Raw genomic sequence first — 288358 nt, 5'->3', positions numbered from 1 at the left:
CTGTAGCCAGCCAGGCTCTTCTGTCCATGGAATTCTCCAGGCAAGAATACTGGAGTGGGTTGCCATTCAGTAAAAAATAATTAAGAAGTAAAATAGCAGAAATTAAAAAAGAGATGTCTTAAAGTGGAAATAGGTAAATATTTTAGAAACATACCATAGTAGCTTGTATCGAACATGTGACAAAATTTGGTCTTCCCTGGTGACTCAGATGTTAAATAATCTGCCTGGAATGCAGGAGACCTGGGTTTGATCCCTGAGTTGGAAAGATCCCCTGGAGAAGGAAATGGCAACCCACTCCAATATTCTTACCTGGGACATCCCATGGACAGAGGAGCCTGGCTACAGTCCATGGGGTCACAAAAAGTCAGACAGGACTTAGAGACTAACCAACAACAAAGTCGCATAAACATATGAAGATAAATGTACAAGGATATCCAAAGCGGTATTATATTTTACAATGAACACTGTGACACAACCTAAATTCCTTCAACAAAGATTCAGGAAGCACCCATTAGGGCCCCTCACTAAACCTAACATCTTCATCTGTGCCTCCCAGCTCATCCCTTCCCATATTTTCAAAAACACTGTGCTGCCAGCCCTTCATCAATCACCATATTTCTCCTCTCAACTAGAACTTTCCCGTTAGTGCAAAGCATGATGTCATTATCATCATTTCAGAAACAAACAAAACACAAACAATGCTCCTCCTTGACTTGGTCCATTTTTAATTGATCCATCTTTTGCTGAGCTTAGAGGAAATTCTTTGCATGTCTTTTCTCTCCCAGATGTTTCTATTTCTGCACCTTCCATTTTCTAGAAACCCAACTCAAGTTTCTATCCCCATTTCTCTCTGACCCTCATCAAGGTCCCCACTGACCACTGTCTTGCCAAATCCTACAGCAATTCTTGGTCATCATCTTACTTTCTCTGTCGAAGCTGTCTGACTGAGTAGGCCTTTATAAAACATATTGCTGTTATTTCTGATGACTGCTTCTTCTTCATCATTTTCCTGTTCTTTCCCATGTTTCACGGTTGAAAGCTCCATGGTTTTGGGCCCTGATCTCTTCTGCAATGGCATTCTCTTCCAAAATGACCTCATCCATCCCCATGGCTTTAAATAGCATCCATGAGTAGATGACTTTTTTTTTTTTTGGCCAAGTGACAAGCATGTGGAATCTTAGTTCCCTGACCAGGGATAGAACCAGCAACCCCAGCAGAGGAAGCATGGAATCTTAACCACTGGACTGCCAGTGAAATCCCTGTTGATGTCTTTTAAATCAATATCTCCAAGCCCAATAATCATCTCACCTCTCCTTGGAGAACTCAAACACCTAGCTACCATCTCTACTTTGACATTTAATAGATCATTCAATCTTAACATTTCCATATCACAGTTCTTCATTTTTTCCACCTCTTGTTTCAAAACCAGAGCTTCCCTAGTCTCTCCCTGTCAGCTGATGTAGCCAGCAATCACCCAAATAATCACTCCTGTCCAAAGCCTAGAGTCATTCTTGATACTTATCTCCCTCACCATCACCCTCCTCCTCCGTTCAGTCCATCAGCATATCCCATCAGTTCTCCATCCAATATGTATCCTGGGTCTGACCACACTTCACTATATTCCTAGAACCTCACTGGGTTATAACTTTTCTCTGAAGTGAACTGCTACCTGGTCACTCTGCTTTTGTTCTTGCCCCCCGAACAGTCCACCAGCTACTTAGCAGCCAGACAGATCTTGTGAAATCCTAGATAAATTCATATCATATCTGTGCTTCAATCTTTCATGGTTTTCTGTTGCCCTGAGAATAAATTACAGACCTCTTCCCAGGACCCTAGTGATTTCTCACACCAGCCACCATCTTCCCTTCCTGCTCACTCCATCCCAAATCCACTGGTCTCTGGGTTCAAGCCAAGCTTGCTCCCATTCCTGGAACTCAGCCCCAGCTCTTTCCTCTGCCTGGAAAGCCCTTCTCCAGATCATCAGGTAGTCTGACCTTATTATTCAGTTATCTGCTCTAGTTCATCTTCTTGAGGAGATTCCCTCATGACCAATCAAGAATAAAACTTCTCTTGTTATCCCTCCCCCCTTACTAGATATGCCCTGTCTTATCACTTATTTGTTTGCTCTCTTTATTCCCCTTCTACTCATCTACATTCATATTAGGGACATCATCTATTTCACTGCTGCCTCTTTAGCCTGCCACATAATAGGTGTTACTATCTTTTGAATGAATGAATGAATGCGGGAAATCTTAAGATATATATTTAACTGAAAGAAAAAGCAACTTTCAAAATGATATGTACAACACTACTGCATTTAAAATAGATAACCAATAAGGGCCTACTACATAGCATCAGGAACTCTGCTAAAGACTCTATAAAAACCTGAATGAGAAAAGAATTTGAAAAAGAATAGATACATATATATGTACAACTGAATCACTTTGCTCTACACTGAAACTAACACAAAATTGCTAATCAACTATACTCCAATATAAGATAAAAAAATAGCATGTAAGTCAAGCCCCATTAATATATTTATATTAATTATTATAATATAATTATATAATATATAACAATTATTATTAATAACAACAAATATCTTATTATATGCTTATAAAATGTTCTATATATAATATTTGAATGACTGCATGGGAAATTTTTCAAAATATGTTTTTATTGACATATAACTAACATGTAACATTGTGCAAGTTTAAGGTATATAATTTGTCAATTTGATACTTTTATGTATTACAATATGATTACCATCATAACTTTGTTTTTTTTATTCAAGACTATTTTTTAAAATTCATATTATTATTTTTGGCTGTGCTGGGTCTTCATTGCCGTGCGTGGGTTTTCTCTAGTTCCATTGAATGGAGGCTACTCTCTCACTGCAGTGCACAGGCTTGTCTTTGCAGTGGCTTCTCCTTCTGCGGAGCACAGGCTCTAGGCATGTGGGCTCAGCAGTTGTGGTGCACAGGTTTAGTTGCCCTGCAGTATGTGGAATCTTCCTGGACCAGGGATCAAACCCGTGTTCCCTGCATTGGCAGGCAGTGTCTTAACCACTGGCCCACCAAGGAAGTCCACCACCATAACTTTAGCTTGCAATTCTACCACATCACATCACGTCTTTTTTGTGATGAGAACATTTAAGGTCTAGTCTCTTAGAAACTTTGAGGTTATATACAGAGTATTGTTGGCTATAATCACAAGGCTGGGCGTTAGATCTCCAGAACTTATTCATCTTTTAATTGCAAGTTTATACACTTTGACCAGCCTCTCTGCAATTCCTCTACCCTCAGTTCTATTAACTACCATTGTATTCTACAAGTTTCCACAAGTTCAACTTTTTTGGATTCTCTCTCTCTCTCTCTCTCTCTCTCTCTCACACACACACACACACACACATATATATATATCACCGTTTCTTTATTCATTCATCCATTGAGGAACATTGAGGTTGTTTCTAGGTCTTGTGAATATTCTTGCAATAAACGTGGGAGTGCAATTATCTTTTTTTTTCTGTTGCACTGCATGGCTTACAGGATCTTGGTTCCCTGGCCAGGGATTAAACCCAGCCATGGCAGTGAAAGGCTGCCATCTTAACCACTAAGCCACCAGGGAGCTCCCAGATATCTTTTTGATATCTTGTTTTATTTCCCAAGTCATTATTAACTGAGAAAAAGGGCAACTTTAAAAATGGTGTATAAAGTCAAGTACCATTTCTCTTACTACTAATATCAATAAAATATTTATATATATATATGTATCAGTTCAGTTCAGTCACTCAGTCATGTCCAACTCTTTGCGACCCCATGAACCGCAGCACACCAAGCCTCCCTGTCCATCACCAACTCCTGGAGTCCACCCAAACCCATGTCCGTTGAGTTGGTGATGCCATCCAACCATCTCATCCTCTGTCATCCCCTTCTCCTCCTGCCCTCAATCTTTCCCAGCATCAGTGTCTTTTCCAGTGAGTCAGCTAATCACATTAGGTGGCCAAAGTACTGGAGTTTCAGCTTCAACATCAATCTTACCAATGAACACCCAGGACGGATCTCCTTTAGGATGGACTGGTTGGATCTCCTTGCAGTCCAAGGGACTCTCAACAGTCTTCTCCAACACCACAGTTCAAAACCATCAATTCTTCGGCACTCAGCTTTCTTTATAGTCCAATTTCACATCCATACATGACTACTGGAAAAACCATAGCTTTGACTAGACAGACCTTTGTTGACAAAGTAAGGTCTCTGCTTTTTAATATGCTATCTAGGTTGGTCATAACTTTCCTTCCAAGGAGTAAGCATTTTTTAATTTCATGGCTGCAGTCACCATCTGCAGTGATTTTGGATCCCCTGAAAAATAAAGTCAGCCACTGTTTCTACTGTTTCCCCATCTATTTGCCATGAAGTGATGGGACCAGATGCCATGATCTTCGTTTTCTGAATGTTGAGCTTTAAGCCAACTTTTTCACTCTCCACTTTCACTTTCATCAAGAGGCTTTTGAGTTCCTCTTCACTTTCTGCCATAAGGGTGGTGTCATCTGCATATCTGAGGTTATTGATATTTCTCCCGGCAATCTTGATTCCAGCTCGTGCTTCTTCCAGTCCAGCGTTTCTCATGATGTACTCTGCATATAAGTTAAATAAGCAGGGTGACAATATACAGCCTTGACGTACTCCTTTCTCAATTTGGAACCAGTCTGCTGTTCCGTGTCCAGTTCTAACTGTTGTTTCCTGACCCGCATACAGGTTTCTCAAGAGGCAGGTCAGGTGGTCTGACATTCCCATCTCTTGAAGAATTTTCCACAGTTTATTGTGATCCACACAGTCAAAGGCTTTGGCATAGTCAATAAAGCAGAAATAGATGTTTTTCTGGAACTCTCTTGCTTTTTCCATGATCCAGTGGATGTTGGCAATTTGATCTCTGGTTCCTCTGCCTTTTCTAAAACCAGCTTGAACATCAGGAAGTTCACAGTTTACATATTGCTGAAGCTTGGCTTGGAGAATTTTGAACATTACTTTACTAGCATGTGAGATGAGTGCAATTGTGCGGTAGTTTTATGTATACATTCACTCAAATCTTATTGAATATACCAATTATTAACAATGATTATCCTTGCTGAGGGGTTTGGGGACGTTTAGTTTCTACATCATATACTTCAGTAAAATTTTAACTTTTATATTAACCACAAATTTTTTAATCCGGAAAAAATATATATTAAAAATAAAATCAAGTAAAGTACAAACAGTTAGAATGAAAATGATGCTGGAAGCCAATTAGATAAAATATTAAAATGTGGAAGCTTGATATAAAATTACAATTATATAACTTTATATGACTAGATGAAATTTAAATGTATGGGGGCCTTCTCTGGTGACTCAGTGGTTAAAAAAAAAAAACAAAAACCCACTTGCCAATGCAGGAGAAACAAGTTCAACCCCTGATCTGGGAAGATCCCATGTGCCACAGAGCAACTAAGCCTGTGTGTCACAACTATTGAGCCTGTGCTCTAGCGCCTAGGAACCACAACTACTGAGCCCCCTTCCACCACAAATACTGAAGCCTGTGCACCCTAGAGATCATGCTCTGCAACAAGATAAACCACTGCGATTAGAAGCCAGTGCACCACAACGAGAGAGTAGCCCCTGCTTGCCATAACTAGAGAAAAGCCTGTGCAGCAGTGAAGACCCAGCACAACGAAAAATAAATACATAAATATTTTTCATGTAAAATGCATGGGTAAAAAGTTTCTTTAAAATGCACGTCTCCACACAGAAAGCGAAGAAGAACTAAAGAACCTCTTGATAAAAATGAAATTCAGAGGAGAGTGAAAAAGTTGGCTTAAAACTCAACGTTCAGAAAACTAAGATTATGGCATCCAGTCCCATCACTTCATGGCAAATAGATGGGGAAACAATGGAAACAGTGAGAGACTTTATTTTTGGGGCTCCAAAATTGCTGCAGATGGTAACTGCAGCCATGAAATTAAAAGATGCTTGCTCCTTGGGAGAAAGCTATGACCAACCTAGACAGCATATTAAAAGGCAGAGACCTTACTTTGCCAGCAAAGGTCTGTCTAGTCAAAGCTATGGTTTTTCCAGTAGTCATGTATGGATGTGAAAGTTGGACTATAAAGTTGAGCGCTGAAGAATTGATGGTTTTGAACTGTGGTGTTGGAGAAGACTCTTGAGAGTCTCTTGGATAGCAAGGAGATCCAACCGGATCATCCTAAAGGAAATCAGACCTGAATATTAATTGGAAGGACTGATGTTGAAACTGAAACTCCAGTACTTTGGCCACCTGATGCGAAGAACGGACTCATTTGAAAATACCATGATGCTGGGAAAGATTGAAGGTGGGAGGAGAAGGGGAGGACAGGGGATGAGATGACTGGATGGCAACACTGACTCAGGACATGAGTTTGAGTGAGCTCTGGGAGTTGGTGATGAACAGGGTGGCCTGGCGTGCTGCAGTCCATGAGGTCGCAAAGAGTTGGACATGACTGGGCTACTGAACTGAACTGAACCACACAGAAAACAGACCTAAGGCCAAGGGGGGAGGGGTGGAGGGAGAGGGTGGGATGTATGGAGAGAGTAACATGGCAACATACATTACCATATGTAAAATAGAGAGCCAATGGGAATTTGCTGTATGATTCAGGGAACTCAGACTGGGGCTCTGTGACAACATAGAAAGGTGGGATGAGGAGGAGGCATGGGTGTACCTATGGCTGATTCTTGTTGATGTGTGACTGAAAACCACAAAATTCTGTAAAGCAAATAGAGTTCAATTAAAAAGAATAAAGTGGCAAAAAAAAAAAAAATTGCGTGTCCACTCTGCTCTCTTGCTTGGTGCCTGTGTGGTATGGACTCAATGAGCTATTCTCAAGTCGTCTGTCACCCTGGTTGGGTTCAGTCAGGGAGAAGTCCCAGTAAGAAAAAATGATGGAAGAGGGAAAGCAAGCAAAGTCGGGTTGTTAACCCGCTTCTTCCCTTCCTGAGAGATCTTGTCGGGTTGATTGTGTTCCTCAGACGGGAAGTCCCCTTTTTCTCAGGGCCACTAACTGTACAGAGTCCTCTTCTCCATGATCCTGGCAACTGTTCCCTCCCCTTATCCCCTTCCCACAGTGAGCCCCAGTTCTTAAATTCACACCTTGGAAAATAAACCCCCTTCAGTTACCTGAGGAGGGCCGAAGAATTGATGCTTTCAAACTGTGGTGCTGGAGAAGACGCTTGAGAATCCCCTGGACAGCAAGGAGATCCAACCAGTCAATCCTAAAGGAAATCAACCTTGAATGATCATTGGAAGGACTAGCTCTGACAGACAAGTTTTGGGTAAAAATACGGATGTTCCTAAATTGTTCTTCCTATTTTCCCATGATCCAGAAATGACCTAGAAAAACAAGACTCCTTGTGAAGCTACATCTTTGGTATTAAAACCTTTCTTCTCCAGCTCAGGGTTTGGCAAGCTTTTTTCATGAAGATCAGCTAGTAAATAATTTGAGCTTTTTTTTAAAATTAAAGTATAGTAATTTACAGTGTCATATTAGCTTCAGGTTTAGAGCACAGTGATTCAGTTATACATACATATGTACCTATTACTTTTAAGATTCTTTCCCCTTATAGGTTATTACAAAATATCGAGTATAGTTCTCTGTGTTATACAGGCGCTATATATTGTCACCTTGCTTATTTAAATAATATGCAGAGTACATCATGCAAAATGCTGGGCTGCATGAAGCACAAGCTGGAATCAAGATTGCCAGGAGAAATATCAATAACCTCAGATATGCAGATGACACCACCCTTATGGCAGAAAGTGAAGGGGAACTAAAGAGCCACTTGATAATAGTGAAAGAGGAGAGTGAAAAAGTTGGCTTAAAACTCAGCGTTCAGAAAACTAAGATCATGGCATCTGGTCCCATCATTTCATGGCAAAGAGATGGGGAAACAATGGAAATAGTGAGAGACTTTATTTTTGGGGGTTCAAAAATTGCTGCAGATGGTGACTGCAGCCATGAAATTAAAAGATGCTTGCTCCCTGGGAGAAAAGCTATGACCAACATAGACAGCATATTAAAAGCAGAGACCTTACTTTGCCAATGAAGGTCCATCTAGTTAGAGCAATGGTTTTTCCAGTAGTCATGTATGGATGTGAAAGTTGGACTATAAAGAAAGCTGAGAGCCGAAGAATTGATGGTTTTGAACCATGGTGTTGGAGAAGACTCTTGAGTCCCTTGGACTGCAAGGAGATCCAACCAGTCCATCCTAAAGGAAATCAGTCCTGAATATTCATTGGAAGGATCGACTCCTTTGAAAAGACCCTAATGCTGGGAAGGATTGAATGCAGGAGGAGAAAGAGTTGACAGAGGATGAGATGGTTGGATGGCATCCCCGACAAGATGGACATGAGTTTGAGTAGGCTCTGGAAGTTGGTGATGGATAGGGAAGACTTGAGTGCTGCAGTCCATGGCGTTGCTAAGAGTTGGAAATGACTGAGCAACTGACCTGAAGTGAACTGATTGTTGGCTATTTTATCTATTTCATATATCAGTTCAGTTCAGTTAAGTCGCTCAGTCCTGTCCGACTCTTTGTGACCCCATGAATCGCAGCATGCCCGGCCTCCCTGTCCATCACCAACTCCAGGAATTCACTCAGACTCACGTCCATCGAGTCAGTGATGCCATCCAGCCATCTCATCCTCCGTCATCCCCTTCTCCTCCTGCCCCCAATCCCTCCCAGCATCAGAGTCTTTTCCAATGAGTCAACTCTTCGCATGAGGTGGCCAAAATACTGGAGTCAAGTGTATATGTTAATCCCATCCTTCTAATTTACCCCTTCCCTATCCTTTTCCCTTTGGTAACTGTAAGTTTGTTTTCTATGTCTGTGGGTCTATTTCTGTTTTTTTTTTTTTTAATATTTTATTTTTATTTGTTTGGATGTGCTGGGTGTTAGCCATGGCACATGGAATCTTTGATCTTCATTGCAGCATACGAGATCTTAGTTGCTACATGTGAACTCTTAGTTGTGCCTGTGGGATCTAGTTCCTAAACCAGGGATCAAACCTGGGCCCCTTACATTGAGAATACAAAGTCTTAGCCACTGAACCATCAGGGAAATCTCTCTATTTCTGTTTTGTAAGTTCATTTGTATGCTTTTTCAGATTCCACATATAAGTGATACCTTTTGATTTAGTATCATAGACTTCAGGACTGCTGTCATCTCTGTTCTGGCTACCTTACTCTGCCAGAGTAGCACCAAAGTGGCCACATGCAAGAGGTACATGAATGGCTTGCTGCAGACGTGCAAGAAAGTCGCTTAATATATTATCATCCTGTAACATGTTTGCTGTGGAGTTTTGTTAGATACTCTTCATAAAGTCTTAGGAATACAATATTTGTAACCTCCATTTTACAGATTAGGAAACAAAATCATTGAATTAATAGCTTGTCATAAGTCTCACAGGGCTCTGCAGATGGCTCTAGTAGTAAAGAACCTGCCTGTCGATGCAGGAGACGTAAGAGGCACAGGTTCAATCCTTGAATCAGGAAGATTCCCTGGAGGAGGGCATGGCAACCCACTCCAGTATTCTTTTTTTTTTTTTAAACAGATAATCTTAATATGCCAATCTTTATCAGACAAATTTAATCAATATGATAACATTTCAAACAGAAAGCACCTGGGCCAGATGGTTTCACTGCTGAATTTTGCCAAACGTTTAAGGAAAAAAGTGTACCAATTTTATACAATCAATTCCAGAAAACAGAAACAGAGGGAATATTTCCTAACTCTTTTTTTTTTTTTTTGGAAAGTTAAATGAGTTTTTTTTTTTTTTTAATTTTATTTATTTTTTAGTATTCTTGCCTGGAGAATCCCATGGACAGAGGATCCTGGCGGGCTCCGTGGGGTCGCACAGAGTAGAACACAACTGATGTGACTTAGCATGCACAAGTCTCATAATTATGTGGCGTAGCAGCATTAATCCTCTGATACCAAATTCTTTGCTCCCATTACTACACAGAATATCTTTGAGCAAGGTATTGTGAAGGCAGTATTATTCTAAAGAATAATAGATTAATGAGTGAGATATTTGAGGTTACAGGGTTTGAGGGTTTATTGGAAATCAGTCTATTGGTAGGCTCAGTTCTAGACAGATGTAACACTGAGGGATTGTATGTATTTTGACAGTAAGATTCTAGAAAAGAAATGAGTGTGTAGAGGGAAAAGTGTGACATTTTGGTTGTCTCTGTAAATGGGTTCTTCAGATATCACACAGCTGGTATCTGAGCTGCTAAATTCAGGCTGCCCTATCTCTAAATTAGTTATTTTATTGTTAAGTAGTTCTAGTTATTGTTAACTGATTATTAATAGAATTGAGCTTTCTTATAACTAAAAGCATGCTAATAGACAGAAGCCAGAGCTTCCTGCTGTTTATTGATCTAGAAACCAAAAGAGAATATTTAGCACCCCCAAAGCTATTGGATCTATAATATCACAGGTGTTGGCTTATTGTCTCCTGATCCTCCTTTCTGCAATGCTCTAAGCTTTCCAGAAATAGGTCAAAGTGTTTATTTTGCATATTCAGGAAAGCTTATTAAATATATTGATGACCCAGAAATACACTTGAATACATATGTTGTTTGAAAACTATTTATAAAGTAGGGTGAAAGCAGGTTATATAAAGTCATGCATTTTATTGTTACACTCTTTTTAAAATTCATAGTTATTGTTTAAATGGTAATTTGTTACTTATAAAATGAATTTGGGAAGGTGATGATTGACAAGGTTTTTAGTTTGTTTGCAGGCAAAACAATGGCCATCCTGCTTCGAGAATACTGTTAACTGTTGCTATTCCAATAAGGAAAAAAGGAGGCACTTTGGGGAAAAAGAAATTCCAAATGTTTTTAATGGTTTGTCTGGTCTCTGAAGTTCCTTTTGTTCTGTTGGAATGCCCAAGTCAATGAATTCAGTATTGATTTATTTCAAGGGCCCCGAGGCTTGAAGCTTTGAGAGAGAATGAAAAGAACGAAAGAGCGATTTTTCATAGGCTGTATTAAGCCTCCAGGCATAGAAAATGTACAAGTGAAAAGCACATCAGAAACATCTTTGCTCCTTGCTAAAGCCTGTGGAAAATCACTTATCCAGGGTGGAAAGGTATAGTCCTGATTACTGAGAAGAATTATAATTGAACCGGGATTTCTTAATTCCACCAAAGCAAAGATTATAATATCGTGACCGTTACTGGTGCTCCAGAATCACCTACCCACATGTCACGAGCTCTGCCACGTCCAGTGGTGCAGGTCCTGGCTTGCACGCACTGGCATCCAATAAATACTTCCTGACTGGCTGGCTGGCTGCATGAATTAATGGGAGGCTGCAAAATTTGTTTAACTATTAATATCTTTTTGATACAATTTTTGCCCCAACACTGCCCACTTGGGCACATTAAATATATTCATTCTCTGTTTTCAATTACAAAAAAATCCGTAGGGTAATAAAAAGTCATGAGGTCCAAGAGTGTTTTGTTACTACTGTTATTTAACACTTTACTTAATATAATACATCACTTCTCCATAAAGAACAGCGTTGGCAATAGCTGATAAAAAGAGTAACATTTACCGACTTCTTGCTCTGTGCCAGACAAGGAGCTGAATTCTTCACATGAAATTAAAAAATTCACCCTCACAACTTTCTAGGTAAAGGTAGTAGTATTTTTCTTCTTTTACAGATGAGAAAACTGTGTGAACTATGTTGGTCCCAGGACTATATGAAGTGCATGTGTTTATTTGCACAGAAGGAAAATAAGGACATTAATGATCCTTTTACAAAGAAATTCTCTTTTTTTTTTTGCCATACCACGTGGCTTATGGGATCTTAGTTCCCCACCCAGGGATTGAACCTGTGTCCTTAACTGTGAAAGTATAGCATCTTAACCATAGGCCCACCAGGGTATTCCCTCAAAGAGATTTTTTGAGTGACAGAATTCCCTCTAGTCTTTTAATGTAATAAATACTCCTCATTCATTCAAAAACCTTTCACTTATAATAATTCAACTTGTATGCTTTTCAGTTATAACAACTCTTCAAGAACACACTTTTATACTTGAAAACAGAACTCCAAGTTATTGCCCCATTGATGATATTTTTATATTTGAAAGAGAGACAATTGCTTGAACAAAAATAAATTACTACTTCATATATGTTTAAACCATAACTAGAAAACAATAGCTATAAATATGTGTATTTGAGATTTTTTATTATGGGAGTTAAATGCATACCTATCACACAGCTTCAAAAATTACAAAGCTTTCCAAAGTACAAATATGTCTTTGAAATATTGATAATAAAGGTGTTGATCATATAATTTATTACCCAAACTAGGACATATTTGACAGTAAAATGAGGTGTTATTAATAACTCCACCAGGACAATAGGCAGAAACCCAGATGTAATGGGGAGACCATGGCATGTGATCAACTGAGAACCAATTCATTTCTATAGCATTTGAAGTATTTAATAACATACTATAAGAATATACAGGACAAATAGTTCTGATGTGAAAGAAAACACACACACCTCTTATTGAATGGTTTTCTATGTTCGTTGTTGTTGTGGACTGAATGTGTCCTCCAAAAATTCATAAGTTGAAGCTGCCCCAATCCTCCATGGTATTTGGAAATGGGGCCTTTGGGAAGTCATTAGGTCATGGGAGTAAAGCTTTAATGATGAGATTAGTGACCTTATAAGAAGAGACCAAAAGAGCTCCCCTCCCTACCCCTCTCTTTCTCTCTGCCATCTATGATTCAGGAAGCAGGCTCTCACACGAGACCAAATGAGCCAGCACCCTGATTCTGGGCTTCCCTCCTCTCTAGAACTGTGAGAAATAAATATACGTAGTATTCTGTTACGACAGCCTGAAGAGACTAGCACAATCATGCTGAACAGGATTTGCATTTGCTGTTGTTGTTTAGTTGCTAAGCCGTGTCCAGCTCTTTTGTAACCCCACGGACTGTAGAGCCTGCCAGGCCCCTCTGTCCATGGGATTTCCCAGGCAAAAATACTGGAGTGGTTGCCATTTCCTTCAGGGGATCTTCCTAACAGGGATAGAACCCATACCTCCTGCATTGCAGGCGGATTCTTCACTGCTGAGCCACTGAGGATTTGTATGGGCTTTTACTGTTCTGTGGCAGAATTAATAAAACATGTTCATTTTTAAGAGCACATATTTGGCAGTAAATCTATTACTATAATTTATAGAGAATGTAGTAATTCTAGCTCTAGCCCAGCAGTTAGAGTGCATGGGAGGAGACAAAGCTACATGTGTGACAGCTGCCTGCCACCTGCGAGCCAAATGTGTCCCTTAGCCTCTCAGAGGCCCCTTGTCCTCCTTCATCCCATAAAAGGGAGATAATAATAGGATTTATTTCATAGGGCTGTTGTGAGGACAAATGGATAATTCAGGCAGAGTATATAGCCTGTCGCCCGACACATGTGAACGCTCAGTGACAGGGACCCTTCCTTTCCTTCGTTCTTCGCCTTTCCTCTCCTTCTCTCTCCTCCCCACTGAAGCTCCTCTGGGGCCTGAGCTGCAGCAGTAGCCTGTATTGGTGACTTCACAGGGGGTGAGGTGGAGGCACAGGAGCTGCACCCCCGGGTCAAGACAGTTGCCGGTTACTCTTTCGTCAGAAGGACTTCAGAGCAGCCTCACTGGAAGGTTTAAAGCCCAAACCCTGTTTACAATCAAAGACTGGTGAGGCCTGAATGTATCACTTAAAAGTAAAATTGGGATATTATTCACCTCAGAAAGTTGGTACCAAGAGTGGTAGTTGGGCCCATTGTAGGCCTCAAAACTCATACCGTATGAGTTTATTTCTAGAAAACTTTCTGAGAAGACAAAATGAATGCAGAAGAGTCACAGGGAAGGTTCTTTTTCTGCCCCAGAGAAAGAGCCAAGCACCCCCTGCCCCTCAGCAGCCCTTGGAGAATTTCTCCCAACAGCCAGCTCATTTGTGAGTAGGGTCAGAGGACCAAGACAATATTTAGATCGAAAAGCTCTTGCTCCCGATCAGAGATCAACAAATGTAAAAACAAAAGAAAAAAAAAGTTTTTAACTCTCCTGCAGGAAATTCCCTGGTGGTTCAATGGTTAGGACTCTGTGCTTCCACTGCAGGAGGCATGGGTTCAGTCCCTGGTCAGGGAACTAAGAACCCACAAGCAGTGTGGTGTGGCCAAGAACAAAAGCAAGTGAAAAAACAGAAACAAAAAAAATCTTCTGTGAAAATTTTATTCATTATTGAAGTTTCATAGCTTATGATTTTTGTCTGTGAAACAACTTCATGGAGAAGCAAATGGCAACCTTCTCCAGGATTCTTGCCTGGTAAATCCCATGAATAGAGGAGCCTGGCAGGCTCCTATGAACTATGTGACAGTTCATAGGGTCACAAAGAGCTGGACATGAATGAGTGACTAAACAACAGCAAAATGAATGGGAAAGAGCTGGCTTACAAAGGTCCAAGTCCTCAGTCTGTTTACAAAAGGGAGTCTTGGGTACAGCTGGTTAAGAGACAGTAAAAAACACTAAAGATTTTAGTCAGAAAAATTACCTGCAGAAAAGGAAGAATCTGATCCCCAACCCAAAGGGGGAAGGACAATAAAACAGAATTATTTAACCTGGTTGGTGTTATAATGAATGGTAGTTTAAATTAGTCAGCCATAATGGTGTTACTTACAGCCTAACCCTTGAATGCTATTCGATAAGCCAGGACTCAGACTGCAAGTCAACCCGTCTGTTGGTTATTTAAAATGTTTTTATGCAGGCTTTTGTGTAGAGGCTGAGCAGCAAGGTGTGCGTAATTAATTGGGTTGATTTGGGACAGAATCTGTCTTGTCCCTCTGAATCATATTATAAGGATCCAGGAAGGCCTTGGGGTCCAGTTGTCTGTCCCATTGGACTTGTATGTAACTGCTTAAAGAACGGTGAAATAAACTTTGAAACTCTTACCAAAAAAAAAAAAAAAAAAAGCTTCTTAGAATACTTAATGAATATTTCATTTGGGGGCAGTGACACATGTGAGGAAAATGGTAGCATTTTGCTCTTCACTCATGTGAATGGAACTAAAGAGAAGAATGCTTTACAAGCCGTAAGTGTACTGCTGCAAGTTGCCTGTTCAGTTCAGTTGCTCAGTCATGTCCGACTCTTTGCGACCCCATGAATTGCAGCACACCAGGCCTCCCTGTCCATCACCAACTCCCGGAGTTCACTCAGACTCACGTCCATTGAGTTGGTGATGTCATCCAGCCATCTCATCCTCTGTCGTCCCCTTCTCCTCCTGCCCCCAATCCCTCCCAGCATCAGAGACTTTTCCAATGAGTCAGCTCTTCACATGAGGTGGCCAAAGTACTGGAGTTTCAGCTTTAGCATCATTCCTTCCAAAGAAATCCCAGGGCTGATCTCCTTCAGAATGGACTGGTTGGATTTCCTTGCAGTCCAAGGGACTCTCAAGAGTCTTCTCCAACACCACAGTTCAAAACCATCAATTCTTTGGCGCTCAGCTTTCTTTATAGTCCAACTCTCACATCCATACATGACCACAGGAAAAACCATAGCCTTGACTAGACCGACCTTTTTTGGCAAAGTAATGTCTCTGCTTTTGAATAGGCTATCTAGGTTGGTCATAACTTTCCTTCCAAGGAGTAAGCGTCTTTTAATTTCATGGCTGCAGTCTTCTGCAGTGATTTTGGAGCCCAAAAAAATAAAGTCTGACACTGTTTCCACAGTTGCCTGTACTGACATAAATAAAGATAAATCTTCTCAAAGGAAATTAGGTGGAGCTGATGGGCCATTAGCTAGTGCTCCTGGAACAGTTCATCCTACTCATAGAGAGAAGAGACTGAAAGACATTTAAGATCTGGCAAGATACAAGAGGTCATCATCCAAAGTAAAACTGTTTATCTCACTTCTCTGTGTTTCAATAGGCAATATTTTACTACTGAACTCTATGAAGAGTTGAGCAAAGATTTTCCCAGACATAAATATCTTAATTGAATTGCACATATAAAATTGCAGTGTGGGATGGAGATAAACAGCAGGCTTATGGTGGAGTTGAATTGGGGCATTGATTCTTTTCAAAACCACAAATGGACCAACTGGAGAAGCAAGCCGCAGAGACAGTGAAGCTTCAAATTTGACCAGATGAACAAATAATGACCACATTATTTGTACTGAATACGGATGGAGAACTTACTGTTTTTCACATGTGGCTTTCCCTGACCCCTCTCACCCTTGAGGTAGGGTACCTCTTCAAAGCCACTCAATGTAGCACTGCCAGGGAAAACAGGGCAGCCTGTTGACATTGACAGGCGCCCACAGGACTGGGAGCTCCGTTTCTCTCCCTGGTCCGAGGTTCAGTTTCCTGTCTCCCTGAGTGACACATGGTTTCAGAGCCCCAGGTCAAAAGCACATTTCACCCACACCTGCATATATATCATGCACTTCCAGATTTGGACATGCAATCTGAATGGTCCAGAAACTGGCACAGGAGCTGTGATTCGAGTTGTTCTCCAAAGGCCAAAGGCTACTCAGCCAGCTCAGAACCCAGCCAGCAGCCCCAGCAAGACAGAGCCCTTTTCTTCCTCTATCCCTCTCTCCTTCCTCTCCCTTTCTCCCTTCTTTCCTTTCTGCTCTCCTTTCCAAACTACTCTCATCCTAACATTAGGAGCCAGAGAGATGTCAGTAGCTTTCATCAGCAGTGACAAATAGGTGTCTATCAGGGCTTCCCAGGTGGCGCTAGTGGTAAAGAATCTGCCTGCAGGAGACAAAGATTCAGTCCCTGGGTCAGAAAGATCCCCTGGAGGAGGGCATGGCAACCCACTCCTGTATTCTTGCCTAGAGAATTCCATGGACAGAGGAGCCCTCACACACCTCCGTAATAACAGTTTCAGGTCCTCAGCACCTAAAAGTGTCTCATTCTAGCTCCTTCTGAATTAAAAAAAAAAAAAGTGCTCAAAGAAGAGTGAAATTGTAATCCCTTTATCCTCACTGATAGAAGCTGGTGGTTACTGCTGCTCTGTTTCCTTCTACTCCTTTCCACACACAGTCCCTTCTCTCTACTTCCTTCTTGTTTTTCTCTTTCCTTTCTCTTCTTCTTCTGCAATTATTCCCTTTTCCTGAGGCCCCACAGTTGCTGAAACCTCAAATTGCTGTGTTTGCTTTTGTTTCCCCTCCAGTATTCCTCCCCTCAGCATGTAAACAGGGCTTCCCAGGTGGCTCAGTGGTAAAGAATCCGCCTTCCAAGCTGGAGACGATCCCTGGGATGATCCCCCGGAGAAGGAAAGGAAATGGCAACCCACTCCAGTATTCTTGCCTGGAGAAGTCCATGGACAGAGAAACCTGGCAGGCTACATCCATGGAGTCACAAAAGAGTCAGACACGACTTACTGACTAAACAACAACATATAAATAGCATCAACATTTTCACCAGAAAGAATGCACTTTAAAATGTGACAAAAGCAAACAATGAAAACAGTTAATGTTAACAAACTCATTATTAGGAAACATGGTTATATGTTCCTCTAAACTCCAGTCATGGTGAAGTATTTTCAACAATTTCTAGTGGGGAAAACTTTAGTTATTTTCTTGAGCAAATATATGTTATATCTATGGTGGTCATCATTGCTTGAATTCCTACAAGTAGGGTTAAACTCCACATTTTAAAAATTTAAATCAAATGTCCAACCGCAATCCTCTCACTAAAGTAGTTGTAATTAAGAGAGTAACTGAGGTAAGTCACCAACTTGATTACAAAAGACCCACAAGACAATTCCAAATTAATGAATGTGCTAATTGTCCTTCCCAGTTGGTGCAGCAGTTCCCACTGGCCTTCAGTTTGACACCTATACTTCTGTATGTGTATGCTATTCCTCTTGAAAATTCCCTCTGGGAGACAGAATTGGGTCTTTGTTTAATTCTGTGTAACACCTAGTACAGTGCCAACTATCTACTAGTTTATCTTCAGGTGATCATTTTAATGGTAGGTAATTAATATGGCTGTTGGGCTCAAGAAAATGCACAAAGTGAATTCCTGTCTGATTCTTATTGATGGTGTGGTCACCGCAATCCATGTAATATGCTTGCCCACAATGAAACATATCTGTTCATATCAAATGGCAGCATTACTTCTGGGTACACAATAAAGGGTTGAAGTTGCTGCTGAAGAATCTTGAGATGGGCAGATTATCATAAGCAGTGTCTTCATAAAGGTCTTTATCTAGGAAAGAGGGAGGCGGGAAAGTGAGAGGTGATGTGACAAGAGAAGCAGAGGTCAAAGTGATGCCATGACCCAAGGCAGGTGATTGTTCTCTAGAAGCTGGAAAAGGGGAGGAAATGGATCTCTCTAGAGACTCCAGAAGGAGTGGGGGTCTGCAGACCTATTTTTAGATTTCCAATTTCCAGAACCCTGGGAGAAGAGGCTTAAGCCAGTAAATTGTGGGTATTTGTTACAGTAACAATAAGAAACTACTGTGGGGTTATGCAAGGATTAAATGGAAACTGCCATGTAAAGACTTAACAGTGTGCCTGATACATAGAAAGAGTGAAATACATGCTATTATCGATTTATAAATCATCACCTGTAACCCCTTGAGCTCTTCCAAAGCTCCCTACAATGTGTAAAGAGCAAAAAGATAAAATATTTAAAAGCAGAAGGAGGAAGTTGTAATGTATTGACCTAGGCAGTTTACGTAATGGAACACCCACAATGAACTTGGGAGGTGGGGCTTCCTGAACTCAGAAAGATTAAGTAACCTGTCCACTCTTGCACAGCTAGTTAAGATATTAAACTCAGATCGAAATCCCTGTCTATCTGACTTAAAAGTTCTGGCATTTCTTCAGATTTTTTAATAGAAAATGTAGTGCAAGTTTTGTCTTGAAACAGAGTTTAGTTTTTTTAAGAAGACATGTTAATGTATCCTTATTATGATCATTTTTGTACAGAATTCTGTCCCAAGTTCACAATACAGGGATAAGGTGACTGCCTCTTTGCCCGCTCTGCAGTAGCATAGTTATAAGAGTATCACTCTTATTACTAATAAGAGTGATGGAGGTAGCACTAATAATAATTCATTTGTTACATTTGCAAAGCACTTTTACAACTTAAAATATGTATAGACACTTTTTTAAAAATTATGTATTTATTTGTTGTTTCTATTTTTGATTGCACTGGGTCTCCATTGCTGGGCGTGGGCTTTCTCTAGTTGCAGTGCACGGGCTGCACATGGCAGTGGCTTCTCTTGTTGCAGAGCAGGGGCTCTAGAGTGAGGGCTCAATAGTTGTGGCACACAGGCTTAGTTGCTTCTTGGCGTGTGGGATCTTCTCAGACCAGGGATCCGCATTGGCAGGCAGATTCTTATCCACTGTACCACCAGGGAAGTCCTATAAGCACTTCTTTTTAAAACTGTTTATTTACTTATTTGGTTGCATTGGGTGTTAGTTGCAGCACACAGGATCTTCGATCTTCCTGGCAGCGTGTGGGGTCTTCCGCTGGAACATGTGAACTCTTAGCTGCAGCATGTGGGATCTAGTTCCCTGTGTGTGTGTGTATGTGCTCAGTTGCTCAGTCATGTCCTGCTCTTTGCGACCCCATGGACTATAGGCTGCCAGGCTCCTCTATCCATGGAGTTTTCCAGGCAAGAATACTGGAGCCAATTGCCTTTTCCTCCTCCAGGGGATCTTCCTGACCCAGGGATCAAACCTCAGCCCCCTGTATTGGGAGCTTGGAATCTTTATCACTGGATCACCAGAGCAGTCCCTAAACACTTAAAAAATACATGTTTTGATCCTTCTGGGAGTCTCATGACTCTTGGTGGGAGCAACGAAATCACTAGGTCCTTATATGGGAGCTGGAGAGTGGAGGTGGAGAAGAATCTCATGACCTCTGGAAGGCAAGTTTTATCTTTCTCTTCTTCTGATTAGAACTCAGAGGATCACAAGCCCCTTTGCTCAAGGCATAGTAATAAATGACATGCCAGAAATGAGTCCCTTGATTCTAAATCTCATCTCATGTGCATTATGTTGATCTTTGGGACCGTCATTCCTGATAGCTCAGTTGGTTAAGAATCTGCCTGCAATGCAGGAGACCCTTGTTCAATTCCTGGACCAGGCAGATCTGCTGGAGAAGGGATAGGTGCCCACTCCAGTATTCTTGGGCCTCCCTTGTGGCTCAGCTGGTAAAGAATCCGCCTGCAATGTAGGAGACCTGGGTTCAATCCTTAGGTTGGGAAGATCCCATGGAGAAGGGAAAGGCTACCCACTCCAGTATTCTGGCCTAGAGAATTCCATGGACTGTGTAGTCCATGAGGTTGCAAAGAGTTGAACATGACTGAGGGACTTTCACTTTCCTATCGTGGTGAGAAAAGTGGTTTGCAAATGATATCCAGCAGAGTGTCTCAGCTGTGGTCAGCTGGCAAGTACGTATTTAGGTAAATGAAGCTGGAAGCAGTGTGCTGAGCTCTGGAGTTATTTTGAGGTCAAAAGTCAGTTCTTATGCTGCATGTTAGACTTCCACAGAAGAAATTATTGCTTCTAAGGGGCTTGGAGTCAAGTTTTGCTGAAGGTCATTGTGTTTTATAGCCTGCTCAAAGCTCTGTATTCTGTGTAACAGCTGTAAACTCTTCACTTGGCTATGCTTGGCTCTTATATTTTATTTTTAGTTGCAATGGTGTAAAAAAAGAAAATAAATTGTATCTCCCCTTGAAGTTCTTTTGTACAAACATAGTAGTTTCTCTTCTCTTTCCAAGTTTGGTAGCCTGTATTCACTTGTTTCCAGGAATTTTACTTTATACAATATAAATTCATTCCCACAGCCTTGAGATGACTACACCTTAGCCGATTCCCTTCCTTTGTAATTCTTCTCCAGTTGCTAATCCTTTTCTGAGGATATAAATATGCTTACTATTCTGCTTGCTTTCATGTAAGCTTACATGCTTTTCTGAAATGTGCATGAATTGTTTGGAAAACTCCTAATTTTGCATTCACTTTTTTATGATGGCAAGTGTTATTGTATGGCCCCACCAATGTTCCTTGTATGTTTAAAATCTTTGTGTGTATATATATATATATATATATATATATACACACACACACACGGAGAAGGAAATGGCAATCCACTTCAGTATTCTTGCCTGGAAAATCCCATTGATAGAGGAGCCTGGCAGGCTTACAGTCCATGGATCCCAAGAGTCTGACACAACTTAGCAACTAAACCACCGTGTATATGTATATATATACACACACACACACACACACACACATGCACACACACACTGTTTTGAACTTCAAAACTCATTAAATTTTGTGTTTGGTTTTATTTCGAAAAAATAATCAACCTCTCCTATTTGCTATGGATTCATTAATACAAACTATTTGATTTCTCAGCATTCTTATTGCTAGAAATGTGAGTACATTGATGATTCAAATGGTAAAAAAGGATAAATGATTATTTTTATCGATACATACACACATTTTAGCTAGTCACAGTGCTAAAATATTAGTAATGAAGCATGTTATAAGCATGCTACTGTACTTCATTCATTCCAGGACAGATATTTTTCATATTTTACCAGCTCTGAGATTGAGATGTGTCTTACAAAGTGGGAGTAGATGATAGTTTAATTAAGAATTCTTTTTCTTGGAAATTCTATATAAAATTATGCTGTATCTTCAATTTGGTAGCATTTTAGATTCAACTAATACAGTTCAGTTCTGTTCAGTCACTCATTAGTGTTCGACTCTTTGCGACCCCATGGACTGCAGCATGCCAGGCTTCCCTGACCATCACCAACTTCTGGAGTCTACCCAAACCCATGTCCATTGAGTCAGTGATGCCATCCAACCATCTCATCCTCTGTCGTCCCCTTCTCCTCCTGCCCTCAATCTTTCCCAGCATCAGGGTCTTTTCCAGTGAGTCAGCTCTTGGCATCTGGTGGCCAAAGTATTGGAGTTTCAGCTTCAACATCAGTCCTTCCAATGAACACCCAGGACTGATCTCGTTTAGGATGGACTGGTTGGATCTCCTTGCAGTCCAAGGGACTCTCGAGACTCTTCTCCAACACCACAGTTCAAAAGCATCAGTTCAACTAATGCAGTATGTGGGTTTCCCTGGTGGCTCAGTGGTAAAGAATCTGCCTGCCAGTTCCAGAGAAGTGGGTTCCACCCAGGTCAGAAAGATTCCCTGAACAAGGAAATGGCAACCCACCGCAGTATTTTTGCCTGGAGAATCCCATGGAAGGAGGAGCCTGGAGGGCTATAGTCCAGGGGGTTGTAAAAGAGTCAGACATGACTTAGTGACTAAACAACAATAATATAATATGTACCAAGACTGTTCTAAATGTTTTATAAATCCTCTAATTTAATCCTCTGAGCAGTCCTGTGATACAGACACATTTATTCTCCATATGGTCATAATCTTTATGATTGAGATCATGTAAACCCAAAGGGATAGCTGCTGCTTTTTCTTGTACAGTCAAGATACTTCTGAGGCCAGGGCGGCTGCATTTTAGAAAACACAATTTGCATTTGGCCAGTGAGACTTGTTTGAGCCCTGTTTACATTGTTAGTCCTTGATTGCACATTGACAGTCCTTCAAAATAAGGACTATCAGAAGAGTCACAAGGTCTAGGAATGTCAGGAATTCACTTTCTTCCACAGCCCAGTATTTGCTTCTAGCTGCAGCTTCTCTCATTTCTTTTTTTTTAAGTTTCTTACAGGAGATTTAATATAGCAAGAGATAAACACCTAATTCCCCACTCAAAGCCTACAGAAACTCTAGCTGCTTCTTTTCTGAGGTGACAATTCCCAAAGCTCAAAGGTTCGTCCCTACAGAGCCTGCCTTCCTCTGCCAAAGGCTCCAGCTGGCAGAATCATCAGTCAGAGAGACTTAAAGCTCAAAGTTGTTATTAGGGTTGTGAAGCTCCGAGGGAACTAGCACTATCAGGTCTTCTCCATGAAGAAAGACAATCCTCTCTGAGCTTTATCATCATTCACAGGACAAGCATATGAAGCATCAATACCAATTATATATCATCAGCGGAAAGTTCAACAAAACTTTGGCCAAAAGGGTCTCATCAAGACCACACTAGCTTCTTTTCCATTTTCGAATCCCATTAGCCTAAACCCAAGTACACCTGAATTTGACTTCACTCCTGTTATTTCCAGTTATGTGAGCCAGTAATTCCCTTTTTTAACTTAAGCTATCTTGTGTTCGGTTTCTATCATTTGAGATGAAAAGAGTGCTGATGAATTTAATAGAAACTTACAAGATGTGCTAAGAACAGTTTAAACCTTGAAAGTCACGTGTAGTCACAAGTGAAGGATTTTAATCACATGAGTGTATGGTCAGTCTAGTGGGCTTTTTCTGCTTGGTCCAGGGAGTTGGAAGCTAGGATGAAAAATAGAGAAGCTGGCAGTCAGTGACCAAGGTTCCTCACTGTTCAAGGCTGATTACTGCAGAGGTTGCAATTTGGCTTCCTGAACTGGTTGTGGTTCAGAGTTCTATTGTCATATATGATCTGATTATTATCCATTTCTATAGTTAGTCTCTCGGGCCTCCTTTTGGTTGTTCTGTCACTTTTCAGAAGCTAAAAAACTCAGGGATCTTGAGTTTCAGACCTTTACCTCTTGGGAATTGTCTAATTATTTCTGTAGCCACATTTCTCTTTGAGAGATCCTCTTGACTTTTTTTTTTTTATCATCATGGTGATTATCTGGCAAGAGGGTGACTAAGCAGAAGCAATTAAAACTTTCTCGAGAGACTACAACACACCAGCATCATGGCCACCATGACAAACATGAGAAAAATTAGTATTACCTGTAAGATGCTTTAAAACTAGGAATCTCAATTGCCCAATCCAGGACCAGAGAACAAATTCCATTGACCCTGAGGACCAAGCTTAGGAAGCCAAGTAGCTTTATTACTTCATAAGACACATAGTCTGCTTATCTCACCTGCTTCATTGATCTAAGCACAGCAAGAAATACTAGCGATGATATAGATGCTCCCATGACCAGCCAACATGGAATCCAGAGCTATGCTATTATCTGTTTCTACTTGTGCCAAAGAGTTGTGACTGATCTGTAGTCCCTCAAGGGCAGAGGTGGTCTTGTTAATAACTTCTGCCAGAGTTAGTGACATACTTCCTACAGTCTTATTTTATAAAATCCATTTTTGTCTGCGTTAAGTCTTTGTTGCTGCGTGCAGCTCTTTCTCTGGTTGCGGCAAGTGGAGGCTTCACTCTAGCTACACTCTAGCTGTGGTGTGAGGACTTCTCATTGCAGTAACCTGTGTCTCATGGGCTTATTTGCCCTGTGGCATGTGGAATCTACCCTAATCAGGGATCAAACCCTGTGTTCCCTGCATTGGCAGACAGATTCTTAACCACTGGACCACCAGGGAAGTCCTACAGTCTTTTTTATTTGTATGATTCCTACTGTTGGAAACATTGCTCTGACTATTCTCATAAGCAGTGAATCAGTAATTCCTCAGGATAGAGTGCCTGAATAGTCAAGTGTGCCTTGTTCTTAGTTCAAGTCTGAGTTAGAGTTTCCAGCGCCGGAGATTTAGAAAATTAGGGTCTCTGCTCCAGACAAGTCTTGGAATATTATCTGTGAAGTGCAGAAGATGCTACTCTGAGGTAAACCAGATCAGGTATCTTACCACATTGGCATAGAGCGACCTAGGAAAAGAGAATTACTTACAAGATTGGAATTTGAATTTCTGGTTGTCTCTTCCAGGCAGCAAAGGTTTGGTTTATTGCCCTATGCAGTTTGTTGAATTCAAATTTAGAATTACCCTGAGTCCAATCAATAAATTGTGATAATTGGATTTTTTGTGAGTTTGCTTGTCTTGGGTGAGAGGGATGCTAACAAAGTCACAGTTTGATTTGTTCAAGGCTCTTTAACCATGTAGGTGCAAATCGAGATGCCATCAGCTGTAATGTCCTATGATTTTATGTCAGGAGACCAGAATTGCCCAGAAGCCTTTTTTTTTTTTTAAATCATGGGGATCCAGTGATGGATGGCTTATTTAGGAGTTAGTAAGATTTAGACCAGTTTAGGGTTTGAGAATGGCATTAGAATGAGTGTATTCTGACCTACAATTATAATAAGGAGGAAATAAAAGAAAAAAAAGGTCATTATGGTAGATGAAAGCTGGGAGATCTGTAGAAAATAAGAAGAATAGTTATAAATAAGCAGATTAAAAAAAAAAACAACAGCACGGAAACAAGGCAGTGGTCTCAGCTCAACATTTGGATGGAAGCTGTCTACTTTCTGAGGTCATCAGCTTGTTCCAAAGCTTTTGGTTCATCTGTCTACTTCCACAAGATCTACTGCTTTTAGTGGGTCCCTGATGATCTGCAGTCTGAGTTCCCCAATGGAGTAGCTTGCTGACTGTGTGTGGAATTCTGGATCTCTCCTTCAGTGTGGAATTATGGCCTGTTCTATTTGTTGCTTACAGTGCTTGATAAGATTTCTTCTGATGAAGTCCAAGAGCCTCCAACAGATCTCCAACAGATCTTCCAATAGACAGATCTCTTGGTTGAAGATGAAGAAGAGGCTATTTCAGAAGATGCAGGAAGACAGTCCTGATCTATTAGCAATAGGACTTGGCATACTACATGAATCTGTTGCAATATTTTGCCATATCTGCTTGCAGCAAGCCTGAGTTGAAAGTAGAGGTGAAATTCCTAAATGCATGGGCCATAGGGTTACTGGGAATACTTTTGGCCAAGGATATCTGAAAATTTTGTTTATTTTAATTTAAGAATGCCGTTGGTTCTTTTGGTTTTTCCAGGAGATTATGGGTAGAAAAGGGTATGACATTTTTGGGTAAGAGAGAACATGTTACACAATTCTTTTATAATAGCTTCCCTAAAGTGTGGGACTTGGTTATTTGATATAAAACTTGGTATACCCCAGGTTGGAACACAAAATCAAATAGCTGTTTAGCTAAACTATAAGAACTGTAGCTTTTCGGCGAGGAAATGCCTCAACTCCTCTAGAAAATAGATGTACAATAACTAAACCATATTCAAATTCCATAGAGAGGATAAAATACTTGCAGGAAAAATCCACCTAAAGGGATTCAAAGGGCCCGTGAGTCATCAGATCCTGGCCATCCCCCAACTTTTACAGCTTTTTTCAGGATTATGTTGTTGACAAACCACACATGACCTGAGAATAATTCCAGCTGTCTTTTAAAACTTTCCCTATTAATGTTGATTTAAGCTGGTAACCAAATTTTGTGCACCATGCTGAGTAGTTTCATGGAGAAATTTAGCTCATATCCCTTTGAAATCATCTGGTGCCACAAAGTAGTGCTTTTGGAGTTACCAGGTCCAAGCTCGCTCTGCTCCCCTCATGACAGGCCAATAATCCAAGATGAGGTGTTAAAACAAGGAAAGGACTTTACTTGGGAGAAGATAGTAGGCTAGCGCCACAAAATAACCATCTTGTCCAGCCTGGTTGCCAGTTTCTTTTATGGATCAGAGATGAGGGGGGAGATGAGGAAACAAAGTAAAAAGACCATTCAGTCTTTGCAAATGTCCCCTAGAATGGCAAGCCTCAGGCAGGGGAATGATGAGTTTCACTTCCTTACAGTCTCTCACAGGTGGGCAGCTCAGGTTATCTCCCTGAGTCAGGCCATTATATATGCCTACAGTAACAAAAGTGGCAAGTGAAAGTCGCTCAGTCATGTCCAACTCTTTGCAACCCCAAGGACTATATAGTCCATGGAATTCCCCAGGCCAGAATACTGGAGTGGGTAGCCTTTCCCTTCTCCATGGGATCTGTCCAACCTAGGGATCAAACCCAGGTCTCCTGCTTTGCAGGCGAATTCTTTACCAGCTGAACCACAAAGGAAGCCCAAAGTCACAGGAGCAGATCCAGTGTAAATTCAAAACTCACCCTTCCTGGTTACGTTGGGAGCGTCAGAGATTACCTGTGTGAAGAGCACAGTCAGATTTTCCCCATCCTTCCTTTCCAAACCAGGGACTAAGAACGGGTATTCTATAATGCCTCATTGAATCTCTCCAGAGATTTATCTTTTGAGGGTGTAGTTAAGGTCATAACCTTGGTTAAGTCTTCTTGTTTGGAAATGCTGCTAGAGCATTTCTTCAGCTTCCATATTCTTTCTTCTTGCTAGAAAGTGTTTGTCATTCAGCTGTGCCTGAGTCTTTGTGATCCCATGGACTGTAGCCTGCCAGGCTCCTCTGTCCATGGAATTCTCCAGGCAAGAATACTGGCATGGATTGTCATTTCCTCCTCCAGGGGATCTTCCCGATCCAGGGATCGAACTCTGGTCTCTTGCATTGCAGACAGATTCTTTATCATTTGAGCCACTAGGGAAGCCTGGTGACTTTTTGCTTGGTCTCAGTCTTTGTGAAATCTTTGTGAAGTAGGAGTGCATCTAAAAGGTCTAAATTTGTTGTCCATGTTGGAAAGAGATTCCAGCAGAGGTGTGAGGCCCCTTTTGCTTCCAAAACATGTCCTGCCAAAAGCATACCTGCTCTCTGTATGTATGTTGACTCTCTGGTCTTTGGATAACAGACAAATTCTACTAAGTGTAAAAGTCTTGTCATTGGTGCTGATTTTACCTCAGGTAGAGGATTATCTTCTAAAGAAAAGCTTAAATTACTAGGTGGATAATCTGCTTGGCCTCCAATTTTGCTTCTGAGGTATAATCCATCCATAAGTAATTTTAGGTTAGTGTTCTCAATAGGAGTTTCTAATATATCTGAGTAAGGTGAATACCCTGGAGAAGGAAATGGCAACTCACTTCCAGTATTCTTGACTGGAAAATTCCATGGACAGAGGAGCCTGGTGGGCTAGAGTCCAAGGGGTTGCAAAGAGTCGGATGCAACTTAGCGACTGAGCGCAAGGTGAATATGCTAACTGAGGTAAGTCAACCGTGGGGCTCCCCTCTTTTGGTAGAGTCAGGGAGAAGCCAGAGTCAGGTGTTGAGATGGTGAATAGTGATGTGAAGGGGAGAGAGCAACAGAATATCCAAAGAAGTTAACTGACTGGGTGAAGGAGTTGTGTGTTCTCAGTAAGTAGTAATGTGTGGATTGTTTGAGGACATACAAAGTTAAGTAGGGAGCCTGGAACTTATTCATTAGAGACACTGAGAGTTTTGTACTGGCAATTACACTGCCCCCAAAATAAGGGGAATAGCCTTTATAACCAGGTCAGAGATGCAGTGCTAATAAGCAATGGATGATGATACTTCCCGTGAACTTGAATTAAAACTCCATGGGTTTGTCTAGATCACTCAGGCCACTGTTAATGTAATCTTTAATTTACAAATGTTGCTGAAAGTTATTTTCTAGATCATCCCCAAATCATCAATAGCTTTAGCTTTTTATTTATTTGCATGCTTAAATTATGGTCCAATTGACTTAATAAGAAGTATTTCAGGTTTGACTATTAGGGGGATTTGCCCTACTTTGGGGATGATTTTTTTCCTTAAATTTACTGTGTAAAGATACATCCTCTGGAAACTTTCCTGAGTCAGATAAGTCAGCTTTTGCCCTCCAGCATTTAGCATCTGAGGTTATGACCAACACATAGCTGATACAGCTCAGGTAACCAGGGTTATACCCACCTAGGTTATATGCAAGATAATTATAAATCTTTCTATGAAGAGTTGCTGATATTATCTGGGTTTGCAGCAATTCTTAATTATGGCTGTTAATTCAGCTAGTTCCAGCATTTAACTTTTACAGTTGCTTGCATATTGGTTCATGGGCTGGTTGATCTTTAGAGGCAACTAGTATTTTCAGGTCTTCGGAACATTGTTGGGAAAATGTAGGAGTCTGGGCAAGGGGAAGTGGAGGGAGTGAAACGGGGCAGGAGCCTATGGTCTTTGTCCTCCATATCCTCAGCTTGCCTTTTGTTGGTGGAAAAACTTTAACCAAAGAATAAGTTTAATCAGAGAAGTCAGAACAGGCAGATACAAAGGAAAACACTCAAAGAAGACAACATAATAATGATGTAGTCATTAAGCAAAGTCGAGGTCCTTTAGTTCCTTCTCAAGGGCTATAGATAATATTCTGAGTCATATCCTTCGAGCTGTCTTATAGATACAGAAACCCCTACCAGCTAGAAGAAGTTAACTACACAATGACCAGACTGTAGCCATGATATAAGCTACCACAATTCTGAGAACTGGCCTTAAGAAATGGAAATAAATAGATCCTGGAACTGAAGATCAAGTGTATCTAAAGTAATCAAGATGATGCCGGTCAGCTCGCTGATGACCGATTTCAATATGCTGCTGCTGCTAAGTCACTTCAGTCGTGTCCGACTCTGCAACCCTGCAGACGGCAGCCAGCCCACCAGGCTTCTCTGTCCCTGGGATTTTCCAGGCAAGAACACTGGAGTGGGTTGCCATTTCCTTCTCCAATGCATGAAAGTGAAAAGTGAAAGTCAAGTCGCTCAGTTATGTCCGACTCTTCGCAACCCCATGGACTGAGCCCACCAGGCTCCTCCGTCCACTGAACTTTCCAGGCAAGAGTACTGGAGTTGGCTGCCATTGCCTTCTCCAGATTTCAAGATGAATGACTGCTATTTCTGCATGTAACCACCTCCTTCTGTCTATAAAAGCTCTTGCCCACTGATTGTCAGTGGAGGCAATGGATCTTTGGACAGACACCCCATCCCCCCTGGTTGCCAGCATTCAAAATAAAGCAAACTTTTCTTTCCACCAGCCTGGCCTCTTTATTGCCTTTTGAGCGGCAAGTAGCTGGACCCCCACTTTCAGTAACAGGAGAAGTCTGTGAAGGTAGGAGAGAGATCTGACGGGGAAGGAAGAGGCCAGCAAGCTGGAAGCAGACAGGCAGTGGGGTAGAGGGATAGGAGTGGGGGTGGGAGGAGGTTTATTGAGGAAAGGAGCCTAATTTCTTACTGTCAAATTTGCCAGATTCTTTTTAGGTTTGGCCAAATAATTTTTTAGTGAAGCCATCACTGAATTAGAATTTCCTTTGGAGGCCTCCACATACCAAGCAAGAAACACTGCACCTGAGAAAACTTCTTCCCTTTCTTTATTAAGGTTCCTCTCAAATGAACAGTATTCGTCATATTAAGTGTTTCCTTAACCTCAGATATGCAGATGACACCACCCTTATGGCAGAAAGTAAAAAGGAACTAAAAAGCCTCTTGATGAAAGTGAAAGAGGAGAGTGAAAAAGTTGGCTTAAAGCTCAACATGCAGAAAAATAAGATCATGGCATCTGGTCCCATCACTTTATGGGAAATAGATGGGGAAACAGTGTCAGACTTTATCTTTTTGGGCTCCAAAATCACTGCAGATGGTGACTGCAGCCATGAAATTAAAAGACGTTTACTCCTTGGAAGAAAAGTTATGACCAACCTAGATAGCATATTGAAAAGCAGAGACATTACTTTGCCAACAAAGGTTCATCTAGTCAAGGCTATGGTTTTTCCAGTAGTAATGTATGGATGTGAGAGTTGGACTATGAAGAAAGCTGAGCACCGAAGAATTCATGCTTTTGAATTGTGGTGTTGGAGAAGACTCTTGAGAGTCCCTTGGACTACAAGGAGATCCAACCAGTCCATTCTGAAGATCAGCCCTGGGATTTCTTTGGAGGGAATGATGCTGAAGCTGAAGCTCCAGTACTTTGGCCACCTGATTCGAAGAGTTGACTCATTGGAAAAGATTCTGATGCTGGGAGAGATTGGGGGCAGGAGGAGAAGGGGATGACAGAGGATGAGATGGCTGGATGGCATCACCGACTGGATGGATGTAAGTTTGAGTGAACTCTGGGAGTTGGTGATGGACAGAGAGGCCTGGTGTGCTGCAGTCCATGGGGTTGCAAAGAGTCAGACACAACTGAGCGACTGAACTGAACTGAACTGAAGTGTTTCCTTAGAGTGGCCATTGAGGACCCACGTCACCTGTGATGAAGTTATGTCATTGCTGGAGGAGGTCACCCGAGGACTCGACCTCTGGTCAACCTGCAAGATGGAAACCAGGCGATTGGAGGCTCCTGACTCTTTCACTTGTCCTTGGAATGTACTGTCTGCCCACCATTTCTGCACGAAGAGCTGTTTCAAGGAGGCAGCCTTGAGAGAGGAAAGTGTTCTTTTTTTTTTTTTGAGTCTAATATTTTTATTAGTCCCCACAGACACATGAAATTAAATTTGTTTTTCTCCTGTTAGTCCATCTTCTGTCAATTTAGTTATTAGACCAGCCAAAGAACCTAGAAGGGAACAAAGGAAATGATTTTCTCCCCTGTAATAGCAAAACCAGACAAGGAGACTACAGACCAATTTCACTTACAAATACACATACAAAATCAAACTGAATATTATAAAGTAAATATAGAATACACAATTAAATAAGCAGGGTAAATTGTCACCTTGCTTATTTAACTTATATGCAGAGTGCATCGTGAGAAATGCTAGGCTGGATGAAGCACAAGCTGGAATCAAGATTGCCAAGAGAAATATCAATAACCTCAGATATGCAGATGACACCACACTTATGGCAAAAAGCGAAGAAGAACTAAAGAGCCCCTTGATGAAAGTAAAAGTGGAGAGTGAAAAAGTTGGCTTAAAACTCAACATTCAGAAAACTAAGATCATGGCATCTAGTCCCATCACTTCATGGCAAATAGATGGGGAAACGGTGGAAACAGTGAGAGACTTTATTTTTGGGGGCTCCAAAATCACTGCAGATGGTGATTGCAGCCATGAAATTAAAAGACACTTGGTCCTTAGGAGAAAAGCTATGACCAACCTAGACAGCATATTAAAAAGCAGAGGCTTACTTTGCCAACAAAGGTCCGTATAGTCAAAGCTATGGTTTTTCCAGTAGTCATGTATGGATGTGAGAGTTGGACTATAAAGAAAGCTGAGTGTTGAAGAATTGATGGTTTTGAACTGTGGTGTTGGAGAAGACCCTTGAGAGTCCCTTGGACTGTATGGAGAGCCAACCAGTCAATCCTAAGGAAATCAGTCCTGAATATTCACTGAAAGGACTGATGTTAAAGCTGAAACTCCAATACTTTGGCCACCTGATGGGAAGAACTGACTTATTTGAAAAGACCCGGATGCTAGATTGAAGGTGGGAGGAGAAGGGGAGGATAGGGGATGAGATGGTCGGATGGCATTACCAACTCGATGGGCATGAGTTTGAGTAAGCTCTGGGAGTTGGTGAAGTACAGGTAAGTCTGGTGTGCTGTAGTCCATGGGGTCGAAAAGAGTCAGACACAACTGAGCAACTGAACTGAACTGAAATACAGAATTGGGCTTCCCAGGTGGCTCAGTGGTAAAGAATCTGCCTGCCAAGCAGGAGACATGGGTTCGATCACTGATGGAGAAGATCCCCTGGAGAAGGAAATGGCAATCATCTTCAATATTCTTGCCTGGGAAATCCCATGGACAGAGGAGCCTGGCGGGCTACAGTCCATGGGGTCGCGAAAAAGTTGGAAATGACTTAGCGACTAAACAACAAAAAAATACAGAATTAATAACAAAAAATAAACAAAAAGTTTTTCTGACCAAATAGAGTTTATATCAGGAATGCAAGCATGTTTCAATATTGGAATATAAGTCTCTAGGGAAAGATTGAGGGCAGGAGGAGAAGGGGACGACAGAGGATGAGTTGGTCGGATGGCATCATCGATTCAATGGACATGGGTTAGGGTGAACTCCGGGAGTTGGTGATGGATAGGGAGGCCTGGCGTGCTGAGGTTCATGGGGTCGCAAAGCATCGGACACGACTGAGCGACTGAACTGAACTGAGGTCAACAATAAAGGAGAAAAATAGTTAATATTTCAATAGATTTGTAAAATTAGAGAGTAAAGTGTTTTTATGACCATCTGGGTGGTGTGTGTGACTAAACCTCATTAAGGCCTCTGTATAAACACTTGGTATGAAGTTGGGTATGGAGTATAAACTCTTGGATGGTATTGGTTGTGTCCACCCAACACAAACCTTCTATGTAAGTTCTCTTGTTTATGAAACCAGACACCCACCAATCTGGACGGGTCTGCCTCTTTCTTGTCCTCCGTGTGTACAGGGGACAGTTTCACCCAGGGAACTCAAATTTCATCCAGGGAACTCTTGATATTTTGAACTGATAGCCATTTGGGGGGGAAAATCACAAGAATTAGGGTTGTAATGAGCATATCTATAAGAAGCAGAAGTTGTTTTTTTTTTTTTTGGAGAAGATTTGAACTTAGATGACCCCACAAAAGCTGGTAAAAATCAGTTGAAACCTCATCGTTCAAGAGCCACCCTGACAACTGGCTGAGACACACAGACAGGGTTTTCCCCCTGGTAGGCAGGAAAGCAGACAACATATCCTCTCAGGTTCAAAGGCAAGCTCTCAGGATGGAAAAAAGAAAAGAAAAGAAAAAAATCAAGGCAAACAAGATGAACCTTATGCAAGTTTGTTGGCGACCCACAGCAAAGTTTGCCTGAATCGCTACGGGTTCATCAGTGAAAACCACAAACTCAGTCCTTGAGGCTGAAAATCAGGCTGATAGGGTCTGTGTCTGTGTCCTACCTTGTGATCCTCCATTGATGACTAACAAGACAAACACGAGAGCAACACACACTCAGAGTACTGAATAGAGCAAAAGAATCAACAGAAATGGCTTGATTCTACAAAAGATGCCAAAAAGAGGGGGAACTGATACATAACCTGGGTACCAAATTGAGAGGGTTTCCCAGGTGGTAAGCCTGGGAAGAATTTGCCTGCCAATGCAGGAGATGCAGGAGACATGGGTTCAGTCCCTGGGTCAGGAAGATCCCCTGGAGAAGAAAATGTCAACCCACTCCAATATTCTTGCCTAGAGAATTCCATGGACAGAGGAGCCTGCCTGGCTACAGTCCACAGGGTCACAAAGAGTCAGACACGGTGAGCGACTAACACTTTCACCAAATTGAGAATAAATAGTCAAGGCACTCAATTTAAAGAGAATGGAGTTTAAACCTGGTGTTGACTTCCTATGTTAACATGGGCTCAAAAGCCACAACAAGAGAAGGGGCCTCTATGGTACCACACCTGGTTGAAGGGTGCGGTTGGTAGCAATGGGCAAGGCAGATCATATCTTGTTGGAGCCTCCAGGGAAATTGTGGAAATAAAGACCACCCAATGAGAACAAATAGCAGCTATTTATTCAGAGCTTGTGATACCAAGGAAGTCAGCCACCATCATTAGCGTTTGGCAAAGCCTCAACAGCAGACAGGGGAGTAGGAAGATTTATACGGTCAGCCTCCTATATCCATGAATTCTACATCCACAGATTCAACAAACTGGGGGTAAAAAATATTTGAAAAAATACTCCAGAGAGTTCTAAAGGCAAAACTTGAATTTTCTATGCACTGGCAACTATCTACATGGCATTTATATAGCAGTGGTAAAGAAACCAGCTGCCAAAGCAGGAGACGCAAGAGACACGGGCTCAATCCCTGGATCAGGAAGATCCCCTGGAGTAGGAAGTGGCAACCAGCTCCAGTATTCTTGCCTGGAAAATTCTATGGACAGAGAAGCCTGGAGTGCTACAGTCCTTGGGGTCTCAGAATCAGACATGAGTGAGTGGCTGAACACACACAGGTATTGTAAGTAAACCAGAGATGAATTAAGCTGGAGGATTGTGCAGGTTATATGCAAATACTGTGCTATTTTATAAAAGGGACTTGAGCCTCCCTAGATTTTGGTCCTGGAAACAAACCCCATGTGAATACAAGGGATGGCCGTAGTGAAAAAATGGAGAGGCTTCAGGTATATTCTGATTGGAGGTTGTTGGCATATGGAAGCTACAGGTAGCCTGACTAGCAGTGAGCATCTTATGTGATTGGTTTGGGGAACATATTTGGCTTTCTCTGGTTGGCCGTGAGTTGAAAGTGTGGGCAACAAGTAAGAAGGCTGGCAGTCAGTGACCAAGTCCTGACTGCTCTGGGCTTATCACTGCAGAGGTTGGGGTTTGGCTTCCTGGACTGGTTTCTGCCGGTTGTGGGTGAAAGTTCTACTGCCATATCTAGCCTGCCCATGGTCTGTTTGTTTATTCAGTCTCTTAGTAGTAATCAGTGAAAAGTGTTAGTCGCTCAGTTGTGTCTGACTCTTTGTGACCCCATGGACTATAGCCCACCAGACTCCTCTTGTCGATTGGGTTCTCCAGGCAAGAATACTGGAGGGGGTAGCCATTCCCTTCTCTAGGGGATCTTCCTGACCCAGGGATCAAACCTAGGTTTTCCACATTGCAGGCAGATTCTTTACTGTTTGAGCCACAGGGAAGCCCCAGTAGTAATCAGAGACCTCTTAAATCATATTGTGTAGACAGATGTCCACTCCAGCTACTGGGAGACTGTCCTTTCCTGGGCTGCCCCAAACATGACCAACATCAGCTTAAAATAGTCTGACTGTTGCCTATACCACAAAGTGGTTGTGAGAACTCAACCTGAGGTCTAGTTCACTTCAGGAATTAGAAGAAACCTGGGTTCTGGCTATCCCTTCATTAATAATTATGCATCCTGGGTATTTATCATCCTCTTACCAGCTCCAAGAAAATATAATATGCCTAGCCGCTGTTACGGAGAAGGCAATGGCACCCCACTCCAGTACTCTTGCCTGGAAAATCCCATGGACGGAGGGCCTGGTGGGCTGTAGTCCATGGGGTCGCTAAGAGTTGGACACGACCGAGCGACTTCACTTTCACTTTGAAACTCAACTAAAATGGACGTAATGATAAAGTTATTTCCCTGAAGGCAAAGGACCAAATCAGATGTTCACTTGAAATAGTTTCCAGCCTAGAGTCACATGATTATTCTATCATTTTTTGATCTCAAGTCTGTCTACTGGGATGGCACCAGGCTGGTGGGTCGAATAGGAAATGTTCACTTGTGTGTGTGTGTGTGTGTGTGTTTCATCCCTGAATGAAGCTGTGTCAATGTTTTAGTTCATCCTCAAAGCTGTTTTGCTGTCATAGTATACTAGATAGCTCTCTAGACTCAAAGGGAGATCTCTAATGAGTAACAGCTCTGACATTTACAAGATTTTGAGTAAGTTGTTAACATCTTTGTCTCAAGGTCCTCATTTGCAAGACGTCATCCTGTCACCTCAAGGTTGTTGGGGAAATCAGAGTATTATTAATAGTATATGACCTTGCATTGATTTTTGGTTCTATTAACATTTCCATATTGAATATAACAAAAAGGGGATTGGAGGAAATAGTTCAATTTGTTTTTCAATATATGGATAGAGGAGCCAGGCAGGCTACAGTCTATAGGGTTGCAGAGTCAGACACAACTTAGCACACAAACTACATGACTTAGCATGTTAGTTTAAAGCTTAGAAAATGTTGAGAACCATAGGAAATACTTTTCAGACAGTTCATCTGTAGGCCAGCAAGTGGGATTTCATAAGCCCCTTGTCTAATAGGAACCCTCAGATGATTTATTAGTGGAGACTGAGGACAGGCTATTTTTCTTTCTTGTGTTAGAAGCAGTAGCTCTTGGATAATTACTTTCACATCTGCATCTAATGGTTTACTTTAGAAGCCTCATGCGTCTTTGGCATTTTCCCTGGGGAGGAAGCAAGAGAGAAGATAAGTGAGGGAAAGAGAGATTCTCTTTAGTCATCCATCATTTTAATTTTGCTACATTTGTGGAGGAAGGGCACTCACCCTACTATGTATCTTGGGCTTTAGGACAGAGTCTATGAAATGGCTTAAAATTCTTCCTTTCTCTTTTCTTTCTCTCCCTTCCTTCCTTTTACTTCTTTCTTTCCTTCTTGAATATGAGAACTGGGCTTAAAATACACCATGAGTGAAGCTTGAAAAGCTTTTACTGGTAACATTGTAGTACATCATTATGATATCATTAGGAGTAGATTTTTGGCCCTTTGAAAATAGAAAAAATTCTGAGTCAAGGGCCTACCATGTGGTCAATGGGACATTTTTCTTAAATTCAAATTTTATTAGAAGGCAGGTTTTAATTCTTACTTCTTTGCTTGGCACTGCTAAGTTCTGACTTTATTACTAATTTATTCAGTGGGTAGCAATGCCCAAGAAGTCCGTAGAATATGATGGAGAGGATGCGGAGCGGTCCCACCCAGGTGCTCCCTTTAGAACTGGGAGTGTTAGTAGCTGCTGCTTTCAGCTTAGTTTCTCTAGGAGAATGGCCCTCATCAGGAGAACGCCACCTTGCTCAAAATCATTTCCTGAGGGCAGCCCACTTTCTAGGATGGGTCAACATAGGGATAGTAAGGCAGGGCTCTTTGCTTCAATTTGGGACATTCTGAAGAAGCATCCCCGCTGCAGAGCTCCCAGAGGTGGGGAATGAGGTGTCTATTATGACAATCTCAAGGTTTGCTCTTAGCCTCATCTTGCTTACTTCTCTACCCCAACAAGTTCACTCCCCGGAGGACTCACCAATAAGCTTCCTTCCTGGGGAATCTGTAACAACGACCAAAACATTTTGTATGAGGAAATCATATTACTCTCTTTTCCTTGTTCCCTCTTCAGAATCAATTACCTCTTAATTTCCCTAATCTAAGGAACTGAAAATATATTTTATTGAGATAAAATTGAAATATATTTTATTGAGATAAAATTAAAATGTATTTTATTGAGATAAAATTACAATATATTTTATTATCTTCCCCAGAAGGTAAAGAATCTATCTTCAGTGCAAGATACCCAGGTTCAATCCCTGGGTTGGGAAGATCCCCTGGAGATGGGAATGGCAGCCCATTCCAGTATTCTTGCCTGGAGAATCCCCATGGACAGAGGAGCCTGGTGGGCTGCAGTCCGTGGGGTCTCAAAGAGTCGGGAGTGACTGAATGACAAACCCTTTCACTTTTTTCCCCTAAAGGAAGAACAACTAAAATTTATTTCATGATAGAAACTTTGGAGTTGCATCACATCAAGGACTGCCTTCAGAAAACATGGATTGGTAAACAGATTTTATAGCACTTGGTATCTTTCTCAAACTTATTCAACATTTTCTCTGTCCCTCCATAATAGTCAACTATTATTTATAATGATCAGTTAGAAGTGAAAAAAGTACAAGTGTGGGATAAGTCTTTTTTTTTAATTGTCAAAAATATACAGGACATGAAATTTGCAATTTTAACCATTTTTAAGCATATGACTTAGTGACACCTAAGCCGTAGGTATGTGCAACTGTCACCAGGCTCCATCTCCTGAACTTCTTCATCATCCCAAACTGAAACTCTGTGCCTGTTAAACAACATAGATAACTCTTGACCTGATACTGTAGTTTTTATTCCTCTTCATCCTGAAAAGTTTAATTTGGGGAAAAAGGAGATGGCAGAAATCCCAGATGATTCCAAAGAACTTGGCTATGTGCAAATAGTGATTGCTAAGGGTAAAAACAAAGTGACTAGAAAGGTGCTGGGAAGTTGAGTGTTTGCAGATTATTCTAAGACTGGAAGTTTTAAAACTTCCATGGGATAGAAAGAGTCAATACAAAATATTTTGGTTGTTGACTCCTTAGATTTTTTTTCCTCCAGGAAAATACCTTTATTGCTTTTCACAAGCTCAGTGTTAAGAAAAATAACAAGAAACAACAGAGGACAATGTGAACAATTTGATCCTACCATCAAAAAATAACCATTATTAATGCTTGGTCAATATCTTCCTAGATATCCTTTTAAGCATATGATCCAATACTCAAATGTACATTTCCGAAAATGTGATTGCAAACTGCCTGGTGATATATTTGGATCTCCCACAGTATATTTTTTCCATCTTCTTAGGCACCATAGATCTTCAGAGCTAAAAGAGAGATTGGAAATACCAGGAGGCTTATATCCTGCTGGAAATGTGAAAGGTTTGAGAGCTTTCTACACAGAACAAATACAGATATTTCACTGGCTATTTCAAGGCCAATACAATTCAAGGGAAATGCAAAATAGCTCTCTTTGAAGTTTTTTTGGACTACTGAATGTGTTCAAGTCACTTTACTTATTAAACTTAATCACTTTAGTTATTGACTTTGTTTTCTCTGGTTTATTTCCACTTCTCAGGCTTTAGTTTTCATTGAAGTTAAACATGCACGTATTTTACAGTGGAAAATCAGAATTGTTGCAAAAAAACTCCCTAAGTCTACCCTGCCCCCACCCTTTGTATGAGCTTCCCTGAAGGCAACCATTTTAAAATAATTTTTTTAAAATTTCCTATCTTTATTAATAAATAACATGTATATGTGGATATTTATTCAGTTTTAGGGATTCCCAGGTTGTGCTGGTGGTAAAAAATCTACCTGCCAATGCAGGAGACGTGAGAGACACGGGTTCAATCCCTGGTTGGGAAGATTCCCTGGAGTAAGAAATGATAACTCACACCAGTTTTAGACATTATCAGTTTTAGGCATGATCCACTAACTTTCCACTATGACAGGTGAGGCTTTCTGTCTTCTATCACACCTCTATGCCACCTGTTCTTAACTTTCTTTCCCATCTACTCCTACTCTGTCCTCTCAAAACAAAGAAAATGAGGGGAAAATCACTTTAGTAAATTAAGGGTAGTGCCCCATTGTCCTCTAGTCTTATTCAAAAGTTAAAAATCAGTTTTTCTTTTTACTTTTGAAAATGACCATTTTTTTCATCTCTGAATCTGTCTTCAGTGTTCTGAATTTCATAAATATTAATACATGCCATGCCATCAGCATTTCCTCCCATTTAGGGAAATCCCTCAAATTATTAAAAACAAAAACAAAAACAGATTTTCTTCTGTTTGCTTCCTCCGTGTCTCTCTGTTGGGCTCGTTTTTGGATATTGAATCTCTGGGATCAGTCTTCTATTTTTCTTCTATTTTCTCCATTTGTCGGGTCTTTGTCTTTTGTTCTCTTTTCCAGGAAATTTACTTCACTTTCTATTGCATAAAGTGAGTTAAAATAACACAAATGCACCATCTTATAGTTCTGAGGGTCAGAAATCTAACATGAGTCTTATGGACTCATGAGTCAAGGAGTCAGATTCTAAGTCAAGGACTTAGAGTCAAGGAGTCTAGAGGGCTTTCTGGAGATTCTTGCTGTTGTTCTTGTTCAGTTGCTCAGTCGTGTCCAGCTCTTTGTGACCCCATGGACTGCAGCACGCCAGGCCTCCCTGTCCATCACCAACTCCTGGAGCTTGCTCAAACTCATGTCCATCGAGTTGGTGATGCCACCCAACCATCTCATCCTCTGTCGTCCCCTTCTCCTCCTGCTTTCAATCTTTCCTAGCATCAGGGTCTTTTCCAATGAGTTGGCTCTTGACATCAGGGAGATTCTTGGAAAGACTCTTTATTTGCCTATCCAGATTGTTGGCATAATTCAGTTTCATACGCTTATAGGGCTGCAGTCCATATCTTCTTGATGGCTGTCAGCTCAGGGCTCTTCCAGCTTCCAGAGTTACCCATATTGCTTGGGTCATGGTCCCTTCCTTCATCTTCAAAGCCATTAACAGTGAGTGGGTTCCCTCTGATGTATCTCATCTCTCTTCTCCTACTGTGGCATCTCTTAGCTTCCAGCTAGAAAAGTTCTCAGCTTTAAAGGGCTCATTTAGCTAGATTGGGCCCACTTGGTAGTCCAAGGTGATCTCTTTATTTCAGGGTCCCTAACCTTAATCACATCTGCAAAGTCCATTTTGCCATAGGTTTCAGGGTTTAGGATGTAGACATCTTTAGGGATCCTTACTCTGCCTACCACAGGTATTTTAATGTCTACTATAATATATCTGGGGGGTTTCCCAGGTGGCCCAGTGGTAAAGAATCTGCCTGCCAATGCAAGAGACATAAGAAGCACAGTTTGATTTCTGGGCTGGGAAGATCCCCTGGAGTAGGAAATGGTAATCTGCTTCAGTATTCTTGCCTGGAAAATTTCATGGACAGAGGAGCCTGGCGGGCTACAGTCTGTGGCAAAGAGCTGGACATGACTGAGCACGCACGCATAACATATTTAGCTTCTAAAAATTCTTTAGTTTCTGAATGTTCCTTTTTTTATATATAGCAAGTATTTGTTTCATGTTTGGGATATCTTCTGTCTGAGTATAATCATGGTAGTATACCAAAAGTTATAGCCAAAAAATGCTTTCTTTACCCTGTATAGTTTGTTTCCTACAAGTTGCCTTTCTTTTGAGTTTATTTTGGTTTCTGTCTTCTACTGTGGAATTCTCTGTTAGTTCATGGCCACCTGTCATAGGCCTTAACAGCTGACTGATCTCCCTGGTGTCTAGGCATGACTTGTGGACCATGAGTTTGAGGATTAGGTGATATGGCTTCTACAAGATCAACATTTCAGATGTTTTCTTTCTTGTGTTGGTCAAATTCCTAAGAGTTGGGTCCTTTAATCTCCTACTTCCAAGACATTCCAACTTTCATAGACCTGGCTGTCTGCCTTCTTGAGAATCAAGGGAAGTTGGGGATCTCAGCATTCGAGATACGAATGGCTAATGAACTTCTCTGCTTGTGGTAGGAAATTACCTTCAAATGTACTCACTGTGCTCTAGTCAAGAGATAGGCCAGTTTCCTTCTCCAGAGAAACTGCTTCAGTCTTCTGAGCAGATCTGGGGAGGGAATTACCACCTAACTCCTTCTTAAGTAGACTTTCAATCAATCCTCCTGTATTGAGTCTCACCATCTTCCTAAATCCGCAGGTGTCAAGTCCTGAGGTTTCTGGATGTTCTGTATTATAAATGAGGTTCTTTTTTACTTTCCCCACTGCCAGCTTAGCAATCAGCTTTTTTTCTCATATCTGCAAGGTCAGTTATGATTATGCAAACTCTTGCATTCTCTTTGTCTTTGTGGGTTTTCCCCTTCTCTGTAACTTAGTAGCATTGGGAGGAAGTAAGAATAAATGAATGTTCATTCAGAATTGTGAGGTTTAAAAAGGTGGACTTTATGGCATGTGAGTTATATCTCAATAAAATACATTTTAAAAATGAAAGGATGTGTGTGATATGCTATCATTATCCCAACATATGCCTCCTAATTTTAGAGGATAGTGAGCCGAAGAAGCATAAAGTGAGCAGCTCAGGATTGTGACAGTTTTAAGTCAACTTTTAAATGACTGTTCAACTAAATCCACATAAGTTTTCTAAGTTGTATCTGGCCTTGCTAAGTTGCATTTTGGGACAGTGGCATATACTTTGGCTTCTCAAGCCCCATTCTTGGTCATTCTAATCTGCACCATTTCTAGAAGAGGAACATTGATGCTTCATAAAAACTAAACATTTTTGCAGGGTGAAATGGACTGCGTGTCATTGAGTCCAAAGCCCGTTAAAAAGTGTAAAAATACTTTTGATCACTTAATGATTGAATCTATACATAACTAATACAATTTGTATTATGCAATATCTTAAAGATAGACGAAAATACTGAGAACAGTGATATTTAAGGCTCCAGGAGGAAAGGGGCCATGGCTCTCCCTGCATTCCCCTCCCCACCCAGCTCTGATGTAATCTGACAAACACACAGAACTCAAAGTGGCTAAAAAATATGCAAGGAAGTTTAAGTGGTCTATGGTTTTTCTTAACATAGCCAAAATCAATAATGTGAGATCTCTTCCTGTTAACATCTAGGGAGTTACATGTCTAACTTCCATTAGTATTAAGTACTCCTTCCTGCCAACATCCATTTTTGTGCATTTTAAAACTGTTTATAGCATATTCACAGTGAATTTTTTTCATATCTGAGAAAATAAAAGATGGCTGTAATATTTTCTAAAGCAGTTAAGTCTTAATTACCTGTCATTCAATCAATATTTCTCCAAATCTTCTTGATTTCTTGGCCCTCCTAACCTTCACCTAGCATATGGACCTTGTTTACTTCCACAGCTCAAGTACCCAGAGTCTGTCTTCCTGCTGGAAAATATGATCACTTTTTCAAAATTGTGGTATCATAGGCCTTTAGTGGTTTGACTGACCAGAGTGCTAGAACTGCCCTTAGAAAGAGTTTGGGTTGATAGACTCAGCAAATAAAAATGCAGGACCCCATTAAGAATTTCAGATAAACAGTGACTAAATTTTTAGTGTAAGCATGTCACAAATATTGCAGGGGATGTACCTATACTACAGCATAATTTTTTTTTTTAACCTGAAATTTAAATTGCACTGAGCAGCCTAGCATGCTCCTGTGAACAGGCACCTCAGCCACAAAGACCATCTTGATCCACCCTTTCCCATCAGCCACTCCTTGCTCACACCTTTAGACTAGCATTGCAGATACCCAGAACATGATGTATAAAGAGGGTACAGGAATGCGTAGGTATGTCTATTCTGTGCCAAGGATTCCTCATCCTTGAAAGGCACCCATGGGTGATCTCTAAAGCCTGGGGCCCAGTATTGGGGTCCCCAGTCACCTGGGTCTAGGATTGCCAGATAAGATACAGGACACTCAGTGCAATTTAAACTTCAGGTTAAAAAAAAAATTATGCTATAGTATAGGTATCCCCTGCAATATTTGTGACATGCTTACACTAAAAATTTAGTCACTGTTTATCTGAAATTCTTAATGGGGTCCTGCATTTTTATTTGCTGAGTCTATCAACCCAAACTCTTTCTAAGGGCAGTTATAGCACTCTGATCAGTCAAACCACTAAAGGCCTATGATACCACAATTTTGAAAAAGTGATCATATTTTCCAGCAGGAAGACAGACTCTGGTTGGTAGAAATTTCACCAATGAATGGGTATTTGAAAAAAGAAACTAAAAAAAAAAAAAATTCCATATTACCATTAACAACAACAGCACTACAAAATAAATCTAGTTTCTCTTGCCTGTACCTAGCCTTTTAAAAGCTAGCTCTCATAATGCACCCAGGTGCTCAGTTTAAGTGCTAACCATTCTCCAGAGACCCTTCAGTGTGCTAAAACATAAACTCTGTTCATTTTAGAAATAACACAGCATGAGTTACAAGTGCAGATTATATTTGTCAAGAAAAAAAAAATGAAGTAGCTGGAAGACACAAGAGAAAAGTAGGCTTTTGGAGAACTATCATATACTAGGTTGTTTATAACATAAACAGTGCTTATTTAGCCTTGTAGAGAAAAGTTAATATTTGCCTAAGGTACAGAGTTTCATTAATCCACCTCTGTTGGTATGTGCCAGGATGGGAATTTTAAAATGGTATGTTGTACCAGTTAGATTTTTTTTTTTTTTTTTTTGCTCATTGTAACAGGAAGCCAACTCTAGTGGCTTAAAAACTTCAGGCATTTATTTTTCTCCCATAAGAAACATCTCCATGATGCCACTGAATACCCAGGTTCTTTCTGACTTTCTACACTGCCAAACCTGACTTTCTTCCTCATGCTTTCAATATGGCTGCTGCCCTTCTAGGCTGGAAGGAGGAAGCTGAAGAAAAAAACAATGTTGTCAAGCCTTTTTAAAATTGGGGTGTAAGTGATTTACAACATTGTGTTAATTTCAGTTGTACAGCAAAGTGATTCAGTTACATATATATGTATATTCTTTCTGGTTCTTTTCCATTATAGGTTATTACAAGATATAGAATATAGTCCCCTGTGCTATATAGTAAATCCTAGTTGTTTATCTATTTATGTACGATAGTCTGCTTCTGTTCATCCCATGTGCTTAGTCACTCAGTCGTGTCCGACCCTTTGCGACCCCATGGACTGTAGCCCACAAGGCTCCTCTGTCTATGGGATTCTCTGGGCAAGAATACTGGAGTGGGTTGTCATGCCTTCTTCTAGGGGATCTTTCCAACCCAGGAATCGAACCTCGGTTGATTCTTTACCGTCTGAGCCACCAGGGAAGCTTGTCAATCCCATACTCCTAATGTATCCCTCCTTCGTTTTCCCTTTTGGTGACCATAAGTTTGCTTTCTATGCCTGTGAGTCTGTTTCTGTTTTGTAAATATGTTCATTTGTATTGTCTTTTTAGATTCCACATATAAGTGACATCATATACTAGTTGTCTTTCTTTATCTGATCTAGTACTTCACTTATAATGATCATCTCAAGATCCAGCCAAATCTTTCTTTCCTAATGATTTCTTGAAAGTTTCTAGTTCATATCTCATTGGTCATGAATATGTCAAAGAGCCACCTCCAGCTGCAGGGGAGGTTAAAGTGGTCAGTGTTTCAGCTGGACACACCGGTGCCTCATATTATATTTGAGTTCTCTTAGGAAGAAAAATGGTAAAGTTGGATATGGGTAGGTAATTAGCCATCTCTGCCACGAATGGGAACAAGCATACAAACTCTTCAAAATAGGTCATTTCTCTCTCCCAACACACATTAACAGGATCATCACTGTATAGCAAATTAAAAAGATAAGAATAATAACATTTTGAAACATTGTTATTTTCAAGTGCTATTTATTTGTCCACAAGTTAGTTCATAGGTTGAGAGATTGTCTTTCCAATCCTTTATCTGAGCAGCAGCTAGTCAAAAATTCTTGACCACATTATATTTCCTGCCTATGCAAAAATATACTGCTGCTGCTGCTAAGTCACTTCAGTCGTGTCCGACTCTGTGTGACCCCATAGACGGCAGCCCACCACGCTCTCCCGTCCCTGGGATTCTCCAGGCAAGAACACTGGAGTGGGTTGCCATTTCCATCTCCAATGCATGAAAGTGAAAAGTGAAAGGAAGTTGCTCAGTCGTGTCCGACTCTTAGTGACCCCATGGACTGCAGCCTACCAGGCTCCTCACTGTTACATTTAAAAGGTCATTTAAGAGCAAAAAACAAGTGATTTTCTTGGAGGTCCAGTGGTTAAAACTCTGCACTTCCAATGCAGTGGGTCCAATGCAGGGTTCCATCTCTGGTCAGGGAAGTAAGATCCCATATGCTGTGCCATGCGGCCAATAAATAAATATTTTAAAAAGAAAAGATATATCATTGCACTTCTTTGTTATAAACACTGGATTGTTAGTAATAGTAGATACAATTTATATTAATATCTTGGCTTCCCAGGTGGCACTAGTGGTAAAGAATCTGCCTGCCAATGAGAAAACTCAGAGAAGCGGTTTCAGTCCCTGGGCTGGGAAGATCCCCTGGAGTAGGAAATGGCAACCCACTTCCGTACTCTTGACTGGGAAACTCATGGACGAAGTCCCTGGGGCCCCAAAGAGTCAGACATGACTGAGGACACAATTTATCTTATTTTGAAATTTTGGTCTGAAAGCTAAACTTATAATATTGATTCACTGCGTGGCATAATTAAAGCAGTGAAAAGATGACCCAAACGATCTTTGACCTCCTGGAGCTCATAAGCTGCTGGGTTATAACCTAGAGGGGCTGGGAACATAAACCTATGACTGTGGCAGGCTGGCCTGGGAGATGAGTGAGAGTGGTGGGTGCTACAAGAGAGAAGCCAAGTGCAGTGGGAGTAGGCAGAATCAAAGAAGAGAGGTCTCATTGGATTGAGATAAACCGAATAAAGTTCAGGAGAAGAGGCTGTCAATGCAGGTGGGAAACAGATACACTTGGAATGGCACCCCACTTGAGCACTCATGCCTGGAAAATCCCATGGACGGAGAAGCCTGGAAGGCTGCAGTTCATGGGGTCGCTGAGGGTCGGACACCACTGAGTGACTTCACTTTCACTTTTCACTTCCTGCATTGGAGAAGGAAATGGCAACCCACTCCAGTGTTCTTGCCTGGAGAATCCCAGGGTCGGGGGAGCCTGGTGGGCTGCCTTTTATGGGGTCGCACAGTCGGACACACTGAAGCGACTTAGCAGTAGCAGCAGCAGGTAACTATTGCTAATTTAAAAACATAGTAGCAACAGCCAAACTCCTGTGATGTTTCAGGCAATGCGGGCTAGAGGCCTAGCCAGAGTCTCTAGGTAGCACACAAGGAAGCTTCCTTCCTTCTTAGACCCAGATGGCTTGGAAATTGGGCTACCACCTTAGAACTATGTAATAATCAACCTGACTTCATTGAAGACAGTAACTGCAGAACACTTAAACAGAATGTTGATGCTAATTACGAAGAGTGTTATTACAGGAACTTCAAACTGTCGCTTGATCAATGGACATGAGCCTTTTGATATTTTCAAAAGATCCCTGTTGATAAGTCTACCCTTTGCTTAATTTAATTCATTTAACTCATTTCAGAGTGTGGTCCTTAATCCTGCACTCAAAATAGTCAGATTTTATTGCACGAAAATCTTCTGAATTTGTCACTTAAAACCCTGCACTCTATTAAAAAGACAAGGCCACATCATTTTTTCGAGAGATTCTTTGAAATTTTAACCTCTTGGCCTGTTTCGGACCTACTCTGGTAGACAGTCTAGGGTGTTATTTTGGGAGCAGGAGAACATGAAGAATGAGTGGGAAAAGAGCCACTGGCATTTGAAAATAACCTTCCTGCGTTTGCCACTCAATAAGCATAGAAGAGCAGGTGTTAGGGGAGGCAGAGAAAGGGCATCTTCAACGCCCCGGAGGAAACTTCTGATGATAAATAACTTGAGGGTGCGACGTAACGCCATCCCTGTCTCCACGCGGTCCCCACGCAGCCTCCACGGTGCTGCCGCGTCTTGGCCGTCCCCGCCTTCCCCTCTCCTACAGGGCGGGTTGCAGCCTGCGCTCACCCGGCCCTCCCCGCCCCGCCGCCCGGCACCGCCCGCCGGTCCTCCTCCTGCGCCGACGCGGCGGAGCGCACCGGCCCGCGGGGTCAGGTGGTTGGGTGACGCCCCGGGAAAGCGCTCCCCACCTCGCGCGGGCGGCGCCACCGCGCCCGACGCCTCCGGGGGAGGGGACTTCCCGGGAGCAGCGGGCGGAGGACGGGAGGAGCGCTGCGCGGCGGGCGGGCGGGCGGGCCGAGCGGGGACGGGCTGCCGGCGGGAGGGAGACATGGACCGCAGCGAGCAAGGTGAGGGCGCGGGCGCTTCCGGGGTGGGCGCGGGGCCCGGCGCCGCGCGGCTGGGGGCCCGGGTCCGGGGTGCGGCGGCGCGCGGCCTGGCACCCGGGCAGGTGCGGAGCCTGCGGTGCTGGAGCCGCCAGTTGCGTCCCCGGAGCCGGATCCCAGGTCCTGGTGGGGCCGGGCTGCCGGGAACCGGCGGCCGGAGGGGGCGGATGGGACCGCGCGAGGGTGCGCGGGTGTTGGAGACAGCAGAGAGGACGGGAAAGATAGAGAAGGTTCTGGGAGGCGGCGGAGGGCCGGCGCCAGGCGTTCGGAGCCGGGGCGGCGGATCGAGAAGCGCTTTGGTGAAAGCGGTGCCCGGGAGCCCTGCTCACCTCGGTCTGGGACCGGTGGAAACTGAGGGACTGGGGACGGTGGGTCGTTTGGCCCCGCACGAGGGGCGCGTGAAGCCCTCCCAGCCACACGTGAAGACTTTCTGCTCTCTCCTTAACGTGGTTAGGATTTTTGGTGGCATTTGAGCCCGTGGCGTTGGTTTTGGTTGCGAACATTTAACATCCCCCAATTGTGGAGCAGTGTCTCTAGGTTTGTTTGGAGGCGGGGAATTTTTCCGTAGCGAGGGTCCTCTTTTATCCATCAAAGGTGAAACCCCTCCAACACAAAACCTTAGTCTGATTACTCTAGCTTTGGCTGCACTTGTTTCTGAAAATAGTATCTCAAGGGAAATTACTTCCAGTAAACATTATTTAAGAGCGATGTGGCATAGTAGAACTAGGTTTTCAGATTTAAATATTGCCACATCCTAGAAATCTTTACTGATAGTAACACAGTAACCACACTAACCATAACACAGGTTCGCGGCAAGCTTTTAAATATATACATATAAAGGCTAAAAAAAAGTTAACAGTATTGAGGTTAATTTGGGGAAGTGGGGATAGGAATTATTACTATTTTGAGTCTTAACACAAATTTTTTTTTTATGTTACTACTCTCCAGTATCTGCCTTCATGCATACGAGTTTTCATTTAAGTCAAACCATATTCCATGTATACTGTTTTGTAGTTTACTTCTGGTCAGTTGTAAAATAGGATTTTTGGAGCCTTCCAGCTTTTCCTTTCTCTCAACTCCTCAAATTAATCTCATCTTACATTCATTTGATACAGTATGTACATGTGTGCACCGTTGTATCCAACTCTTTGCCACCCCATGAACTGTAGCCCGCCAGGGTCATCTGTCCATGCAGTTTCCCAGGCAAGAATGCTGGTGTGAATTGCCATTTCCTTCTCCAAGGGATATTCCCCACCCAGGAATCGAACCTAGATCTCCAGCACTGCAAGCAGATTCTTTACCAGCTGAGCAATGGGGAAGCCCCATACAATATGTAGTTTATAGTATATATGTCATACATTATATATGTACATATATACACGTGTCCACATATTGTCTAGATTTCAAACTTCTTGAAGTTAGAAGCATATATTTCATTTTTGTCCACAGTTGAGTAACCTGGTGATTTGTACATGGTAAACATTTACATGTTTGAGTCGGAAAGCTCCTCACAGGTCTCAGGTGTATTATTGTTAGGAGAAGGCCTAGAGGCTACCACGTAAGTCAGTATTTTTCTATCTGGATTTTCATGGGGGTAGTGAGGGTGTCCAGCATGTGAGCATGCATACATGTGTATGTCTTACACTGTGATATTTAACATAATGATGTTTTTAGAATATGTGGCTATGTTTGGTACTCCTCAAAGTAGATGAAATATTAGTGTTTGAATTAGGTGAATGGAGTGACTGATTTTATTAGATTTTTGTATTCTAGTTTGGCTGGTAAGAATCATGGCCAGTAGTAGTTCTGTAATATTCCAATTTGCTGATACACTTTATATGGTTATTGTAGGATTACTGTTTGTGTGTGTGTTTGTGTATATGTGTCTAAGACATGTTTAATAAATCCCTTGGTTTATAAGAGGAGTCTTTTTCTGTCTCTAATTTTCGGATGTTATTCTTTGGTAAAGATATTTGTTAGTCATGTTACTTCTTGCGTTTAATTGTCATTCTTAGAGGGCGAGGGAAGTCCATCCTCTTAAAGTGGAGAACTTGGACGCCAGACTCTAAATGAAAGACGAGCTAGCTGCCTGGGCAAGGTCAACTGAGGCTACATAGCTTGGCAGTCTTAACAACCACTTGGCGTTTCCTTATACTTTGGGTTCCTTCTGCCTCTTTTTTGTCTTTTCATCTTTATGTTCCCACAGCACACAGTTTTTTAGAAATGTTTGTTGACTGCCTCAGATGAAAGGCAAGTGCCCAAGGGCCAGTCTCCTTCCAGCCCCTGAAACCTCTGAGTTGGTTACTTGCTTCCCACTTCCTCCTGTTCTTTTTCTCTGTGTTTTAAAGAAACAGAACTCTGGTTGGATGGACAAAGTTGCTGATAAGACTGCAGTGGGTGTGGAGAGTAAGTTTATCTGTCAGCTCTCTGAGCTAGCAGAGGAGACAATTCAGTCTTGAGCAAGTCCATGTAGACTCCTGGCTGAAAGGGAGAAGGGAACCTGGATTTTTAACTTGCAGGTTCACCAGCAAAGTGTGTTGGCTGGAATAAGGTTTATACAAAATCTGTGATTGTCTGCTGAATTGTGATTTTTTTCAAAGTACCTAAAAGCAAATCATAATATTTTAGGATTTAACTTACTTTTTTAACATGTGTGGATTTTGTTGTGTTTGTCCCTTTAAAAAATACTCTAGGGACTTCTCTGGTGGTACTGTGGTTAAGATTCTGTGCTCCCAATGAAGGGAAGCCTTGGTTGGGGAACTAAGATCCCACATGCTGCACAGCGTGGCCAGGAAAATAAAATCCTCTAGATACAAAATTAAATGGCCTACTACTTGTCTTGAATGCATGTCTCTGCATTCAAGAATGAAATGTCTCCTTATCTGTTCCTTCTTATATGAAGTTGTCAAAATCTAGCCTTTGCTACTGATTTTATTGAATAGAGCTATAATGTTTTGAAATGAACAGTGTTATTTTCAGCGCTGTACTCTGAATGCTTTTCAGTATCAGTCTGAGATTTGCCTATTTTTCGTGCCCTCCCCCATACCCAGACTCTGTATACAGTACTCTGCTTATGTTGAGAGCAGTCAACATCAGATGATTTAAAATTCACCATAAACAACATACTGCCTCTTAGGAGCTTCTATGGGTTCAGCACACTCAACGTGTGTGCCATTTCCCACCTTGAAAGTGCAGCGGCCTGCTAACTGTAGAATACAGCATGTAAAAAAACTCCTGACTGCCTTTTATGGGGCTGAATAGATAATCGTGCTCGAGTACTCTCTTATATTGGCTTCCCAGGTGGCACAGTGGTAAATAATCTGCCTGCCAATGCGGGAGACACTAGACGTGGGTTGGGTCCCTGGGTTGGGAACATCCCCTGGAGGAGCAAATGGCAACCCACTCCATATTCTTACCTGGAAAATTCCATGGACAGAGGAGCCTGGAGGGCTACAGTCCATGGGGTTGCAAAGAGTCAGACATAATTAAGCACGTGTGCACATACACGTGCACAGGCACACACTCTCTTATATTAGTAATAACTTGTAGTTTAGCACCATTATATTGACAGTCACCTAGCCACTAAGCATTTTATCTGTGTTTGAGTTAAAACACCACCACAGCTTTTTATCTTAAGGGGGTAGGGGAAGGCTGCTATGGTCGAAGCAACTGGGGAAAGGGGAAGCCTGCAATGAAACAGTGACACGATAATAGGTCACTATAATTTCAGCCTGGTAATTATGCCTTCAGAATAACAAAATGGTGAGGTGTTGTTGATTTACAGATAAAACAAATGTAGAAATGAATAGGTAACAGCTTTGAGGGTCTGCTCACAGATCTCTGGGTGTGAGTCACTCAGCATCATGGTTTCTTTGGTCAAGTCTTGCTTTCCATATGGTGATAATGTCTTTGTTAACTTGCATTCACTTCCTGCATCTGTTTCTATGCAGCAGTCTGCTTGGTCCCTAGGGGAGAGCTAAGTGGTAGGAGGGGTTGTGATCCATCAGTGAGATCTCAAAACAGAATAATCTATGTACACAATAAAAGCAAATACACTCAAGGTTCCCAACTGAAGAGAACACCCAAGTCCCCTGACCTTCTGTGCTCCTCCTGGTCCTTGTATTGGAGGCTCACGTTATTTTATTTTCCTTGTAGGTTTAATTATTTCTGTTTAATTGTTGACTGTTTTAAAATCTCTCTTCTGAGACTCTCCCAGATTTTATTTAAACTGGGTGGGTACCAGAAACCATAATCTTAGCAGTGTATTTTCATTAGAATAAATGTCCAAGGGATCAAGGGATTTAATGTCTAATGCAAGTTAAAAAATGTTTGAATTAAAAACACTTCTTGGTAGCTGAGAGGAATTGTTCATTTTATTTTATTTTATTTATTTTTTTGGAATTGTTCATTTTAGAAAAATCAGAAAATACACATGAGAGAAAGAACATAAAACCACCTATAATCCTATTCTGGAAAATCACTGTTAGCATGTTGGTTTGTATCCATCCATATAGCTGTCCTTTTAAACAAATCACAAAATAATCTCTTATTGAATATGTCATCTTGTATCTTGCCTCTTCTTTAAAACTCAGTATTTTAAAATACCCTTCTGCAGCATCATTTTGACTAGTGTGACCAGGTAATTAATGCACATGATGGAGTTCAGAATGATTAAAAGGTTGCAAAATGTTAAATCTCCCTTCCATTCCTGTCTCCTTGGCTATTTCTCTTGGGTAGTGATGTCACCATTATTAACAGTTTCTTCTCCATCCACCCAGAGAGATTCTACTTATGTAGGTATACACACTTATATTTAAATATGTACAGTATTAGTGTGTGTGTTGTATAAGCTGTAGTGCACAAATTATTTCACACCTATCTTCTATATGTCTATATATACTGTATATACTTACAGTATATATTTTAGAGATCATTCAACACAATGTTATATAGAGTTGTTTCATTTTTCAGGGCTATTTGTAGATGTCTATTTTTAGATGTACCATGTTATGTACCATAACAGATGATACTTGTTCCCTATTGAGGGACATTTAGGTTTCCCCTAATATTTTGCTATTAAAACAAAGCTGCAGCAAATAAATATGTATGCAAATTGTTTGATAAATGTGCTGGTGTATCTGTAGGAAGAATTCTTAGAAGAATGTGACTGTTCAATTTTGATGGTGCTAGATTCTGCTCCATAGAAGTGGTGCCAGTTATAATCCACCAGCTATGTGTGAGCATCTGCTTCTCTCTATCATGTGGCCAGGGTGTTGTCACATTTTTCATCTTTGCTTCTCTTGTGGGGGGGAAGATGTTTCGCAGGCTGTGTTTATTATATATTTTTCTTAATATGAAGGCCATTATACTTCTTTTGATATGTTTGAGATCTATCTATATTCATTTTCTGGGACATGTCTGATCATATACCTTGCCAGTTTTTTCTATTGTTTTATCCTTTTCTTCTTGATTTCTTCATGACATGAATTGCTATTATATTTTTTCCTAGTTTGTTGTTTCTTTTTTGACTTTCTGGTGATTTTTTTTCTGAGCAGAAATATTAGTTGATGGCAGTTTTCATTTAATAGCTTCAGGCTTTTGAATCGTTCATAGAGATGCTATCCTCACTTTGAATTTATGTTTTTATTTTTTACCTTTAAATCTTTCATCCATCTGGAGTTTATTTTGATTAAAAAATGTGAGTTATGAATCTTAACCTCCTTCCCAACTCAATTGGCTCCTCAGTTGTCCAGCACCATTCACTCACGAATGGATCTTTGAAACACTGCTGCTGTCAGTGCTAAATTTCTGTATTCTTTTCTTTCCCCCTGTTCTGTCCTAGCAACTAAACTGTTTAAATTATTGTGGTTTCATAACATGTTAAAATGTCTGGAAGGACTAGTCTCTCCTGATCACTCTATTTTTCTTTTTATTACTAGATGTTTTTCTAGCTGTTTCTGCCAGATTTTATTTCCAAATGAACATTAGAATCAACTTGGTCTGGATGCAAATCCAACAGAAATGTAGTTGATATAGCTTTCTTCCCTTCTCCTGTTCTCTATCCTCCTCATTTCCCTTTCTCTCTCTCTCTTTTTTTTTATTAGACCTGTTACCTTGCTTTTTTCTTTATTGAATATCCCAGTATATGTTCATCATAGTTGTATTGTACATACTATATATACAATTTTATATTGCATTTTGGATACTACTAGATAATAAGAATTTTAATGTACCATTGAAAAAAGTATCTTCAAACTGTATTTTTTGACGACTGTACTCTTTCAGCATTTGATGTTTAACTTTTTTTTTTTTTGTGGGAATATAGATTGCTTTTTATTTTAGCTATTATAATACTTTAAAGAGAAAGTGTTTTAAGATAAATTTCTTGAGACAGGACAAAGGATGTGAATATGCTTAGGTTTTTCATGCCTTTGGCCAAATTGCTTTCTGGGAAACATAATTATTACTGCTTTTTTATTGTAGTAAAAATGCATGACAAGAAATGTATTATCACAACTGTATTTAAGTGTATTGGATAGTATTGTTAACTCTATGTACTTTATTGTGTAACACATCTCTAGAACCTTTTCATTTTGATGACTGAAACCCTGGACCCACTGAGCAACACACATTTTTTTTTCTCTACAGCCCCTGGTATCCACTATTCTCTTTACTGCTTCAGTGACTTTGATTACTTTAGATAGATCATTAAAGTGGAATCATGCAGTATTTGTCTTTTTATGACTTATTTCACCTGGCATAATGTCTTTAAGGTTCATCCATGTCATTGCATATTGTAGGATTTCTGTCTTTTTTAAGGCTATATAACATTCTAGTGTGTATGTATGCCACATTTTCTTTATCATCTTTTATTTTCTTTGTCCATCCTTCACTGGACATTTAGGTTGCTCCCTCCTCTTGGCTGTTGTGATCATGGGTGTGCAAATTCTCTTTTATGTCCTGTTTTCCACTCTTGGGTATATACTGTAGGAAAGGAATGTTTATTTTCCCTACCCTTCTTAGTTCTTTGGCTTGTCTAATAATTAAATTAACATAGGGGAGACTAACAGGAGAAAACCAAATTTAGTTGCATATGTTCGGGGGTCCTACAAGAATATGAGACCCTCAGGCATTTAGCCAGTTGAGACTTACATGACGCTCTGAGCTATGGAGAAAAGGGATAGGGTTCTGGGTCTTGAAAGGTGAGAAAGACAATTCACAGGAAGATGGAGAGAAGGTTTGGTAAAGTGTTTTCCATTCCCTGCAGGACGATGGGGCCCAGAGAGGACTTTGATCTCTAGCCCCAGTCCAGCTGCCTGCAGTTCACCCCACCTCACCTGGACTATTTGTAGTAATCTCTTGTGATAGTTCCCTTCCTGGACCAGATACTCTATCTAAATTCTTTTAGACAGGTAAGGGAGAAATAAAAGGTTTTCCTCAGTCTGCTGGATTTTGATTGCCGTCAGCTCAAAATAGTCACAATTCCAAAGTGGTAGTTTGAGGGGGACTTGTTCTGAAATCCTCAATACCCAGAAATAAAATTGCTGGTTCCTATGGAAGAAACACAAGCTGGAATCAAGATTGCTGGGAGAAATATCAATAACCTCAGATATGCAGATGACACCACCCTTATGGCAGAAAGTGAAGAGGAACTCAAAAGCCTCTTGATGAAAGTGAAAGTGGAGAATGAGAAAGTTGGCTTAAAGCTCAACATTCAGAAAACGAAGATCATGGCATCCGGTCCCACCACTTCATGGGAAATAGATGGGGAAACAGTGTCAGACTTTATTTTTGGGGGCTCCAAAATCACTGCAGATGGTGACTGCAGCCATGAAATTAAAAGACGCTTACTCCTTGGAAGGAAAGTTATGACCAACCTAGATAGCATATTGAAAAGCAGAGACATAACTTTGCCAACAAAGGTCCATCTAGTCAAGGCTATGGTTTTTGCAGTGGTCATGTATGGACGTGAGAGTTGGACTATAAAGAAAGCTGAGCGCCGAAGAATTGATGCTTTTGAACTGTGGTGTTGGAGAAAACTCTTGACAGTCCCTTGGACTGCAAGATCCAACCAGTCCATTCTGAAGGAGATCAGCCCTGGGATTTCTTTGGAAGGAATGATGCTGAAGCTGAAACTCCAGTACTTTGGCCACCTCATGCGAAGAATTGACTCATTGGAAAGACTCTGATGCTGGGAGGGATTGGGGGCAAGAGGAGAAGGGGACGCCAGAGGATGAGATGGCTGGATGGCATCACTGACTCGATGGACGTGAGTCTGAGTGAACTCCGGGAATTGGTGATGAACAGGGAGGCCTGGTGTGCTGCGATTCACGGGGTCGCAAAGAGTCGGACACGACTGAGCGACTGATCTGATCTGATCTGATGGTAGTTCTGTTCTTAGGTGTTTTGTTTTGTTTGGTTTGTGAATTTCTCTCCTGTTTTCCATTGTGGCCATACCATTTTACATTCTCACCAAGTTATTTTAGAGAGAACATTGTAGGGACCAAACACCTGCAGAGAGGGAGCCTCTGTGGTTCTAATTTTTCCATATCTTTAGCTACACTTTTCATTTTTGATAGGGGCCTTCCTAATTGAGCTGAGATAATATAATATCTCATTGTGGTTGTGATTTGCATTTTCCTGATGATGAGTGATGTTGAGTGCTTCTCGGTCATCTTTGTGTCTTCTTTGGAGAAAAGTCTATGATTGGATTATGAATTATTAATGTATTCTGGATACTTAGGCCTTATGAGATATGTGGTTTACACATATTTTCCTCCCATTCTGTAAATGCCTTTGTCACTCTTGGTTGTTTCTTTTTCTGCACAGATGTCATTGCTTTGGGGAAAAAAAAGAATTAGAAAGCTTATAGGTAAAAAAAAATGCCATCTCTTTTCATTTAAATGTTTTCCACCTTCTAAGAGTCTGTAGATGATATTAGCCATTGTGTTCCCCTTTTGACATTGGTTGTTCCTTCATTGTTTTAATATCTTTTTATTTTATTAAATTAAAAAATTTAAATTGACTTATTTTTTGGCTGCACTGGGTCTTCGTTGCTGCGTGTGGGCTTTCTCTAGGTGTGGCGAGCAGGGGCCACTCTCTGTGGTGTGCAGGCTTCTCATTGCAGAGGCTTCTCTTGTTGTGGAGCCTGGGTTCTGGGTGCGCGGTCTTCAGCAATTGTGTGCACAGGCTCAGTTGTTGTGGCCTACAGGCTTGAGGGCACGGGTTCAGCTGCCCCAAAGCGCATGGGCTCTTCCCAGACCAGGAATCAAACCCATGTCCCCTGCATTGGCAGGCGGATTCTTTACCATTGAGCCACCAGGGAAGTCCTCTCTTTTACTTTAAAATTGTGTCTTTGCTTTCTTCTGCTGCCACCCTTCTCCCCTGTTCATAGTAAACCTTTGTGTTTTGAGGAAAATATTTATTTTTTCTATTTTGGTTTTGGTTATGTTTCATGTTATTTTTCTAACAGAAGACATTATGAAGAGCAGATGTTTTCTTGGTGACAGTTTTTAGAGTAACTGTCATGGCTCTCAGTTGCCTTCAATACTTTTTTCTCTGTGTTTATGTCTTCTCTTTAGATGCTTTTGTAATCAATACTGAAAGTAGTGGTTCTAGGTAGGACTATTAGTTTCCATGCTTTGGCTTATAGGCATGGTGACTGTACTTCATGTTACAGCTATGCAAATGTAAATGTCAGCTTAAAAATGATATAAAACATCACCATATAAAGTTTTGGATTGAGAATTTACTTAATAGGATTAAACTTCACCCCTTGTATTCTGAGCTTTTTGGAGGCATTGTGGTGTGGTAAAGGAGCTTATGGTGTAATGAATAGGGCTGTAGGAATAAAGATAGCAGTTTATCCAACCCATTAAGATTTGTACTTGGTTAGAAATGAAGTGTCAGTAGGAGACTGTTCTGTTTGTATTCCAGACTCTCATTCAAGTGTGTACATGGTTGGTACTCCATAAATGTTTATCCTATTGTACAAATATTCATTAGAAAGATTTCTAGCGTATATAGAGTCACATGGGATTAGATAGAAACAGTTAACAGGGAAAGATAATAGTTTGGCAGGGAGACAAGAATACCTGTTCCAAATGTGCTTTTAGTTTTATACATAATCACTGAAAGTCTGATCTGTAAATAGAAGCCAAATTGGTACTTTACTTCTCCAGTGTACACATAAGAGTATTTATGTATACATTTACAAGTAGAGGAGGAGACAGTGCTGATTAAATGTTTATTCTCCAAAGGAAGTTGGATGTAGTGCTCACTAAGTAACTTTCTTAAATGTTTTCTATGCTATTTCATCAAAAGTAGTTATTTGCTTCTAATGTATCCTGAATTTAAGAGGCACAGATGGTGTTGATACATTTTAGTTTTCTTTCAGTTAAATTGAGAAGGGCAGTGGAGATGTTGACAGTGGCGGAAAGGGTTTGCTACTAGTTAACAGAATGAAAATTATATAAAGAGGGAAAATGCAAACATTTCTGCTGGCTGGAGCATTTTAGCAAATTGATGACCAACTTTCCATTTTGGTATATACTGAGTATATCACTTTTGGTATATCAGTTTATTAGCAGTGGGGATGATGATTCTACCTGCTTTTTGCACAACTCCTTCTAATTTTTCTTCGTATTATTTCAATTCAGTCTTTCCTAATGCAAGGTAATAGGATTGATATCATTTTTGTTTTATATATGAGGAAACAGAAGCTGAGAGATCACGACTTCCCCATTCTCTGCTAGATGTGGAGATTGTTACAAAACCTTTGTCCCACACCTGTTGTTTCTCAAAGGGTAACTGGTGGCCAAGAACAGTTTCAGCTACATTTGCAAATCAGTTTAAAGGGCTGGGAACACTTCACACTTTTTAGAAATATTTTCCTTCCAACAAATTAAAACAGAATTGGAATCTGAAGGGACACCACTTCAAGCTCTGCATTATAATAACCTAAGTTTTCTAGCTGGGGTTTTACTGGGCAACTTTTAGTAATACCACTACTACCACTAATACCAGCAACAACATCTGCTCAGGGTTTTCCGTATACCAGATTCTGTTCTAAATGTTTTTCATGTTTCATTTTGAAAATGTTTAGAGCAAATCTGTGAGCCACATCCTTGTTTTACAAATGAAGAAACAAGATGTGAGAAAATGGAGTAATAACTTTTCCAGGGGCACAAAGCTTGACACAGACAGAGCTGGGTTTTCAATCCGAATTATTTGGCCATAGTGTTCCTGTCCTTATGCTACCTAAAAGTATAATGAAAGGTGTTGTTCAAAATGATGCCATTCTGTGGTAGCTACCACGGGGGAGGGAGCACTCAGACTGGTATCCACCCCAGAATGTGGTCTGTCCTCAGGCACCAGAACCGGTTGAAAATATTCAGGGTAAAGAATGCTAGAGCCGAAGGTATGTCTGGGTTGAAAATTGGTTTTCATCGTTTTCTGGTCATGAGACACTGGATAAGTCACTCAACCTCTTTGAGGCTGATTATACCTCAACTATTTGTGAAATTTAAGTAAAAATCTGTGACTGGCATGGGGGCTCAATAGATACTAATTCTCAAACGAAGTGTTTGTATTTCTGTAGAATGCTAATTTGCTGATTTCCAATTCAAATTAAACATTTCATTTATTTGGAGACAATTATGATATGAGGCAGGCTTGCCTGGTGGCTCAGCAGTCAAGAGTACACCTGCAGTGCAGAAGACACAGGAGATGTGGGTTCAGTCCCTGGGTTGGGGAGATCCCGTGGAGGAGGGCATGGCAACCCACTCCAGTATTCTTGCCTGGGGAATCCCATGGCCAGAGGAGCCTGGCAGGCTGCAGTCCTTAGGGTCACAGAGAGTCAGACACGACTGAAGTGACTGAGTATGCATGCACACATGATATGATGCCTGCCCTCACAGGCCAGGCTGGAGAAACATACAGAGAATTCGGCCACTGTGTGAAGTGGAGGTTGTAAGGACTGGCTGACTGACTGAAAAGGAAATGAGGAACTCTGGCTGGTCGTCAGGACCGGAGTCTAACCTCAAGTAACCTTTGAACTTGAAGGCAAAGTAGGAATCCTGGTAAGAGGTAAGAGAAGGAAGGGTGCGGAAGAGGATTTGGGAAGAAGCTTCAGTATGTGCAAAGGTGCAGAGGCATGAAAGGCAAAAAGATGCCCAGAAATTCCCTGTGACTGGAGTTCACGGTGGTCACTAGGGGTGTGTGAGCTGTCATCAAGATTCAGGACTGTGCTGTAGAGCAAGAGGCTGGTGGTGGCAGGTGGGAGTTTGGTTTTAGAGTAACGTTTTGGCAGCTATGTAGAAGGGACTAGCTAACCAAGCAGGGGGTGTCACTGTGTTTCATGCCAGCGGTGGGGGGTGCTGGATTCCTGAGGGATCTTTGGGTAGAAAGGGTCAGATGTGAAGGGCGAGGATCTGAGAATAAAGAAGAGCAGAGAATAAAGAAAAGCCTTGGGGCTTTTCAGACCGCATGGACTTGGAAAGGGACCAGAGGCAAGGGAGAGAGAGGGAATTTCATTTGGGTTGTGTGTTACATCTGAGGTCTGTTCCATTTGTCTAAAGTTGTATAACAGACCATCCCCACACCTAGTGGTTTAAAACAATAGCATTTTTTTTTTTTTTTTTGATGGTTACAGACCTGTACGTGGGCAGGGCTTGGTGGGGACACCTTGTCTCTCCTCCACTCAGCCCAGCTGGGAGGCTTGTAGCATGAGGCACGGCTCATCTGAAGGCTTCCTCACCCACCTGGTTCAATCCCCATGGTCTCTGGTGGAAACAGCATGACCTGTTTGAGGATGGTGATTTGCTTGCCTGTTTTTAGCTGGAGACCATGCTGTTGATGCAGCAGCAGGCCCCCTCAGGATGCCCCATAGCAGGCTTCTTACATTACCCCAGTGCTCCCAACCCATCAGTCCTAAGAGAGAGGCTAGCAGGGGCTATGTGGCTTTGTATGACCTAGCCTCAAAGTCATGTGGAGTCGCTTCCTCCTTGTTCTGTTAGGAATGTGTCACAAGGGTCAGCCCAGATTCAAGGAGGGAGAGTTAGACACCACTTTTGGTGGGAAGAGGGTGCATACAATAGATGTGTGCACATGTTTTAAAACCACCACCAGGTCCTTGTGGGATGTCGGTGTGGCTGGGTTAGGGGTGAACTATGGATCTCTAAGAGAAGGAGCTGGGCAGGAGAGCATGTGATCATTTGTAGCTGTTAATTATTAGCATGTTACTTCCATATTAGCACATGTAATATTTGAAGCTATTAAGTTGCTGAGACAGCCCAGGAACAAAAGTAGAACAGAACATGGAATTTGAAGATTTCAGGGCTGGGAGAGGAAGGTGCAGGATAGGGAGTGTAACTTTCACAGGCTCTGGAGAGGCCAGGTAGATTGAAGGGAAACAGTAGATAATGGCTTTGCTGATGAGGCCCAATTATGGATAATGCTGAGAGATTCAAACTCCAAGATCGGGAGGGAGTTGAGGAGAAGGAACAGGGCAGATGCTATGGATTTGGGCCTTTGAGAAGGGTCAAATGTGTGTGTGTTTTGGTTTTTTTAAAATACAAATGGAGACTGCCCTTTTGAGAAGCAAGATGGTGTTTTAAAGGGAAATCTGGATTACCTTGGTGATTTGCTTGCCTGCACTGAGTGTTGTTTTTTGCTTCCAGACAGAGAGGATGCTGTTTTGACCTTTGTGCCTATTTGTAAAATGAGAGAAGAAAGCAAGGCAAGGGAGAATAACTGGATGCACCAGTCCTGTGTAGGTCACTGGTTTTGGTTATGATGCTTTTAATGCACAATGTATTTTAATAGTCCTATCCTAGAGTTTGACCTTCAAGGTGCTCAAGTCTGTAAGCAATAATTCACTTGAATGTGTAAGAACCTTGTGGGGAATGAGTACTTATTAAATATCTGTGAAATGAAAGCATGATACATTCTCCAAGTGGAATGAGGACCACAGAAGAAATTTAGCCTCGAGTTGACATTAGAGCCAAATCATAGTAAAGCTGTGATTTTTTTTTTTTTTTTATACCAGCAATTTCTCAGGGCACATCTGAAGTTGTGAGCACTCCCTTTTCTTCATGGAGGATCTCAGCTGCAGGATTGATTTATGCCACATCTGAATTTGTCAGATAGTCTCTTGAGAAATATTTTCCCTCCAGAATGGCAGTCCCCTCACTGGAGAGTCAGCCAGCTGGGTCACTGTTGACCTTCCAGTCAGCTGCTCTGGTGATTTTTCAGTAGGTGGCTACTTACTATTCGCTGCTTCAGGCATTCAGTGAAGATTTTGACTAACAGTAAAGGTAGACGCAGTGGTAAAGAATCTGCCCATCAATGTAGGAAGCGTAAGACGTGGGTTCAATCCCTGCATTGGGAAGATCCCCTGGAGTAAGAAATGGCAACCTGCCTCAGTATTCTTGCCTGGAAAATGAAAATCCCATGGAGAGAGGAGCCTGGGGGCTACCATCTTTGGGGCTGCAAAGAGTTGGACATGCCTGAGTGACTGAACACATAACACACATGAAGATAACATGGCAGATTTCCCTTGGCTTTTATTTTTCCCTTCATTACAGTCCCTCTCCACACTTCCTGCCTCTTTTTAGCCCTGATTAGAGACTCCAGGGCTGGGCACCTTGCTGCCCTGCAGTGACCTCTGGCTGGGCCTGTGGTCACTGCCCATGAAGGTCTGATGCCATTTTCATAGTCTGATTATTCTCTTCACAATGGCAACATTGCTGTTAAATTTGAAAAGCAGTGACCTATGATGAAACAGCCAGCTTTTCAGAGTGTGCTGGGTCCCTTCTGTTCGTAGCAACATTGTTTACAAGGCAAGGTACTAGGTTTCCAGTGTTCACAGCAGCAGTGTTTACAGTTGGTAAGGTAGGGAAGCGACCAAAGTGTCCATTGACAGATAATGGATAAAGAAGATGTGGGGTATATATACAACGGAATACTACTCAGTCATAAAAAGAATGAAATTTTGCCATTTGTAGCAGTACAGACGGATGCCTGGAAGGCATTATGCTAACGGAAATAAGTCAGAGAAAGATAAATGCTGTATGATAATCACTTATATGTGAAATCTAAAAATTGCAACAAACTAGTAAGTAAAACAAAAACAAAGCAGACTCACAGATACAGAGAACAGACTAGTGTTTAGCACTGGGGAGAGGGAGCAGAGAAGGGCAATGTAGGGGTAAGGGAGAAAGGTTAATGTGGGATTATAGAAATCATGTGTGAAACTTTTGAAAACTGTGAAGCACTCTAGAATTTAAAGAATCTTTCATTCTATATAAAAAAAACAAACAGAAAACAAAGTGTAGTAGGTCACTTTGATTATTTTCTACAATCCAGTGCTGCGCAAACCTCAAATCCCGCATCGGTCGGTCTGTTCCCCTCAGTTTGGGTGTGCGCATGCGTAGTTGTTTCTCTGAGTTTTCTGTCGTTCCTCTTTGCCTTTCCGTTCTCCTTCCCTTTTGGTGTCTTTTTATTCTACCTAATTTCCATTTTCTCCTTTTTCTTCTCTGTCTTTCTCCGTGTGGGACATACTGTGCAACCCAGAGGTTTTGTTGCTCTTTTTCTTTTTGTTTCGCTTTTACTTAAGGGATGTCGTGGGTTTATTTGAGATGTTTTATGTTTCTTACTAGAATTAATTTTTTTTATGTAGGGGTTAAAAAAAGGCCCTGAAAACAGATTTCCTAGTTTGTTTATTTATTATTAATGTCATTGCTATTGTGTAGCTAATTTAGATCCCCTCTGCCCCCATTGGTGTGTGTATAGTGACTCAAAGCGTAGAAAAAATTATTTCAAATTATTAATTGGGAATTTTCAGAAATCATACTTTAGTAGTTGACCTATTTGTGTTTCTCTGTGTGGAGTCTCAGCAAAGTTAGGAACACTCAAAGGCTACATAATTCTTAAAACTTAATAGCACCCCAATGTTCATAGCAGCACTATTTACAATAGCCAAGAAGTGGAAGCAATCTAAATGTCCGTGGACAGAGGAATGGATAAAGAAGATGTAGTATATGTACATAATTACTCAGCCATAAAAAGAATGAAATATTGCCATTGGAAGCAGCACGGATGGACCTGGAGATGATCATCTAAGTGAAGTGAGTCAGAGAAAGACAAATATCATGTGATATCACTTATATGTGGAATCCAGAATATGGCACAGATGAGCTTATTTATGAAACAGAAACAGAGTCACAGACATAGAGAACAAACTCATGGTTACCACAGGGTAAGGGCATGGGGGAGGGATAAATTATGAATTTGGGATTAGCAGACACACACTACTGTATATAAAATAGATAAAAACTAAGGTCCCTTGGATCGTAGAAAACTCAACAGAATTCCAAAAAAACATCTGCTTCATTGACTACAGTAAAGCCTTTGACTGTGTGGATCATAACAAACTGTGGGAAATTCTTCAAGAGATGGGAATACCAGACCACCTTACCTTCCTCCTGAGAAATCTGTGTGCAGGTCAAGAAGGAACAGTTAGCACCGGTCATGGAAAATGGACTGGTTCCAAATTGGGAAAGGAGTATGTCAAGGCTGTGTATATTGGCACCCTGTTTATTTAACTTATATGCAGAGTACATCATGACAAATGCTGGGCTGGATGAAGCACAAGCTGGAATCAAGATTGCCAGGAGAAATATCAACAACATCAGATATGCAGATGATACCACCCTTATGGCAGAAAGCAAAGAGGAACTAAAGAGTCTCTTGAAAGTGAAAGAGAATGAAAAAGTTGGCTTTAAACTCAACATTCAAAAAACTAAGATCATGGCAGCTGGTCCCATCACTTCATGGCAAATAGATGGGGAAACAACGGAAACAGTGGCTGACTTTATTTTCTTGGACTCCCAAATCACTGAAAATGGTGACTGCAGCCATGAAATTAAAAGACTCTTGCTCCTTGGAAGAAAAGCTATGACCAACCTAGAGAGCATATTAAAAAGCAGAGACATTACTTTGCCAACAAAGGTCCGTCTAGTCAAAGCTATGGTTTTTCCAGTGGTCATGTATGGATGTGAGAGTTGAACCATAAAGAAAACTGAGTGCCAAAGAATTGATGCTTTTGAACTGTGGTGTTGGAGAAGACTCTTGAGAGTCCCTTGGACTGCAAGAAGATCAAACCAGTCCATCCTAAAGGAAATCAGTCCTGAATATTCATTGGAAAGACTGATGCTGAAGCTGAAGCTCCACTACTTTGGCCACCTGATGCAAAGAACTGACTCACTGTAAAAGCCCCTGATGCTAGGAAAGATTGAAGGCAGGAGGAGAAGGGGAGAACAGAGGATAAGATGGTTGGATGGCATCACTGACTCGATGGACATGAGTTTGAGCAAGCTCAGGAGTTGGTGATGGACAGGGAAGCCTGGCGTGCTATAGTCCATGGTGTCACAAAGAGTCAGACACGACTAAGCGACTGAACTGAACTGAACTGAAGGTCCTACTGTATAGCAGGTAATTATATTCAGTATCCTGTGATAAACCATAATGGCAAAGAATATGAAAAAGAATGTATATATGTATATGTATAACTGAGTCACTTTGCTATGCAGCAGAAATTAACACATTGTAAATCAAATATACTTCAATAAATTAAAAAAAGAAAGGAATTAAAGGAAGTGGTTAGTTAGTTGCAGTTCTAGTCTGTTGCCGTGCCAGGATATGGACCTTTGTCATATTGTCACTTCCACCTTGGACTAGATATGACACGTTGGCCACCAGCAGGAGCTCCAGCTCCCTGAGCTAAGGGAGGGGCCTCTGGGTGGGTGGCCCCTTCCACTCGGGTTCTGGGTGCTGTTACTGGGTGAGAGCTTCAGGAACCCCTGTGCTCTCTGACTCTCCTGCTTCTCCTGACCAACTTGCCTGTCTGCCCAGCCACCCTCTTGCTTTTGACAGTGAAATGCCATTTGGGGGAATTTTTCATGTGTGTTCATGTTGCCGTTAACAGCAGTACGTTGCACCCATAGTTTCCACACTGAACATTTGTTTCAAATGTTGTTGTGTCCTCCGCAGGTGCATCCTGCACAAAAGAGTGGCACTTCTGCTATCCTTTCTTTCGAGTTTGCAAAAGGTGAATGAAAGGGTACAGAGGACAAGCTGGGGATGGTTTTAGTCTTCCAGTTTTGGAAGAATTTGAAATTCTTAATTCTTTTTGACTAGTACTATGTGCATAGAAAGACCATTTATGTGGCAATGATGCTAAAACATTAATTTGGTGCGGTCTTGGCTCCAGCCAAGCAGTGGTGGGTGGTGAATGCCTCTTCCTACCCTCGCCTCAGCTCTCTGTAGATGTTCTCTTCCTCTTCTGTTTTCCTGGTGAGAGGGTTTGATATGTAGGGGGCTTAGAGAGCCCCCCTAGGATCATGTAGTTTCTATGCAATATTTACCAACTCTCAATAGGTGCGTTCTCAGTCGCTTCTGTCTTGTCTGACTCTTTGAGACCCTGTGGACTGCAGCCTGCCAGGCTCCTCTGTCCATGGGATTCTCCAGGCAAGAACACTGGAGTGGGTTGCTGTGCCCTCCTTCAGGGCGTCTTCCCGAACCAGGGATTGAACCCACATCTCGGATTCTCCAGCATTGGCAGGAGGATTCTTTACCACTGAGGCACCTGGGATCAGGTAGAGAGATCTCATTTTAAATTAATTTGTTGCAGACATAGATTTGCCTCAGTGGAGCTTATTTATTTAATAATATCAAGTCTCCAGTGTAAGGAATCTTGCCTGTGAAACGTTGTGGGAACTGCGGATGCGTGAACTATTTTGATACCCATATGGCAAAAAACCCTGGGTCTGGGACTTCCCTGGTGGCACAGTGGATAAGAATCTGCCTGCCAATGAAGGAGACATGGGTTCAATCCGTGGTCTGGGAAGATCCCGCATGCCAAGGAGCAACTAAGCCCCTGGGCCACAACTACTGAGCCCACGCTCTAGATCCCATGCTCCATAAGAAGAGAAGCCACCACAATGAGAAGCCCGTGTACTGCAAAAGGCCTCACTCTTTGCAACTACTGAAAGCCTAAGAGCAGCAATGAAGACTCAGGGCAGGAAAAAAAAAGAAATTTTGCATCTGTAAATGCAGTCTTGAGATGGCTATTGTAGGGAAGAGACAGAGATGGAGGCAAGAGAGAGCTGGGAGGGAGGCGTGTCCTCACCTCCTGCTGCTGCCTATGGAAACCTGGACTCCCTTTGAGGAATTGTTGTTCCTACTGAGGCTCATTCCAGTGGGAATGAGAATAGTGAGCAGTGGGAACAGTGGGAACAGTTAGCAGCTCTCAGGCAGTCCCATAGCCCCCCACTTTTTTTTCTTTTTGGAAGCAACTATGGCCAGCCTGGCTGTGGTTCATAGGATCGCAAAGAGTCAGACACAACAGAAGTGACTTAGCACATAGCACACGGCCATTGTTGGGGCTTCCTTGGTGGCTCAGATTGTAAAGAATCTGCCTGCAATGCAGAAGACCTGGGTTCAATCCCTAGATCAGGAAAATCCCCTGGAGAAGGGAATGGCAACCCATTCCAGTATTCTTACCTGGAGAATTTCATGGACAGAGGAGCCTGACAGCCAGTCCATAGGGTTGCAAAGAGTTGGATACAGCTGAGCAACTAACACTTTTAACTTTCACTTTTGTGGCCATTGTTAATTTCCTTCAGTTCCTGGGCATTGTGTCATTAAAGCAGCTGTACTTAAAATGTTTAGCATTTTTATATGCTTTGCAGTAATTCTTTATCATTCTAGGGGGCATAAGTTAAACATAATCTTATTAGAGAAGCATGTAGAAATGCAAAGCAATAAAACATTTCTATTTTTGAAGATATTACATAATTATAGACTGTAATAAAGCATTCCTTTTATAAAGAACTGAGTGACCTCTGTAATCTTAAGTACTCTCCCACATTTATTTGTTGGTTTGTAAGCATCATTCTGCCTTTGAATATACATGTTAATAAAGGGACAGATGTACTCAGGGAAATAAAAAACGTTCTAATGAAAGTGAAAACCAAGGTGCAGGCCTCATGTTCTTTATTCAGTAATACTTGTTTGCCCGCCCTCCTCCCCATGCCCTGCACACACCCTGTCGAGTTAGGACTCAGGTTCTTAATCACAAGCCTTAACTTGACATTCAGGCTGCTTTCTTTGGCAGGCCTTCAGGAGGTCAGGTTTCCTCGGTTCAAAGGGAACCTAAGAACTGCTTGTGCCTGACTTCTTTCACCCAAGAGATCGACTTTAAAGCTGGGATTGCCAGGCACAGTTTCCAGTATTCAGTGCAAGGGACATTTTGGTGGGGGTGGGTGTCAAGGAGGACAGATACTTTCACAGCTGCTTTGGGTACCTCCTCTGGGAGCTGCAGCTGTCTTGGGTCCCATCGCAGCCCAGGTGGTTCATTTCTGCCCACGTAGTCCTGTCAGTTACGGCGGTGGGCTGGCCTGGCTCCTCCAGATTACCCTGAGAATGTGGCCAGCCCCTCATCTCAGCATCAGCTCTATACCTCTGGATGGAGGTGATGAGGATAGAGTTGGGGCAGGGGAGAAAAAAGATGTTGGAGACTGACCTGCTCCCAAGGTTAGGGGGCCCTGGTGGGGAGGTTGAGGCAGGGCTAACCTTTTTCCTTTCTTCAGCTGTTACTGGACATTCAGAAATGTCTGCTCTAGAAGATGCCTTTCAAGCCCACACACCCCCAGAAGGCACAGCTTCCCAGAGTTATAGTGCTCCTTTGTTGAACTAACAGATGCCAGGCTCTTGTTTATACTGAGAGCTGCTTATCAGTAAATGCTTAGGCCTTCTCTGACAAATATTGACCTAAGGGCAATTATATTCCATGTCTTGCTTTCACATGAACTTGCTTCCTAACGCATTTAGACATAGATATATTGCAATAGACAGATTGCAAAATGATCTTGTAATATGGTTTACGCCTTACAGTTATTCTCTGTTTCTTTAGTTTTAAGTTTGTTCTCTTTAGAGGTAAAGTATGTTTTTCTTTAATGCTTTTTTCTTTGGTTGAAGTATAATGTTGGGTTAGTTTCTACTGTCTAGCAAAGTGATGCAGTTATACATTATATATATATATATATGTATATACACACACATACTTTTTTTTCATATTCTTTTCCATTATGGTTTATTACAGGATATTGAATATAGTTCCCTGTACTGATGTCTCCATTCTATATAGAATAGTTTGCATCTGCTAATCATTCCAAACTCCCAATCCTCTCTTCCACCTCTCCTACCCCTTGGCAACCACCAGCCTGTTCTCTATGTCTGTGACTTTAATACTCTTGATGTAGTGGTAATTTTTTTTAATTGGACATTTCCATTATATGAGAGTGTCACAACATTTTTTGCTTTGTCTTCTCTGTGTAAAGAACCCAAGCTTCTTACATGGATACAAGTAAAAATCTGGCCTTGTTAAAGGAAGAAAGATAATTGGTTGAATGATGGAAGATGAGGAGAACTGTGCTTGCTTTTAGGCTAAAAAAAGAAATTATTTTTCTCCGTACCATGGAGAAACATGGCCCAGAAAATTGAATGGCATACAGCTGTCTTTTTGTAGTTCTGCAGTTGCTTCCAGCATGGGGTTTTGCTTGTATCAAAGAACAAGTGGGTTGTGATGACCTCGATACATCCAAGAGGATAAAGCTTGAAACTGTAGGAGCTGATGTTCCTAAAACCCCGGAGTGAGAGTGTACTTTTATTCAGCTTTTTCTCTTCAGTGAAATTTGAAGAGCACTTGTTATAGAAAGCAGAACTTTTACTTGATCTTTTGTGGCAAAGTTAAGGAAGAGTATCTAGGCTGTTTTAGATGTTGGCTGTTAAAATTGTTGTATGTGTCAAGGGTGACACCATGCACTTTTGATACAAAGTCAGCTAAGCTCTCACTTTTGAAAAAAATTTAGAATTGGAAAATTAATAAATCTTTATAAAATACCACTTATTTGTATCTCTAGGGTAGAGCATGACTTTTAGCAATAGTATGGAGGTTGATAGGTTACCTCTTATTGCCATCTCTCAACTGAAAATTAAATATATAGGTTTATGTTTTAAATATACAGATTCCTCTACATGTTTAAATATTTAAGCTTTAAATACATGTTCCTATAAACCTTGTTTTAAAGAGGATTCCTGACTACGTTTGTGTGTTTATTTTTTTAAATATTGACAGTAAAGGTTGATGTTACTTATGCTCAAGTTAAGAAATAAAATACAGTGTGTGTAGGTCTTTGTTTGCGTGTGTGTTTCCAGGTCCCACTCCCTTGAAAGGGGATAATCAGCACTTGGAAGCATAGTGGCTAGAGGCGAGCACTAGGATTTATTACTTCGGTTTCAAAGCTCCATTTTTTGTCACCTGCAGAACAGTCCCAGTAGATGCGAGGATGACAGTGGCGTAGTGCGTGGCCTTGACAACTGCAGAGTGATGCTGAAGAATCAACAAAGCAGTACAACGAGAGACTTTATAAAAGTTTAGCTTTTCTAAAACAATGTCTGCATTGTTCTTTTTTTTCCTTTGGTAGCTAGCTGTCCTTTAGAGTTGTCCTGCATTTTCCCCACAGGAGATACCAGTAAGACCAACTAAACTCTGTTGCTCTGGAGTAAAATTCCTATAGGGCTTGTTTTTCCTGTTTGTGACCTCCAACATTTCAGCAGCCCTTAGGGAACTTCTGTTCTCTCTTTCCATCAACGTTTCCTCCGCTGTTAATACAATTGTGTAGTTAATCATTCCCTAATCTCTACATGTAGTATCTGAAAAAATTTATTTCTGTCTTATGGAGCAATGCATGGAGAAACATGAGATAATATAATCTCCTTGTTTAAAAAAATCTCCTTGTTTAAAAAGGGGGTTAGGTGTATAGATAAAGATAGTTGCTCAGAGACCTCAGTTGGTATGAGTCCTGTCAATCCCTTCCTTGGGGACGTGTAGATAGAGTTGTGTAGACTGGCAATCCTCTGGCTTTTGCATGCATCAGAGGGCTTGTACAGTTATGTGTTGCTGAATCCAGATGGCTGATTCAGTCCTTTGGGGGGAAGATCTGAGAACTTGCATTTTGAGCCAGTTCCCAGGTGCAGGTACCACAATTTGGGAAACTTGAAGAATTGATTGGTGCGTGTTTGTGCTCACCTATTAAAAAAGCAAATGCTATAGGACTTCCCTGGTGGTCCATTGGATAGAAGACTCCACTCTGCCAATGCAGGGAGCATGGATTTGATCCCAGGTCAGGGGACTAAGATTCCACATGCTCCATATGCCATGGGGCACAGTCAAAAGATAAAATGTAAACACATAAATACAACAATAATTCATTTAAAAATTAAATTTAATTTAAAAATTAAAAAAATAAATAAGCAAATGTTAATTAATACCATACATGGTTCTGTATTTTTCATCAGCTCTGGGTTGTGGGGAGCTTTCTAAATTGGTATATATTGACCATTTCATTCTTAACTGCTGCATAATGTCCCAGAGTTATAAATATGCCTTAGTTTGACTTCTGTTAATGGGCACTTTGATTCATTATATTAATAGACTGCCTGGGTAACTCAGCTGGTACAGAATCCACCTGCAGTGCAGGAGACCCCAGTTCGATTCCTGGGTTGGGAAGATCCCCTGGAGGAGGGTATGGCAACCCACTCTAATATTCTTGCCTGGAGAATCCCCATGGACAGAGGAGCCTGGCAGGGTACAGTCCATGGGGTCACAAAGAGTCAGACACAGCTGAGAGACTAGGCACACATATTAATAGTATTTTTTTTAAAAAGCTATAATAAACAAATGCTGCACTGAGCATCTTTTTGTTTTAATTCCTGTTTCATGTAAGCTGTTTCGTTTAGGGTAATATGAAGAAGTGAAATTGCTGAGGATGTATCTTTTTAATTTTATTTTTGTTCTAAGAGATGATGTCTCCCTGACTCTCTGCCATATTTACCACATTAATGCCCAGCATTGGGTAATTTGTTTTAATTCTTCCAATCTAGGGCTAAGCCAAGTTGCTAGGAAATCTGTAAAAGAGTGCTGACTGGGCTCTTTACAAATTCAACCTGAAATGAGCTTCAGGCTGCTGGGCGGTCTTTTTTCCGTTTTTGTGGACTTCCTAAAACAGTGATATTCAACTGTTTTTTCCCCCCTCAACACCCTTGACAGATCAGCATTGTCCTCAGTAACAGTGGCTTATGTAGTTTCTAGAGAATTTAGGTCCAAATGTGTCTTTTAGGTAAAGTCATTGTTAGACTAATCTTGGATATTCTCCCCTCTGCCCGTTCAGACTCTGTTTATAACCAGATGCAACATTCCTTGTGCCCTCCATCTTGTACACCAGTTATTCCTCTTTTTCTCTTCTCTCCTGGGCAGTGATATATGCTAGATAAGTTGGGAGGTATTACGGGGGCTGTGGTCATAGGTAAGTGCAGGCTAAGTGGGTGTTCCATCCTAGAACTAACATTCCTAATACTTGGGATTTCATGGCAGTGAAAGTTGCTCAGTTGTGTCCAACTCTTTGTGACCCCATGGGCTATACAGTCCATGGAATTCTTCTAGCCAGAATATTAGAGTGGGTTCCCTTCTCCAGGGAATCTTCCGTACCCAGGAATCGAACCCAGGTCTCCTGTATTGTAGGCGGATTCTTTACCAGCTGAGCCACCAGAGAAGCCCTGAGATTTCATAGACAAGTAAAATTAAACTTGGGTTTCCCAAGTGACTCAGTGGTGAAGAACCCGCCTGCCAAGCAGGAGATGCGGGTTCGATCCCTGAGTTGGGAAGATCCCCTGGAGAGAGAAATGGCAACCCACTCTAGTATTCTTGCCTGGGAAATCCCATGGACAGAGGAGCCTGGTGGGCTACAGCCCATGGGATTGCAAAAAGAGTCAGACATGACTTAGCCACTAAACAACAACAACAAAATTAAAATTTGGGTTGGGGAGCTCACACTGGGTCCTCACATCCTTGTTTTGCCAAGTCATTAAAACCAACAAACACAAAGCCACCATTTCTAAAATTAAAATAGGTGATTTTTTTTTTTTAACATTGCTCTTCCTCCTCCAGAATCAGAAAGGATACCTCAAAATAAGGGTTATTACTTTTAAGTTCAATTTCAAGAAAATTTGTTTTCTCTTTTGCCTCAGACAAGTGAAAATTGATGATTTAGTCTGGAGTCATAGTGTGTAAAGGAAACTGGTCATTTTTTGAATGAAAGATTTGATGTCTGCACCAGGTGTTTCTGGGCTTCCCAGGTGACACTAGTGGTAAAGAACCCACCTGCCAGGGCAGGTAGACGTAAGAGGCTCGGGTCTGATCCCTGCATCAAGAAGATGCCCTGGAGGAGGGCATGGCAACCCACTCCAGTGTTCTTGCATGGAGAATCCCCATGGACAGAGGCGTCTGATGGGCTACAGTCCATAGGGTCACACAGAGTCAGACCCACCGGAAGCGACTTAGCATGTGTGCATGCCAGGCTTTACTGGTTTGTTAGACCATCAGTCCACATTGCTGGCGTGGACTGCTGTGGGTGGGGTAGTCCTGTCATGCCAGGAACTGAGCGAGTCCTGGAGAAAAAGAAGCAGAGGAAGGACTTCTTACATTTCAGCAGCTCCCTTACAGCCTGGCTTCTTCTGGAGCACACAGATGGCTTTCCCAGGAAGATGTGTTCAAACTTTCATGGCGACAGCTGCCATGCATGCCTAGGATCACCCACCATCAAAATCTTTCACTTCTGGCCCCAGGCCGGATTTGAACAAGCTTCTTGGGAGAATCAGCTTTTCATGGAAAGAAAATCCTTTCTGTCATTAAGGAAACCTGGGTATCAGTTACCTGCTATAATTCTTCTGCCCCTTTGGGATGTGAAGACACTCTAATGAGTGACAACAAAATTTGTGCTGATTTTACCATGAGAGCGGCCCAGGTATAGGGCAGCCTCCTCCAGGGGTGCTCGAGCTGAGCTTGAGACAGCTGTGCGTCTTGTGGAATCTTACTTTGTGTATGGAAACAAATTAAAAATAACCCACAGAGTAACTTATTACAATGTTAATTCTTTCCAAATAGCCAAGATCTAAGAGGCTTATTAGATTTTAGATACAGTGCATTATTAAAAATTTGTTTTCTGTTACAGCTTATTGGATGAGGTACTTGAGGGGATTGAGATGACATCAAAAAAATGGAAAGCACTTAGATTTGATTAAAATGGGTACTGCTGCTGCTGCTGCTAAGTTGCTTCAGTTGTGTCCACCTCTGTGCGACCCCATAGACGGCAGGCAGCCCACCAGGCTCCCCCGTCCCTGGGATTCTCCAGGCAAGAATACTGGAGTAGGTTGCCATTTCCTTCTCCAATCCGTGAAAGTGAAAAGCGAAAGTGAAGTCGCTCAGTCATGTCCGACTCTTAGCGACCCCATGGATTAACACCCGAAATAGACACTGAATATACCATGTAAAAAGGGACAGACCAGCGCCTGCCTGACCCAAGGAACCAGTTGTGGACACTCCCTTTCTGGATTTATTCCAGTGAATCTCATAGAATGTTTGGGGACTTTGCTGGTGGTCCAATGGCTAAGACGCCATGTCCCCAGTGCAGGGGGCCTGGGTTTGATCCCTGGTTGGGGAACTGGATCCCACATGCCATAAGAGTCTGCATGCCACAATGAAGATGCTGCATGCTGCAACTGAGACCCAGTGCAGCCACATAAATACATGAATAAATATGTATATATTTTTAAGGAGTGTTTTGGGGGAATTCTCTGGTAGTCCAGTGGTTAAGACTCTGCACATTCACTGCTGAGGGCTAAGGTTCAATCCCTGGTCAGGGAACTAAGATCCAGTAAGCCAAATGGTGTGGCAAAAAAAAAGAAAAGTGTTTTTGAAGGAAGAAAGGTGGACTCTGAGTGGTGTGTGCTTCCCATGAACTTCCCCAAGAAGCCTGCTATTCTGAAACCTATTTAAGTATTTAAGGAGAGGCATCTAGTGCCCTTTCAGGCACTGGAGGGCTTGCTGCAGTTGCCATGGAGACTGACAGGTGCTGGTCTCAGCTGTGTGACAAGACACTCAGGCGCTTCAGGAAGGGGAGCAGGAGCCAAAGGTCATTTATCCTCAGTCAGCTTGAAGAGCCCTGTTGGTTGTGATGAGTATTGATCAATTTCTCTGCAGTTTCCCGTATTGTAAAATGTCAATGTAAAATGTCATTTTTAACTGTTAAGTATTTTTTTAAAGTACTGTATTACTTAGTCAGAATTGGTTTTCTGTTGCAAAATCCTAGTTTTGTGTATTGGTAAAACTAAGATGTAAATTACTAATTGTTTGAAATATTATCATGAGATTCTTCTAGTAGATAAAAAAGCAAAACATTATGCTATACATTTGCCTGACAAGGATTACTTTCATTGGAAGAAGCATGACTACCCTGGTTTGGTTCTGACTATACTTTGACTGCTTTTTTTTTTTTTAAAGCGGATTACAAAATTTGTCATATATAATTTAAATTTTGGAATCTTACATGGATTTCACCTTACAGATTGACCAACATGTGAACTAATTGTGGCTTTTGCGATTGTTTAAAAATGTAATCTTTATATTTCATGAATGTTATGAGAGTGTAAATAACATTTTTTGAAAAGTGTTTTGCTTCTTTTTGTCTGCTTTGGTGTTTAATACAGTGGAATGTACTAGAATCTTTTCCGGGGCTCTGTGCTGGGTCTTAGTTGCTCTGCAGGTTTTCTCTAGTTGCAGCGGGCAGGGGCTCATTGCAGCGCACAGGCTCCCCATTGCACTGTCGTCGCTTGTCATGGAGCGCAGGCGCTAGGCCCACGGGTTTCAGTTGTGGTGCTCAGGCTTAGTTGCACTGAAGCATATGGAATCTTAGTCCCTGGACCAGGGATAGAACCCATGTCCTCTGCATTGGCAGGCAGATTCTTAACAACTGGACCACCAGGGAAGTCCCTAGAATCTTAATAGACGTGCTTTATGTTGAAAATTGAACTATCCAGGTTTTTTAATGTTTCTACTTTCTTGGTTCCCAGAGTAGGCTTATGTGATACGTATATGTTCTAGAATTAATAATTCCTAGTTGATTGGTCAATTACTTGCCTTTAAAGTGGTGGACATTGTGCTAATTATGACGCTTAACACACACACACATGCACACACAGAGGAAATGAATCCCTGGCTCTGGCACCTGAGGAAGCTATAGTCAGGTGGGGGATGCCAGCTTATTAATTAGCTACAGTAAGTTCTCTGGAGTGAGACTACATGCAGTTGGCCTAGAACATGTTTATGTGTGGCCTTTTGCTAAGTTTTAATGAGTTCTGATCAAAGAGAAAATATTTGTTTGGAAGGAGTCAGATTTTTAAATTGGAGCTGTATGTAAGTATGTAAGTGAATATGGGGGTTGTCTCCCCAGTCCCAGAGCCTCTTTTGGGATGGGACAGGGGCAATAGAGATGGCTTGATTTGGTGTCCTCACGTTAGGGCTTAAACTCCCATTTGGGGCACACATTCTCCTGAAGTTTGGCTTCAGTGAGGGGAAGGGAAGTGGCTGAGATGATTCCCCCTCTTCTGGATGTTTCACATAAATTGGTAGGTTGATCTCATTTCGTTTTTCAACAGCTGTCTTAGTCATTTGTAGTAATTTACAAGGGGAAGATCTGAATGTTCAAAAACTGGATGCTTTCTTCCTAGGTCTGATGGTTTCTGATTGTGGGATCTAGATGCAAACGCAGATGGCTCTGATTCCCAAGTTCACACTATGTGACTGCCCACATCAGCTGCTGGAATCCAGTGCAGCTGACTCAGGGAGGGGGATGTTCTATTGCTTCTGAGACCACCTGCTTGACTGACTCCCCCAGTGAAGATGCAGACACGACGTTTCTGTCAATTATTCATCCTTCCTCACTCTCTTCTGATGGGATTATTGGGGAAGGTATAGGGGTGCAGCATTCCTTGGGCTTCCCAGGTGGCTCAATGGTAGAGTGTGCCTGTAATGCAGGAGCTGTGTGTTCGATTCCTGAGTCAGGAAGGTCCCCTGGAAAGGAAATAGCGAACCACTGCAGTATTCTTGCCTGGGGAATCCCATGGATAGAGGAGCCTGGTGGGCTGCAGTCCATAGTGTTGCAAAGGGTCAGACATGACTTAGTGACTAAACAACAGCAACACAGGGTAGGGAAGGGAAGGAAGGGTTGGATTCTGCCCAGGACCAATCTGATTGTGCTCTCCCCCACTTTCTCTGACTCACTCCATTTTTCAAATCGTGGTCTCAGCTAGAACTGGTTTCTCCATGGATAATCAAGTCTTTATTACTGAAGACCAGCCAAACCCTAACTAAAGTTCAACAGAATTACTCTGTAGCTTGTTCTGTACACAGGTGTGGGATGGGGGAGAATCACTGACCCGATCTGTGCCTTGGAGAGCTTATGGGGTGCAGGCCTGTGAGCCTTAACTGCAATATAAGACAAAGGAAGCTCTGTTGTAAAGAGTGACCTGTGTAATTTGAACTGAGGGGAAAAGTAAGTAATTCTGGTGAGGGGACAGTGCTTTCATAAAAGATAAGCCACCTTCACTGGATCTCAAATTTGAGAATTTTGGTAGTTAGAGCTAGGAAAGAACATTTCAGATAAAAGTGGTATGGAGATTGCTTTAGGATTTATTGCTTGTTCCAAACTTGTTCAGCCACTAAATTGTGTCTGACTTTTTACCACCCCCTGCACTGCAGCATGCCAGGCTTCCCTGTCCTTCATCATCACCGGAGCTTACTCAAACTCATGTCCGTTGAGTCGGGGATGCTATCTAACCATCTCATCCTCTGCCATCCCTTCTCCTCCTGCCCTCAGTCTTTCCCAGCATCAGGGTCTTTTCCAATGAGTTGGCTCTTCACATCAGGTGGCCAAAGGTTTGGAGCTTCAGCATCAGTCCTTCCAGTGAATATTCGGGGTTGGCTTCTTTTAGGATTGGCTGGTTTGATCTCCTTGCTATCCAAGGGACTCTCAAGAGTTCCAAAATTTAACAGTTTAAAAAAAAAGCCAAAACATTTGTTCCCTCACACAGTTTCTGAAGGTTGGGAATCTGAGACTGGCTAGCTACATGGTTCTGGCTCAGGGCTTCCCATGAAATGGCAGTAGAATTGTTGGCTGGGGCTTCAGTCATCTCAAAGTTGACTTTGGGTTTGAATGAGAAGCAAAGTGAAAATATCTGGTGTTTAAATCAGTAGTGCAGAAGAAGTGTGGATTCATTCATATTTTGGAATTCAGTTCAGTTCAGCTGCTCAGTCGTGTCCGACTCTTTGCAACCCCATGAATCGCAGCACGCCAGGCCTCCCTGTCCATCACCATTCGCGGAGTTCACTCAGACTCATGTCCATCGAGTCGGTGATGCCATCCAGCCACCTCATCCTCTGTCGTCCCCTTCTCCTCCTGCCCCCAATCCCTCCCAGCATCAGAGTCTTTTCCAGTGAGTCAACTCTTCACATGAGGTGGCCAAAGTACTGGAGTTTCAGCTTTAGCATCATTCCTTCCAAAGAACACCCAGGACTGATCTCCTTCAGAATGGACTGGTTGGATCTCCTTGCAGTCCAAGGGACTCTCAAAAGTCTTCTCCAACACCACAGTTCAAAAGCATCAGTTCTTCGGCACTCAGCCTTCTTCAGTGTCCAACTCTCACATCCATACATGACCACAGGAAAAACCATAGCCTTGACTAGACGGACCTTTGTTGGCAAAGTAATGTCTTTGCTTTTCAATATGCTGTCTAGGTTGGTCATAACTTTCCTTCCAAGGAGTAAGCATTTTTTAATTTCCTGGCTGCAGTCACCATCTGCAGTGATTTTGGAGCCCCCAAAAATAAAGTCTGACACTGTTTCCATTGTTACCCCATCTATTTCCCATGAAGTGATGGGACCGGATGCCATGATCTTCGTTTTCTGAATGCTGAGCTTTAAGCCAACATTTTCCCTCTCCTCTTTCAGTTTCATCATTTTGGAATTATCTTTGTCCTAATAGAAAATAAGCCATAAATATTCAAGAGGGCCAAAAATGTCTTGTCAACTTTGACAATATCCACATTTTCAAGTCTTTGACAGGAGGTGTCAGTTCCTTACTCCATGGGCATCCCTGTAAGACTACCTGTGACATTATTCCCTGAGAGTGAATAATACTAGAGAGAACCCAGGAGCAGTGTTCTGTAGTTCATGCAGACCATCCCTGGTACCATGTGGGTACCATCCAGCCGTCCTTGGCCACCATCTTGAAAACCATCTTGTGGCTTTTGGTAGAGATGGCCTGGGGAGTACCAGGTGTGGAACAGATGCTGAGCATCTGCCACTGGAACCTATGGGGGCAGAGGGTGGTGTCTAGGAGGTGAAATTGACATCAGTGCTGTGTGAGCTCAGAGGGGTATGCATGGGATGTGAAATTAACCTTCAGACAGCTTAGTCTTGTGGAAGTTGCATTTTATACATAACGGTGCTCCCAGGTGGAAAGCAGTGTACATACAGAGCTGTAGATCACATATGTGAGAGTTCAGAGGTTACTGCCAGTTGGGGAGCTGAGTCAGATTTGTGCATGCATGCACACGCACACTGTGTGTCGTCCCTGTAAATGCCTCTCTTGGCTTATTCCTCCTGCCAGGATGAAAGAATTTGGGACAAATACTGGATTTTAAGGTTCAGTTTGAAGTGTCCTCACTAGTTGGTGTGATAATGTTGAGCCCTCCACTTTTTTTCCTGTTTTTGCCTCTTCCGGAAGTAGGTGTGGAAGTGTTCGTTTCCTAGAGGGCAGTGCAGCTAACCATTAATTAATGTGGGATTGTGTAGAGTTTGTTACCATATGTAACCAATTCAGATAAAGATAGAGTAAGTGCAGGAGATGTGTGTGTCAGCGTGTGTGGTGTGTATCTAAGTGGGTGGCAGTGTTTAGATGTCCTGCAATGTGGGTATTTTCTGTAGGCACTGGGGAAGCCATAGACATTGTTACTTACAATGGATTACTTTCCAGAGTTTCGTTAATCTCTTTCAGGCCATTAAAAGCTTAGTGACTAATGAGTAAACCCACTAAATACTACCCTCTGTCTGAAAAAGGAGTTCATGTTCCTGGAAAAACTGAAAAGCTGTTTTCTCTTGTTAACCAGGTGGAACAGGGTGTTCCCAGAGGTTCAGGTTATATTAAGCACTTGGTGAGTAAAAGATGATGTGATTCTGGAGACAATTAGAATGTTAATTAATTAGAATTTTATCTTACTTTAATTAAAAGTGTCTAACCCATCTGGCTAAGCATCCGGGCAAAGTATTGGTACGTTTCCTCTTGAGCCTGGCTCCATTCCTACTTTGGCTTGACCTCAGGATGGCCCGGACGAGGGCTCACGTTTTCAACACTAAACAAAGAAAAAACATTTGCAGGGGCCATCCAACCAGTGTGGGTGTGCCGCAGCTGGGCTAGTGCTGACCAAATCTCCAGGGCCTTCTCATAAAACAAAGGCATGTTTTGTTGCGTTGAGGGTATAAATAGGCTTCCTTTCTTTTCCTTTCTCTAGGCAGATATAAAATTGCAATTGCTTAATGGTCACACACAGCCGGCTCACTGTGCTGGCTGTGTGCTTCTTTCCTGGGGTGGAACAGTGGAGCAAGTGTGGGTCCAGGGAGAAGACTGGGAGTCAGAAGAGCTGGCCTGGGGGACCCGCTGGGGTGAATTTGTGGGTCAAGCATGCACTCTTACATTTAAGGCTCCCGGGTCATTGTAAAAGCTCTATATTTAACCTACCTGGAAGCTTGAGAGTGTGGGAAATAAAAGCCCACCGACCCAAACCTAAAGAATGGACTTGGAGACACCAGGTGCAGCTGGAAGTCAGGCTCTAATGACGGTCTTGCAAGATTGGGTGTCCGGTGGACAGGCACACTCAGAGTCGCTATAGCAAGCAATTTATCCCCTAACACTCAAGTCCCTCCCCCGGTTCCTCATTGGCTGAGTACTGTGGGGTGAACTATCTTCCCAGGTGGCTCAGTGGTAGAGTGTTTGTTTCCTCCCTCTTTATGGGCAGGCCCCTCCCTGACATCTTGTTTCCTCCTTTCCTGCGGACCTATTCCCATTCTTCTGTTTTGAATTCACCAATAAAATCAGCCTGCGTGAAAATCCTAGGCGTCCCATCCTCCATCTGTTTGCCCAGACTTTCCAGTTTTGTAACCCTTACAGCTGTTACATCAGCCAGCTGTCACTCAAAGCTAGCTAACCTTGAAAATGGACCACTTTAAAATTTTATTTCTTACAAGAGGATAGAAAAAAGCCATGTATTAAGTGTGTTTTGTAAGACCTGAGGCACTATCCAAGTGTAAACTGCTCTTTACTGTTGCTTGTTAATAGTTGTACTGAATTTTCCCCCCAGTGGAAACCCTTACCTCTGCCCTTTAAGTTACATTATGTCCAACAGTGAGTAATTATTAACCATTTTAATCTAGATCACCTACTATACAGTTTTTTGATAGCATGAATGTTTTATAATTTTATATGTTCTAAAGTTTGCATGTCTGAAACTGCAAAAAAAAAAAAAATGCAAATGGGTAACTGCATTTGGGTACAGGGTTTCTTTTAGAGCTGATGAAATGTTCAAACAGTAGATCGTGGTGAGAGTTTCCTAGCTCTATGTAGATTAAAAACTACTGAATTTTACCCTTTTACAAGGTGGATTATTTGGTACATGAATTTTGTCTGAGTAAAGCTGCCATTAAAAAGTAAAACAAAGCACTGTCCTAAACGTTATCTACAAAAATCCCATCACTGCTGCCTTCCCACTAGTGTCTTGGATGTAGAGGCTGTTCAGTGCATATAGGTGACTCAGGGTTGAATACTGTAAGTGAAATAATCTGAATAAACACAGATAAATGAATGTGGAAACAGGGGCTGCAGTGGTGGGGGTAAAACAACAGGGGGCTGTGCAATGATGGGTAGGGACTCCTAGCGTGGGGCTGGTATGGAGTTGAGGCAGGCTTTTGTAGACTAAAAAGATGCGCAATGTGAGAATTGCGAGTTAAGTTTTGTTTGGGGAGAAATGAGGACTGCAGCCTGGAAGTCAGTACCTCAGAGAATTCTGAGAGACTGTTCCAAAGAGGCAGTGGGGGAAGGCCAGTATATGATTTTGATGAAGGAGTTCAATGCAATCAAGCCCTCATTTTACAGAAGGTTTTCTGCTAGTCATGAGGAGCTGCTGTCACCAAGAAGGGATTTAGTGCTTTTCTAGATATGTTGGGAAGATCCCCTGGAGAAGGAGATGGCAACCCACTCCAGTATTCTTACCTAAAAAATCCCATGGACGGAGGAGCCTGGCCGGCTACAGTCCATGGGGTTGCAAAGAGTCAGACATGACTGAGTGATTTCACTGTTTGCACTACTTATATTATAGATATGAGGAGGTGCAAGGATTGGGATCGGGAAATCAGTTCCTGAAAATATCTGTCTAAAGACCTGTTCCATCAGTTTCCTTGGAGCACAGAGTGCCTCACTTTCCAGCCAGAATTCGCTTCAGGGCGTGTCGCAGGTCTGCAGCTGCAGCAAGCGAGTGGTGGTGATGATGGCGGATATTTGTCAAGGTGGTGCGGAAGGAAGACGATGGTGAGGAGCTGGGTGGGAGGGGCCGGGGATAGCCTTGGGTGAAGGTCACCTGAGTCTCCTGTTTCACCATTGGGAATGCTAGTATTTCATGGTCCAGATGCTGGGTACCTTTGCCTTCTAAATCCGGAAGCCAAGTGGTGACAGAGCAGGCTGAAGGCAGAAGAGGGCTGACCACCACATCTTGGGAAGTTGGGGGAAGGGAGATGTATTGAGTCACAAGTTCCTAATCTTCACAGTGTCCTTGAGCAGCCAGGTGAAGGACCCCTTCAGGTCCTCTGATGAACAAAAGCCAAGAAACGAGGTGAGGCCAGAAGGCAGAAGTCAGGCCTCCATCCAGGGCAGGAACCAAGCTCTGGTTATGAGCTTCGAGACTGTGGTGTTCAGTGGCCTTCTGGAGCTCATCTTTAGCTCTTTCATTGTGTGTTTTTCTTCTTTTTCAGTTCTTTCTTTATTCATTTGGCTGTGTTACGGTTAGTTGTTTGGTCTTACTTGTGGCACACAGGGTCTTCATTACGGGACCTTTCATTCTTGCACACGGATGCTCTAGTTATGGCTCATGGGCTTAGTTGCTCCGAGGTGTGTGGGATCTTAGTTCCCTGACCGGGGGTCAAACTTGCGTCCCCTGCATTGCAAGGTGGATGCCTAACCACTGGACCACCAGGGAAGTCCCTATTCTTTTCGGTCAATCTTGATGAGGAGTATATTTTCCGTTCCCTAGTTGCAGTACTCCTGTACAGATAGAGAAGGTATTGAATGCCTTTTCAGATGGACAGTTGCAAAGCAGAAACCACTCTGAGTTCTCCTCCAGCAGGACTGAAGCTGACTGCTCAATCTTAGAAAACCGTGTTTTCCTCTTCAAAGGCCATTCTTTCTCTTCCTGTTGGGTTTTAGGCAGTAAGGATTGGGGTAAGATTGTGTCACTTTTGATCTCTTATTGTCAGTCTCCTGGTTAACCTAGTCTTCTACTTAGAAATATTTAAATTCTAAAGGACCAGACAGATCCTTCCCTCAGACAATATGAACTAGCGTCATAAGTTACTCAGGACTCCTGAGGGTCCTGCCTGTGAGGGCTTCTCACGAGCTCATTTACGTACTTAATGTTAAAGACAAAAGATTTCAAACAGTACAAAGGGATATACAGTTAAATTAAAACTCTCACCTTCGACCCTGGTGGCTCAGATGGGTAAAGAATCTGCTGCCTGCAACGCAGGAGAACCAGGTTCTATCCCTGGGTCAGGAAGATGCCCTGGAGAAGAAAATGACAACCCACTCCAGTATTCTTGCCTGGAGAGCTCTATGGGCAGAGGAGCCTGGAGGGCCACAGTTGATAGGGTAGCAAAGAGTCGGACAGGACTGAGCGACTAACACTTTCACCTTTGACCCATTTCTCAGAGACAGCTATCTTAATCAAGCTCCTTGGATGTCCTTCCAATAATGTTCATGTAAGCGATATGTATAAAAAATCCAAGTAGGGGGACTTCCCTGGTGGTCCAGTGGTTAAGACTCTGTGCTTCTAATGTACGGGGCACAGGTTCAATCCCTGGTCAGGAAACTAAGATCCCACATGCCAGACAGCCAAAATAAAGAAATCCAAATTGGAACACGTCATACGAATTAGTGTGCACTTTGATTAGTCTGACCGTAAGTGCGCTGTGCTGTGCCAAGTCACTTCAGTTGAGTCCAGCTGTTTGTGACCCCATGGACTGTAGCTCACCAGGATCCTCTGTCCATGGGATCCTCCAGGCAAGAATACTGGAGTGGGTTGCCATATCCCTTCTCCAGGGGATCTTCCTGACCCAGGGATTGAACCTGGGTCTCCTGCATTGCAGGCGGGTTCTTTAAAACTGAGCCACCAGGGAAGCCTCATTGTGGTATAGCTCATAATCAATAATAATAGATAATTTACCTTAAAATTCACTAGCTTTAGGTGTACCGTTCAGTGACTTTTAGTAAACTTAGAGTTGTGCAACTATCACCACCACCCAATTTTAGAACCTTTTCATCTGCCCTCTCCATTTGCAGCCCCTCCACATTCCCACCCCCAGGCAACCGCTAATCTACTTTCTGTCTCTGTAGATTGATTGTACTCTTTTTAACTGCAACCAGCAGTCCATTTTGTGGAAGTACGAAAATGTGTTTACTGTCTTCTATCCAAGCAAATTTAGTTTTTTGCTGATGTTTTATTTTGCTGCCTTCCTGCTTCCTTTTTAAAAAACATTTAACAAGATTGAGTATTTGCCTTTGAGTCAAACTTGGTAAGAATGATAAGGAAATTTTAGTGAGGGTTGTGTGTGGATTTTCCAGTCTCTAGCATTAGGACTGGAAGAAAAATGTTAGGGCCTGGGTAATTATCTGCATTTGAATAAAACTGCCTGAGGTTGTCCTTGATTAGGTGGAAGCCCAAGTATTAATGTGTAGTTTATGAATGTGGGGAAGTGGAACAAAGAATTTACATGTCATTGGGGCTGAGTGAAATTTATTATTTCAACTTTTCTTTTTTTTTTACTTTCTAATTCGGAGGATACCTGGAGTTGCTGAGTGTTCAGTAGCATGTTACAGGATATATTTTTCACACCAAATGTTGGGACTCATTATTGGGTGTAGATTGCGACCAGCTTTTTTTTTTTTAAGTAGAACAAAATAATACTAAAATGCCTTGCATGTTGTGATGGTAAACACTATTTTCTGAAAAGTCAGTTTTAATTGTAAATTGTGTGTGTGTGTGGGGGTTTCTCTGATGTCTCAGATGGTAAAGAATCTGCCTGCAATGTGGGAGGCCTGGGTTCGATACCTGGGTTAGGAAGATCCCCTGAAGAAGGGAATGGCTACCTTCTCTAGTATTCTGTATTAGAGAATTCCATAGAGGAGAATTCCATAGAGGAGCCTGGCAGGCGACAGTCCATGGAGTCACAAAGAGTAAGACATGAATAAGCGACTAAGCACACAGAGCACATGTGTGCTGTAATTAGCAAAACAGACTTCTCATCCTCAGAACAATCATTTCATAATAACGAAGAGAAACATGACAGTCATGCTGAGTAGAAATTGGGCCAGTTGGGCAACTTATTTCCCCTGTAGTGCATGCCTGCATGCTCAGTCGTGTTTGATTCTTTGCAACCCCATGGACTGTAGGCCGCCAGGCTCCTCTGTCCATAGAGTTTTTCAGGCAAGAATACGTGTGGGTTGCCATTTCCTCCTCCAGGGGATCTTCCCCACCCAGGGATCAAACCCACGTCTCTTACATCTCCTGCATTAGCTGGCAGTTCTTTACCACTGGCACCACAGGTAAGCTGTTTTGGACATCTCAGAAGTCTACTTTGCTGATCCTTCCTCAGCATCTCAATACGAAGCTTTCTTCTTGGCCCTGCTCTCCTTTGTTGTGACTCTCTTTCTTTAGGTTATCTTGCCCAAGACCATGGCTTTAATTACCATTCAGTCACTGACTCTTACAACTACAACCGCTTCCCCCTTCAGTGATTTCCAGAGGGCACTCTGAATGTGAGTGGGAACAAAAATAACTAAAGTCTTGGGGAAAAATCTGGGGGAACTTCTGGGTAAACTACTTTTTTCCTGGAGCTCTCAAATTTTTTTTCTTGTTTTAGCCCTTGGATTGAGTGATAATTTATTTTGAATGGTGAAAACAGTTGAAACGTGTTAAAATGGTTCAGCTTTTCCTTAGTGAAACATGAAATCAGATACTTATTTTCCATCTTTTAGTTGATATTGTAGGGCTTCCTAGGTGGCGCTAGTGGTAAAGAAAACGCCTGCTGGTGCGGGCGACCTAAGAGAAGGGCATGGCAACCCACTCCAGTAATCTTGCCTGGAGAATCCCTTGGACAGAGGAGCCTCGCAGGCTGCAGTCCGTGGGGTTGCACAGAGTCAGAAACAACTGAAACGACTTAGCAAGCACGTATGTAGTAAATTGAAGACTGTCATTGGGAAGAAAATATTCCTGATGGGTTGGATGAAGGGTGACTGCTGACCTTGAGGGCAGGCAAGGTTCAACTAAACATCTCTGCCCCATCCAGCTGGTAGCTCTGCATCTTAAGGCTTAACTGATACCACAGACTGTTATTTCAGTCTACAAGCTTGCAAAATTGTTTCTAGTGTACTACTTGTGATTTCTAGACTTCATATGGTCCATTTCAGTTTAGAGGGTATCTACAAATCCCTGCTCTGTGCAAAAAGAGGGCTTTGAAGGGAACAGATGTGAAACTGCCAACTGAAGAGAATGGTCAGTTTATGGGATGTGAGGGGGGTGTATGCAGGGCACTAAGGATCTTCAGTGCTACATTAATGAGTAAATCGGATCCTAAGGGCACTGGCGAGCCTTTGTGGGATTTTATGCTGTGCTCTAATATTATCTGCTTCCCTTGTGGCTCAGCTGGTGAAGAATCTGCCTGCAATGTGGGAGACCTGGGTTCGATCCCTGGGGTGGGAAGATCCCCTGGAGAAGGGAACAGCTACCCACTCCAGTATGCTGGCTTGGAGAATTCCATGAACTGTACAGTCCATGGGGTCGCAAAGAATTGGACACGACTGAGTGACTTTCACTTGTTTTGTTGTATGATCTGGCCTTTGCCCAAGCATTGAAAAATGAGTTAGAGTTTTTAAAAAGTGGTTCTATCCAGCCTGTAATATAGGCTCCATGTGCCTTTCTCTGTCTGTGTCAGTTGCCTTTCCCACTCTTGCCACTCTTATCATCATGTCTTTTCAAACTTGGACGGTGTCTTCAAGCCCCATATACAACCCCTGCCTCGTCTTCCTCCCACCACAAGCTCTTGCTTCTTTCACCCAAATCTGAGCCAGTTACATGTGAGCCTCTCACCTTCTTAACTTCAAAGATTTATCATTTTCCCTGTCCAGGTGTGAAGTGTGTGAGTCGATTGTCCTCTTATCCAGGGTAAACATTTAGAAATACAGCGGGAGAACTGGGGTTTCAGAGGAACACAGGATGCTCCTAACTTCTAGCTCTTCCATTTGTTGAAGTCAGTGAAGTCAGCTGCATAGACCCTGGAATGTGTTTTTTTTGGGGGAAAAATAAAACAATGCCACCAAAAGCATAAAGATAGAAGACGAGAGCAAAGAAAAGCTACAAGCACTTAGATAATTTGGCCAACAAATTCCAGCATTGACATTTCTGTGGCTGACTTGCTGTTCCCGGTGCCTGGGAGTTTGTTCCTGCTGGGGCTTTAGCTGATTTGGCAAAGCTGGCATGTGAATTTCAATACAAATTTGGTGGATATATAACTTTCAATTTACTAATGTTTAATTTTAATGTAAAGGGTATGGTTTAATTATTTTATAATTAGACATTTGCTTGATATTTTGTGTCCGGTTGTGATTTTTAAAAATAATAGAGATTATACAAAATTGTCCTTTTTAAGAATTCATATTTTGAGGTATGAGTAGTGAAGTGAAGAGTTATGTCTGAATCTTTGTGACCCCATGGACTGTAGCCCGCCAGGCTCCTCTGTCCATGGAATTCTCCAGGCAAGAATACTGGGGTTGGTTGCTATGCTCTTCTCCAGGGGATGTTCCCAACCTTGGGATTGAACCTGGGTCTCTTGCATTGCAAGTGGATTTTTTACCATGTGAGCCATCAAGGAAGCCCTGAGATATGAATCAGTTAGTCAGTCAGTTCAGTCACTCAGTCGTATCCGACTCTGCGACCCCATGAATCACAGCACGCCAAGCCTCCCTGTCCATCACCAACTCCCAGAGTTCACCCAGACTCACGTCCATTGGGTCAGTGATGCCATCCAGCCATCTCATCCTCTGTGGTCCCCTTCTCCTCCTGCCCCCAATCCCTCCCAGCATCAGAGTGTTTTCCAATGAGTCAACTCTTCGCATGAGGTGGCCAAAGTACTGGAGTTTCAGCTTTAGCATCATTCCCTCCAAAGAAATCCCAGGGCTGATCTCCTTCAGAATGGACTGGTTGGATCTCCTTGCAGTCCAAGGGACTCTCAAGAGTCTTCTCCAACACCACAGTTCAAAAGCATCAATTCTTCGGCGCTCAGCCTTCTTCACAGTCCAACTCTCACATCCATACATGACCACAGGAAAAACCATAGCCTTGACTAGATAGACCTTTGTTAGCAAAGTAATGTCTCTGCTTTTTAATATGCTATCTAGGTTGGTCATAACTTTCCTTCCAAGGAGTAAGTGTCTTTTAATTTCATGGCTGCAGTCACCATCTGCAGTGATTTTGGAGCCTAGAAAAATAAAGTCTGACACTGTTTCCACTGTTTCCCTATCTATTTCCCATGAAGTGATGGGACCGGATGCCATGATCTTTGTTTTCTGAATGTTGAGCGTTAAGCCAACTTTTTCACTCTCCACTTTCACTTTCATCAAGAGGCTTTTGAGTTCCTCTTCACTTTCTGCCATAAGGGAGGTGTCATCTGCATATCTGAGGTTATTGATATTTCTCCCGGCAATCTTGGTTTCAGCTTGTGTTTCTTCCAGTCCAGCGTTTCTCATGATGTACTCTGCATAGAAGTTAAATAAGCAGGGTGACAGTATACAGCCTTGATGTACTCCTTTTTCTATTTGGAACCAGTCTGTTGTTCCATGTCCAGTTCTAACTGTTGCTTCCTGACCTGCATACAGATTTCTCAAGAGGCAGATCAGGTGGTCTGGTATTCCCATCTCTTGAAGAATTTTCCACAGTTTATTGTGATCCACACAGTCAAAGGCTTTGGCATAGTCAATAAAGCAGAAATAGATGTTTTTCTGGAACTCTCTTGCTTTTTCCATGACCCAGCGGATGTTGGCAATTTGATCTCTGGTTCCTCTGCCTTTTCTAAAACCAGCTTGAACATCAGGAAGTTCATGGTTCACATATGGTTCACATATGGTTCACACATGGTTCACATAATGCTCAAAATTGGAGAATTTTGAGCATTACTTTACTAGCGTGTGAGATGAGTGCAATTGTGAGGTAGTTTGAGCATTCTTTGGCATTGCCTTTCTTTGGGATTGAAATGAAAACTGACCTTTTCCAGTCCTGTGGCCACTGCTGAGTTTTCCAAATTTGCTGGCATATTGAGTGCAGCGCTTTCACAGCATCATCTTTCAGGATTTGAAATAGCTCAACTGGAATTCCATCACCTCCACTAGCTTTGTTCGTAGTGATGCTTTCTAAGGCCCACTTGACTTCACATTCCAGGATGTCTGGCTCTAGGTCAGTGATCACACCATCGTGATTATCTGAGATATGAGTAGTAGGAACAATTAAGAACTTTTCATCAGTAATAAATTCATGAATTTATTACTGATGAAAAATGAATTTATTACTGATGAAAAATCCTTAATTGTCCCTGCCACTCATACCTCATATGGAGATGAGAATGAGGATCTTGCTTATACATTTTCACTCTTTCAAAAATAAGTGAAGGAATGTATCAACCAAAAATTTACCTGTTAGTTTCAAGACATTCAAGCAGACTTGAAAGGTTTAAAGATTTAAAAGATGCAATAATTTATATATTTCATAGATGAAATATAACATTATAATGGGTGACCGTATTCTGGTACTATTCTACCCTTCCCACCCAAAAATCAAGATGGAAAAATGATCTGGAGAAAGTTAAAAGCATGAAAGAGGTGATGGAATGAGTGTTTTAAAATTTTTTGCAAATTTTGATGAAAAAGATAAAACATTCAATGACAAATGATTATCTATGCATGTAAGATAGAAGAAATGGAATGTACCTGAAATTCAGTCAGATATTTTACTTACTGAAAACAGCATTTACGATTATAAAGCATGACATGTCTTTTCCTTCAGAGTATAAAGATGAGTAAAAATCAGAATAAAAGCTAAAGGTAAAAAAAATTGATTTTATGAATTCTAAAGCTTAATATGTACAAAATGAACCAATTTCAAGTAAAATAATAAATGCTGAAATATAGTAGGGCATTATAAATGAGATTACTATTTCTTCTGTTTACATTACTGTTTCTTCTGTTTGTATAAGATGGTCAATAGAACTATGGACAGCTGGCAGTTTGTTTAAGATCATCTTTCACATTTACAGCAGATATCTGATTTCATAAACTTCTTTTTAGTGAATGTACAACAACAGCATCCAAAAAATCAAATAGCATAAAAGAGTATAAAGTGAAAACCAAAAACATTCCCATCTATCTTATGACCCCTAGTCCCATTTCTGAGAGAGAACAGCTGTTAATGATTTAATATTTATCTTTATATTTTATATGATATATCAACATGTGTGTGTGTATACTCACACGTGTGTTTGTTTAGAAATCAGGAATGGGACCTGTATTTGTCAGGTTATAGGCTATAGGATGACACCTGTAATCACTTCAAAATTTAGGGGATTTCACAGTAAAATTTCAAATCTCATATAATGGTCAAGTGTGTGGTGTCTTGGCTGGGTGGTGCTCCTTGGCAGCTTTGTATTAAGCAGAATATTGGGGACCCAGGCTCCTTCCGTTTGGTAGCTTTACTCATACATGTAGGGATATGAAAAAGAACACCAGAGATCGCGCAGGAGGTTTTTCTGGGCCAGGTCTGAAGGTGGCAGGCGTCACTTTTACACACATTCTATTAGCCAGTCTCAGTCACATACTCCACATATCTGCAGGGAAGCCTAGGAAATGCAGTCTAGCCATATACCCTGGAGGAAGAAGAGATGTGATTTAGTAAACAAACAGAAGTCTCTGCCATAGCAGGTTTTTTTTTTTTTTTTTTTTTTTTCGTTTTAGCAATGTAATGAGACATGTTTTCGTATTGACATTTACAGCAATCTCACTTTAAAAATGGAGTCAGAATAGTCTGTTGCATAGCACTATCCTAATGGATGCTGTTTTCCTCCCTTCTTCATAATCAGCAGTGCTATAAAGGATAACCTCATGTATAACGTAAGTATAGTAATAGGATAAACTTGTAGAATTGTTGAATTATAAGGTCTATATTTAACATTTTTGTAGATATTATCAAATATGAGCAAAACATTTGCAATAGTGTGTCTTCAGTAGTGAATCAAAGAGCTTCCCTGGGGTCTCAGTGATAAAGAATCCACCTGCTAATGCAGGAGACCACAGGTTCAATCCCTGGTCTGGGAAGATCCCACGTGCTGCAGAGCAACTTTAAGCCCATGAGCCACAACTACTGGGTCTTGTTCTGGAGCCCAGGAGTCACAGCTACTGAGCCCCAGTGCTGCAACTTTTCAGGCCCATGTGCTCTCAAGCCCATAACAAAGAAGCTCCTGCATGAGCACCGCAACTAGAGAGTAGCCCCTGCTTGCTGCAACTAGAGAAAAGCCTGCACAGCAGGGAAGACTCAACACAGCCAAAAACACATACAATTTTTTTAAATTTAAAAATTCATTAAATTTAGAAAAGAAAATAGTGACCCAGAGTGTCTGTTGTCCATCTCCCCAATATTATCAAACTTTCCACATAGAAGTTTTCTTTTTCTTACTGGTTTAAATAATTTCTTTTAACATTAAGAAAATTAACTCTTTGCTTGTCACATAGTCCAAATACCTACCCAGTTATTGAACTTTTGACTTTGTTTATGGTAGATATTTCCAAATAGAAGTTATAGAATCTTCATGAGGTAACATTTGTCCATCTTTTCCTTTATAACTGAGTTTTCTGTCATATTGGAAAGTCCTTTCCACTCCAAGGTTAATTCTGAAAAAATTCATAATATATTTTACAAATGGAAGAAATGTACAAAGTAAATGTACAAGAAAATAGGCAACTATTTTTTTCACCTGGAATGTTTTTGTGTATTAGAAATCACTGAGGTGGGAAGTGAAGCTTTATGGTTTATGATGCATGTTTTTCCTAATGGCGGTCATGTTGTTTTTGCCAGTTATTGAATATACTGTCATTTCTTTGCTTCTGCAGCTAGCTATCTTGATGAAGTCAAATAACATCTTCAGTTATTGAAGGCACTTCTTTAATGAATGTATGTAGGCATTAAAATAATTTATTTGCAGCAAAGTGAAATTGATTTGAGTAAAATGTGTGTTCAGTCCTAGCATGGCTCCGTTTTTTGTGAATCGAGAATTTTACTTGCATAATTAGAGAAAAAGCACCATGAGCTCTGTACTTATGCTGTCATACACATCTTCTGAGTTTATCAGTAATTAGATTTTGTGAATATGTGAACATTCTGTTAATTTTTTGTCAGTCTGTTTCATTCTACAATTATATTCATGCTTTTATAAAAGGATTATCAAATTATCAAAATAAATGGAAACAAAGTGAAAGTACAACAAGCAGGAAGAATGTAATCTATCAAAAACATTCAGGCCAGAAAGTGAAAATTAAGGGCTGGAGGATGTTAAAATGTTGCAAGTTGTATCAAAAAGTTCTTTAAATTTACAGTTAGCTGCTGAATCAGTTAGTTGACAATGGTTTCTACTTGTGACTTTCTTTTATTTAAAATTTCTTTGGATGTGTTATCTTGAATGAAAATATTCTGAACAATTTAAAAGCAAAATTTTAAACTTTTGTCTTCAGAAGCATTATTTCAGTCAGAGAGAAATAATGGCTATATTTAAAATTGATTTGGAAAGAACAGAGAATGTTTGCACAAAGCATCTCAAAAGGTTTCAAAATAAAAACAAAAGCAAATTAAAGAATGAAATCTTTCCCTTTTGAAGAGAAGAATAGAACCTGAAATAATAATGAACTGTGGCATTTTGGATACACATTTTCCCCTTTCTCAAAATAATAAGATTTATGTTCTCATGCATGGATACAAATTTGTTTTCAGGCTTTCAGAAATTAATTAGAGCAAAATGGAAGCAATATCTGAATTATCTAAATAAACAAAATACACATGTTTAATAAAACAAACATCAAAGGTGTAGGAGAATTTTAGATTCTATTTAACTATGAGTGTGAGCATTTGATTTTATTGAAAGCCTGCAGTGCTCAGCTTATCTATATTTGTCACTTGTTAGTACAGGTTCTCTGTTTACTTAGTGTGGTAGGCAGTATGCATGTATGTATGGCTTATTTCCTAGAGTGAATACATACCACTTGGTGTGCTCATTCAGGGCAGCCAATGGAGAGTGTGCGTTTCCTTCTAACATACTCACATGGACCATGGGTAGTGATTCTGGGATGGGATTTGTTTCTCTTCTTTGTTTTTTTCAGCCATGCTGTGTGGCTTGTGGGCTCTCAAGTAGGGACTGAACCTTGGCCCTGCCACCGAAAGCATGAGTCCTAACCATTGGATAGCCAGGGAAATCCCTGGGATGGGATTTCTTAACTAATAGAGCATGTGGCTGTCAATGGTTTTATATAGAACTTTACTGTATCACCTTGGACACTGTTACTGAGTCTTAGCTCATGCTGCTTGCCATATGACAAGCCAGTAAATCCAGAAGCATGGTGTTGGGGCAAGGAATAGCGACTTCATTCAGAAAACCAGCACACCACAGGGTGATGGACTAATGTCCCAAAGAACCATTTTGTCCAGGTTTGAATGCTAGTTTCTTTCTTTAAAAAAAAAAAAATTATTTATTTATGTGGCTGTGCTGGGTCTTGGTAGTGGCATGGAAGATCTTTAGTTGTGGCATGTGGTATTTAGGGATCACCAGTGATCAAACTCAGGTCCCCTGCATTGCGGGTGTGGAGTTTTAGCCGCTGGACCACCAGGGAAGTCCCTGGATGCTAGTTTCTTTTTATAACAAAGAAGGATAGGTAAGGAGATAAAGTAAAAAGGTAATAAGTTGTTGCAAACATTTCATGGTTCTAGTCAGACTCTGAAGGGGATATGTAAATTTCTTCTTTCTTGCAGCAGGTGTGCTGATTAGGGTGTTTCCTGTCAGCTGAACAAAGGTATTTTAGCTTTATACTCAGGCATGGGAGGCATTGTTCCTGGAGACAGGCCATCATATATACTTTATAGGCAACATCCCATTAGTGTTTAACTTAAACGTGTCTGACTCTTCACGACCCCATGGACTATAGCCTGCCGGGCTCCTCTGTCCATGGAATTCTGCAAGCAAGGATACTGGAGTGGGTTGCCATTCCCTTCTCCAGGGGATCTTCCCAACTAGGAATCAAACCTGGCTCTCTTGCCTTGCAGGATGGTTCTTTACCATCTTAGCCACCAGGGAAGTCCCATAGCAAGAGTAATAGGCCATAAAGGTTGAAGTATAAGAAATGGATCCAGTATGGAGTCAGATTTGTTATTCCCTATTACAGGATGGACGATGATTAATAGTTTATCTTTAAAACTTGTTGTGTTGTCATATTTAATATTTAAGCTTGTAACCATTCCAGCAATCTTTAGGACCTTAAACTAAAATTGGGATGACATCATAGAAATGAACAATTATTAAAATACTGTATTTTATTGATTCTAAAATTGGGATACATACCACAGTCAGTGCATCTGAGATTCGATAAAATGCAGAAAATTTTTTTTAAATGAAAAGGACAGATTAATTTTGAAAAATGTTAACTTCAGATCCCTCAACATTTTTGACCTGCTTATTCATCACTGCTTGGAAAAAGAAAGACCCATATCATCTCTCCCTTACAACTGCACTAGGGTTGCATCTTCATCTCTACCTGAGACTGTGTTGCTCTTCAGTCAGCTTGTCCCTGTTTTGAACCTTCACTCTTCCATTTCTGATAAACTAATAATACCTCTGACTCCAGTGGTTCTTGAATCAGCTGTGCATTAGCACCATCAGGGGAACTTTTAACGATGACTGATGCCTGTCTCAGGTGGAGAAGCATTGTTTCATCTGTGAAACATGCCCACACCCCCTTCTTTACCCATTGGTCCCTCTCCAGTACTGTCTATTATCTTACCCCTATTTCTGCAAAGTTCTCCAAAGAGAGGGCAGCTCTCAGAGTCTTCACTTCCTCACCTTTCGGTCTTGGTTGGGTCTAGGAACTTCACCACTTTTCTGAAGTGCTTAAATCGTCAGTCACCACCTGCTTGCCACTGATTTTTCCTTCCTTATTTTACTGGGCATTTCTGTTGTGTTGAACACCACTGCCCATTCCTTTTCTTGAAACTCTTATTTCCTCATCTTTCTAGGTGTTGAACTTTCCCAGCGCTCCTCATACCTCCTTGACCAGGACTTAAAGACGCTAGATTCTCTGTCCATCACTTAAAGATTCCTTTCCTTGCCCCCTTGCGTATCTTCCTTTAGAAAGCTTATGTGTCCTCACATTTTCAGCTACCAGTGTTTGCTAATGTATAAACCTATTTCCTTGGTTATTCTATCAGTATCATAATCTTCTTTCCAACCTGTGCCTTCTCAAATTGCTCCACCATTGTAATCAGAGGGACTCATCTAAGACGGACATCTAAATTCTCAGCTCTCTACTTTCCATCACCTACATTTCTCTCCTTTTCCCCCTTTCCCACTCCCATTGTCTTTCTTGAGTCTCAGCTGGTCTCTCCTGCCCTGAGGACCTGAATGGTGCCCGTGACTACTGTGATTGCTGTGCTTGCTCCTGGTCTGCTCTTCTTTGGAGGCAGAAGTCAGAATTCTCAGCTTGTCGGTGAAGGTTCTCCAGACCTTGCTTTCTAGTAAACCAGTTTGCTTGTTGTCCTGGAACTGTCATGTCCTTGTTTATTGCCATTCATTAAGCCCAAATGCTGCTTCCTGTTCAATGCCTTTTTCCCTCTGTGCATTCTTGGTTAATCTTGTTTTCTGTGTTGTTTTGAGATGCAGTGGGCTGTAATAGAGAAAGACATTGTTATAATGGAAGATCTGATTTCTAGTTCTCAGGACATTTTAGCCAAATGAAATAATTGATTTGATTTCAATTTTCACATCTATGGGCTTCCCTGGTGGCTCGGATGGTAAAGACTCTGCCTTCAATGCAGGAGACCCAGGTTCATTCCCTGGGTCGGGAAGATTCCCCTAGAGAAGGAAATGGCAACCCACTCCAGTATTCTTGCCTGGAGAATCCCATGGACAGAGGAGCCTGGCCGATCCCAGTCCATGGACCTCAAAGAGTTGGATAAGACTGACTAACACTTTCACACTTTCACTTCTTTTCACTTTCTCATCCCTAAAACGGTATTAATGATGAAACGTAGTTGTCCAGGGTTGTTTTTTTTTTTGGGGGGGGGCGGTGTGGGAAGGCTTAAGTGAGATAGTATGCTGAAAGCACAGGCGAATCTTTAAAATAGAAATAATAATGATGAACATAGTGAAAGTGAATGAAAGTCACTCAGTTGTGTCCAATTCTTTGCGACTCCAGAATACTGGAGTGGGTAGCCTTTCCCTTCTCCAGGGGATTTTCCCAACCCAGGGATCGAACCTATGTCTCCTGCATTGCAGGTGGATTCTTTACCAGGTGAGCCACAAGGGAAGCCCAAGCATACTGGAGTGGGTAGCCTGTCCCTTCTCCAGCGGATCTTCCTGACCCAGGAGTTGAACCAGAGTCTCCTGCATTGCAGGCGGATTCTTTACTAACTAAGCTATGAGGGAAGCCCATGATGAACATAATTCCTTTATTATTAATTATATAATTAATAATAATTGAAAAAGACTTATTAGCTGTAGCTCTTGGAAATCAGGTGGAGATCAGTAAAACTCTTCCAAATGAATAAAGAAAAGGGGAAAAGTCAGACTGGAGCCCTATCTGTAAACCTGGCTATCTGTGTGAACTCAAGGAAAGAAAAAATGATCAACCAACACATATTTTGCATCTTAAATACAACCTGGTGAAGTCCTGGCTTGATTTGTTTTGGAATTAATTTCAGACATTTGTACTGAGAATGCAATCCCAGTAGGAGCTCCTTGTAACAAACATACAGAGTTCAGGGGGAGATAGTTGTGGTTACATTTTCTGAGTGGCTCCTGAGGTCTCTGAGAACCATTTGGCTGATCTGTTGGGGGTTGGCTATTTTTATACAGTGTATTTGTTAGTTTTGCATCATGGTGTTCACGAGGATTAATAACTGCATTAAGTAAGAGTAACCCTAAGACTTTCTGAGAGCTCCTTACACAAACTTCCAGTCTGTGTGACCATCATCTTTGAGCTGAATTCAATAATGTGACCTCTTATGCTGCACAAAGAAGGATCTGTCACTTCATGGGCATTTGGGACTCCTGTCATGCCTTGCTTTTCTGGGGCCATGAAAGGGTGGCAGTTTTGCCTTGTTCACTTTAAATAATCCTTAGTTTTAAATTGATTATCCATTCTTAGTGGAAAATGGTAGAGTATTGATTTTGATTTTCTTGGTAATGATCTTGTACCAGACTGGATATATGCACAAATTTGTGTAGGTAAAGGAAGAGAAAAACAACATAAATCAATTGTTTACTTTCGTGAAGTTTTTGTTTTAAATTCCCCCCCCCCCCGCCCCGCCCCCCCCCACACATCTTTGTATTGTAGGATGTGGTCATTGAAGAAAACATGCTCACTTAGAAATATTCATCTCAAATTTTTTTAGCTGAAATTATTATAATCAGTTTTTTTTTTTATTTTTGCTATGTTGAAAGCGTTGCTTTTTTTTATTATTATGTAAGTTTCAGGTGTACTGCATAATTGATATCTGTATACACCGTAGAGTGGTCACTGCCATAAGCCTAGTTACCAATCCATCACTATACAGTTGACCTCCTTCACTTACCCCTCTGAACCACTAATCTTTTCTCTGTATCTATGAGTTTGTTTTTGTTTTATTTTGTTTGTTCCTATTTTGCTTGTTTTAGATTCCACTTAGGACTGAAATCACATGGTATTTGTCTTTCTGCCATGTACTTATTTTAGTCTGTATAATACCTTTGGGTCCATCCAGGTTATAGCAGATGGCAATATTTCTTTCTTTTTTATGGCTGAGTAGTATTCCATTGTAATATGGACTCAGTAGTTGTGGCTCACAGGCTTAGTTACCCTGTGGCATGTGGAATGTTCCCAGATCAGAGATCAAACCCATGCCTTCTACATTGGCAGGCAGATTCTTAACCATTGAACTACCAGGGAAGTCCTGCTGCTGCTGCTAAGTCGCTCCAGTCGTATCCGACTCTGTGCAACCCCATAGATGGCAGCCCACTAGGCTCCCCCTTCCCTGGGATTCTCCAGGCAAGAACACTGGAGTGGGTTGCCATTTCCTTCTCCAATGCATGAAAGTGAAAAGTGAAAGTGAAGTTGCTCAGTCATGTCCGACTCTTAGCAACCCCATAAACTGCAGCCCACCAGGCTCCTCCATCCATGGGATTTTCCAGGCAAGAGTACTGGAGTGGGGTGCCATTGTCTTCTCCGAGGGAAGTCCTACAAACTACTTTTAAGCTTAAAGCTGTTCTTCACTGTTCTTCATATACATATATGAATATAAATATACAGTATTCAATTGTATATATACTATATATTGTATTTAAGTTTTATCAACCTGTAATTCAATATATTCATTATTTTATTTACAATGTGAATTTTGATTTTTTTAAGATACATCTATTGAATTGTTGTTACATGTATGGTTTAAAGAACTATGTAAACTCCCTTCTGTTGAAAAATTTTCTTGCACTCTCACTTGTGTTTTAACTTAAGTTTTATTGTAATAGAGTTTAAATTTGCATGTAACCAAATTTGTCAGCCTTTTAGTGACTTTGAGTTTTACATCTTAGCAAAGTCATCACTCAAATTATGCAGGTAATCTTATATAGTTTTTCGAACATTTTTATTGAGTATCTTTTTTCATGTTTTTAAATAACTTTTTAATCCAGCTGGAATTTCTGGCTTGAGTTAAGGAATGGTTTATCTTTTCTCCACTGATACTGACCTTTGTCATATGTTAAATTCTTTTGTACACAGAGATCTGTTTATTCTCCTGCCAGTACCGTGTGGGTTTTTAAAAATTTTGATTGAGTATACTTGATTTACAAAATTAGATTAGTTTCAGGTGTACATCATAGTGATTCAGTATTTTTACAGAGTATTCTCCATTAAAAGTTATTACACGATAATGGCCACAGTTCCCTGTGCTATACAATACACCCTGCTGCCTCTCTGTTTTATACCTAGTAGTTCGTAGTTCACGTCTCTTAATGCCATTTCTCTAATGCACCCCTCCCTCATTCGTCTCTCCCTAATGGAAACCACGAGCTTGTTTTCTACATCTGTGAAGTGCTGTGTGGTTTTAATCACCATACAAAGGTCTTGTTCTTTAATTTTTAAAGTTTACGTTTTCTTCTCTTTTTTTGTGGCCGCACCTCATGGCTTCTGGGATTTTAGTTCCCTAACCATGGGTTGAACCTGGATCCTTGGCAGTGAGAATGTGGAGTCCTAACCACTGGACTGTCAGAAAATTCCCTACATTTTCTTTCACATGGTGTAAAACAGTTTTTATGTAAGGGATGAAGTGAAAATTGAAATCCTTTTCTTTAATCCATTCACCATAATTTCCCTTCTCTGTTATTAATTATAGCTAAAATTTTTAATTTTTTTCCCAGAAAACTTATAGCCATGTTCCAGGACATTCGTTTACCATCAGTAAAAATGTATACAGATGGGATCATACTATACATACTATCTTTTATACTTTACCTTACTTAAAAAAAATAATGGTTTTATTGAGATAAAATTCTTGTACCATACAGCTTACTTATTGAGTATATAGTTTATTTTTTTAGTATATTCATATACTTGTACAGTATACATGTACATATACTTGTACAGTCTCTACCACAGTTTTATTTTACTTTTTATATAGACATATTTTTTGGCCCCAACTTGAAACATGCAGGATCTTAGTTCCCCAAGCAGGAATCAAACCTGCGCCTCCTGCAGTGGAAGCACAGAACCCTAACTATTGGACTGCCAGGAAATTCCCTACCCCAATCAGTTTTAGAACATCAACACAAAAGATACCCACCACCATTAAAAGTTATCATTCACCTCCCCCCGCCACCCCAGCCCCCTGCCTTCAGCCCTGGGCAGACACTGGTCTACTTTCCCTGTATTTACCTATTCTGGACATTTCACATAAATGGATTCATACCTATATGGTCTTCTGTGACTGGCTTCTTTCACTTAGCCTGATGCTTTCAAGTTTATCCATGGTATAGTATGTATTCATACTTAATTTTTTTATTGTCAAAAAATATTTCATTGTGTGGTTATACCACATTTTACTTAATCCATTCATCACTTAATGAGCATTTGGGCTGTTTCCACTTTTTGACAGTTTGGAGTATTCAGGTACACTTGTGTTCGTGTATCTTTTCATTTCTTTTGGGTGTATATCTAGGAGTATAATTGCTGACTCATCTGACCTCTGTGTTTAACCTCCTAAGGAACTGTTGACTGTTGTCTGGGCTTCCCTGGTGGCTCAGATGGTAAAGAATCTGTCTGCAATGCAGGAGACCCAGGTTCGATCCTTGGGTCTGGAAGATCCCCTGGAGAAGGGAATGGCTACCCACTCCAGTAGTCTTGCCTGGAAAATCCCATGGACAGAGGAGCCTGGTGGGCTACAATCCATGGGGTCAAAAAAGAGTTGGACATGACTTAGCAACTAACAAACACACACACAGACTGTTGTCTACAGTAACTGTACAAACTTACATTCATACTAGCAGTGTATGAATAGTCTGTTTTCACCAATACTTGCTGTTACCAACTATTTGATATTTGGTAGAATTTACCAGGTAAATTTGGCAGAATTTACCATTTGGGCCCAGGTTTTTCCTTGTGGGTGGTATTTTAATTACTAATTCAATCCCTGTACTATGGAATGTCATATTCAATTTTAGTAGATATTAGCAAATTCATAGGAGAAGGCAATGACACCCCACTGCAGTATTCTTGCCTGGAAAATCCCATGGACAGAAGGGCCTGGTAGGCTGCAGTCCATGGGGTCACTAAGAGTTGGACACGACTGAGCGACTTCACTTTATTTTTTCCCCTTCATGCCTTGGAGAAGGAAATGGCAACCCACTCCAGTGTTCTTGCCTGGAGAATCCCAGGGACGGGGGAGCCTGGTGGGCATGGGGTCGCACAGAGTCGGACACGACTGAAGCAACTTAGCAGCAGCAGCAGCAGCAAATTCATGAGTTTTCACCAGTATGTATGAAAGTTTCTTTTCAGTCTTTCCAGCACTGAAAATAATGTTACTTTTTCTTATTTGCCCCTATGATGTATGAATATTTTTATCTTGATTTATACTTCATTAATGAAGCTAATGTTTTTTTTAATATATTGGCTATTTACATTTATTTCTCTGTGACAAACTTTTATCCTTTACTCTTTTTTGTTGGGTTATTGATTTTAGTGAGTTTTTTTTGTTACGTTTTGGAAATTAGACTTTGACATATGCCTTAAATATTTTTCCCCACTTGTCATTTCTTTTACCTTTTTTGGACATTTTTGCCTTATTGAAGTTTTACATTTTTGTGTGGTCAAATTTATTTACCCTTTCCTTTCTGATTTTGGCTTGGTGTCAAGTTCATTTTCCTAACTATTGTTTATTGCTGCCTCCCATGTAACTAAGCTCTTTTAGACTTGGAGAAACAAATACACTTGGTTTACCTCTGTTGATGTGTTTTATTGTAAACATTCATAGAGAATAGGAAGAATAGAATCTGCCATGTAATCAAGTTGTGTCGTTGGGACACAGCAGTGGCCCTGAAGTTAGTCTGCAGCCTGTTCTCTGCAGTTGTGTATGTTCAGTTGGTAAGAGCTGTCCAACTCTTTGTGATCCCCTGGACGGTAGCTCTCCAGGCTTCTTTGTCCATGGGATTCTCCAGGCAAGAATACTGGAGCAGGTTGCCATTTCCTTCTTTAGGTGATCTTCCCAACCCAGGGATCGAACCCATGTCTCCTTCATCTCCTGGATTAGTGTGTGTCTGTGCTAAGTAGCTTCAGTCATGTCTGACTGTTTGCGACGCTATGGACTGGAGCCCACCAGGCTCTTCTGTCCATGGGATTCTCCTGGCAAGAATACTGGAGTGGGTTACCGTGCCCTTTTCCAGGGGATCTTGCATTGGCAGGTGGGTTCTTTCCCCTGAGCCACCTGGGAAGCCCTCTTTGCAGGTTAGATGAATAGAAAATCCCGAAACCATCTCCTTGGAGACAGTCCTTCCTTGTGCTCTGCTGTAGTGTTCAACTGCTAGGTTCCTCTACCTTTTCTTCTGCTTAAGTGACTTGATCTTTCTCCTCTGCTGGCTGGCTTCTGTGCTCTGCTTGTTGTCACCTGTCTTTATGCCATCATGGCTTCTGTTCTCATTACTGACTCTCTCGTTGTCTCCATTTTAGCCTCCCATTCAGAGAAAAGATCAGATTGGCTGGCTGCTCACACTGTTCATTGTAAGCCACCCCAGATGGGTGGAAATTTTCTGTCCAGCCTCTTTTCAGTCTTCTGATGGGCTGCTCTTTGCACTTGGGGGAAGTTCCCTAACTGATCAGCTGTGGCTTCAAATGTGGGGTCAAGTGATAGAAACTAGGGCAAGTTTTATGTTTAATACTGGATGCTTGGGGCTGGTGCACTGGGACGACCCAGAGGGAGGGTATGGGGAGGGAGGAAGAAGGAGGGTTCAGGATGGGGAACACAGGTATACCTGTGGCGGATTCATTTCGATATTTGGCAAAACTAATACAATATTGTAAAGTTTAAAAATAAAATTAAATTAAAAAAAAAAAGCAGAGATATTACTTTGCCAACAACAATAACAACAACAAAAAAAGGTTTAAAAGCTTGAAAAGGTGCATGTGACAGGAATTTTGAAAAACCGGAGGGAGCGTGGTAAGTGGTAGGCGCACCTTGCTTGACTTGACCTGTGAAATGTACAGCACACCAGTCACCTGTGCTGTGGTGAGCAGCTGTACCCCCCGCTCCAGATGTGATCAGTGACCTCTGTTAACCACAGCAGTGGAGGGGATGTGACTCAGATATTACTCATCCTAGTGGGAAGCAGACGAAGTCGGGTACTTGGCAGAACTAAGCCTTTGGAGTGGACCCTGTTATGCTTCTGAATTCAGGCAAATATTTGAAAAAAGACAGCCTTCCAGAGGCCTTGGAGAGTGGAATCTCTTTGACAAGTGGTATGAGGTTGATGGTAAGGGCATCACAGAGGACAAGGCATTCCTGGGAGAGGAGATACCTGAACAGAGGCAGCAGGGAGCAGAGGAATTGCTGACTCCCTGGGTTCTGAGTCTGAATTATGGGAATTAAAGTTGGGGAGAGGTCAGTTAGCATCCAGAATCTTTGAGAAGATGCTTGGACTTTATCTGATAAGTGGCAGGCAGTTTTGAAGGGGCTTTCCAGGTGGCCCTAGTGGCCAATGCAGAGACTTAGACGCAGGTTTGATCCCTGATCAAGAAGATCCTCTGGAGGAAGGCATGGCAACCTACTTCAGTATTCTTCCTTGGAAAATTCCATGGACAGAGGAGCCTGGTGGGCTACAGTTAATAGAGTTGCACAGAGTTGGACGTGACTGAAGTGACCTAGCACAGCATGGAGCTATTGAAAAGTTTAGGGTTAAATAGTGATGTTCGTTTGTACTTTCATTCAACAAACATTTATTCATGTCAGCCACTGTCCTGGGTACAATGTGCATAAAAAAACCAAAAAAGAAAAAATGTTGCTCTTGTATAACTTATGTTCTAGTAGGGAAGACAGGTCAGTAATCAATGTGCATAATTAAGTGTATAGTTTGGTTGGTAATATATACTGTTGACAAATTAAATAGAACAGGATAATGGGAACTGGTTATGTGTGTGGAGGGGTGTTTAGGAAAGAACATAGATGTGAGTTGAAATAGGTGGTCAAGGTAGGCTTCAGTGAGCAGGTGGCAGATGATAGAACCTGGTAGTTCATTAGGGAGAAGAGTCTGGGGAGCCAGGTCCTTGGGGTTGAACAGGGAGAGGAAATGGAGAGATCTGGAGGTGGGAAGATCACATGGGTGCTGATTTGATGCATCGGTTTGGATGTCGAGTTTCTTTTCCACTTGCTATGTGTTTTTACCTTAGCAATAAAGTCCAACAGTTAACTAACCTGATAGACTCTCCTTTTCTTTTTAGATTGAAGAGAGAGACAATTTTGAAACTAGCATTATTCTTTATTACCAAGAGTTCAGTGTTTCTTGAAGTGTATTTATGGACCACCTGTATCAGAATCACTCGAATACCACTTAAAAATATACATGTCTGGGCCCTGCTCTTGACCTGATCTTAGAGGCAGAGGGGATAATGGTTAAGAACAGACTTGTGTGATTAGTCCCTTTGGGTTCAGCCTCTTAATCTTGCCTGCTACTTGACTGGGCAGTCTTAGGCAAGATACTTAACCTTTCTGTGCCTTAGTTTTTTCATCTGTAAAATGGGAATAATACTAGTGGTAAGGATAGTAATATCTATTTCACAGCATTGTGAGAGTTAAATACAGTTGATTGTTGAACAACACAGGTTCAAACTGTGTCCACTTATATGCGGATTTTTTCAATAAATATAGTATCTGTATTTTCATTTTACATATCTTTAAGCTAACTGGAGGAGGGGAAGTTTTGTGATTAATTAGACATCACAGTATGTGGAATCAAAAGAACTAGGTTTGGGACTTCCCTGGTGGCTCAGTGGTAAAGAGTCCACCTGCCAATGCAGGAGACACGAGTTTGATCCCTGATCTGGGAAGATCCCACATGTGGTGGAGTAACTAAGCCCATGCCCCACAACTAATAAGCCTGTGCTCTAGAGCCTGAGCGGAGAAGGCAATGGCAACCCACTCCAGTACTCTTGCCTGGAAAATCCCATGGACGGAGGAGCCTGGTAGGCTGCAGTCCATGGGGTCGCTAGGAGTCAGACATGACTGAGCGACTTCACTTTCACTTTTCACTTTCATGCATTGGAGAAGGAAATGGCAACCCACTCCAGTGTTCTTGCCTGGAGAATTCCAGGGACAGGGGAGCCTAGTGGGCTGACGTCTATGGGGTCGCACAGAGTCGGACACGACTGAAGCGACTTAGCAGCAGCTAGAGCCTGAGAGCCACAAACTAATGAGCATCCTCATCCTGGAGCCCGTGGTCCACAATGAGAGAAGCCCTCATATTACAACTAGAGAGTAGCCCCAGATCATGGCAACAAGAGAAATGCCCATGCAGCAATGAAGACCCAGCACAGCCAAAAATAAATAAACATTAAAACAAAAAAGAATTAGGTTTGAATCTTGATTCTGTCCAGACTATTTCAGCTTCTTGCCCTTGAGCAAGCCATATTCAATTTCTTTGCTTTTGAGGCAGATTTTTCAGTGTGCTGGGTCAATGCCCTTAACCTGCACTTTGTTCAAGAGTCAGATGTCAGTCAGTTCTTGTGAAGTGTTTAGAACACTGTCATATTGTAGACAATATGTTAGTTTTAGATACAGTTAGTTTTATTTTTTTTTTATTTTTTTCCTACAGTTAGTTTTAGATACAGTCATTTTGTTTTTACTAAATCATAACTTCTAAAGGTGAGGCCATTAATCTTCATTTTTTTTTTTTGGTGCATGTTTAGTATTATAACTTTATTTTTTTTTAAATTTTATTTTATTTTTAAACTTTACATAATTGTATTAGTTTTGCCAAATATCAAAATGAATCCATCACAGGTATACATGTGCTCCCCATCCTGAACCCTCCTCCCTCCTCCCTCCCCATACCATCCCTCTGGGTCGTCCCAGTGCACTAGCCCCAAGCAACCAGTATCGTGCATTGAACCTGGACTGGCATCTCGTTTCATACATGATATTTTACATGTTTCAATGCCATTCTCCTAAATCTTCCCACCCTCTCCCTCTCCCACAGAGTCCATAAGACTGTTCCATACATCAGTGTCTCTTTTGCTGTCTCGTACACAGGGTTATTGTTATCATCTTTCTAAATTCCATATATATGCATTAGTATACTGTACTGGTGTTTTTCCTTCTGGCTTACTTCACTCTGTATAATAGGCTCCAGTTTCATCCACCTCATTAGAGCTGATTCAAATGAATTCTTTTTAATGGCTGAGTAATACTCCATTGTGTATATGTACCACAGCTTTCTTATCCATTCATCTGCTGATGGACATCTAGGTTGCTTCCATGTCCTGGCTGTTATAAACAGTGCTGCGATGAACACTGGGGTACACGTGTCTCTTTCCCTTCTGGTTTCCTCAGTGTGTATGCCCAGCAGTGGGATTGCTGGATCATAAGGCAGTTCTATTTCCAGTTTTTTAAGGAATCTCCACACTGTTCTCCATAGTGGCTGTACTAGTTTGCATTCCCACCAACAGTGTAAGAGGGTTCCCTTTTCTCCACACCCTCTCCAACATTTATTATTTGTAGACTTTTGGATTGCAGCCATTCTGACTGGTGTGAAATGGTACCTCATAGTGGTCTTGATTTGCATTTCTCTGATAATGAGTGATGTTGAGCATCTTTTCATGTGTTTGTTAGCCATCTGTATGTCTTCTTTGGAGAAATGTCTATTTAGTTCTTTGGCCCATTTTTTGATTGGGTCATTTATTTTTCTGGAGTTGAGCTGTAGGAGTTGCTTGTATATTTTTGAGATTAGTTGTTTGTCAGTTGCTTCATTTGCTATTATTTTCTCCCATTCTGAAGGCTGCCTTTTCACCTTGCTGATAGTTTCCTTTGATGTGCAGAAGCTTTTAAGGTTAATTAGGTCCCATTTGTTTATTTTTGCTTTTATTTCCGATATTCTGGGAGGTGGGCCCACCAACCAGAAAATTACTAGAACTAATCAATGACTATAGTAAAGTTGCAGGATATAAAATCAACACACAGAAATCCCTTGCATTCCTATACACTAATAATGAGAAAACAGAAAGAGAAATTAAGGAAACAATTCCATTCACCATTGCAACAGAAAGAATAAAATACTTAGGAATATATCTACCTAAAGAAACTAAAGACCTATATATAGAAAACTATAAAACACTGGTGAAAGAAATCAAAGAGGACACTAATAGATGGAGAAATATACCATGTTCATGGATTGGAAGAATCAATATAGTGAAAATGAGTATACTACCCAAAGCAATTTATAGATTCAATGCAATCCCTATCAAGCTACCAACAGTATTCTTCACAGAGCTAGAACAAATAATTTCACAATTTGTATGGAAATACAAAAAACCTCGAATAGCCAAAGCAATCTTGAGAAAGAAGAATGGAACTGGAGGAATCAACCTACCTGACCTCAGGCTCTACTACAAAGCTACAGTTATCAAGACAGTATGGTACTGGCACAAAGACAGAAATATAGATCAATGGAACAAAATAGAAAGCCCAGAGATAAATCCACGCACATATGGACACCTTATCTTTGACAAAGGAGGCAAAAATATACAATGGATTAAAGACAATCTCTTTAACAAGTGGTGCTGGGAAAACTGGTCAACCACTTGTAAAAGAATGAAACTAGAACACTTTCTAACACCATACACAAAAATAAACTCAAAATGGATTAAAGATCTAAACATAAGACCAGAAACTATAAAACTCCTAGAGGAGAACATAGGCAAAACACTCTCTGACATACATCACAGCAGGATCCTCTATGACCCACCTCCCAGAATCTTCTTTTTTTTTTTTTTAATTGGTGTGTATATATCTTTTATTTTTTTTAATTTTATTTTATTTTTAAACTTTACATAATTGTATTAGTTTTGCTAAATATCAAAATGAATCTGCCACAGGCATACATGTGTTCCCCATCCTGAACCCTCCTCCCTCCTCCCTCCCCACACCATCCCTCTGGGTCGTCCCAGTGCACCAGCCCCAAGCATCCAGTATCGTGCATCGAACCTGGACTGGCAACTCATTTCTTACATGATATTCTACATGTTTCAATGTCACTTTCCCAAATCTTCCTCAGAATCTTCATTTTTAATAGATACCCTGAATGGCTTATTTGCCCATGTGCTATATTGTTAATACTTTCAGTGCTAGGGTAATAATACTTGGTGACTTGTTAGAACATGGGTCAATTAATGTCTTAATTTTCCAGATAGAGTGGTTTATTGAATAACATGCTGGTGTTTGCTGGGTGGATGTGCTAAGCATGTTCTAGGCTGTTTGCAGCATCCCTAAAGGGGTAGGTCGATATTAATCAGTTTCACAGATGAGAAAGTTGAGGCTTATGCTGGTGAATAAGCTTGCCAGAGGTGAGACAGCCAGTGAGTTGTTGAACTGTCATGGATCTCCAGCTCTGTCCAACTCCAGAGCACTTGCTTCTTCCATGAAATCAGCATCTAGTTACTCAACCTTTTGATCTTGCAAGTATATGCTCTTTATGCTCAGATGCATTTGTGCAAATCCCTCCCAGTACTGGAGAAAAACCTCATTGGGCATGCTTTATCTGTATTAGGCAAGTAGCATCAGTCTGTATAGTTGAGAACTTAAACATTTTTTATCTTCATGAGATATGCTTGAAGCCTTTATTATTTGCAAATTTGCATGCTCAATCACTCAGTCGTGTCCGACGTTTTGTGACCCCATAGACTGTAGTCCACCAGGCTCCCCTGTCCATGGAATTTTCCAGGCAAGAATATTGGAGTGCGTTGCCATTTCCTTCTTGAGGGTTTCTTCCCGACCCAGGGATGGAACCCACATCTCCTGCACTGGCATTTGTCACTGCGTCACCTGGGAAGCCCATTTGCCAGTTTCAGGTTTGCAACTGATGACTGAGATGTTCTTCCGGAGCCCTTGTAGAACCAGCACACACAGGTTGGTACAGCCTTGGGATGTTTCCAGCAATCCTTGTATTCACACCTTTGTGTAGTCTCCTCCTGTGACAAGGTCCCAGGTGTAGAATATGGCAGAAGTGATGATATCTGATGTCACTTCTGAGATTAGGTTATAAAGGACTGGCTTCTGTCTGTCTGTCTCTCTTGATTCTTGGTCTGAGGGAGCTTGCTGCCCTGTTGTGAGCTGCTCTTTGGAGAGGCCTACGTGGGGAGGAACTGAAGCCTCTGCCAACAGCTCTGAGAGAGCCTGGGAGCGGCCCCTCCAGCCCAGATGCTGCTGTCTCAGTAGATGCCTTGCCTGCGACGTCATGAGAAACCCTGAGTTAGAACCACCCAGATCAGCTGCTCTCTGATACCTGGCCTTCAGAAACTGTGCGGTAATGAATGGGTGCAGTTTTAAGCAGCTGAATTTTGGGATCCTTTGTTAGACAGCCTTAGATCACTAGTACATTTTGCAATTTTATTATGAATTTCTGAGTTACACCCCTTTATTCCCAACATCCTGATGCCCTTCCATGTCACGTACACATTTACACGTGAAAGGCCCGTCTTTCACTGCTGCTGCTGCTAAGTCACTTCAGTTGTGTCGGACTCTGTGCGACCCCAGAGACAGCAGCCCACCAGGCTCCCCCATCCCTGGGATTCTCCAGGCAAGAACACTGGAGTGGGTTGCCATTTCCTTCTCCAATGCATGAAAGTGAAAAGTAAAAGTGAAGTCGCTCAGTCATGTCTGACTCCTAGCAACCCCATGGACTGCAGCCTACCAGGCTCCTCCATCCATGGGATTTTCTAGGCAAGAGTACTGGAGTGGGTTGCCATTGCCTTCTCCACATCTTTCACTAGGTTGTCTAATTCACTCCTTCATTAGGCTTATTGATTACCTAGATCTTTTCTGCTCCCTTTCTCCTAAGTATGTCTGTGACTGGGTCCCAGGTGCTATTTATTTGCAAGTCTATCACCCAGCACTCACTACAACACTCAATGAGCTTCCCTCGTAGCTCAGTTGGTAAAGAGTCTGCCTGCAATGCAGGAAACCCAGGTTTGATTCCTGGGTCTGGAGGATCCCCTGGAGGAGAGAATGGCAACCCACTTCAGTATTCTTGCCTGGAGAAACCCATAGACAGAGGAGCCTGGCAGGCTATAGTCCCTGGGGTTGCAAGAGTCAGACACGACTGAGCAACTCGGCACACAGCACTGAAACATACACTGGTCACATGGCTGAGGGCAGCAGATTGATTCATCCTTGTTTAAGATGCCACTTGGTGAGCTGGCCTCCGCCAGCAGCCAGACCAAACCTCTTCAGTTTCCCAGTGATGAGGATTCTAGTTTCTCTTGTAAAAGCTCTGTGGGTTTTAGATGAAAGGGCTGAGAATACTCCATAATCTTCCTGCTTTTCTTCCTCTGCTTGTTGTTAAGCACCAGAGCCAACCATGGGAGAAGAGAGGATGGCATGGATTGGGAGATTGGGACAGACATATATACACTACTATGTATAAGACAAATAACTAATGAGAACCTACTGTATAGCACAGGGAGCTCTACTCAATACTCTGTAATGGCCTATATGGGAAGGAAATCCCCCAAAAGAGGGGATATATGTGTATGTATAGCTGATTCATTTTGCCTTATAATAGAAACTAACACACCGTTGTAAATCATCTATACTAAAAAAAAAATAATAATAAAGCACAGTCAATTCTAAAAAGAAAAGTTGTTTGGGGTAGTATTTATGTTTTTGTAAAGAGAAGTAAGGGAAGGTGGCAGAGAAAAATTGTTAGGGCATGTATCAGCTTATTTAAATCAATAGTGAAGTGAAATGAAAGTCTCTCAGTTGTGTCCAACTCTTTGTGACCCCATGGACTGTAGGTATCCTGCCAGTCTCGTCTGTCCACAGAATTCTCCAGGCAAGAATACTGGAGTGGGTAGCTCTTCCCTTCTCCAGGGGATCTTCCCAACAAGCAATAATCTTCCTATTAAGATAAGTATCCCCTTATCTTGTGGGCTTCCCTGGTGGCTCAGCAGTAAAGAATCTGCCTGCAGTGCAGGAGCCGCAGAAGACATAGGTTCAATCCCTGAGTCAGGAAGATCCCCTGGAGGAGGGCATGGCAACCCACTCTAGTATTCTTGCCTGGAGAATCCCCATGGACAGAGGAGCCTAGCAGGTTAGGGTCCATAGGGTCGCAGAGAATCAGACACAACTAAAGTGACTTAGCACGCATGCACACATCCCCTTATCTTAATGGTTTGGGTCTTTGGGAGCATTTTCTGGGTGTCATTCTCTGCCTCTGCAGTTATCAGCCTTGGATTTCCAGATCTCAAAATTTGGAGGCCAGATTTCTCTAGCGGTTTATCTTTCTAAACCAAATCCTCTTATAGAGAATCTAAATTTGGTATTGCTCTCTGTTTTGATCAACATGATGGTTAAATATTTATAACAGTCTTTAGTGGATATGCTGAGGCCACATCTGTCTTCTTAGGAATCCACAGAAAGGCATGAGGGCTGCCCACTGGAATTACATCATTGGGCAGTGATGGGTTTGCTCTCTGGCTAGAGTGTTTTCTCTGAATTTTGCCAAGAATAAAAGACTTTCAGGATAAGTGTAGTCCTTGAACTTGGTGTCCTGCTTCTATGTTGAATAGATAGATATCTGTTTCTGGTTAGTTCTAGAGAGGTATTAGCCCACTAGCCAGTTCTGTGAGCTAACCTCACTTGTAGTGGAAGATTCTTTGAAGATGACGCTGCTGCTGCTGCTGCTGCTGCTGCTAAGTCGCTTCAGTTGTGTCTGACTCTGTGCAACCCCATAGACGGCAGCCCATCAGGCTCTGCCATCCCTGGGATTCTCCAGGCAAGAACACTGGAGTGGGTTGCCATTTCCTTCTCCAATGCGTGAAAGTGAAAAGTGAAAGTGAAGTCACTCAGTCCTGTCCAGCTCTTAGCAACCCCATGGACTGCAACCTACCAGGCTCCTCCGTCCATGGGATTTTCCAGGCAAGAGCACTGGAGTGGAGTGCCATTGCCTTCTCTGATGAATGTCTAGTTTGCGTTAATAATGGAGCTTAATCATTAGGTTATTATCTCTTATTGTGAACTCAGACCTGCTCTAAATATGTGAAGCCTTGACAATAGCCTAAGCAGATGAGTTTAAGTGCCTGGGTGCTTTACCATAGGCCGAATGGCAGAGTAGGTGAAGTGCATTTGTTTGTTTAATTAGTAAATTATTTTTTAGAACAGTTGTAGGTTTATCGAAATTGAGCAGATAGTACAGCATTCCCATGTTTCCCCCACTGCCCTGCCTATTTCCCCTATTATTGACATCCTGCATTTGTGTGGAACAGAAGTTGTAATTAATGAACCAATATTGACACATTATTATTAACCAAAGTTCATAGTTTATAGTAGGGCTCACTATTTATGTTGTACTGTTTGCTGAATTTTGACAAATGCAATTTTGGCAAATGTCATGTATCTACCATGACAGTATTGTGCAGAATTGTTTCACTGCCTTGAAAATCTTCTGTGCTCTGTCTCCCTTCCCCTGAACCCTTGGCAATCACTGGGTCTCCTGCATTGCAGGCGGATTCTTTACTGTCTGAGCCACCAGGGAAGCCCCAAATTTGTATAGCGCTTTATGTCAATTGTATCTCAATACAACTGAAGAAAAAAAAAAGGAATTTAAATAATCCGTCTGAACTGTGTTTAGGAAAATCTTTTTGTCATTCAGCTTCCTGTTAAATTTTGCCTGCAGAAAGGGCCTCCATGTCTCGGTGGCTCTCAGCAGTCTTTCTTTGCCCCTCACGTTGATAGACGTCACTTTCATGCGGCCAGAGCTTAGTCATATGGCCCCATCTAAGTGCAAGGCAGGCTGGGAAATGGAGTCTAGCTGCATGTGTAGCAGTAGAGGACACTGGTTGTGTGATTAGTTAGCGGTCTTAGCCATATTAAATAAATGATTAAATCATACAATAGTTATTACTTCGGTCTTTCAGGGATGACAGGACAGTACTTGCGTGATATCAGAGTTCTGGGGACTTATTTAGAGAAGCATTTCCCACTCTGTGTCCCTTCCTATTGCATCTTGAGTTATCCTATCACTTTACCTCTGAGAGAGCTTATAGGAATAAATGAAAATATGTGCTGTTTCAACCAATACCTGGTTGATAACGATGGCTCCTGAAACTGAGAAAAGCCTGTTAGAAGCCTTAACAGTAATAAAAATGGTTGTTATTAAGTCAAATATTTAAAAATTGGCAGGTCCTTCATCCTTGTGTCAGAAGACGGAGGCAGTCTTGAAGCCTTCTGGCCTTTGATTTAGCTTCAAGATAACAGATTCCTCTTCACTTTACTCGTGGCATTGGTATTCTCCTGTTGCCTTTAAAAAGGAAAATACGTGAAATTTGGTATTGGAAATGGCTTTCCTTTTTATATAGTTATTTATTTCTCTTTGGCTGAACATGGACTTTGTCCAGTTGCAGATAGCAGGAGCTACTCTTGGTTGTATTCAGGCTTCTCATTGTGGTGACTTCTCTTGTTGCAGAGCACGGGCTCTAAGTCCCTGGGCTTCAGTAGTTGTGGCACCTGGGCTTAGCTGCTCCACAGAATGTGGAATCTTCCCAGACCAGGGATTGAACCCGTGTCCCCTACATTGGCAGGCAGATTCCTAGCCACTGGGCCACCAGGGAGATCAGGAAATGACTTTTCTTCAATGAAGTAGCATGTTTTTAGAAAGAAATGCTGTATATTTCAGCATGAGATTCTATTAATACAATTTAGAAAGAGGTGGGCGATATTTGTGCTGTGCATTTTTTTAGTGATCAACCCACTGGATTATTTTATTTATTTGCTCAGTTGTGTCCAATTCTTTGTGACCCCATGGACTATATACAGTCCATGGAATTCTCTGGAGTGGGTAGCCACCTGTTCCCTTCTCCAGGGGATCTTCTCAATCCAGGGATCAAACCCAGGTCTCCCACATTGCAGGCACATTCTTTACCAGCTGCACTGCAAGGGAAGCCCTCCACTGAATATGTCCAAGTAACTGATTATAGTTAAAAGGAAGCTCAGCTGCTTTACATGTATGCTTGGCCTTAGCTTGCTGATGATAGAAGTTCATAACCAGATATTAATTTTAAATAAGTGCCTACTGTTCTCGAGCAACTCCCATTCCCTTAAGGAAAAGCATTTCCTATGAAGCCCCTGGTTGCTGAGGATAGCTGTGTAAGCACTGTGTAAGTTTATCCAAATTAAAATTTGCTCCTCCAGCTCATTTATTCCCTTCAGGTCTCTGACAGGCAGGTGTGTTTATCTCCCCTACACCCCCAAAGCCCTGTTTAAACTCAGTCAACATTCAGCTTGGGTGAAACCTCTTTATCTTCCGGTAATCTCACCATAGATATCCTTTGCTCTTAAATACATCATTAATACTCAGGCAGGATGGCCTGCTGTCATCCTTACTCTGAGCAGTTGTTCCAGATTTCATGTTATTGTAATTCCAGACTCTAAGTAATTATCACATTGAAAAGACCAGGCAGGTATACACCATCGTGACACAGCCAGTTTTGTCCCCCCTCTAAGTTTGGTTGCTTGGGATTTTCCAGGCAACAGTACTGGAGTGGGTTGCCATTGCCTTCTCCTATCATTAACTGCTAGGATAATAGAAACACAGAAACAAACTCCGTAGAAGCACATGCCCTCTGGCTACAAAATCTGTCTCTTATTTTCCAAAACAGATATTTAGAAAGTGCTGAGGTCATGTAAAATGGCAAGTATTAGATTAATTTTTTTAGAACTAACCATTTTATTTATTTTTTTGGCCATGCCCCGAGGCATGTGGGATCTTCCCTGACCAAGCTCAGGGAAGGGAGGGATCAACCCATTCCCTCTGCAGTGGAAGCGCATACTCAACCACTGAACCATCAGGAAAGCCCCACAGGTACTAACGTTTGCTTCAGTTTTCTTCCACAGACGAGGGAGCCTGGCGGGGTACAGTCCATGGGGTCGCAAAGAGTCTGACACAACTGAACAACTAACAACAGCTTTCTTCCTAAGGGCAATTTAGCCGCTGTTGTCCAAAGCAAACATCAGGGAACACCTGGAACTTGTCCAGAAGGCAGAGTCTCCGGCCCCACCCATAACTATTAGGTCAGAATCGGTAGTTTATCACGGTCCCAGGTGGTTTGTGAACATTAAAGCTGCAGAAGTGCTGGTTGGAGAACTTTAGCTTGACCCTGTAATGACCGAAATAACCCATCAGTGAGAGAAAGGACCATAACATTTGAACTCAAACTCTATAAAATGAAAAATTTGTATATTGTAGTTACCTATCTGGGCACATGGTGAATATCGAGCTGTTGTATTATTTCGTGCTCTGTTAATGAAACCTCTTCAATCGGAGGGCAGTAGTGGCAGGAGCATGTCCGAATGGATAAGAGATGACCTCATTGAAAGAGACTTTTTTTGCACAATTTTAGATTCCGGTCCCCTGAGGGTAGAGAATTCAGGCATTCTTGAGATTTCTCTACAGGTTCTGGTTTTCCCAGTTCAAGGACTGATCAGAAAGGGTTTGGTTGTAGGTTGAGGGGAAGAAATGAAACCTCTTGACCTTTAACGTTTCAAAAAACATTTCTTAAAGGAAAAAAAGGCCCATGACCTGTTTATTGGCCAAAACTCAATTTTAATTGTTTTGAGAGGGCAGAAAAACACTCCACCCAAAGTGTTCTGTTCTTTTGGATCTCCTGCCAAGTAAGAATTTCTTTGCAAGTCAATAGGTTAAGTTACAGAGTTGTTTTATCACTTAAAGAGTATTTGTATTAAGGTCTGAGTACTATGAATCCGTTCATTAGTTTATGCATTTTTGTTCTTGAGGAGTTTCCAAAGAGGATAGGTTTTTTGTAGTTCTGCAATAGACTCTTCCCTTTGCAGTAGAAAGGGCTTCCCTAGTGGCTCAGATGGTAAAGAATCTGCCTGCAATGTGGGAGACCTGAGTTCAATCCCTGGATCAGAAAGATCCCCTGGAGAAGGAAAATGGCAGCCCACTCCAGTATTCTTGCCTGGAGAATGCAATGGACAGAGGAGCCTGATGGCTACAGTCCATTGGGTCACAGTGTCAGACATGACTGAGTGACTAATACTTTGCAGTAGAAAAGAGAAAAAGTAATGGCATTCCCATAGGGAGTATTTCCTAAAATCCTAATGTACCATTTCTAATCTGATGGCTGACATAATTTTAAAAGAAAGTCAAATTATCCAGTGTAGGAATTGAAGCCTCCTCCCGAGCCTGGGATGTGGCTCCTGAACTGCCTCCTGTATCTCATTCATCACACACACAACGAAGGAACAACCAGACCAGCCAGCCCCACCTCCTGTTCACTTACTTCTAGCCTCTCTTCCCTCCACTGTCTCTGCTCCCCTCATTTGTCTTCCACCATCACTCTGACTAAAATTTCTTTGCACAATCTCAGGACACCAAGTCCAGGGGCTCATTTTTAAGTCTGTGTAGCATTTGGTCCTGTCCATTTTCTCTCCTCCCATTATTCCTGTGATTTTGGTCACTAAAGGTTTTCTTTCATGTTTTTGCCTCTTGAGGGCACTTGAGCCAGAGCTTGAATTTGAATCCTCAGCTTCAGTTCAGTTCAGTTCAGTTGCTTAGTCGTGTCTGACTCTTTGCAACCCCAATGGACTGCAGCACACCAGTCTTCCCTGTCCATCACCAACTCCCAGAGCTTGCTCAAAGTCACGTCCATCGAGTCGGTGATGCCATCTAACCATCTCATCCTCTGTCGTCTCCTTCTCCTCCCGCCTTCAGTCTTTCCCAGCATCAGGGTCTTTTCCAATGAGTCAGTTCTTCGCATTAGGTGGCCCAAGTATTGGAGTTTCAGCTTCAGCATCAGCTCTTCCAATGAATATTCAGGACTGATTTCCTTTAGGAAGGACTGGTTGTATCTCCGTACAGTCCAAGGGACTCTCAAGAGTCTTCTCCAACACCACAGTTCAAAAGCATCAATTGTTCAGTGCTCAGCTTTCTTTATAGTCCAACTCTCACATCCATACATGACTACTGGAAAAACCATATCTTTGACTAGACAGACCTTTGTCAGCAAAGTAATGTCTCTGCTTTTTAATATGCTGTCTAGGTTGGTCATAGCTTTTCCTCTCAGAAGCAAGTATCTTTTAATTTCATGGCTATAGTCACCATCTGCAGTGATTTTGGAGCTCAAGAAAATAAAGTCTGTCACTGTTTCCATTGTTTCCCCATCTGTTTGCCATAAAATGATAGGACCAGGTGCTATGATCTTAGTTTTTTGAATGTTTAGTTTTAAGCCAACTTTTTCACTCTCCTCTTTGACTTTCATCAAGAGGCTCTTCAATTCCTCTTCACTTTCTGCCATAAGAGTGGTGTCATCTGCATATCTGAGATTATTTATATTTCTCCCAGCCATCTTGATTCCAGCTTGTGCTCATCTAGCCTGGCATTTCTCATGATGTACTCTGCATATAAGTTAAATGAGCAGAGTGACAACACTCAGCCTTGACGTACTCCTTTCCCAGTTTGGAGCCAGTCTGTTGTTCCAGTTCTAACTGTTGCTTCTTGACCTGCATACAGATGTCTCAGGAGGCAGGTCCGGTGGTCTGGTATTCCCATCTCTTTCAGAATTTTCCACAGTTTATTGTGATCCACACAGTCAAAGGCTTTGGCATAGTCAATAAAGCAGAAGTAGATGTTTTTCTGGAACTCTCTTGCTTTTTCTGTGATCCAGTGGATGTTGGCAATTTGATCTCTGGTTCCTCTGCCTTTTCTAAAACCAGCTTGAACATCTGGAAGTTCATGGTTCAGATACTGTTGAAGCCTGGCTTGGAGAATTTTGAGCAAAGCTAGCGTGTGAGATGAGTGCAGTTGTCTGGTAGTTTGAACATTCTTTGGCATTGCCCTTCTTTGGGATTGGAATGGAAACGGACCTTTTCCAGTCCTGTGGCCACTGCTGAGTTTTCCAAATTTGCTGGCATATTGAGTTAGCTTCATCACTTGCTATTAATAGTTATCTGTCTGGGGCAAGTTGACTTTTGGGTGCTTCAGTGTTCTCATCTATAAAATGGGGGTAGTGAAAAATCCTACCCCACAGGGTTAGTGTGACATGCATAGGAAAATGTCTGGCACATAGTAAGGGTTTGTCAGGAGTCATCATTATCACTGTCATCTTCATCACCATCACCACCATCCCACTGCCATAACTGTCACCACCACAGCTGTCACCATCACCACCACCAACCACCATCACCACCACCACCATCATTATTACTATCACTACCACCAACCGCCATCATCATTACTATCACTACCACCAACCACCACCACCATCACCACCATCATTATTACTATCACTACCACCAACCACCATCATCACCACCACCACCATCATCATTACTATCACTACCACCAACCACCACCACCACCACCCCCACCACCATCATTATTACTATGACTACCACCAACCACCACCACCACCACCACCATCATTATTACTATCACCACCACCAACCACCATCACCATCACCACCACCACCATCATCATTACTATCACTACCACCAACTGCCATCATCATTACTATCACTACCACCAACCACCACCATCACCACCACCACACCATCATTATTACTATCACTACCACCAACCACCATCACCATCACCACCATCATCATTACTATCACTACCACCAACCACCACCACCACCACCACCATCATTATTACTATCACTACCACCAACCACCACCATCACCACCACCACACCATCATTATTACTATCACTACCACCAACCACCATCACCATCACCACCATCATCATTACTATCACTACCACCAACCACCACCACCACCACCACCATCATTATTACTATCACTACCACCAACCACCACCATCACCACCACCACACCATCATTATTATTATCACTACCACCAACCACCATCACCATCACCACCATCATTATTACTATCACTACCACCAACCACCATCACCACCATCACCACCATCATTATTACTATCACTACCACCAACCACCATTACCATCACCACCACCACCACCATCATTACTATCACTACCACCAACCACCACCACCATCACCACCATCACCACCATCATTATTACTATCACTACCACCAACCACCAGCATCACCACCACCACCATCACCGTCATTACTATCACTACCACCAACCACCATCACCATCACCACCATCATTATTACTATCACTACCACCAACCACCATCATCACCACCACCACCACCATCATCATCAGGCATTTCTTGCTCTTTTCAGGCTCTTTGGCCTGCTTCTAACTTTCAGGCATTCCCTACTTTTTTTCTTTCATGGGACTTTGTTTGAATGTTTCTTTGAGTATAGCTGTCATGTCTTTTTCATCTCCTTTAGTATGAGCCATTCTACAGCTTTTTATGACAACATTTTTGAAGAATGCCTCTTCCTCCTCTTAACAAAACAGAGAAGCTTTCTCATTTTGGATTTGTCTGATGTTTTCTCATAAGGTTCATGTTCTGTGTTCTTAGTGTGAATATCTCATAGGTATTCAGTATATCACATTTGAAGGCCAGGGTCTACCTGACTCTTTGGTAATGACAGTGTTGATCATCCACTAAAGGTGGGGTTCAGTTTTTCTGCTGTGTTGTTACTGTATTTTCCCTTCCAAAATCTAATTAATCTGTGGGGAGACCCCATAAGACCATGTGTATATGTGCTTCTTATTTAAAAATTTCTCCCTCGGGTTAGCATCCATTGATGATTTTTGCCTGAATCTTTATGGTGATGGTTAACATGCAGTTTTTCTGTAGGTCTTCTTTCTTCCTCTCTGTATCTATTTATTACTTGTAAGGCATGTTAGTCTGGATTCTTCAGAGAAATAGACCAATAATATATCTATATGTGCTTCTATATCTATAAATAAGAGATTTATTAGAAACAATTACCCCACAGTTATAAAGGAAGAACTCTCCCAAGCAGTCACAAGCTGGAAACCCAGGAGGGTTAGGATACACAGTCATTCCTCCTTACCTGTGGTTTCACTTTCTGCAGTTTCAGTTACCTGCAATTCAAAAACAGCAAGCCAGAAATTCCAGAAACAAATAATCCATCGGTTTTAAATCCTGCACCAGCCTGAGTCGTGTGGTGACATCGCATGCTGTCTCACTCAGTCTTCCCTTCCTTGGATGTGGCTGATTCTTTTGTTCAGTGTATCCTGCCTGCTAGTCACTCGGTACCAGCTCAGTTTTCAGATCAACTGTCGTCGTATCACAGTGCTTGTGTTCACATCACCCTTGTTTTACTTAGTAAAGGCCCCCAAATGCAAGAGTCGCAATGCTGGCAATTCAGACATGCCAAAGAAAAGCCTTAAAGTGTTTCCTTTAAGTGAAAAGCTGAAAGTTCTTGACTTAGTGAGGAAAGAAAAATATCACATGCTAAGGTTGATAAGATTTGTAGTAAGAATGAATCCTCTGTGAAACTGTGAAGAAGGAAAAAGAAGTCCATGCTAATTTTGCTGTCACTTCTCAGACTGAAAGTTATGGCCACAGGGCATGATAAGTCCTTTAGTTAAGGTAGAAAAGGCATTGCTGCTGCTGCTGTCACTTCAGTCGTGTCCAACTCTTTGCAACCCCAAAGACGGCAGCCCACCAGGCTCCCCCGTCCCTGGGATTCTCCAGGCAAGAACACTGGAGTGGGTTGCCATTTCCTTCTCCAATGCATGAAAGTAAAAAGTGAAAGTGAAGTCGCTCAGTCGTGTCCGACCCTCAGTGACTCCATGGACTGCAGCTACCAGGCTCCTCCGTCCATGGGATTTGCCAGGCAAGAGTACTGGAGTGGGGTGCCATTGCCTTCTCTGGGAAAAGGCGTTAAGTTTGTACAATAAGGTATTTTTGCGAGAGACCACATTCACGTAACTTTTCTTATAGTATATTATTATAATTTTCTATTTTATTACTAGTTATTGTTAATCTCTTCCTGTGCCTAATTTATAAATAAAACTTTATCATAGGTATGTATGTACAGGAAGAAATATAGTATGTGTTTTTTCCATGGTTTCCAGCATCTGCTGGGGGTCTTGAAACATATCCTCTACTAATAAGGGGAGAACTACTGTACATCCATGGGATTTCCTGGTGGCTCAGATGGTAAAGAATCTGCCTGCAGTGCAGGAGACCCAGATTCAATCCCTGAGTCAGGAAGATCCCCTGAAGAAGAGAATGGTACTCACTCCAGTATTCTTGCCTGGAGAATTCCATGGATAGAGGAGCCTAGCATTGGAGAAGGAAATGGCAACCCACTCCAGTGTTCTTGCCTGGAGAATCCTAGGGACGGGGGAGCCTGGTGCCTGGTGCCTGCTGTCTATGGGTCGCACAGAGTCGGACACGACTGAAGTGACTTAGCAGCAGGCTACAGTCCATGGGATCACAAAGAGTCAGACACAAGTGAGTGACTAACACACATTGCACTTCCAGGTTGAGTCTGAGAACTGGGAAGGCTGATGGTGTCAGTTTCATTCCAAGTCCAAATCCAGATGCAAAAGACCAATATCCCAGCTTGAAGACAGGCAGAGTGAACCCTCCCTTCTCAGCCTCTTTGTTCTGTTTAGGCCTTCAGCAGATTGTATGAAGCACATCCACTTTGGGGAGGGCCATCTGCTTTATTCAGTCTGCTGATTAGTGTTAATCTCGTCCACAAACACCGTCAGAGATGCAACTATATACAATGGTTAATCAACTATCTGGGCACCTCATGACTCAGATTGACACATACAATTAACCACCGGATACAGACTCTTGGATTCCTGTTCTTAATGGTTTATAATCCACTGCTGTCCTTAATTATGTTGTTGATCAAATTGTCCTATATTTGGCCAGCTGGCTGCTGTGTCCTCATGACATGTCCACAGGGTCTGATATCTGTGACCTGCTGCTCCTGTTGGGCAGTCACATCGTCTGTCTGTGTGCCCTTCAAGGCCCCTCCAGTAATATTTTTGTATGTATTACGTAGATTTTATTTTCCCCCTGGAGGATGAAATGGCAACCCACTCTAGTATTCTTGTGTGGAGAATCTCTGGATGGAGGAACCTGGTGGGCTATATATAGTCCATGGGATCGCAAAGAGTTGGACACCACTGAATGACTAAGCACATAGAGATTTTACATTTAACTCCTTCAAAATTAGGGAGTACCTACACAGACATAAATGATGTGTTAATAGGTAGGTAGAAACAATATTCTTTACAGATATTTGTATTCATTCCATTTCCACTAACCCGAGTCATCCACTGAATTGTTACTGTGTAGTTAGTATGCACTTCACTGGCTGGACAGTTAACTTCTGAGCTGCCTATGGGTGCCCTCTGCTGGCCTTGCAGCACATACGCACTTTCCTGGGATTTCTTCTGCCAATGTTCTCTTTGGGTTGGTTAGGCTCTCCAGTTATCACACCAATTATGGATCATGTAGTGCAAACAGTTTTGGAATGTTTACTGAATGTATCAAGAATATCTTTCCCGGGGCTTCCCTGGTGGTTCAGTGATTAAGAATCCACCTTGCAATGCAGGGCTGCAATTTCGGTCCCTGGTTGGGGAATTAAGATTCCACCTGTTACAGAGCAACTGAGCCCGAGTACAGCAGCCACTGAGCCTGTGCACTCTGGAGTCACATGGGCAGCACAACTAGAGAGCCTACGTGCTTCACCGAAAGGTCTCGTAGGAGGCAATGAAGATCCCACGAGCCACAAGTAAGACCCAACACAGCCAAATAAATATTTTGAAAAAGAGTATCTTTCCCTATAAAATATATACATTTCTACATCATCATGTTTGCATACTTTCTTGTTACATGAATATTCTATTTAGCATTTAAATAATCCCCCCTTAATAAGCATTTGTATTGTTTATTTTTTCCATTTTGTATAGCATAGTTGGCAGTGCAGTAGAGAATGCAGCCTCTGCTCTGGAGGCAAGGCCATCAGGACTGCCAGGTGGGCACGTCACATCCTGTGTGCTGTTGCCGGAAGGGAGAGCTGGAGAGGGAGGGCTTCTGAGAAGAGGGGATTTCTGCCTGAGTCCTGAAAGATGAATGAGTTGAGCAAGCAGAAAAAAGACATTTCAGGCAGAGGATGTAGCATGGGAGTCAACACCAGAGGTCAAGAACATGGAAATTTTGAGGGATCTGAGGGCCTCGGAGGTGGCTGTGACCTGCAACATTATGTATATCATTGTTAGTATATTTGTCTTAGTTCTGGCTGCTGTCATAAGTTACCACAGAATGGGAGGCCTATAACAAAAGACATTTGTTTCTCATAGTTCTGGAGTCTGGGAAGTTCAAGATCAAGGTGTGGGTTGATTTGACCCCTGTGAGAGTCCTTTTCTTGTTGGCACGTGGCTGTCTTGTGTCCTCACATGCTGGAAGGGGAGCTCCAGCTAGCATTCTTGTTGCTGTTCACTTGCAAAGTCGTGTCTGACTCTTTGCGACCCCATGGACTGCAGCACACCAGGCCTCCCTGACCCTCACTATCTCCCAAAGTTTGCCCAAGTTCATGTACACTGAGTTGGTGGTGCCATCCAGCTATCTCATCCTCTGTCACCCTCTTCTCCTCTTGCCCTTAATCTTTCCCAGCATCAAGGTCTTTTCCAATGAATCAGTTCTTCCCATCAGGTCGCAAAGTATCGGAGCTTCAGCTTCAGTCTCAGTTCTTCCAATGAATATTCAGGATTGATTTCCTTTAGGATTGATTGGTTTGATCTCCTTGCAGTCCAAGAGACTCTCAAGAGTCCTCTCTAGCACCACAGTTCAAAGACATCAGTTCTTTAGCGCTCAGCTTTCTTTATGGTCCAACTCTCACATCCATACATGACTACTGGAAAGACCGTAGCTCTTTTGTTCATTATGAGGGCTGCTCCATTTCTTCTATGGGATTCTTGCCTCCAGTAGAAGATATAATGGTCATCTAAATTAAATTCACCCATTCCTGTCCATTTTAGTTCACTGATTCCTAAGATGTCGATGTTTATTTTTGCTGTCTGCTGCTGGACCACATCCAATTTACCTTCATTCGTGGACCTAACATTCCAGGCTCCTATGCAGTATTGTTCTTACAGTATGGGATTTTACTTTCACCACCGACACACCCACAACTGAGTGTCATTTCCACTTCATTCTTTCTGGAGCTATTAGTAATTCCCTCCGTTCTTCCCCAGTAGCATATTGGACACCTTCCAACCTGGGGGGCTCATCTTTTGGTGTCATTTCTTTTTGCCTTTTTGTGCTGTTCATAGTGTCCTCACAGCAAGAATTTCATTGAGTTATGCAAGCCCTTTCGCCACTAGGCTGTGATCCATGAAGGGGCTTCCTCTTCTTATGAGAACACAGATGCTAGCCTGGGCCCCACCCCATGGCCTCATCTAAACCCAATCACCTCCAAACACCATCACATCAGGAGTTAGGGATTCAACATACGAGTTTTGAAGAGACACAAATTTCAGCCCATAGCATTTTCTGACACTTGTGACTAGGAGGAAGAATGAGAATGCAGAATTTTTTTTTTCTTTACCAGTGATTTGGTGACCAAATGTAGACCAAATGTAGTATTGAGAGGGCCAGGGACTCCAATAACCAACTCTAGTCTAAGAATGTAACCATAATACCTGTGCTACCTCAGTGAGAGATACCATGGATTTCAAGAAATTGACCAGTTCATTTTTTTCAATTAATAAAAAGAAACTTTTATTTCTAAATAGAGAATAAACAGCATTTATCGTTACCCCAATTTTGGCATCTTTTAGGAGAAAAATACAGATTGATCTTTTTTTATTGTTAAAAATAAACTTAAAAAAAAACTTAAATAAGATGGACTTGCCAAAAATAGAGTACAACAGGAGACTAATAGAAAAAAAAAAAAGACGATGAATCATAAGATGAATGTAAACTGTCTTGGTGTTTATATAGTTTTATACACACTCAGATTTCTTTTTTAGTGCTTAAAATATTTATAACTTAAAAAAATTTCCTACTTGCTTCCAGTCTAGGGAGAGTATATTGTGTTCCGTTTTTATGAGAAAGATGTGGACAGGTGGAGCATGGCCTTTGTTGCTTTTGGCTGTGCTGGGTCTTCACCGGGGCAGGAGAGATCTTCATTGGGATGCGCAGGCCTCTCTAGTTGTGGCTTCTCCTGTTGAGGCGCAGGGGCCCTGGAGCGTGTAGGCTCAGTAGTTGTGGCGCCGGGCTTAGTTCCTCAAGGCTTGTTGGATCCTCGTTCTCCTGACCAGAGAATGAACTGGAATCTCCTGCATTGAAAGGTGGATTCTAAACCACTGAACCATCAGAGAAGTCCCCCGCTCCTTTTAAAAAATGTTTATTTTTGGTTACATTGGGTCTTTGTTGCTGCAAGTGGGCTTTCCTTAGGTGCAGCGAGTGGGAGCTACTCTTCATTGCAGTGCACAAGCTTCTGACGGCGATGGCTTCTCTTGTTGCAGAGCACATGCTCTGGGGCGCATGGGCTTCAGTAGTTGCGACGCTTAGGCTCTTGAGCGTGGGTTCAGTAGTTGCGCCGCCTGGGCGTAGTCTACATGTGCAATCTTCCCAGACCAGGGATTGAACCTGTGTTTACCAGGTTCTTTACTGAGCAAACAGGGAAGTCCTTTTTATTTATTTATTCATTTAACTTAGGCTTTTTTTGTCAGGCAGTAACAGACCACCACCGATCCAAGGGAGGGTCGCTTTTATTTTCACCTCTTTAACGTGAGGTCAGCCACGACAGTGAAAGCAGAAGGAACGATACATGATGTCACTTTGGCCAAGGCCAGAGTTCTGGCAGAAAGGGTCTGTAAAGAGGCTGGGGAGTGGATCTGGAGACTGAGAAGTCTTGTTTTACTAGCTGACCAGGGTGGCCACCCTGCAGGCCTGGCCTGGGTTAATGAGGAGAGGGTGGGAGGACATGGGCCCTTCACCTGCGTGGGGTTTCTTCTCTTCTCAGTACACATCAGGGAAACACCATCTTTGCACAAAAGGGAAGGGAAGGGACGGAAAAGCAGGGTGAGAACAGCAAGTCAGATTGACATTTCTGTTACACTCAAGCCAGACATCACTTTAGATAAAGCTGTCTTGGAAATGGAACTTTATTTCTCTACCAGCATACACACACAGAAAACTGATCGCTCAACCAGGAAGCTCGGCTCTCAGGCCGCCCCTGTAATCCAGGGTGGAAAAAACGTAGCCCCCAGATGGCTTTTGTGGGAGATTACTGGCCGATAATCCTTCCTTGTCCTAGAAGATTAAGTCTGCCCTGGTGCAGTTGTGGTCAGCTGAATGGTTTAAAAAATAATAATAAGTTGTGAAAAAAATAAATCTGCCAGTGTCTGACGTTTGCCTGAACTGTTTGTATGTGGAGGCGATGCTACAGCACTGGGCCCTCCTTTGTTTATTGAAGAAAGCTCTAGAAAGCTCTGCTTCCTGCCTGGGTTGTTGGCTGTTGGCTGAAATGAACAGCAGGTGGTGATCAGAGCTGTTCCTCAGGTTGCTGGGGAGAAGTCACTTATTAAACAACCTCCTTGTCCTGAGGGTGTGACGGCTGCACCTGTCCCAGGAAGCCAGGCTCTTGGAACCCAGGGCTGGATCTCTTCCTCGGAATTGCCTGGTGCAGTGATCCAGAGCGCGCTCAACCAAGGAAGAGGTGGTGGCAGTAGAACCATGCGTTCTGCATTCGCCTGGAATGGACGGTAGAGAGATGGATTTTTATGAGGACTACGAGTCCCCATTTGATTTTAATACAGGAGTAAACAAAAACTATCTCTACCTGTCTCCCAGTGGAAATACGTCCCCACCAGGATCGCCTACTCTTCAGAAGTTTGGTAACTCCTAGTTTTCTAAAGTGACATTTGCTGTGATGAAACCTGTATGCAACTGGGGATTTGCCTGGCTTTATAATTCTTAGTGTGACAAGGGTGTTGCTGTGTTGCTACTGGTTAGTAAAGCTGTTACGGGATTCCAGGCAGAGAGCTAGATGGCTTATTATATGTTTAGAATGTATGTATATGTATTTAAATGTGCATGCATGCATGCTAAGTTACTTCAGTTGTGCACAGTTCTTTGAGATCCTGTGGGCTATAGTCCACCAGACTCCTCTGTCCCATTTGGATTGACTTATATGTACTTGGGGCTTCCCTGGTGGCTCAGATGGTTAAAAAAATCTGCCTGCAAAGTGGGAGACCTGGGTTCAATCCCTGGGTTGGGAAGATCCCCTGGAGGAGGGCATGGCAACCTGCTCCAGTATTCTTGCCTGGAGAATCCAGGAGGAGTATGGTGGGCTTACAGTCCATAGGGCCACAAAGAATCTGACACAACTGAAGTGACTTAGCATAGCACCTCACAGCATAGTTGGTTTTATAATGCTGTGTTAGACTCAGGTGTGCCGCAAAGTGATTCAGTTATACATATAGATATATCTGTTCTTTTTCAAATTCCTTTTCCATGAAGGATATCACAGAATATTGAGTAGATTTTGTAATAGTGGACCTATTTGCATAGGCATTAGAGGTCTTCTGATCACCTTAAGTTCATCGACCTAATAAATAGCCAAAATGGGGGAATTTGGAGGTCTTCGCTTCTGGTCACCTATGTAATTTAATTTAGGAAGGACCCGCATCCCCAATTTCATTTTTGTGAAAATGAGGCTTAAGCAGCTGAAGCACTGACTAAATTCAAGGTCCTGCTAACAGCGGGCCAGGTTTTGGGCTTGGAATACTGTGAGCAATGTGCAGGAAGACCCAGGTGAGAGATTTTTTTTTTCCTTGAATGATATTCTTAAAAAAAAAAAAAGTTTTAAAAATTTTTAATTGGAGTATAATTGCTTTACAACATTGTGTGGGTCTCTGCCACCCACCAGCATGAATCAGCCATAGGTATACATGTGTCACCTCCCTCTTGAACCTCCCACCTGCACCCCACCCTCTAGGTTGGCACAAAGCCCAGGGCTGAGCTGCCTGCATTATATAGGTGAGAGATTGTAAGAGAAGAACTCGCAGCTACTGTGCCTTTGGGAGCAGGCATCCTTCCCACGTGCCGCTAGAAGATTGTTCTGCAGGCCAGGAGCCACCATCAGGGCAGAGCTGAAGTTTATGAGCAAACAGCATGAAGCTGGAAGTTGCCTCAGCCATGTCCAGGCCAATCCCCTCATTTTACAGCTAACGGTTGGAGACGGTTAGACAACCTCTGTGACTTGCAGAGAAGTAAGCAGATTTTCCTCGAAGTTAATGTTTCCCTTTTTAATGAAGATTAGGTCACATTTCACTCTTCTTAAGCTTAAAAAGTGGATAATTAAAAAAAAAAAAAAAACAAAGTAAAAGCTACAGCATGAACCCTAGTTATAAACATTTTAGAGAGCATGCAGCATTCCTGTCACCATTGTTCACAATCTGTGGCCACCTTTGGGGGTGTAGTTTGGTTTTCCAGGAAGGGGAAGAGGTTGACAATAACTGGGTTGAGCAGGTCTCCAGAAGTTGGGGACTGGCAGGCAGCGGCTGGATGTCTGTTGCGGGAACTGGATTGCCAGGAATCTGTCTTTTGCTGCGCTTTCCTGGCCTTGCAGTCCACCATGGACTCTGCAGAAAGTACATCCTGCCCTGTGCCTGTCCCCAGAGGATGACTCCCTTGATCCTCACTGCTCAGTCCTACGTGTAGGAAATGCTTCAAGAACAGTACACAGAAGGAAGTTAGAGCTCAAGGACAGAGAGGATCCTAAGTGATATGGGGCCATGGGAGCCCGGACTGTAGTGACCTGGCCTCAGGTAGACCTCGGTGATCAGCATGCAAGGCTTGGAAATTCCCAGGATGATTCTGCTGCTTATTGGAAGGCTCTCCCTTCTTGAATCTCTGTTTCACCTCCTTTCCTTTTCCCAGCTGTAGTAATTGCCACCCTTTCGGTGTTTTCTGTTAAAACAGAAGCAGTGGATGTGTCTCTATTTTGAACAATTACGTCTCTAATGTCTAGTTGCAATTTGTAGGAGTTTGGGCTCATGGGATTAGACACAAAATGATTTTAAACTAGAAACAAACTCATGTATCCAGTTGTGCTCACCTTTATTGGTTTGTGTGAATTTTTAAAAAGGATTGAGGGGAGGGAGAACATTAACCAAACAGAAACCGCAGTAAGCAGTCACCTGGTAAGAACATTGTGATTCTGAAATAAGCAAATCAAAGCTGGGATCTACAACAGGAATCTCCAGTTTTTGTGCTTGTGACTCCTCGGGGCACAAGAAGCCTGCAAATCTCTTTGAATATCAAGTGGGAGGCGTAGATGGAATGAATACTGCCTTCTGTGTGTTTGCAACCTTTGTATTTTTAGATAGGAGCTCTTAGGATAGATACATACATTATGTGCTGTGTGTGCTTAGTCACTCAGTCGTGTCCAACTCTTTGCCACCCCGTGGACTATAGCCCTCCAGGTTTCTCTGTCCATGGGGTTTCTCCAGGCAAGAATATTGGAGTGGGTTTCCATGCCCTCCATTTAAAAGCTTACGTGGCTATTGGCCACTTTGAATTTTCCCGATCAGCAGACAAGTAGTGCACAAAAAGAACTGATGTTAAAGGGAACCATACTCAGAAAAGGCTGGGGACACTGATCTCAAAAGCATAGTCTTTGATATTTATGCAAAATGCCATCATGGGGCAAATGAAAAGGTAAAGAGATTTAATCTCTGGGCAGAATGTTCCTCAAGCAATCTGAATGAAGGACAGGATGAGGGCCAGTGGCTGGAACAAAAAAAATTCTTTTATCGGAGATGTTAAAACTCTCTTGGTACAACCAGCCCATGTTCAGAAATGCCTTGTACTTCTTGATCCACAACCTTCATAGATATAAATGTCAATAGCTAAAGCAGGAGTCTGTGAAACAGAACTTACCCTTACTATGTGTGATATACTCTGATATTTTATATTATTCCTGTTTCTTCTTTTAAAGATGCTCATTTGTTACTGCTAAAAGGATTTCACAGCCTATAGTTTGAAAAACACTGATTTCAGAATCTGGAATACAAGCTCCATTAGAGATGTCGGTCTTTCATTTACTGCTTTTCCCTTAGCACCTAGAACAGCACTCGACAGCTGTGGCTCTACAAATATCTGTTGGTTGAATGAATGAGTGAGTGAATGGATGAAATGAAACTGGCAAAGACCAAATCATGCTGTAGATCATCTTACAGATGTGAACATGGAGGCCAAGACAGGTGTTGTGAAGTCCCCAAATCACAAAGCTTAGCCCAAGTCAGAACTCAACATCACCCCTCAGTTCTCAAGCCAGTGGTTTTGTGTGTGTGTGCTTTGTTTGTTTTTTGATCACAAGAAATCTGCACCTGCCCAGTAACGGATATCATAGAACAGGTTAATCATTCAAGGCGGAACCTTTCCTTTGATCAAGGGTCTTACTGTAGGCTAGTTTGTTGGGAATTCCCTGGCGGTCCAGTTGTTGTAACTCTGTGCTCTCACTCTTGAGGCCCTGGGTTCAATCCCTGGTCATGGAAGTAAAACTCCCACAAACCATGCAGTGTGGACTTAAAAAAAAAAAAAAAGATTAACGTGGGTAGTTGATTCCTCATGTGCCGCTTGGACCTGAACTTTCCATGTTGCCCTGCAGTCGGCACAGTTATCTTGTTCCTGTTGTCCTTGGTTGAGTTCTCTTTTCCAGTCTGTGAACACTTACAAGGATAACTTTCAGTGTTATTTATGTAGATTCATTCTTCCTCTTAAGGATTTTCTCATGTGCAGAAAGATAAAGCAAGCCCTGGCTTATATATATATATTTTAAAAACTTCTGGTTATTTCTAGTGATTTCAGGAAATAGGAGCCATTTAAAACTCTGACATTTTAGTTTTATGCTGTCATATTTGAAACTCTAAGAACCCTGAAGAAAATCCTGCTTCATTCCCCTTTTTGATTTAGACTCTGAGTCATTCTCTCTTCTTTTTAGGAAAGGGGTTATCACTTCTTGAAAGCTTTTCAGGATTGTCCAGGTCTTAAATAATAAATATATGGGTTTACAGAAAAAAATCCGAGCAGAACTGAAGAGCGGTAGAACCTTCTTGTTCCTGCAGAGGAAATTTAAAGACTTCCCCTCTGGGGGTCCCCAGATTCCTCCATGGCTGATCTTCTGCCACCCTTTTTATAGAGTGACCCAGTTTGGATAGTTTTACTTGATTGGTGTCAAGGGAGCAGATGACTTGAAATAATTGGCTAAAGATTTTCTCTATCTTTTTTTTAAAGATGAAAGAGATTCAAAAATCAGTTTAGGAATATCTGGAGGAGCACATGAAACATTTGAAAATATAATGTGTTCTTTTGCCATCTTTTCTTTCTCCTCTACTCATCTATCAGGTGAAGTTTGGGGAGAGTGACCTTTCTTTGGACAGGCTCTTGACAGCTGTGTGGGGCCCCACTTTCAGAGTTGAGTCCCGGAACGGGTGGTCTGTCTGACTCGAGAGCTGTCTTCTCCCTTTTGTGTCAGTGCTGTCTGCCTTCCCTCCTTTCTGCAGGAATTTCCTCCTTGATGACCCTGGCACTGCCTAATTCACCTCCTGAGTTCCTGGGCACCCTCCCCCACCTCAAAGTGGAATGACTCTAGTTTTGTCTGCTTTCTTATTCCTTGTTACCTTGATGACAGTTATTCTCATTTTTTTCTCCGGAGGTTTTACTGTTTTTACCATGAACAAATATGAGAAAATAACAGCCTTAAGGAGTATCAGTTATATGACCCATGCTCCCTAATCTCTCTCTTCTGAAGATAATCAGAGTCAAATAGCAGGTTTCAGAGGCTCCATTGCCTGAAGTCAGTGGGGACTTTTTGGTCTCCACCTGTCCGGGGGCATCTGACTATATCTAGAGAAGATTTCAAAATGCTTTTGGTTGTTACCACTGGGTGCAGGGTAACGGGGGTGGCTGCAGACATGGAGTGGGCACGTGCACAAGATGTCCCATGGGACGCAGATAGAACACCCTCCCACCCCCACCACCAAGAACCTTCCTGCTCAAAATGTCCATCATGTAGCAGTTGGAAAGCCTCGCCTTAAGTGGATCCTTTGCTTTTAGGATCTCTTAAGGAGAACCACTTTGAAGTGGGGACTTCCAAGTATTCCCTCCCCATTCTGGATTTTGTCACATCTGGAAACAATAAGGCATAGAAAGTTAGAGCCTCAAGTGCAGACTTCAAAAAAAATTTGTTTGAATTTATTTTTGGCTGTGCTGGGTCTTTGTTGATGTGCGTCTCTTCTCTAGTTGTGGTCAGCAGGGCCTGCTCTCTAGTTTCGATGGGCGAGCTTCCGCTGCAGGGACTTCTGTTGTTGTGGAGCGTGGGTCCTTGGGTGCGTGGGCTCCAGGAGTTGTGGCCTGTGGACTCAGTAGTTTCGGCTCCCAGGCTCTAGAGTGTGGGTTCAGTAGTTGTGGCTCATGGGCGTAGTTGCTCCTCGGCATGTGGGATCATCTCAGATCAGGGATCGAACCCGTGTCTCCTGCATCTCCCGCACTGGCAGTGGATACTTTACCACTGAGATACCAGGGAAGCCCTCAAGTGCAGACTTTTAAGGGGAAGCATTTTTATCTTGTCATCTTTGTGGGTATGACCACTAAAGATATTTTGAACTATGTGGTTTTTCCTTTATTGTTTGTGTGTCTTTAGGTTAAAAAATGGGAAACTCATATTTCTTCTTGTATGTGCTTAAAGAAAATCCCAGAGACTGATGTTTCTTATTCCTACTCTTGTCTTAAAGCTGTTGTTGCCTCTTTAAGACTGTGTAAAGCGAAAGCGAAGTCGCTCAGTCGTGTCCGACTCTTCGCGACCCCATGGACTGTAGACTACGAGGTTCCTCCGTCCATGGCATTCTCCAGGCAAGAACACTGGAGTGGGTTGCCATTTGTAAGAGAGGTGTATATACAGTTTTACTTTCCAGAGAAGCTTCTATGGCTTGATTATGCTCTTACAAATTCTCTTGGGTAGAGAGTATTAACATTCACACTTCAGTAGCAAGTATCTTAGACTCCTCTTACTTCCAGCAACTTCTCCCCTCCTGACTGACTGTTCTTGGGGATAGCTGATGTTATATTCCTGCTCTGTTATCATCGGCGCCCCACCTATTTGACCACAGTGTGTTTGCTGTGTACACGCCTCTGTCACATGAAGGTAGGAGCCCTGCTTCGAATGCTAACAATCTTTGGATAGATTATGCATTAAACAGAGTTGTATTTCTACAGAAAGTGACATTTTGTGTTTGTTTTAAATAAAACCTTTTTAGGTGAGAACAGTGAAGTGGGAATGAAATATATAAAATAATGAGAGGCAAGGTAGACTGTGATGGGAAACTGGATTCTTATCTCTCCCTCTGACTTCACGAGGTTGTTGTTGTTCTTGCTTAGTCGCTGAGCCAAGTCCAACTCTCTGTGACCCCATGGACTGTAGCCCGCCAGGCTTCTCTGTCCATGAGATTTCCCAGGCCTGATTACTGGAGTGGGCTGCCATTTCCTGACTCCAGAGGGTGCTTTCCTGCAATTCATTTATTCAGATAGTGTTGTTGAGCATCTCCAGGCACTCTGCACCACATTCTGTGTGGGGCTGAAGCTGCGGGATCAGAGCACAGTGCTCCGGTCAAAAACTGCCCAGCCAGCTCTTTCCGAAGTACAGTAGACAGTACACAGAGGGTGTTATGCCCAGAGTGGGCCCAGGCCACCAGGGCCAGAGAATTCCTCCGGAGCAGGAGAGTTTTCCTAATCCTTTATTGAAATGAGTGGGACTTGGAAATAAGGAGAGTGTTTCAAGAAGAGAAACTAACATACGCAGAGACGTGAAAAAAGGAGAGCATGATCCTAAAAGAGATGGTGAAGGTGGTCTTAAGGACTTTGGGAAGGTCATGTACACACTGCTCTATTTAAAATGGATAACCAACAAAAACCTGTTGTACAGCACGGGGAACTCCACTCAGTGTTATGTGGCAGCCTGGATGGGAGGAGGGTTTGGGGAAGAATGGATCCATGTGTATGTATGGCTGAGTCCCTTCACTGTTCACCTGAAACTATCACAGTGTTGTTAATCGGCTGTACCCCAATACACAATGTTTTTGTTTTGTTGTTTAAAAAATTAAGTTATTAACAGATGGTTAAGATGGTAAATGGTATGTTATATATTTTACCATAATAAAAAAGTTGGGAAAAATAACGTGGGAAGCCATTTACTTTATCTTACCCTTTGCGTTAATACATTCCTTTAAAGAAAAAAATCAGTAAAACATGATTCCCTAGAGGAACTGCAATTTGGAAGATGCAATGAGAGCCCCGAGTGTGGGAGGGGCAAGGAGGACAGGAGCAGGAGGTGGAGTCGGTGGGCTCCAGATTGTCAAGAGCAGTGAGCTTTCCTAGTGGGTGGGCAGCCATACAGGGATTGAAGGAGTGCCCTAGTCCCAGTCACGTTTCAGACAGCGCACTCTGGTGGCAGGATAGTGATTGGAGTGGAGGAGACAGAGACCAACGCAGAGCTTTGGGGCAAGAATCTATAAGCAGAGCATGGTGACAGCCTGAGTTGGGTGGGATCAGAGGTGGGGTGTGAAGTGGACTCGAAGAGAGGGAGACAGAGCCACATCTCAGAGAGGCGGGAAAAAAACCTGGCGAGGGTGAGGGGGTGGGGAGGGCTCAGGGGACCAGAGACTTCAGAGTGAGGTTCAGTCTTTGCAACTTGGAGCTGTCGAATGAGATCCTGATGGAGAACTGTCCTCAGCTGAAGGGGGAGGAGGGAGTTGGAGAGTGATAGGAAGTGAGGAAGTGAGCCCTGTGGGTCAAGCTTCGTGGAAGAGAAGAGGAGAGGAAATAGCCAGGATGACTGGTAGGACCAGGAAAGTGAGTCACAGCAGGTACTCATCGAACATTGAGTATGTGCCCACCTTTTATTTCATGACCATTTAAAACATTCTTATAAAAACCCGGAGAGCTAGATGGTATTATTGCCTTTTTATTTTTTAAACAGGTTATGGGTTTGGGGTTCACTTTCCCGGAACTCAGTTCTTTAGGGCTACCATGACAAAGTACCCCAGACTGAGTGGCTTAAAACGACAGAAATGTATTACCTCTATGGTTTTGGAGGCTGGAAGTCCAAAATCAAGGTGTTGGCAGGGCCGTGCTCCCTCTGACACCTGCAGGGAAATCTTTCCTTGCCTTTTCCTAGCTTCCTGCTGGTAACCCCTGTCTTTTTTTTTTTTTTTTACAATTTATTTATTTTGGCTGTGCTGCGTCTCGTTGTTGCTCGGGCTTTTCCTTAGTAGCAGTGAGTGGGTGGCTACTCTCTCGTTGCGGTGTGTGAGCCTCTCCTTGCGGTGGCTTCTGTCCTTGTGGAGCACAGGCTCTGGAGCACGCGGGCTTCAGTAGTTGTGGCAGGTGGGCTCAGTAGTTGGGACTCCCAGGCTCTAGAGCACAGGCTCCGTAGTTGTGGTGCATGGGCTTAGTTGCTTGGTGGCATGTGGGATCTTACTGGACCAGAGATCTACGTAGATCCTGGACCTACGCCTCCTGCGTTGGCAGGTAGATTCTTTATCACTGAGCCACCAGGGAAGCCCCCTGGCTTGCTTTGACTGGCGCTACATCCCTCCAGTCTCTGCCCTACAGCATCACACCAGGTCTCTGTGTGCTCTGGATCTTTACACAGTGTTCTCTCCGGGTCACTGATTCAAACTTCCTTTTACTTGTAAGGACACCAGTCATTGGGTTAGAACCCATTCCACCCTCCAGTCCAGTATGATATCATCTTGATTACATCTGCAAAGACCCTGTTGCCAAATAAAAACACATAGTTTATGGGTCCTGGGAGTTGGAAGTAGAATGTATCTTTTTTGGGGGGAGATGCAAGTCAACCCACAACGTGATCTGATTTTAAAAATCTCTGCCCTGTCTTTCCTATGTTTACACAATGAAATGTGTGAATTTAAATGATCCAAAATTATCTTCAGATTTAAAATTGTGTGAAGATGATTGTAAAAGTTTTAAGTGATAATCATAGAAAGCCTTGAAGGGGAACAGTTGACTTTAACTGGAAAAAACAGTCAAAGATGAAGAACTGGAGGGAAGAGAGAACTGCTTAGGTGAGGGGTTCCACTCTGGGGTGGCCTGGGCTGCACCCACCACGCTGAGCAGAGAGGTACCCACCAAGCTCTCAGTCCTGGCTTAGCTTTAATGGTAGGTTCTAAATTTCTATTTAAAAAACTAGTTTCTTCCCTGGTTGAAATTTTGGGAAATAAGTGGCAAATGGATGGCTTTAGGGAGGGGAGGAGAGAAAAGAGAAACTTAGTTTGAACAAATCTTTAGCGAATAAGTCAGTTCAAATGAAGTATTTACAGACATTCGCTTTGTTCTGGGTGCTATGAGTCCTCAGGTGTAAAGATAAGGGTGTGACATTAGGACCTTGTTTTCTAGGTTTGCACATCTAGAGGCAGGTGATAAACAACGATACCACAAGGACCACTTAGCCAGTTGGTTGTACAATGATCTCCAGTAAGAAGACGTAAAATGTAGAAGAAAACGTTGTGTCTTGGGACTTAAAGGAGCGCTCCTTCTGGTTCGTCTCCATTGCTCTCTTGGCCATGGATCTCCCAACAGTTCGCCTGTGCGTGGAATCCAGGCTCTTCTCCCCAGATGAAATTCTTTAGGGTTGATCCCATGTGTGCAATTGAAGACAGGTTGTCAATCTGTTTGCACAACTAGAAGAATTATTAAGCAGGTGGCTGAAATGGTAATAACCTGACAGAACAAATTATCACTAATTTGCAGTCACTTGGGCTCAATATTGGCATCTGTGACTTTCAAGCCAGGCATCCCCTTGTGTTCTCACAGCCTCAATGAAGTGAAAAGCCCTCTGCTTCCAGTTTTCCTCTGACCTGCTCTTTGTCTTCCCAGCTCTTTGGAGTTTCTCTAAGAAAAATATACATGAAGGAGCAAGAATTTAAAGTCAGAAAGACCTGTGTTTCAATTTCTGCAACTCTGGGCACATTACTGAACCTCAGCGGGGCTCAGTTTCCTAATGGGGATAAATACTACTTGTCTCATTGGGTGATGGTTGTAAGAGTGTGTGTGTGTTTTAGATAACGTGTACCTGTTTAAATCTCTGGTCACAGTGGCTAGTGTATTAGACCTCAATAAATATGTCGTATTTTCTCTCCTGCTTATTCTGTCTTTTAAAAATAGATCTCTGTCAGACTCTGAGGAGAAACATTAAAATTAATGATCAAATATGGATTTTTTGAATTATTCAGTTCTCAGTAATCTTTAGAGCGTTTCCATTTCCCAACTTCTATGTTATGAATGAGAATTTCCCAAATGCCAGATTCTACCTCTGCAATATATACTCTCACCCCTTTTTTTTAAACTTTTTATTTTATGCTGGAGTACAGTTAACAATGTTGTGTTAGTTTCAGATGTACAGCAAACTGATTCAGTTACATATATTCTTTTATAAATTCTTTTCCCATTTATGTTGTTACGTAATACTAAGCAGAGTTCCCTGTTCTATATAGTACTTCCTGATTGGTTATCCAGTTATATACTCTTACTGAACATGTACAAAATAGGATAGATAATACCTAGAAATTCATTTAAGGCAAAATTTGGATTCCCAGGCTTGGGGAAACTGTGATCAGAAATGATGAAAAGACTGCTTTTGATCTATTCTACATTTTTATTTATTACTGGTTCTAGGTATCTTCCAAGTCTGACCTTCAGCCCCCTACTTTTGTCTTTATTTGTGTTTTGTACAATCAGTGATTTAAAGCATATGCTTTCAATTAAAATGTTCAGGTTCACAATCCTGTCCACCATGTATTCAGGTATGTTACCATGGGGAAGTTATTTAACCTCTGTAAGCTTCAGTTTGGCAAACCACTTCAGTATTCTTGCCTTGAGAACCCCATGAACAGTATGAAAAGGCAAAATGATAGGATACTGAAAGAGAAACTCCCCAGGTCAGTAGGTGCCCAATATGCTACTGGAGATCAGTGGAGAAATAACTCCAGAAAGAATGAAGGGATGGACCCAAAGCAAAAAGAATACCCAGCTATGGATGTGACTGGTGATAGAAGCAAGGTCCAGTGCTGTAAAGAGCAATATTGCATAGGAACCTGGAATGTCAGGTCCATGAATCAAGGCACATTGGAAGTGGTCAAACAAGAGATGGCAAGAGTGAATGTTGACATTCTAGGAATCAGCGAGCTGAAATGGTCTGGAATGAGTGAATTTAACTCAGATGACCATTATATCTACTACTGCGGGCAGGAATCCCTCAGAAGAAATGGAGTGGCCATCGTGGTCAATAAAAGAGTCCGAAATGCAGTACTTGGATGCAATCTCAAAAACGACAGAATGATCTCTGTTCATTTCCAAGGCAAACCATTCAGTATCACAGTAATCCAAGTCTATGCCCCAACCAGTAACGCTGAAGAAGCTTAAGTTGAACGGTTCTGTGAAGACCTACAAGACCTTTTAGAACGAACACCCAAAAAAGATGTCCTTTTCATTATAGGGGACTGGAATGCAAAAGTAGGAAGTCAAGAAACACCTGGAGTAACAGGCAAATTTGGCCTTGGAATACAGAATGAAGCAGGGCAAAGACTAATAGAGTTTTGCCAAGAAAATGCACTGGTCATAACAAACACCCTTTTCCAACAACACAAGAGAAGACTCTCTACATGGACATCACCAGATGGTCAACATTGAAATCAGATTGATTATATTCTTTGCAGCCAAAGATGGAGAAGCTCTATACAGTCAACAAAAACAAGACCAGGAGCTGACTGTGGCTCAGACCATGAACTCCTTATTGCCAAATTCAGACTTAAATTGAAGAAAGTAGGGGAAACCACTAGACCATTCAGGTATGACCTAAATCAAATCCCTTATGATAATACAGTAGAAGTGAGAAATAGATTTAAGGGCCTAGATCTGATAGATAGAGTGCCTGATGAACTATGGACGGAGGTTCATGACATTGTACAGGAGACAGGGATCCAGACCATCCCCATGGAAAAGAAATGCAAAAAAGCAAAATGGCTGTCTTGGGAGGCCTTACAAATAGCTGTGAAAAGAAGAGAAGCAAAAAGTAAAGGAGAAAAGGAAAGATATAAACATCTGAATGCAGAGTTCCAAAGAATAGCAAGAAGAGATAAGAAAGCCTTCTTCAGCGATCAATGCAAAGAAATAGAGGAAGACAACAGAATGGGAAAGACTAGGGATCTCTTCAAGAAAATCAGAGATACCAAAGGAACATTTCATGCAAAGATGGGCTCAATAAAGGACAGAAATGGTATGGACCTAACAGAAGCAGAAGATATTAAGAAGAGATGGCAAGAATACACAGAAGAACTGTACAAAAAAGATCTTTACGACCCAGATAATCACGATGGTGTGATCACTGACTTAGAGCCAGACATCCTGGAATGTGAAGTCAAGTGGGCCTTAGAAAGCATCACTACAAACAGAGCTAGTGGAGGTGATGGAATTCCAGTTGAGCTATTCCAAATCCTGAAAGATGATGCTGTGAAAGTGCTGCACTCAATATTCCAGCAAATTTGGAAAACTCAGCAGTGGCCACAGGACTGGAAAAGGTCCGTTTTCATTCCAATCCCAAAGAAAGGCAATGCCAAAGAATGCTCAAACTACCGCACAACTGCACTCATCTCACACGCTAGTAAAGTAATGCTCAAAATTCTCCAAGCCAGGCTTCAGCAATATGTGAACCGTGAACTTCCTGATGTTCCAGCTGGTTTTAGAAAAGGCAGAGGAACCAGAGATCAAATTGCCAACATCTGCTGGATCATGGAAAAAGCAAGAGAGTTCTAGAAAAGCATCTATTTCTGCTTTATTGACTATGCCAAAGCCTTTGACTGTGTGGATCACAATAAACTGTGGAAAATTCTTCAAGAGATGGGAATACCAGACCACCTGATCTGCCTCTTGAGAAATCTGTATGCAGGTCAGGAAGCAACAGTTAGAACTGGACATGGAACAACAGACTGGTTCCAAATAGGAAAAGGAGTACGTCAAGGCTGTGTATTGTCACCCTGCTTATTTAACTTCTATGCAGAGTACATCATGAGAAACGCTGGACTGGAAGAAACACAAGCTGGAATCAAGATTGCCAAGAGAAATATCAATAACCCCAGATATGCAGATGATGCCACCCTATGGCAGAAATTGAAGAGGAACTCAAAAGCCTCTTGATGAAAGTGAAAGTGGAGAGTGAAAAAGTTGGCTTAACGCTCAACATTCAGAAAACGAAGATCATGGCATCCAGTCCCATCACTTCATGGGAAATAGATGGGGAAACAGTGGAAACAGTGTCAGACTTTATTTTTCTAGGCTCCAAAATCACTACAGATGGTGACTGCAGCCTTGAAATCAAAAGACGCTTACTCCTTGGAAGGAAAGTTATGACCAACCTAGATAGCATTTTCAAAAGCAGAGACATTGCCAACAAAGGTTCGTCTAGTCAAGGCTATGGTTTTTCTTGTGGTCATGTATGGATGTGAGAGTTGGACTGTGAGGAAGGCTGAGCGCTGAAGAATTGATGCTTTTGAACTGTGGTGTTGGAGAACACTCTTGAGAGTCCCTTGGACTGCAAGGAGATCCAACCAGTCCATTCTGAAGGAGATCAGCCCTGGGATTTCTTTGGAAGAACTAATGCTAAAGCTGAAACTCCAGTACTTTGGCCACCTCATGGGAAGAGTTGACTCATTGGAAAAGACTCTGATGCTGGGAGGGAAAGGGGGCAGGAGAAGAAGGGGACAACAGAGGATGAGATGGCTGGATGGCATCACTGACTCGATGGATGTGAGTCTGAGTGAACTCCGGGAGTTGGTGATGGACAGGGAGGCCTGGCATGCTGCGATTCATGGGGTGGAAAAGAGTCGGACACGACTGAGCGACTGATCTGATCTGATCTGATCTGAAGCTTCAGTTTCCTCATCTGTAAATGGCGATGGTGATCCTTGTCTCACAAGTGTTAACGTAGATGATGTAATGTATTAGGACCACTGAGCTAAAATTTCGGAGAAGGCCGTGGCAACCCACTCCAGTGCTCTTGCCTGGAAAATCCCATGGACTGAGGGGCCTGGTGGGCTGTAGTCCATGGGGTCACTAAGAGTCGGACACGACTGAGTGACTTCACTTTCACTTTTCACTTTCATCCATTGGAGAAGGAAATGGCAACCCACTCTAGTGTTCTTGCCTGGAGAATCCCAGGGACAGAGGAGCCTGGTGGGCTGCCGTCTGTGGGGTTGCACAGAGTCAGACATGACTGAAGCAGCTTAGCAGCAGCAGCAGCTCAAATTTGGATGTAAATAAAATGAACTTTGTGGCAGCGGCTGTGGTTATTATTAATTTTCCTAAATCATGATTGTTAGGTTTTTTCAGATGATTTCTGTATCTGTCTTTCTGTTCTTCCTTCATGTCCTTAATTTCCAGTTTTTTCCCTAGTTGATCATAAAACAAACCTCATCTTTAAATTCTAATGTTGATAATTTGCTGCCACCTACAGGCTAATATGATAAAAACAGACATGTAATTACTAGCTTTCTTAGACTGTGAGCATAAAATCTCAAGGTCATTTTGGTAGTCTCAAAGCTAACTGTGGACAATCCCAGAACCCCGTTTCCTGAGCCACTTATTTTCCCTGGTAGTTCAACTAAATTCTTGATTAGTATTAGTAGAATCATCTTAGATTATTTTTGGAATTGAACAGTTATTCATAAAGCATTTTTAGATATTATTATTATCATCATCCCCCATAAGCAGATTTACAAAATAGTGTTTATTAAAAACACAAAAGAATATTTGTTATTTAAGGTAAGTTTAGCACCTGAGTTTAGTTGGGCTTTGTTGCATCCTAGTGAACTTGAGACATCTGAGCAAAACATTACGTTAAAAATAAAATTAAGGATGTTTATACTGAACTCTCAGAAAAGGCAGTGGCACCCGACTCCAGTACTCTTGCCTGGAAAATCCCATGGACGGAGGAGCCTGGTAGGCTGCAGTCCATGGGGTCACGAAGAGTCGGACATGACTGAGCGACTTCACTTTCACGTTTCACTTTTATGCATTGGAGAGGGAAATGTCAACCCACTCCAGTGTTCTTGCCTGGAGAATCCCAGGGATGGGGGAGCCTGGTGGGCTGCTGTCTACGGGGTCGCACAGAGTCGGACACGACTGAAGTGACTTAGCAGCAGCAGCATACTGAACTCTGTTGTGGTGCTTACTCTCTTGCCTTGTACGATTGCTGCCTGTATGCTTCTCTTCCATTCTCCTGCTTAAGCTTCTTTTTCTAATAACCTGGTACATGGGATCCATTTGCAAGCATACATGGTCCGTCCTCAGTGGTTTCTTTTTCTCTTTTTGGCTGCACCATGAGTCTTGTGAGATCCTAGTTCCCTGATCAGGGATTGAAATCAGGCCCTCAGCAGTGACAGCACAGAGTCCTAACCTCTGTACCACCAGGGGGTTCCCTCCTCTGTGGTTTCTGACTGTACATAGTACAGCATCTTGGCAGTCTGATTTGGCTCCAGCTTCCAGTGCCAGATATCAGAGGATGGGTCCAGTAAGGTTTATGTGCTAACTATGGGGTTGAATTTTGCCTTGAAAATAACAGGGAACCACTAAAGGAACCACTTTAAGCCAGAGAGTGACTTGATAAGATTTTGATCATGACTTGGGCAATCCATTTTCAGATATGTTGGAGGGACCTGCAGAAGCAACTATTCATTGAGCCTTTCCATCCACTGACTGTAGCTGTCACATCGTTTCTGCATGAGAGGACTTAATCATATCCTATTCACCACTCCAGTTTTTTAACTGTTTTATTTGTATTACTTTTATGCCTTTAACAATTCTGTAAACATCTTTCAGGTAGGCACTGTTATGCTATTGATTGTTGTCATTTTAATTATCAACTGCTATTGTGCAGTGAATATACAATAGACTGGGAGCAAGTGTCTTTGTACCTTTTACTCAGTGGACGTATGGACATAGGGATGGATACTTCTGGGCTTGCCATGGTGCTTGCTGCTTGTTGAACAGCAGGCTTGTTCTCTCTCCTTCATCTCTGCCCACCTGCTAAGTCTGTCGTCTGCTGCCTGGCATCTTGCTTTGGGCGGGTGCCACATTGCCACTGTGGTTGAGCTAGCCCTTCCCAGAAGTGGACGTGGGGGCTGGTATGATTACTGTAACACTTACTGGTGGAAAGAGGCGAAGAGCAGGAAGAGAAGGAGACCTTTCCCTGGTTCCCTCTGCAAAAGAGCTTTTGCCATGGGACTTCCCTCCTGGTCCAGTGGTTAAGACTTCGCCTTCCAATGCAAGAGGTGCAGGTTCAATCCCTGGTCGGGGAGCTGGGATCTCACATGCCTCGTGGCTAGAGGACCAAAGCATAAAACAGAAGCAGTATTATAACAAAATCAATAAAGACTTAAAAAAAAAAAGCTATTGTCAGAGGAGACTGAAAATCCCAAACCATGGAAATGGATGGCAAAACAGTGACTATGGAAAGGTGATCGAGGCCTTGTTTCAGGTGTAAAATTTAAGGGGGCATCGAAAAGCTCTGCAGTCCAGATAAGTATTTTGTTAATGCATTATTTTAAGAAATTTAAAATGGAAGAAATTCATGATGAACAAGGGCTTCCCCTGTGGCTCAGTGAGAAAGAATCTGCCTACAGTGCAGGAGATGAGGGTTTGATTCCTGGATCCAAAAGATCTGGAGGAGGGCATAGCAACCCACTACAGTATTCTTGCCTGGAGAATCTCATGGACAGAGGAGCCTGGCGGGCCACAGTCCATGGGGTCACAAAGAGTCAGATGTGACTAAGCATCCATGCATGATGAACAAAATACTAACATTTTAAATAAAGACAAGATCTGAAACAGTGTTATGATAAGCCACTCTTGGAACCTGAGGAAAAAGGAAAAATCAGCCATACTGAGCCTATCTGTTTAAGAATTTGATATTTTGTTCATCATGGACTCTTTGAATTAACTTTTATTTTTTAAAAAATGTTGCATTAAAATATTAAAATTATTTATATTGAATTAACTGCCCTCGTAAATTCTGCACTTAAGGTTCAGGGGCCTCACTGAACTTGCCCTTAGCCTTGTACTTGGTTGGTTGGGCAGAAGAAGGGGGAGTTGCTGAGAGTCAGGTGCCTCCCTGGCTGCCCTCTGGAAATACAGAATTCTTTCTGGTGGATGGGTAGACGCTGGCTGTTATTTCAGGGCAGTGGGTGTGGCAGGATTGGTCTTAAATGATGTAGAAAGCTTTTATATGGGTGTTGGTCATTTTTCTGAATATATTGTGTTTGCCAAAAGGTTCATTTGGATTGTTCTATAAGATGTTACAGAAAAACTCGGGAGAACTTTTTGGCCAACCCTAGATAAATTAGGAGCTTCCCTGGTGGCTCAGTGGTAAAGAATCTGCCTGCCAGTGCAAGAGACTTGGGTTCAAGCCCTGGATTGGGAAGATCCCCTGGAGTAGAAAATGGCAGCCCACTCCAGTATTCTTGCCTGGAAAATGCTCTGGACAGAAGAGCCCGGCAGGCTGCAGTCCCTGGGGTTGCAAAGAGTTGGATATGATTTGGTGACTTAGCACGTGTGCATATAAATTAGGATTTTATTCTAAAGGGTTATCTGGATGAGGCATATTTTTTTAATTTTATATTTTAAACTTTTTATTTTGTATTGGGGTGCAGCTGATTAACAGTGTTGTGATGGTTTCAGGTGAACAGGGAAGGGACTCAGTCATACATATATATATACATTCTTCCCCAAACTCCCCTCTCATCCAGGCTGCCACATAACACTGAGTAGAGTTCCATGTGCCATACAGTAGGCCCTTGTTGTTTATCCATTGTAAATAAAGCAGTGTGTACATGTCCATCCCAAACTCCCAAATTATCCTTTTCCCTTTTCCTTCCCTCTGGCAACCGTAAGCTTGTTCATGAAATTTGAGTGGATGAGTGCGTGCATGCTAAGTCATTTCAGTCATATCCGACTCTTTGTGACCCTATGGACTGTAGTCTGCCAGACTCCTCTGTCTGTGGAATTCTCTTGCCTGGAGTGGATGAAACATATTTTTAAAAAGTTACAAGAAGATGTCTCCCACTTCCACTAGGGAAAGAAATGGAATACACTTTGTTTAGGCTATTCTTCACTGAGGCTGTAAGAGTTAAATCTGACTAGTAGAGGAAGCTAAAGACATTTACAGTCTCCTTCTGTGAATATTAGTCATGCTGATTTACTAGTTAAGCATTTAAAGTCTTGGCAAGATCTCATTCTTGGTCTCTTAACTCTTCTGCTTTGTAGTAAGTATATTGTGACTGGAGAAATGAACAGAAGCTGAGAGAATGCTGTATTTTCTAAATTCCTATTTTGAAAGAGTGTAATTTGGTGGGTTTTAGTAGTTACCTCATAAGTTGTTTTGTTTTTTTTCCCCTTGTCCTTTCCTAGGAGAGCCAGGCCTTTTGAAAGCAGGAAGATGAGATATGGCACTTACCTCATTGGCTTTCTTCTGGCTGGGGCTGTGAAGGAGTCCAAAGGAAAATTTTACTTAGCTTTCATACTTTACAAACTTTTTTTTTTTTGTCTTCAACAAGGTCTGCTGAGAACAGACCCAGTACCTGAGGAAGGAGAAGATGTTGCTGCCACGATTGGTGCCACCGAGACTCTGTCAGAGGAGGAGCGAGAGGAGCTGAGAAGAGAACTTGCAAAGGTAAAGGAGCCATCCTTCTGGAGCTTCGTTTTGCACTTAAAATATGTCATTATTTGTTTTTCTAAAGTACCTGGTGATACTGTATAGTCAGTTTCAGGGGAGAGAAAGCAATGTGTGTTTACTCACCCTAGAGAGCTGGAGTGAGGAGGAGGAAATGGGAACATGTGAGACCAGTTGGTTTTTAATACGAGGAAGGGTATTTATGGGTAAAGTGGGTCTGAGAAGTAGAGTGTGAAGTCGGAAATGGATGAGGGCCGCTAGTGGATGTCTTCTAAGTGACCTCACTAGCCCTGATGCACTTCTTTCAGTTGCTTTGGTGACTTCTTTCTACCTTTGGCAATGTTGTGGATAGAAGTTCTTTGAATTTTCTTTCCATTCCTCACTCTCTCCCTTCCTCTTTTTAAAATTTTTTTTTAAATCAACCATTTCAAAGTGTACAGCTGAGTAGCATTTAGCAAACTCACGATGTTATGCAACTGTCATTTCTATCCAGACATTTTTACCACGTCCAAGGGAGACCCCATACTCACTAAGCTGGCATGCCCACTCTTCCCTCCCTCATTCCCTGGCAACAACTAATTGCTTTCTCTCTCTACGGATTTAACTATTCTGGATATTTCATTCCAATGCAGTCACTTAGCATGTGATTTCTGGTATCTGACTTGGTTCATTTAGCATAATGTTTTCGAGGTTCATTCTTGTTGAGCTTGTATTGGTACTTCACTGCTTTTTAATGGCTGAATAATATTCTCTTGTATGTATCTATTTTATTTTGTTTATCTGCCCATCTGTTGAGTGGTTATTTGGGTGGTTTCGACCTTTTAACTATTGTAGATACTGAGCTAAGGAATATTTGTGTAAAAGTACTTGTTTGAATACCCATTTCCAATTCCTTTGGGATATACCCAGAAGTAGAATTGCTCATCACATGGTAATTCCACGTTTACCTTTTGTTTTCCAGAATTGCCAAGCTGTTTTCACAGCAGGGTTGCCATTTTACATTCCATCACCAGCTTCTCTACATCCTTGCCACGTTTTTTATTTTCAGTCTTTTTGATTATAGCCGCCTTAGTGACTGTAAAATGGTATCTTGTTGTGCTTTTGGTTTGTATTTCACTAATGAATAAGATATTGAGCATCTTTTCATGGGCATATTAGTCATTTACATACCTTTTTTGGAGAAAGTCTATTCAAATCCTTTCCCACATTTATAAAACATTATTTGTCTTTTTGTTGTTGAGGTAGAAGAGCTTTTTATATATTTGGATACTAGATCCTTTATCAGATATATTAACTGCAAATATTTTCTCCCATTCCATACATTCTTTTCACTTTCTTCATCCTGTCATAATGCACAAAAGTTTTAAATTCTGTGATGAAGTCCAATTTTTTTTTCTTTAGTTGCTTGCTCTTTTAGCATTATATCTAAGGATCCATTTCCAAAACTAGATCATAAAGATTTACACAATATTTTCTTCTAAAGCTTATATTTAAGCCTGTGGTCCATTGAATTAATTTTTATATATGGTTTGTGGTAGGGTTCAATTTCATTCTTTCACATGTGAAGGTTTTTTAGTACTATTCATTGAAGAGACTATCAGTGAATGCTCTTGGCATCCTTGTCAAAAATCAGTTCGTGTATATGTAAAGGTTTATTTCTGGATTCTCAATTCTGATATATTCATCTATATGTCTGTCCTCCTGAGAGTACCACATTCTTGATTACTATAACTTTGTAGTAAGTTTTAAAATCGAGAAGTATGACCTTTTCACCTTTTTCTCCTTTGTCAAAATTGTTGTTTAAAGTCTCATGCAATTCTATATTAATTTTTAGAATCTACACTTTCCCCCACACACCAAAAAATGCCATTGGGATTTAGATAGGATTATTACTGAATCTAAGGATTGATTTGGGGGAGTATTGTATTATTACAATACAATAAGATTGTAATCATCTTAACAATATTAAATCTCACAATCCATGAACATGGAGTGTCTTTCCACTTATTTAGGTCTTCTCTAGCTTAGCAATGTTTTGTAGTTTTCAGGGCACAAGTCTTATACTTCCTTAGTTACCTTTATTTTGAAGTTTTTTTTATTCTTTTGATGTGATTATAAACAGAATTTTCTTAATTTACTTTGAGATTTTTCATTGCTACTGTGTAGAAATATTAATACAACTGAAGTTTGCATATTAATCTTATATCCTGCAGCATTGCTGAACTTGCTTATTAGCTCTATTAAATTTTTTGTGAATTATTTAAGAATTTTCTCTATATAACATAATGTTATCTGCAGTCAAAAGTAGTTTTACTCTTCCTTTCCATTTTAGTTGGCTTTTATTTATTTTTCTTCTCTATTGCTCTGGCTGAAACCTCCAGTTCTATGTTGAATGACAGTGGTGAAAGTGAGCATCCTTGTCTTGTTTCTAGTCTTAGGGGAAATACTTTCAGTCTTTCATCATTCAGTGTGATGATAACTCTTGGTTTTTATAAATACACTTATTCATATTAAGGAAGTTCCCTTCTATTCATAGTTTGTTCGGTGTTTTTATCATGAAAGGGTCCTGGATTTTGTCAAATGCTTTTCTTCACTTATTAAGATGATCGTGCATTTTTTCCCTTCATTCTATTAATATGGTATATTACATTAATTGATTTTCATATTTTGCATCATCCTTACATTCCTAGAATAAATTCCACTTTATCCTAGGTGTATATATTCTAGGCCTTGATGTATAATCCTTTTAATATGGTTTTGGATTTGGTTTGCTGGTATTTTACTAAGTATTATTGCACCTATATTCATGAGAGATCCACTTGCAATTTTCTTTTCTTATATCTTTGTCTGCTTTTTGTATCATGGTAATGGCTGGCCTCTTGGAATGGAAGTTTTCCATTCTCTTTTGTGGAAGAATTTGAGAAGGATTGGCTTAAATTCTTCTTTAAGTGTTTAGTAGAATTCACCAATGAAGCCTTCTTGTTTTGAACTTTTATTTGTTGGGAAATTTTTAATTATTCATTCAGTCTTTTTATGTGTTATAAGTCTGTTCAGACTGTCTATTTTTTCTTGGTCAGTTTCAATCATTTTGTGAATTTCTAGGAATTCATTCATTTCATTTAGGTTATCTAGTTTATTGGCATATAATTGTTCATAATATTCTCTTACAATCTTTTTATTTCTATAAGGTTGGTAGTGTTGTCACCACTTTCATTTCTGAGTTTAGTTATTTGCATCTTCCTTTTTTTTACCTTCTGTCAGTCTGACTAGAGGTTTGCCAATTGCATTGTTCTTTCTAAAGAACAGCTTTGATTTCATTGATTTTTCACTATTGATTTTCTGTTCTTTATTCTGTTTATCTTTAATCTTTAATTTAATCTTTAATTCCTTTCTTTTTGTTAGCTTTGGCTTTAGTTTGCTCTTCTTTTCCTAATTCTGTAAGAGTGTACAGTTAGGTTATCGATTCGAAATATTATTTTTTAATGTAGGCATTTACAGCTATAAATTTCCCTCTGAGCACTATTCTTACTACATTTCATAAGATTTAATATGTTGTGTATTTGTTTTCATTTGTCTCAAAGTATTTTCTAATTTCTTTTTGATTTCTTCTTTGACCCATTGGTGGCTTAAGAGCATGTTGTTTAACTGGATAAATTTATAAATTTTCTAGTTTTCCTTTTGTTTCTGGTTTCTAGATTTATTCCATTATGGTTGGTCAAGATATTTTGTATGATTTTAAATTTATTGAGATTTGTTTTGTTGCCTAATGATATGCTTTGTCCTGGAGAATGTTTCATGTACGTTTGAAAAGAAGGTGTATTCTATTGTTTTGGGGTGAGGTGTTCTGTTTATAGTTGGTTTATAGTGTTCAGATCTTCTGTTTCCTTATTGTTCTATCTACCTCTTTCCATCAGCTTTTATAAACTAGGTGGGGATAGGATGGGTAAGGCAGATTGGTGATAAGCCCCATCAGGAGAGTAAGAGTGAAAAATACAGAGTATTTGGTATTAGTACATGCCTAATACTGTTATTTTGAAAAGAGAAAACAAAAATACTTTTTACACAAGTTGCACATGTTGATCGTAAAAACAAAAAGCACTGAAGAAAAGCAAAATTACCTTTACAGCATAAAAGTTTTAGATTATCTGTTTGCAGACTTTTTTCTATGTGTGTATTGCTATAACATTTCAGTATTTTAAGAAGACATCAGAATACACATTTATAACTTTTCTTCACTTAATTGAATTTCAAAAAAAATTTTGTGACAGTAAATGATCTCCTACAATTTCATTTTAAATTGGTGTAGAATAGCCTGTTTTTTAAATTGCTGCAAGCCCATTTTTAATTAATGGACATATCATTTAATTAATGGGCATATCATTTCAGTTATTTCCTTTTTTTGCTATTATAAACAGTATTTTGATGGAGATACATATAATCCTCTAGGCACCTCTTTAATTAGTTCTTTTTTAAAATTCTATTACTTTTGGTTGTGCTGGGTCTTTGTTGCTTTGCTTGGGCTTTCTCCGGTTACAGTGAGTAGGAGCTACTCCTTGTTGTGGTGCTTGGGCTGTTGACTGCGGTGGTTCTGTTGTTGCAGAGCACAGGTTCTAGGCACACGGGCTTCAGTAGTTGCGGTGCACGAGCTTAGTTGCTCTGTAGCGAGTGGAATCTTCCCGGACAAGGAATCGAACCTATGTCCCCTGCATTGGCAGACAGATTCCTATCCACTGTGCCACCAGGGAAGTCCTTTCATTAGTTCTTTAGAATAAATTCCTAGAAGTATTAATAGAATCCCTGGGCCTACTGGGTGTTAAGAACACAGTCATTACCATGTACACCAACAAAGCCAAAACGCTAGCCAGAAGATTTCTCATAGTATGTGAGAGAACAGTTTTTCCAAATCCTTGCAGCCCTCAGTATGATTATTTCATTATCAATGATATTAACTTAATAGTAATAGCAACTAATATTCACAGACTATTGCTGCATGGCAAGCACACACTACTTGCTGTGTGGCTGAACTCTTCACAGTCATTTTCTCATTAATCCTCATAACAGTGTTATGAGGCAGATATTACTGTTTTTATGGTTTGACGGAGAAAAAAACAGAGATCTAAATCTCCCATTGGATTATGTAATGTTATTTAACAAGTTATCAGACATATGCTATGTGAACACTTTCTCCCATTCTATAGGTTTTCCTTTTCACTCTTTGAAGCACACAAGTTTTTAATTTTGAGGAAGTTGAATTTGTTTTTCCTTTAGTGACTTGTGCTTTAGTTGTTACTTGTCAGAAACCATTGCCTAATCCAAAATTATGAAGATTAAGGTCAAAGGTCTTACATTACAACATTGGGTCTTGTGTCCAGGTCCTCGTGAACTCTGATGTGTGTGCTTACTTTTTTATTTGTATAGTATTTATACTCAATCAGAAATTTATACAATTTTTATGAAAACTCCATGAGATATGGCAGATATATTCTTTGCATGCTTGTGTGCTATGTCTCTTCAGTCATGTCCAACTCTTTGCAGCCCTATGAACTTTAGCCTGCCAGGCTCCTCTGTCCATGTGATTCTCCAGGCAAGAATGTTGGAGAAGGTTGCCATTCCCTTTTTCAGGGGATCTTCCTGACCCAGGGATCAAACCTGAATCTCCTGTGGCTCCTCTATCACAGGCAGATTCTTTACCACTGAGCTACCATGGAAGCCCATACTCTTACTTTACCTCTCATCATATATAGATTATGCTATCATAATAAAATATGATAATAATGATCCTAATAATTAGATGTAATAAAATCATTTGGGGCTTCCCTGGTGGCTCAGATGGTAAAGCATCTGCCTGCAATGCGGGAGACCTGGATTCGATTCCTGGGTGGGGAGATCCCCTGGAGAAGGAAATGGCATTCCACTCCAGCACTCTTATTTAAAACATGATAATTTTCTGTTTTTTATGTTAGAGTTACTGCTTGAAATAGTTGTAGAAATTAAGAGATAAAAATCTCCTCCATCCATTTTTTTTAACTTCTTTTTGAGATGTAATTTACATTAAATTTCATTCTTTTAATGTGTATAGTTCATTGTATATTCACAAGTTTATACAAGTATCAGTACTATCTAATTCTAAAACATTTCCTCACCCTCAAAGAAATCCTGTTCCCGTCAGTGTTCACCCCAGTCCTCCCTGCCCTAGTCCCTAGCAGCCACTAATCCACTTTCTGTTTCCGTAGATTTGCCTGTTCAAGGGATTTCTTATAAATGGAATCAAACAACACGTGGTCTTTTGTGACAGGCTTCTTTCATTTAATATAATGTTTCCAAGGTTCATCAATGTTGTAGTACCTATCAGTACTTCATTCCTTTTTATGGCTGAATAATGTTCTATTGTGAAAGTATACACCACATTTTGTTTATCCATTCATTAGCTGTTGGACACTTAGATTGTTTCCACTTTTTGACTGTCATGAGTAATACTTCTCTGAACATTCATGTACAGGTTTTTGGGTGAACATATGTTTTCAGTTCTCCTGTTTTGTACCTAGGAATGAAATTTGTGGATATGGCAACTCCATGTTTAACTTTTTGAGGAACTGTCATGCTATTTTGCTGCCAAACTGTGCGATTGTGCATTCCAATCAGCAGTGTATGAGGGTTTCAATTTCTCTACACCCTTGTCAGTGCTTGATATTATTTGTCTTACTGGTATTGTTTGTCTTACTGATTATTGAACACCATACTAGTAGGGATGAAGTGGTGTCTTACTTGAACTTTTCTAATTACGAATGAATGGTATTGGTGATCTTTTCATATGATTATTGGTCATTTATATATTTCTTTGGTGGAATGTCTATTTAAATCCATTATCCATTTTAATTGGATATTTGCTTTTCTATTATTGAGCTATGTTTTTTTTAATATATTTTGCATACTAGACCCTTATCAGATTTGTAATTTGAAAACATTTTCCCAATTCTGTTAGCTATCTTTTTACTTTTATGATGGTATCCTTTGAAGCACATCAGTTTTAAAATTTGACGATATTGGTTTGTTTTTTGGTTTTCGTGCTTGAGGTATCATATCTAAGAGATGTTGCCTAATCTGAGATTATTTAGATTTACCTCTCTATTTTCTTCTTAAAGTTTTATAGTTTAGCTCTTTCACTTAGATTTCTCTGATCCATCTTAATACATATGGTCTGACTTAGGGGTCCCACTGCATTCTTTTGCATATGGAAATTCAGTTGTCCTAGCACCATTTGTGGAGTAAAGTTATTCTTTTCCACTGAACGGCTTGGTATCTTTGTTGAAAATCAGTGGACCATAAATGTATGGGTTTATTTCTGGACTCTAAAGTCTACCACACAATCTTGATTACCATAGCTTTGTAGTAACTTTTCTACTCATTATTCCATTTTTCTTGATTCATGTCAGAGATTCTTGTGTGTGTATATACACACACACACACACACACAAATGTTGAATTAAGAAATTGTCGCTCTAGTGTGCTGAGATTGAGCTAGGTATGTTAGCACACAATTATCAACAAAAGCAGGAGATGTATTGGGTCATGTATTGTTCAGAAAGATTTATAGTGGTCTTTCTTTCCAAGTTTCATTAGGGCAAGTGAATACTTTAGAGATGTGTCAAGGGGTACAAAACTTAACATTTAAAGTATGTGAACATTTGTAATTAAGGTAAAGAAAAGTATTAGAAAGCTAACAATGTGCAATGAGAATTAGCCAGTAAACTGAGAAGTGGAGTCAGAAAACCTGCATTAAAATTCCAATTCCTGCGTTATTAGCTTAATGACTTGCAGCAAATCATTTAATTTGCTTGATTTTAAACCTTATTCATTCATACATTTATTGTTGCGTTTTGTGACTTCCAAAAACAGATATAATTTGTGGAGTCCTATCTTATAGACCGGAGAAGGCAATGGCAACCCACTCCAGTACTCTTGCCTGGAAAATCCCATGGATGGAGGAGCCTGGTAGGCTGCAGTCCATGGGGTCACTAAGAGTCAGGATCTTAGAGACTGTGTTAGTTGCTCAGTTATGTCTGATTCTTTGCAATCCCATGAACCCCATGTAGCTCACCCCCATGGAACCCATGTAGCCTGCCAGGCTCCTCTATCCATGGAATTTTCTAGCCAGGAATACTGGAGTGGGTTGCCATTGCCTTCTCCAGGGTATCTTCCTGACCCAAGGATCGAACCCAGGTCTCCTGTATCGCAGGTAGCTTCTTTACTGTCTGAGCCACCAGGGAAGCTCGGAGTCATATAAGCATGGATGATTATCTTTGTTCTGGACCTGTATTCTAATTAATGCCATCTTAGAGTATGTTATTTGGGGTTTTTTTTGGCAGCCACATCACTTTTGATTTATTCTTCTTTCCTTTTGCCGAGTGCTCTTAGTTCACTTAATAATACTCTATTTTGCCGAGTGCTCTCAGTTCACTTAATAATACTCTATGTTGTTTTTAAAGGCCATGCTGTCTTTGAACCCATGGAAGTGTTGTGTAGGTCAAGACTGAGATATGGCTTTGCAATAAGCCTAGAGAAGCTTCCTTCTGAGGGTCTTGAATATTAATGAACGTACAGTCATCCCTCAGTGTCTGCAGGGGGTGGGTTCCAGGAACCCTGTGAATATCAAAATCCACAGATGCTCAAGTCCCTTATATAAAATGGTATAATATTTGCATATAACCTATGCACGTCCTTCCATGTGTTTTAAATAATCCCTAGATTACTTATAATACCTAGTGCAATGTAAATGCTATGTAAATACCGTATAAATGCTATGTAAATAATTGCCAGTACATGGCAGTTTCAAGATATTGCTTTGTGAAACTTTCTGGAACGTTTTTCCCCTGAATATTTTCAGTCTGCAGTTGGTTGCATCTGTGGATGTGGAACCTGTGGATACGGAGGGCCAACTATACTTCAGGGACCCAAGTTTTTTGACTTCTGGGACAGAAGTCTTGGGTGTCTGTTTCTCTCTGTGGGTCTCCCCTTTCCCTCTATTTTCCTAGCTGTGCCTTTTCCTCTACTCTTTTTTTTTTTTTTTTTTTGCTTCATAGCTTCTGTTTATAGTTTTGGCCTCCTCGAGTATATTTAGGCTTCTGTAATATTACATAATCTCGCTGTGCCCCACCTGTCCTTCAGGGCTTCTTTATCCAAGTCTTTTCAGTTTCTCCTCCCAATGTGATCTTAGTTTCTCAAACTGCATTCCTGAATGAGACTGTGATTATTCGAGCATCCCTTGGCACATCAGGCAGTTCACTGGCTAGTAGCCACTTGATGGGTCAGGAGCCTATTTCTAACCACCAAGCTGAGGCTGGTCAGTCCGCATCAGAGGGGCCCACACTTCTGCAGGACTCTGGGAGAGAGTGTGTTTTATTTATGCCTGTGAGTTTGACAGGTACAAAGATTGACAGTATGAACTGTGATTTATATTGGAAGTATAAACGCATATGAGGCTTTCCTGGTAGTGCTAGTGGTTAAAACAAAACAAAACAAAACAAAACACCCATCTGCCAGTGAAGGAGACGAAAGAGACATGTGTTCGACCCCTGGGTTGGGAAGATCCCCTGGAGGAGGGAATGGCAACCCACTCCAGTATTCTTGCCTAGAGAATCCTGTGGACAGAAGAGTCTGGCAGGTTATAGTCTATTGACTAGTGTCATAAAGAGTCGGACTCTACTGAAGGGACTTAGCATGTATGCATGCATAAACTTATATGAAATATGCAATATGGCTGTGTTTTGATTTGGCATGGTTGTATGTATTTTGGTGGGAATTCAGATGGTTTGGGTGGTCGATCCCTGGGTCAGGAAGAACCCCCGGAGAAGGGAATAACTTCCCACTCCAGTCTTCTTCCCTGGAGAATCCCATGGACAAGAGAAGCCTGGTGGCTTACAGTCCATGCTCAGTTATGTCTAACTGAGCGACTAACACTTTCACTTTTCACTTCAGATTTGTTTAACTTAATACATAAATGTGAGTTTTTATGGACATTCAAGCAGCAGTGTTCAGCTGGAAATGCAGACCCAGTAGTCAGAGTAGCTGTTAGAATAATTTGAATATTATCTGTGTAAAGGTTTGAACCCTGAACCTCTATGATAAAACTGAGTAAGGAAGTATAGGAAGAGGGGAGAGACTGAGAACAACTCAAGACTGAAATATAGAGAAGAGAGAAAAGCAGCTTTACAGGAGAGATCAACAAGCAACCCATTTGCTTAACATATTATTTTAAAAGAGGCAGAGAAATGAATCCAAAATGTTTTAAAATGACTGGAATTTTGAATATAATTTTGGGCTTATCATCTTAACTCTTCCCCAACCCCGCTCCTTGCAGGTAGAAGAAGAAATCCAGACTCTGTCTCAAGTGTTAGCAGCAAAAGAGAAGCACCTAGCGGAGATCAAGCGGAAACTTGGGATCAATTCACTACAGGAACTAAAACAGAACATTGCCAAAGGGTGGCAAGATGTGACAGCTACATCTGCGTATGTGCCCTTGACCCTCCCTTTTTCTAGAGAACGTAGAGGACACTTTGCTCTTTTTGTCTGGAAGCGGGGAGGGGTGGAAAGGGACTGAGGAGGTTTCTGCAGCTTTTGTCTATACTGTGCGGGGCAACCTTCCCCACCATGCCTGTTCTAAGTGTATCTGAGTCTTCTCCAACTGTTCTTTTGGACTGTTCTGGGGTATAGCGAGAAAACCAGCCTCCTATGTGAGTTGAAGATATAAAATCTAAGCTCTTAAAATGTTATATACTGACTTACCAGATATATACATGAGTCACTTGGTCCTCAGAATAACCCAGTAGAGTGGGTAGTGAGATAGCCGTAGATAAGGAAACAGGATCAGATCAGTGTTGAGGTCACAAATCTCTCAAAGTCTGGAGGCACTGTTTGAACTAAGATCTGGCCAAGTGCAGAGCCAGTCTTTTTATTTTTTTTAACCCTGCTTTATACACAGCATGAGACTCTCTCAGGTCACCATCTCTGATGTGTGCCAATAGCAGAGGACCACCCCTTAATCTTCTGGTCTTTTTTGATCACACGGTTTTGGTACAGCATTATCAAGGTGCAGCTCCATTTCCTGAGTCTCCAAAAGGTGTTCTCTATGCAGTCCCGTCTGCTGAGCTGGTGACCAGCACCAGCGAGGCTGACTGCTTCCTAATGTGGCAGTACGGGGGTACCCACCTGCTTTCTCCATATAAGTAGGCAGCGGAAGAACATGCAGGATGCCATTCCTTGTATCATCTTAAACATTTTCTCTTTTTCTCTTTTTTGGTATTTGATCTTGACAAGGTAAGTAAAAATGCCTGAACATCCCTTTCTACAATGTGGGCTTAACCTCTTTGGGATAAGAACCATACTCTTTTGTCTGGTTTAGTTTTTCCCTTCACTAATCCCTGAGTAGATGGGAGGAGGGGGGTGGTAAATTTTCTGCTTTTGTGCTACAGCAAATATCCCCCTTGAGTCATTTGAAGTGTTGTACCTTTTATGTCCCCTGTTGAGAAGGTACCAGTTCTTATTTGGTAACTCTACATATAGGGAGAACTGAAAAATTTCTTTATGCTGCCCCAAATTGATTTGGGTGATAAAAAGTACTCCTGGATCCCACCTTACTTCTGGTCCTTTTTTAGAAAATAAAGTTGTGAAAGAAATGTGAAGAATTTGATTTCATTTTTGTTTTGTTTAGCTTAAGTGAAAAAGGAAAAAAAAAATCAGAGATATAGTTTCATTTAACCTCTGGCCCATTTTGATCTTGGCTTCATAACTGTTTTTAACTCTTACCCAGATTTCTTCAGCCTTGCCTTTATGGGCCTTTCTGGCTGTTCTAGGGTACTGCAAAAGTTTGTGTTTGAAATGGTGGTTAAGTAAAAGATGATGTGATGATGTTGACTTGGCAGTCATGAAGAATTTTGGATATTCTATTTTTTTTTTTTTCTTGAGAGTTCTCCAAAAGGTGGTGATCACTGAACTCTGCATAATGGATATTAGAAAGATTGTTGTTCAATCGCTAAGTCGTGTCCGACTCTTTGCAACCCCATGGACTGCAGCACGCCAGGCTTCCCTGTGTTTCACTGTCTCCCAGAGTTTGCTGCTGCATAGGGTCACAAAGAGTCAGGCACAGTTGAAGCAACTTAGCACACACACGTGTGTCCATTGAGTCGGTGATGCCATCTAACCATCTCATCCTCTGTCACCACATAATGGATATTGGAAAGGTTAGCTTACTTTCTTTGCTCTGTTCTTTTATAATTTAATATAGGTACAAGAAGACCTCTGAAACCTTATCTCAGGCCGGACAGAAGGCTTCAGCTGCTTTTTCGTCTGTTGGCTCTGTCATCACCAAAAAGCTGGAAGATGTAAAGTACGTCCTCATTTTTCCTTGCTTAATTAAGATGAGGCAGATTAAAATCTGTTATCGTGGTTGCATTTCTTTCCTGCCTGGTACTGGCTGATGTTGGACTCCCCCTGTTTGAGTGAGGAAGAGCCCTCCTTCAAACCAGGACCTGAAATGCATCCCTAAATCCTTCTAGGCATAGCCTTCAAACTGATTGTCTTATGAATACATTTAAAGTTGTTGAAAAATTCTGGTTGTGAACTTTCCTCCTTTTAGCCCTTCTTGATCACACGGGGTAAGTATGTGGCTGCAGACCTGTGGTTGTAAGTGGAGCCTTGTGTCTGGTGGGGATAAGTCTGGGAGCACTGAGTCCTGCCTTTACTTCCAGGTGGTACATCTTTAGCCCATGGTGTGCTTGGCACATACTCATTTGTGTACTGCTTTGTATCATCTATGTTCATGCCCAGGCCAAAATCTTGTTTTGAGCTATTTATTTTGCATTTTATTTTCAATGTGTCTGCAGAATTTTCCTGGTCATTTTGATAAAACCGCTTCAGAGTGCTTTTGTGTCCATCAGTAACCTCATGCCACCCACCATGTGGATTAAAATAGTGCTGAAAATGACAAATGTGGATTAAATTGGCTGTGCTTCTGTTGGCATGCAAGATTTATGTGTTTTGTTTTTTTTAAACCCTTCAGATTGCATGACCTTGTGTTTTCTTTTTGTGGGGAAAGTAGATTTTACAACCAGAATTTTGTTGGTTGAATAAGTTTGGTTAATTGGTCTTATACTTGTACCAAAAATACCCAATGATTTGCTCATTGTATTTGGACTATTATCATTTCAACACAACGTAATAAACACAGCTCTCTTAAACCCTCTTGACCATTATATATACTTCTCTTAGGTAAGCTCTTTTCTTTCTGTGCTAACTCCCGATTGTGTAGCCTTTTAGAATTCAGTTAAAACTTTACACAGCTCTTAAAAAGTAGGTTATTTAATTGTTTTAGATTTACCAGAACTTCCTTTCTTTTTTAATGCTTACTCTGGCTTCTTGCAGATTGCAAGCCTTTTCACATTCCTTTAGGTAAGGAGAGTGTAAACCATCGCTGCAGCCCAGCTCTCGTCTAAGACAAGTGTGCTTAGGCTATGATGCCACATTGGATGGTCGTGTTTGTCCACTACATAATCTTGCATTTCGGAATATCTTTTCTCTGGTGCATTCCTATTTTCAAGGGAGGGTTTCTTGTATACCATGGGTGATGGATACATTAAAAGGAGAATAATTTGACACGTGATTCAAGGGATATGGAAATGATTTTGACATTTTACTTTCTTTTTGTGTATGTGTGTGTTTGGTAAAAAAAAGAATCAGCTTTACCATGGCATGCAGAATTCCTCCCTTTTCATGTCTGACTTTGTTTGTTTGTTTTTGATGCTGTAATTTCTTTGGTGCCTATGTCAGGATGCTGGAATCCCCCTTCACCTGGCTCCCATTATGCAGCTGTAATAGACAGCATATGTACCGTCTCACAATGTTAGTCTTTTCTCTTTCCAGGTTACTGTGACTTTTTTTTTAATTATGGTAAAATATGCCTAAGATGATATACCATGATTCAGCATGTTTTAGTACTTGTTTTGTTAGCCTCTAGTGTTTACTATTTTATTATTTCTTTACATGAGTTGTATTCTGTAACTCTGCACACAAGGATATTTCATAGCTGCAAAAGGAGAAATAAAGTGTATTAGGCCAAAAAAGAAAGCATGTTAAAAAGATGTCAGTCCAAACCTTCCCTTCTGGAAGGAATCTTTGTGATATTGAGCAAACCTCTCCTCTCCCTCCCATACAGACTCTCTGATTATCCAATTAGTAGTTAGAGAAAATGAAGGTGGAAGGTCCTTTGAGTATAAGTAGGAAAGTTAACACACTAGTCTCTCTCTGTTCCTATTAACGTGAATTGTCTTCTCAAGCAGTCACTTGCTGTGGCTAGCATTGTGCCTTCTTAAGTAATCAAATAGATGCTTATAACTGAGGCTTTCTCTCACTTATCTCTGAAAGAGTAAGTCAGGGAGATAAACAAACTCTGAGTGTTAAACTATTTGCGGTTAGAATTATGCTTTAAAAAAACCCCAAGAAATCAGTGATAGGAATCAATTCTATATCTTTGGTGTTCAACTGAAAATGGCCTAAGTGCTTTAGGAAACTATTAAGAGAATTTTATCTAACGTTAAGGGGTTGTGTGAGGATTTGTTCACTCACATAATCCATTCTGCTAACATTAAGGTGTACACCGTTGATGGATCCAAAGGGTATAACCTATACCAGACACAGTTCTTATTAAGAAAGAGCTTAAAATCTTTGAGTGCATGGAATGGGAGAAGGGAGGTGGGGCCCAGGAATGAGTTAAGAATGGAAGAGCCCTGGGACTTCCCTGGTGGTCCAGTGGGTTAGACACTGCATTCCCAGGGCACAGCTTCAACTCCTGGTTGGAGAACTAAAATCCCTCATGCTGTGTTGTGCGGCCTTATTATTACCGTTTTATTTACTTGGCTGCCTTGGGTCTTGGTTGCAGCCCTTGGTATCATCATTGTTTCATGCAGGCTCAGTTGTTGTGGCACTCGGGTTTCATTGCTCTGGGGCATGTGGAATCTTAATTCCCTGACTGGGGATCGAACCCATGTCCTCTGCATTGCAAGGTGGATTCTTAACCACTGTCCAGCAGGGAACTAAGATCCCTCATGGTGTGTGGTGTGGCCTCACAAGAATGGAAGAGCCCTGTTCATACTTAAGTATAAAACAATACTAGGTATAATGTAAACAAAAATAATAAAACTATGTAAGTGCTGTTTGAAGAAGGATTTCATCAGTTCATACCACCATTTTTTCTGTATACTTTGGAGAAGATTAAGCAAATGTACCTAAGTAGTTGGGCTGCTGTCTATGGGGTCGCACAGAGTCGGACACGACTGATGCGACTTAGCAGCAGCAGCAGCATGGCTCAGTATGTGCTGTCTTATTAATTCACTGTAAATAATATGAGTTTGGTGGCTGTTTTCTTGCTGCTTACACAGTCACTTTTTTTCCTTTCATTAAAAAAATTCGATTAAGATCATACTCTGTCTAACATTTTCAGTCTAGTTATTAATGAATAATGTATTCTTTGTGTATCAATATATTATGTATCAGTGCAGGTCCTGGTTAAAGTTAGGCTTCATATGACAACTTGGAAGTGGGAGATATAAGAGAGCTACATTTTGGAATTATTTCTTACAGGTTAAAAGTTGAGTAAAGCCCTTAGTTGTTGGCATCTGGTTTCAGGACCTAATAAAGCTCAGGTTCTTGATGTTTCATCTCAGAAAGAATCCAGTGAGAGACAAAGTGATAAATAATAAGTAGGTTTATTTAGAGAAGAACACATTCCACAGACAGTGTGGGACATTGCGGAGGGTGATGGAGAGGCTCTATACAGTCAGCAAAAACAAGACCAGGAGCACACTGTGGCTCAGATCATGGACTCCTTATTGCCAAATTCAGATTTAAATTGAACAGAGTAGGGAAAGCCACTAGAGCATTCAGGTATGATCTAAATCAAATCCCTTACGATTATACAGTGAAAGTGACAAACAGATTCAAGGGATTAGATCTGATAGACAGAGTGCCTGAAGAACTATGGATGAAGGTTCATGACATTGTACAGCACACAGTGATCAAGACCATTTCCAAGAAAAAGAAATGCTAAAAGGCAAAATGGTTGAGGAGGTCTTACAAATAGCTGAGAAAAGAAGAGAAGCTAAAGGCAAAGGAGAAAAGGAAAGATATACCCATTTGAATGCAGAGTTCCAAAGAATAGCAAGGAGAGATAAGAAAACCTTCCTCAGTAATCAATGCAAAGAAATAGGAGGAAGATAATAGAATGGGAAAGACTAGAGATCTCTTCAAGAAAGTTCAAGATACCAAGGGAACATTTCACGCAAAGATGAGTACAATAAAGGACAGAAATGGTATGGACCTAACAGAAGCAGAAGATATCAAGATGAGGTGGCAAGAATACACAGAAGAACTGTACAAAAAAGATCTTCACGACCAAGATAATCACGATGGTGTGATCACTGACCTAGAGCCAGACATCCTGGAATGTGAAGTCAAGTGGGCCTTAGAAAGCATCACTATGAACAAAGCTAGTGGAGGTGATGGAATTCCAGTTGAGCTATTCCAAATCCTGAAAGGTGATACTGTGAAAGTGCTGCACTTAATATGCCAGCAAATTTGGAAAACTCAGCAGTGGCCACAGGACTGGAAAAGGTCCGTTTCCATTCCAATCCCAAAGAAAGGCAATGCCAAAGAATGCTCAAACTACTGCACAATTGCAGTCATCTCACACACTAGTAAAGTAATGCTCAAAATTCTCCAAGCCAGGCTTCAGCAATATGTGAACCGTGAACTTCCTGATGTTCCAGCTGGTTTTAGAAAAGGCAGAGGAACCAGAGATCAAATTGCCAACATCTGCTGGATCATGGAAAAAGCAAGAGCGTTCCAGAAAAACATCTATTTCTGTTTCATTGACTACACTAAAGCCTTTGACTGTGTGGATCACAAAAAACTGGAAAATTCTTCAAGAGATGGGGCTACCAGACCACCTAACCTGCCTCTTGAGAAATCTGTATGCAGGTCAAGAAGCAACAGTTAGAACCAGACATGGTACAACAGACTGGTTCCAAATAGGGAAAAGAGTACATCAAGGCTGCATATTGTCACCCTGCTTTGCAGAGTACATTATGAAAAATGCTGGACTGGATGTAGTACAAGCTGGAATCAAGATTGCCAGGAAAAATATCAATAACCTCAGTTACGCAGATGATACCACCCTTATGGCAGAAAGTGAAGAAGAACTAAAGAGCCTCTTGATGAAAGTGAAAGAGGAGAGTGGAAAAATTGGCTTAAAACTCAACATTCAGAAAACTAAGATCAAGGCATCCAGTCCAATCACTTCATGGCAAATAGATGGGAAAACGATGGAAACAGTGACGACTATTTTTTTGGCTCCAAAATCACTGAAGATGGTGACTGCAACCATGAAATTAAAAGACAAATGCTCCTTGGAAGAAAAGCTATGACCAACATAAAATATTTAAAAGCAGAGACATTACTTTGCCGACAGAAGTCTGTCTAGTCAAGGCTATGGTTTTTCCATTGTTCATGTATGGATGTAAGAGTAGGACCATAAAGAAAACTGAGCACTGAAGAATTGATGCTTTTGAACTGTGGTGTTGGGGAAGACTCTTGAGAGTCCCTTGGACTGCAAGGAGATCCAACCAGTTCATCCTAAAGGAAATCAGTCCTGAATATTCATTGGAAGGACTGATGCTGAAGCTGAAACTCCAGTCATTTGGCCACCTGATGCAAAGTGCTGACTCATTTGAAAAGACCCTGATTCTGGGAAAGATTGAAGGCGAGACGACAGGGGGACGACAGAGGATGAGATGACAGGATGGCGTCACTGACTTGATGGACATGAGTTTGAGCAAGCTCTGGGAGTTGGTGATGGACAGGGAAGCCTGCCGTGCTGTGGTCCATGGGATCGCAAAGAGTCGGAAAAGACTCAGTGCCTGAACTGAAATCAACTTTTCAATTGAGTTAATTTCACTTTAGAAAATCATTTCTCGATCAAGGTGTCTTGATTGTAATCTGATTTATATATAATAGAAAATATATGAAAACATATAATAGGAATATATGAAACATATATATTAGAGAACATGTATAAAAAAATCTACATCTTTTTAGGTGAGTGAGTCTCAGAGGCAAATACTGACCACATGCCCCCCGAACTGTACAAGAAGAGGAGCGTGGGCAGCAGGCTGAGGGTTTCCATCCGAGCAGCATGGCCTTTCCTCTCGTGGAGGTGGATGCAGGGGCCCCTTTTTGCCAGTGCTTGCAGTAGTTGGGTAATCCTGTTGACTATCCTTTGTTCCAAGTTCATGCTAAACCAGAAGACTTGGGGCAAGGATTTCAGTCTCTGGTGGAATTGTGGGCATTTTGCTGACTTGCATTGTTAGAGCCAGCAACAGTTTTGATTGTACTATTAAAACATTATCAGTTAATAAGTTAGCACTTGAGGTATAGATATTGTCTATGCCTTGGGTGGGTGAGTAAGGAAGAGGAAGAGGAGAGGAGGGATGGGGAGAAGGAGAGAGAGGGAAAGAAAGGGAGAGAAGAAAGGAGGAAGAGAGACAGCGACAGAGAGACACAGCGAGAGATGTCTGTTTTTGGCAACCTCATGATTAGGGGTCAGCAGCAGGCCAGAGGAGCCCTCTGAGGACAGACGTCTTGTCCCAGGTGGGTGTTCACAGTCACTCCTCTGCTGTTGGCTTGTTTTCTGCATGCACATGGTAAACATGGACTCGTGCCTTTACTTTTGTTGAGAGAAACTTTAAAGGAGTGTTTTCATTTCACTGGGTGCAGGTGTTTAATTGATGTTCATGTTATTAAGAGCATGCTCTAACAATTCAGCAGCCTCATTAGACAAATATTTCTGATATGTTCAGGAGGATTTGCCTTTCTCTTCAAAAGAACCTTCTCCTTTGGGCCTCTAAGTTTTAAAAATTGGTTTGGGGTTCATTCAAGTTATTCCAGATGATTCCATTTTGCTGAAAATTTCTACCACTTAATAAGAAATGATCTCTTTTGTTATAATAGAGTACCTTTTGATATGAATTTGTAAAGGTTTTTTAAAAAATTTATTTGGCTGTGCAAGATGTTAGCTGTGGCCTGTGGGGTCTAGTTCCCTGACCAGGTATTGAACGTGGGCCTCCTGCATTGGGAGTGTAGCATCTTAACCACTGGACCACCAAGGAAGTTCCAGAATTTGAAAAACTTTTATGCACTTTCTTATCTTTCATGCTCATGCATCCTAATTTCGGTTGCTGCAGTTATTTATTCATTCATTCTTTAATTAAAAGTATTTATAGAATGACAGCTTTGTGCCAGGCACTGTCCTGGACTGTAGGGTTTGAGTTACCAACCAAAATAATAGCTGGGTGAAATTTGAAGGCTTTAAAGGATATAATCTTAGATAAGCATTAATGTGTATTCAGTTAAAGTCATCTGTAGGGACTTCCCTAGTGGTCCAGTGGAAAAGAATCTGCCTGGCAATGCAGGGTACACATGTTCAATTCATGGTTGAGGAGCTAAGATCCCACATGCCATGGGTCAGTTAAGCCTGCACACCACAACTAGAGAGTCCGTGCGATCCTACAGAAGATCCTGAATGATGCAAGGGAGATCTCGTGTGTAATAACTAAGACCCAACACAGCCAAATACATGAATAAGTAAAAAATAAAGTCATCTGTAATAATAATATAATGGTAAACAGTTATAGTAGGTACTGTTAGCTTTTTGATTTTTCAGATGAGGAAAACTGAGCCACAGAAAGGTTAAGTGACTTCCCCATGGTCACACAGCCATCTGGCTGAAGGCCAGGACTTGAACCCAGGCACACACAAGTTCAGGAGCCTGTGGTCCCCTCTGCCTTGTTCTGTCTCCCCAGGGCAACGATAGCTTAAGACTTCAACCCTCCAGCCACTGTCTGGCAGTTACTTTGGTTCATTACCTGTGATCAAGAGATTATTTTGAGGGCAAAAGGGAATAACAATACATGGATGGCTCTTAAAAGCATGCTCGGCACACAGTATGCTTTGAAACATGTTGACCAGCCTCTCTTCTTTCTCTGGCTGCCATTTGCTACATTCTTCCTTCTTCTTTTCCCTCTACTCCTCCCCCTTTAATATTATTAGGGATGAAAAGTTCAAACAGCCATGTAAGAAACAACAAACATTTAAAAAGTCAATTCAGCTTTTTAAAAGAATAACTTCCAAAGTAAGAGCAAATATTAGATTGTAAAATACTTAGTGTGTCTGAGTGAGAGTCAGGTTGTCCTCTTTGATTTTTTTCCTTTAGTGTTTTGAGGAATCCAGATTTACATTCCTGCTTTGATTGTAGGTTACTGTCTTTGAGGGTTGAAATCCAGTTGGAAAAACTTGCAACAAAATTTGCTTTATGCTGCTGCTGCTGCTGCTAAGTTGCTTCAGTCGTGTCCGACTCTGTTCGACCCCATAGACGGCAGCCCACCAGGCTCCCCCGTCCCTGGGATTCTCCAGGCAAGAACACTGGAGTGGGTTGCCATTTCCTTCTCCAATGCATGAAACTGAAAAGTGAGAGTGAAGTCGCTCAGTTGTGTCCGACTCTTCACGACCCCATGGACTGCAGCCTACCAGGCTCCTCTGTCCATGGGATTTTCCAGGCAAAAGTACTGGAGTGGGGTACCATTGCCTTCTCCGAATTTGCTTTATAGATGCTAGCTAATCTTCCCAATATATTAACATCTATTAGAGATAGTTCTGGTCCAGGAGCAATGTGGCTTTTTGCTTTTGAAGTTTTCCATATTATATTTGAACATCAGTGAAATTGGAGGTGATATGTAAGTTGAAGAGAATTGAAACTGTGTAACCTTGCATGCTGCTGCTGCTAAGTCGCTTCAGTCATGTCTGACTCTGTGCGACCCCATAGACGGCAGCCCACCAGGCTCCCCCGTCCCTGGGATTCTCCAGGCAAGAACACTGGAGTGGGTTGCCATTTCCTTCTCCAATGCATGAAACTGAAAAGTGAGAGTGAAGTCGCTCAGTTGTGTCCGACTCTTCACGACCCCATGGACTGCAGCCTACCAGGCTCCTCCGTCCATGGGATTTTCTAGGCAAGAGTACTGGAGTGGGGTGCCATTGCCTTCTCCGAACCTTGCATAGGGAAGCTAAAAATGCAAAGACAGCTGACCGATTGTTAGATTACACACTAGCCACCGATAAAATAGAATTTGATCAGAATATGGGTTGTAGAGATGTTCAGGTAGAGAAGCCTTGGTTGGACTTGAAATTAATATGCACTCCTTGTTCTTGCTGCTGTAATGGCTACTTCAAAAATGGCGACACCTTGACTTTGTATTACTCTGATATCAATCTCTGTTCTTTTTAATCTTTTCTTATTGTGAAAAGTAACACATACAGAAATCCAACTGTGTTTATCACAAAATGAACACCTTAGTGTTAATTACTTCCTTGCTTTTTGTTACGCATTCGCACTTACACATATTTAGTGAGTGCATCCTTCATGGTACTCAAATGTTTCAATTCTTCATCTGCTATAGCTGCTGATTGAAGTGCGATACCAGCAAGAGTGACTTTGTCATTATCCCATAGAGGAACCTAAAGTCCTCTGCAGGAGATGCTATACTATTTCTTAGTATTCTCCAAGAGATCGTTTTTAACATTCTTTAAGTCATATCACAAACATCTTTGGCATCTGCTAGGCACTTAATATGGAGTGCCTCTCATTTCTCTCAGTACTTTTCTATGATAATGTTGTAAAAACAAAATATTTTTTAAAAGTTGTCTGTATTTCCAACATTATTGAGTTTTCTCCTAACTGTTTACGCTGTTGGTCAGTTTCCCCTGTCCCCCTAATGTCCCCTCTCAATGATGCTCCACCGCCATCCTTCTCTTACCTAATCCAGGGAGGACCCCTTGATGAGTCATGCATAGCTCCCCACTGCTCTCCTGTTTTAATTCTTCATCCCCTGAAAATTCCAGGTGACATTTACAATTCAGTTTTTCAACTTTTATGATCAGGACTTGTTTCTTATGGAGTATAATCCTGAATTGACTTCTGCCCTGGATGTTAACTTCATAGTCAATTTGATGCGTCTAGAATTAACTCGCTTTTATGATTTTTCTCCTCACTCTGCCTTTGCCCTAGTTCCTTTAAACTAACTTGTCTCCTGGTTTAAAGGGGCACGGAACACACCAGATGACCACTGGAGGAAATGATCTTTTATGTAGATGCTTAGGGACAATGACCAGAATTAACTGTCCATTTCTGAATTTGTATTTACTTCATTCACCCATTTTCTCATTTTGTTGATACTATGGAATTCACTGTGTGAGTCCTGTGGACAAACAACTTATCACTGGCTTAGCTATTATGTACTTTCTTTTGCCAGAATTTGATTATTTCTGCCAAAATGTACTAGTGAAGAGTCTTTTGGTTAAGTGGAATAGAAGACTGACTTTGCTCACCTAAAAAGGGAAAGGCGTTGCACAGAATGAAGGTTGTTTTGTAATTCAAGACAAGGAAAGGAAGCAAGCCCAGCCCCATCCAGACTAGTCCTGCAGATTGGAAAGCTGTTAGAAGTCAAGGTAGCTTCTGGAGCCCAAAGAAACCAAGAAACTCCTTTCTCTCACACTTGAGCCCTCTTTTCTTCATGGTCATCTCTCTTTCCTTTCCTCTTCCTCTCTGCTCATATGCAAATCTTTCTTTGGGAATTGGCTTCCTCTGTACTCTTACAACTTTTACCTGTTCCCCAAAAATATCTTCCTCAACATCAAAGCCTCCATGAGTTTTTAGCTCAAGTGCCTACCACTAACTGATTAGCGCCTTAGTGTTTTAATTACACAATCCCAGGATAAGAATCTTAATTGTATCAAATAGTTTTGTTTTTCTTTTCATTCAGTCTAAACAATTTGTAGATTACCAGAAGATTAATTTTGGTGGGTGGAACTCTACTGATGGTAGAGGGTGGCTTTGGCAAAGTGGCTGTGACAATAGAGGCAGCTTCATGTCAGGTCGATTTCTCTCTCTCATTTCTTGTCTCATTGTAACAAAGATTTGGGACAATAGACTAATTACAGCTCACACAGACAGGATTTCTCAGTTCCTATCTCAATGATTTCTCAGTTCCTATCTCGATGTAGCAAGGATTTGAAATGACTGACTGGTTACAGCTCAGTTACAGTTCTTTTATTAAACAGAGGGGATAGTACATTCCCAAGACGTGGGAGCAGGCTGACCCTGAAGGAATGGCAGTGATCGCGCTCTGCTTCCCTTTTTATACTCCCTGTCTCCTCCTCTTGATTCTGCGATGTGCATAATAGGGCTTGTACCCACCACCAGTCAGGAAAGGGAATGCAAATAGGCGTATGCTCAAGGGTGTTGACAGCTGCAAGTTGTATAATGACAGGGGGCAAATCTTATTTGAATGGCCTATAAGGACATTTAGTTTAATTAAGAGCAAGTACAGGTTTCTTACTAGAAAACTGACTACTGCTACTAAGAAGTGATGTCATTTTAAAGTCACTTGAAGTTGTCAAATAGTGACTCTGAGACCTTTCTGTTCTGGTCCCAAATGTGTGGGAGAATGATGGCTGCAGGAACTCTTCAGTGGTCTTGCTTGTGTGTGTGTGTGTGTGTGTGTGTACGTACCTGTATGTGTGTGCTTCATCTTTTGAGGGGAGGTGGTGAACACTAGATTAGGAGTTCAAAGACTTAAGTTCCATTTATGATTCTGCTGTGACTTATAAATTATTAACTCTTGAGCTTGATGCCAGATGCCTTACAGGTACTGGTGAAAGCACTCGACAGTTTTCAAAGTGCTATAAAAATGCCAAGTTGATTTATTAGCTGAATTATGAACTACTGGAATCAAATTGGCTCATGAATAAAAGTTACATTGTGCTAACTTTGATCCCCTCCACCTCAAAAAGCAAGTAATTTTTTATGGTGCCAGAAGAACAAGATTCTAGAAAACTAAATTTTGTTTGCTTTTTATAATATCTAATCGCCACTTTACTAACTCCATTTCTGTCTCTTTTTAATGCTGCCTCTTAGCATACGCTCCATTCAACACTCAATTAGCATGCCTGCTATGAGGTAAAGTATATTTTCACAAAATGTAGTTGGTCTTATGCTTCCTTACTTTTTATCCAGATGTTTCTCTTGAATGTTCTGAAGTAGGAGCTAGAAGTCTGCTCTAAACAAGCTGTGAAAACTGTTACTAGCTTTCAGTTGGTCTTCCCAATGTTTTTGGGCTGGTGTAAGAAATCCATTAAATGTTTGTGATTTTAAAAAGGAATTATTATTTCTACTTTATTTTGTAAACCTGTTAAATTGTTTCATTCTGGAATCTGTTCAATTAAAAAAAAATTGAACACTGCTTATCTGATCAACCTTTTCTTTTCGTGGATGTAGGTGGCCCACCTCCTCTGTTCACATTAGCTTTAGTTACAGTCTCCCTTTTTCTCATCATCCCCATTTCTACTTCCTTCATCCCATTGGGACATCTGGAACCAACTGAGACCTCGTTCTAGTGTCCTCTTTCATCAGTAAGCACTTGCAGGTGGCACCTTTTACTACCTCACCTGACCTCTCTATAGAGGCAGAGAATTTTTCAACAATGTACGCTTGACTTGAACTTTAGTGTTCATTGGAACTACCTGGAGGACTTGTTAAAAGTCCCTGCCTGGTGGGCCCATGTCGACTTTCTGATTCTGTAAGCCTGGGGTGGGACCTGAAAATTTGCTTTGCTAACAACTTCCCAAGGGCTACTGATACCGCTGGTCTGGGGATCACCCTTTGGGACCGACTGCCCATCACGATGGTAGGAAGGGGGAAGCCCATTTTTCCTTCTTCTCCTGTTTCATCATGGTAGCAGGAAGGATATTGGAGATCAGGTGGATCGTATAAAACTTTGGAAACCGAGGTGAAAGCGACACACGGGCACTGTGACCCTCCCTAACTAATGCAGATGGATGTGAAGGCACGGGAGCGGCTTCCTGTGGGCTTGGAGAGCCTCTGTTAGTTGGGGCAGCTTTGTGAAGTGGCCAAATCGAGTTCCGTGCCCCTCCCTTCCTTTTGGTCTCTGTTTCTCCTGTTATGCTGCTCCTGGGAACCAGGATCCCTGGTGTGGAACCTCCTGTGGTTTGCTTGTCCTGCTGAGTTGATGTGGGTTTAGGTAGAAATCTTGCCAGGCAACGTATGAATTTAAACATTAGTTCTGGACTGTAGCACTTTAACCAAAGTCAGACTGAGCTAACAGTGGCTTTTTCTTATATGGTGACCAGTTGGTTGAGGAAGTGCTAGACTTAGTGTTGTACCTGACTTTGTTCCCTCTTCTCACACATGTATTTTTATCTGTATGTCTAACACTGGCTCTGTTCAAAGAATCAAAAAGATTGTTGTAGAAATCTTAGAACAGAAGTTGATAATCTCACATAAAATGACACCATTTGTATGTATGCCTATGGTACAGGTGTTACATATGGTTTATGTGTTCTTTTGCTGATTGAGAATAATGGCCAAGGGGAATACAGTCAACTAATAATGTTTTCTGAATTGTTGAAATTTTTGTTCCATGTGTGTAATTTTATTATTTTTCTTTTCTCTCCATAGAAACTCCCCAACTTTCAAATCATTTGAAGAAAAGGTTGAAAACTTAAAGGCAAGTAAAGAACAGGGTCTTTTTGTTATCTTGTTTGGTGCCTGAACTTTCTTTGTTGTAGGTAGATTATTCAAATTAGAATTTCCTTTCAAAAATATTTAAAGAACTTTAATAACTTTAATCTTTACCTTTTAATGGGTATTTAAGGTGATATATTGGAGAAGGAAATGGCAACCCACTCCAGTATTCTTGCCTGGAGAATACCACGGACAGAGGACCCTGGCAGGCTATAGTCCATGGGGTTGCAAGCGTTGGACATGACTTAGCAACTAAACCAACCAAGGTGATAAATACTCTTAATATAATTTTTTGAGTATATATTGTAGTATGACAGCATGAGTGCTGAAAAGAAACACGTAATTTTTAAAAGTAGTACTTCAGAAGTTTATGCTGCTTTTTTATTATTCACTTCAAGTACTTTTGTAATTGGACAAAATGTAATACAAATCTCATTGTAGAAAATTAAAAACAATATAGAAAAGCACAAAGAATAAAACATAAAAACATGGTCCTACAACCCAGGAACAGTGATATGTTGTAGGACTATACTATTACACTTTAAAAAAAAATTAACCAGGGACTTCCCTGGTGGTCCAGTGGTTAAGAATCTGCCTTGCAATGCAATGGACGTAGATTAGATTCCTGGGTGGGGAACTAAGATGCCACATGCTGTGGGGCAACTAAGCCCAAGAATTGCAATTAGGGAGTGTGTGCACCACAGTGAAAGACCCTGCATGACACAAGGAAGATCTTGTATGCTACAACTAAGACCTGATGCAGCCAAATAAATATTAAAAAAAAAAGAATTAACCATAAGTCATAAACATTTTTCGGTATCATTAAATATTCTTCAATATTATGTTTAACGGCTGCTTGCATAGCCTTATAATGGATATTGTTTGTTCAGTCCTTAATTATTGGACATTTTTATTATGATGACGATGCTGTGGTGATCATTGATGATTCACTTTTATTTTTTGATTGCTTTGATTTTGGTGAAGGTGGACATTTGCCCATAATAATCAACTTTATGAATTTGTAAATTGCATTACCTTCAAGATTATATTCGAAACTATAAAATCATCAAGGATCACAAGTGATGAGAAATGATGTTTTGTTCCCATCCACTGTCCAACCTTCTCCACAGAGTTTGTATGAAGCCCATATGTTCATTTTTTCCAAAATGAATTCTGGTAATTATGGTGGTATCTTTAAAATAAAATATCTTAAGTAATAAAAACAAATTAATAAAATTTAAAAAAATTAAATTAAATTTAAAAAAAACAAATTAAAACTAGTAACTTAAGTATTAAGATAAAACTGATATCTTAAGTATTTCATCTATATCAGCTTTAATCATATTTTATCTTTCAGAATTGTAATTGAGTCATTTCTTTTTAAATACAGCTTTTTAAAATTACAGAATCAGGGTATGCTAATAGAAAGAAAACCAAACACTGTATCACAGGCTGGATCTTTTTTTCTTGCATATAGAAACACTACTCCCACCTTTTCTCTTTCTACATAAATTTGTGTTTTTCAAAAAGGAATCACACTGTACACACAGCCCTGCAACTTGTTCATTTAATGCCCCCAGCATGCATGCTCTAATGAATCCACAAATTCAGGCCCCTGTTTTTTTTGCTCACTGATGCTTTTCAGTGGCCTGGAAGAGTCCTTGACACACTGCAGCTACTTAATAAATATTTGATGAGCAAAAAAATACATCACGGTCATTCTTCTAGGTCAGTACCAGAGGCCTGCTTTATTCTTGTTAATTCCTACTTAGGTATTTGAAAACAAATTGCATCCCAAGAAGTCAAGGTTTTACTCTAATTCAGTTCTCAAAATTTTAGGAATATCATAGTCTCTCCTTGAAATTACCCTGAGTGTTAGTTTTTGAAATGACTAGCTGGAAAACCAGGCAGCCTCTGTTCTTTTAACAATGAAGAGGAGGAGAAACTTCCAGGTCATTACTATGTACTCTCCTCCTGAGTATATTCAGACTCTATAAAATCAGTTTTTGAAATATGACTAGGCACCATTCAGATTTTTAAAAATGTAATTTTTAAAAGCATATAATGTATTAGACAAATATCACAAAGGAAGCTGTAAAATATAGTTGTATGCTTGGGATATAGTTTTTCCTAACTTACACTGATATTCAGTTAAACATGGGGTCTACTTGTACTTTCATTTAGGTTGTGGATTGAGTCATTAACTGTGATTCTTGAGCATTTGCCATGTACCAGGAGATGAGTATTGGGCACTGGGAATACCACAGTGACCAAGAGTGACACAGATGCTTTCTGAAGATGTTGAGGCAATTAAATGGCCAATGAAAATAAAGGGGAGGTAAGGGCTTCCCAAGTGGCTCAGTGGTAAAGAATCCACTTGCAGCGCAGGAGAGGCAGGAGATGCAGTTTCGATCCCTAAGTTGGAAAGATGCCATGGAGAAAGAAATGGCAACCCACTCCAGTATTCTTGCCTGGAAAATCCCATGGACAGAGGAGCCTGGTGGGCTATAGTCCACGGGGTCACAAAAGAGTTTGAAATGACTTAGTGACTAAACAACAACAACAACAAAGCACTAGGACAGTGGAGGTCAAGGGCGCAGTGAGGATCAGCAGTGGGACTCTGCCACCTTTGGCAGGAGGGAAGGTCAGAGAGGTCAAGGGCGCAGTGAGGATCAGCAGTGGGACTCTGCCACTCTTGGCAGGAGGGAAGGTCAGAGAGACTTCTCTGAAGATGCAGTAATGTACATGGAGGCCTTTAGGTTGAAAGGAATGTTTGAAGCTTTGGGGACCCTTTGAGGAACTTTACTGTGCTATAGGTTATAAAGCAAGAGACAGAGCTAGATAGGTGGGCCACCTTAAAGAAAAGGTGGGAAGCCACTGAAAGATTTTAAGCAATCCGAGTCATACATTCTTCTGTGCATTTTAGAAAGATTCAGTGTTGGCCCTGCAGAACTAAGGGGAGAGAGACTGGAGAAGGAGACAAGGTGGGAGGAAGGTGTTGTGATCAGGCCAAAGATGATGGAGTATGAGTCGAGCTAGTGCCAATGGAACGGAGTCGAAAGATATTTAGAATTTAGAAGTGACAGACAAAAAGTTAGTAATCGACTGGATGGGGAACAAGATGGGGAAGGACCAAGGATAACAAAGCAGTCTGACTGGGAGGTGCTACTGCCATTCACGGCCTTGGAGTAGGAAGAGACCAGTGGTGGGAGGAGTTATTTTAGACTTATAAATTGCAAGAGGTCTTCTTAACATTTTCTTATATTTAAGGAATGTTTTAATAAATTTAATAACCATACAGTGGATACAAGTCATGCCAATTTTTCAGACAATTCAAAGATTTTGGATGGGAGGCCGAAAAGAATGAGAGTGCAAATTTCAACTAGATTCCAACTGTTAATGAGTCTGTGGCCAGTCACGACTGAGCTAAGAGCATCATGCTGTGTCTGGGAAACATACATGTATTTCTTTCCTTTGTTTTACTCAATAATATTTCACAAAATGTTATCTAGATATAGAGAGTTCAGTAAATTCTTTAGCATAACAGGCCTTATATAATTCTATAAATTTTATATTAAATATATTTAAATTTATATAATATTTTATATTTAATTCTATATTTATAAAGATAAATTTCCCTGTGAAGAACAATAAGCAGATGGGGGAGAAAGTAAAGGGGTAGAATTTACCAATTTGAATATTTTCAGCACGGAAACTGCCTAAGTTTTTCTATGAAACTGCATGGAACATGACCACAGTACTAAATCTGTACAAATCTAATAATCACTGAGCTCTCGGGCTCCTGGTTTATTTTTTCTTCAAAGTAAGATTTGAGTTACTTTATGCAGAGTCAGCGAAGTGTGTGTTTCATAACGTCTCTTCCTTTTTGAACTTTTCAAAGTCTAAAGTCGGGGGAAACAAGCCTGCTGGTGGTGATTTCGGAGAAGTCTTGAATTCGACTGCAAGCGCCAGTGCCACCACCACGGAGCCTCTTCCAGAGCAGACGCAGGAGGGCCTGTGAGCCTCCCACCTTTGTTCTGCTGCTCACTGCCAGATGCTGCAAGCGAGATCCAAGCACATCTTGTCAACATTCATTGCCATGAACTTCCACCAGATGTGCTTTTGTTGAGCTTTACATATTCCTTTGACCAAATAGCTTGTGGGTTGAACAATGTAAAAGTATCTTCACTTCTATTCCTGGGAAACACCCTTTAGTGTGCATTTCAGCCCCTTTATTTAGCAAATGTCACGATGAAAACACATCTAGTACCTGGGGATCCTCACTAGAATGAAATGAGAAGCTGTGGGTTATCATAATTGCTTACACAATTGCTCTGGGTGTGGGCTACCAGTTTGATCTTTTTCTTCTATACAGGTTTCTGTTTTTCCTCTTTGAATCTCTGTATATTTGATTCCTAGATTAGACTCTTCTTTAAAATGCTCTGCATCCTGCTTATTAAAAAAGTTTTGGCGAAATGTTCTTTACCTCCGAGGGAAGAACTAAACAGCTACACAAAATATTTTTGAGTATTGTTTGGGGATAAAGTATCTTATATCTTGGGTGTCTGAAGACACCAGACTAAGTAAATCTTCTCTATATTCAGTTTCTTATAGTTTTGTAAGTGACATTATGTACAGTAATTTCAAATCCTAGGTGACCTGAGAGTGGAGCCCTTTGTTTATCACCATCTGTGACAGTAACCATTTCAGTGTCATGGTTATTATGCTACTTATAGCTACTTATTTTTCACCAGATTAAAATTTTAGTTTTGGAGGAAATTATAAGGTAACATTCTAAATCAAGTATATTGTATTATCAATAGGTTGAAATTTGAACACTGTCCTCAAACGTTCAGTTCCAAAGCCTGAAAGTTTTTTTAGATCTAGGTAGCTGAAAAGTGCTAAAATCAATCGCATTAGGGGAAACACTGTCTTCATTTAATTCATTTAGCAGCATTTAAAATAAGCACACCAAGTTATATGACTAATATAACTTGAAAAATTTTTATACTAAGGGGTTGGTAATAACTCCTGAGGATTTCATGCATTAATAAAAATCAACTCATCATTTTCTACTTACTTGTTTTCAGTTTGTTAGAAATTACAAAATGATACTGTAGGCATTGCCCCCTGCTTTGAAAACAGAGTGTCAGGGCTGAATGAACCAAAGCCTCTGGAAGTATCTGCATGGAGGCCAAGGTACTCTCATTAACTCTAGTAGTTACTTACTCATCATCACTATCTTTTCCTTATGCTGTGTATGGTTATGGCCTACAACGTTGTATTTGTTATTTATCAAGTTGTGATTGTTTTATTATTGTTTATGCCAAATGTTAATTGCCAAGTTTGGAGTGACCTAAAGCATTTTTTTAAAGCATGACTAGATTTACTTGGGGATAAATTATCTTATGAAAACCAAATCTGAAAAGCTATAAGTGTTGATTGTTGTGAAGTAACATGCTGCCCTTTTTGATTGCTGGCGCTTTTGTGAGCACTTCAGATGCAATTGAAACTCTGCTCTATTACATGTGAAAAGCTTAATAAATTCTGTGTGTCAGTAGCACAGGTCCCAATATTTATTATGAGACCAATGGTCTGGAAACAGCTTGTTGTATTACATAATCAACTGGTACCCAGGCTTTAAAAAAAAAAAAGGCAATTTTTTACCATCTGCTTTATATCATTGCTTCATGGTATCAGACTACCGTATTTACTTGCAAAGGCTTTAAGGCAAAGGTTGTTGAAGCATTGTCCCAGAGGAATCCATGTGTATACATTTGTCTTTTTAAAGAGATACTATGGTTACTCAATAAGGCTGGTAAGTTATTTTTTCAACCAGTTAGTCTTTCAGTTGCTTTTATCACATCTTTCATCACACTGATTCTTGGATGTCCTGCTCTGTTACTGTGTTTTTAATAAGGCAAAATGGAGAAGATGGCGATTTCCTCAGTTTAACAAAATATCCTCAAATCTCTTTATTTTATGGGAGAAATGATAGAGGTAGGGTTGGAAGGTGGGATGGGTGTACGTGGGTACTGGTGATGGTCGTAAAAGAAGAAAATGGAGAAACACTTTTATAGACATCTACCTAAACTTAATTTAGAAATGATTTAATCTATGGCAAAGCACTCTGCCTCTAAAGAAGCAACAAAAAAGTAGAGGGAGGATAAATGTAGAAAAATACACATCAACCTAGAAATCTTATTCCAAGTAGTCTCTATGGAAGATCCAATATTACAGATTCACAGATACTTAAGCAATTTAGAACACAGTAATTACTAAGAGCACCAGAGAGGGATCCTGGTTATTCTACTGTGTTTCATGTTTGACACTAGAAGAGCATAGCAACAAGACTGAGAGCTCAGATACTTAAGGATTCAAGAAGAGTGATAGAAGAAAACAATTCCTAAAATTATCCCCTTCTTACAAAGGAATATCCTTAATTTATCGAGCTTGTGGGAAATAAAGCAAGAATTCTTACACCTATGAAGCCAAAGTAATCCAAGGAAGAGAGTAGAAACCATTGGATTATTTTAATAGTAATTGAAACTACTGAAATAGAGGGGAAAAAATAATGTTGAATTTGGACTATTTCTGGATCTGTTAATGAAGAAATACTACTGTTTATTATTTTTTTTTGTATAGCATTTGAAAACAATAAAAAGTCTATAATTTGGGCATGAGTTCTTTTGTATGTATTACCTATCTGCTGAGGAAAGTGGTAAATCCATTAATTATACAACTTCTCTCCAGACTCATATCCTGGGTATAGAAAGAACCAGCAGTAGCTGTACGGAATCAATTTATCAAACAAAAAAGCTACATGCTGACTACACAAAGACATTTGTAAGTGACTTTTTGCTCAGTTTGTGCCAGAGATGCTGCATAAGGTCCTATGTAAGGATTGCATGTTTCTTTATATTAAGACCCAAATGACAGAACAGATTTTTATCCATAATGGAGAGACACTGGGCCATTAATTAGTGAATTGTCCCACTGTAACTGGATTAATTATAGATACCATTTAGTTTTCAGTTACTAAGAAAGCACTCAGCAGTGGCCACAGGACTGGAAAAGGTCTGTTTTCATTCCAATCCCAAAGAAAGGCAATGCCAAAGAATGCTCAAACTACTGCACAATTGCACTCATCTCACACGCTAGTAAAGTAATGCTCAAAATTCTCCAAGCCAGGCTTCAGCAATATGTGAACTGTGAACTTCCTGATGTTCAAGCTGGTTTTAGAAAAGGCAGAGGAACCAGAGATCAAATTGCCAACATCTGCTGGATCATGGAAAAAGCAAGAGAGTTCCAGAAAAACATCTATTTCTGCTTTATTGACTATGCCAAAGCCTTTGACTGTGAGGATCACAATAAACTGTGGAAAATTCTTCAAGAGATGGGAATACCAGACCACTTGATCTGCCTCTTGAGAAACCTGTATGCATGTCAGGAAGCAGCAGTTAGAACTGGACATGGAACAACAGACTGGTTCCAAATAGGAAAAGGAGTTCGTCAAGGCTGTATATTGTCACCCTGTTTATTTAACTTCTATGCAGAGTACATCATGAGAAACGCTGGACTGGAAGAAACACAAGCTGGAATCAAGATTGCCGGGAGAAATATCAATAACCTCAGATATGCAGATGATGCCACCCTATGGCAGAAAGTGAAAAGGAACTCAAAAGCCTCTTGAGGAAAGTGAAAGTGGAGAGTGAAAAAGTTGGCTTAAAGCTCAACATTCAGAAAACGAAGATTATGGCATCCAGTCCCATCACTTCATGGGAAATAGATGGGGAAACAGTGGAAACAGTGTCAGACTTTATTTTTGGGGGCTCCAAAATCACTACAGATGGTGACTGCAGACATGAAATTAAAAGACGCTTACTCCTTGGAAGAAAAGTTATGACCAACCTAGATAGCATATTCAAAAGCAGAGACATTACTTTGCCAACAAAGGTTCGTCTAGTCAAGGCTATGGTTTTTCCTGTGGTCATGTAGGGATGTGAGTTGGACTGTGAAGTAGGCTGAGTGCCGAAGAATTGATGCTTTGAACTGTGGTGTTGGAGAAGACTCTTGAGAGTCCCTTGGACTGCAAGGAGATCCAACCAGTCCATTCTGAAGGAGATCAGCCCTGGGATTTCTTTGGAAGGAATGATGCTAAAGCTGAAACCAGTACTTTGGCCACCTCATGTGAAGAGTTGACTCATTGGAAAAGACTCTGATGCTGGGAGGGATTGGGGGCAGGAGGAGAAGGGGACAACAGAGGATGAGATGGCTGAATGGCATCACTGACTCAATGGACGTGAGTCTGGGTGAACTCTGGGAGTTGGTGATGGACAGGGAGGCCTGGCATGCTGCGATTCATGGGGTCGCAAAGAGTCAGACACGACTGAGCGACTGATCTGATCTGAAGAAAGCATTATCACTTTTAAGTAAACCTACAAACCATAGATTTCAGTTTCCATGTTCTGATTCTGAAATAAAAATGAACCAAAATTAAAAGGAGCCAAAAGAACTCACATGCCTATCACCTGCCAGGACTTCATACTTAAATGCTGCCTGGCCACTTTCACTGTTAACAGTCTCCATCCCAACACGCTTGAAAAATTTCCCCTTGGTTTCTGGAATTATTTTCTCATTTGCCTGTTTGACTATTCTCTGGCATTCTCTTCTTCCAAATCCTTAAATGTTATGGCCCATCTCTTGTCATCTTCTACAGGATCTCCTTAATGATAGCATTCATCTCTATGGTTGAAAGGACTTATCTTTACAGTTATACTCATCTGTCTTGCCAGTGTATCACTAGCCCTTTTTTCCAGATTTTCTTACATGTTTGAAAGGCATAAACTTCTAAATCACCTTCTGATGACTTCCATCTAGCCACTAGTAGTCACTGTTTGAGCTTTCAGTAGGTGATGGGCATTTCACACCCACTTCCTTCAATTCCTCACTCAAGGCTGTTGAGCTGTCATGATTTTATAGATGAGATTACAGCTAGCAGACAAAGAGCTTGAATTATATTTTATTCACTTGCTATCTGCCATTACTATTTTTACAAAGCATACTAACAATTTGCAAGCTACATGGGAAAAAAACAGCTTGTATTTTTAATAAATCAAGAAGGAAGGTGTGGTTCAAGGAATCGGAGGAGGATCAGAAGGGGCTGTGACGTTAACATAGTGCCATTAGGGTCGATGTTACTACTGGCACTGATATAGGGAAGGACAGTATCTTACCTGATGCTTCTGTTACTCTGCCAAAGGCAGAGAAATAGGCATGCTTGAAGTTAGTTGATACACACTTATCCATTAAAAACATCAGAATTTGTCCCCAAATGCATTATCAAAACAAAGGAAGTTATCATCTGGCTAAGGTAGGACATGAATATAATACAGCCATTCATTTTTTGAGCTGGGATGTTCAGTTCAGTTTAGTCGCTCAGTCGTGTCCGACTCTTTGCAACCCCATGAATCGCAGCACGCCAGGCCTCCCTGTCCATCACCAACTCCCGGAGGTCACTGAGACTCACGTCCATCGAGTCAGTAATGCCATCCAGCCATCTCATCCTCTGTTGTCCCCTTCTCCTGCCCCCAATCCCTCCCAGCATCAGAGTCTTTTCCAATGAGTCAACTCTTCGCATGAGGTGGCCAAAGTACTGGAGTTTCAGCCTCAGCATCATTCCCTCCAAAGAAATCCCAGGGCTGATCTTCAGAATGGACTGGTTGGATCTCCTTGAAGTCCAAGGGACTCTTAAGAGTCTTCTCCAACACCACAGTTCAAAAGCATCAATTCTTCGGTGCTCAGCCTACTTCACAGTCCAACTCTCACATCCATACATGACCACTGGAAAAACCATAGCCTTGACTAGACGAACCTTTGTTGGCAAAGTAATGTCTCTGCTTTTGAATATGCTGTCTAGGTTGGTCATAACTTTCCTTCCAAGGAGTAAGCGTCTTTTAATTTCATGGCTGCAGTCACCATCTGCAGTGATTTTGGAGCCCCAAAAATAGAGTCTGACACTGGATATTAGCAATCCCATTTGCTCTGTAGATGCTGATTAAGTTTACAGAGCACTTCCTTAAACTTGAGATAGAGACTAATAACTTGGTTGTATGTGAGGAAACCAAATCAGCAACAACAACAAAAAAAACTGCTCGCCTGCAATCAGGATTGGAGGTTGAATTAGAACTAAGAGCACTGGCCAAAGCTTTTCACTACTTTTTTTTTTTCCCCCTGAAGGGAAACAGAAGTAGCAATAGCCTTAGAAAGTAATGTAAAACTGTCTTAGGCAAGACTTCATCAAGAGGCAAGGGAAATAAACAGTTTATGTACCAAAGGAGAGAACTCATCTAGAGCAGAATTTACTTTAAGCTCTCTACTGAATTTAAGGCTTGCCATACAGGTGGCTAGTAATGTGTGATTCATACAATTATGCACTTTTCTAAGGTTAGTTCCTTGCTATCTCTAATATTCTTGAGGAGGTCTCTAGTCTTCCCCATTCAATTGTTTTCCTCTATTTCTTTGCATTGGTCACTGAGGAAGGCTTTCTTATCTCTCCTTGCTATTCGTTGGAACTCTGCGTTCAGATGAGTATATCTTTCCTTTTCTCCTTTGCTTTTTGCTTCTCGTCTTTTCTCAGCTATTCGTAAGGCCTCCTCAGATAACCATTTTGCCTTTTTTGCATTTGTTTTTCTTGGGGATGATCTTGATCCCCGTCTCCTGTACAATGTCACGAAACTCCATCCATAGTTCTTCAGGCACTCTTATCAGATCAAATCCCTAGAATCTATTTGTCACTTCCACTGTATAATCATAAGAGATTTGATTCAGGTCATACCTGAATAGCCTAGTGATTTTTACCTACTTTCTTCAATTTAAGTCTGAATTTGGCAGTAAGGAATTCATGATATGAGCCACAGTCAGCTCCCAGTCTTGTTTTTGCTGACTATCTAGAGCTGCTTTTTCAGCTACAAAGAACAGACTCAATCTGATTTCAGTGTTGACCATCTGGTGATGTCCATGTGTAGAGTCATCTCTTGTGTTGTTGAAAAGGGTGTTTGCTATGATCAGCACGTTCTCTTGGCAAAACTCATTAGCCTTTGCCCTGCTTTGTTTGGTGCTCCAAGGCCAAACCTCCCTATTACTCCAGGTATCTCTTGACTACCTACTTTTGCATTCCAGTCCCCTATGATGGAAGTTCAGTTGCTCAGTCATGTCCAACTCTTTGGAACCCCATGAACCACAGCACACCAAGCCTCCCTGTCCATCACCAACTCCAGGAGTTTACCCAAACTCACATCCAATGAGTCAATGACGCCATCCAACTATCTCATCCTCTGTTGTCCCCTTCTCCTCCTGCCTTCAATCTTTCCCAGCATCAGGGTCAGTTCTTCACATCAGGTGGTCAAAATATTGGAATTTCAGTTTCAACATCAGTCCTTCCAATGAACACTCAGGACTCGTCTCCTTTAGGATGGACTGGTTGGACCTCCTTGCAGTCCAAAGGACTCTCAAGAGTCTTCTCCAACACCACAGTTCAAAAGCATCAATTCTTCAGTGCTCAGCTTTCTTTATAGTCCAACTCTCACATCCATACATGACCACTAGAAGAACCATAGCCTTGATTAGATGGACCTTTGTTGACAAAGTAATGTCTCTGCTTTTTAATATGCTGTCAACTTTGGTCATAGCTTTTCTTCCAAGGAGTAAGCGTCTTTTTATTTCATGGCTGCAGTTACCATTTGCAGTGATTTTGGAGGCCCCGAAAATAAAATCAGCCACCATTTCCCCCACCTGTTTGCCATGAAGTGATGGGACCAGATGCCATGATCTTCGTTTTCTGAATGTTGAGCTTTAAGCCAACTTTTTCACTCTCCTCTTTCATCAAGAGGCTCTTCAGTTCTTTACTTTCCGTCAAAAGGGTGGTGTCATCTGCGTATCTGAGGTTATTGATATTTCTCCTGGCAATCTTGATTCCAGCTTGTGCCTCATCCAGCCCAGTGTTTCTCATGATGTACTCTGCAAATAAGTTAAATAAGCAGGGTGACAATATACACCCTTGACATACTCTTTTTCCTATTTGGAACAAGTCTGTTCTTCCATGCCCAGTTCTGACTTGCTTCCTGATCTGCATACACATTTCTCAAGAGGCAGGTCAGGTGGTCTGGTATTCCCATCTCTTTCAGAATTGTCCACAGTTTATTGTGATCCACACAGTCAAAAGCTTTGGCATAGTCAAAAAGCACAAATAGATATTTTTCTGGAACTCTTGCTTTTTTGATGATCCATCGGATGTTGGCAATTTGATCTCTGGTTCCTCTGCCTTTTCTAAAACCAGCTGGAACATTTGGAAGTTCACGGTTCATGTATTGCTGAAGCCTGGCTTGAAGAATTTTGAACATTAATTTACTAGCATGTGAGATGAGTGCAACTGTGTGGTAGTTTGAGCATTCTTTGGCATTGCCTATGATGAAGAGGACATCTTTTTTTGATGTTAGTTCTAGGAGGTCTTATAGATTTTCATAGAACCATTCAACTTCAGCTTCTTGAGTTTGAGTAAGGTCTGGAGATGGTGATGGACAGGGCAGCCTGGTGTGCTGCAGTCCATGGGGTCATAGAGTCAGACCTCGACTAAGTGACTGAACAACAAAGGTTAGTCCACTTCTTGTGTTCTTTCTACTGTCTACACAATTGATGAGAATATCAGAGTTTTAAAATCCATAGTCAAAAGCATTATTGGGAATTCTCTGATGGGTCCACTGGCTGGGAGTCTGAGCTTCCACTGTCCAGTTCAGGGTTCAGTCCCTGGTCAGGGAAATAAGCTCCCTACAAGATGCCTGGCCTGGCCAAAACCAAAAGTCTTACAGTCAAAAGCATTATTAAAATAGGGTCTGGGGTCATACATAAAAATTCCTCCCCTCAAAGTACTTGCAAATGTGATGGAACAGTGCTTGCTGAAGTAAATAATTGTGTATTATTATAAAAATGCTGGGTAGAAGGATGGACAGCTTAATTCATTAACACATCTATGGTGTTCATCTCAGTTTTGAAGAAAGTGGGCAAATTCTGGCAATTAACATGGCGCTGGAAGGCAGAAAATCATAAGTGAGCGTGGGTCCTCTGGGTAGTGCATAGTTAGGCATTATGAACTTACTCCCTAAGAGAAGGGATTGCAGTCAGAGGAGACCCAAAACGTCTCAAATTAGTATTTTTGTAACATGGATGGGCTGACCACAGAATAGGCAAAGAAGGACACACTTGGAACCCAAATGTTTAAGCCCTACCATGTGCTCGCTGTCAGGGATTCAACAGCACAATTCCTGCCCTCATAGAGTTCATAAATTCAGGGAACACGCTAAGCACAATTACTGTAAACTACATGGCATATTAATAAGTGTTAAGTGGCGGGGGTCCGACAGTATTTGGAGTTCCAATTCTACATCAGATAGCCAAGGAGAACCTCGCAGTTGAGCGAAGTCCTGAAGAGCGGTGAGGGTAAGAACCTTCGGACATTCTGGGGAAGGACGCGGGAGGCGGGGGCAGCAAGTGTCACATTACCAGAATTTAGAGCAGCACAAGGCCCAAGAGGTACTTGGGAGGGCGAAATTGCTACGAGTCAGATCGCTTTCCAGGCAAAACTTAGCGGAACGCTGCTAGCAGGGGATGGCTGCTAGCCATCAAGGATTTTATCCACCAACCCGAAGCTCTCTCGACCCAAACTTGGCCCCACCACCGACCAGGACACGCCCACCGCCCACAGGGCTCTGCAATAGGCGGCCCCTCGTTGCTCCGCCCCGCGACCTGCGCGCTTGCGGAGAAGCCAAAGGTCAGAGGTCGTGGATCCGTCATGGCGGCGCTGTGTCGGACCCGTGCCGTGACTGCCGAGAGTCATTTTCTGCGAGTGTTTCTCTTTTCTCGATCCTGTCGAGGAGCAGGCACTGAGAGTGGCTCCGGAAGCGAGAGTTCTAATTCTACGGAGCCTAGGCCGCGCCCAGGCGGCTTCGCAAGCGCTTTGGAGCGGCACTCGGAGCTGCAGCGGAAGGCGGAGCTCGCCCGGACGAGGGTGAGTCGCGAGAGCTAAGCCTGGCACTCGTTGGCGGGCGGGGCCGGAGTTGGGGGCGGAGCCCGCAGGCGGGGTGGGAGGCGGAGTCATGATGGAGCCGGGGGCAGGGCGGAGCTTGACTTCGTTGTTGGGCCCGGCGAAGTTGGGTGAGACCGAGAGGCGGAGCCGGGGGCGGGGCCCAGCGTAGGAAGTAAAGTTTGGGCTGGTCGCTTGGAACAGCGTGTGGTCGTGTTCTTCCTCGGTTTGTTGTACTTCAGTATGGTATCTACATGTTGGGCCTGCATTGTCCACACTCCTTTGCACGCGTCTTCTGAATTGAATGCTATAAGGGAAACCAGCAGCGAGAGCTGCCGGCGGCGCGTCTAGGGCGACTCCTGGGACTCCGAGTGGGACTCAGCTGAAAGAGGCTGGGCTCTCGGCTTCTCTTGTGCACAGTAGCTGCAGCGTGGAACTTAGTGTCTGGTGTCCCAGGCTCTAAAGAAATATTTCTTAATTCAGTGGATAGGTAAATGACAGAATAAGTGTCATTATGAAGTTAAGCAAGTAATTTAACCTATCAGTACTTCACTTTTTCTGTAAATGACCTTAAAAAAAAAAAATCCATCTGCCCCAGGCAATAATTCTGTAAAATACGATAAAATTATTAGATAGGTGAAATGGAAGAAATAGGCAGAAAAACAAATTAGATTTTTTTGAGCTAGCAGACATGAAGTTGGCAGTATTAAACTGTATAAAAATAAACTCCCAATTTCTGTACTTAGCCCCCTGGGAACCAGTCCCAAACAGTTCACAGACAGGTAGTGTCCTGGGTTACAGAAAACTGCACAGTGCTTGACTCTTAGTGGGCACTCCGTGTTTGCCAGATGCGTGAATGAAGGAATAGAACGCACAGTGCACATTTGAACTTCAAGACAGCCTGGGCAGTCTTTGAATTGAGATTTCTGTGTGACTGCTCACAAACAGTTGGACAAGTGAGGATAGCACAGGCTTGAGCATGTTAATAAAACGTGCTAGTCCAGAATAAAACAGAGCAAGAACAATCGTCAGAGTAATAAGAAAACCGAACATAACAGGTTAGTTTTATTTTAGTGTCGGACAGGACTGAAGCGACTTAGCAGCAGCAGCAACTGCTGCTATTGGAGGTATTCAGTATTTTTCTGATATATTTATGATGAAGACTATGAGTAATTGATAGGTATTGGTGTAAAGATTCAATTTTGTGAAAAATCATTTCGCTCTTAGAAATTTCTGGAACCATTTAATTGCAGAGTATCCTGACATTACAAGATGAATAAAGTTTGTCTTTATTGTGTGAAGTTGAACGGTTCTATGAAGACCTACAAGACCTTTTAGAACTAACACCCAAAAAAGATGTCCTTTTCATTATAGGGGACTGGAATGCAAAAGTAGGAAGTCAAGAAACACCTGGTGTAACAGGCAAATTTGGCCTTGGAATACGGAATGAAGCAGGGGAAAGACTAATAGAGTTTTGCCAAGAAAATGCACTGGTCATAACAAACACCCTCTTCCAACAACACAAGAGAAGACTCTGTATGTGGACATCACCAGATGGTCAACACCGAAAACAGATTGATTATATTCTTTGCAGCCAAAGATGGAGAAGCTCTATACAGTCAGCAAAAACAAGACCAGGAGCTGACTGTGGCTCAGATCATGAACTCCTTATTGCCAAATTCAGACTTAAGTTGAAGAAAGTAGGGAAAACCACTAGGCCATTCAGGTATGACCTAAATCAAATCCCTTATGATAATACAGTGGAAGTGAGAAATAGATTTAAGGGCCTAGATCCAATAGATAGAGTGCCTGATGAGCTACGGAATGAGGTTCGTGACATTGTACAGGAGACAGGGATCCAGACCATCCCCATGGAAAAGAAATGCAAAAAAGCAAAATGGCTGTCTGGGGAGGCCTTACAAATAGCTGTGAAAAGAAGAGAAGCGAAAAGCAAAGGAGCAAAGGAAAGATATAAACATCTGAATGCAGAGTTCCAAAGAACAGCAAGAAGAGATAAGAAAGCCTTCTTCAGCGATCAATGCAAAGAAATAGAGGAAAACAACAGAATGGGAAAGACTAGGGATCTCTTCAAGAAAATCAGAGATACCAAAGGAACATTTCATGCAAAGATGAGCTCGATAAAGGACAGAAATGGTATGGACCTAACAGAAGCAGAAGATATTAAGAAGAGATGGCAAGAATACACAGAAGAACTGTACAAAAAAGATCTTCACGACCCAGATAATCACGATGGTGTGATCACTGACCTAGAGCCAGACATCCTGGAATGTGAAGTCAAGTGGGCCTTAGAAAGCATCACTACGAACAAAGCTAGTGGAGGTGATGGAATTCCAGGGGAGCTATTTCAAATCCTGAAAGATGATGCTGTGAAAGTGCTGCACTCAATATGCCAGCAAATTTGGAAAACTCAGCAGTGGCCACAGGACTGGAAAAGGTCCGTTTCCATTCCAATCCCAAAGAAAGGCAATGCCAAAGAATGCTCAAACTACTGCACAATTGCAGTCATCTCACACACTAGTAAAGTAATGCTCAAAATTCTCCAAGCCAGGCTTCAGCAATATGTGAACCGTGAACTTCCTGATGTTCCAGCTGGTTTTAGAAAAGGCAGAGGAACCAGAGATCAAATTGCCAACATCTGCTGGATCATGGAAAAAGCAAGAGAGTTCCAGAAAAACATCTATTTCTGCTTTATTGACTATGCCAAAGCCTTTGACTGTGTGGATCACAATAAACTGTGGAAAATTCTTCAAGAGATGGGAATACCAGACCACCTGATCTGCCTCTTGAGAAACCTGTATGCAGGTCAGGAAGCAACAGTTAGAACTGGACATGGAACAACAGACTGGTTCCAAATAGGAAAAGGAGTTCGTCAAGGCTGTATATTGTCACCCTGTTTATTTAACTTCTATGCAGAGTACATCATGAGAAACGCTGGACTGGAAGAAACACAAGCTGGAATCAAGATTGCCGGGAGAAATATCAATAACCTCAGATATGCAGATGACACCACCCTTATGGCAGAAAATGAAGAGGAACTCAAAAGCCTCTTGATGAAAGTGAAAGAGGAGAGTGAAAAAGTTGGCTTAAAGCTCAACATTCAGAAAACGAAGATCATGGCATCTGGTCCCATCACTTCATGGGAAATTGATGGGGAAACAGTGGAAACAGTTATTTTTCTGGGTTCCAAAATCACTACAGATGGTGACTGTAGACATGAAATTAAAAGACGCTTACTCCTTGGAAGGAAAGTTATGACCAACTTAGATAGCATATTCAAAAACAGAGACATTACTTTGCCAACAAAGGTTCGTCTAGTCAAGGCTATGGTTTTTCCAGTGGTCATGTATGGATGTGAGAGTTGGACTGTGAAGAAGGCTGAGCGCCGAAGAACTGATGCTTTTGAACTGTGGTGTTGGAGAAGACTCTTGAGAGTCCCTTGGACTGCAAGGAAATCCAACTAGTCCATTCTGAAGGCGATCAGCCCTGGGATTTCTTTGGAAGGAATGATGCTAAAGCTGAAACTCCAGTACTTTGGCCACCTCATGTGAAGAGTTGACTCATTGGAAAAGACTCTGATGCTGGGAGGGATTGGGGACAGGAGGAGAAGGGGACGACAGAGGATGAGATGGCTGGATGGTATCACTGACTCGATGGACATGAGTCTGAGTGAACTCCGGGAGTTGGTGATGGACAGGGAGGCCTGGCGTGCTGTGATTCATGGGGTCGCAAAGGGTCGGACATAATTGAGCAACTGATCTGATCTGATCTGATCTGATTGTGTGATCAGGATTTTTGAAAAAAAATTGTAAAGTATAAAAGTGATGTTGTTAAGGGAGAAAGTAAATAGCATTGAAGGTTACTAAGTGCATATAAAAGCCTCCTTTCCCTCATTTTCTCAAAGCTGGAATGTGTATTTTTATAAATGCATACTAGTAGAGATTTTATGTATGCATATATGAATATAAGTTAATTATATATACAGATATACTTAAAAACATGCAGGTTTTTTAACTACATCCTTAATGTTTAAGAATGAAACTTCTTGATTCAGACGATCTTGCTTTGAATTATGATTCTTCTATCATTCTGCCTGCCAATACAGGAGATGGGGGTTTAATTCCTGGATGGGAAAGAACCGCTGGAGAAGGAAATGGCAACCCACTCCTTTAGTCCTGCCTGGGAAATCCCATTGTCAGAGTCTGATGTGGCTACAGTCCTTGGAATTGCAAAGAACTGGACATGACTTAGCCACCAGGTGGCTCAGTGGTAAGGAATCCACCTGCCAATGCAGAAGATGCTGGAGACGCCAGTTCAAACCCTGGGTCAGTAAGATCCCCTAGAGTAGAAAATGGCAACTTGCTTCAGTATTCTTGCCTAGAAAATTCCATGAACAGAGGAACCTGGTGGGCTACAGTCCATGGGGTTGCAAAGAGTCAGACACAACTGAGCACACCCTTATCCATATATATGGGATATATACTGACTAAAAGTGTACACACGCAGTTTGAGTTTTGATAGATACACACTGCACCACACTCCCACTTACAGTGTGTGACAGTGCCTGTTTCCTCACCCACTTATACATGTGGGGTATTATTAGTAGATTTTCTTGGTATTGGGCAGTCAAAATACAGAAATTGTTATCCCTCACTTCTGATACTAGTTTGTAATTTTTATCAAAATAATTGCATGTTCACAGTTTTTTACTTAATATTAAGTAAATTCTATGAATTTGAACTGATAAAATGTACTTATACCACCAAAATACTATGCTTATTTTTATATATATTGGGTTCTATATAAGATTTAATTTGTAACATGGTTTCTGCTTTAAAGATAGCTTTTGGAGCCAGACATTTTAGCCAGCTGTTCCCTAAACAAAGCATGATATCTTTACCTTTGTTCTTCCCCCTAAAATTAGCTTCCCTGCCTACAAATTCTGTAGTAAAAATTATCTCTTGTTTAGGCCTTTATCATCTCTCCAACCAGGTGAGACTTATATCGAAAGTCCAGGGGCTTTGATTAAAATGTGTGTGTGTGTGCGCACTTAGTCATGTCTGACTCTTTGCGACCCATTGAACTGTAGCCCTCCAGGCTCCTTTGTCCATGGATTCTCCAGGCAAGAATACTGGAATGGGTTACCATGCCGTCCCCCAGGAATCTTCCCAACCCAGGAATTGAGCCTGCATCTTTTGTGTCTCCTGTATTGCAGCCGGATTCTTTACTTGCTGAGCCATCAGGAAAGCATACACACACACACACACACACACACACACACACATACATACACACACACACACACACATATATATATATGAAAGTGAACACATACACACATATATATATATGAATGAATGAAAGTTAACCTTGTACCCAATGGTTAAATTCTTATCTTTAAAATGTAGACACATGTATCTATATGTGCACCTCAGAAATACGAAATATTCAGTAAGAACCAAGTAAGTTATCCTTAAAAGGAACTTTCCCCTGCAGGCGGGAATTTAATCAAGGACAATTCATGTGAATTGCCTATTTCAGCGATCTCAAGTGATCTCAAGTTTCAGTGACCTGAAAGTCCATTTATTCGTCCATGCTCACTTATTCATTTCTCTTTTCCTTGGTTCATTATTTTAAGATATTCATGTGTCTCTGTAAAGTGTTTTATTTTTGGTAGGATGGGGACCAAGTCCTTTTCATTTTTGTAACCAACGTAACACACGCTTAGTATAGAGGACCTGGTAAATATTTGCTAAATGTTACATTTTTAAAGTCAATTGCCTTTTTCCTTTTAAAAATATTTTAAAACCTTTAACCCTCTTATGGCACTTAGTAATAGTAGTAGTTTAGTCGCCAAGTCGTGTCCGACTCTTGCAACCCCATGCACTGTAGCCTGCCAGGCTCCTGTGTCCATGGGATTCTCCAGGCAAGGATACTGGAGGGGAGGGGGCGGGGGGCCGGGGTGGGTTGCCATTTCCTCTAGGGAACAGAGATTTGTAGACCCTGTTAAGTCGATTGAGAGCTGTGGAGTAGTGAAAAATCCATGTTATAGCCACCAGGTGGCAACAGTTGAGCAAAAAACTGGTTTTCTGCTTTATGAACGTTACTGTTTCTTAACAGTAGAGGGTGGCATGTTACTTTACAGCACGTTGAGAAAATGGGTTGCAAGAATTTTTAAGGCCGCACAGAACATTTTATTGTTTTAGGATGATGAGTAACTATTTTAGCTGATTTATGTAGAATACTGATGTTATAATACACTTTATAGTTTCATTTTAGCAATATATTAGATAGATTTTATGTAAATATTTTTAAAATTTTTCATGAATATTTCTTATTGGTATTTTTTATTTCAAAATGATGGAATATTCCAACCGAATATTTAAATCAGATATTTTGTCTTTTCAGAATACTGAAAAATCCCAAAATAGCTTATTTGAAGGATTGGTTTCAGTTGTCTTATTTTTAATATAAGTCTTCTAAATTCATATACTGGCAATACTCATACAGCTTTATTTACCCCTTTGTTTTCTCACTAGTTTTATATTGACAACTTAAAAAATTACACCAATGTTTTAAAAACTAATATGTAAAGAAATGAAGCAAAACATTTCTGGTTTTAACCATAGTATTCCCTGATTTTTACATTATAGAATTCTAGGAGAATTATCTCCAAGTTAGTAATACAAGCCTTCTGAAATATTTAGTTTCATAGTAGAGTAAAACATTTTCAAAGCAGGTTTAGAGGAAATGACCAGTTAATATAATAACAATGAAAGAGTGTATTGAGGTAGATATAAATCTCTAAGGAAAGTAGGTTTTTATCAACAGCTGTAATATACATATTGATATAAATAGTACTGCTGCTGCTGCTGCTGCTAAGTCGCTTCAGTCGTGTCCAACTCTGTGCGACCCCATAGACGGCAGCCCACCAGGCTCCCCCGTCCCTGGGATTCTCCAGGCAAGAACACTGGAGTGGGTTGCCATTTCCTTCTCCAATGCATGAAAGTGAAAAGTGAAAGTGAAGTAGCTCAGTTGTGTCTGACTCTTAGCGACCCCATGGACTTCGGCCCATTAGGCTCCTCCGTCCATGGGATTTTCCAGGCAAGAGTGCTGGAGTGGGGTGCCATTGCCTAAAAGAAAAGATGAATATATTCTGTATGTATTCTGTTTCTTGGGTGGTAATATGCTCTGATCATATACAATCAGACTCCTATGATTTCCCAAGTCAGCATTAGCTTTCACTTATTATGTCTCTTTCCTTAGACATCTCACTTTCTTCTAATATGTTTGGATTTTCCTTTATTTTGTTTTTACTTTTAAAGGTTTTGTTAAGATTTTTCTTGTGATTAATTTTTCTAATGTGATTATGATGCTTAAGTTTGTTTTTATCTGTTGGCATTAAATAACAGGAAATAAAGCAATAGCATTTGAGTGGAGCCTGGTTTGTAGGGATTTCGGAATAAAATTAAACGGTGATTATCCCATTTGTCTTCTCCCTCTCTTTGTAAACCTTGGGGCACTCTGCTATTGTCAGCTGGCAAACGTGGAGTGATAGACGCCCAGTCCAGAAGTCAGCGACTCAAGTCCTCTGGCCTCTGACCAGCTACTCAGGTTGAGATGGTCACATCCTCCCAAAGGAGATAAATGCACACTGGAGCAGAGGATGTGTATCCCAGAGAAATGAAAACTTATGTTCATATAAAAACTTACACAGAAGTGGCCATAGGAGATTTATTTATTTATTATAGCCAAAAACTGAAAACAGCCCAGATGTCCTTCAACTGGTCAATGGTTAAACATAACGTGGTATATCTATCTTGTGGAATATGACTCAGCAGTAAAGAGGAACCAGTGATTGATACATACAGCAACTTGAATTGCTCTCAAGTGAGTTATGCTTTGTGAAAAAAGCCAATCCCAAGGAGTTACATACTTTGTGATTCTGTTTATATGACATTATTGAAATAGTGTAATTACTGAGATGGGGAACAGATATATAGTTGCTAAGAGTTAGGATAGGGCAGAAGGGAGATAAGGAGTGGAAGGACAGCACAAGGGATCATCGTGGTGATGGAACGTCCTGTGACTTGACTCTGGTGGTGTATATGTGAACCTTCACATATGATAAAAGTATATAGAACTAAATATACACACAAATGATTACACCTGAAACTGGTGAAATCTGAATACTACTGATGGATTACATCAATGTCACTTTCCTGGTTGTAGTATACTGTGATTTACAAGATATTACCATTGGGAGAACTGATAAACATTGTAGGAGCTCTCCATGTATTATTTCTTGCAATTGCATGTGAATTTACAATGGTCTCAAAATAGAAAATTTAATTTAAAGAGAAGTTGCATTTCAGTAGTCTGCCAGGTCCAGCACTAGTCAGCTCAGTGAAGTCCATAAGCGTGACCCCATTATCCCACATAATTAATGATTTTTTTAGTTAGAAATAATGCTATTTGGAATACCATGACAATGAACATGAGAATCTGTAAGTTCATGAATGGTGGTTTTGGTAGAAGCTTTGTGGGCAGGGAAGGCAAATCCATATTCAGAATAAATGTCCATTCCAGTGATAAATATATCACTGCCCTTTCCATTTCAAATAGTCCTATGTTGCCAATTTGCTACCAGGTGGCTGGCCGATGCTCCCAGGGAATCATACTGTCTTGGAAGCTTAGTATTGGTTTCTGCCATGGTAGATTGGTCATTTAGCAGTGACTGTAGACAGATCACTACTCACAGGGTGAATGGAAATCAGTATTCCCGAATCTATGCACAAGTTCCATACCACAGAAATTCAGGGGCCTAGCAGCTGGTAAAATTTCTAGTTGACCAGTGGTCTGGGCCATGTTGAGATACTCTTCCTACCCCCAAGACAGAAGCACATCCCTGCTGTCATGGAAACTTTGTTCTTGAACCCACTGGGGAGGTGGGCAAGAGTATCAGGGAGAGAGGTTGACTGACTCCACATGACTAGCTGTCTTGTCCCTTGATTATTAAGATTCTTCTCTGCTGAAGAAATTATTCACGTGTGACTCATTTATTTTTTCACTCTGTGCCTGTTTGAGAGAGATCTGTCTTCCTATCTCTCTCTCTTTTTTTTTAACTTTACAATGTTTTCTTTTTTTTTATTATTTTATTTTATTTTTAAACTTTACAAATTGTATTAGTTTTGCCAAATATCAAAATGAATCCGCTACAGGTATACATGTGTTCCCCATCCTGAACCCTCCTCCCTCCTTCCTCCCCATACCATCCCTCTTCCCAGACCTTCTTGTCACATATTTCCCAATCCTGTTTCTGCTAAATCTCTGACCATCCAGCACAATCATTAGTCACTTGACACAAATCATTTTTGGTCCTCACTTTAGGCCATCTGTCTTTGCAGAAAGATAATCCTTCAAGTGCCCTGCTCAGAGCCCTCTACTGCTGTCGTTCAGGGCTACGCTAGTTCTGCATACGCTACTCATAGAGACCTCTCAGAATACTCATTGTCCATCTCTGTACTGCAAGCATCACGTCTGCCAGGTTATAAAACTCAAGTAGTGGAAGAGCTTGCCTGATGACTTGCACCTCTTGCAGAGTCTTAGCTTGTTCTGGGCCCCACTCAACACTGGCAGCTTTTTGGGTTACTTGTTAAAAGAATTGAAGAAACATGTCCATATGAAGTATTTGTTGCCTCCAAAAATCAAAGAGACCCATTAAGCACTGAGCTTCTTTGTGGTAGGAAAGGATATCTCGACATAGCCCAGACCTGTGGCCCCCTGGGAATTTCAACCAAGGCCCAGCATTTTTGTGAGATTCATTTCCCACCCTCTGGCATAGAGGTGTCTTACCATGTTTCGAGAGTAGTTGCAGTTTTCTGCTTCCAGGTCAAGTCAGCGTGTGTAATGGAGTAGCATACTGTCCTGTGGAATGGAGTGGGCTTCAGAGTCTATGTAAACTAGACTGTGGCATAGAGCTAGAGAGTTAATGTAACCCGGAGGTATATCATCTTTACTAACAGGTCTAGAAAAAGAAAGCATTTGTTAGATAATTATTGCATGCCAGGTGCTGAGGGATATTTTAATTTACTCCAGCCATGAAATCACATCTGGAACAACAGCTGCAATTGGAGTTACCCCTTGATTAAGTTTATGACAATAAATTGTCCTTCTGGAAGACCTGTCTGTTTTCTTCAGGGCCTCGTAGGCAAGTTGAATGCGGATGTGGTAGGAGTCACTACCCTGCATCTTCCAGGTCCTTGACAGAGGTGCTGACTGCTGCAGTGCCCTAGGAAGGTGGTATTTTGCCTTTGACTTACTTCTTTGGTAGGTAGCGGAAGTTCTCACTTGGCCATTCCTACTCTAATAGCCTTCACTCCACAGATCAAGGAACCAGTGTGGAGATCCTGCCAGTGGCTGACTATACATGTTCCAGTTGTGCATTCTAGGGAGAATAACCATAGAGCAGGTTCATGAGATAGATCTGAGCTAAAACTCCATTTATCACGCAATCTCCATAAGCCCTTGTTCTGACTGGCACTGAATTTGTTCTGGAAGAGTTAGTGTCAGTTCAGATTATCTCTGAAAAGTCTGCTAATTTCTCCTTCCTCAGTTCTGGTAAATAGCCACAGACCCCTTTGGGAAAGCTGGAAGGAAGATTGGTGGTCCAGATTTCGGGTTTGGTAATAGCATCCTTCCGCAAGGGGACACAACCTCCTTTTTATTTGAAAAGCTTGATGTCTGGGAATTGGTTCAAGGGAATTGGTTGAGGGGCCGTGAGTTTCATATGTGGTGATTCAAATCAGACTTTTGTTCTCTAGAATTAGAGTTTTCCCATCTATTTTATTTCTAAGGACACCATAACCAACCAGCCAGTACCAGAAAACTCTACAGGTTGTTAGGCTCTGCAGCATTATGATAACCATGCCCATCATGTTGTTGGCTAAGAAGTCCTGACCTGACTCCTGCCACTAAAGAATCTCATTTTCCCATTGAGTTCAGGGAGCTCTTGTTGGCAGCGGTTCTCACTGTTAGTCCTGGCCTATGGAGAACAGCTACCACATGGCTCTCAGAAATGCTGGGACTCCCTTCTCAAAGGTGTTTCTCTTAGTCTTGGTAAAGTATGTATCTTATAGATCCTCCTGGGGCCATAATAAGAGGTGGTGAACAGATCATAAATAATAAATCCATCCTAACGTTATATTCTCTTCTAGCCTTTGAAGACCTTTCTCAATGGTATACTAAGGAAGTTCTGGTATTTCAACTTCATCTAGTATAGTCTGTCATTGGGTCCAGGTTTCATTCAGTCCCCCAAGCAAGCTATTAAAAGCCTCTTCCAGCCACTTAAGCTAATATATTGTATCTGAATCTCTGCCTGTGCATGAGTGCTAAGTTGCTTCAGTTGTGTCCGACTCTTTGCAACCCTTTAAAAAACTGTAGCCTGTCAGGTTCCTCTGTCTGTGGGGTTCTCTAGGCAAGAATACTGGAGTGGGTTGCCATGCCCTCCTCCAGGGGATCTTTCCAACCCAGGGATCGAACCTGGGTCTCCTGCATTGCAGGCAGATTCTTTTAACATCTGAACCACCCAGGAAGCCCCAGTGATGACTGGGTCTATAATGAATTGATTAGCTTTTTTTTAAGCTACATTTTAGGGGGTGATGGTCCTACCAGAGGCATATTTTGAGAGCTTTACATGTGGCTATTTATTTAATCCTCATAACAGCCCTGTGAAATAGGCATAATTATTAACCCCCTTTTATATGTGAGTAAACAGTAGCACAGAGAGTCTAAGTATATTGCCCCAACCGCAGAGCAGGTGAGCGGACCGTCAGGACCTGAGCCACACAGTCCAACCTCAGAGCCTTGAGGAGCCTGTGCTCCTACTCCAGGCCTTACCAACTGCTCATGCCTTGCCAGACAGCTGTCATTTTGATTCTTTTCTTTCCTGATGGACTGAGTTACCTGTTGCTGCATAATCAGCTCTCCAGACTTATTTCTCTAGAGCATTTATTTATTTAATTATTTTTTTTAGAGAAGAGAAAAAATGTATTTATTTTGCCAGGGCAATAAACACCTTATTTCTAGGTGTGGTGCACGTGGCCTTTCTGTCAAATGTTCTGTGCTGGACAGAAAATTGCCTTCCCTGACTATATTCTTTTAATTATTCCACTTGTTTTCAGCCTCGCTTCTCATTCCAGCTTTCTATAATTCCTGGCATGATGGAGTCCTGTGCCTTTATGGGATTCTTCAGAATAGATTGGCTTGTTTTCATAGGTTCTTCCTTCTGTGTATTTTTAGCTGCAGTTTCCTTCACTCTCCTTCACTAGTTATCACCCTTCTGCATGCTTTTGGTCCACTAGAAAGTTGTTTAAATTTCTTGCATACTTTTTGTCTCCATTCTGTTCTCTTTAATATTGGCAGTTTGTAATTTTTTTGTTCATTCTTTTACCATCATTGGGCTTCCCTAGGAGCTCAGCTGGTAAAGAATCTGCCTGCAATGCAGGAGACCCTGGTTCAATTCCTGGGTTGAGAAGATCCTCTAGAGAAGGGATAGGCTACCCACTCCATTATTCTTGGGCTTCCCTGAGGGCTCAGCAGGTAAAGAATGTGCCTGCAATGCAGGAGACCCAGGTTTCATCCCTAGGTTGGAAAGATCCCCTGGAGAAGAGAACGGCTGCCCAGTCCAGTATTCTGGCCTGGAGAAGCCTTGGGGTCGCAAAGAGTCAGACACAGCTGAGCGACTTTCATTTTCTTTCTTTACCATCTCTGAATGGAATTTCAGAGGGAGGGAGAGAAAAATGTTAAGGTTCCACTGTGCCATCTTGAACCACTACTCCATTAATTTTACTAAAAGAACTTTGTTATGAGCATAGCATTTATTGGTTAGGGTTGAAGAAACTAAAGTTGTTGTAGTACAGTTAATATAAGGACGTAATTTTTAATTTACCTGTCAGAGAAGACACATGTAAAAATGTTTTTCTTGTTAACTAATATGAAGTAAGGTACAAATACCATTTCATTATTTTTGTTACTGTTTGTGTTAAAAGAGGGAGCTGGGTAGGATTTGTCTTCCCCTTTCAACAGTTTATTACTTTATAAAACCATTTTATATTGTAGAATATTTAAGAATTCCTACTCCTAAACTTGAGAGGTAGCCAACCTTTTCATTAACAAGTGAGAAGACAGATCCAGAGAGGTTAAGTGACAGTCAAGATGTTTAGCTATTTAGTGGCTGAGTTACTCATAGAACCCGATTTCCTGAATATTTATTATTCTGCTGTACTGTTTGCTTCCTTTTAAGTTTTTTAGTCATGTTTGTACTTTCCATCTTTTGAAGCAACTTGTATTTAAAATCACTTTTCAGCCTGTCACGTGGTGGTGAGTAGCAGATATGGTATTCATGTGTGAAAGGAGGTGCCTGCACTCACTGCTATCTCGTGCTTCCTCTGATTCCAAGCTGTATATTAAATATCTTCATATGCATGATAGTTTTATACATATTAATTTATGCATATTCTTTATAGGCTTCCCAGGTGGCTCAGTGGTAAAGAATCCCCCTGCCATTGCAAGAGACACAGGAGATGAGTGTTCGATCCTTAGGTCTAGAAGATCCCCTAGAGAAGAAAATGGCAACTCACTGCAGTAGTCTTGCCTGGAAAATTCTATGGACAGAGGAGCCTGGTGGGCTACAGTCTTTTGGGTCACAAAGAACTGGGCATGGCTGAATGACCACTCATCAATGCACATATGCTTTATATATTAAAAAAATTTAAGTAATACCTCCACCCCAAAAAAATAGATGAAGAAAAAGAAAGAAGTGGGTTGCCATTTCCTTTTCCAGGGGATCTTCCCTACCCAGGGATTGAACCTGTGTCTCCTGCAGTGGCAGGCGAATTCTCTACTAATGAGCCCCAGGGAAGCCCAAAGATGAGTGCTGCTGCCAAGTTGCTTCAGTTGTGTCTGACTCTGTATGACCCCATAGATGGCAGCCCACCAGGCTCCTCCGTCCATGGGATTTTCTAGGCAAGAGTACTGGAGTGGGTTGCCATTGCCTTCTCCGCCAAAGATGAGTAGAAGGCACATAAATCTGTACTCATGGATTTCTGAAAAAGCATGTGTTTGGAAAAAAATTTTTGTAAGTTAAAAAAAAAAAAAAAGAAATAATCGCCCTGTATTATATATGCAACCCTACTTCAAATAAGTTCAGTATGTAAAACAACTTCTAGAAATGAGTAACACAAAACAGTTAAAGCTGTCTTTCCTTTAAAATTTTATTTTAGGAAAAGAAAATTACAGCATTAAAATATGTTAAAATTAAAGTCAGGTCATTTAAAAATATTATGTAACAAGAACTGCTAATTCAGACTACTAATTATATGACCCATAACCATTTTTATCTTAATGTTTATTTAAATTTGTATTAAAACTATAGTCACTTTCATTAACCTGTATTCAAAGGCTTTTTTTTTTTTTTTGCAGATAGTCACATAGGAATGAGGACTTCCCTGCTGGCTCAGACAGTAAAGAACACCTGCAGTGAGGGAGACCTGGGTTCGATCCCTGGGTTGGGAAGATTGCCTGCCGGAGAGCATGGCAACCCACTCCAGTATTCTTGCCTGGAGAATTCCGTGGACAGAGGAGTCTGGAGGGCTACAGTTCGTGGGGTCACAAAGAGTCAGACTCGACTGAGTGACTAAGTATAGCAATGAAGCCAGTTACCTTCTTGGATACCCTTCGTGCATACTCCCCTCCTCACCCACTCCTCACCCCAGGCCTGAGGCTTTGTCTAAGGACGGTTCTTACCTGCTCACCTTCCAGATTGCACCCGGGGCCACCACATCTCCACCCAAGCACAGATGCCTGCTTTTCTCTGGCTCTTCAAGGAGGAAAAGAATGAGGAGGAAGCTGAAGAGTGTACCTGACTTTTTAAAGCAAGATTTTATTTCAGTGTTTTTATTATTGCTGCAAAACAAATATACAGCAAATTGACTTTTAAAAACTTCCCCTGTAAGCTATTACTCTATATGTATGTGTGTGAGTTGCTCAGTCATGTCTGAATCTTTGCGACCGCTCCAGGCTCCTCTGTCCATGAGATTTCCCAGAATACTGGAGTGGGTTGGCATTCCCTTCTCCAGGGGATCTTCCCAACCCAGTGGTTGAACCCTGGTCTCCTGCAATGCAGGCAGATTCTTTACCGTCCGAGTCACCAGAGAAGCCAAGAGGTGGTGGCTGCATGGGCACAGAAGCTGTCACTGTGCTTACCATATTATACCTTTGCATTGAATTACATGCGTATCAATGTCTCTTTTCATATTTAGGGCTCTCCGAAAAATGTGGAATCCTTCGCATCTATGCTGAGACATTCTCCTCTTACACAGATGGGACCTGCAAAGGATAAAATAGTCATTGGGCGAATCTTTCATATCGTGGAGAACGATCTTTATATAGATTTTGGCGGCAAGTTTCATTGCGTATGTAAAAGACCGGAAGTGGATGGAGAGTAAGTAGAATCATTTCCAGATGCTTTAAGAGTGTGCATAAAAGTTGAGATATCTCAAAAGTATTGTTGGACTTTAAGTGGTGATTTTTTGAAAAGATAAAAAATAGGATTATTTCTCTTCATCATGCTAGTTAGTCCACATAGGCCAAGTTCACATCATGTTATATTAGTCAAGTTAGGCTAGGCTAGATTCATGTCTTCTCAAAGCAGTGAGATCAGTTTTGGGGAAGATTTGAATGTCCATCCTGATAATAAACCGTTCCACATCATAAAATTAAAACCATCTTTGGAGTAAATAATACATGCTGTTCAACCCATTGTGTGTATAACTTTTGTGCCTCTTCTTTTTCACAGTCTCCATCTGCCTTTCAAGAGAAACCTCTAATTTCTCTTTCTTTATGTTCTTTTCTCTTATTGTACCAAATTCTGATTCTTTATCATATTTTTTTCTTCCTGTTTTGCATCTGCTCTCTGGATTACCATTTTTCCTGTTATTTGAACAGAATTCATTCTGTTTATAGTCTTTGTAGATAAAGATAATTGTGAATATAAATATGCCTTATGAAACCCACTAAGTTGGGAGACCTGGGAATAGAATATAAAGAGGGAACAGAGATGCAGACCTAAAACTCTGAGATTGGAAAACGATAGTCAGCAAGATGGAAATGAATTTTTTCTATAAATTTTTAATATATACAAATATAAAGAAACATGTATATCACTGGCATTTGCCAGTTTATAATAAATTTGGCTGAGCAGGTAAAATACTCATAATTCAGCAGACTTATATATAAAATGCATCTTTTTATAAAGCTAATACCTGCTGGTCTGGCTTCACATTAGGTCAACTTGTAAGAATAAGGATGGCCAGTTCAACTGGGTGGCATCCATGGTGGCATGATGTAAAACTTATCAGTTGTAGGGAGGAGAAGAAAGAATTTCTTTACATGAAATAAAGCAGTACTTCATTTGCAAATGACTGATATATTTTCTATTAATGAAAAATGATCTGCTCTTGCTCTTGCTAACAGTACCCAAGAGTTTAGGATCTCTTCAGTTTGGCAGGCACTGTTTATAAGGGCTCATAAACAAGACAGATTAGCTCTCTGCTTCCATGAAGTTGGGGGAACTTACTCTCTTGGGAGAATGGAGAATAGATAATAAACTAGTGCACAAATCAGTTTTAAAAATTGGTAATTAAATGAGTAAGAAGAGGTAATATGATGACAAGATGTTCAGTGAGTAGAAGATAACAGTAATCAGAGAAGAGCTTTTACCCTTACTTCTATTGCTAAATGTTTAAAATGCCACCAGAATGCTTCTTTTTTAAAAAAAGTGATAAACAATTGATAAGGATCCCAAATTGTTTTGGCTAACTGAATATTCTAATTAGCTAAATTACAGCTTTTTAATAAGTTCTGTAGCTTTTTTTGTTTTAATATTCATTTCTGATTGTTGTTTAAAAGAACAAGTTTTCCGTTTTTGTCCCAAGAAGCGTGTTGTCGTTCAGCTGCCAAGTCATGTCCGACTCTTTGCGACCCCATGCACTGCAGCATGCCAGGCTTCCCTGACCCTCCTCATCTCCCAGAGTTTCCTCAGGTTCATATCCATTTAATCGGATAGAGTTGTGCAAAAAGGCTTCAGAGATTGTTCTGGGAGAAAAGGGGGCAGTTAGGTCCTATTTCAGAGCAGCTCTGCTTTCACTGTTTTTATATATTACAGTTCTGGTAACATCTTGTTCAAGGTGTTGAAGGGAGTGGTGGAGAGTATTTCTAGCATACAAAAAAAGTTTGAAAAACACTTTTAAAAGAAAAGTCTGGAAAGGCATTGCATTAATAGTAATATTTAGAATATTAAGTATAGTATTTAGGCATGAGTAACAGTGTTGTGATCTACTTTGAGTGAGTTGCAAAGTAGGCATATTATAATTACATTCAGAAATTTTGGCAGTGTGGTTGGGGCCTAACTCTTACAGTACCAGCCCAAAAGTTTTAATCATTTTGTTTTTTATTTTTATATTTTTTAAATATAAATTTATTTATTTTAATTGGAGGCTAATTACTTTACAATATTGTATTGCTTTTGCCATACATCAGCATGAATCCACCATGGATGTACACATGTTCCCCATCCTGAACCTCCCTCCCACCTCCCTCCCCGTACCATCCCTCTGGGTCATCCCAGTGCACCAGCCCCAAGCATCCTGTATCCTGCATTGAACCTGGACTGGTGATTCGTTTCTTATATGATATTATACATGTTTCAATGCCATTCTCCCAAATCCCACCCTCTCCCTCTCCCACAGAATCCAAAAGACTGTTCTATACATCTGTGTCTCTTTTGTTGTCTTGCATACAGGGTTATTGTTACCATCTTTCTAAATTCCATGTAAGTGCGTTAGTATATTGTATTGGTGTTTTTCTTTCTGGCTTACTTCACTCTGTATAATAGGCTCCAGTTTCATCCACCTCATTAGAGCTGATTCAAATGTATTCTTTTTAATGGCTGAGTAATACTCCATTGTGTATATGTACCACAGCTTTCTCATCTGTTCATCTGCTGATGGACATCTAGGTTGCTTCCATGTCCTGGCTGTTATAAACAGTGCTATGATGAACATTGGGGTACACGTGTCTCCATTTTGTTTTTTAAACATCAGTTTATGACTTGGAATCAGAAGTCAGATTATAGCAAATCAAAATGACCCTGGCATTAACTTTTTTGGCAGTTATTGAATTAACTGACTTCTTAAATTTAATCAAGATTTTCTTCTGTAAAACCCATTAACCCATACCAGCACTTCAGTTCAATTCAGTTTAGTCGCTCAGTTGTGTCCAACTCTTTGCGACCCCATGAATTGCAGCACGCCAGGCCTCCCTGTCCATCACCAACTCCCGGAGTTCACCCAAATTCATGTCCATTGAGTTGGTGATGCCATCCAACCATCTCATCTTCTGTCGTCCCCTTCTCCTCCTGCCCTCAATCTTTCCCAACATCAGGGTCTTTTCAAATGAGTCAGCTTTCTTGCATCATGTGGCCAAAGTATATTGGGGTTTCAGCTTCAACATCAGTCCTTCCAATGAACACCCAGGATTGATCTCCTTTAGGATGATATCAGCACTTAGACAATTAGAAACTAATAGTTCTGTACCATAACTGGGCATTTTTGCTTCTTTCATTTGAGATATATATTTAGCAAAAGCTAGTTGTGTTTATTCCCAAACCCATTTATATTATTGCTAAATAATTTATTTGATTATTACATAAATTAATAAAAATGAGTTTCGAAAGGGTCTTTGTTCTTATGAAAGCTAATTTTAATGTTTTAGAAAGGCACCATAAGGGAATCTTTTTAAAATAAAATTGCTATTGAATTAATTTAAGTAAACTATAAAGATTGGGATGGGGGCAGCAGTTCTTTCTGTCCCTGTGTTAGTTTAAAGTGACTGACTCTGGCAATCCCAGACTTTGCAGTATAGATATTGTTTATTTAAGGAGATCAGTGCAGAGCTCCAGTGAGTGGACCTCTTCTCAGTAAGAAGGCCTGGCCCCCTCTCAGAATATTTGCATTAATTGCTAAGTTAATATCTCTATAGTTTATGTGTATACTTGTTTTATGGAGTCCTCACTTTGACCTGCTTTTCCATGAACCAATCTATGAGTCAGGGGACTTCTACTGTAACTTAAAAATATAAAGCACTTTTCCCTTTAAACAGTTGTGTGTTATTAGTACAGCACACAATTTCACAAAACTTGTCCTAGTGTGGATTAAGATCATTTCATTTCTATATCTGATAATCCTGATAGCCAGTCTTTTTAAAACATATGTTGGCACCTTATGTACATTATCTGATTTGTTCTGCACAAGAAGCATAGGCAGTAGAAGATATTATCCCCATTTCCCAAATGAAAGTAAGTCTCTGGGCATAAACAAGGTGCTGCAGTCACACAGGTGTAATTAACAAGGCAGAGATTAAAGCCTAGGGCTGTGTGTATCCATCACTCAGGAATGTTCTTTCACTTTGCTGTGCTGCTCTCTAAATCCTATAGCATGTAGCTATTAGTACTAAAGTGTTATAGAAACTTCCTTAAAATAGTCTGACATACGAACCAGCTCAATACCAGGGACCTTGAAAGCAGTATGGTAGTGAATCTCTTTAGAGGTCTGTTAAAGACTGGTAGGTAGTCAGTTCTAATATCCTGGGTTATGGTGTCCATGGTACAGTGTGTTTGGGTAGTATTACCACCAATAATCTAATGGCCAGCAGGTCCAGGCTTTGTTTTGGAATGGTTGTGAATCATGATTGTGGTGACTCTTGTAGTCACAGAAACTAGTTAATGTCTGACAATGATAAGTAGCTTAGAGTCAGCATGCCTCTTGTTATTTGGGAATGACATATTTCAAAAAAGTTTATTTTGCAAAGGGTAGAAAGTTGACTCTTTATGTATAATGCAATTTTTAATTGATTCATTTTATAAAATGTGTCATTTGTTTTCTTGAACCTTATTAGACCTAAAGTTGTTTAACTTGTTTGTCTTTGTTTTGATGACCTAAGGTCATAATTATGATCATTAATTTCTGTATTGTATCACAACTTAAATATATAGAATTATTGTTCCTCAGCCACGTAACCCTCTGGTTTTGTAGTTTTTGTGTTTCACCTTTGGGTGTCATGTTTCTTTTTCTATTTGTATTTGTGTCTGCATTTTTAGCTTTCCTAATTTTCTTCTAATATTCTGATGCCTGGGAAATCAGTCATCAAAATTGTGCTTAAAATAAGACAACTAGAGTTTGAGTAAGGACCTCGCAGCCTCTTAAGTAAGTAAAGTGTATGTACTTTAGTAAGCGAATGTCGATGTGTATCTTGACCACTTCTAAGCTCCCCTGCTTAATTCTCACCGAGTTCTGTGGAGACTTGATGTCACCAGATAACTAACTTCCTGATCAGTGACATGTAACCAGGTCGGGGTCTGGCCCCTATGTTGACTAACCTGTTCACTGAAACCCTTGATAGGGATGGTCATATATCAGAAAAGTGTTTGTTGAATCAATCAAGGTACTAAGTGTCTTGGACAGGAGCAGTTGTCGTGGTTGACTCTTTAACACCTCTAGTAGAAAGAGTAGTGAAAATAGGATGGGATTATTGGATCTCAAATACTACTTGAGATGGTGCCAGTTCTTACAGTGAGTGAAGTGAAAGTCACTCAGTCAGGTCTGACTCTGCGATCCCACGGACTGTACAGTCCATGGAATTCTCCAGCCCAGAATACTGGAGTGTAGCCTTTCCCTTCTCCAGGGGATCTTCCCAACCCAAGGATCGAACCCAGGTCTCCCGCATTGCAGGCGGATTCTTTACCAGCTGAGCCACAAGGGAAGCCCTTGTGCAAAGTATTGCTTTATGGCATTGATTAGTTTGGTTGGCTTGGAATGTACCCATAATACATTTTATTAATCTCAAGAACTAAGTTGCTGATTTTATTAACCTTGCTGCTGCTGCTAAGTCGCTTCAGTCGTGTCCGACTCTGTGTGACCCTATAGACGGCAGCCCACTAGGCTCCCCCATCCCTGGGATTCTCCAGGCAAGAACACTGGAGTGGGTTGCCATTTCCTTTTCCAATGCATGAAAGTGAAAAGTGAAAGTGAAGTCGCTCAGTCATGTCCGACTCTTAGCAACCTCATGGACTGCAGCCTACCAGGCTCCTCTGTCCATGGGATTCTCCAGGCAAGAGTACTGGAGTGGGGTGCCATTGCCTTCTCTGTTTATTAACCTTATTTTTAAACAAATAGGCCATAGTATAATCTTTCACTGAGTCAGCAAATATTTAATGAGCAGCTATTGTGCACCACTTCTTGTTTTATGTTAGTGATGTACAGATGAAAGACAGTCTCAGTGTTCAGGGAATTTGTGATTCAGCTCGGGGATAGGGAGTTTGTGATTCAGCTCGGGATAGAGATGTAAACCAATACACATAGTATCGTGTCAAGTTTTATTTACTGTACCCTAACGGCATGGAGGAGCCTGGTAGGCTGCAGTCCGTGGGGTCGCTAAGAGTCGGACACGACTGAGCAACTTCACTTTCACTTTTCACTTTCATGCATTGGAGAAGGAAATGGCAACCCACTCCAGTGTTCCTGCCTGGAGAATCCCAGGGACGGGGAAGCCTGGTGGGCTGCCATCTATGGGGTCGCACAGAGTTGGACACGACTGAAGCGACTTAGCAGCAGCAGCAACGGCATGGAGAAGAGGGGATCAATGATGGAGTCAGCTTGTGTCAAAGACAGTTTCCCAGAGGAACTAGCAGTTGAACTGAGTTGTAGAGGGGGGATAGGAGATACAAAGTGCAGAAAATGAGAGGGAGCTGTACTTGCCAAAGTTTTCAGTGAGAGAGAACTCAAGTGGCTTAGTTGACTTAAGTTTAGGAGAAGTGAATTGGGAGATCAGGGACATGGGCAGGAGCCAGATCCTTAAGGACTTTATGTATCATTTTCAAACATTGAGGCTTTACTCTGAAAGTGGTAAAGATATGAAAATATCCTGACAGGTACCACACTGTGTTTCAGTGAGATCATTCTGGCTGTGATGTGGAGTATATATTAGAAGAATGAAACCAGAGTTAGAGAGGCCAGTAAGGAAGCTTCTGGAAAGAAATAACAAGAATGTGAATTAAATCTGCTGCTACTGCTGCTGCTGCTAAGTTGCTTCAGTCGTATCCAACTCTGTGCGACCCCATAGATGGCAGCCCACCAGGCTCCCCCGTCCCCGGGATTCTCCAGGCAAGAACACTGGAGTGGGTTGCCATTTCCTTCTCCAATGCATGAAAGTGAAAAGTGAAAGTGAAGTCGCTCAGTCATGTCCGACTCGTAGCGACCCCATGGACTGCAGCCCACCAGGCTCCTCCATCCATGGATTTTCCAGGCAAGAGTACTGGAGTTGGGTGCCATTGCCTTCTCTGTGAATTAAGTCTAGGGGTCAGGAAAGGAGATTTTTACTAGTAATTTAGGAGATAGAAGAAACAGGTGTTGGTGACTAATTGTGGCTTGCAAGTCAGAGGGCAAAGCTTCTGATGGTGTTTGATTTTAGACACGAATGAATAGGTAAATAGAAAATTGAGTTATATTGGGGAAGTGGAGAATTTATATTGAAACTTTTGCCTGCTTTAAAAAAAATTTTTTTTAATGTCCAGATTTAGATTAGTCTGATTCTCCCTTTCCCACTCGATGGTTATAATACTTCTGATTAGTATCAGTTAAAGAACATTCCTCTTTTTTACTGAAATATCAAATCCTTATGGCTGAACCACGCTTACCTTTTTGGTTAAAGAGCCTTATTCTCTTTTTTATTTCATTAATTTATATTTTTTAAATTAAATTGATTAATTTTAAATAAATTAATTTCATTAATTTATATTTTTATTTTTTTGTGAGAATTGTATACCTTTCTGTCAAATCCTAAGATTCAATTTTATGAGTAAAGTCCATTGATTTATTCATGCTTCATGAAGATTGCATCTCTTAAAGCATTATTTCTACTCACTTCTCTCTTACAACACACAAGATTGACAGCTCTGAAAATCAAAAGGCTTCAAAACAAGCATGATTGGCAGTTCTAAGGTAACTAGCACATGCACTGAATATTATTTGTACTTTTGTTTGACACTGAGGTGTAATAAACAAGCTAATTTTCCAGTCTTTGTTTCTATTTCAGGTTGTGTGATGTATAGGGTCACATAAAGAGTGGAATGGATACTGAATGTTTCAAAAACTAAAGTTTTCAAGGTATATTGGTAGGGGGAAAGAGAAAATAACAATTTAAATTAAGTAGCTCTTTTTATTCCAGAGGACTTGGTTCACAGTTAAAAAGTAAGCTTGTTTTTAAATAGAATGGTTATTGAAAATCATTCTATTAGGTTTTCTCAACACAGCTTTGATTATTTTCTAGGAAATGGTTAAGAATATATGTAAATTATAAAATAGCTTAGGAATGATCTGAGTTCATGAAACACATGTAATTCCAACTCTGAATAACATTAGACAAAAAAAAAAAAAGACAGGGGACAGGGCTCATAGATACAGAGAATGGATTGGTGGTTGTCAGAGGTTGCAGAGTGGGTGTAATGGAGAAGGTGGTCAAAAGGTACAAATTTCCAGTTATAAAATAAATAAGTCATGGAGATAAAATGTACCACATGGTTACTACAGTTAATAATACTGTGTTGCATATTTGAAAGTTGTTTAGAGAGTAATCTTAAAGGTTCTCATCACAAAAAGTTACATTTGTTACTGTTTATGGTGATGGATGTTAACTGGACTTGTGGAGACCTTTTCACAATATACAGAAATAGTGAAGCATTATGTTATACCCCTGAAACTAATATAATAGCAAATGTCAATTGTACCACAATAAAAAATTTTTTTAATGAATAACATTATAGTTTCCCACCCACCTCCCCTCAGGTATATGGTATAGCATATAGTTCTTTTATTTTGATTTTTTTGTCTATTGGATTCTATTTTGATTGATATTCAAAATTCATTTACTTTTTGTGGCTTATTCACATACATGCAGCTGTATCAACCCAGAGACTGTGTAAATTTAAATGTCTCGTAAGTTTGCCTTATATACTTTCTTAGGACTGTAAAGGTTAAAAGTGAATCTGGAAACTCCTTAGGTGGCTACTTGTTAAGGAATGCAAGCAATTAAGTGTTCCCACAAAAGCTTTGAAGTTAATATCCTATTAGGACAACAAGGATAAAAAGTCAAGGCTGCACTTGTACAATTGGTTCAGGCTATAGTTCTATTGACTTAAAAGTAGATTTTAGAAAAATTAAGTTATCTTAATAGAAATTGTGAATCCTGTTTTAGTTTGTAGAATTTCATATTAATTTAAATTGCCACTTGATAACATCTAGAGACTTTCAGGAACCCAGAATTTCAACATGTCCTTTGTCATTTGTGGTTTATAATACAAGCAATAATAACTAACATTTGTTGAACACTCTGTGCCAGGCACTTTGTTCAGAGATTTGCATGTGCTTTTTTAAACATCTTTTTATTAAGTAGATACTAAAATAGATACTGTTAGAATCCTTATTAAAAAGCACTGAAGAAATAAAGGCTTACAGAGATTTTAAGTAACTTACCCAAGGACAGCAGCTAGTAAATAAGCAGAGAGGAGAGACTGTTAGCTCTAAGTCCATATTGTTAACCTCTGCTTTATACGTACTCATCAAATGCACTTCCAGGATGCGCGTGTATGTGTGACTTGCTAATTTTCTCAGCAGATGTTGAATATCTTAATTACAGTGTGCTGAATGCAGTTTAGAAGAACTGTATGATGTCTTTAAGAGGAAAGATGCATATAGCCCAGTAACACAGGAATATATGAATGAATGCCTAAATGAATGATGTGATTAAGCATAGAAGTGTTCAAAGTAGAACTGGAGAAGTAAGAGTTGAAATGGTTTTATGAAAAAAAGAAGGGGGCTCCTCCCGGAGATGAAACTTTGGCTTGAATCTGAAGAGTAGGGGAAGGGGCATTGGAAGATGGATAATGACAGGACAGTGGTGGAGGAGATGGCGTGAGCAATGGCACAGAGTTGAGAATAAGCCTGTCTTCTCCATCTGTGTAACACATTACTCAAAAACTTAATGGATTAAGACAATAAACATTTATTATCTCATGCAATTGCTGTGAGTCAGGAATTTATGAGTATCTTTGCTAGACCTTCCTGGCTCAAGGTTATTATGAGCTTCATTTAAGATATTGGCCAGGCTGCAGTCATCTGAAGGCTTAACTAGGGCTGGAGATTTTGCTTCCAAAGTGGCTGCCTCACATGCCTGGCAAGTTAGTGCTGGCTGTGGGCAGGAAGCCTTAGGCCTTACCACATGGACTTCTCCAGGGCTCCTTGAGTGTCCTCACTGCATAACAGTTAGCTGTCCCCTGAGTGAATAAGAGAGACCTTGGAAGTGGTTGTGATGTCCTTTATGACCTAGTCAGACATTGTCACTTCTGCCATATTCTCTTCATTAGAAGTAAGTCAGTAAGCCCAGCCCACACTCAGTGGCTGAGGAGTTAGTCCCCACTTTTAGAGGGAGGTATGAACATAGCATGTGTACATTTTTAAAATCATCATGGGTCAAGAGCCCATGGCTTGGATGAAATTTTAAGGAGTAATGAAATATTTGGGCTTACCAGATGGCTCAGTGGTAAGGAATCTACCTATTAAGCAGGAGACATGGATTCAGTCCTTCCATCAGGAAGATCACCTAGAAAAGGAAATGGCAGCCCATTCCATTATTCTTGCCTGGGAAATCTCATGGACAGAGGAGCCTGGTGGGCAACAGTCCATGGGGTCACAAATAGTTGGACACAAGTTAATGACTAAAATACAACAATGAAATATTTGCTTTACTAGACAGGCAAGGATCCTTACAGAAAACTGAATTTCAAGATGAAAATTTGTGATGGTGGAGATACAAAGGAGCTGAATTTGGGGACTGGTGTTTTTGGATGATACACTGGTAGTGATATGGGAGATGATAGGCAAGGCCAGTTCTGAGACTATCATAGATATCCAGACGGGCTGACTACTAGTTGGACTAGAGCAAGAAAAAATGGGAAAGGAAAGTTAGGAGAGACTGTTCGAAGCAGTTGACTGATAGGTTTTGCTGACTGGTGCCAGCCCAGGTGACTAGAAAGATGGAGGTCACAGCAAAAGGAAAGTTGGATAGAGTTGCTCTTCATAGGGCAGGGCATGGAGCTTGGTTTTAGACATGTGGTTATTCTGTAGATGTTTGGCCATTTGCAGCTGAATTTATGAGAAATTAAGATATAGAAAAACAGTATACCTGAAATTAGCAACTTCATCAGTTCAGTCGGTCAGTCATGTCTGACTCTTTGCAACCCCATAGACTGCAGCACGCCAGGCTTCTCTGTCCATCAGCAACTCCTAGAACTTGCTCAAACTCAAGTCCATCAGGTTGGTGATGCTATCTAACCATCTCATCCTCTGCCATCCACTTCTCCTTTTGCCTTCAATCTTTCCCAGCATCAGAGTCTTTTCCAATGAGTCAGTTCTTCACATCAGGCAGCTAAAGTGTTAAGAGTTTCAGCTTTAGCATCAGCCCTTCCAATGAATATTCAGGACTGATCTCCTTTAGGATGGACTGATTGGATCTCCTTGCAGTCCAAGGGACTCTCAGGAGTCTTCTCCAACACCACAGTTCCAAAGCATCATTTCTTTGGTGTTCAGCTTTCTTTATAATCCAACTCTCACCACCATACATGACTACTGGAAATACCATAGCTTTGACTATATGGACCTTTGTTGGCAAAGTAATGTCTCTGCTTTTCATATTGGGCTCTAAGTTTCTATATCTTCTATATCAGCAAAAAAACAAAAAACAAAGGCAACAGCATCAGTGCAGCTTTGTGTTTGTGCCACATTAAGCGAGAGTGATTTTTTTCCCCCCAAAAGAAATCTTGCAGTGTTCAGGTTCAGGCATCTCGTTAGAGCTCAGTAGCTTTGTTTCTAAAAGTGAAATAAATGCAAAGGTACAACTAGCAGGTGGGATCCTTTCAGAGGATAACAACCTTGCCAGGTGTATTCAGCATAGGATCGTATTGTAGGACTTTAAGCAGAGTTCCGAAAACGCGTTCATTTATTTCTGGTAGAGTCCTTGTTACTTTACCTTTTTTACTCTTAGTCCTCTTGTTCCTCTCTTCCACCTCCTTAGCAGATCTCTTTAGCTCCTTCGTTAGTGAAATTAAGTTCACACATTAGTTTAATCTATATGAAATTGCTACTTTTTAGAGTAAAAAAAAAAGTTGAATATCTGAAATATCATATTAATTTAACTTAGTCCTCCCTGGCTTTCCTAGTCTCTAAATTTTCTCTGATATTATCTTTTCTAGAAAATTTGATAAAATTTGAAACATTTTACCCTTCAAACTATTCTCTTCCTCCCTGTTTCCCAGATTGCCCTTATTTTCTACATTTTATTTCTTCCCCAGCCCAGCCTACCTGACTCTGCCCTCACCAAGTGCTAACTAAAAGCTCCCTCTTAAATGCATCAGTGGCCTTCTGGCCCTCTGCCCAGTTATCTTTGCTGAAGCTCTCCGTAGTGTTCAGTACTGTCTGTGGACCATTTTCATTCCTGAAATTGTCATATACCTCCTTTTTCTTGGTTCTCCTCCTTTCTTTGTTCTTTCTTTTTTTTTTTTACATTCCTCTAAAACTGCTTTCTAAAATTTTAGAGAATAAAAATGATAGGAAGGAGATACTCTGATTTTTGGAATGTGTAGGGAAGTTGATAGCAGGGCAAGCGTCAGGAAGAACATGAGTGTGGAGGGCAAAAGGCCTTTGTTCTAATCCTCTGACAATCAGTATGTACAGTAAAAGCTCTTTTACCCCAGAGTTTTAAGCCAACTTTTTCATTCTCCTCTTTCACTTTTATCAAGAGGCTCTTTAGTTCTTCTTTACTGTCTGCCATAAGGGTGGAGTTGTGTCCTCTGCATATCTGAGGTTATTGATCTTTCTCCTGGCAATCTTGATTCCAGCTTGTGCTTCATCTAGTCTAGCATTTCGCATGATGTACTCTGCATAGTAGTTAAATAAGCAGGGTGACAATACTCCTTTCCGATTTGGAACCAGTCTGTTCTTCCATGTCCAGTTCTAACTGTTGCTTCTTGTCCTGCATACAGATTTCTCAGGGGGCAGGTGAGGTAGTCTGGTATTCCCGTCTCTTGAAGAATTTTCCATGGTTTGTTGTGATCCACACAGTCAAAGGCTTTGGCATAGTCAATAAAGCAGAAGTAGATGTTTTTCTGGAACGCTCTTGCTTTTTCAGTGATCCAACGGATGTTGGCAATTTGATCTCTGGTTTCTCTGCCTTTTCTAAATCCAGAAAAGTTCATCTGGAAGTTCACTGCTCACGTACTGTTGAAACTTGGCTTGGAGAATTTTGAGCATTATTTTGCTAGCTTCTGAGATGAGTGCAATTGTGCAATAGTTTGAACATTTTTTGGCGTTGCCTTTCTTTGGGATTGGAATGAAAACTGACCTTTTCCAGTCCTGTGGCCACTGCTGAGTTTTTCAAATTTGCTGGCATATTGAGTGCAGCACTTTCACAGCATCATCTTTTAGGATTTGAAATAGCTCAACTGGAATTCCCATCACCTCCACTAGCTTTGTTCATAATGATGCTTCCTAAGGCCCACTTGACTTTGCATTCCAGGATGTCTGGCTCTAGGTGAGTGATCACACCATTGTAGTTATCTGAGTCGTGAAGATCTTTTTTGTACAGTTCTTCTGTGTATTCTTGCCATCTCTTCTTAATATTTTCTGCTCCTGTTAGGTCCATAGCATTTCTGTCCTTTATTGTACTCATCTTTGCATGAAATGTTCTCTTGGTATCTCTGATTTTCTTGAAGAGATCTCTAGTCTTTTCCATTTTGTTGTTTTCCTCTATTTCTTTGCATTGATCGCTGAGGAAGGCTTTCTTATCTCTCCATGCTATTTTTTCGAACTCTGCATTCAAATGGGTATATCTTTCCTTTTCTCCTTTGCTTTTCACTGTTCTTCTTTTCTCAGCTACTTGTAAGGGCTCCTCAGACAACCATTTTGCCTTTTTGTATTTCTTTTTCTTGGGAATGGTCTTGATCCCTGCCTCCTGTACAACGTCACGAACCTCCATCCATTGTTCTTCAGGCACCGTGTCTATCAGATCTAATCCCTTAAATCTATTTCTCACTTCCACTGTATAATCATAAGGGATTTGATTTAGGTCATACCTGCATGGTCTAGTGGTTTTCCCTTCTTTCTTCAGTTTAAGTCTGTATTTTGCAATAAGGAGTTTATGATCTGAGCCACAGTCAGCTCCTGGTCTTGTTTTTGCTTATTGTATACAGCTTCTCTATCTTTGGCTGCAAAGAATATAATCAATCTGATTTCAGTTGGTTATTGACCATCTGGTGATGTCTATGTGGCAGAAAGTGAAGAACAACTAAAGAGCCTCTTGATGAAAGTGAAAGAGGAGAGTTAAAAAGTTGGCTTAAACTCAGCATTCAGAAAACTGAGATGATGGCATCCAGTCCCATTGCTTCATGGCAAATAGATAGGGAAACAATGGAAACAGTGAGAGACTTTATTTTTTGGGTTCCAAAATCACTGCTGATGGTGACTGCAGCCTTGAAATTAAAAGATGCTTGCTCCTTGGAAGGAAAGCTATGACCCACCTAGACAGCATATTAAACAGCAAAGACGTTACTTTGCCAACAAAGGTCCATCTAGTCAAAGCTCTGATTTTTCCAGTAGTCATGTATGGATGTGAGAGTTAGACGATAAAGAAAGCTGAGCGCCGAAGAACTGATGCTTTCGAACTGTTGGTAAGGCTCTTGTGTGTCCCTTGTACTGCAAGGAAATCCAACCAGTCCATCCTAAAGGAAATCAGGCTGAATATTTAGGACTGATTGGAAGGACTGATGCTAAAGCTGAAACTCCAATACTTTGGCCACCTCATGCGAAGAACTTATTTACTCGAAAAAACCCTGATGCTGAGAAAGATTAAGGGCACGAGGAGAAGGGGACGACAGAGGATGAGATGGTTGGATCGCATCACCCACTCAACGGACATGGGTTTGAGCAAGCTCTCGGAGTTGGTGATGGACAGGGAAGCCTGGCATGCTGAAGTCCATGGGATCGAGAAGAGTCTGACATGACTGAGTGATTGAACTGAACTGAACCCCAGAATTTAAGCCTAGGTTAATTTAGCCAGGCATGCTCACTCTCTCAGTCGTGTCTGACTTTTGTCACCCCATGGACTGTAGCCCACCAGGCTCCTCTGTCCATGGGGTTTTCCAGGAAAGAACACTGGAGGGGTTGCCATTTCCTCCTCCAGAGGTTCTTCCCAACCCAGGGATGGAACCTGTGGCTCCTAAATTGGCAGATAGATTCTTTCCCACTCTGACACCTGGGAAGCTCTACTTTAACCAAGAGAATTGTTCAAAAAGCAGTGAATTGGAGCTCTCCTATTTTAAAAAATCCCAGCATTATAATAATTGAAAAATACTTTAAAAGACTATAGTGCTCATTGTGTTCCACTCTTTGCGATTGCAAGTACTGTAGCCCCACCAGACTCTTTTGTCCATGGGATTTTTCAGGCAAGAATACCAGAGTGGGTTGTCATTTCCTCCTCCAGGGAATCTTCCTGACTCAGGGGTTGAACCCATGTCTTCTGCATCTCTTGCATGGGCAGGTGGATTCTTTACCACTGAGCTCCTGGGAAGCCCTCTTAAAAGCCTATAAATGACACTATAAATATATCAGTTTGTATGTATTACTTCTTCTTTCATTTGGTAAATTCAGGTTCACCATAGTCCTGTACTTGAAAATATGATGCTTTGCTTTTCACTTGTTTTAATTTTTAAGAACAGATTTTTTTCCATAAGTATACTACAGTTAGATTTCCTCTAAAATTTTATTTCAGAACCTTAATTTTGGACCTAAAATAGAATACTTTGTGTTCCTTTTAAAAATGCAAATTAGCTATGAAATAGGTATAATTAGACCCTTAATTAGTACTGATTGAGCATATTATAATTTTCATGTGGATTTTATGCTGTTGCCTGTGTCATTTTTTAATTTATTAAGCAAATGATTCTTTCCTTGATGTATTTTCCTTGAAGGCATTTAAAATATACAGTCCTTCTTTGAAAATGTGGTTATCGAGTATTTGTTATGATAAGTAGTGGAGAGAGCTGTCCGTCTTCCAAAGTGGAATATATGATTGAAAGTTATCTGGCTTCCAAAATACGTTGCTGTGAAGGTATGTATTTTGAGACTTAACATTTTTACTTGAGTTAACATCACCTCAAAACTTCTATTTTACTCACCATCATTTAGTTTCAGCCTTCACCTTTATTTTTTATTTACTGGAAAGACATATGCCAAACTATTTTTGAATGTTAACAGCTAAACATAAACTCTTAAAGTCTCAATCTGTTCCAGAAACTAAATATCTTTTCCTAATTGCAACTGGAAATATTTTAGCTTGCCTATTTCTTGAATGTAATTTATTTAGAAACTTTAATTTTGAATTTTGCTTGTTTTCCAAATACTATACCTTCAGCATGAATTTTTTTTGAAGTTGGTATCATTTATTTCACCAAAGAAAACTTTCTGGAGTTTGAAGGAAAATGTTCCCAAAGTGGTACCTAAAGCTGAGTATATGCTAGTTTGATATAAATTCTAGGTATGTAACTGATGGTGATGATGACATTGATGATTGCTAACAGCAGCAGCCACTTCCTAACTTTAGCACTGGCTTATGAAATCTCTCTTTTGGCAAAAATAATTGAAGAATATCTGGTATAGTACCTTGTAGATGTTCACCATAAACAGTCATTGCTTACCTTTTTGTTAGACAAGAGTCACAAAAGCATTTAGCTCACATTAGGTATTGCAAGTTTGGGTTGGTATATACTGTTATTGGGCTTCCTAAGTGGCACAGTGGCAAAGAATATGCCTACCAATGCTGGAGCCACAGGAGATGCAGGTTCGATTGTTTCCTGGGTTGGGAAGATCCCCTGGAGGAGGAAATGGCAACCCACTCAAGTATTCTTGCCTAGAAAATCACATGGACAGAGGAACCTGATGGGCTACAGTCCATGGGGTTGCAAAGAGTCAGACATGACTTACCACACATGTACACACGATACACTATTATTAGTTCCCTTTTTGTATTATAAAGGAACAAAATTGCCTTCAGTGATGAGTGCTATGTATTCCTGTTTCAATAAAGAAGTGAGATCATCCTAATTTTAAGCAGAAAAATGAAATTAATGTTGAATTAATGAGAATTTATTATTTTCCAGAATGAAAATTAGGGTGTATCTGTTCTTGTCTTCATAGTTGTCTAACATTATCATAATCATTATAGCCAGCAGTTACTAGCTTTAGCTCTTACTGCATAGAGTCACTTTACTTAGCATCGTAGTGGTTTAGGTCCAGTGGCGCTGAAATAAGAATTCCTGAACTTGAATCCTGGCTCTTCAACTTACTAATTGTGTAATTTTGGTCAAGGTGATTAACTTCATGGACCCTCAGTTTTGTTGCCTTTAAAATGGATGAATGAGATGATTAGTCCAGTTGGTTTGGGTGAGAATTAAATAAGGTTGTCATCATCCTCATGAACAGCTGACATTACCTTTTCTACAGGTCAAACAGATAACGATACTTTACATACATATCTTAACTCTCATATTTACAGAGGAAGAAAGTGAGCCTCACAGAATTAAGTGACTTTCCAAATCATTTAGATTTATCAGTTATACTTAGCAGAAACCTTACAAACTTGTGGATTAAACAAATAAGAGACTTACTTTTCTTGCATAAGAATCCTGGATGCTGGTGGTTTCTGGGGTGGCTTCAGCTGTTTGACATTAGCGTCGCCTTCTTCTTGCATCACAGGTACAGAAAGGCTGCTGATTCCCCTGGGCTACATGTCTTGTGTTCAAGAGAGGAAGAGAGTCGGGGAGGGTAGAGTCAGTTTCTCTGCCTCTTTTATCAGGAAAACAAAATCTTTCTTAGCAGTCTCTTCTAGATTTCAGCCTACCTTTCCCTGGTGGCTCAGATGCTAAAGCATCTGCCTGTAATGTGGGAGACCCAGGTTCGATCCCTGGGTCAGGAAGATCCTCTGGAGAAGGAAATGGCAACCCACTCCAGTATTCTTGCCTGGAAAATTCTGTGGGTTGAGGAGCCTGGTAGGTTACAGTCCATGGGGTCGCAAAGAGTCGGACACGACTGAGCGACTTCACTTTTCCTTGATCAAACCTCATGGCTCCTCCCTAACTGCAGAGAAAACTCTGAAAACCAGCGTTTAATCTTTTCACTGTGATGTGCTGCAAGGGAATAGGGGAGGGGAATTACTCTTATCTAGCCAGAGGGCCAGGCACCTTTGCCTGTGCATGCTAAGTCACTTCAGTCATGTCCAACTCTTTGCGACCCCATGGACTGTGGCCCACCAGGCTTCTCTGTGCATGGGATTTCCCAGGGAAGAATACTGGAGTGGGTTGCCATGCCCTCCTCCAGAGGATCTTCCTGAAGGTCCAACAGCTGTTCAGTGGCAGAGCTGGGATTCTAAACCAGGTGTATGTGTGTATGTGCTCAGTCGCATCTGACTCTCTGCCAACTCATTGACTGTAGACCACCAGGCTCCTCTGTTCATGGGATTCTCCAGTCAAGAATACTGGAATGGATTGCCATGCCCTCCTCCAGGGGATCTTCCCAACCCAGGAAAAAAACCTGCAGCTCCTACAGCTCCTGCAGGGGGATTCTTTACCACTGAGCCACCAGGGAAGCACCTAATCCAGCTGTGTCTTGCTCCAAAGCTTATTTCTCCAGTTCTGCCTCTAAGAATTAAGACATCCTCACAAACAATTTGAAGAACCATTTTCCAACATCTGTATACAGGCACAGTTTTTCTTCTCGAAATTTTGTGTTTTTCAGAATAAAAATTACTTACCTTTTTAGGCTGGCTGAATTTTGAAGGTATGAATTATTTGTCCCTCCCTATTTTCAAATAAAACATAAACCAAAAATTAATGATTGAGTGCTTTTCTATTAGATATGATTACCAAGTTATGTTTATTTCAGGGAATTTCTGATAACATTTTTCAACTTTCTGTAGTAAAAAAACACCCATAATATTCAATACATCATTAACGTAATAAGGTTTTGCCTCTTTCCGTTCTAATTATTATGTTTTAACTCATGGTAAATAAGTTTGTTCTGTGCTCATTTCCTAAGGGGTGGTTATCCACTGATTTCATTTTCTGGAATGAAATTATGTCACAATTCTTGGAAACTGCATATTTATTTATTTGTTTTGTTTTTTCAGAGATGGGGGTGGGATGAATAGTGGGTGAAATGAAGGTCATAATCCTAATTCTTGATTCAGCCCTCAAATACATAACCATAGCTTACTCTCTTATTTTGTCTTTTTAATATTTGAGATAAGTTGCATTGAATTTTGTAGAGATAAAAGGATAAGGTGCAGTAGTATTTTGAGCCAGGCAGCATTATTCACATTTTGTAGGCAAGGAGACTAAGCCTAGAGAAGTAAGGCGACTTGTGCAATCAGTGAACTAGTACACAGTAGGGTTTGGGTTGGAGCCCAACCTGTTGCACGATGTGTTGGGAGGATAGAATCCTTAGCAGTCTGTTCACTTAGAACAGATCATTCCATTTCTTTTAAAATATTTAATAACATGTTTATCAAATAAAAAATACCTCTGCATGCATATATGCTAAGTCGCTTCAGTCACATCTGACTCTTTGTGACCTTATGGACTGTAGCCTGCCAGGCTCCTCTGTCCGCTGGATTCTCCAGACGAGAATACTGGAGTGCGTTGCCATGCCCTCTTCCAGGAAGAAAATGCCTCTAGGTATCACTTTTTACATTTGAACATTTTTGTTGCAGTAAGCTTTTGTGAAATAATAAAGAAACATTATTAAGTATAAACCATAGTTTATCCTTTTGATTTCTGTCATTGGGCAATTAAACAGTATTTTTATTATTAAAAAAGGAAAGTAGAAAAAAGTGTACATCTATCATTGTAAATATCCAATACTGTGTCCTTCTACACTGAAAATTGATAGCTTATTGGTCTTTCCCATTTTTCTGTATACTCTTGTTTAAGTATACTCTTTAAGTATACTTCTGTATACTCTTGTTTAAAAATATGCTACTGACCAAACCAAATTCAGTTGAATCTGTTGGTTCCTTCATTTTAGATTAAAGCTTTAATTCATTTATTTATTCTATATATTGATCACTGCAGTGTCAAAGCTAATTATCTCCATTGATCATGCCAAACTACTAAAATTGCACTTACATTGGAATTTCTATTGTTAATTTTTTCTTTTTGTTTCAATTTACAAAAGTAATGCAGTCTCATAAAAAAGCTATGGGAAATTCCCAAGTAGGAAAATTTGAAAAATTCTTAGGTTCAATTCTTTAACTATGTATGGTGATGAGTGTTAACTAGACTTAACAGTGCTGATCAGTTCACAATATATACAAATATTGAAACATAATGTTGTTCAAGCTGAAACTAATATGTTATGAAAAGTGTAAGTGAAGTTGCTTAGTTGTGTCCGACTGTGACCCCATGGACTGTAGCCTGCCAGGTTTCTCCATCCGTGGGATTTTCCAGGCAAGAGGACCAGAGTGGGTTGCCATTTCCTTCTCCAGGGGATCTTCCCGACCCAGGGATCAAACCCAGGCTTCCCACATTGTAGCCAGATGCTTTACCCTCTGAGCCACCAGGGAAGCCCGAATACAATGTTATATTGTCAGTTATACCTCAAAAAATATATAATATATGAAAATATATATATATATAATATGTTATATGGTCAGTTATACCTCAAAAAAAAAACAACCAAAAAACTGCTAAACTGACAGGCACAACAACGACAACAACAACAAAAAACACTTCATAGGTCCGCCAGTCATTTTGGTGAATTTCCTTTCAGTCTTCTCATTAGATACAGGTTTTCATCTTATTTGTATATGGTTTTAATCTCCTGGTATAATTTTGAATCACAAGTTTCTCACTTAATTTTGTAGTACAGCCTTTTTCATTATGAAGAATGCTTTATATATCACCTAATATAGCACAGTTTCTTTAAGTAGTCCTGTTTATTAGACATGTAGGTTGTTTCTGCTGTTTTAACTCTTGTAAGTGGCCCAACTGTGAACATCTTTGAGGGTAAGACTTCTAGGACTATTTCCTGAAGAAAGATTAATGGAAATAAGTTGACCTTTCTTGGTAGTTCAGACTGTAAAGAATCTGCTTGCAGTGCACGAGACCCGGGTTCAAGCCCTGGGTTGGGAAGATCCCCTGGAGAAGGGAATGGCAACCCATTCTAGTGTTCCTGTCTGGAAAATCCGATGGACAGAGGAGACTGGTGGGCTACAGTCCGTGGGGTCACAAGCATTGGACATGACTGAGTGACTAACACACACACAAAGCTTATTAATATTTTTCAGGCTTATGCAAACCGATTGAACATTTCGTAGGTTTATTTATTAATAGTATTTCTTTTTTTTGGTAAATTGTCAGTTTCTTTGCTGAGCTAATTTATCTTTTTGAGATTGTAGTGTCTTCCTGACCTATGTATATGATGAGTGTTAGATATAATTAATGTTCATCTTTTTTATCATTTTATTACAGAAATAATTCAAGCTTATTGCAAAATACAATAAATTCAAGTAAATTAGCAGAAATAAACAGAGATCATCTAGTAAAAAAATAATGTAAAAAAAGCTCTTAACAAAAAATCTTATTTTTGAGTAGTATTTTATAACTGCTTCCCGGGTAGGTCCATGGTCAGGAATATGCCTGCCAGTGCAGGAGACATGGGTTCCTTGGGTTGGGAAGATCCCCTAGAGAAGGGAATGGCAATCCACTCCAGTATTCTTGCCTGGGAAATCCCGTGGACAGAGGAGCCTGTCACACTACAATCTGTGGGGTCGCAAAAGAGTCGAACATAACTTAGCCTCTAAAACAACAACAATTTTATAACTAGGTTTTCCCTCCAAATAGTTAGATATCTAGGTATGTCATCAAGAAAATTGTTAAAGACCATATAGTGTGTGTGTGTATGTATATATATATATATACACACATAGTGGGCATTCCTGGTGGCTCAGACAGTAAAGAAACTACTGCAATGCAGGAGACCTGGGTTTGATCCCTGGGTCAGGAAGATCCCCTGTAGAATACTACTCATTCCAATATTCTTACCTGGAGAGTCCCATAGACAGAGGAGCCTGGTGGGCTACAGTCCATGGGTCACAAAGAGTCGGACACGACTGAGCGACTAACTTTCACTTTTCATGTAGCATTCCATTACTAAACTATTGATATTATTGACATTTCCAGTTTTCAGTACTTTTATAAACACTTCAGAGATAATTCTCTGCATGAATCTTGGTATGATTATCTGACTATTTCCTTGAAGTAAATTCTTTGGAATGGGAAGACTGGAAAGGATGTATATTTCCTAAAAATTTACACATACTTTCCATTTGCCACAAAGAGACTTATTTGTCCCTAACACTGGTTGTTATATCATTTTATCTTTCATGTAGTCTAATAGACAAAAATAGTGGCATTGTTTTAGTTTGCATTTTTGATGACTAGCAGTGGTTAACATCTTGCCATTTATTAAATTCTGGAATGAATGTTGTATTCCAGTTTTATTTGCCTATTCCAATTGCTCATTAGTCTTTGGATTTGTCACTTTTTAATTTATACCCTTTGCCAAACTGTTAAAACTATTTACTACCAGTTTACTGTTGGTTACATTTGTCATATAACATTTTCCTATTATTATTGATTTTTACATGCTTTTTCTTTTATACTTTCTACTTTGGTTGTCATGCTCAGAAAAACCATTGTCTCCGTGGAAATATTGGCATATGTTTCCTTCTAGTATTTTATAGTTTTATATTTCAGCCTTTATTTTAAAATATTTAAAATTTATCTTGGAATAAGTCAGAACTGCTACTCCCCCCCCACCCCACCCCATAATAAGAATTACTGATTCGCATTGAGCTCATATGACTTTCTTTTATTATTCTTAAGACTGATTCATTTGAATTTTAACCTCTCTTACTTCCTTAAAATCTCTATTGTCCAAGTGACACTTGTGACTTAGTTGTCATTGTCTGCTCATATGCAAAATTAGTTTTGACTAATTTTTTTTAATAATATTAATTTTTTTTTATTTATTTGATTGTGCCGGGTCTTAGCTGTAACATGTGAGATCTAGTTCCCTGATGAGGGATCGAACCCCAGCCCCTGCATTGGGAGCATGGAGTCTTAGCCGCTGGACCACCAGGCAAGTCCCTAGTTTTGACTATTTATATTATTAACTTATTTTTGAGCTATGTAAGACTGTAAACCACAATGTATTGTGTCATTCTCAGCATTTTTTCATTGGTAAAATAGAATAGGATATATTAGAATGCACTGCACATAGCAAGACTAATTATAGCTTTTTGGAAACTTATTTCAGTTGTGTGTTAATGTGTGTACAGAAGATTTCTCTCTTTTTTAACAAATATTTATTTATTTATTTTTGGCTGTGCTGGGTCTTCATTCCTGTGCTGGCTCCTGTGTGGTTGTGTCAAGGGGGGCTACTCTCTAGTTGCAATGCTCAGGGTTCTCATTGTGGTGGCTTCTCTTGTTGTAGAACGTGGGCTTTGGGGTGCGTGGGCTTCAGTAGTTGCAGCACATGGGCTCATTAGAGCACGGGCTCAATCGCTGTGGCCCTGTGGGCTTAGTTGCTCCGTGGGATGTGGGATCTTCCTAGACCAGGGATCGAACTTGTGTCTCCTGCATTGGCAGGTGGTTTCTTTACCACTAAGCCACCAGGGAATCCCAGAAGGAGCCTCTTGGGTGCTAGGTTATGATGTGAACTGTGTTTCTTACTTTGTCAGCCATCATTGTCCAGAGATTGTAAAGGTGAGGTTAAAGGCAATTGTGGAAGACTAAAACCACTGCTGACCAGAAAAGGCAAAGTGGCTGGTGCTGGAATGTGATAAAAACTCTGATTTGTGTGCACCGGATCTTCTGATCTGAATAGCTTCCCTCTGTCTTCTGCTGCTAATCACACTTTCCCCCTGGTCACTTGTCAGCCTGCTGCTGTTTCCAATGTTATAAACTCCCTCCTGGCAGAAGCACCAGTGGAAGTTAGTGGTGCTTGGCCAAATTTTCTTTTAATCTCTGCTACACATTTAGTTATAAATACTAACTTGCCTTGTCTTCCTGTATAGGAAGCACACCCAATTTATAGAAGTAAAGCCCCTCACTGTCCAGAATATGCAGTTTACTGCATAGTTTAGGAAGTTGCTGTTCCCAAATTGTGTGCCGCAAACCTGTTGGATAATACCTCTTTTTCATCTTTACTATATGGTTGTAGAAGCTAGCGTTCATTTTCTTCTCCAGATCAGCATACTGCCTTTACTTTGCCCTATGAATATGCATTAGTTTTCCATATTAAAGATAGTTTTTCTTCTTTCTAACGACTGAAAGTATGAGCTATCCTTGAGTAGATAAATTCTAGTTTAGTTTCTGAGAAATTTAATTTGTCCTTTTGAATTATATTTAAGATTCCCCACTATTTTAGAGTGATGTATAGTCGTGTCCAACTCTTGTGACCCCATGGAATGTAGCCTGCCAGGCTCCTCCATCCATGGGATTCTCCAGGCAAGAATACTGGAGTGGGTTGCCTTTTCCTTCAGGGGATCTTCCCGACCTAGGAATCGAACCTGAGTCTCCTGCATTGCAGGCAGATTCTTTACCGACTGAACTACAAGGGAAGCCCCAATATGTATAGTCCATGTGTAATATTTCCATTTGGTTTAAGTAATACAGGAAGTATTTAGTACATGGCTCTCCTTTTTAAAAATAGCAATTTAAAGCTATCTTTCTGTGTTTTTGATCTCTGCATTTGAATTTCATATGCTAATAGTATGTATCTTTAAAAATCATATTTATCAATACTTGTATTTTTTTCTTCAGTTACCTGTTAGGAGAAAATAAGGAGTTTGTATTCACAATCTGTTTCATTGTTATGATTTTTAAAAGCAAGAACTTTCTGATGAATGGACACATAAAATGCTGTAGCCATTTTGAAATTAGGTTGGTAGTTCCTGAAATACTTAAACAGAGTTACCACATGACCCAGCAATTCCATCCCCAGGTTTATAACTGGAAGAAATGAAAACATATGTCTACTCAAAAACTTATAAACAAGTGATCATAGCAGTATTACTCGTAATAGCTAAAAGATGGAAAGAACTCAAATGCCCACCTACTGCAAAATGTGATATTTATATGTGTGTGTGTGATTCAGTCATAAACAGTGATGAAGATACAACCTGGCTGAACTTTGAGAACATTGTGCTAGGTGAAAGAAGCCAGTCACAAAGGACTGCATATTGTACAATTACATGTAGATGAAATGTCGAGAGTAGGCAAATATATTTAGAGGTGGAAAGTAGATTAGTGGTTGCCTAGGGATGTGAAGAGGAGGGGAAGGGCTTAAGGGGTTGATGGCTAGGGGCTATAGCGTTTTTTTTTGGATTGATGATAATATTTAAGAATTGATTGTGATAGTGAATGCACAACTCTTTTTTTAGTGAGTACAGTATACATAAAGCCATTGAAGTCCTTATTCTAAATGGGTGAATTATATGCTATGTGAATTATATTGTAACTTTTTTCATATGGTTATCTTGTTATAATTCATGATTATATTTGAAACTGTCACAGATCTCTTTAAGAGTGGGGTGGGGGGAATGTTTTCATAGGCTTCTGTTTTCTTTTCATTCAGTTTTGTAGTTAGAAAATCCAGTGTTTACTTGAGAATGATGGAAAAGGCCAAGTAATATCTTCGAGGCATTATGACAACTTTTTATCCCGTAAGTACTCTGAAAGTGTCTCTGGGAGCCCAGGTCAAAGCACTGTACTGTCTTAAGAAAACCATCCATACTCAGTGTCTTCTGGAATTCCTGATAAATTTCAGTGAGTACCTGGCCAACAGAACATTCTGTTACCCAGCTGGTTGTCAAGGCGTGGTTCTGGAGCTACACATTAGAATTTGCATTTCTAACTTCCTGCTTCCCTTTGCTTTACTCTATTGGATAGTTTTTGAAAGGAGTAAGGTTGTGCCAAAAGTTAGATTTTTATGCTGTCCATGCTACTCACTCACTTGATCAACTCTCCCTGCCAAGAAAAGGACTCAAAAGCATTGTGTCACCTGCCATAAAGCTAGGTGTGTCTCCTCTCTCCCCAAGTCAAGACATTTTGAATCCTAGGCAGATGCAAACAGAGAGCGATAGTCTTTCCTGAAAAAGAAATGGCAGCATCAGGGATGTCCGGCTTCCTTTGTGTTTCATTTTGTGAACTTGAGCAAGTCATGCATGGTCTTTGGTCCTCAGTCCCATCAGCTTGTTGATCTTTTTTGTGACTTACCAACTCTAAAATCTATGATTTTAATTTGGGGGGAAATGATCTGATTACAGCTGTCAACAAATAGGCATTTAGACACACTGACTGCTCTTATTCATGGTTTCCAAAATTGCAGGCATGCTGATTTCATAGGACTAATCCCGCTGCCCTCCTCTCCCTTATCATGGCTTCTAAAGGAAAGTCCATTGTTTGTTTATATTAAAGGCAGCATTTTCCCAAAGTTGCTATACAGTGCAGTTCACCTCATTTCTTAGCCCAAACAATACATGTGGTGCCACAGAGTCTACCGTCAAATGGCTCTAGTTAGTCCTTTATAAAACAAGCTCAGAGAGGTCCTTGTCACTGCCGTGTTAGTCAGAGGATCCCAGCAAATAACCTCAGACTTTATTTATAGCACTGTATGTTTTGGATTTATAACATTCTATCTGTTATAGACGTAGTATATTATTTGCTTGGTTACTTTATAATTGTGATAGTTTCATGCCACCCACCGTAGGTTTTTCTGCAGTGGTTATTCTAACCACAAATTAAGGAGTTATTTTTCTGTGGTTCAGTTATACACAAGAATTATATTGCAAGAGTTGCTGGAGCCCAAGTTCTGTAAACAGTTTTTTTGGAAGAAGTCTTTGTCTAACAGACTTGACTAGATTGCTGGTACTCAGAACGTTAGAAGTCAGAACTTAGATGCGTAAAATGTAACTTGTCAATAAAATCGTAGAATATTGTGCTATAAAATGTCAGATGAGAATCTACCAGCTGCTGTCCACGTTGGTATATGGCAGCAGTCTTTTCAGTAGAATAGAATTATTGGAATTTTCCTGTGCCTAGAGCAGTGATGGTTTATACTTTGGGGGTCATAGGCCAACTTGAAAATATAGTGAAAGCACATTGTGTGTCTAGGAAAGTTTACACTTGTATATACTACACACATTTTGCATGTAATAGCACAGGGTTCACAATTCCCCCAACACATTCATTAACCTTTAGAGACCCATGAACTTAGGTTAAAAATCCGTGGTCTGGAAATCTGGGAGCAAGGTAATTTTATTTTTTGGAGTCACTAATGGTGATAATTTGGAGGTAGAGCCATATATTCCTCATGGCAGCATATAAGGTGGCTGGATTTGTTGAAATAGCAACACACATGCTTGGCTCTTCGATTTACTGCTGTGGCCAGACATGTGTCATAGTAGGTGCTCTGTGAATATTTATTGAATGAATGAAATTGATCCAAGGAGAAATGTATTCTGTGGAAGAAGAAGTGACTCTTATTTCCAGATTTCTGTGTATCTTTTTTCTGAAAGTGAAGAAAGTGTTAGTTGCTCAGTTGTGTCCAATTCTTTGTGACCCTATAAACTGTAGCCCCCCCAGGCTCCTCTGTCCATGGAATGCTCCAGGCAAGAGTACTGAAGGGGGTAGCCATTCCCTTCTCCAGGGATCTTTCCGACCCAGGTATCAAACCCTGGTCTCCCACATTGCAGGCAGATTCTTTACCGTCTACCCTTTCTTAATAGCTGATAGTTCAGAAGCAAAATAAGACAAAATGAGAATGCATCTAATAACATTACAGAGGAGGCGTTTGAGGACCATTTACTTCTCACCTTGCATAGCCATCATTTGTTTTTCTTTTGTTGCAGATGACCAGATTTTTCCATCACTCAGTCTTTTCCATTTCAGACATTACTTTAGTAATTAGAGAAAAGGCAGGTCTCATAAAAAGATTTTGTACTGTTTCTACTTATTTTGAAAACCTGCAGGATTTCGTGAAATATAGTTTTGGCTAAATTTTTGGTTTGATAAATGATGGAAATTTTGCTCTGTGAGATTTCAGTCCAGATTTCTAAGTTCTTTTTCTATACATTTAAAAAACAATAGCCCAAAGCTGGGCTCAATATTTGCTTTCTTCTCTGAAATTCAAATAGATATCTAAGATTTTGAAGTTTTTTTCTACTTCCCTGGTGAATGACTTCAAAAGAAAAGCCTTTCCATATAAATGCCTTTTTTTCTTAAATAGGTTTAGTACATTATCCTCAGTCACTTTTTGAGAAGTAAATGAAATTACATTGAAGTTCATATATAAATTACCCTCTTTGTTTTGTTGTTGTTTTATACCACACCTAAGAAAGGGAATTCTTAAATTGATTGACTTAATATAAAAGTCTAGTTCATAATCTCAGCTATAGGAGTAACTTTTAAACAAGAAGCTAATATTTAATGACCAATCGCTATGATTCAGGCAAATGCTTTACATGTATCAACTCATTAACCCTTACAACATTATAATTGGCACACAATGTCATTCCTATTTTATAGTGTTGGCAACTGAGAGCACAGAGAAGTTGAATAACTTGTCCAAGGCCAAGTGTCACCCACTCACAGAGCTTGAATTCAAACAATTCAAACATTTGAAGTCTGATTACAAAGCCTATACTCTTAACCACCTCTAGATTGCCTCTTAAACTCTATAATCAGGAGTGGATAAATGCCAGAGGCAGTCAAGGAAGGCTTCACAGAGGAGGTTGGTCATATTTGAATTGATTCCTAAAGAATGAGTAGATAATATAAAGAGTATGTGTCGAATTATGTGAATTGAGACCAAGCAGAATGTTTAGTATAGGCATCAAAATCTCAAAATATTTATTAATAGTAAAGGCTCCAGGGAAAAGGAACTTAGCAGTTCTGTCAGAAGTCACTAATCAAATATAGAGAAACTTATATGTTTCTCTGCATGTTGAATGTATGTTCAACATGTCCTATCAGCTATTTGGGGCAGTGCTGGCCACACTTCTCTCTGCTGTATCCTCTTTTGCTACTTGAGGAAATCTACCCTCCACCTCTTTGCTTGGAGCCCAGTTGGTTTCCCATCCCCCTACCCAAGGCCTCAGGCAAGGCCCTCAACCTTGGTTATCCAACATGACACCTATCTACTGGGTAGGTAGTTGAGTCAGTTGAGTCATATCCGACTCTTTGTGACCCCGTGGACTGTAGCCCACCAGGCTCCTCTATCCATGGGATTCTCCAGGCAAGAATACTGGAATGGGTTGCCATTTCCTTGTCCAGGGGATCTTCCCAACCCAGAGATTGAACCCACATTTCTTACGTCTCCTTCATTGGCAGGTGGGTTCTTTACCTCTAGCCCCACGTGTATAGGGCGATTTGAAATTCCATCAGAAAGCATATTGCTCATGCACAACCCTTGTTTCTTGCTTATGCTGAGTGTCTTTTGCCGTTTTCAACACTGTTTTCCAACAGTACCATTAGTGACACCTGACCACCCAAACAGTGGGCTATGGGCAGCCATGCTGAAGCCACGTGGGCTCTTTCACCTGATTAGACCAGAGTAGGCACCGACCCCAAGCTGGAATCAAACCAAAATTCCATCCCCTGGATTTTGGAATTGTGAACAAGGAAAAGGTGATTAGTCTCTTCATATATCTCGGCCTTTAACATAAATTGAAAGGTTTTGAGTAACCATATTGTATGCCATGCAGACTGAAGAACAGAGCTGGTTCAAAGAAGAAGGAATTACACAGTCATGTGGCAAGAAGAGAGGTGAGATGCATTAGAGAAAGTTCACTGCCCGAGTCTCGCATGGCTCCTCATAGTTTCTGGACCCTGCCCTTCTTGAGGTGCTTCCCTGGTGATACAGTGGTAAAGAACCTAACTGCCAATGCAAGAGACACAAGAGAAGTCTGCTCCAAGGGTTTCTGAAGGCACCATATAGCCTTATAATGAATTCACTTTTTCTCTCTCTTCTTAAGCTGAAAGTAAAGTGAAAGTGTTAGTTGCTTAGTTGTGTTTGACTCTTTTCAACCCCATGTACTATAGCCCACCAGGCTCCTCTGTCCATGGAATTCTCTGGGCAAGAATACTGGAGTAGTTAGCCGTTCCCTTCTCTGAGGGATCTTCCCAACTTAGGGATCAAACCCAGGTCTTTTGCATTGCAGCCAGATTCTTTACCATCTGAGCCACCAGGGAAGTACACTTAAGCTGCTGCTGCTGCTGCTAAGTCACTTCAGTCGTGTCCGACTCTGTGTGACCCCATAGACGGCAGCCCACCAGGCTCCCCCGTCCCTGGGATTCTCCAGGCAAGAACACTGGAGTGGGTTGCCGTTTCCTTCTCCAATGAATGAAAGTGAAAAGTCATAGTGAAGTCGCTCAGTTGTGTCCGACTCTCAGCGACCCCATGGACTGCAGCCTACCAGGCTCCTCCATCCATGGGATTTTTCAGGCAAGAGTACTGGAGTGGGGTGCCATCACCTTCTCCAACACTTAAGCTAGTTTAGGTTAATTTCTGTTTTGGAGAGCTGAGAGTCAGTATCTATACATCAAACCCTTCTTGTTCTCGTCTCTTTCTTGGTTTTTAAAAGATATGCTACTGGGATGTGCTGTCAAGCACACTAGGCTGCCATTTTTGAAAAGTATTTGGCCTTCAGACCACATCCTTGGATTCAGTGATTCAAAATACAGGTCAGGCCTTCATATTTTCAGTCCAGCTTAGGCATTTGAATTGAACATTGCCAAAATTAGCCATTTTAAGTGGGAAACACAGTGGTATGGGTTCCAACACAAGTTTTTAAATCCAAGTACATATCCAGTATATCTCTGAACACTTAATTCAGGGTTCTGGTTTTTACTGTTCTTTTCCTAACTTTTTTCAAATGATTCTTGCCAAGTTTTATAGCCAGTTTTTTAATATAGAGAAAAATGGAACTTATTCAGTATCTTAGTCTCTTTGGGCTGCTGTAAAAAAAAATACCATACATGAGGTGGCTTAAACAGCAAGTGTTTCCTTCTCATGGCCCCAAAGACTGGGAAGTCCTATCATCTAGGCAGTAGCAGATTTGGTATTTGTTGAGGATCTACTTCCTGATTCATAGCAGCTATCTTCACACTGTGTTCTCAGTTGGTGGAAGTTGCAGGGGGTCTTTGGGGTCTCTTTTAGAGGGTCACTAACTGCTCTACCCATAAGGGCTCTACCCTTGTGACCAATCACCTCCCAAAGCCCCCAACTCCATCACCTTGGGCATTAGGATTTAACATATGAATTTTAGGGGGACATAACATTATTTTTGTGGTGTTCAGGGATCAAGGGTGCCTTACATACATGTATGCAAATGCTCAAAAGTTTTTAAAAAGGATATTTACATTAAACTCAAAGAATCATAAATATATACCTTCAAGATGAAAAATTTTAAGATGCCAAACTCTTTCAAACAGATAATACTTTGGGATAACCTAATCAAGAGAGCTTCTTGATAAATATAGAGTAAAATAGAACATGGGGCTTCCAGGTGGCTCAGTGGGTAAAGAATCCACCTGCCAATGCAGGAGACACAGGAGATGCAGGTTCAATCCCTGGGTCAGGAAGATCCACTGGAGGAGGAAATGGCTACCCACTCCAGTATTCTTGCCTGGAGAATCCCATGGACAGAGGAGCCTGGAGGGCTATAGTCCATGGGGTCGCAAAGAGTCGGACACAACTGAGCACACACACAAACAGAACATAGTTTATTTTAATGAAAAAATATTGATCATATGTTATACTTAGCATACATGATTATACTGTGATAATCAAGTATTCTTTTTATAAATTATAAAAAACTAAAGCCAAACAAACTGCAGGCTGTTCAATAAAATAGTTTATAAGAATTAAACTGCTTTATTGTTATATAGTACATTTGAACAACTTGGCTAATTTATATATTTTCATGTTATTTTCAAAGTTCCATTATTTCTTAACTTATGAATTGTACAGAAGTATATTTCAAATTTCCAAATGAGAATTTTTTTATTATTAATTTCTAGCATAATTGTATTGTGGCCAGAGAAAATATTACCAAATTTTTTATATTTGTTAAAATTTCCTTTTTAAAAGTCAATTGTTTGAATCAATTTTTTTAACTGTTCCATTTTTAAAAGAATTTTGATGGTGGATTTGTCTTTTCTGTCAGGAATCCTTTAAATTTTTGCTGTATTTAACTTGAGACTTTTTACCTCTTTTCTACAAATTTAGAATTTCCTATCCTCTAGGTAACTATCCCCTTTTTTCCCATTATGTAGTGACTCTTTGTGTCTATAAAAATGTTAAAAGAAGCTCAAGTTTTCAAAACCCAGCTTCTGTGCTCTGTTTATTCTTTGAGTTCTGGCTCTCTTTTCTTTTTCTACCTTTCTATAATCAATTGTAAACTGCTGACTCTGATACAATTAAAGAAAACTGTTTTGTGGGGTATTTTAACCACTGTGTTTATTTCTTTTTAGCAGGAGCTTTGGTCATTTTACTTATCCTAACATACTGCTGGGTATGGAAGTCTGGTATCTTTGTTTTTAATTTCATTGTGATAAAGGTCATTCATGAATATTTGTCTATGTTTATATAAGTCCAGATTTTGAAGAATAAGTTAAATCAGAGCCATATAGAATGAATTTTTAAATAAGGGCAGAATTTTACTAAAACTTCTGACATGTTCTTGCTTGGTATTGATGTTTCAATTGACCAATACCATGAGAGATTTAGATGTGGGGAGGCATTCTGAAAGTTATTGAAATTGGGTACATTTTTTTCTTTTTGTAATCATTTATATGCTTAAAGCATCTATCCTCAAGGCAGTTACTTTTCATTAATTAACTTCGTTGCAGTCTCAGAATCATTGCAGATATAATTAACATGTAAGATTAAATTCATAAGCACAAAACTAATTACGGTTGTGTGGTGATGAAAGCAATTAAACAAAGCATTTTACTTTTTGACTCCTACTGGACTAGTAGTCAGCAACTACCTGTTCCTCAAAAAGGGTAAAAGGATATACATTAAACATTTTAGTTCATAGTATATTATCATTTACGAGATTGCTGTGGGTATATGGTTTGATTCTGTGCCAGAATCTTCCATGGAAAGGACTGCTTTCGTTTGTTAAGTGTAAGAGTAAGAATAGTTACTACTTAGCAAGTTGTTACAGATGCTTTCATAGGAATATTAATGAAATAGTACAATGTAGTGTTGATGAGCACAAGATGGAATGTTACTGCCTGGATTTACATTAAATATGTAATATAAATTCATACTTAAATATGCATTAAGTAACTTGCTTAAGATTATACTGTTAAATACAGTATAATCTTAAGCAAGTTACTTAATGCTTTGCCCTTTAATTTTTTCACTGTAAAAATATTATACCTTGGATAAGTCTCTTAGAAGAGTATTTAGACAATAGAGTAACTAGTGCTGCCATAAAATTGCTATTGTTTTCCCCCTTAGGAATAATTATTAGGCTTTACAGTTGATGTAGATTTGAGAAAAATTCAAATCATACACATTTTTTGAAAAAGTTCAAATATTAATAGGGTTATGTATCTTATTTATAACTTATGTCACATGTATACCATTCACATGGAGAAGGAAATGGCAACCCACTCGAATATTCTTGCTTGGAGAATCCCATGGACAAAGTAAGGTAAGTCACTTCAGTCGTGTCCGACTCTGTGTGACCCCATAGACGGCAGCCCACCAGGCTCCCCCGTCCCTGGGATTCTCCAGGCAAGAACACTGGAGTGGGTTGCCATTTCCTTCTCCAATGCATGAAAGTGAAAAGTGAAAGTGAAGTCGCTCAGTCATGTCCTACTCTTAGCGACCCCATGGACTGCAGCCTACCAGGCTCCTCCATCCATGGGATTTTCCAGGCAAGAGTACTGGAGTGGGGTGCCATTGCCTTCTCCGCCCATGGACAAAGGAGCCTGGTGAACTGTAGTCCATGGGGTCAGAAAGTCGGACACAACAGCATAGTGTTAGTTAATAAAGCTTGAATTTCTTTACTGGGGACCACTAAAAACAGCCTCTGAGTACATGAAATACCTCCTGGCCTTAGGGGTTGGTGATCTTAATTAAATTATCTGGCAAGACTTCTGTAGAGTCCTGCAAAGGCAGTTCTCTCTGCAGGAGCGATGATGGAGTTTGTGGTGTTAGTGCTAGAGAATTAGAGTAGTGATTCTGAGAGCAATAGGGACTAGCACTGAGTATAGGCAGTGTTTACTGAGTATTTACATGATAGCAGGTCCTCTTCTATGTGCTTTACGTGTATCTTATCTTCACAGCAACCAATGAAGTTGTTGTTGTTCAGTCACCCAGTTGTGTCCAACTCTTTGCAACCCCAAGGACTGCAGCACACCAGGCCTCCCTGTCCCTTACTATCTCCTGGAGTTTGCCCAGGTTCATGTCCATTGCATCAATGGTACAAGTAGGTACTATTATTATCTCCATAATTGTTTTTTGGGATAAAGAAATGGAGGGACGTTCCATTTTACAGATGCAGGAATTATGAATTGGAGGGGTTATGCAACATCACACAGCTAGTATGATTGAGTTTGAACACAGTCCAGTTTCAAAACATGTACATAAATGCAAATGCATTTCTGCCAAGATGGTTTCGGCTCAAGCCAATGACATTTCATTCATCGCTGGAACCTGTCCCTCACTTTATCTAGGTTTCTTGGCCAGTATCAAGCAAACTAGTCTTAAGCCTATGGTGCTATCTGTTCACAGTCTCCACTGAATTGTCTTAGAAGTCTACTTTATCCCTGTGTTGGGTTATTTACTGTTAAACTCCTGTTACTTTGGGAAGTAGGCATAAAGAGAGATGTGTGTATACCTGGGACAGTATGCTGTTTATACCAAAGTGAAGAAATGCCTCTGCCGGCCTTACTGATGCCTTGGACCCGCTACCTGGATTTTGACTCCTCACCTGCTCTCCACCCCTTTTCCTGTGGTCTCTAGTGAGTCCTGGCTTGCATTACTTTAGTTCCCTACTGCGAGCCAGCCCCAATTTCTCTTTGCACCTAACATAAGCTTTTAAAAAAGAAGTACAAGAAATGTGACAGAGAACGAAATGCCAAAAGGCCAGTAATTCAATCAATAAATATATTAGTATCAAACTAACAGTGACTTTTCTAGGCTTTTCTAGGCACTCTAAATAATGCCCTCTTTGTATTTTAACTCAGAAATCACTTTAGTCCTGTAAGCTGGAGTAGGAGGAGTTTTATCGAGTGACTTTCCAGTTCTCACTTGACCTGTTCTGTGCCTGTGGAGACAACTGCTGGCCACCGGGAAGAGTGTGGACCATTCTTCCGCCTTCACTTCCTCGGCTCTTTAGCCCCCATTGAGCTGTGAACAGTGGCTGAGGACAAAAGCTGTATACACTGTACAAACAGAGCACCAAAGCAGCAGTACACTGAGTCATTCTTCGCTCTGTGTGAGAACTGAGGGGGACTCTATTCATTTCCTTTGTGCTGGTGTCTGTCAACAGCGCTGTTTGAGGCAAGGCCTATTGTGCCGGCCAGTGTTTCTTATTGACCTAAGTCTGTGCCTGCTATGTTCCCAGGGTCGAAGTTGCGAGTGAGAGAATGTTTGAAAAGGGGTAATCATAGGCTAAATGCGTTTGGCTGCATTGTCATCTGACCTATTAAATCTAAACTGTGGTCTCCGTTAATGCAAACAGGTAATTATATAGTCACAGCTGCAGCTATTGACATCTGGTTACCACCCCCATAGGAAAAGGAAAAATGTGTGTTTTTTGTCTGTCTCTCAGTTCTTATATGCTGGGCATTAATGATTTTTAACTGAAAATAGATAATGGATTAGGGGGGCTAAAAGAGCCACAAGGTGGGTACTTTAAAATAGCCTCTGCCACAGCTGTTTGCATATACACTTCCCTTTGATGACACAGTGCATTCCCAGGACTCAAGATGGAGTAAGCCTGGCTCAGTTTTAGTTTCTCAGGTGTGTGAGGTAAAGATAATTTTTATGTTTCCACCCCATACAAGCCCATCATATTAAGTCACTTTGAAAGATCTGTCTCTCATAGCTTTGTCTCGCTTGCTTGCCTACTGGTTTTATCCATTGTGTTTTATTGCCCTGATCCCCCAGTGTCGGCTCATATATGCAAGAGGTCCATGTTCCCCAGTCATAAGTACGCTGGAGTGAATTGAGCCTTTATGGCTATTAATTATGTTAATAAATTCTGTCCTTTCTAGTTTCTTTCAGTATTCTAAGGAGCCAAAGTTATGAATAAGTCAGCCCTGATACCTTACATCCTCGATGTCCTTTGGAAACAAAATACGTTTATATTAGCAGAAGAAAAAACATTTAGAAATGTGTTCCCACCAACCATGAAAATCCATTTACCACGAGAGCATGCCATACCTGTGTTTCATTCACCTCCATAATTCATTATTGAACAATGTTTATTTAAAGCCCAGTAGGTGATCGGCTCTGGACTAGGTATTGGGTTACCATTTAAAAATAAAAATCTGCCATCTTAGTTTTTCTGATTCACATGATCACTAGTAGCAAGCATTATGAAGTCTACCAGGATAGAACTGAGGCAGGAGACAGAGTAAAACAGTTTTAAGACCTTGCAGCTTCGAGGTTTTTCTAATATTTTGACACTTGCCATCTCCTAAATGTTTAGCTGTATGTTGTATGTGTCTAAGTGGATAGTTATCATCCCACTGGAGCCTTGAGGAGAGAACACCCTGGATGCCCGAGCGCTTGGATGGTGCTGCCTTTTGAGCCAGAGTTCTGTGGACCCGGCTTAGCCCGTGCCCTCTTGCTGCGCACTGCTCCGAGGGTGCTAGGGCTGGGTGCGCTGCCTTCTTTGAGACTGTGAGGTTATTCAGGGAGACTGTTTTTATTCAGGGATGACAGATCATCACAACCTCCTGTATCCTAGGTGCTGGAGCTATAATGATGAATAATATAAAACTCTTACCATCAGGGAACTCAGATTAAATGCCTTTTTTTTTTTAAACTATCCTCAATATAAGCACGATTTTGGGGGGAAAAATGGCATAATGATTAAATTTAATAGAATAAATAATAAAAAATCAAGTGTTGAATATATTCTGCCTTTGAAAACATTGTCCAAAAAAGAAGAAATAATCTTTTCACTTTAAAAATTATATTTCCTGTTGGGACTTACCTGGCGATTCAGTGGTGAAGGCTCCCCACGCAGGTTTGATCCCTGATCTGGGAGCTAAGATCCCACATTCTGCATGGCATGGCCAAAAAAAATTTTTTTTAATAAATAAAAATTTAAAAGTTATATTTCCTGTTAATGTTCCTAAGAAATGTTGGTATATTCTACATGGAACAACCACTATGTGAAATTAAAATATTTGCTAAAATGCATACTGGTCACTGTCTTAACTCTTAGAAATGAAAACTATTTCCAAATTCTTATAATGACATTTTTTTTTGCAAATAATATTTAAAAATTTTTGTACAGTTTCATGTATAGAATTATTTTGACAGATACAAGTATAATCACTTCAAAAGGCTTTACATATTTGTAAGAAATAAACCATATGCCATCTTGCAGAAGCCTTGATTTGGAAAGAATGTGGCTCTCAGCCAGCAATTAATTAAGCCACTCTTTTGTTTTGACCATATTGTGGTGTGTATAGGTGTGAAATTTTCTGTCTTTAGCAAATAGGAATATTCCTGTGTATCCATGATAGTTAATAGGGAAAGCAGTTAACTTCTGGTGTTATTCTCCTACAAAGTAATGGAAATTTTAAGTACAGATATTTGAAGCACAAGAAGAATGGGGGAAATTTGGGGGATAAAGTGAAAATATGAATTTGGCCCTGGATAGCTGACAAGTGACTCCTGTCACTTTGGTCCCTTAAAGATTTCCTCATTGTTATCAGGAAGATGGAAGCTGAGCATCTATCAAGTCTGTTGCTAGAGAATACAGAATGAGAGAAGATCACTTAATTATTTGGTGTGTGTAGTGGGATACCCTGTTGTCAAAAAGAGAGAATAATTAGCCTGACCAATCAATTTCCTGCATTTCTCCTGAATCCAATTCAGATATCCTTAAATTATCTTCAAATACAGATCTTCTCTGATATCAGATTGTAGGGGCTCAATTAGGTTACTCAGTCTTCCTCTCCTCATGTGACTTCACTTGCTTCTCATTAGAGCAGAATTAACTTTTTAGTCAGGATATAGTAGTTAAACAGAGTTATGGGCTTGGGTTTAAAGATTGCAATCAGGGAAGGCTGGCCTCAACAGAGAGCTTCCTTTCACCCATTTTGACCATTGTCACTGCTTCCCCTCATTCATCCTCATCGCTGTTGATCTTAGCGAGAGACCCAGAGACACCATTGCCCTGCTTACAAATAAGGTTTTATGTTTGATCTTTTCATTTTGTAAAAGATAAAGCACCTCAGTCTTAAAAGGGTGCTTTCTCCTTTTAATGAACAGCAGCGACTCTGGGAATTTCAAAGGCACTATAATGTTTTGTTCGTATGATAAAAAGGACTCACAGCATAGAGGGTGATCCAAATACTTGTTTTCTTTCTCTTAATGGAAAATTAGTTCCCTAAGGTTAAACATGATTAAACTGTAGAAGTCTTCTGCATTTTATTCTAGACCCTAACAAATAAAACCAAACTCCACATGTATTTTGGAATGGCTTTCTGAACCCTGGCCTTAGCAGTTGAGTTTCTCCTTTACAGTAAGTACTGGTAGCAATTACCAGTACCCTGGGTGCCTGCACGCACAATCCACACACCCTGAGGTACACTGTTAATAGTCTGGTGCTTATCTTTATCTTTGGGAAGAGGGAAAACATATCGAAGTGCTTTGCAAATAATTGTAGGTGGGTGCAATACAGAGAGGATTAACCATCTAGCATTTTCAGTGGCTTAATTAAGCTCTGGCGAAGAGCCAGGATCAGTAGAAAATGGGATAGCCGCGGAAACCAGTGGATTTCAGCATCTTGGCAAGGTCTGGAGTATTCAGCAACAGTCTGTGCTTCTGCCTACCTGTTGTGGGAAAGTGAGGCTGTCCAGACAAGGGACAAAGCACCGGGCGTTTTCCCATCCAGTTTTCCTGTTGTAATTTGTCTCTTTCAAAGGGAGCAGGGGTACCTGTGATCAGACAGTAGTGGTTCATTTCATGCCTTGCAGGGAGGGGCTGATTTAAACTCCTGAGGAAAGTCCGTCTTCTCTCTGAGGCTGCAGTTTTCTCTCTGAGGCTGCACCCTATGGAAAGAGGTCTTCCCTGTGGCTCAGGATTTTGTCAGGATTTTTAGGTTTGGGAATGGTCCCTGGGGAGCTTTGGAAGGGTTGAGAAGTTTCAATCCATCAATGTTTATTTAGCCTCAGTGCTTTTTCAAGAAAAGAAAGTATGACTTCTGTTGTCATTATTAATGATAAAATCAATTATCTATCACAAGGTTATGAGCCTTTGAAATAAGATATTATCAGTGTGAGTTTTAAAACATGTACACTGGTTTTGTGAAGTGTCCAAAACTAAAAAACCAAGGATTTTAATTAAATACTTTTACTTCTCTTTCTGGCTAAAATAAATTGATTTGCTGTTTGATGATGCATAACTCAAGTTTTTAAGATTAAAGCTTCTATGGTAAACTTGCTTTTGTACCAAAAATCTGTACAGTAAACGTATTTCTTTCTGCCAGAAAAAATTTCTGGGTGAAATTTTCAGTTAGGGGAAACCACTTCACATTAGAAACCTCCTTCTGTCCCATTTATTTAGTGTCATACTGCTTAATCTTTCAGGATGAAATCCAGCTTTAAAAAACTGTGACTCCAACAAACATGTAACTTTAAAATCTTGACGGTCTTAGAAAAAGCTCTTACGTCTTTTTACTTAGAAAAGTCACTTTTCCTATGATTATTACAAATAGATACAATGCCTCCCTGGGAGTGACAATTCTGTTTTTTGTTTTATACTGTTTTGTATGACAAAGACCTCCAGCTCTCAGTTTTATACTCTTGTGTAACAAAGATCTCAGCCTGTGACCTACTCTTGAAGCATTATTTATATAGTGCTATTTCACCATCATAATAAAATTAGTAATAGTATTTTGGAATTGATTTGGTCTTACAAATAAAGTCAGATTAACAATAGACTGTCATCAATTCAATAATCTTTGCTGCAGTTACAATAACATAATCGTATATACTCTAATGTTTATAAACTGACAGGTGAAAACAGAAAAGAATTTCATTTTAAAATCTCTTGTGTAACTCCAGCTATAAAAAGGCTATTGCCATTGTCTATATCACACATTTATTTTGGTACTTAGCCATAGATGGGCTTGTATTATTTATTTAACTCTCCAGACTAGATTGTAACCCCATATTTTTCTTTAAGGCAGTGTTGTACAAAGGCTTACAGTGAGCCCTTATTAACTGCAGTTGTGTAATTTGCTTGATTTGTGAGTTGAGCAGATCCCAATTAGTATTGGTATACTTGGGGGTTAAATTTGAAACATTTCTTACAAGATCTAAGAAAAATTTACCCTGATTCTTTGTACCAGCAGAATCCAGTGTCTATAGTTTTGAGCATGTGTCACGTTTTTGAGCGTTTTAGCTGTGTGGACAGAGTGGAAGAGCAGGGCAGCTGCCGTTCTCTGTGTCAATTTGTGTTGATACACACCCATTAACAAAGTCTCTGAACTTCCATTTGCATTAAGGAGAAACCCAACAAAATCAACTTAGTGACTATTCTTTGTATGTGTCTGTGTAAATGTCTTTAATTGTTGTACCAATCAAAATTAGCGATAAAAATTATTTTTTAAATAGGCTTTGAGTTCCTCTGAATCTCAACCTTTTCTCCTTCACTCAGTGATCTCTTTTTATATTATGCTCTCTGGGAGAGATTTGCAAAAATGATGATAACATGTTTCTCTTCTAGCTCTTGATTTTCCAAACATTGCAAAAGATAAAGATGTTGTAATAATACAACATGGTTGAACCCCAAAAACATTATGCTATATGACAGAAACCAGTCACAGAAGACCACATTATTGTATCATTTTGTTTTTATGAAATGTCCAGAATAGGCAAATCCATAGAAACAGGAAGATTTGTCACTGCCAGGGTCCAGGAGAGAGGTAAGTGGGGAGTGGCTGCTAATAAGTGCAGGGTTTCTCTTTGGGGTGATAAAAATGTTCTAAGATTAGATTGGTGGCCATAGTGGGTCAACTCTGTGAAAATACTAAAAATCACTGAATTGTATATTTTAAATGGGTAAATTTTATATATTCACTCAATAGAGCTGTTTTTTTAAAACTGTAGTTATAGAAAATATTGTAGATAAAAATTAATATTCTTTGCTTAATAGATAATCTCTCCCAAATTAAGCTACTTTAGCATAGTAAATAAAAGTTGTATGTGAACTAAACCATTATCCTAGCTTGATTTTAATATCTTATAATAATACCCACAATACAGAAGTTAATACAGTCTTGAAAGTTGACTGTTAGACTTTGTGGCTTCTTGGACCATGTTATCAGCAGAGTTAAAATACAATTCATTCAGCAAATATTTGTTGAATTTCTACTATATTCCAGGTATAGTCTACATGTTAAAAAGATAGGCATGTCCAAAAGTACAGTTTCTGCCCTCCAGAGTCTCACCATTAGGAGAGTGAACAGACAAAAGCATAAGCACAGCTGACATGTGTCAGTGTCATACATGACGTCCTAGAGTGGGTTTTGGGGATGCTGTATCTGCTTCAATGCATGAGGGAAGTTTCTTTGAGAACAAGAGTTTGGTCTAATTGGAGGAAAAAGACAATGGACCAGGAAGATGAAGGTTTCTAGGCAGAAGGAGTGAATGGCTCATGACAAGGCCTTGGGATGAGGGGAAAACAAAACAAGCCCAGACACTTCAAGAACTGCAAGTGGCCCAGGTTTCATTTTAGGTAAGAGTCCATATGGCAGGAGCTGCCACCCAAGACCAGCAGTACCAGAAAGGCAGGCAGGATCCTAGTACCAAGGGCCTGATAGGCTCCTCTAATTTCTCAAAAGAAGAGCTCTAAGAACTGTTCATTTCTTAAGAAATGTATAATCACTCAGGTGCAGAAAGGAAGTATTCAGTTTGGCCTTTCATTCTTTAGACCAAGGACCAGAGAACTTTGTTCAAATCAAGATTGACACCTAGAACTCTTTGAGTCTCATTCCAACAGCTTTCATCCTTTATCACTTGCTTTTGGAAAATGAGAAGCTGAAAGGTTTTGTGGCATTCAGTTCAGTCGCTCAGTCGTGTCTGACTCTTTGCGACCCAATGAATCGCAGCACGCCAGGCCTCCCTGTCCCTCACCAACTCCTGGAGTTCACTCAAACTCATGTTCATCAAGTCAGTGATGCCATCCAGCTATCTCATCCTCTGTCGTCCCCTTCTCCTCCTGCCCCCAATCCCTCCCAGCATCAGAGTCTTTTCCAATGAGTCAACTCTTCGCATGAGATGGCCAAAGTACTGGAGTTTCAGCTTTAGCATCATTCTTTCCAAAGAACACCCAGGACTGATCTTCAGAATGGACTGGTTGGATCTCCTTGCAGCCCAAGGGACTCTCAAGAGTCCTCCAACACCACAGTTTAAAAGCATCAATTCTTTGGCGCTCAGCTTTCTTCACAGTCCAACTCTCACATCCATACATGACCACTGGAAAAACCATAGCCTTGACTAGACGGACCTTTGTTGGAAAAGGAATGTCTCTGCTTATGAATATGCTATCTAGATTGGTCATAACTTTCCTTCCAATGAGTAAGCGTCTTTTAATTTCATGGCTGCAGTCACCATCTGCAGTGATTTTGGAGCCAAAAAAAAAAAAGTCTGACACTGTTTCCACTGTTTCTCCATCTATTTCCCATGAAATGATGAGACCAGATGCCATGATCTTCGTTTTCTGAATGTTGAGCTTTAAGCCAACTTTTTCACTCTCCTCTTTCACTTTCATCAAGAGGCTTTTTAGTTCCTCTTCACTTTCTGCCATAAGGGTGGTGTCATCTGCATATCTGAGGTGATTGATATTTCTCTCGGCAATCTTGATTCCAGCTTGTGCTTCTTCCAGTCCAGCGTTTCTCATAATGTACTCTGCATATAAGTTAAATAAGCAGGGTGACAATATACAGCCTTGACGTACTCCTTTTCCTATTTGGAACCAGTCTGTTGTTCCATGTCCAGTTCTAACTGTTGCTTCCTGACCTGCATATAGGTTTCTCAAGAGGCAAGTCAGGTGGTCTGGTATTCCCATCTCTTGAAGAATTTTCCACAGTTTATTGTGACCTACACAGTCAAAGGCTTTGGCATAGTCAGTAAAGCAGAAATAGATGTTTTTCTGGAACTCTCTTGCTTTTTCAATGATCCAGCAGATGTTGGCAGTTTGATCTCTGGTTCCTCTGCCTTTTCTAAAACCAGCTTGAACATCTGGAAGTTCATGGTTCACGTATTACTGAAGCTTGGCTTGGAGAATTTTGAGCATTACTTTACTAGTGTGTGAGATGAGTGCAATTGTGCGGTAGTTTGAGCATTCTTTGGCATTGCCTTTCTTTGGGATTGGAATGAAAACGGACCTTTTCCAGTCCTGTGGCCACTGCTGAGTTTTCCAAATTTGCTGGCATATTGAGTGCAGCACTTTCACAGCATCATCTTTCAAGATTTGAAATCGCTCCACTGGAATTCCATCACCTCCACTAGCTTTGTTCGTAGTGATGCTTTCTAAGGCCCACTTGACTTCACATTCCAGGTTGTCTGGCTCTAGGTAAGTGATCACACCATCGTGATTATCTGGGTCGTAAAGATCTTTTTTGTACAGTTCTTCTGTGTATTCTTGCCATCTCTTCTTAATATCTTCTGCTCCTGTTAGGTCCATACCATATCTGTTCTTTATCGAGCCCATCTTTGCATGAAATGTTCCCTTGGTATCTCTAATTTTCTTGAAGAGATCTCTAGTCTTTCCCATTCTGTTGTTTTCCTCTATTTCTTTGCATTGATCGCTGAGGAAGGCTTTCTTATCTGTCCTTGCTATTCTTTGAAACTCTGCATTCAGATGCTTATATCTTTCCTTTTCTCCTTTGCTTTTCGCTTCTCTTCTTTTCACAGCTATTTGTAAGGCCTCCCCAGACAGCCATTTTGCTTTTTTGTATTTCTTTTCCATGGGGATGGTCATGATCCCTGTCTCCTGTACAATGTCACGAACCTCCGTCCATAGTTCATCAGGCACTCTATCTATCAGATCTAGGCCCTTAAATCTATTTCTTACTTCCACTGTGTAATCATAAGGGATTTGATTTAGGTCATACCTGAATGGTCTAGTGGTTTCCCCTACTTTCTTCAATTTAAGTCTGAATTTGGCAATAAGGAGTTCATGATCTGAGCCACAGTCAGCTCCTGGTCTTGTTTTTGCTGACTGTATAGAGCTTCTCCATCTTTGGCTGCAAAGAATGTAATCAGTCTGATTTCAGTGTTGACCATCTGGTGATGTCCATGTGTAGAGTCTTCTCTTGTGTTGTTGGAAGAGTGTGTTTGCTATGACCAGTGCATTCTCTTGGCAAAACTCTATTAGCCTTTGCCCTGCTTCATTCCATATTCCAAGGCCAAATTTTCCTGTTACCCCAGGTGTTTCTTGACTTCCTACTTTTGCATTCCAGTCCCCTATAATGAAAAGGACATCTTTTTTGGGTGTTCTAAAAGGTAGCTATTCTTATTTTCAGAAACATTTCTAATACTGTCCAGTAATAACTAAGAAATTCTGAAAAATTGTCATCTTCACCTATGGAAAGTCACCTTTACTCATGTGCTTAGCTGCTGAGTCATGACCCTATGGACTGTAGCCCACCAGTCTCCTCTGCCCATGGGGATTCTCCAGGCAAGAATACTGGAGTGAGCTGCCATGCCCTCCACCTGGGTTGGATCTTTCCAACCCAGCAATCAAACCCAGATCTCCCGCATTGCAAGCTAATTCTTCACAGCTGAGCCACCAGGAAATCCCAAGAATACTGGAGTGGGTAGCCCATCCCTTTTCCAGGGGATCTTCCTGACCCAGAAATTCAACCAAGTTCTCCTGCATTGCAGGCAGATTCTTTACCAGCTAAGCTACCAGGGAACTTTACTCACAGAACAAATGTTTTGACCAAAACCTTTGTTTCGAAATTTGATAAGTCATAGTTTTATAAAGTATATAACTGTTTTTGTTTTAAGCCACTGAGTTTTGGAGTGTTATCTTGCCAAGAAAAGGATAACTGGCATAGATTCTAGTACCTGAAAGTAGAATAATGATATAACAATAACCTAAAAATGTGGCTTTGGCTTTGGGACTAGGCAGTGGATTGAAGCTGTATGAACCTTGACATGTTAGTAGGAGCCTAAAGGACTTTACGGAAGCCATCAGTGAGGGCTTAGATGTTAGCAGAAGTTGAAGGAAAGGGATCTTTAATGTAAAGTGGAGGAAATTTAGCAACATAATCACAATAATATGGAAAATTGAAAATGTACCTAAGGAACTAGATGATCTAGCTAAAGAACTTTCCAGACAAAGGTTAAAGGTAACCCTTTGGCTTCTTTTCCCCTTTATAATAAAATGATGAGAGAGGAGAAATAAACTAAAATACAAGATGCAAACTATAAATCAGCCAGGACTTGCTGGGTTCAAAAAATAAATTTATTTTTTCATTCTTAGCCTCTCCAGATAGTAGATGATTCTCAAATTAAGAATTGGTTTATGGGCAAAGGTGAAATCCAAGGGTGTTTTCAGGGAAACATGGTCTAAAGATGAAGTCAGCACATCAATATAAAACCCTTTATCAAGACCTCAGAATGATTTAATAAGGTGGTATCTTATAGACCCTTTTAAACAGACAAAAGGTTCTCTTCAAATCTTATGGCTGTGCCTCACTTATCTTCTTTCATTAAATAGATTAGATAGAGCTTCTAATATTCTTAAGGACATTATAGCAGTTTTAAAGTAAAAGAAGGTCTATCTCAACATTTATGGTGTGTCTTTGCTTTGATCTAATGGAGTGCCTTCTAGAATGACTCACAGAAAACTCCCAGAATTTTTAAGAGAATTGTATTGGAGGAGTTTCTGCTGGCTTTGACTAAAAGGAACGTAGACTGGCTAAAATGAAGAGGTATTTGGACTCGGATTTCTAAGGGGAGGTGCCAGGCTGAGAAAACTACCATTCTTCTGCAAATGCAGGCTGGATTTTTTGAAAAAGGAAAAATAATTCAGAGGAACCAAGAATGCAGAGGGCAGAGAAGAGCCCTGGAGAGATATTCCCAGGTAGTGAGACTAAGCCCTAATCAAGCAACTGGCAACATTGACTGGATTTCAGAGTTGTTACAATCTGCTATGTGCTTCCTATTTCCCCTCTTTTTAGAACAGGGGGTTTAGAGCAGTTACCTTATGCTTGTCCCACCACTGTTTGCTGGGTGTTTGTGTATAGGGTGTGCACATTGTTTGTTTACAGGGCTTCATGTCAAGAAGACCTATTATAAAGACTCTGCTCCCATGAAGCCCTGATAGCGGCATCTCATCTGCACCTGGGCTTGACCTAGATGACAAAACCTTGGACTTTGAGCCTCAGCCTGGTGCTATTTTTATAAATGAGACTTGTGGAGATGTTGGGCATGAAATGGAAATAATCTGTGGTCATCACTGGGCTGTGGTGATTTTTAAAACATATCCACAGACTCTCTGATGCTCCTCCCACCTGAGGTAGAATCCAGTTCCATTCCTTTTGAATACAGGCTTGCCTTACAGTATTCACTTCTCACAAATAGGAGGCCGTGGAAGTGACTGAGGAAGTGACCTGACTTCTGAGGCTAGGTCATAAGGTGATCCTACCTCACTTTCTGCTTTGGAATTTAGCCACTATGCTGTGAGGGACCCCAGATCACATGGAGAGGCTAGAGGTAGGTATCCTGGGTGACAGCCCCAGCTGAGGTCCCAGCCATATCTGATGTCACACTCCATGCCTGGAAACCATGTGGGAAACCTTGGCTGAGAGCTGCTGCCTAATTCGGGGTTGATAGGTTGCTTGGTCAGAGTGGTTATGAGTTTCGTTGTGTTTGGCAATTAATCTTTTTTTTTTTCTTTTTTCAATATTTTAATTGAATACCATTCATAAAGAAAAGTATACCAATTCTAAGTGTACAGCTCAATAACTTATCCCAAAGTGAACATACATATGTAACCACTACCCAGTTTAAGGAATTTGCTATGCCATGCTTAGTTGATCAGTTGTGTCCGACTCTTTGCAACCCCGTGACTGCAACCTGCCAGGCTCCTCTGTCCATGGAATTCGCCAGGCAAGAATACTGGAGAGGGTTGCCATGCCCTTCTCCAGGGGATCTTCCCCCCAGGGATTGAACCCAGGTCTGCTGTATTGCAGGCAGATTCTTTACTGTCTGAGCCACCAGGGAAGCCCAGTTTAAGGAAACTATTAATACTAGTACCTCAAGTGCCTCACATTTTCCCCCTCCCCCGCCCCACCAGTCCTCTCCCCCTCTCCTCTCCTCTCCCTGTGCAAAGGTCAGGCTTCTCCTGACATCTAATACCAGAGATGAATTTGGCTGGTTTTTGCCTTTGTTTAAATGGATCCGGTGGAGTAGGTGGTTTTTGTGTCTGGCTTCTTTTGCTAGCCTGTTGAGATGACTGTGTTCCTGTGTGTGACAGTAGTAGAGTCATTTTTGTTGCGGGACAGGAGTGTATTCATAGTAATGGAGTTGAAACCTCACTCTCCTCTGTGGTAGCAGGAGAACTTACGCACACCCCGTGTGTCATGCAGTATGCAAGCAGAGTGGTGGTGTGTTGTGTTTTTTTAATCGAGAGACAGCGGCTGCAGCTCGCAGAGTGCAGGCAGCTGCTACTCGATGTCTTGCACTGTGAGAGCACCTTTCTGACAGGTTCTCAGGCTCAAGTCTGAGGTCAGAACAGGACTAGGACAGAAACCCACTCTGCACTGACAGCTGCTCCCTTAGTCAGCGCACTGACTTCAGCCCCATGGCTTCCAAGGAATGTTTAATTAGTTTTCTCACCACCAAAAGTTATCTCTAAGAAAGCTGTGATCATGTGCTTTAACTGGTTTGGGGTTTTTGCAGTCAGTTATGATTTTTTTCCCCCAAATCTGATGAGATTTTTGTCCCTAAAGCTCAGATGCTTTACCTAACACAGATTTATCATTTCTCCAATTGTGAATGTCAGCATGCTGTCTTCTTTTTATGATTGTCCATGAATAGACCATTTGCTGTGCAGACTCAGGCAGCTCTCAGAAGACGCCTGACCATCTATTGTATCGAACAGCTGGCTCCCTGTAACAGAGAAACTGCTCCTGGGAAAAAAAGGACCTCTGTTGAGGGTGTGGGACCCTTCCTTGTGTGGAGGACCCAGATGTGTGGAGTAGGAGAACAGGGATGCCTCTGCTGGGGTGCTTTCCTTGATGATGGATTTGCTATGTGGAGATGAGATTCCAGACCATTTGGATCTTGATACCGGAATGCTCCATAGGAAGAACATTTCTACCTCTGCCCAGAAGCTCGTGTCATTCTCTTACCGGATATAATACAGTGACATATCTAGTTTCAGTGGAAATATGTTCCTATTCTCTGTTTATGTGGTACCCAGCTTGGACTTCCCTGGTGGTTCAGACAGTAAAGAACCTGTCTACAATGCAGGGGACCTGGGTTCGATCCCTGGGTCAGGAAGATCCCCTGGAGAAGGGGATGGCAACCCACTCCAGTATTCTTGCCTGGAGAATTCCATGGACAGAGGAACGTGGAGGGCTATAGTGCATGGGGTCACAAAGAGTCAGACATGACTGAGTGACTGACACTTTCACTTTTCACTGATGATGAGCTTGATTTTAGAAGGCCAAGATAGGAAGAGAAAGAAAATAGATCTAATAGAAAGTTGGCTTCTTTCTAATATACCATGTTAAATCTATCATGATGATTCACCTGAATCTATAGGAATAAATTTTTTTCTATCTAGTTAACTGTGATCTAGAAACCACTGAGAATATTCTAGCAAGTTTGGAAAGGGCATGTTTTTGAATGGTTTCGTTTAAAATATGAGCAGTGTAATATATAGAATTCACTCGGAGGAATAGGCAGTTATTTTTCACAGTTGATAAAATGGGTTCTAAGAGGTCTGTATTGCTATCAAAGCTGTAGTATCTTATATATCAAAATGTCTTCAGCGCTTAGAATGCTTCAGCTGCAATTAACAGAAAGTGCTACTCTGTCTTAAACAATAAGGAAATATATTAACTAACATCACAAGGAATCCAGAGGTAGGACAGTTGTGATTTAGTTGTGGTAAGTGCCCCGGGTCCTCCCCTTTGTCATTCTGTAGTCTAACTAGCTCTCCCCTCCATATAGGTTTGTACTCAGGCTGGTCTCTTTCTGATCATAAATAGTGGTGACAGTACAAGTATCACGTCCAGAATTGACAGATTACACATGCAAAAAGGGAGTCTCTTATGTCTCTTTTAAGAGTAAGAAAACCTTCCCAAAAGTTCCCCTGCAGATATTCCTCCTTCTTTATTGGCTGGAATTTCAACATATGCCAAGATACGAAGCAGAATTGGTGGAAGAGACCACCATGACTGATTCAGACTTGTCAGGATCTGCTCGGGCTGGCTGCAAAATTTGCGAGATTCAGTACGGACTGAAAGTGTGATGCCCAAATCAGGAGCAAGGAAATTAATCTTCCCTTCCTGTGGTCCCACAACCCTAATTCACTGTGGGGGACAACCCCAAAGGATTGCTACCTGTATGCCAGGGTGCCCAGGGGAACCTGGATTGCAGATGAGTGAGGGGCTCCTGGACTTGTGTGCAGGCCCCCCACTGTGGGTGGAGGGTGACAGTGGAGTGTGGGCTTTTCCTCACTGATCATGGCATGGAGGAGGGGAGCTGAGACCTTGCCCTAGGAAGTCAAGACTACACGCAAGTCAAGGCTTGAAGCCTTGAGTGCATACACCATTGTTTCATCATATTTCACTTAAAAATACAAATGTAAAGGTTAATTTATTAAAAATTTCAAGTCAAGGACCATAAAGCATGACCCCAAACACAGGCCTCTCTGTGCATGAGGCCCCGAGTGACTGCACTGGTCACACACTCATGAAACTAGCCAAGAGATCTCCTTGGGGTGGCCCACTCTCCACCAACTCATAATGATCAGAATAGAAGGGCTTCCCAAGTGGCACTAGTGTTAAAGAATCCGCTTGGCCAGGACAGGAGGTATAGGTTCGATCCCTGGGTCAGAGAGATCCCCTGAAGTAGGAAATGCAACCCACTCCAGTATTCTTGCCTGAAAAAGTCCACAGACAAAGGATCTTGGCAAGTTACAGTCCATGGGGGTCACAAAGAGTTGGACAAGAGTGAGAGACTGAGCATGCGTGCACAAAGACTACCAAAACTAGACCCAAATGTCCCAAGAAAAGAGAACTGCAGACAATATCTCATGAATTTGGATGTAAAAATCCTTAAAATGCTAGCAATCCAAAAATAACTTTTTAAAGGAATCTTGACCCAAGCGTAGTTTTTTCCTCCGGGAATGTAAGCTTTGCACAGTGTAATTTATCATGTTATTAGAATAATATAATCAGCCATAGAGCATTTGACAAAATTCAACACACATTCAGTAGTAAACATTCAGCAAGCTAGATATAGAAGGGAATTTCTTCAACTTAATACAGACATCTGTGAAAAACCGACAGGGCTTCCCTGGTGGCTCAGCGGTAAAGAATCTACCTACAATGCAGGAGTCGCCAGAGATGCAGGTTTGATCCCTGGGTTGGGGATATCCCCTGCAGGAGGGCATGGCAACCCATTCCAGCATTCTTGCCTGGTGAGTCCCGTGGACAGAGGAGTCTGGCGGGCTGCAGTCCATAGATCCAAAGGGTCGGACACGACTGAAACGACTTAACACGCACGCGTGAAGAACCTACAACTAGGATCAAACTTGCTGATATATTTTTTTCTTTAAAAGTAACTGGAAATTTTAGAAATTATGTAAAAACAAAGAAAGAAGAAAATGAGTCATACCACTGGCAAATGACCCTTGGAAATATAACAGTGTGTTGCAGTCTGAGAATTTGTTTCCCAAGTAGGATATCTTGAACAGAGGAGGACTGAATGATATTTTTAAAAGCTAGCTATAATTTTGGCAAATTGGTTCTCTTCCTATAAGATTTTGAACCTCCAAGTGAATATTAAATTTGATTTCAGTTAAAAAAAAAAAGGTAAACTCTTTTGGCTAGGAGAATTGTTTGTATTTTCAGTAGTAGGAAAGAACTTATGTTCCAACATCTATTCCTTCTTCCCTTCAAGCAAACACATATTAAGAGAGCAATCCAAGAATGCCACAGTGTAGTGTATCAAAACATGACTGTTGTCATAGAATTTTCTAAGTTTTTTCTAGGTGGAGGAAAGGGTGAGATGAGCCCAGAAGAGAGGTACCAGATGACTGCCATAGTTAAGGTGTGATTTAACTTTGACTTAATGATTTAACTTTGGGCAATGGTATGTGCAGGTTAGGAAGCAACAGTTAGAACTGGACACAGAACAGCAGACTGGTTCCAAATAGGAAAAGGAGTATGTCAAGGCTGTATATTGTCACCCTGCTTATTTAACTTATATGCAGAGTACATCATGAGAAACGCTGGGCTGGATGAAGCACAAGCTGGAATCAAGATTGCCAGGAGAAATATCAGTAACCTCAGATATGCAGATGACAGTACCTTTATGGCAGAAAGTGAAGAAGAACTAAAAAGCCTCTTGATGAAAGTGAAAGAGGAGAGTGAAAATGTTGGCTTAAAGCTCAACATTCAGAAAACGAAGATCATGGCATCTGGTCCCATCACTTCATGGGAAATAGATGGGGAAACAGTGGAAACAGTGTCAGACTTTATTTTTTTGGGCTCCAAGATCACTGCAGATGGTGACTGCAGCCATGAAATTAAAAGTTGCTTGCTTCTTGGAAGAAAAACTATGACTAAGCTAGACAGCATATTAAAAAGTAGAGACATTACTTTGCCAACAAAGGTCTGTCTAATCAAGGCTATGGTTTTTCCAGTAGTCATGTATGGATGTGAGAGTTGGACTGTAAAGAAAGCTGAGCACCGAAGAATTAATGCTTTTGAACTGTGGTGTTGAAGACTCTTGAGAGTCCCTTGGACTGCAAGGAGATCCAACCAGTCCATCCTAAAGGAGATGAGTCCTGAGTGTTCACTGGAAGGACTGATGTTGAAGCTGAAACTCCAATACTTTGGCCATAATGCAAAGAACTGACTCATTGAAAAAGACCCTGATGCTGGGAAAGATTGAAGGTGGGAGGAGAAGGGGGCGACAGAGGATGAGATGGTTGGATGGCATCACCAACTCAGTGGACATGAGTTTGGGTAAACTCCGGGAGTTGGTGATGGACAAGGAAGCCTGGCGTGCTGCAGTCCATGGGGTCGCAAAGAGTCAGACATGACTGAGTGAACTGAACTCAACTGATTGGATATGTAAGGCAAGAATGGGTTCATGAACTATTTAGACAGTATTAAGCCATGGAATTGATATTTAAAATTGAGCATTGATGTGAAAAAGATTTTTTAGATTTCTATTTTAAGAACCTTGGATAAGCAAAATTTGCTCTTGAAATTGTGTTAGACCTTTTTGGATGGGTTCCTAACACAGATTTAGTAGCGTTAGGAAGATTTCTCACTAATCTCTTTCACTCTCATTTTTTTTTTTTAATTTATTTTTTTTTATTTTATTTTATTTTTAAATTTTACAATATTGCACTAGCCTTGCCAAACATCGAAACGAATCCGCCACAGGCACACCCGCGTTCCCCATCCCGAACCCTCCACCCTCCTCCCTCCCCCCCACTCCCTGGGTCGTCCCAGTGCACCAGCCCCAAGCCTCCAGTACCGTGCATTGAACCCGGACTGGCGACCCGCCTCACACATGATACGTGTATGGTATCACTCTCATTTTAAATTAGGGCTTTATAGTGTACCTTACAGTATTGTTTGAAGGACATACTGAGTTAACATTAAGAATATTATACTTAGCACATATTAAGTGCTCAGGAAATGTTAGCTATTATCAATGACAGCTATCCAGTGTGAGCCTAAAACATACTGTGAAAGTTGCTTTGTCATGTCCGACTCTTTGCAACCCCATGGACTATATAGTCCATGGAATTCTCCAGGCCAGAATACTGGAGTGGGTAGCCGTTCCCTTCTCCAGGGGATCTTCCCAACCCAGAGGTCGAACCCAGGTCTGCCACATTGCAGGCAGATTGTTTACCAGCTGAGCCACTAGGGAAGCCCCAAAGCACATGCTCAGTGCTCAGGAAATGTTAGCTGTTTTTCTTCTGATTAGGAAAGAATTGCTTGTGTGGACTTTTTCTTTTGTTCTCTCCCACTTTTTAGACTGTAGAGTTTCTATATAGTTTTGAAAAATTTGAAGTCATTCAATATATTAAATTTATTCAGGTAAAGCTAGCTAAAGCAAGCTGCAAAATTCTAATGGCTTACAACTGTTTCTCACTCATGTAACACTGCCATGTCACTCACTGTTCCTGGGTGATGGCTGGTGATGTAAAGACCCAGACTCCTTCCACGTTACGGCTCCACCATTTTCAGCACATTTCCAAGGTCACAGTGCTCGTATGGATCAAACTGATGGAAAAGGGAGACTGTGAAAGGCATTCCCACTGCTTAAAATTAAATTCTTTGGTCTTTGTGTGACCAACCTCTTTTCTGCTAATATTCTATTGGTCACATGACTCCACCTCAACAAAAAGGTGCTGGGAAATATAATCCTTGCCCTCCCAGCAGCAGTTTATACTTTTCCTTATTGATGTAACTTGATTTGGTTTCTAGTTTTTAACTATTATGAATATTATGAGCATTAGCATTCTTCTTTATGTCTCCAGAGACAAATGCCTTTGTTTCCTTATATCATCTTGAAAGCTTGTTTGGTTAAAAACTATATATATATATTTTTTTCTGTTTTATTAAATACTTGCAAATTGCTAACATCATTTTTCCATTTAAAACTCAAAGTTTATGGCTGGTTGCCATTTTCCCTCATATTTATCAAACTTTGGGTATTTTAAGTCTTAAAGACTTTGGCAGTCTAATAGGTGATGTGTTTTGATTTGGTTTTTCCTTATCACTATAAAATGATTTTGAGCCTCTTTTTCATATAGTATCCAGTTAGGTTTTCCCTCCTATGAACTGACTGTTCATATTCTTCATCTATTTCTTTCTTTGCTGTTTTTTTCTTTTTCCAACTGATGCGTGTGTGTGTGTGTGTGTATATATGTATATATAATATTTTCTAGATATTCTTTCTTGTAAATGTTACAAATTACTTCTTTTCAAACTGTCTTTATGTTTTACCTTGTACCTTTTCCACAGTGACTTATCATGCAAAGATTTTAAATTCTGGTGTAGTCAACTCTGCCCAACTTTTCCTTCAGGAATGGCTATTGTTAAGTCTTAAAACACAGCCTTCAAATTCTATTCACATTCTTCCCATCAAGGATGGATCTGTACCTCCTCTTGAATCTGAGCCATATGGTTCTTTGAACAATAGACTGAACAGAGGTGACATTGTGGCAGTTTGGGGGGCCCAGGGTTTAAGAAACCGGTAACATGTAATTCCTATTTCATGGGATATTTTTGAAGTAAAACCCCCATCCTGTGAGGAAGCCCAAGCCGGGTAGGATGTTTCATGTGGACAGCAACTAGCAGCCAGTTCTCACCTCCCAGCTTTGCGAGTGAGCCTTTTTGGAGATGGATCCTCCAGTCCCAGCCCAGCCACCCCAGCAGACATGTGGAGCAGAGATGATCTTTCCTTGCTGAGTCCTTGCCACACTTTAGATTCTTGAGCATAGTAAATGATTGTTGTTACTTGAAGCCACTGTTTTAGGGTAATTTTTTATCCAGCTGTCATAATTGTATTCTGTGTATCTTTCCTACCTTGAGGTCAAAAAGATGTTTCCCATTTTTGTACAATACAATTTATTGAATGATTCTTCCTTTTTCCTACAAGATTAAAATGCTTTCTCCATTATATACTAAGTTCCCTACTTAGGTTTGTTTCAGCATTATTTATTCTCAGTTCTCTTGCTGAGGGATTTTAGAAAAGTAAATTTATAAACGCACTGCCTTTTGGTTAAGCTTCTTTCCAACATCCCTCTAGTTGTTCTCTTTGCATGGTTATATATGTATATTTTTCTCTAATATGATAAAAGGTCTCTGAATGGCTTTCCATGTGACCAGGGTGCCAGGACTTTCAAAAATTATATACTAGTTTTGTTGAAACTTGTTATATGTTTTGTATGAAGTCACATGTTCGTATGCTGATCAATCTGTATTATTAATAAACACCCCTTGATAGTATTAGTTGATTTGCAGTTTTGTGTTTGACAAAATTATAGCTTTAAATAGGATTAATTTAAAGTATACATATCTTACTGCTCTTCTATATTGACCTAAGTAAGTGTGGTTATGCCCTACTCTTGGGCTCCTTTTGTAGATAATGATAACCTCCAAAGAAATTTGAAGTAGGTGAAGACTAAGATACTTCTTACAACATCATTGTCAAGTTATAATGAAAGCAAATCTCAGACCTGATTCTGCTGCACCTAAAGACACACATAGAAATGTGTTGCTTAAGTATTAACAAGGCACAAAGGAGTGCTCGAAATAGGAGGAAAACTGTACTTGGAATAGGAGGAGATCCCTCTTCTGAGACCTCACAGCGGCTCTGACCAACATCTTGCAGAAAAGGGGATACTGCAAAGGAAATTCTGCCTCCTTCATATGAGCAACAGGCAAGCAGAGTCTTCCACAATTCAGACTGAAGAAGGAATGTTGGATTTAAAGGAGGGCATGGTCCATCAAGGAAAGCATCTATGCCCACTTGATCCCTAGGCTCTTCTCATGAAAGAATGGCACAAGTTGATAAAATACTATTTATTCAGCCCATATTTCTTAAATGCTTCTTATTTCCCAAATGGTACCCCATTTTTAATATTCATCATGCTGATTATAGGCCTCTATGTGACTGATAGTTGCTCAGTTATGCCTGACTCTTTGCAACCCCATGGACTGTAGCCTGCCAGGCTCCTCTGTTCATGGAATTCTCCAGGCGAGACTACTGGAGTAGGTTGCCATTTCCTTCTCCAATAGGCCTCTATATTCACCAGCAAAACCTCTTCTGACAGTATGGTGATTAGCAAAAGGTCAGTTGTCCTCTGAAATAAAGATGTTAGAGGCACTTATAGGGGCTAACTTTAGAATATGGGTTTTTTGGGTTTTTCTTAATGACTACAGTTGACCATCCTCTGAAACGTATGTAAGTATAATTTTAAATATTTCAAAGTAAATTGCAGACATCCTGATCAAGTATGGTATGCAATATTTTTATTAAAGTAAACATGTCTTCTAAAAAAGAAATCTAAATATCAGATCTGTTTGTAAACTCTATGTAGACTTTAATCCATATGAAATGTATACAAAGTGGACCATTTTAATGAAATAGAAACACTCTTATAAATGTTAGTTCCCATCAAATTATTGTCAATCTCAAAGTCAGTTGTACCCTGGGATGATTATCAGATTATTTTGAAGCTTTATAACAGTGTTAATGTTAGAAAAATCTATTATTGTTTGTAACTCTTAAATTTTTGTATACAAATCTGTAAGATTTTTTATTGCTTAATTTATTAAAATTAAAATAGAAATCAGTACTGTTTATGTAATAGTGAGGTTTTGCCTCTGTGCATAGAATGGTGAAGAATCTAAAATTTTAAATATCAAAAACCATGTAATATCCCACAGAGAAAACAATTTGGAAATAGGACGTGTCATTGGTAGAAATTAGTAGTATTCATCCTCTCTTGGTCTCTTGTAGCTATTGTCACATAGCACACTCTACAGCAGTATGATGGGCAGGCAGCTGCCTGCGCCGCCATTGCCAGTACCAGAGATTTTTCTAGGCCTTTAGCGCTCTTCTTTCATCTGTAAAGACAGGCAAGGCAGCTGTCTTTATATATTGTTGTGGTGTTGGTTGGCATGGTTTGCTATGGCAGCTGCTAGCCTGACTTCACAGCTGGGGAAATAGCACTTGGTATTAACAACAAAATTTAACAGAAGTATGAAAAAGACAATTGGCAGGGGCTGGGTTGAGTCTTTTAATCTTAGATCTTGGCCAATTCAAATGGAATAGGGCTATTGATTCCTGTAAAAATATAGACAATTAATGGAAAGAGAGTGAAGTAGTTTTAATTGAGTTTCTTGCTAGCCTTTTATTTCCCTCACAATCTACCCTTCCTGAGTTATTTAGGACAGGGACATATACAACTGTTTTATTCAAAAGTAGGTCCACATATTAAAAATTCCTTTTATCTATAGACCTCAAAAAAATGAGGTTTTATCTTAGGTTAGCCATAGTTATAATGACTTGTTAGAAACTTTAAAAATACTAATTTTTAAGTATTTTAAAAACAATTTTAAGACCAGCTTAATTAACTTTAGATGATAAAAGCATACAAATAGTGGTCTGGTATTGCACAGAGATGAGTTTTGATGAAGTCAGCGAATACGCTGGTATTCTTGAGAACGGTTGGATAAATTCACATTGACCCATAACAACTCTGACTCCAGGCCTAGAAGTACTGGTCCTCTCGGCTTTGTTCACAGAAATTTTATGAAAGAAACTAGTGTCACAGGACCAGATGGATACAAACATTGCCTGGAATTGGTCATTTAGCCAGAAATTTGGGGATAATTCTGGCATTTTGAGACTCATCTTCAAAATCCCAGAAATGTCACGCCTTCACTTTGAGTAGAATCAGTTCTTGAACCCAAGCCATCCTGAGGTAGCTGCAAAGCACAGTTTATGCTGTTGAAAATGTATGGCTCTCTTGAAATTGTGACCTTACCTTTACCCATCTTCCAAGTGTATTGCTTCCTTAGGTGCAGCCTGGCCTGGCCAGGGGAGTCAGTGTAATTTCTGTCATCATCTCCTTACCCACTTCTCTATGGGATTAGAAAATCAAATGTTCTCATTTTTACCCAGATAAAAATTTTTTAAATACTTGTTTATTTATTTGACTGTGTCTCAGGTCTTAGTTGGAGAAGGCAATGGCAACCCACTCCAGTACTCTTGCCTAGTAGGCTGCAGTCCATGGGGTCGCTAAGAGTCGGACATGACTGAGCGACTTCACTTTCACTTTTCACTTTCATGCATTGGAGAAGGAAATGGCAACCCACTCCAGTGTTCTTGCCTGGAGAATCCCAGGGACGGCAGAGCCTGGTGGGCTGCCGTCTGTGGGGTCGCACAGAGTGGGACACGACTGAAGCGACTTAGCAGCAGCAGCAGCAGCAGGTCTTAGTTACAGCATGCAGGATCTTCTCAGGCTTCTCTGGGTGTGCAGACTTAGTTGTACCCGGCATGTGTTACCCCCAGGTTTTAAGGTCACCATTCTCAGACATCTTGTCCCCTCAGTAAGAAATTCTGTGTGCACTAGAGAGTCTTAGGTTGAGTCTCAGACCTCCAGGTGCTTTATCTGATGTAGCTTACTTACTAACCTCTTTAACAAATTTTCTTGCCATCTGACCACATTAATCCAAGTTAAATGCACATACTACACTTTTCCTTTTTCCATAGCAGTGGTCAAAGTAATTAGCATGAGCGTGAACGTGAAATACATTTTTCACCTTAATCCCTTTTGCCCTGCTGTCCAATACTCATTATAAATTCTTGTGGTGGATAGTATAATGGAAGATATATCTATCTTCTCTTTAGATCTGAATAAATTGTTGACAGTTTTCTCCTTCTTTTGCAAGTAACACTGAACTTAACTTTTCAACATTTAAAACCAAACTTCTCAAATTCATTTTCAGCTCATTAGTTAATGCCAGCTAATTTTGACTTTAAAGAAAAAAATAGAACCTAAAATCTTGGAGGAGCTGTATTTCAGGCTCCTGTTGATTTAGAATGGCTGTATACATCCTTTTGATTTAGGAAGACCAAGGGCAGGAGGTTTGACTTGGTGACTTCTCAGAGCCTCAAGAAGGTAAATTTTATACTATATTTAGTTTGTTCTGTTCTGCAGATGCCTTTCTTAATCAGTAATGGCTTAGTGTGGGGAACTTAGTGTGAGCTTAGTGTGAGTATTGAACATCTCTGGGTTTGAGATTGTACAAACACAACAACAAGGGCCTACTGTATAGCACAGGGAACTCAATTCAATATATTGTAATAACTTATAATGGAAAAGAATCTAAAAAAGAACATATATATACATATATAACTAAATGTATATATTAACTAAATATATATATATATAGCTGAATACATGTATAAATAAAACTGAATCACTTTGCTGTACACCTGAAACTAATATATTGTAAATCAACTATACTTCAATTAAAAATTTTTTAAAAAATTATACAAATGCAAGGATGTGGAAAATAATAGTTGTATCTTTGTGCCATTTAAAGCATCTTTCAGAGGGAGCAAATAGATCAAGATGTTACATTCCCACATTTGGAATTGAGGAAGGGCTGGAATAGTTGAGCTTTTCATACATTTCTCCAAATGATTAAATTTATAAAGCAGCAACCAGTGATTGATTATATGTCTTACTTTTTTTAAAGACACTTATTTTTCTAATGTCCTGCTAATCTAACATTTTAATTTTATATTTAAGCATAGGATTGTATCACTGATTTCTCTATCAGTAGGGGAAAAGGGATTATGCATATTCACAAATGATGGTTTCTTTTCAGGTATTTCAACACGTAGGTCCAAAAAATCATGAAATATAATCAATGTTACATGCTTCATTGCATTTTTCTCGTGTGAGAAAACTTTGAACAAATCTTTCTACCCAGGGGTGCTATAGATTGTTTGTACTGTCAATAGGTTCCTCCATTTCTTTTGTCCAGTACAATACACCTCCTTGTCCCTTTCTTTGAGAGTGGTGGTAGAATTTCACCTACCATTTAAAATGTAGATGATGCATTGTTGGGGAAAGTTGGCCTTGAAAAAAGTAGTTTAAATCTGAGTGAATTATCACCTAGGTTGTGCTTGTACCTAGACTAGCAACCCGATACTGTGGGAAAGCTACACGCCACCTTTAGAGATGGTGAAAAAAGAAAGATTCTGCTGTATAGTTTCTTTTTTCTTTTTTCTCTTTGTTTTTTTTTTTATTTTTTTAAATTGTGAAAGTATGATAACACATTTACAGGAGACTTGGAAAATACAGAACAAAGTTAGGTATAGTTCCACTATATATCACAATTATTTTGTAAGTAGATAAATTAAGATTTGTAGTTGGAATTTCAATATCAAACTTTCAAAAATAACACAGTGAGGGGACATATGTATACCTGTGGCTGATTCATGTTGACGTTTGACAGAAAACAACAAAATTCTGGAAAGCAATTATCCTTCAATTAAAAAATAAATTTATTTAAAAATTAATAGAATAAATATACAGAAAAGTAGAAGGATATAGTTCTGCTGTGTAGTTTCTTGGGCTGTGAAATAAAGTCAGGGCTTCTTAATCATTTGCCTGTTGTTCTTTTCAAATTTATAGTATGCACCCCATCCTATAAGACTGATTTCAAAAGCAAAATTTATAAGAAAAGCTTTAAAAATCACTTATTTAGAATAAGACTCCGATAATGATAGCTCTTCAGAACAAAGCAGAGAACCTGAAAATAATGTGGAATTCTGAAAACAGTGGCCACAGAACTTCTGTGTTAAAACCTAGTATCTTCTTATTAGATATTTTCTGCTCAATATGTAGTCCCTTAATTTTATCCCAAATGTAAAGAAGCAGAACATCTGGGGATGAGGCCCAGAAATCAGCCTTTAACACATCCCTCAGCTACTTCAAGTGCTTACTCCAAATGAATGTTTGTATAATTCCAACGCTTGTAAAGAGCTTCATCAACCTTCATTAACCTGTAATTTCTTAGTAAGATTTTTTTTTGGTTTCTCAGCTAAGAGGAGATCAGAAGTGGTTTACTTATAAAAACTAAATGGAAAATTGAGGCAAGTACCAAGTCATCTTAATGATGACTGAGACCATGCTGGGCTTTTTTTTCTTTAAGTTTTACCTCTTATTATAACATTGCTTGTACAGTAAAATTTTAGATGCAGTTCTAAGTGACCTAAAAAAGGCAAGGAATTATGTATATTTTAGGCAACTCTGACTAGGTATACGTACTCCTTCAAAATCACCATGTACTCAAAATCACTCAATACTCAATAATGACCTATATGGGAAAAGAATCGAAATAAAAAAAGAGAAAAAGAGAGAGTGTGGGTCCATGTGCATGTATAACTGATTCACTTTGCTATACACCTGGCACTAACACAACATTGTAAATGAACTAACCTCCAATAAAAATTTAATAAATAAATTATCATGCAGGCAAAGTGTTAAAAGATTAACAGAATGATAAATGGCTGATGATGACTTGGATGATATTTGATTGCTTGACTGTATCGTGATGGGACTTTAGGAATCAATAAGCCCCTCAGCGAGCAATGACTTTGTCAAAGGAGTTTTGACCCACTTTGAAATGTGTAAGAATGTGGTGTGACCACAAAAGGTGTTTTATTCCAGTGTAAGCAAAATCATCCTGAAGGGAAGGATGAAAAGCATTCATGAAACCAGGTGGCTGAATCCAGTCTTAAGAAATTCATAGAGAAACTCTGCCCTAATCTTTCAATAAACGTCAAAAACTATGATTGCTAGTGCCTATCAATAGAAACTAGAAGTAGAAGTAATAGTCACTACAGACATCTTGCCACCCTCCTCCCCTTTCCCACAGGCAGAGAATGCCCACTCATGGATTTTGTGTTAAATGTTTGGTTTCACTTAATAGTCTCAAATGTATGTAAAGATTAATTTTGTTTCTTTTTCATTTGTTTATGCAGTCAAATCAAAAATTCCCTGAACAGAAAACCCATTTATATCTGTTAGTTCAGCTTCTTTGGATGTCAGGTTAGAACTTGACAGTCTGCTGTGCCTTTTTGACAGATTTGCAAAAAGAAAAAAAGAAAATCATTGTCCAGTTATCTATAAATTCTCATATCAAACATGTGGTTTGGATCTAACTTGTACTATAACAAATGGACTTTGCAGGTGTCTTGAGGAGAGGGAAAACACTGGTAACAAGTAAGGTATCTTTGATCTGATGCTGTTACTGCTGAAACTACAACCATAAGGGGTCCTACAATTTCAGCATTGTATCAGTCTACTTCTCTTGACTCGATAACTTGGTAAAAAGAGCACTGACTGGGACTTCCCTGGCAGCCAGGAGTAAGACGCCATACTTCCAATGCATGGGGTTAATTTTACTTCTGAATGTATTTGAGCATATATTAGTGAACATAAGTTTACTTATGAACTTTAATTTTACTTATGAACATATTTGGTCATATCGAACATAAAGAATGGATGGACAAGTTAGCATATAGAATAATAATACTTTAAAAACACCACATGAACTCTGTGTCCAGTGAGAGGAAATCCAGATCACAAAGCAGGACACTTTTTATTGCTTTTCCAGTGATGGCTTTTAAATACTACGTAGTAAACTGGTGTCAATTAATAGAGTACAGCTCTGTCTGTCTCATTTCTTTAACAGCTGCTTTGCAAACACTTTTTTTGTGTGTATGGCCATTTTAGCAGTTAACTTTATTTTTTTTCAAAAGAAATACACAGGTGATTGTAGCATAAAACTAGTTTATAGAGTTTGTCATAGTGAAAGAATGATACAACTCAAAGGATAAAGCTCACACTTTGCTTTCAGAACTCACAGATCTTCTCTTTGTAGCTTTCTGGCTCCTGTGCAAGATGTCAGAGGAGAGTAAACATATTAAATATAAAGTAGCAGAAAATTCCTTTTATCTTTTAGAATAAAACTGGAAAGTCACTTCCTTATTAATCTAGTTTTGTAGTATAAGACAAGACAGGTAGGAAAAAAACGCTCTCCATATTGTCTTTGAATTAAAGACTAAAAAACTTCATTATTTTCTATTTATTCCATTTCTGTCAATAAGCAGACACACATAAATTATAGTTGTTTGTTTATGTTGTTTTAATCTACTGAAATTAGAGATACATTTCACATGGACTGGTCTTTCAGGCTCTGAAATCAGTGTCAGCTCTTATCTATCTTCATTAAACTTTTTGAGTTACAATTGTATGATTGCCAACTTCTACTTAAAGTGATAAATCTAAGAGATTTTTCCATTCTCAATCTGAAATTATTGTACAGATTCCCTCTGTTTCTTGATACTGTTTTCATGTGAAATTTTACATGATTTTCAATGGAACAGGTTTTGAAAACCTGGGAAAATATTAATGTATCTTTGAGAAGAAATGAATTACCCTTTATTTTTTTAATGATAATAAATTAAAATTTGCCATCAATTCTAAGAAGAAATAATTCAGGGACTTTTTTTCTGGTTTAAAACTAAAGGCAAGTTTATTATAAAATAGAGAAATTTATTTTTACATCATCATGAGAAAATACTATTAACATTTTTTATTTTTCCTAAGCAGGCATACATTTTTTAAAAAATGGATTGCCATTACGTATCATATTTTATAACCTGCTATTTTCACTTAACTATGAAATAAATTTTTTCAACTATGCCATGAATTATATATTCCCTTAAACTTTATTGTTCTTGGTTGTATAGTACTTCTCAGAGAGATGTATCATAATTTATTTAACAGAGCCTCTATAATTGGATATTTATCTGTTTCTAAATTGTTTCTATTTTAAATAAAGCTACAGTAGACATCTGGATGCCTGTCTTCTCACTAGTTTTAGATAAAATCCAAAAAGTGAAGTTGCTGGGCCAGTTGATATAAACACTCATAATGCCAAATTGCTCTCTGGAAAGGTAGTACTAATTTAAAATTGCTACTGTTCCAGTCCTTGGCAAATCTGTGTACTCTGTTTTTAAATATTAGTCATATTGATAGCAAAAGTATCCAGATTTAATTTGTGTCTGTTTGATGACTAGTGAAATTGAGCATTTTTTTTCTCTTTTATTTGGGGAGCAGATAGAAGTTGTTGGTTTATAATATGTAATTTTTCTCTAGTTAATTCTAGTCATATTCTTTGTGCAGTTGTCTCTTGGTGTGCCTTAATTTCTTTTACTTTTTTAAGCCCAAATATTGATTTGAGGTGAAATATAGTAGGAAAAACATAATAGAAAAGTCTTTCTTTGGCATGAAACATCAAAATGTAATATTTTATGGAAATAATAGCTTTTGTTGTAAACTTTCTACAAGGAACATTAGTTTATGAGTTTTTTATTCTCATGAGTATACTACCGTTTTTAGTGGGTTTTTTTCACTCTGTAAATATAAATGAAGTTCTAGAATATTCTTAGAATTGAATATGTTCTTTCTGTTAATATACCTTTAAGGATCTTTATCTTTAAAGTCAATACTCTTCAGATGATCACAAGTCTAAACGCGTAGAGAATCAGGGTTTGGACTTAAAATAATGTGCTTTCGGGATTTAGAATTAAAGTAAGGGTAAATGGCAGATGTAGTTGTTTGTCACTTTAAACAAACAAACTAATAAATAAAAGGGAAGAGGAAGGGAATGAAAGACCATTTCCTTACCAGCAATCACACAGTTTATTGTCTAGGAAATAAAAAAGAAGAAAACAGAAAGTAAGAAAAAGAAAAAAGAAAAGAGCCAGTTTTGTGTACTGTCGAGCACACAGATGTTCCACTTGGCAGCCACACAGGACTAGGCAGGATCAGGGTTTGTGCAGACGTAGAATGTGAGGCTTCTTTGTTGGAGACAAAGTGTTGCCTGTGGTGGGAATTGCGGCAGTGATGGGAAAGTATCGTGATGTATTGTTGGATTACTGTGATTTTCAATAGAGACAGCACATTAAAGTAACTTTGTGGGCAGTGGATTGTTCCAGCCAAGCCTGGCTAATAACACGCTCATCTTGGCAAACTCTGTTGAAAAGGTAGAAGAGCTGGCGTAGGTTTGTGGTCATGGAGCCTGTTCCTTTCTTGGGCATCAGAATTCCTTTTGCAAGCACTAGTTTTTAACAACCAATTTGTTTCACATCATCCCACAAAAGAGTTTGTGAATGTAAAGTTAGAACTGTAACCAGCTTTTCAAATGGAACTCTTCCGTTTTTGGATAATTACTGAACTAGTCTGTTTCTGAATTGTTGTAGAAAATATCTTTTTAATTGAGTTGCTTCTTCTCAACCCACTGGATCATTTGGGATGAGCTTTTGTTACAAAATAGAAGGTGCATGGCTTACATGTTTTACATTTTAGCAATCTCTTTGTGTATAGCTGGAGTGTGTTTTTGTTTAAACATAAATACTACATTGTGAAATGCTTGGACCATGTGTTTTAAATCTAATCATTAGAAAGCAAAAGTGAGTATATAATTTGCTTGCCAGTGTTTTCTGTCCTGATTTTCCATATGGTTTGCCTGAAATAGAACGATTACCTTAGATGTTAACTGTATTTTAAGGTTAACATTTAATCTTGAAGGATTGATATTGAATTTTTTGTTGTTGTTCCTTCCTTCCCCCTGTTTATGTTAAATATCATATTGGGTGAGTTTTTATGAACTTTTAATTGCTTGTATAAAATCTGAATGAGAATGCAAAGGAAATTTTTTTTAAAGTAGTAAAGACTAGTATCTTTAAGAAACCCCTAACTAAATAGGGTTGTTGAATGAGAGATTGAACTAGTGTGTACATGAAGGTTCATGGAGATTCAACTTGTATATTCATAGACTTTGTCAGAACCATAGATACCTACCTAGTCAACTCTTTCTTTTGGCAAAAAACATCAACTCTCTTTTGGAGACCCAGAGAAATTAACCAGGAATATTCTCTTTGTTAATGAGGTGTCAGAACCTGATTGTAATGCTCTTAATTCTCCTGTCTTAGTCCTCTCTTGTACATCTTTCAGTCTCGTCAAATCAAAGAATGTTCATTTACTACTCTTGAACGATTCATCAGATATGTTTTTTACCTTCAAGAAACATAAGCATACACTCATTAAAACTTATTGATAATGAAAGACTTAATAATTTAAGATAATACTAGAAGCTGTATCTCAAAGCAGTACTTTAAAGGCCAAAGGAACTGTGCAAACAATAATTATCCTTGAAACTCAGTAAAAGAATATATGTCTTTAGGCTGTCAAGGAAAATCTTTTTCATAGAAGTTGAGTTTTGAGGTAGGTCTGGATTTTCTTGTCTGCCTCACTGGTGAATTCCCACTCATTCTCTAAAATTTAACATAACTTTCAGTTCTTCTCCTTATGGGTTTCCTGACATTTTTCCCCCTAAGAGAATTCTCTGCATTAATTTACCTCTTGTATGGACTTCCCTGGTGGCTAAGATGGTAAAGTGTCTGCCTACAATGCGGAAGACGTGGGTTCGAGACCTGGGTTCGATCCCTGGGTTGGGAAGATCCTCTGGAGAAGGAAATGGCCTCTAGTATAAATGGCCTCTAACCTCTAGTATAGTGTTCCACATTTCACTGTTGGGCCAAGGATGAGGTATGGGCAGATGGGGAGGAGGGAATATTTTAGGGAAAGGAAGCAGGAAAAAGGAACTCCTCATGGGAGATCAATTACCCAAAGCATAATGATTCACTTTGAACTAATGTAAAGTGGCTCAGCAGTAAAGAATCCTGTAAGGCAGGAAACATGGGTCCCATCCCTGGGTCAGGAAGATCCCCTGCAGAAGGGAATGGCAACCCACTCTGGTATTATTGTCTGGAAAATCCCATGAACAGAGGAGCCTGGTGGACTGCAGTCTGTGGGGTCGCAAAAGAGTCGGACACAACCAAGCAAATAAACAGCAAAACTTCTTGAGATCACAGATTTATTCTTCATACCCTGAATACCTCCTTGGCATATAATGGCAATAAATATGTTTCAAATAAGTTTAACATTTGCATATACTCACACAAATGAGAATTCATAATAACACATTGTTATGTACTGAACTGTCTTCCCCAAATTCGTATTTTGAAGCCCTGGTTCCCATTATGACTATATAGGGCCTATGAGGAGGTAATAAAGGTTAAGTGAGATCAGGATGAGGTTAAGGCATTAAGGGTTAGGTGGGGTTAGTATCCAGTGGGATTGGTGTCCTTATAAAAGTGTTAGGGGAAACACACTGACTGAAACTGCCCACCCAGTCCAGGGGCCATAGTAACTATTAATATTTGCATGAGTTATTTGACGGCAGGAGGGTCTAGTAAGGAACGTGGAACAAACAAGCCACCACCAACCAGAAGAGTAGAGGAAAGGTCAAAAGGAAACCCCACATATCTTACTACGTCCCAGAATCTTTCTCACTGGCATCTCTCTTGGCTGAGCAATGCATGTGCCACCAGGAAGGACCCTGAATCAGAGTGATAGGTCAGACCCCAAAACTAATCCCATCGCCATAAAACCCGAGACTGTGAGCCACGTGGCAGAGCAGTCGTCCGGGGTGCCCTTGCCTACCTGTTCTCCACCTGGGCGCCCCTTCCCAGTAAAGTCTCTTGCTTTGTCAGTATGTGTTTCTCCTCAGACAGCTCATTTCCAAGTGTTAGGCAAAAGCTCCATTTAGGGCCCTGGAAGGGGTCCCCCTTCCTGCAACAAAAGGAGGGGGAGACGCGTGAGTCCTCTCTTGCTGTGTGCAAGAGCACAGCAGTCTGCAAGCTGAGAGAGAGTCTTCCAGAGGCCAGATCAGCCAGAACCTTGACCTTGAACTTCAGGCCTCCAGAACTGTGAGAAAATGAATTCCTGATGTTTGAACACCTAGTTTTGTTGCAGCAGCCCAAACACACTAGTATGCACTTCCGTAAACAAATGTAGGAGCAGACATTGTTTTAGAAAATCTCAGAAGCCATGCCTCCCCAGATCCCACCACACATCTCTGAAAACTTTTGTCAACCGCTGTCTATCTTCATAAGAATCTGACTCCATTTCCAAGGCAGTTTGCCAGCCCAGAGGACCTTGCAGCCAGGCTCTGCCAATTATAACAGGAAGTAGATGACTCTGCACTGGCATAAATTGTTTGTTAAAACAAGAATACAAGCGGTGTATTAAAAGGTTCAGCCAGGTTCTACTGTGATCCTGGATGAAGTGTAACCAAGACACGCAGCGTTATCAGTAGGATTAGATCTTTGAGCCTGGATTGTGGTGTGCCAACACAGGTGTATCTGTGCAACACCCTTGCCCACGGATAAATTCCTACTTAGCACTTCAGTCCTCCACACCCAGCATCTTTCCATCCTCATCTCCTGCAATTCACTTTCCGAAGAGTAGCCAGAATGATCTTAAAAACAAATTTGGTGGCGCATTTCCCCACACCCTTTCCATTGGCGTCTGAGGCACTATGGGTGGCCTGCTCCCTGCCTTCCTGTCCACCATATGACTCCTCCCAGTGTCCCTGTCACTGGGTGCTCTCCAGCCACAGTGGCCTTCTCTAGACATGCCAACTTGTCCTTGCCTTTGAGCCTTTGAATTCACTGTGCCTCTGCCTGAAAGGCTCTGCCCCCATCTTTACACAGCTGGCCCCTGATTTACCATTCTGGGCTCCACTGAAATGTCACTCTTCAGAGATTCCTTCCTTCACCACCCCATTATATGTCTCCTCTCTATAATACCACTTTATTTTAATTTTCTGCATAGCTCTTACTCCTGTCTGATTTGTTTATTTGTCTTTTCCTTCCTACCACAACATAAGCTCCATGAGCCAAAGAACACTGGAACCTTGTCTTTCTTGTTGGTTACTCCAGCATGTGGAAGAGTGCCTGCCACAGATGGGCCTTTAAGAAATATTTGTCAAATGAATGAAGCAATGAACAAACTGACAGGTTGGAGCCCCACGTCCCTGGCAAGCACTCATGTGGGCCACCTTTCTCAGGGTTCATATACTGTTCTTATATCCTTAGTCATAGGAGTCTTGCTATCCACAGAAAGGCCATTTAGGGCCTAGGAACACACTTCTTCATCAAGAGTCCAGCTGCTTATCCAGTAGATAAGCAATCAACATCCATCAAAAGTTAAACCTAATCTCTTTGAGCCGGAGGTCTTTGAAAACTGTTTTTGTCTACTGATGTCTATCCCTAGATCAACCCACGTGCCAAATCAGCTTACTGGCCCCAGTGAGCCTTACAGCCAGGCCTGCGTTACTTGTGACGGAACAAGTTATATGCCTGAACTATCACTTTGTTAAAGCAAGGCCTGTCCAAACTAGACTCACACTGAATGCTTCCTCTGTCCTTTATTTGCATTCTCTTGGACATCTTCTCAGCAGTCCTAGGAGGTAGATACTGTGGTGATTACCTTTTTACAATAAAGATAAACTTGCCCAGCATTACATAATGATCATAGAATTGTTTGCATAAGATGAGTAAATTGGGTAACAGAATTGTTTTTAGACACTGTCAGTGTGTTATCATGGTCCTAATTATCACTGAACAATAAACCAATAAACAGTGGCTTTCTTTAGCTGTTAAAAGGAAACAATTACTTTTCTTAAATTGGAAGCAAAAGAAAAAAAAATCTTCAACTGGCTGAGCAGAAGCCTCTGGTCACTGTGCAGTCACATTCCTGTTCTGCCAGGAAGGACCCAGCGATCAGGAAGCATGTGCAGCATCCTATAACCCACTGACAACATGCAGGCTGCTCTCAGGACTTTGAATAAATCTGTGTGGCATTGAGACTGGAGCTCAGTTAAGACACATATGACTGGTGGTGGAATGCACTGGGGTCAAATGTAGACTCCCAGTTTGCAGAACCAGTTGTAGAAGTTTTGTGCAGCACTTGAGACTACATATTCACTCGTGTGTGTGTGTGTGGGGGGGGGGGGGGTGCGCGCGCGCGCGCGTGCTCAATCACTTAGTCGTGTCCGACTCTTTGTGACTCCACAGACTGTAGGTCGCTAGGCTCCTCTGTCTGTGAGATTTCCCAGGCAAGAGTACTGGAGTGGGTTGCCATTTCCTTCTCCAGTGTATTGATTATAGTCTTCCACAGACGTGATCAAATGCCTGTTACGTATAGTGTATCACGGTGTTACAAAGTAGAGGTTTAAAAGTATCACATTAACAAATTTATTAGAGAGGACCATAGGTAACAGGAAATGGTAGCTATATTTGGCTTATTTGTCACTTTTCTCACTTGTATCCAAGCAGAAGTGAAGTGAAAGTGAAAGCCACTCAAGTCATGTCTGACTGTGACCCCATGGATTATACAGTCCATGGAATTCTCCAGGTCAGAATACTGGAGTGGATAGCCTTTCCCTTCTCCAGGGGATCTTCCCAACCCAGGGATCAAACCCAGGTCTCCCACATTGCAGGGAGATTCTTTACCAGCTGAGCCACAAGGGAAGCCCATCCAAGCAGAGGGAAGTGACAAGTAGAAAGGGTAAAATATCTTTGTTTTTTGTTCTCAATTAAGTGTGTATTGTATCTGAAACAAAATTTAGCTGGCCATCTGGCAAGCTGTCAAGAAGCATGATTTAGTTTTAAATTCAAACCAGAGGAGTAAGTTAATTGTGCCTAACAGATCTTGCTATCCAGAACTAAGTCCAGGCACCAAAGGAGGTGGTAAGTCATTAATGAGAGTAACTGTACTTCATGCTCTGAAAGAGTTAAGTACTGAAAGGTACACTAAAAATTGATTTAAAATTTTTTACTGCATACCCGGCCTACCTTCTGTTTGGCTGCTCTTTCTTTAACTTGCTTCCCAGCTTTTGTGCTTCCTGATGGTGGGAGACCTAATAAGTATTTTGAGTCATAGACTCATAAAATTTTATAAATGAAAGGAATTTTGGAAGTCATCTAATTCAGCCCTTACTAATTCAAACTCCATCGTGAGATGACCATGCTCATCTGACCACAGTGCTCATCTGTCATGAAAATTCCCTGTGATTTCCTCTAGTAATGCACAAAATAACCAGTTCCCCTTCCAGCCAACCCTGTTAGAAGTTCTTCCTCATATTAAAGCTGAATCTTCCATAAATCTGCCATCCCCTATAACTTCTAACTATTTTTCTTATTTCTGCTTTCTTGGAGGCATACAAAATAGATGCACAAAATAAATATTGTGACCTCTTTAGTATTAAAGACTTCCAAATTCTTTAGACAGGTATAAGATCCTTTTCTACTTTTGTTCAAACTGCTCCTTCCCTTAATTTTTCATTTACATACTACAAGATTCTTTGACTGTCTTGTTTCCAAACAGATGACAATTCCCTAGATGTGGTCAGAAAAGTGAAAGGAGACTGGACTTTTTATGTGGGAAATATAATGTGGAACCTGTGCTTTGCTGTTGTTTAGTCGCTAAGTCATGTCCAGCTCTTTTGCAACCCTGTGGGCTGTAGCCCTTCAGGCTCCTCTGTCCATGAAATTCTCCAGACAAGAATAGTGGAGTGAGTAAAAAGCTATTCCATTCTCCAGAGGATCTTGCTGACACAGGTATTGAACCCAGGTCTCCTGCATTGCAGATAGGTTCTTTACCATCTGAGCCCTCAGGGAAGCCCCTTGTTTAGAGAGAAATACATATTATTAATCTCTTCAGTTTCATAATAGGAAAGCAACTTTGCTTATCTCATATTTGATATGTAAAATGTGCAGGTCTAACTTTGACTTTCTATGTAATGTCTGCACTGCATGCACTTGTTAGGGCAACTAAAGCTTGAACTGACCAAGATTCAGCTCGGTCCCTTGACTGCCATGAACCATTTATCTGGAGTTTGACAGAGACAGAGACTCAGAGAATGTCTGAGAACTCATGAATACTCATAAATACTCAGAGAACTTACGAATACTGTAGCCAATGCTTTTCAAACCAGACTCATTTGAGAAGTTTTTCCTAAATGTGCATGAATCTCCAGCTCCACCCTACTGATTTGGATGGTGTAGGTCTGGGTTAGACCCCAGGCATCAGTATTTTTATAAAAAAAGGAAAGAAAAAAACTGTAAAAAGCTTCCACAGCCAATTGATTGTGTTTTGCCTCTCAGCTCTGACTCCCTGCAGAGTTATCAAGTCTGTCCCTGTAAATTATAAAGTAACTTCTGGATTTTATTATCCTCTTCCCTCAGCCCCAAACTCAGACTCAAAGAATGTCTTCAGTCAGTTTTGTCTTCCTTTTGTTTCTTTTGTATATATTGAAGGCTGCTGTCAGACTTGTCCATTTGAGCAATGTTCTAGTTTATATCTGAAATTATTATCCTTTTAGTTATCTGTTACACTTTATATTATATATAAGAATCAGTGTAATGAATTTCATAATACCTATTATTTATTGAGTATGTACTATGTGCCATAATGTGTTAAGCATCTCAGCAGCTTTACCAAGTGTTATATACTCACTTTACAGCTAAGTAAGCAGTCCAAGATTTTCAAGGTGGCTCCGTGGTAAAGAATACACCTGCCAACGCAGGAGATGCAGGAGGCGGGGATTCAATCCCCAGGTTGGGAAGATCCTCTGGAATAGGAAGTAACAACACTCAGTATTCTTGCCTGAAAAATTCCATAGACAGAGGAGCCTGGCAGGCTATAGTCCATGGGATCTCAGAGTCGGACATGACTGAGCAACTGAGCACTGAGCACTCAGGCAAGCAGTCCATACGAGCTAAGTGTCTCATACTCAGTCATGGTCAAATCTAGACCTTTCTATGACATTTTAAAACTCATATTCCTTCCTCTGCTGTACCCTGACTAAACTTATCTCTGACAATAAAAGTATACATTTTCTTCTCTCATAAAACAAAACTTGTATACCACAAGGTATATCCTTTTTTTGCTTAGATGCTCTAATTCTAGTTCCAGCTTTGATCTAATGTTAGTTATCAGCATATCTCAGGTACCTGAAGGCATTTATTCCTTCTGTTTCCTTTGGATTTTTTTGTCCTTCCAAATATATATATTCTTTTTTTATTGCATATGTATATTCTGACCAGCAACACATATTTTTTTTTTTTTTTTCAAAAAATAAAAATAGACTCTATATAGTCATTAGGTTTTAGGATATTTCTTTCCCTGATTTCTTGACACATCTTATTTTGCTAACTCTAAGAAAAGTTTATAACTATCATTATTTATGCTATATGTAATATATTACATTGTATGCATGTTCCACATTATTAAAAAGTGAAATATTTTATTGGAAGTTTAAAAATGTTTCATTTCATAAAATAAATCAATGTTTGAACAAGAGATAAAAGCTTGTTTGTGGTACTAACTAGCAAGGCAAGGTTAAAAAGCATTTGGTTTAAGGGAAAAACAAAATCATACATTTATCGTAGAGTTGCAGAAAAAGATTAAATTCCAGGATGATTGCAATTTGAGGAAGTACATTTTAGCATTATGAACAATAATTTAAATTTTAATCAGTTGAATTATTGGAGTTATAATTATTGGAATTATAGAAAGCTAGCACTTTCTACCTTTATTTTTTAACTGTGGCTGTTGTGCTTGATAAGACAGAATAGTTAGTATGGTGGTGAGTCAATCTCATAGGCATCCTACAAACTGAGCAGAAAGAAGCAGCAGACTAGAAACACAGTCAAAGAAACCCAGTGGATGGCATTTGAAAAAGGGAGACACATCTGAAATATACCAAAGAGCCTGCATATAAAATTTTACTTATTTTATTTAAGACTATAATAATATCATGTGTAGCTAATAAAAAGCCTTAACATTTTGCATTTTGTACGTATATTGAATCAGTTTTGCACTCAGTAGCTCTCGGCACTGTATGAGTTTTCAAACACTCTAAGTTGTATAAAAGTAGAATAAAATCATTGAACTGCAGAAGACCTTAGGTCTATTCTAAGATTATGCTTTTCAAAGATGGGGAAGTTGATGCCCAGAGAGTTCAATAAAGGAGAACACAATACACACATCCCTTCACGCTCCTGTGCAGGCACTCTCCCTTACAGATGCGTGCGCGGGCACACACATGCAAAGTGTGGCTTCACAGAGAGGCCAGCGTTACTGTGAATGTTTGTACGAATTAGAAAAAACAAATAGGGAGTAATTAAACCATTAAAGATATCTTAGCTGTTTCTCTCCAAAAACGAAAAGAAAATTTTACTCCCAAAGTATTAAAACTTTAAAATAACAAATCACAAGAAAATCAGGAAAAGTTCTAAAATATTTTAACTTGTTGGGATGAAAACATAAATGGTTAATGATTTGAAAACAACTGTTCTTGAAATCTCTGTGAACTTTGATTATAGTAAGGCAGCTAAATTGACTTCCAAAGGCAGAATTCCTTACGAAATTCTCTTTGGATACTGAGATTCAATCCAAGACTTGTATTTGTCGGCTTTGTATTATTTAATTTATGTATATCAAAGAACTAGTCAAGACACTGTCTCTATTTTAAGTCTATGAGAACCGTCAGCAGCCTGCACTGACAGATGTTAAAGAATGTCTGTGGAAAGAATGTCAAAACCCCCTCCAAAGGAAAGTTTTTAAACCATGTCCTTAATACAGAAATGCAAAACCAGATTTAATTGCCCTTTTCCTAAACAGCTCAGACATGCAGACTCACTTACTGCAGCATATGGTCTGCGAAAGTGCACATGGAAGAGAGCGGTTGTGGTGGAGCCTGAGATTGAATCCGTTTAGGCTGGAATTCACAAAGATCCAGCAGAGGCAAGCGTTCAAAGTTAAAGAAACACATTGACCAGTGAAAACATGGGCTATTTTCATTTTGAACGTACTCATTGGAGACGTCCTATTCGCTTTCAAGACAGCAGTATTCAACGGTTCTAATATGAAATACAGCATTTCTGAAAAACTAATATCTAAGGTTTTTTTTTCCCCCTAATTAAAAAAAGGTATAAAAAATAGACAACCTTGCATGAAGTCATTCAGGTTTTTTTTATATATATATAATTTATTATTTGTTACCACTGAAAGTAACCATTTTTCTAATTAAAACAATTACTTGGGTGACAGCAACATGGTTTACATTTTATTTCAAAGGGATGACATTATGAGACTACATGAAGTAGTAACTTCTTATCACTCCCAAAGGGATTAGGTTTACAGTTCTTGGAAGAAGTCAAGGTAATTGAGAACTGAAGAAAAGGAAGAGGAAAAAAAATCTGTAAATCGTCTTAAACAACTTTGTGGTATTGGCAAATGACTTCATGTATCTTAATTTTCTACCTATAACGTGGAGTAAGCTATCTTTACAGGGAATTTTGTTTTAACCTCTAAATATCTAAAAGACAGTTCAATTGCTATGTGTCTAGTACAGTGTCACACAGATATGAGGGAAAATATAAAAGGTAACAGAATGGAAAGAAACACATGAGAAGTTAGAAATGGCAAGCATGGATTTGATGGTTTAGTCTTGCTGGAATCTAATTAGGAATAGCTATTTATTATAACAAATTACTTCAAAGTGCTATTTTTCTGGTAAAACCAGCGTTTCTGTCAGTGATTATGCTTATATATTTGTAAGACAAGTATTTTACTATTTTTATTGTCAATTTGAAGTTGTCTACAGCTGCACTGTTTAAATTTAATTCAAATTACATAAAATTAGAAAATTGGTTCCTCTCCACATTAGGTATATTTCAAGTGTTCCATGACCACATTATATAGAATGTTTCTGTCATTATAGAAAGTTATGTTTTGGAATTGTTGATATTTTAATTAAGTTTTATCAATGTATTCCATTGAAAGTCAAGAAGATAAATTGTATATTTTTGGGTAGTAGGTATGTATGCCAGTGTTCTTAGTCACTCAGTCATGTCCAACTCTGGGCAACCCCATGGACTGAAGCCCACCAGGCACCTCTGTCCATGGGTATTCTCCAGGCAAGAATCCTAGAGTGGGTTGCCATTTCCTTCTCCGGGGGTCTTCCTGACCCAGGGATCGAACCTGGGTTTCCTGCATTGCAGGCAGATTCTTTACCAGCTTAGCTAGGAGGGAAGCCGAGTTTTATCAACGTATTCCACTGAAAGCCAAGAAGATAAATTGTATATTTTTAGATATCAGATATAGAAGAGACTGATCTCCTCCCAGTACAAAGAATAAGCAAAAGTTGAAGCCGTAAAGAAGATACATTTAACCCATGTGTGTGTGTCTGCATGCCAAGTCACTGCAGTTGTGTCCGACTTTTTGCAACCCCATGGACTATAACCCCCTAGGCTCCTCTGTCCATGGGATTCTCCAGGCAAGAATACTGGAGTGGGTTGTCATGCCCTTCTGCATGATATCTTCCTGACCCAGGGGTCAAACCTGCATCTCTTACAGGTTGAAATTGGCATGTGGGTTCTTTACCACTAGAGCCACCGGGGAAGCCCTTAACCCATGTAGCAAGACACAAAAATGAAATGACGGTGTTGCTTATGACAGTGTGATTTTTCTGAAATTGTGAACAACTCTTGGTAACATTCTGGACAAAATCAGTCTTCCCTTAATTTACATTGTAATCTCATTCTTGAAAATATAGTGTTCACTTAAACTCTTATTTTTAAAAAAAACAACCTATAAAAAATATTTAGCAGACAGAGTTCCAGGCTTAGATCACTGCAAGCAGATTTTTCACCGCTGTCAATGGCTAGTAGGACAGCTCTTGCATGGAAGAGTTCCTTGCATTACACAATGTCTCCATCCCATCCACGCCTGCTAGATGTCAGCCTGATCTTTGTGACAACCAAACAGCACCTCTGAACATTTCCAATACATCTTGATATAAATATTTGGTATAAATATTCAAGATGGTAGCCTCCTTCAACTTCTTAAGATTGTCATCTTAAGCCTATTCTTTTGTTGCATACATTTTTTAATTTAATTTTTCCCATGTTTTTTATTTTTTAATTAAAGTGAGGAACCTCTTGATGAACGTGAAAGAAGAGAATGAAAAAGTTGGCTCAAAGCTCAACATTCAGAAAACTAAGATCATGGCATGTGGTCCCATCACTTCATGGCAAATAGATGGGGAAACAGTGGCTTACTTTATTTTGGGGGGCTCCAAAATCACTGCAAATTGTGATTGCAGCCATGAAATTAAAAGACGCTTACTCCTTGGAAGGAAAGTTATGACCAATCTAACAGCATATTAAAAAGCAGAGACATTACTTTGCCAACGAAGTTCCATCTACTCAAGGCTATGGTTTTTCCACTAGTCATGTATGGATGTGAGAGTTGAACTATAAAGAAAGCTGAGCTCCAAAGAATTTGTGCTTTTGAACTGTAGTGTTGGAGAAGACTCTTGAGAGTCCCTTGGACTGCAAGGAGATCCAACCAGTCCATCCTAAAGGAAATCAGTCCTGAATATTCTTTGGAAGGACTGATGTTGAAGTTGAAACTCCAGTACTTTGGCCACCTGATGCAAAGAACTGACTCATGTGAAAAGACCCTGATGCTGGGAAAGATTGAAGGCAGGAGGAGAAGGGGACAACAGAGGCTGAGATGGTTGGATGACATCACCAACTTAGAGGACATGACTTTGGGTAAACTCCAGGAGTTGGTGATGGACAGGGAGGCCTGGCATGCTGCAGTCCATGGGGTTGCAAAGAGTCGGATGCAACTGAGCAACTGAACTGAACTGATAATTAACAATATTGTATTAGTTTCTGGTATACAGCAAAGTGATTCAGTTATATATTTTTTCTTATTCTTTTTCATTATAGTTTATTGTAAGATATTGAATATAGTTCTCTATACAGTAGGACCATGTTGTTTATTTATTTTACATCCAGTGTTCTTGCCTGGAAAATCCCATGGAGGGAGGAGCCTGGTAGGCTGCAGTCCATTGGGTTGCAAAGAGTCAGACATGACTGAGCGACTTCACTTTCATTTTTCACTTTCATGCATTGGAGAAGGAAATGGCAACCCACTCCAGTGTTCTTGCCTGGAGAATCCCAGGGATGGGGGAGCCTGGTGGGCTGCCATCTATGGGATCACACAGAGTCGGACATGACTGAAGTGACTTAGCAGCAGCAGCAGCAGTTTGTATCTACTAATCCCAAACTCTTAATTTATACCTCCTCCCTACCCTGTTCCATATTTTTTTAATTGAAAATATTGTGCTGCTGTGCACCTAATTCTCTTTAAGACTTGTCCTTATTCATTCATAATAGGGTTAGACTTATGGAAGTGACCAGGGGTAATAAAAGAAAAATTCCATCTTTCCTTACATATGCTGTGAACTTTTGTCTTATTTACACTAGAAAATGAGGCTGTGGTAGAGGTTGGCTGTCCCACTTACAGCTGTGTGGCTGCAAGCAGTGGCCCGGTGAGCTTGTTGCCTGAAGTCCTAAGTCTCCTTAAGAAACACACTGGAAATAAAACAACAGAAATAATTATAAGGCCATGTTGTCGTGTAGATAGAATGAGAACCCATTCCTTTTACCTCAAAAACTATTTATTGTTGTTGTTCATTGATTGTTGTTGGACACAACATACCTAAGCCGTGTCCAGCTCTTTGCAACCCCATGGACTGCAGCACGCCAGGCTTCCCGGTCCTTCACCATCTCTGCAGTTTGCTGAAACTCATGTCCATTGAGTCGATGATGCCATCCAACCATCTCATCCTCTGTTCCCCCCTTCTCCTCCTGCCAGCAATCTTTCCCAGCATCAGAGTCTTTACCATGAATTGACTCTTTTCCTAAGGTGACTAGAGATTGGAGCTTCAGCTTCAGCATCAGTCCTTGCAGTGAACATCCAGGGTTAATTTCCTTTCGGTCTGACTGGTTTGATCTTGCTGTCCAAGGGGGTTTTGGAGTCTTCTCCCAGCACCACAGTTCGAAAGCGTCAACTCTTCGGCACTCAGCCTTCTTTGTGGTCCAATTCCACATTTGTACACGACTACTGGAAAAACCATAGCTTTGACTCTCCAGACCTTTGTTGGCAAAACAATGTTTGAATACACTCTCTAGGTTTGTTATAGCTTTTCTTCCAAGGAGCAAGCATCTTTTAATTTCCTGGCTGCAGTCACTGTCCACAGTGATTTTGAAGCCCAAGAAAATAAAATCTGTCACTGTTTCCACTTTTTCCCCTTCTATTTTCCATGAAGTGATGGGACTGGATGCCATGATCTTAGGGTATTTTTTTTACTGTTGAGTTTTAAGCCAGCTTTTTCACTCTCCTCTTTCGCCCTCTTTGAGAGGCTCTTTAGTTCCTCTTCATTTTCTGCCATTAGAGTGGTATCATCTGCATATCTGTTTCTCCCAACAATCTTAATTCCAGTTTGTGATTCACCTAGCCTGGCATTTCACATGATGTACTCTGCATATAAGTTAAATAAGCAGGGTGACAATATACAGCTTTGTCGTACTCCTTTCCCAATTATATTATATAATTATATTATATCCAGAAATATAAACAGACTTAAAATCTAGAACAGAACTTCTTAATCTTAGAGGTCCGTAGATGACCTTCAGGTAATCTGTGAACCTCTTGAAATTGTACCCCAGTTATATTTATGGGCATTTGTGTGACTTTTAGAAGGAAGAGTCCACTGATAAAATAAAAGAAATGAGGGAAAACTAATTAAAAGAATAATTTTTTGTGCGTGCATGCTTAGTAGTGTTTGACTCTTTGTGACCCCATGCACCCCATGGACATGCCAAGGCTCCTCTGTCCATGGAATTTTCCAGGCAAGAATATGGGAATGGTTTGCCATTTCCTCCTTCAGGGTATCTTCCCAAGCCAAGGATCAAACCTGTGTTTCTTGCATCTCTTGCATTGGCAGGTAGATTCTTTACCAACTGTGCCTCCTTGGAAGTCCAAAAGAAGAATAAAACCTCATTATAGAGAAGGGCTTCCCTGGTGGCTCAGATGGTAAAGAATCCTCCTACAATGCAAGAGACCCAGGTTCAATCCCTGAGTCAGGAAGATCCCCTGGAGAAGGGAATGGCAACCCACTCCAGCATTCTTGCCTGGAGAATTCCAGGGACAGAGGAGTCTGGCGGGCTACAGTTCATGGGGTCACAAAGAGTCAGACATGACCAAGTGACTAAGACACATAGAAGACAGAGGAAGTCGAGTCAGTTCTATAAAGAAAGGGATATTTGACAGGTTCGAAGTTAAGTCTGCTATTGAAATAGTCAATTTTAAAAGAAGAAGAAAAATTATGAGCCTATTGAAAGGATCATCTTCCCCTTCCAAGAAATAGTTGTGTGCTAAAAATAGATTCACTGAACTCCATCAAGAATTAAGGAGTGATAGGAGAAGGTAAAATTAGACAGCTCTGCCTGCCCCTCAGTGTTCATTGAGCCCCTGTCAAAAAGAACACTAGAGTGGATGAGTCACTGTGACCCTTCTGTGACTCACCATATATTTCTACTTTATTGTTTTCAGGTATAATATAGCTAAGGCGGGGAAGTGTGGACCATTAAATGTTAATGTAGCTAAGGCAGGGAGGTGTGGACCATTAAATGTGGCGTGAATGTGGTGTGTAGTTCTGTGAGTTTTACTTGCTTTTGTTCAGTGCTAGTTTGCCTCACATCCTCAAAAGAAATTCAACATTCATTTTTAAATAAATTTTTTCTTTTTGGTAGGACATTTATAATATATTTTAAGAGAGGAATGTTTATACTATTAAAATAAGTAAGATTTGAATCAAAGCAAATTATTGAAAGAAAACTCATCCCCAAAGCTTACTGTCTGTAGAAATCCTTTAACTGATTTAATTATAACTTGAAATTATATCTGGGAGTGTTCTTATTTTTTTTCTTGTAGTCATAATTTTTTAATTGGAGTATAGTTGCTTTACACTGCTGACGTTTCTGATGTATAGCAAAGTGAATCAGCCTTACATCTACCTATATCCCTTGAGAGTGTTCTTGTACCCTCCATCATGCCAAAGCTGGAACATCTACTGTCACTGGGTTTGTTTTGATGGTGATGGTGGTGGTAGTGGTGGTGATTGATGATGGCAGCCAACATTTATTGAGCATGTATAAGGACTTGGCAGGTGTGTTAACTCATTTTATGCTCATAGTAACCTGAAAGTGAAGTCACTCAGTCCTGTCCGACTCTTTGTGACTCCATGGGCTGTAGCCTGCCAGGCTCCTCCATCCATGGGATTTTCTGGGCAAGAATAATGGAGTGGGTTGCTGTTTCCTTCTCCAGAGGATCTTCCTGACCCAGGGATCAAACATGGGTCTCCCGCACTGCAGGCCGACTCTACTGTCTGAGACACCAGTTCAGTTCAGTTCAGTCGCTCAGTCGCGTCTGACTCTTTGCAACTCCATGAACTGCAGCACTCCAGGCCTCCCTGTCCATCACCAACTCATGGAGTTTACCCAGACTCATATCCATTGAGTCGGTGATGCCATCCAACCATCTCATCTTCTGTTGACCCCTTCTCCTCCTGCCCTCAATCTTTCCCAGAATCAGGGTCTTTTCAAATGAGTCAGCCCTTCGCATCAGGTGGCCAAAGTATTGGAGTTTCAGGTTCAACATCAGTCCTTCCAGTGAACACCTAGGACTAATCTCCTTTGGAATGGACTGGTTGGATCTCCTTGCAGTCCAAGGGGCTCTAAAGAGTCTTCTCCAACACCACGGTTCAAAAGCATCAATTCTTCGGTGCTCAGCTTTCTTTACAGTCCAACTCTCACATCCATATATGACTACTGGAAAAACCATAGCCTTGAGTAGATGGACCTTTGTTGACAAAGTAATGTCTCTGCTTTTTAATATGCTGTCTAGGTTGGTTACAGCTTGCCTTCCAAGGAGTAAGCGTCTTTTAATTTTATGGCTGTGATCACCATCTGCAGTGATTTTGGAGCCCCCCAAAATAAAGTCAGCCACTGTTTCCACTGTTTCCCCATCTATTTGCCATGAAGTGATGGGATCAGATGCCATGATCTTTGTTTTCTGAATGTTGAGCTTTAAGCCAACTTTTTAACTCTCCTCTTTCATTTTCAACAAGAGGCTCTTTAGTTCTTCACTTTCTGCCATAAGGGTGGTATCATCTGCATATCTGAGGTTATTGATGTTTCTCCTGGCAATCTTGATTCTAGCGTGTGCTTCTTCCAGCCCAGTGTTTCTCATGATGCACTCTGCATAGAAGTTAAATAAGCATGGTGACAATATACAGCCTTGACGTACGCCTATTCCTATTTTGAACCAGTCTGTTGTTCCATGTCCATTTCTAACTGTTGCTTCCTGACCTGCATATAGGTTTCTCAAGAGGCAGGTCAGGTGGTCTGGTATTCTCATCTCTTTCAGAATTTTCCATAGTTTATTGTGATCCACACAGTCAAAGGCTTTGGCATAGTCAGTAAAGCAGAAGTAGATGTTTTTCTTGAACTCTCTTGCTTTTTCGATGATCCAGCAGATATTGGCAATTTGATCTTTGGTTTCTCTGCCTTTTTTAAAACCAGGTTGAACATCTGGAAGTTCACCTGGAAGTTCGTCTGGTGTCATCTGAGACACTAGGGAAACCCATAATTATTATTTCAATTTTACAAATGAGGAAACTGAAATAGAGATGAAGTAACTAGCTCAGAGCTGCATGTTTAGGGGTGGAGCTGGGCATGTTTCTAATCATCTGGCTCCAGAGTCTACAGTCTTCACCACCTCATTGCATTTTCTGGATATTTATACTTAGGCCAAAATCTTTGACTAAAAGGAGCATTTGGAAACTGTTTGAGCAATGCAGTCTTGGGGAAGGAGTGTACTGGCATATTTATTTTAAATCTTGTTATGTGAAACAATGGAAACCCAAATGGGAAGACTAAGTGGTATAAGTGATTATCAAAGACTGCAGTACTGGAGGGTCACCTCAAATTACATTGGCGGAAATGGAGTTCTCTGAAATATATCAGTCATTTCTTTACTTCCCTCTAATGAAGTATTTCAAACTTAAAGCAAGGATAAACTCCACATTAATGGTATGGCTGCTGTTCCTGTGAGTGAGGACTACCAACCTTTCTGCATCCTGGGTTTCTCAGAGGGAACCGTCTGTGTGTGCGAGAGTCAGTCCCGCCCCAGTGGTCACCAGGCTTTGTTCAAGGGACTCTTTTAAGGTGCATTTCTCCTTTATATGTTGTCATTGCCTGGCTTTATTTTATTTGGTTAGTCTAAATTACTCATCCTGAAGTTTGTTGGTTTTGTCATCACTTGTGGAGAACATCTGTTACTCTGAAAGGCTGTTCACGGTGGCTGCAAAGTCCGTCAGAGGTCCTCGTTTTACTGGCCCTTTGTATGTATGTTGGATGCCGTGCGTTGTATATAATACAGGTGGTTCTAGGCCAGATTTTTCTCAAATGCTGATCAGAGAAGACTACATGTGCTTACCTGGGGAGCTTTAAAAAGGCAAATTCCCCTGCAGCCCCTCCCTAGGTGAGCACTGAAGAATTCAGGATGTGAAAAATCTCAGCATACTGGCCCCAGATCACTAAGATGCCTGTGGAAGGAATGATTTCAATGAGCCCCAACACTTGAATCTTCCCATACGTAGAAAAGTAGAAAGCACTAAATTCCTTAACTTTTGAGATAATCTGGTTTTCTTAATTCATAAAAATACTTTTGATGTTCAGACTACCCGCCCTTTGTTGCAAACTTCTGTATAACCTGACTCCTCCCCTCTCCTTGCCCCTCCATGCCCCCGCCTCCTCAGAGCAGTTCTCTCAGGGTTACCTGAAATGCTGTCTCCCAGGCGTGAAGTCCTAAAAATTCCCACCGAATGAAACATAACTCTTAACAACAAAAAAAGCAAATTCCTGAGTCCCACCCCAGATCTGCCAACTCACTCTCTGGGGTTGCTTCCTCATGTGCATTTTTAAGGAGCACTGCGGTTGCTTCTGGTGTGTGAAATGTATAGGTCTCCTCTGGGTACTATGAGAGGGATGGATGAGATAAAAGCCCTGCCCTTAATGAGCTATGGTCTGCTAGGGAAGATGACACATAGAAATAATGCACAGGGAAAAGTAAGTACCATAAAAGTAGAAACAGCTACTTCCAGACAACTGAAGTCAGAGAATCTTCTAGAGGTGTTTTTGTTGTTGTTGTTCAGTGCACAGTGTGGGTGATTCTTGATTCATTCAGCACACGTAAAGGCCTGCAGCTCACTTTTCATTTCTGGTACCAACTCACTGGGTAGCTTCTTGAATTTCCATACTTTTTAGAGATGAATGCAAAACTTTCATATTATTAAAGGCTCCCCCACCTAAACATAGGGACAGTTTTGCTTTCCATAAACTACCAAGCGTACTGGACACTCGTGGTATTTCTGATTTTATTTTTGTAACAGGAGATTGCTAACATTTACAAGACACAGGACTGTCTCCACTGAGAGCTGCCCCTTCCGTGTGACTATGCCCAGATAGCGTGTCCCAAGTGTTTGTGCGTGTTCAACTCTTTTCATTAAAAGAAAAACAATCACTGTTCCCCTTTATCATGGTCAGTTTATTATCTAACTCTGAACAATGGAAGAAGAAAACTAACATTTAATAACCACAGTGCACCAGGCTCTGTGCCAGGCAGACTTCAGGGAGGTTGAGTAAATGAGCCAGGCCACACAGCAGCTAAAGCCAAGAGAATGGAGCATCTAGACTGTCGATGAGGTGGTGGCTTTTGTCAGCAAGTGTCTTGTTAATTTGTTGACATACATTTGCGTTCCTGCTGCTTTGGCCCTGAAAGGATGCAGATGTAAACACAGTGACAAATCTTAGGGAGCATTTGATCTAATGAGAAACCAGAGATTTACACAGATAACCAATAGAGGTGAGTGAAGGGCACTAACATTTGTGCTTACTTGGCTACGCTGTCTTTCTTGGGAATTCCAGTCACAGAATCGACATTCTGATAAGGAGAATGTGGAAACTCTCAAGGCCTGCGTTTGATACATTCTACCTGGATACCTGGGAACCAACAGGATTTTTTCATAAGGAAGGTCCAAGCAGTGCGGCAGTGCAAAAGGCAAAGAGAAGTAGGATGGGAATTTCTGTTTTCTAAGAGTATAAAGCTAGGCCTTGCTATTCTAGGATATCTCTTCAGTTTTTTTAAACAAAGAAGTATGATCTGTGCCATCACATGCACACACCCACGTACATATATATAAATATACATATAGAAAGACTAGGAAGTGTGACTGACGTTGTGATTTTTCAAATTTTACAGAAGGACATTTTGTTCTGTAATCAGAAAGAAAAATGACTTAGAAAAAAGCCAAATAACCTACAGGTTTACTTGATGAATCACCTATAAATTCCTCCAGAATACCTAATCAAACATTATGTGGAGGCTATTCACTGTATGGTCTACCAAAATCATTTTCTTTTTTTGGGAGAACTCTGTTTCTTCATTTTCTGTTTATATAAAATTATTTTAATTTTAAAATTACCTTAGAGCACTTGAGGTGTATATGTAGATGTTTTTAAGAAAGAGTTGTGATTTTCATTCAGTAGCAATATTTTCACTCTCTGTACCTTTTCGTAATGTTGATATTAAGCTCTTAAAATGATTGATCAAGGAAGAAAGCTAAATGAGCATCAGTTTTCACTTGGGATTGTGAAATACTTGAATATTTTTGTTTTTACCAAATGGAGCCATCATACATTGTGGGGCCAGCGTTATATTTTAATTACAGTGCAGTCAATCCCCTATAGTAAGTATTTTGCAGTGAGACTTTTTTCCATTTTGTTTTTCAAAGAAGATACTAATTTTAGAAGACAAAATGTTTCTGAAAACATTTTTTCCCCTTGATACTCTTTGACTTTAAAAATGAATGACATTAAAATAAATGTCAGTTTCAAGGACCAACTTGTTTGAATTTCAGTCTGGAATACATTTTCATTTCAGTTATAAAATCTTTAAAGGTGACTTTAACATAAAAATTCTGATACAACTAAATAACTTTTCTGTCAGAAACAACTATTTCCCTGATACTACTGTTAATTTCCTTATCTGGAGCCAACACAAATTAGAATTAGAACTTGAGTTTGATTTTAGTTGTTCATTTTATGATATGAAGAATTAATGGCATTTTTTTCTTACTATTTAGGAAATACCAGAAAGGAACCAGAGTCCGGCTGCGACTATTAGATCTTGAACTTACATCCAGGTTCCTGGGAGCGACAACAGATACAACCATCCTAGAGGCTGAAGCAGTTCTGTTAGGACTCCAGGAGAGTAAAGACTCAAAATCAAAAGAGGAACGTCGGGAAAATAAATGAACTTTGCTGAGTGCATTCACTCCTTTTATGTTGAATGCAGATATTCAAGAACACAATTAGACAATTATGAATAAATGATTAGAAAAAGACATGGTAAATGAAAGCTATAATTATAGCTCTTATTTGCTAGAATTTTCTTTAGCTGTATCTCCCCTCCCCCTGTTTTTATGCCCGTTCTTTCCTTTTATTGGGAAAGCATAAACTGTACTGAGAAATTCTGTCATTCAATAAATATGTTTTGAGTGTTCACTATGTGTATGCCACTGTTCTAAATACAAAAGAAACAGTGGTAAACAAATCAGATGAAATTGCTTGCCTGTTAGGGCTTACCTTTGGCTGGGGAAATTGACAAGTAAGTAAAATAAATAGCATGTTAGATGGTGATGAGTGCTAAGGACAAAAATACAGCAGAAGGGGCAGAGGATCTGAATAGACGTTTTTCCGAAAAAGACATACAGATGGCCAAGAGTTACATGAGAAGGTGCTCAGCATCAGGGAAATGAGTCAAACCACGAGATCCCACCTCACACCTGTTAGAATGGCTGTCATCAGAAGGCAAGAAGTAACAAGGGTTGGCGAGAATGTAGAATTTTAAAAGGGAACCCTGGTGCACTAGTTACTGGAATGTCAATTGGTGCAGCCACAATGGAAAACATTATGGAGGTTCCTCAAAAAATGAAAAATAGAATTATCACATGATACAACAATTCCACTTTTATGGGTATTTCCAAAGAAAATGAAAACATTAACTCAAAAAGACATGCACCTCTGTGTTCATTGCAGCATCATTTACAATAGCTGAAGGTACGGAAGCAACTTAAGTGTCCACCAATGGAAGAATGGATAAAGAAACTCCTCTATCTCTGCAGGAGACCCAGGTTTGACCCCTGGTTCAGAAAGATCCTGTGAAGAAAGAAATGGCTACCTACTCTGGTATTCTTACCCAGAGAATTCCATGGACAGCGGAGCCTGCCAGGCTACAGTGCACAGGGTCGCAAAGAGTCGGACACGACTGAGCAACTAACACTTTCAAG

At 40.6% G+C, this 288358-nt stretch overlaps 2 protein-coding genes across 8 annotated transcripts; both read left to right on the top strand.

Moving 5' to 3' along the window:
• Nucleotides 1-47289: 47289 nt before the first annotated feature.
• TPD52 (tumor protein D52) lies at nt 47290-178340 on the top strand. 7 transcript variants are annotated; one of them, XM_025001716.1, is made up of 8 exons: nt 47290-47857; nt 145846-145961; nt 156319-156467; nt 158242-158343; nt 159378-159404; nt 170032-170073; nt 171592-171640; nt 175559-178340. In XM_025001716.1, the coding sequence occupies exons 1-8, from the start codon at nt 47305-47307 to the stop codon at nt 175676-175678; spliced, it is 1158 nt and encodes a 385-aa protein (XP_024857484.1). In that variant the 5' UTR covers nt 47290-47304; the 3' UTR covers nt 175679-178340.
• Nucleotides 178341-185469: 7129 nt separating this feature from the next.
• MRPS28 (mitochondrial ribosomal protein S28) lies at nt 185470-287576 on the top strand. Its single transcript, NM_001046401.1, has 3 exons — nt 185470-185719; nt 201073-201254; nt 287153-287576. Exons 1-3 carry the CDS (start codon nt 185504-185506, stop codon nt 287322-287324), a joined length of 570 nt encoding a protein of 189 aa, NP_001039866.1. The 5' UTR covers nt 185470-185503; the 3' UTR covers nt 287325-287576.
• Nucleotides 287577-288358: the final 782 nt, after the last annotated feature.

This window comes from Bos taurus, chromosome 14 (assembly GCF_002263795.3).
Source record: "Bos taurus isolate L1 Dominette 01449 registration number 42190680 breed Hereford chromosome 14, ARS-UCD2.0, whole genome shotgun sequence".
Lineage (NCBI taxonomy): Eukaryota > Metazoa > Chordata > Mammalia > Artiodactyla > Bovidae > Bos > Bos taurus.
Note: the sequence above shows the minus strand (reverse complement) of the source record. Positions and strands in the feature narration are given on the sequence as shown.

Coding starts and splice junctions, on each gene's coding strand:
- MRPS28 (NM_001046401.1), top strand. CDS start 185,504: ATGGCGGCGCTGTGTCGGACCCGTGCCGTGACTGCCGAGAGTCATTTT. Junction 185,720..201,072: donor CGGAGCTCGCCCGGACGAGG/GTGAGTCGCGAG, acceptor TTTCATATTTAG/GGCTCTCCGAAAAATGTGGA. Junction 201,255..287,152: donor AGACCGGAAGTGGATGGAGA/GTAAGTAGAATC, acceptor CTTACTATTTAG/GAAATACCAGAAAGGAACCA.
- TPD52 (XM_025001716.1), top strand. CDS start 47,305: ATGAAGAATGAGTGGGAAAAGAGCCACTGGCATTTGAAAATAACCTTC. Junction 47,858..145,845: donor CATGGACCGCAGCGAGCAAG/GTGAGGGCGCGG, acceptor GTCTTCAACAAG/GTCTGCTGAGAACAGACCCA. Junction 158,344..159,377: donor AAAAAGCTGGAAGATGTAAA/GTACGTCCTCAT, acceptor GGCTTCTTGCAG/ATTGCAAGCCTTTTCACATT.